Below are 275,988 nucleotides of genomic sequence, written 5' to 3' on the forward strand. Positions count from 1 at the left end.
CAGCAGATAATCCGCTGTGACATCGCTTTGATGAGAGGCGCGCAACCAGCGATTTTATTATTAAATCCGCATCAGCTTAAACTTGATCGATTGAAAAAGTTGAAATTGACCTTGCCCGCTCGCAACAAAATATTCAGAACTATCACGTGAATAGGTTACAAGTCACGTGGAAGAGCTTTCTCAACCCAGCCTGCTTTACACTCACACCGGTTGAAACAAAGTTAGTTCTGAATTCAACTGGTCGTTGTGAAGATTTTGACCTCGAATAATTATGGGAAATCTTCTCAAATTTATTGAAACCAGCGACTCGTGCGACAATTAAAGGCGACCACGAACAAGTCGCACTCTGTAATGACGCGTCGCCTTCACCCGAGGCATTGAAGTTAGAGCAACACAACCGGCACAAAGTCGTCCGCGCAACAGCATTTAGAGTTGTTCGCCGTCTACTCTACCTATGACCTGTCCATTCATCACCGAACACGCATCGCGGTTTGATCGAATATTCAATTTTTAAATCGGCTGCTTGTTTGCTTTTCCCGTCCACTTCGAGCATCTTGGTGCAACGTCAGCATCGAACGAAGTTTCTAAGATCAGACATTTTGCTTTAAGCCGCCCAGAAACAAGAAACAAAACATTTGTCATTGCGCCACAAATCTGATCCTGATCCCTTCAAAACTATATAAAATCGACATCCACCTAATATTGACCTGTCCTGGATTGTTATTTCACAATGACGTCAGTCGAGATATAGATTAAAACAATCGACATACATCGACTGCTTGAGTCTGCATCGTTGACGTTTTTCTTATTCTAGAAACCAACGCAGGGGGTGGCATTCCAACGCGCCTTGTACTTTAAACAAACCCTGCGCCTCACGTTCCTTCCATTCATATCCGGGCAGATTTCTTAAATTCCTGGCATCATGCTCGCTATCAATCTGCTTCAACCTCATTTGAACGTGATTAGTTTACCGCCCGAGAGCTTAACTTGGCCGCCTTTGACGCAGTTCAACTGGAAAATCTGAGCTCGAAGCAAAATCAAAGATTTGTTTCAAGAATATCTGATTTCTCAAGCAAAGAAGTTTCTGCGTCGTCGAAATTAATCTCTGCTCTTGCTGTCACTGATCATTTGAAGCGACTTTCATCGTTTTATAGTGAACAGTTCATTCACGCGACGTGGTCTGAATAAAATGGACGGAAATTGAACCGATGTAAAGCTTCCTGCTCATCTGTCAGCCACTGCACGACCTGCACAAAGCTTGCTGGCCCAGCACCTCGCACCCTCGTGTTATTCTTGCAACTGCTGTTCAACTCTTTCGTGTCACGTAACAGTTAAAATATTATCAACAACATCATCGGTCAAGTTGACACATTTCGTCATCCAGCAAGTTACGACCACACTGTAGGCTCGTTGCCAAAAATATTCTCGTGCTGTCGACTTGAAACCTTTTGTACTTCTGTCATAAGTTGTTGTAATGATCTAAACTACAGCTCAGGAATTGGAACAATGTTTGTTCAACGCAAGCGACAGCTTCCGCCAATATCTGGTGGACAGCGCCAGCCCGTGCCCCCAGCTCGCTTGTCCGGTGAACTCGTAACTCGCTTTTGCTGAGAAAAGAATTGAAAAACTTCTCTTGACGGTCGCAGCTTTCTTGCTTAAACATTAATCCAGTCGCCAGCGGAGAATTTATTATTTGCTCGCTCGCCTTTTTAATCCGCGACTGTTTGGATTAAAAAGCGAATAAAAGAGACTTGGCTTGAACCGCCGATGGCATTTGCCGAGCCGAGCTCAACTGTTTCAATGAGTTTTAACTTCGCTCGACCAAGTTAAGCAAATAGGAGTGAAATGTAACTATGCGGTCACAAAATATTTGAACTTACCCCCACAATGATGTCAATCGCGCAGATTTCGTATCCACAGCGCAGTTGAACACGAAGATTGACGCGACAACTCGTAAATGCGTTGTAACGAGCTGGTGGATAGCTCGCTTTATGACGTATTTCATTTATATCAAATCTCGGGCCTGAATATGCGCAGATGGAGCGAGGAATCCGCTGCCATGCAGCCAGCGATGACTTGATGACGCTCAACATTATACGCGCGCGTCCACCTTGAACTTGACACAGCGGTTTCGTTTCTCGCTTGGAACGTGGTCGCCATTTGGCTGAGATTTGATTTCAAGCACGTACCTGCTGGTCTGGTCTGCAACTTGAAGAACCGCGAGTTTGTCAACGTCGTGTTTTTTTCGACCAACCCGCCCCTTGCAGCGCACAACCAGTTGACTTTGTGCGCTGGCTTGATGTGAAAATGAACCTTTCTCGGTGATTTCAAATTTTTTCTACTCGCACTTGGCTTTGACGATGTGCATTTGAGGAAATTCTGGAATAGTTTGTCCAAGTTTCTGTTTTTCGCTTCTCGCGCTTGCTCCGCTGTCAAAATGCGGTTGAAACCGGTTCAGGGCGCAGCAGCAAATCATGAGGCGGGAATCTCGTTTGTTTACTCGTCATCGCGAAATGGTGATTGGACCCGCTCAAGCAATTTGTGCTTTGCCCTCCATTAGTGGATGGTTTGACACCGATTGTGACGTATGTTATTGTTACGTCATCGCAGGAAACTGCGCGGAAAGTGAACTTGAACTTGAGCTTTCCTAGATTGCTCTTTTGTAAGTGATCCAACCTCGGCAGTGATGGGGGCATGAGGGGCAGCTGTGACGAGATCGTCGATAAATTATGCGGAGAATATTCCGAAGTCGTCGTCGTTCCGTTTTCTCCCCACCCCCGCAGATGCTGATCGATTTATGGCGCTGCTTCGTATCGTTTGTTGCCAAATTCTTGTAATCCGCGATTATCATTGTAGACATTCTCTGTGACGTAATATTGTAGAGCGTCATCACAATTGACAGAAGAAGTTTCTTGATATTCACTGAGCTCGGTCATTATTATCTTCATTCCAGTAAATAATGACGTCATGGCAAGGATGGAATGCGGACGAGCTGAGTTTTTATTTTGTGCCAGAATAAAATCTGAGCTGATATTTATAAAATATCGGTTTTGAATTTAAAGGCTGCTGGTTGATTAATTCAAAATTACATCGCAGTCCAATCACAGCGTCACACGTCACAGCGACAAATATGACCGTCGAGTGTTTTACTTCCGTTTTATTATCTGTTGTCGGATCTGCGCATGCGCAAAGAACAACTGCAGCATATGACAAAGGCTGCTATGCGGTCTGCTTCGTCACTTTGATTGTCATTCTTGATTGGTGGAAATTTACGAAAAAAATGGTTGTGAGATTATTCATCTCGTGCTTACGGTGTTTATCTATAATTTAAAATAAATAAAGTTATTTTTCATTTCAAGGACTTTGCTTGTGGCCTTGAACTTGATGAAGATTCATCCGCAACATTCGCATGACGGCTCCTTACTGACGTCATACCCTTATATTTGGTGCCGAAAAATATGTCCCGCAATTCGTGGCTTGACTGAATTCAGCAAATTAAGCTGCTCGCTTTAGCTGGTCATTAATCAAAGATCAGTGTTTGACGAGAGTCTATGTGCAACTTTGTGGTTATCATTGTCTAAAGTACTTGCTGCTAGTGGGCGCATTTAAACAATTGCTTCAATTGTGTGTTTAGTCCTAACGTATGTCGCTTCTGTTGTGGTCATTTTCTTCAGCTTAATCAAGAAACATAATTCGAAAAAGTAATTTACCGATGCGCTTTGTGCGGTGATGCGTGAAATTATCGCGAGAATATGATAAACCACTCCCTGGTTGTCAAAAGAGATGAAGATTTGCTTCCTGCTTCAAATATTGTATCGTTTATTTTTGCCATTGACTGTGGAAAGCAAAAGGTTTCATGACGACCTTGTTATATGACGTCATATGAACAAGAGATTGAGTCTTAAAATTGCTCGTGAAAAGCTCTCACTAGGTGTCGAGTTCATCTTTCTGTTTATTTATTATCTTGTCATGACAAAGCAACGAAATAAAAGGCACATTGTGAAATAACAGAAAGAAAATGCCATGACAGTCACATGAATAACTTAAAGCATAATTTGATGGTTCGTTGCGACGTGACGTGGCGTGACAGTGTTTTTGACGTCAGTATCGTGGCTTGAAACGAGAAGGATGCGATTTGAGCGGAGAAAAACAACGAAGGCCGGAGAACACTGGACAGATTCGGAGGCAGGAGCTGATTCGTCGCACAGTGATGTCGGCAATGATCAAGCGGAATGTCGCCCTCATGTGGCCAGTCTCAACCCGGCTGCAGTCACCCAGTCTAATCCTCCAGATGGCGCTGCGAGTACTTGTTGCAGTTGGATAGTTTGTTGCCCGTGGACCAGGCCCGGTACCGTCTGAAGAGCATCGGGGATTGACCCCGGGGTTAGAGTCTGAATAGGAGCACCGCTGACGTAGACGATATCCCTCCCGGGAAAAACCCCGCCATTTTGAATAAAGAGGGGCTGCTTGAGGGCCGCGTTCTGATTGGTGTTTGGCAGAGGGACGTAATGACCGGCTCTGGCCATGACGTTGAGATCCGCGATTGAATTGGTCACGGATGGCTGCGTCGGTAGGAGGGCGGGGCTGGGGAGGGATTTGAAGGGGAGTCTCTGTAGAATATTCGATGAAAATACTCGCGATAAACTCGTCTTAGATAAATTTACTCGACTATCGAAGCATTGCCTCACCAGCGGCGCTGTGGAGTGCAGGATGGCTTGCTGATTTCTATCGTACGGCGACCATCTCGGTTTGGGGGGTTTCCCTTCCATCATATTCTTGTGTCTCTGACTGGCCAGGTGCTGAGAATAAAGCTGAGATTTATTACATTTCAGGGGGAGCAGGAGAAAGCAAAGGGCGGTACCTGAGATAACTGGATGTCGGAGTTGAGGGTCACTTTGCACACGTTGCATCGGTACTGCTCCTGGGCCATAGAAACATAATAAATAAAGTTCTAAGATTCAAAACTTAAAACATAGAAGGCAGGTGTACAATTCTACGATGGAAATATAGATGCGGTTTCATTTGCGCTTTAAAGAACTGCGATTCCGCGTTGGGGTTCCAACCTACGGCGACTACGAATAACTCTTCCTACGCCTTGCACCGGAATAGTTCAAACTCCACATTAAGAAATCGAACTTAAAATGTTTTAGCAAATGCTTCAATTTTATTCGACACTAACGCCCACTAACGCCCAAACTAACAGAAGCCCTCAAATTATCTGGAAAATTTGGAGTAATCACCAAAATCTTCTTTTTAACCTGATAACTCGTGTTTGGTTGTTCAGGTGTAAGTAGATAGACGACCCGGCCCTTCACTTTACTTGAAACGACTTACCGACTTTGTTTTCGGTTTGTCGTCACGTCCGGATTTCGGTGGAGTGGGAATCCCCTGAAGGGTATTTTTATGACGTAGGCTGTTGCGATGTTGCTTCATTTGGTTGTCAGAGTTGACATAGACATCACATGTTGTGCAGTGGAGCGATTCTTTGAAAACTGGAAGAGATTCAGGATTTAATTCATGCTCGAGGTGCATGGATGAGATGAAGCCGGCATCTCACCTCTTGGAGGGGGCTTCTCTATCCTCGTGATGTAGCTTGGAAGAGGATCCGGGAGATTTACGTCACGTGGGGGTGGGGAATCCCTGCGTTTCGGTGACGTCAACTCGCCACTTTCCCTCGCCGCTGAGAAATCGGAATCAAATGATGACGTCTCGTCATTTCTGGGCGATGACGTCTTATCCGATGATGGCTGCCCACTAGCGCCCTCATCTGGCGTATGATCGGTGTCGACCTGCGATGAAACGAAAAAATATGAAATTGATTTCAGGGGATTATGATGACAGGGCTCATAAAATTGATGCTCACCGATCCTCCTTCTTCTTCACAAGGTATCATCAGATTCTCACTTGATCTTCCAGCCTCTGTTCCTTTGTTCTTCTTTATGACGTAGGCGGCGGTCTTGGGCACTGATAGGGTGTGGACATCGCTAGATGCGGTTGATTGTCTGCTTGCTACCGGGGAGGATCCTTCAAACCACTTTCTTTTATCATTTTCGCTCTTATCTGCCATCACGTGGTAGGGGTGGTACCGTATCGCTGGCAGCGTCACCTTGCGGACTGGTTGGTTTCTTTGCTGCTCATCGCCAAGGCATTGGTGCGTTACGTCACCAATTAATGACGTGATAGGACATTTTTCGCTTTGTGGTGGTGTAAAAATCGTGTTGGCTGCAGAAGCGACAATTAGTGGTGGGTTGTCCGAGTTTCCCCCGAATTCGGAGCGACGGTTGTCATCTGAAACATTGAAGTCAGTTTATCTCGTTTTAATTTGCAACATTCCGATTAATTACGTCACCAATGCTTTTGCTGAACAAATGTGACGTAATTACAGACGTTCGCATGCGCCACCAAGTGATAAGACACGCCATAAACATAAACAACCAACAGAAAATGACTCAGCATATAATCAGGGCCAGGTTCAAGTTTATCTCAGTGCCACGTCACACAGACCAGACGACACCTCAACGTTGTCTTTTTGCCTTGTAACAACCCTCTCCACAACTTGCCACCGGCCCTGACTATAATTACGTCACAATAACTTTTGTGACAGTTCATGTTCGGTTGCTCACCTTCGCATCTGTCTTGCTCGAACATTCCAGAAGAATGTTGCGCGCTTGAGGGGTCGAAGTGAACCTACAGCGGTGGAAAGGTGAGTTAGAGTCGCCACAAAACATGGTTTGCTTGGCCGCCCGCCATGTTGGTGACAAGAAATATGGCAAAGTGCCTACAGTGCTATACGAGCTTGTAAAGAAATTCTGTTTCAAGAACAAATCTCCACGTTTACAAACTCGTCATAAAAACTTAAAAGTGAAATAAACAGTTTTAATAAAATTTTTATTAAAACCCTTCGAGCACATGTTGTGAGATACCGCCAATCACGTCAACCACCGCCTTGCGCATAAAACTTCCCTTACAAGTTACGTCATTCTCACTGACTTAGCATCACAGCGGTCACCAAACTGGTGCCTGTGCAAAACTTTCTGGAGGTCCGCAAATGTTTAAACTCCTGAGCCAACAGTTGGTTAACAATGTTTCTGGTCATTGTGACATCATAATCCATCAACAACAGGTATTATCATGTTGTCAAATACAATATAAAAGCAAGTTGCTGAGAGTTTTATGCTGCAGAAGTAGCGCATGACTGTCTGATGCTGAAAGGCTGAGATGTCTATTACGATTGTGCAGGAGATTTCCTCTAGTAGTCTATATGGGGTCATTGGTTGAGGGGCCACTATCAAAAATAGGTTGTGGCTTAACACAACAGCAAGTCTCCGCGGAAAGTGGAGGCAGAAACATCCCTCCAAGCTTTACACGCGAGGTTCTACCGTCAGCTATAAACTACGCATAAACCCCCCAGCACTGGGTGGCCATCAGGCTCTAATCGCGGCCCTATGGCGCGCCTGCTGAGAACTCTCTAATTTAATTGACGCGATTAGATTAGTGACCTGGAGATGACGCATTAATAGACTCTGCCACGAACTGGAATGAAACAGAGTTTAACTTTGAGCGATTGTCCTTCCAATGCGCTGAAATTATTTAGTAAGTCTTCTACGAACCAGCTGCCTCACAACTACAAGCATTATTGCGTGGTCGACCATTGTCTCTAAAGTAGAAGCACAAAAGCGATTTGCGCATGCGTATTGTTTTATAAACAAGACGAACACGATTTTTAAAAGGAAGCTGGAGCCCTGCTGGGAACAGGCGAACGCGCTGGTGAAAGAATTCCCGGGCAGAGCAAAGTTTCCCTTCAAGTTTTGATTGAGATATAACTTCCTTTAGCGCACTGTCCGCCATGGTTTCGACGTGATGTCATTGTTACGCTTGTTTTCTTTCTATGAGGTCACACACAACCTAAAGTCTGGCTTATTCACGGTTGGGAAAGTCTTTCATACCAATATGGCGATTATATCTTAATTGTGACGTGTGCTGTAGCCCTGTGGAATGAAGCGAAGGCAAATATATCATTGGTTTAAATCAAGGCGCAAACGACGCTTTTATTTCTACTCGGTGTGTTTGTCGAGACAACAAATATCTGGCGGTTATGTTGTCTGAACAAACTTATCACCAGCAATCTTCATCTGCACAAATATTGTATATCGAAGCAAAATCATATTTTTATCGCTGCATTCTGACGCGCAGTCTAAGCCTTATTACGTCACAATGCTTTATAGCGTAATGTCGCTTTGCAAGGAAGTGGTTCGTTGAGTGGAAAGCGCGGTGCTGGTTGGCTGAGTGAGATGTCCATGCATGTTGCAGCCGTGGGCGGTATTACACTGAATTGGCACCAAACCTGCCTCATTTGCTCACCTTTGATGGTATTTTGCAGTCACTCCTGGAAGCTCGGGTGCCTCGTCTCTTCTGCGCGGAGAGCGCTTCCTTGAAAATCGCCTTCTCGACTGGACCGAGCTGCTCCGACAAGAAACAGAAAAATATGAATTTATCAGCCAACTAGCAATCTGGCGCATAACAGCAGAAAAATGATTCACACACAGCCTTCATATTTCTAGTTTTTATGCGGAAATGACAAACTGGAAACTGGACGGCTGCTTTTATGCGGTAAATACACAACCGCACGTTACCTTGTTGAAATGCTCAAAGAATAAAGTTTACATTTACTAAAAGTGAACCTGCGTTTAAGATTTCTCTCTGGTCTAGAAAATATAAGCTCGGCGAAAGCTGACAATCTTGTCTCGCCGACACGAGTGGGGAGAAAATAACCGCGAAATCATCTCGGAAATCTGACAAATGTTTCTCGCCTCTAACAAACTTGCCCACCTATTAAGTTACTGGCTCTACTAACACTGATTGTTAGACACTTCAGCAGTAATTACGTCACAATAGGACGACGCGCTTACTGTTTAAGACGTTCGGAACGAAATAAAAAGCTGACAGGTTTAAGGCGCGCGCTGATGCTTAAATATGAAAGAAATATTTGTTTTCTGTTTGAACTTCATATCGAACAAGTAAGGTTCGGCGCTTGAACAACCTTCAGCAAACAATTGAAGCAGAATTATACCAGAGGTGAAAGAAGTTGGTTTTATAAAGAGAAGTGATTTGGTGCTGATTGCGCTCGCAGACAAACTACTTTGGCATTTTGTCGTTGACTTTGCTTAGTTAAACCGTGTCGTGTTCGTTGTAAATCTTGATCAACGCTATCAGACGTTTGCGCGCTCACTCATCTAAGAGCCAACATTCCTCGCTCGAACATCTCTGTAATTGCAACTCGCCACAAACCGGGATTAACTTTTAACGCTCCAGCGAACTCACATTCCCTGAATATAAACAGGCGACCATAATCTGCCGTCGCTCAGATTGTTGCTTCAAAGGGTTTGAGCTCGTTTGCTGCTCTGACGTAGAACTTTCATCACAATCGCCAACGGGACAACTTTCCCGTCAGACTCCGCTCTTATCTGGAACAAGTTTGTCAGAAAAAAATAGAATTTGAGTCTATTTGCGGTTCAGACGAGTCCAGGGTTGAAATTAAGACAAGTCGCTTTGAAATTTGACCTGGCTGCCTCAGCCCTGGTCTCCTGGCGACCTCGATCGTGTAAACCGGCGTCTCCCGAGTGGAAGCTCGTTCAAAATTTTGACGCTTTGCTTAATTTTGTTTTTCTTCATCATCTCCCCCCACGGGAGCCTTATGCTGACGCGCAACATCCGCGCAACGACATCACGCCTTAGACCGCGCTAATTATCTTCTTCAAGTTCGAGGTTTAGCCTTTTTGCGCATGCGCACTGCAGAAGACTGGTATAATTTAACTTCTGCTATAAGGTATAATTGATTTCGCTCTAGCGAAGGTCGCGGGATAACGCGAGTGACAACAAAGCCGAAGAAATTAAGAATTTGGCGGATTATGATGAGACGAAGGATCGTTTTATTCAATTATACGTCATCCGGACATTATCTGAGAAAGACCAAGAGGTCGCGTAATTTCAAATCCCCTGGCGCCTCACGCGGCAAACTAATTTAAGAGCACTATGAAGTCACAATGGACGGATTGTGGTATCATAGACACAACTTCAAGAAAAATCGATCGGTGTACGGCTTTAGGCCTAATGAGTCGGGCAATTTATTTTGTTATAATTTTCTATTTCAATCACTTTAACGAAGTTAGAAAAATTAAACGACGTCGCATCGATCCAATTCTATCAATTTCGAGAGAGCGGTCGATATTATTTGAAGAAAAATGAACCGACCCAGCGATACACCTGCACCGGTATAACTCCACAACAGAGAGCAAATTAAAAACAGAAAATTGCCTCCAATTCTAAACTTTTCGAATTATTTAGGCAGTTTGGGTTGGTTCGTGTTGGACAAAATTCAAAAATTTTCCGAACATTTTTAAGCTTCTCAGTGCACAGAGTTATAGATTATTCCGACGCAGAGGTTAAGGTGCAAGAAGACCTGCTTTAAAGATTTGAGCGAAGATAAGTTCGAAATGTTTCTGCATCTTCCTCAGTCAACGAGGTTAAGCTTCTCGCCAGAATCGACTTCGCGCGATATAAATGACGATAACAACCAATCACCTGCTTCATGCTCTTCCTTTCAACTTTATCCACCAGAATTTGCTGCGTTTTCTTTACGATTCTGACGTCACCACAAGCCGGAGTGAGGTCTTCAATGTGTGACGTAGATTGTCGAATCGGAGATGGAGACACTGAAAGAAGAAATTTTGATCGCAATTAATCACGGCTCGTTAATTTATAAGGCACTTAAACAGCAATCATCTCACACTCAATGCAACAGATGCTGGCGGCGTAAAAGACTGCGTTCTATCAAACTCTGCAAAAGTTTTTGAGTTAAAGCTTTTACTCAGAGCTGTGTAATAATTATACAGCAAGAAGCTAAACTTGAAGCCTGTTCAAGACAAAATTATTAAAATCTTCACAGATCTTTGACTGAATTAATCTTGTTCGGTGGAAAATTCTCATCATCTGTTCATTTTTACCACTGAGGTTTGCAAGATCTGCCAAAGTTGGTTCCTTGCAAGTAATTTCTCGGTTTTGGTCAAAGAAGAATTAGAACTGGGCTGCTTTCTTATCAGAAGCGCTGACGTATGGTTTGATGTGAACCAGGCTCGGAACAGACGCGCGAGATCGCGATGACCTCGATGGAAAGTTGACCCCTGGCCAGGATGAGTTCAATTAGGAGATTAATTTATCGATCTCGCCACAGGTTGGAATCTCTCCACTTAAATAAATGAGGAACCGCGCAGTCTACCTCGGTACGTATGCTTCCTACTGACCGACTTAGATCATCTCAAAGCATTCATTTGAGAAAACTGGACCAGAATTGATCAAATGAATTGCGGCCGCACCTTCCGTATCCAACCACACAACAATAAATTGCCATCAGCTGCCGTGTAAATAATTCATCCGCTGAAATTTGATGAAATTTTATCACCAAATAACTTGCGCTACCGTCAGTAACACTGCGCATGCGCATTCGCTCACTTTTGTTTAATGCCATGACGTCATGACGTCGCAGGCACCGAGTTCACTTGAGTTATGACGTCACGTTAATGCTGAAAGTGGCGGGAACGCCGTTTTAAATTTTGTGGAAGCCGATTGTTTTATCTCCATTAGAACGCTAGCTATTCGAATATGACGTCATAATCCGATCTGTGCTAAACCCGACGGCTATCCAGCGATATAGCCATTATGAAATCATAATAAGTCGCTCTTACTTGAAGCAAGAATTCCTCTTTCTGACGGGAACATGGAACCTTGCTCGATGTGTCCCGGATGTAGCGATCCCTTCCCCAGAACTTGAGGGGTCGTTTCGAAGAGGTTCGAAAAGCTCGGCTGTAACATTTCGAGCGGTTGGATCGGGTTCCCGGGAACGGGAAGAATGTTATTCTGCAGCGATCTTGCCATCATTCGATCTCGGCCGTTTGGAAGATATAATCCCGGGGTGCACACGCTGAACAGTTCAGGCTGCAAACATTCCAGTCTAAGTCCACTTGGCGGGGGAATATGCCCCTGCAGGGGGTTTGTGACGCAATAGACGCCCCCAGGGTTAATGAAAGGTAGAAGGGGTAGCTGTTCGCGAGGAACAGTTGACATCACGTGATCTTCTGATAGATTTTGATTGGTTAAAAGCGTTAAGTTTTTCGTTCTTCTCGGTTTGAGTGATGAAGAATTTACGTTCGAGTTTCAACTTCAAAGCAAACAGGTTTTAGAAAATATTTCTGCAAGAAAAGAAAATGTCGGTAAAACTTTGAGCTGAAATATCGAGATAAGAATTCTCAGTCATCAACTTTCTTCACTCCTCCGAGCTGTTCATTAAACTCGAAATTTTCCGACCGCCTTCCTCGCCGCTAAGAACTCGACACGAGTCGACGGGAAAGTGGCCATTACTTGCTGATGTAATCAAAACAACGTTTCCTTGGAAACAAATGCCCGCGGCCCTTTTATGAAGTCATAAAGACGTGATTTTTGATGACGTGTTAAAATTGTACTATCCAGTAATTAGTCAATTTCGTGATGAATTTGAAGTCATGTCCCAGGTGAGACATCGATACCTGTCCAGTCACACGGAGATGAGTTTCTCGGAAAAACGTTTTTTTACGAAACTTGAAACATGGTTTCTATGGGCCGGCTGCTAGAGACAAATGCGCTGATATTTGCGATGACAACCGCAGTTTATGTCTTGAACCGCAAAACCAAAATTACCTTGTTGTTTGTTTGCTTCGCTTGGTCTTCTCCAACTAATCGTTCGTATTTATATCGCTCCGGGCGAGATAAGATCTTTCAGTGACGTAAGAAGCGACCATTGTTACTATTAAACGCTCAACGAATCAGAGTTTGGTATTTTTAGTACGTGACTTTGTGCTTTGATGTTGCGCGGGTGGCGAATTCTTGATTAAATTTTCTAAATTTTCCATGATTCAGTAAAAAGTTCTGTTTCTGTTTACCTCGCTACTGTCAACTCTTCAAATACCAGCTAAAATCTGTCGCAGTCACCTACCAAGTCTACTTTGCGCTGCAAGAATTCACCAAACTGCAACCTCCAATCTCATTTATCCGATTTATAGAGGGCAAAATCTTGCACCAACTTGTCAGTTTACTTCTAAATGGAGGTTTGCCAACAATCCCAGCTGGGACTACTATGAAGCTTTTAGCGGCCCAGTGCCATCTCCATAAAGCTAAAAGCAAATTTTAAACTGGCGCCGATTTCTGGTTGTAAAATTTACTCTTCCTGTTTGACATCACGCTGCTAAATTTACCTCGTCCAGGCAGAACGTCGCATTACAAGGCGCTGCCAGTATCTGGGCTACGACCTCCGGCCTGGCTTGCTGGCCACGTCGTAAGTTTGATGGCGGCTCTCAAGTGAAGTGGCACCAGCTTCGACTCTCTATATTTTGAAGATGACTCGTTCTGTCTGACGACAAAATATTTCGATGTTTCTTTGAACAAATCGCGAATATGACACTTATTATAGAGGGCCCCCCCCTCACGTGGTACTTGACGCGTTCTAAAGAGCAACCGATCGATTTTATCCGCTTGTTTATCATGTTTTTAATGTTTCAAATAAAGCTGACTGGCCACAAACACCTGCCCGCGTGTCCCCCTCAAACCTATCTCTGAAGCAATCACTATTATATGACGTCATCAATATATGCTGGCATTGTTTACAAATTTGAAACAAAGTTTAGTTTTTCGCGAATTTTCTCATAAAAGTCGAGGCTAGAATTCAATTGTTTGATCGTTGCCAACCGCGACCTTCGCACAACTGGAGATTTTTAACGATTTCTTAACAAGCGCGAACGATTTTTATAACTCGCCAAACTCAGCTCTGTAAATCGGCGAGTTCGTAGAAAGCTGGCGATAATCCGGCGTGGTTGGCTCACAACGATTCAAACTAAGTTCCTGTCTTGTTTTTGTTTTTATGGAGTTAAAGTTGGACCAAAACCAGTTTGATCTTGGTCACCTCAAACAAGATTGCTGCGAGCCTTAAGGCCAGGACAGTTGAAGTCCCTTGTATAAGAACGGACCTGTTCCGCATTTTAATTTCAAAATAATATCAAGTTATTTTATCGAGGCTTGGTTTCCAAGCAATGTCCTCTTTCGTACCTCCAGTGACCTCACAGAATCCACAAGATACTTCCCTACATCCGGAGCGACGGCATTTATTATTTCACATCTTAAACTGAGAAAGATTCCCTTAAAACGTTGCTCAATCCCGGCACCGAGGTGAGCGCTTTATTTTATATGGAGACGATGGAATATCGAAGGTCATAAAATTTTTACGACGGTTTGATTGAAAGGTTGAAATATTCTCACAGGAAGTCTTAAACAACCAACACCCCCACCAAGCAACTCTAAACTCCGCGCTCAGCGCTTTATATCGCGACCCTGCGTCTATACCTTGCCTTCATCCGCCAATGTTTCCAGATCATTTCGATCTATCCGCGATACATGACCTACTATGACGTAACAAAAGGTAAATAGATCATTAATTGGTCAAGCTGAACAACTTAACCTGACGTCACTGCTCATAAATCTTCGTAGATTCATTTCCTGCCCGAATTAATCGCTTTGTTCGATGTTCGAGGCCGTTTCGACCAATTTCGGTTTCATGTTAAGTCTTGCAGCCAACTATTTAAGGGTAGATTGCGACCCGCTAAAAGTTGTTTCACAAAACTTAACTCTTTGATTTTCTTTGTAAGTTAAATCGCTTCCACTTTCTGTTTGAATGTGGAGTCGAGCAACATGAAGTCAACTACTTTCACTTGCGCACGTTTACATGCAAGTTCCTGTTTATTTTGTCCTCGCGCTAATTATTATCTCTTCTGCGAATGGACTTTAAGAGGCGAATAACACGATACCAGATCGTCGTAATTACATGTTTGAGCTCCACAGTCCTTTAATGAGCATCACTCTCAGCTACAAACTTAAAGCTGCAATCGACGTAATTGCTTCAACTTAAAACTTCTCCTGGTACGACCTTGGCCAGGTAGCATACAAGCCCACGTGAGCACTCAGCTGATATTATGCTGTCTTCTGCGCTGCATAATTTCCAGGCTCAATACTTTCCCATACAAACCCCCGCACTGCATCGTACATCATTTGCATGAACGTAACTTCCTTTTTGGAAAGTGCCTCATTATGGTGTCATAATACCATTTGTCAAACCTCAAAGCTCAATAGAAGCTATTTCCTGGAACCCCCACTAATGAAAGGTGGCAAAACACAATTATGCCGCAACAATCGAGCGTCCCTCGCATGTAAATGAACTTCTCGCCATGTAAATCGATTTTCATTGTTTCTATTTATCATTTTTCGAGAGCATTGTTCGGTGCCTGTCGCAAACAAACGAGACAAGTTTTGCATTCACAGCATTCAAATATTCGCTCTGTCCTGTCTTTTTTTGCGACACCTTGTGACCAACAAATTCTTCTTGTCAAGCCTTATCCATAGAAATCGTACAATTAGAAGAATCTATCGCTGAGTTCTCACGATCGTATGACGTCAGATGAATTATGCATGAGACGGTGAACAAGATGTCACGGTCAATTATGGATGTGACCTGGTGTTGTCAGGACCGAGGATTGCCGTGATTTGCTCTTTTTATCTCATTTCAATTTCAATCATTTTATTTTTCGTCAAAAGCGCGGTGGGGACGAAAAATCAAGCCATTTGTTACTAACACGCGCCAATGAACAGGATAAAGTGACAAAGCCGAAAAGACTTAAAACGTGCTCAAGAAAAATAACGTTGATATTTGCTGGTAACAACTAGCAATGCCACTAAACCTATAATTAATTAGTTAAATCCATAAAACATAAGTTGAAAAAGCGAAAATTAAGCAGACGAGCAGGTGGTGTGTTCAAGCAACGGATGATTAAATATTTCTTCAATGCTGTACATCAGTGGATGGGAAAACCACCACAAAAGAAACCCCATCCTGGGCAAGAACCCGGTTTCTAGTGGTCATAGCTGCACTAAGGAAGAGCGTTGTTGATTAGCCAGAGTTTGTACAGCAAGAATGCACACCAATGATATTATCTTTGGAAGATGAGATGACAATACTGCTCGTTGCAAGATGGAAACTTCTCTGGTACATCGACAGTGATGTGCGGAAAAAGATGCCAACGCTGTCCAATAGATGATATTGCTGAAAGGAAACATGAATGTTTAAAGATGATGACGCTTTTTTTATTGCAGCTGGTCATAGACAGAGTAAAATATTTGCCACAATTTGCTTTTTTTCTAAAATGCGATTAAACTGAATAATTTCAAATCAATTTTAAACGAAAAAATGTAATTGGTTGATTTTATTGTACATCAGCATGCTCATCGCTATACGCTAGATGACGCAAAGGAGTTGTTCCATCCATAATTTGGCAAAGTTTGTGGGATTGCGTCGGTCAACGAAAAATGTTGAATAAAAGGTCAAAACGCCAAAATAAATCACTGAGCTTCATTTGTTCTATTAAATCAGGGGTTTCAAACCAGGGGAGGGAAGAAGATTTTTAAGGGGTGCAAAACCTATAGGGGTGGGCAATTATTAGGACACTTAAGCAATAAGTCACTCATCAGTGAGGGAAATTTTATTAAAGATTGCATTTTTAGTTCACTATAATGTGTATACGACACATTTAAGCCCCAACTAATGTTTAAAAGTGCGATTAAAGCAGCGCAAGGAAGTTGCCTGAAGCAGTTAAAAGCTTGCAACAGACACTCAAGCTTCAAACAATGCAACATCGACATCACATTAAAAGTTTTCAGGGGCTGCAGCAAGGGATAATAAAGGTTGGGACCCTTGCACTAAGTTATCACATTTTTCAAATTCTTTGGCATCCTGTCTCATGTTGTTCAAAGTATTTTGTCTCCAAGTTCAAGCGCATTAAACTAACTTCAAACTTGAACTTGAGCCTGCGGTTGTCGGGCGCTCCCCCACTTTGATTTTTTCATAAAAGTTCACTTTTCCGAAATATTTCAAGGTTTGTTGAACCTCGTTCTTCCCTCATGACTCACATCTGTCGCGCTTCCCGCTATTTTTAGCAGATTTCGTCATCTGTGAGATAACGGCTTCAGCCGATTCTATTCCAGTCAAGAATCGTCAGAATAATCAAGCGACCGATCGGTGGTTTCCCTGGATCTAGATGACGTAATATGTGCTGGAAAAATTACTCTATTGACGTAGAAGTTTTGTAGGTTGCTAGGCAACCGTGCTTATTTATCAGAAAGATAAAAAGGGAAGTGCACGGCAATAGCTCCCCCATGTGGTGAGTAGTTCGTTGTGGAAGGTTGCTCTGTTCCTAAATACCCAAAATCCTAGCATTAACCAAAACCTTGTAAGACGTCAGAATGATGTTGGTATTACAAGGGACGAGACAAATATTTTCTCTGCCGGAATGCGAGTGGTTAATCCCGGCGTAAACATCGCGATGTGCTCCTGTTTCGTGGCCGTCAATCATCGGTGGCTTAAGCGGCCGTTAATAGGTGATTTCCAGCGAATGTTACATAACTAAAGTAATAACGACAGGTCCATACCCCGAAGCGCAGTTGCTTCAAAACAACCCGGTCAAGTAATTAGATTCAAGCAGCAGCCGAGTTAATAATCTCGAAGATACAAATGAGAAAGTGCTTGGATTGTCTCTGCCCTGCTGTCCCAATCATGGCTTTTATTTTTAACTTAACACGCCCCTGTACACGTGACCTGCGAACATGGCATAAGAACTAAACGTCTGGGCGAGGTTCGAGCTCTCAAATTCCTTTCAAGTTATCGCCTCTCTACGCTGATGTATGCAAGCTAATTGTAAACAGTTCTGATAAATAGTTCTATTATTTTAATCGTGGATCATTAGCAGTAACGTTTTCAGTTCTATGTCAAACTACTTTAATTGAAAAGAGGTTCAAGCACTCGCGATTCTGAATGAAACACAAAGAAGCTGCAGCCACGTCACAATGTATCGTACAAAGGTCACGTGCATTTATCTCAGGTGCTCCTTCTGCTCAATAAGAGTTGAACGATTGTTTTCAAATATCGCACAGCGCTGGAATGTAGACTGCTGGGCGTGGCGACAACAATACATCCAGATGTCGCATCTGCCAGCCTCGACCTACTTTTGCAGATGAATAAAAATTTAAACTTCCTGTTTTTTTCGATCAACTTTATCACTTTTATGAAATCTCACTGCGGCGATTTTGTGAACAATTTAAGCTGAGAAACTTCAAATTCTCAAACAATTCTTTTGTACTCGAGCATCTTCGTCGAACAACTCAAGTTCACGGTCGTTGATAGGGAGCATACGGGGTCAAACAAGCGCCGATCTTTTTAGAAGGACGGCGGCGACGAAATGTCAACAAAACAGCGACCGATCAAATCGTGAACCTTAAAGTGACGTCATAAATGCATTGGCGATGAATGTTGTTACAGTGGTTAGGCTTGGACCGATAAGCATGCCCAAATATGGTATAAGTTTCATTTCTATTTAAAGAAAGACCTCGCTCGATAATTTCCAGTTCTTTGACTTCCATCAGCGTCACACCTGACACCAAATGATAGGCGTGGCACCTCACCAGATGTCAATAGGACACTTGATCGGTGCCAGGCCGTGCCATAACGTCGAACTGGATTACGAGCCACAAATTACCACTTTCCACGCGAGTAAAATGCGCGCTCGAGTCTGGGAAAGTGCGACCAAGTTAATTGTATCTCTGGAGCGTGCTGTGGTCAGAGCCGTACAATGAGGAGCCGGGCACCTGTGGCCGCATTACAAGACAAGTCGGCTTCAGATTATTTTAGGGACTCTCCTAATCATATCTTTCTTACAAGTGACGCAAAAATTCTGGCGAAGGCGCTGGGCGTCGACCTCTTTCGTTTAATTAAGTCTGAGATCAAAGAGAAATATTTTGGTTAGAGAAACATTTCGACTCGAGTGACGTTGAAGGACGCGATTTGAGATTGATCAAATTTTCAAAACATTTTTCTCGCTTGTAATTGCACCAGCGCCAAATCACGTGGCTCAGTGATGAGGTCAGCCAGGTATTAAGTTTTTTCACCGGATGTTTGTCTCCAACTTTCGATGCGATCACCTTGTGACGTCATAATCGTAATTTGAAGATCGAATGTTATCGAACAATGAGGTCATAAAAAATCAAGTTCGGGCTTTACCCACACAGATTGAGGGGTTATTTGGGTTTTTGGGCCAACAAAACAACGATGCTTGGACGGAATTTCATCGAGCGCTGGATTTCGGTGAAATTCCGCCCAAACTGGGCGGGTCCTTACACGACAATTTACATGAAAGCTTCCAGATTGATCGTCAGAGCCGCGTAAACAAACCGAAGCTCGAATTCAGGTTTTCTAAAATTGAAAATATTCGTCTCATCATCAGTCTGTTTATTTCAAGGCTTGAACTTTCTCATTTAAACTTGTTCGGCCTTAACCGAGAAAAATCCCCTCGTGATGAGAATTTCAGGTCGAGCTTGCGCGATGTCGAGTTCTTCTTTGTTCTTTTATGGCGCTCGTCATAAACACGACGCGATTGAGGGAATTAGTTCATGGCGATCCACCAACACAGAACTTAATTCTCTTATTGGAAGATGATTCAACGCTTAAAGGCTACGGAGAACATTTACCTCACATTTCATGCCAGAGTGCCAGGTAGAAGCAGCAAAGAAATGGGGTCGCTAATTGTTCATTGACCTTCTCTCGTGTTTGGTGAAATATTTCCGGATCTAATTTGACAGTTGAGTTAAAATAGTTGAACCACTTCGAGGTAAGTTTCCAAGTAGAGACAATAAGACGTACTTCACGCAACAGTTGCGTTTATGTCGTACCAGGCGCTCTTTTCTCTTAACCGCTTTCGTCACAGTTGCGTATCTGCCGACCTGTTTTTACAACCTTACCTGTGCTCGCAAACAGCCGAGCCAGACAAAAATATTTATTTTTACGTCACAAAACGAGCGGCGTGCGCTATTTTTGCTCGTAATCCCATGAACCTCGATGGTATTAAATAGATTTTACTTCACAACCAACCCCACCCCATTATAGATTAGCCAGGTTCTATTTTGGATGAAAATATATTTTTAGAAGTACAATTTCCGATTTTGACCAAACATAAGCGGGACTTGCTTCAAGCAGGTCTTATATGCACAGAATCATCGCAGATCAGGGGATCCACCTTACCTGGTCTTCACGTTTTGGTCAAAGCACAAAAAGTTGGACTAATTGAATGATTTAATGAATTGAATTAATTTTGTCCACCACATTGCATTTGGCAAAGACTCGGGACTGTTACCAGCAGATGCCGCACGAATTCGGGCAGAAATTTCCAAATTTCGAGCCCTGACAAATGGCAACAACAGATTTTGGCTTCGATCGGGGAGGTTGTGAGATTTGAGCCAAAGAAGACCTCAACCTTGCACGAGGCGCTTCCGCACAGACACAGACTTTGTAGCGGCGGGAAATCAGTCGCGTCAGATGCGAAATCGTGATACCAGGAGCATTAGTAGACTACGATGCATTTGCAAGATCGCGTCAGAGATTAGGAAACTTTGTCGCGCTCAACCATTGTGACGTGTTCTGTTGAAAGCAAGGCTATCACCAGCAAGCCTCATTGTTATTTTGTCGCTGGATCACTTTCGTAATAAACGAGATAATAGAAGGTGGGGGGGGGGGCGGATTTTATACAATCCAGGATTTTTAAATACTATGAAGTAGCAATGGCAACAACAATCGAATTTACATGACACTGAAATAGTTTGGAACTGTTCAAACATATTCTAACTATAAGTTGTCAAAGTCGTCGCTTCTTCGTGGCATCAGCGAGCGAGATTTGCTAAATCGCGATCTTGTTTCATCGAAACTTTCCGCTTCACTGATCTTGCGTCATTTTGGTAGATACGTCATCGGCTTCATCCAGATATCGGGGAGGGATTTATGAATAGGGGATGGCGACGTCCAATGAATCAACTCCTCGACTTTTCTTTCATAATCGTGTTTCCGCGATTGGTCAAAATAGATCGGGGATTTCCACTGGCAGGGTTGAGCCTTCACAACAAACATCGCATCGTAGCTTCGATCGCATCCTGCCTATGTTGGCATCTAATCTCGACCTTCAACGAATTCGTCGTCTTCAGATTATTTCGCGCCTGGTTGAAACATTCATCTCGGATGATAAAGAAAATTGTAGACGCGCCTGCCTTATTTATTTTACTTATGTCATAATAAAAGACAATTGTTACGTAACTGTTTTACGTTGTTGTAAGGTCGCCATCATAGCGCTATAGCTGTCATAACCGTCGTTATTGTTTTCGAGCACGTTCTAAGCCTTTCATTGGCGTAGGCGAATAACTACTTGAAACTGTCATTGTTTTTGTTCCCATCGCGTCGATTACGTAGAATAAAATGATTGGTTGATGCTCGTGTGAACTTATATCACGTGCTTCCGCCTTATGTAGAAGCAAATTCTCGAATTCTTGCACCAAGGCTCGTGTTCCTGGATCTCGCATTTCGCTCTTTCCACAAAGTAACCCATTTTCTTGTCGCGTGTTTCCTTTCACTGAACTAGCGCGACACGATGTAACAATTAAGGTTGTGACGTCACAGCGAAGTTGGAAGCAAAAACTGCAGCATGACGAGGCGTGGTTGCTTGAAGCGCGTAAATCAGCTCAGCGTGTGTTTGTTTGGCGTGAAGCGATGGCGATTGATACGTTATTGTGAGGTCATAATAACGCAAACTTTGTTGATTAAATTGATGAAAGGGTCTCCGCACAGTTCGACAATTATGACGTAGAAGAAGACGGTTATGACCCCAGCAATCCGGACCAACAGGCAAGTCCCTGACGTCATCAAATTAACGAGCGAGATTCCAGGTGAGGTCGAGCGTATGATATGATTTTTGACATTGTCTTTAACTCCGCGAACCTTTGAGCTTTGTTTAAAGCGATCACTTCCTGTGTTGGATCAATGTTAGAATATTAGCCGCGTTTCTTAGACCTGTGATCTATTTTCGAGTGTTTTTTGTTTTGATTTCACCGAATCTATTCACTCAATTTCCATTGAAACCTATCACCACATTGTGATGTCATCGAGCGCATAGAAATCTTATATCAATTGCCTTCCTTTTCACATAAGCGAAAATCGACAAAGTTCCCACAAATCCTGTTTCGGCCCAATTTTCAGGCGTAGAAGGAAATCTCGCGCAATTTTAAAGGAGATTTTTTTTATTTTTCTACCAACTTAATTCTAGAAAAAACCTTCTTCTCACTTTGTGACGTCAACAACCGCTCTGTTCATCAGAAGTCAAAAATAAGCAGAAAACTTCAAAATCGGAAATTTGTTTCAAACTTTTTACAAAACTGATTTAGATGTCGAGTTTCGGAAATTTTCTGACGTAATCCCCCCCATACCTGACGACCTCTGCGCAAGTCATTCTTGACCGTAGCCTATTGTGACGTCATAAACAGACCAATATGGAAAAGCGATCGCAGACAATATATGAATGATCGGCCTTGTGACGCCATAAACTCGAATGCACTCTTGAACGAATCGAAGCGCGACCAGCCGAGTCGTAACGAGTGGATAAGCAGGGACGAGAAGAGAATCGCGGTTTGTGACGTTTTCACAATAAAGGAACTTGCCAGGTCAATGCCATGTGTTGATATGAAGCCGGGGCGTCTCTGCAAATGAGCGCGGCCACTTGGAACTCTCTCAACGATTTTCTCTCGGGCGTGTCACGACTTGAACTTAACGAGGCCGACCCTGCCTCGCGCTCTGCTTCGTCGCGTTTAGTTTCACTGCAATTATGAGCGAATAATGCCAGCTTTGAGGACTCTATGTCACTTGAAAACGGAATTTAAATTCAGTCAATTGCGTTCTGGTAAATCGTGAAGGTCATTTCGCGATGGTGATTGTGACAAAATATAAACGATCAACACGTCATTCAAGTTTTTTTTGCAACGAGCCACAATGTGTTAATCGTGGGGCACCGCCTCAACCTAAATTCTGCCACAAAACTCGCTATTCACTTGTCTGTGGTTTTGTTACGAAACAATCTTTTTAGTGTGACGTCAAACTAAGCAAGACCAGTGCAAACGAAATGATGCAGAAATGAGATCGGTCAGAAACCCATTAAGCGAACGACGATCTTAAAAAGCTCGTTTAATTATGACATAATTTCTATAATTGCCCAATCAACGTTCAGATAAACCGTGATAAGATTTCTCTGACAGCCAATAATGACGTCATGTTTACATAAAAGAGACGATTATTACAATGTTGAAATTAGTTGTTACGTTGTTAATGTTTGACAGAGCAAATCAAACAGCACAGAAGCTCGCGCCAGCAGCAGCACGAAGCCGGCAACAAAGAACGACTGCGCGTCAGTGTTTGTGTTCTGCTCCGACAAATCTTATTCTCTTTATTCTCTTGAGCGAGCAGGGCGTCGCAGCTCGGCCCAATTTGAAACTCTTCTGCTCAGGGGCGTGGTGCTGCTGCTCAGAGAGAAAAAACGACTTGATTTGGCGCCCGAGAAAAAGGCGAGTGATGGCCGAGTAGCCCAGATGTAGCCAGACAGTTGCTTAGAGCTGGGTGCTTTGTGTCGCTGCTGAACTGAGCTGGTACGAGGCGCTTTGTTCGTTCATATTTCAGTCTACTTGCAAGTTTGAAGCGTATTTATTCGAACGATGGCTAAGCTTGGTGATGCGGACGTTGTCGTATTAGCTTAATTCTATCAAGTTTCAGTCAGTCAGTTATGGATGAGTTATTCACAGCAATGGTCTAGGTCGTGTATTTCCAATTATGAAGCAAAGTTCCGACAGGATTGTCTGTGGCTAAGTTCGGTTTCAACAGAAAATTTTATTTGTTTTGCTCGAGACAAATTGAAGCCGAACGAAGCAAATCAGACCAATGCAGCATCGAGGTGCTTCTGTGCAGGGCGTTCTGAAACGAACTCCGACCCGCGTCTCATCGTTTCCGCAGTTAACAACCCAACAATGGAGCCATCCCCCATTCGCTGTATGTTTGGCATCGCGCGTTTGTCGCGGCACTGCGCTTAGTTTGTGTGGAAATGCGCTTTAGGATTATTTTTATTTCTATGCGAAGCTTCTATTCCAGTTTATTCATTATTTATACTTAATTATAAAATGCGCCACCTAGTAGCTATGATTTGGGCGGCCATTTCCGATATGTCACATTATGACGTAATTAATAGGTTTGTGACAACACCGAAGCACGTTTCATCACAAATGATCTGACATTTTTCAGGTGTAGTTAAGGTTCTTGCATAAGTTACTTTCAATGACTCCTGTCAATGCTGACCAGCTCGGTCAAGTGAGTTCATATCCGCTATTTACCCCTTCCCCAGCGGAACACGGAAACATGGTTCGTTCGCAGACTCCGGACTTTTGTCATTCCCCCGCATCCTCGAGCGGTTCTTCTTCACCGCGGAGTCACATCAGCAAAAAGGAAAGAATCCTCCAGTCCCTCTCCTCATCTCCACGGAGCCAAGAACAAAAGGAAGTTCCGCAAGTGGAGGGAAAAATTCGAAACGTCTCCGGCAAAAAGCGTCCCCTGGAGGAAACGATCCCGCGTCCGCATGCAGCAGAAGATGGAGAGGTTGGGAAGAAGAAGTCGCGCATACTGACCTCCAACGAACCATCCAAGTGCACTTGGCTCCTGCTCGGAGAAGACGGAAAAGTTATCCTCCAGGCCCCGGCAACTCAAGAGAAAATGGCAAGTCTTGAAATCGCTTCCTGTAGATGTAGATCTCTTTACAGCATAAGTGGGCCTCAGGTTAACAGCCAGCCGTGCATAGCGGACGTGACGTCATTGCGCAGCAGGCGTCATAACCTAATCTCGCAACGGTGGTGCGCGGCGTCACGCTTGACCTCCTGGTGGCTTCTGCTGTGTGACGTATTTAACGTAGGTTGTTGTTATTTTTAGGACAATTATTACATCATCTCGCAACCGCCGGTGCAGGATCTGTCGCTTGGATTGACAACCGATCAAGTCCCTCGCGTTTCTAAGGAATTCTGGAAGACCGCGAGCAACGTACATTCGAGGAATAGAATCCTCCCTGGTTCTCCAAACAGCCAATTAACCGCGTCACCAGATGAGCAGGCGCTTGATTTATCCAAAAACTCGCGACGAAATAAGCAAGAGGACAAAATCAAGGTCAAAGTGAAGTCGGAACCGGTGGAGGTTGTTGTTGAGCAGATTGCTGAAAGCAAACGGGCAGCAGCCTTCACAGTCCGAGGCCTCATGTCCTCGCCAGACCCCGCCCCCAAGTCAGACGGGGGGAGAGGTTCGTTTGTTCCCCTTTGCGATGAGCACGACTCCCCCAACAGAGGGCTCCTCCCCAAGCGTTATATCGACGTCAAATCTTCGAGCATCTTCTGCTCCGGCCCAGGCAGCTCTGATGCTGGTATGTTGTCAATTATTACCGAATAATACTTCATTTTGACGTAATAATGACTCACCATGTTGTGCAGACGTGAAGCTGAACCTTGCACCCCGCCCGCGCGTGCTCCCCCTCACAAGTAGTTACTCCCCCCTGCACCAGCCCGTCTCCCCTGCCTCGTCGCCCCATCAGTTTACGTCATCGCGTATTTCATCTAATGCCGACTCTGCTTATGGTAAGTGACATCATAATTACAGTAATTCGCGGTGAAACAACAATGTCGTTGTGGCTGGGCGTGTTGTATCGTATTAAACGACTCATCACGATCTCGGTGTCTCGTCCTCTTCTGTGTCACGATCTTCTTTAAAGTGAGAACGCGCATCTAGTTCAGATGTCACCTTGTTTACGTTGCAAATATTCCCTTTAAAATCAAATTGTGACGTCAAACAAACAAGGCATTGTGACGATTAGTCTTTGTCCCTGCCACGCCTGCCCTCCATAGAGATCTAATAACGCGAAAATCAATATTTGCTTTGGGCAAACAAAGGCAACGCCCTCTGTTCTCGCTCCGGCTTTCAACAAAGTAAATAAATTTTCTTTAAACGCTTCCAGTAAAACGTCGCGTCGTTTCTGTGCCGGCACAATGGTCGCCTGACTTTGTCAAATCTTTGCGCAACTTCACAGCATGATTGATCTTTTTCAGGTTCGTCGCCCGATGAGAGCGCGGCCCGATCCAGTTTCTTCATCGACGCGGGGGAAAGTTTGAGCCCCCGGTCCACTTGCTCCCCCGACCAATTCCCGACCCCTCCCGGGGCTGTGATGTCACACCTTCCGCCCTCCTGGTACATGCTTCTGGCCAGGCAGAGAGAGCGACTGGCAGACGTTGAGGCCATTTACCAGGGACTGGGGTGAGTGAGCTTGGCCTTCAACAGCGTATTAGCGCACAGCAGCGAGGGGAGATATTTTTACAACCCAACTGCATTGTTGTTCGTTCGTGTTTGCTTAAGCGCGAGATTATTTTTTTTTGACATCGAGACCTCTGGGAAAATTCCGGCAGCGGCAAAGTTGGCGGCACTTTCAGTTGTTGGGTTTAAGGTTAACACTAGAGGGAAGTCAGCCAATACCTTTCGTTTGCGCTAAACGCTTCGTCGAACCGGTCTTTGGCTTGGACCAAACAATCGCTATTTCGTGTAAACGAAAAACAAAAACTTCAACTTGCACTCGCGATCGCTTGGACGTTGATTTTTAAACATATTTTCTTTTTTTCCGTGCGTGGAACGGGGCGTGACCTCTCGCTGTTATGACGTAATGCGCTTCGGTAGACTGCATTGCAGTATTATTTCCGTTCAATCGAGTTTCAACGATTTCTAATTTGGACAATCTCTCTTTACAGGGCGAGTCGTTACCAGGAGGCCGTGCTCCCTTCTACGCCGAGATACTCCGCGGGTTTTCCCCAGGCGAGTGACCTCTAGCGGTGCCTGTGGTGAGCGAGTGACTGACTTTTGACGTCGATATCTTGTTTCTTAGGCAGGAAATCCCGAATCTCCTCACTCCTCGGACTCGGAGAAGAACCCAACCATGCGGAACCTTGCGCCGGAGGAGAGCCCACAGCGCAGGTCGTACCAGCCCCGACACTTTGCCCATAAGCCCCGGGATCAGAGCGGGGATATTTCGGTGCAACCAGCCCCCTCCGGGTCGCCCATCATCAGAGTCTCGTTCCCAGAGTCGCGCTCGCCCGATGACGCGGTGCTGGGTGTGTCTGACGTAGAGGGCAGTATTACGTCATCAAAGAAGAGGCGAATCCACTTCTGTGACTTCGAGGGTTGTCAAAAAGCATACACCAAGAGCTCCCACTTGAAGGCGCACCGGCGCACACATACAGGTACGTTGAAATCCAAATAGGCGGGACGCAGGGGCGCAGCAGTAGAGAATTATTGCCATCTCGTTTTTGCGCGACAGACAGGAAACGACGTTTCCTATTATCATGCTCGTGATATCATCATGCTCGTGATATGGACGCGATGAACATATGGCGGCAACCCAGCTGCCTGCTTCCACGCAAACCTGCAATCTGTGATAGGTCGCCCGCGTAATAAGTTCACGTGACTGATAAACAAAGCGGTTGCTTTCGTCCCTTTAATTAAAATGACGTCACGGCTAGGCAAATAATCCCAGCAAATAGCGCGGATGGAGTTTGTTGCGCGGTCTCACGATATTTGCCTTTGAGCTGATGCTGGCGCAGTTGTGCGCTTTGAAGAAATCAGTTTTCTTCGTGTTGAAAGATCGCATCGATTTTTGCCGAAAACATTTTCGTTCGGTTCAGACAAAATTTATAACTGAGTTGAGCTCAGACGCGTTATGCTCGCGCTTCTGCGATGAGTCATAATTTCAGTAAAATTGCGCAGCACTGTTGCGTCAACAATTACTAATCGCGGTCGCCATCGAGAACACTCCATGAACAGGGCAACATTTTTGAACGTCTGTTCGCCGCAAAATGTTCCCGGGACTTTCCTGCTCGTTTGACGCTTTTTATCGCGGCTTTGTCGATATTAAAAGTTTGTTTTTTCAGTCGCCGCCTTATAACGGAATATTGTTTCTTGAACGAGATTCGTTTGAAGAAATCGATGCGAAGGTTTCCTCAATTCACTCCCATTCTAGAACGCCCTCTGTGACGTTTGCATTTGATAAGCGCCTTGTAGAGTGGAAGAAGGCAGATGGTGCAGCGATACATCGCTTTTTATCGACGCCCCACCCACCAACCCGATATTAGCTCGTATCATTTTCACGCTTCAGTGAGTTTCCACCCCGATAAAAGCTGAAATGAAATGGAAAGATTTCAGAACACGACGCTTTTGGCGCAACTGTCATTTTAAAATCGCTGAAGTGGAACACCATAGACATGTTATACTTGAGCAGGTTTTATCAAATTCCATTGAAACCGTCAAAATTTTCCCTGCTAGCTCCGACAACCGCGGTTTTCGAGAACCTGTCTTTTCTCAAGAAATATTTCCAGTTCGGCGACTGAGCAACAAAGTTAAGACGCGCCAAGAAATTTTGCACCGATTCGCTTCGTTGAAAAATTTCATTTGCGAAATAAATTCCAACCCAAGACTAAACATTCCTCTGACGTCATCGTTTATTTTAAAACACAAATTTCCCCGTCACGGTTCAGCGCACAACGCACCTTTGTTTCGAAGACAATGCAACCTTTGTTCCGGAGGGGGGCAGGTTCGTCGAATCCGCGGCGTGATTTCGTCAAAGGGGGATAATAAATGGTGGCGGGCGGCGCAATGTCAACACTTGGTGTCAGACAAAGATGGACAAAATCAACTTTCTCTGCAAAGTGCAGTCGTCGCCTCCCACTTTGCACTTTGCCTTCGAATTTAAGCCAGATGCATGGTTGCCATGACAACGCCTGATGCGAGTTTTCTTCAAACTTTATTAACTCAATCTTCGGTTGTGCGTCCAACACATCATCGATCATTAAATTCGAGTCTTCCGCACACGAACAAGGTCCCTGTGATGAAACAATCGCCTTGTGAGGAAGGAACGCGTCGTTAGAATCTGTGCGCCTGTCCAACAATCGATCAATTGATTAGATGTCGGCCATTGTTCGACACCAGAGTTCCTGCGCCCCTCAGCCGCGGGGGGATTTTGCTACTTGGCTTAAAACAGATTCATCAGAACGCAAACTACTGTCCGCCAACTCTCCGTTTATTTTCCAGGCGAAAAACCATATCAGTGCACATGGGAGGGTTGCACTTGGAAATTTGCGCGCTCCGATGAACTAACCAGGCACTACAGGAAACACACCGGCTATAAACCCTTCCGATGCCCGCAGTGCGAGCGAGCTTTCTCCCGATCTGACCATCTTGCGCTTCACATGAAGAGGCACCAGCTTGCTTCGGCTTGAACCAGCTCTCTTCATTCAGATTTTTGAAAGGTGTTTTCGTCATAGTCACGCTTTTATGACATCATAACCATGATTCGGTATTAAGCAAACAAAATAAACTGGCGCACAATTAAGGTGCACTTAATAGAGACGCGACAAACAGAGCGTATGTGTGACCTCGATGAGATTATTGTGACGTAACTTAAAGGCGTATGGCTACGACCCCAAGATTTGGTTGAAGCGTTGTAGATGTTCCAATAAATCGCCGCTTAACCACAAATAATGTCGCGAATTATTTGGAGATATTTAGATTATTTCGCTTGAATTTTTTATTCTTTGAGCAAAGTTCCACTTTATAAGGTGTTTATTTTCGTATTCTTTGTATAGCTGCTGTTTTTGCTTATTAAGATAACTTGTCGTCGGCCTGTACACAGAGCACTTAAGGTATCCGGCTCGTCAATCTCTGACCAGCTACTTGCTATTAAATTCAACGAAATCACAAACTTGTCGACTTCTTGACGTCACAATAGGAACAGGCAGGTTATGAGAAAAGCAGATCGAGTTTCCTTATTAGGAGATCCTACATCCTGCTATCAGCTTTCGTTTTCAAGCTATTTGAGATAAACATGTTTTGATTGCATTGCCTATCTTTCGCCATTAACTGTGCTGAATGTTGTAGTTATAGCACAATAAGACACGTGCTCACGAACAAATAACGAGCAGGAAAAAGTTGCAAAGCCCAAGGGTTTAATACATGTAAGATAACAATAACGCAGTTGTGCTATAAGATGGTAGGCTAGCATGGCCACCAAACCCAAAAAGTAGTTTCCTAGTTTAACAAATTTACGGCAAATATTGTAAACAACGAAACAGCTACAATATTGATAGATGTAGAGGACATGTTCCCTAACATTAAAAACATGGGTATTAACAGCAGAAATGAATATATAAAGTGACATGGTTCGATTAAAACGTCAACGAATATCTTAAGTGCACAGCACTTGTGTTATTGGGGACATGTCATTCTAGACTTTATCGGCCGGTAGATGTCATTGGCGTTAAACTTTGCTGGTTCCTTTAAGGACTTTTAACTCTGACAACAAAGATGGGAGTCCTCGCTCTTCCAGAGAAGTCCTGGAAACCAAGTAGTTTTCGTAGGTTGACAGCGCCATCTAACGAGGTGTCGATAGATTTTCAGACGACACTGAATTCTATTCTGTGGCAGAAAATATTTCAACACTTAAATTCTAAGCCAAAATAGTTCAAACTAAAGATATAAACTGAAGATGGACAATTTTAACAATTTACTCAATTTTATTCGACAAATTAGCCCCAAAATTATTCTAAGATTACGAAACTGTTCCTTGTGTAGCTTATTTCGTTACTGGTATACTTAGGTATCACCCATCAGAATGCGACTGCCTGGTACCCTAGAGTCTAAAATAACGAAAGGTTGTCGTTATAGTGCGGGTGGTTCGTTGTTTTCTTCTATTTCGCGCGATTTGTTTCGAAGAATGGGCGCAGAGATAAAAGGATGGGGATTAGCTTATTGATAAGCGATGATGATTGATTGATTGATTGATGTCCATGCTGCAATTTACGGATCTGACTCCTAAGGCTGCTGTTCATGTATTAAATGAAAAATAAACTCATCTGTGGTTCACTGAAGACTGGTAACTCCAAAGCCAGCCGTGTAAAAGTTGTTAAATGAACAATAACACTAGGCACCATAAATAAAATACGCACTACATTGTGGCTTATTAGCGCCAACCTGCGCCAAAATATTAACAACTTAATGGCCGCTATAGTAAAACTAACGTAACTGTGAAAAATTTTTATTTTTAATTTCTAAATTCATTTTAATTTTACTTTAATTCTAACAAGCATTTTTTTCATGTTTTTTTTTTTTAAATTGGAAAAGATTCAAAATTGGAATTACAACGCCTTGTTTGAAGAAAATCTTTTTGAGGACTTTTTATGTTCTGTGCAAGCGCTTTCACCACTAACGGGCCACCATTTATCAAAAACTTATTTTTACATAACAACAAAATTTGAACAGTGTAACGTGTTCTGCTTAAAGTGACTCAGGTTTTGAAGTTTTTAATGACATAATTAATATGACAGTGTAAAGAGAACACAAGTCTGAACCAGATAATCTGGAGTAATATGTACTGGCATGTTAGTCACATTGGCAAGCAAGCTGAGTCATTGTGGGTAGAAATTACACCAGTGTTGGCACTATTTAGTATTTACAATTAGCAACAATCTAGCAATGAGCTGCTTAATACATCTGTGGGGATGGCGATGTTGATTGTTTTAGGTTGGCCTAAAGCCAAAGGCTTTAGTCTTTCTTTTAGCACAACAACACAACATTCATAAAGTCTAAATTGTTATATTTTCCAAATATAAGTAGTCGTAGTCACATCAGAAACAATTTCATATCCAAAGTTCCCTCTAAGCTGCGCGTGTGCGCAAATGCGCACTGCTGAAACGGTCTCCGCGCACAGAAAATCTGTGCTGCGCACAAGAAACAAATCCAACCTGAATTGAAAATAAAATAAACGCATAATAATGGCCACAGTGCGCACGTCTGATGTTGCTCACAGTGGTCCAAGGGACCGCTCAGGGAGTTAGTGTGTTTGCTCAGACTCGTGAAAAATTAGAGGGAACATTGTTCATATCCATTTCTCATCCGAATAGAGCTATCACTTGAATTGAATGATGAATAAGCGAGAAGGTACAGAGAGAGCGGTTTGAACCAAGCCTAAGTTTTTATGTTGCTTAGGAGCCATTCAGCGAAAGACATGTTATTTGCATCCTGTTTCATATAGATCGCATTTTTACAATCATAACTAAAAAGTAACTTATTCTACGTCACCGAGGCTTTTCACCACAAGCACCATCCAACTTCATACACTCTGAAATGCGACGCTACTTGAAAACACTCATAAATGGGTAAAACATGTCGGTTTAGGAATTCATTGTTTGAATAACATGATTAACCAAGGATAATACAGCTGTCTAAATCAGCGTGGTCCAACTTCTTTTCATCGCGGGCCAAAATCAAAAAATTTTTTTATCTTGCGGGCCAATGTTTTTAAATTAGAACTGAAGAAATGTGAAATTAGAACTGAAGAACAATGTGACATTGATATTAGAACTGAAATTAGAATAGTTCAAAATTTAGCTATTAAATGCTGATCAATGTGACATCTGCGGTCGAGGTTTTTCCTCGACAATAGCGACTATCAAAGCTGACTATCAGTTCGCGGGCCAAAAAATCGGTGCTCGCGGGCCAACTTTGACCCGCGGGCCTGCAGTTGGACCACGCTGGTCTAAATATTACGATTCATCTAACTGGAGAACACTCAATCGCTTCTTGAAATGCCAATTATATAACTTATTACAATCGCCATACATCTGTTACAAACAGAATATGAGGGAAAATGTTTTGAAAAAACATGTTCAGAATGCAATCAATCGCTTTCAAGCTATGCATAGGAAGCTAAAATGTTTTAGAGAGTTTGTGAAATTTTTTGGGTCATTAAATGTGCACGATCACATTTTTATGTTTTGCTACAAAGGGAATAAAAATAGTAAACTGTTGCTATCAATATCACTAAGATGGAAATTAAGTAAGGCACCCAAGTTAAACCAGCGAACAATGTCTGCAGAACATAGTTTGCCATACTGGTTGTTCGCGAGTTTTACGAAAGTGAAGTGATCGAACAAAGGCTGACAAACAAATATACGTCAAAATAAGCAATCTTTTTTTAAATAAAATCGCAATCAATTACACATCATACCTAATAAGGGATCTAATATTAGCTATTTGTTACTTTTTATTTGGCAGCTTGATTTTTATAAAACTGGCGAACAACCGATGTGAGCAAATGTTGTTTTGCAGACACTGTTCGCTAGCTTGGAAAGTAGGGCGCGCCCAGTTAGCAAATAAAACAGAAGTAATTTTAACTTGGTATCCGCACTAGAAAGTGTGGCAGCTCGACCAGAAATCGTGCTAAGACACAAATTTTGGCGTGATGACGTACATTGAAGCCTCAATTCTCTGCCAATATATCTTAAATTGGTCGAACAAACAGCTTTAGGCTACCTGCATGGTTCGTGTGAGCAGAGGCTCAAATTTTTTCGCGTGATAGTCCTCATCAACCGCCATTGCAACTTTGTGCCACCTGTTAAGTCAAAGTTAAGCTCTGCAAAAGATTGGTTAGGGTGCATAAAAACAAGATTAGACAATGAAAATAAATAAGTTTTTACGTGTGTGTTCCAGAAGCTGTATGCTAGGCTACACATTTAAAGGTTTATATACAGGTACAGGTTTAACACATTTAAATTTCACTCTTGAACATTTTACAGTTAAAAAAAATGGCTGTCGCTATTTCACCGAAGTTATTTTTCACAGTTTCTTGTTAACCTAGCTTAAATGTTTTAACAAAGGGACCTAAAACCAATGTAAGTGTAACTTTAATTAAACCCTAAATATTGTAAGTCGACTTTTGCATACCTATTCTCCTAACCTCATTGCCTATTTTAACTATGGGTTGCGTGACCTATACTTAGGGCGAAATAGTTATCATGTAAAAACACTTCTTTATTGTTGAAGAAAGGTGAGAACCAGATTGCCAGAGTGCATTTCTTGCGATATGTCAGTTATACCAAAGGTCAGTTTAATGTTAAATTTTACAAATCAGTTAAAGACGTTGTGCCACAATCTCTAAAAAAGGAGACACTGTGCTCCTTTTTTGTCTAAACAAGAGAAAAACCAAAGAACAAGGTAAATTTGGAGTTGCCATGGTCGCGCCAAGACGTGAATTTGCTCCAAGCGACGCAGAGGTCAAACCGAGTTGACTCCGCTTGACCACGTAGTCTGTAGGTCACGCCGAAGGTTTTCAACATAACTCAGTGGACTACACCCTGGCCAGATTGTTGCCGATATTCCAAAGTCTATTGTGGTTTTTCCTCGAATTTAAACTCTATTTTGCTGATTTTTAAAGAGTTGATTGCGTATATATATAAACATGATATAATTTATTCAGGCAATGTAAGTTGACTTTAAAAAGAGAAATTGTTATGCGCTGATCGTTGCATTGCTCCCTGCAAGATGACTGCAAATGTGATGCTGGAGGATGCTCTCTCCAATGTCGATCTTCTGGAGGAACTTCCTCTTCCGGATCAGCAGCCGTGCATTGAGCCCCTCCCCACCTCCCTCACGTATCAGTCCAATTTCGACACCAACTTCGAAGACAGGAACGCGTTTGTCACCGGGGTGGCAAAATACATTGAAGAAGCGACTGTTCATTCCAGCATGGTTTGTTCTAATAAAAATACTTGAATAGTTTTCAGCTTGGCAGGAAAAAGTTATTGTGCCAGAACGAGAGCGTTATTACATATACCAGGGGATGGACTCATGGGGCCTACTCTAAAAATACCAGGGGAGGGAAGGGGGGGGGAAAGCTTTAATAGTATCAAGCTAATGACTAGGTTTAAAGTAAATTGTTTTATAAATGTAAGTGAATTACAAGAATTCCAAGGTTTCAAATTGTCAATTTGCTCTTAAATTATGCATAACAAGTTGATTTAGGCCTAGACTATATATTTGGTTATATAAGGCTGGAACATGCCTACATTGTCCATCTTATGACGCTTAAAACGGTCGGTTATGACATCAGAACAGGCATTGTTCGTCCCCATTGGCTTTGGTAACACAGTGTCGGTAGTTTTGAAACTGTTTATTAAACGTTTTGCTTGTTGCGCTTAGTCACATCCATTATATTTTTAAATCGTTGAAGTCGCATTTATCTGATAATCTTAACCTCCAGCATTCATTTGTTAACGAATACTCTGGACAATATCAAAATTGTTACGCTGTATATCACATGGAATTATAAGGTTAACAGAATACCCCTTTGATGAATTTTGCTATTACACCAGGGAATTTACCATTATATGCGTTATGGCTGAATTTTTTAAAGCTGATTGCCTGAGTTAGGCTAATTCAAATTAATCTTGGTTTCCAAGACTACTAAATTGTAAAAGATCATAAAAACTTGTTGGGCAAATTCCTAGGGTAACGCCACCCACCTGCCCCTGAAGTAGGCACCCCTGGATGGTGTGATGTAAAATATTTTGATTTTTATGTTGCTGTTATTTGTTCATAATACAGAATGCGATGTTAGAAGAGGGCCACACCTACGCTGTGATGCTTTATACGTGGAGGAGTTGCTCACGCGCCATACCTCAGGTCAAATGCAATGAGCAAGCAAATCGCTCCGAGATTTATGAGAAAACTGTTCAAGTGCTTGAGCCAGAAGTCCAGAAACTGATGAATTTCATGCACTTCCAAGTACGACATCTATCTCATAAGTTAACCACTTCCAAGGGCACATGATCTTATAAGTGCCCTGTGCAGTGCACATTGTAGCTTTTCATCATCTGTAACTGGGGTTCACTGCAGCTTAGCACAGACATTGCATATCGCAATCCGGCCATATAATGCAGTGGGGTATTCGTAATTTAGAAATCACAATTGAATAACAAATTTTGTTCGTAAACCAACTTTGGACATCTTTATACCACTTAGTGGCGCCATAGTGTATGCATTAACGCTAATATCTGTCTAAATAGTCGCGGGAACTTGTGTTCTTGGTGAAACAATATGAAAGCCAGTTTGTTGTGATTATTTTGGTCATAAGTATGAGCCTCCCTGACTTAGAAACTTTATTTTGGGCACGGATTTACGCAACAGACTAAAAGTTGAACAAATAAACCAAAAATTAGCTTTCTATCTAAACAGAAATATGCATTGTTAAAAATGCTGCGAAATCACCACGAGCAAAGTAAGTGAAGGGTATCGAAAAATTTAAAGCATCGTATTTTCATAACTACATCTAGCATTTTGAGGTAAAATATTAAATGCAAGGCTTAAACATGGTGCCATGGGCACATTTTGCATATGTCTAAGTCTGCATAACAACCTGGGCATGTCATCGTAACTTTCAATCAAAAATTAGCTGTAAATATATAACCTTGTTTGTATATAACCAACCAGAGGACATTATGCTGTATTGCCACCCGCCTGATGTATGTAATCTTTGGTAGTTTCTTATCGTACATGTCAATGAATAACAATGCAGTTATACATAATTCCTATGAATTGTCATCTTTAATTGTCAATTTTAAGACTTGAATGAACCACTTGAAATGTCATTTGTAAGTCGGGGAGTGTTTGTGCAGACTTATATATATCTGTTGTTGTAATTGTTAGTTCAAGGCAGAAGTTAATTCATAGCAGACCTTTCGGTTGTTCTATTTTCATAGTATTAGTTCAATTCACTGATGCATGCCTCATAGAAAAAAGCTGTGGAAACATTTTATGCCGAAGTTCTCAAAATGATGTCATCGTCACCAGCACCACGCAAAAAACGATTTTTTTCTGACACTTACCTCCTTAAACTGGGTCGATTTCTCAATATGATTGCCGTCTTAGATGCCCTGAAAAACATGAAGTCATCGTGTAATAACGATCTCTCTCTATATCGGAGGTTGGAATCCTTGCCTCGGAATGCTCGCTTGCACAAATATTACTTTTTTTATCGCATCTCAAATCTGAGTTTTTTATTTGTCTGCTTTTTGTTTTGAATCATTGTATTTTGTGCAAAGCTTAAGACCCGGACAGGCCAGGCAGCACCTGATAGAAAGGTTACGAATGTAGAAAGTTTCCGAGCAGTTGATTTTGTGATTTTCACACGAATAGATGTGGGTGGGCAGAGTGCTATCATAAATGTTGATGCAATTCCAGAAAAATGCTGTGGATAAATTCACCGGCGAAGTGAAACGTTTGTGCCACCAGGAAAGACGGAAGGATTTTGTTTCCGAGGCTTATCTGCTCACGCTCGGAAAGTTTATCAACATGTTTGCTGTCCTTGATGCCCTGAAAAACATGAAGAGCAGCGTGAAGAATGATTATTCGTCCTACAGAAGGTATGTGCTGGTCCGGTTCTCTTAATATTTTACTTGATAAGTTTTGTCACTAACCTCGCAAGTCAATACTTTAACTCAGTCTTTGTGGTGTTGTCTTTAACATGTAGTAATCTTCTTCTAACCAACAAATGCATTCTGTCTCCCATTTTGTGATGGGATTTAATTTTGCCATATTTATGTAAATCCTTGTCCATAGCAGATCGCTGCAATAACCTGTTAAACCTTGCGACAGAGGTTCAACTTTTTGGTTCTGTTGTATGTTGAATGTCAGAGCTTATGTGGAGTTTGCATTGAAGCAATGCAGAGACTTAGAGAGGTAGCGATGGCGCCAGAGAAGCAGGAGACATATTTTAAGTGGAAATATTTAGTCTTTCTTTATAACCTGCAGCTAGTGCCTGGTGGTTGCTTTGGTTTTCCATCACTTCACCTTGGTTTCATTTTGCATGGTTGCTTGCGCTCGTACTTTTGCTGAATATATGATGCTGATTTTTTTGGTAGCTTATCTAACAAAATAACTTAATTTATGCAATTTTTGTTCTTTATATTTTTTTACAAACTATTATATCAATCATAGAGAATTTTTGTAATGTATGTAATTATATTTGTATAGTATGAAGATGTTTTCTCTATTAATAATGGATTATATCCAACTTCTAAAAGCCGCATGCAAAGTTATATATTCTCATGCATTTGTATGGTTGTGTGGGTTTAGTCCATGTCTGCTCTATATTTGCGAATTTTGTAAATTGAAGTTTATTTTAGGGCTGCGCAGTTTCTCAAGAAAATGTCTGATCCTCAATCTATTCAAGAATCACAGAATCTCTCCATGTTTCTTGCAAATCACGACAAAATAACACAATCGTTAAAGTTGGCTTTATCAGGTACACTGGATCGGACTCATAGCTTGCACCTTGAGCTCTTTGTTGCTTTGACGCACTGTTTCCTACCTTTTGTGGTTTCGTGAGTTTTAAAAGACACCACGACCCACAACTGAACTAGGCCTGCTTTTGTGTGTCTAAGAGAAAAACTAAGCACTTGCATAACCTGCCTGCGTTCTGGCAGTGTTGCCGTTATTGCATCACAATAATTGTTTTATAGAAATTCTTCTATTAGTCATTGCTTGGGGGTCACTTAAGGTTGTGCAGTTTGTGTCACTTATCTCTCATCACATTGAAGGTTGAAATGTGTTGCTTTAATGCTGGCCACTTACCACTTGTGACTTGTGCAGGCATCAACGGGTACGAGGAGTTGATCTGTGACATCGTCAACATCAGCATGAATTATTACGAGAACAAAATGTACCTGGTACCATCGGAGAAGCACATGCTGCTCAAGGTAATCAACCATTCTAACAATCTTCACTTCGGTTGCAAATTTGTGATTAGCTGCCAACCACCAACCGCACTTTGTTTCCTTTTTATGACGTCATTATATCTCGGTTACTTCCTGGTAGTGATATCACAGCAGCATGCTTGTGCAGCCACACTGATGGTTGTCGTGCTATTTCCAGGTCATGGGGTTTGGTTTGTTTCTTCTCAACAACCGGGACATCAGCATCTACAAGCTGCAAGACAAGAAGAGACTCAACTTGAACAAGATCGATAAATTTTTCAAAGTAAGAGTAAATAAAGTTGACCACCATGACTTTATCTGTCAGACTTTTTAACCTGCACAAATCAATGTTGTGCGGAATTTATGTGAAGTGCCATCGCTGTTTTACTTGAAGTAAGTCCAAGCGAGTCTAGTAACACCCTCTTTATTCAGCAATTGCAGGTGGTTCCCCTATTTGGAGACATGCAGATTCCTCTGGCGACCTACATACAGAACATGAGCGACTATGAGGAGAACAAATCCCGGTGGTCGTGTACCAACGCCAGCTTCACCACGACGACGGGGGCCACGATCATTCCGCAGTATAATTTGACGGAGCAACTCGTGTCCATAAGGGAGGAGCACATCAAGTACACGAGTGAGCTGGCCCGGCACAGCAACAACGAGGTTTGAAGGTGGAAGCTCGACGAGGGCATTTTGTGACGATGTTTAACTCTCATGTCTGTGTCCAGGTGGTTACAACTGCACAGAGGGATCAACCACGGACCGACGCGGAGAGTGAGGAGTTGTACAACCTCGCGTTGAAAGGTCGGGTTTCAGATTTGCAAGACAGTATTGGATAGTGGAAAGTTTAGCCTGGTGATGACCACGAGAAATGAGATGTCTCTGCATTTCAGGCGTTCAGCTCTTGCTGAGGTGGAGCTCGCATGTGATGGAAGTCTACTCCTGGAAGTTGGTCCATCCGACCGACAAATACAGCAACCCCGAGTGCCCAGAAGACGCTGAAGAGTACGAGAGAGCAACTCGATACAACTACTCGTGTCTGGAGAAATATGCCCTGGTAGAGGTGAGCCATATCATATGGTGGTGGCCTCAACTTGCTATCCACTGTGCAAGCCTCCACATCTCAACTATATTAACTCTACCTCTGGTGGCGACCACTGACTTGTCATGTCACAGCAACTGCCATCAAAGTTTTATGTTCGTCAGCACCACTTGGGACGGGGCATTAATTCTGTGCTCGTATAATTTGATGTCCATGGAATTTGTTTTTTTCGGGGTTCGTTAATCCAAAACGCACTTTGTATCGCTTCACTCACTACCAAAGCTCAATGTCAGACATTGCTGTTGTGTCGGTGAATGAGATGAATGCCAAGAAATAAACGTGTGTGCGATGCAGTGTGCATGTTCAACTCGATGTTTGTCTGTGATGTCATAGATAGCCTGTGATAACCAAAATGTGATTAAAGTTTGACTGATTACGTGCTCGTGACGTATGTGAAGTGTCACGAGGAAATTCGTGATAGAAAAACACGCTAAGTCCACTTTTTGGGTCAAAATCAATCATTTACAAGAGAAGCACGGACAATAGCATGACCATCTCATGATTGATTTTATGTTATGTAGCCAAAGCTCACTGTGATGAGATGTCTATGTGTGCGCAGGTGATCGCGATGATCAAAGGGCTCCAGGTGCTGATGGGAAGAATGGAAAGCGTGTTCAATGAAGCGATTCGTTGCCACATCTACGGCAAACTCCAAGACTTCGTGCAGTTGAAGCTGAGGGACGCTTTGAGGCACGCCGTGAAGAAGAAGAAGAATCACGTGAAAAGGTGATCACGGGATGAGAGATGATCGTCGATGATGAATATGCCATGCTAATGCTGATGGGAGGCTTCTTTCAATGAGCTCATCCGTCCTTATTCTGAGACGATATTTCACAGATTATTTCGGCTGAAAACTGGAACTCAATTTGCAAATTATTTGTCCACAGCATCATCAGTTCAGTCCGTGAGACTTGTGCCGACTGGTACCAGGGGTTTGAGCCCCCAAATGACCCTGCTATTAAGGGAGAGAAAGATCCCAAGACTGGGTTTCACATCGACGTTCCTCGTCGCAATGTTGGACCTTCAAGCACTCAGGTAAAATTTGTGTTATGATGTGTCTATGATGATTGACGCCATGCTAATACTGAGAGTTGTTTGCAGAACTGCTCAGTGCGTTCAGATTTCGTTCAACTGAGACACATTTGTTAATGACTTGAGTAAATAGTTTAACCATGTTTTAACCTTGCTATGATGTAGCTTTTAACTTTCCACTGCTGCAGCTTTACATGGCCCGGGTGCTCATCGAATCGCTATTTAAGGGACCGTTAAAGAAAACTTTCAAAAAAGAACAAGATATTGAAAATTTTAAGACTTTCCACACTGACTCGTACATTTTCCCACAAATGCTCAGTTTCCCCGGTGAGGCGGCAGCACGAGTGATAGGTTTGAGGTGGAGAGTAACGGGTCTTTTAATTTCTATGATTTAAAAAAAAATCTCTCATTGATTTAACCTCATAGAAATCACATTAAATGCATAGCACATGTAGCAATTTGCTTAGAATCATGTTGTTTTAGCGAGAGCACATTGACTTGGCATGGGGGCGGTGAATTTATCAGGTCAGAGAATTAATCAGCTGAGAAAATTGAAATTGTGGCTTCAGTCAAATAATTTCTAATTGACGTCACAATCCTGCATGCCGAGCATGACAACTTTTGTTTCTATTGTTAGCTGTACATGGTTCGAACGATGCTTGAGTCGCTCGTTGCCGATAAAAGTGGTTCTAAGAAAACTCTGAAAGCTTCGATTGATGCAAACACGATCGACGCAATAGAAAAGTTCCACCGGGAGTCGTTCTTCTACGCTCCACTGCTCGAATTTAGTGGTACACAATCAACACCATGGAATCCGATCAAATCTTAATTTTTGCTTGATCACTTAATTTGCTGTAAAAATTTGCCTCATACTTCGTGTATGTTGGGCTTCATGGTGATGTTGGCTTAAATTTTATGTTAGTATGGTCTGCCTGGTGCTTTGGTGTCTAGTAATTAGCCTGGGTGTTTGGGTTAGTGAAATATTTTTGCATTTGCAAGAAAATTATTAATTTGTATATTCTACTTGTAATATGCCATGTCTGGAATAATCGCGATTGAGAAATTTTTAACGCAACTCTGGTTTGGACTCACAAAATAATTTGTTAAAAACACCAGAAACTCTCCAAGAATGTTGCGACCTCTCCCAGCTCTGGTATCGCGAGTTTTACCTCGAGCTGACGATGGGTCGTAGAATCCAGTTCCCCATCGAGATGTCGTTACCATGGATACTGACCGATCACATCCTGGAGAAGAAGGAACCGGCGATGATGGAGTGAGTCCATTGTTACATCACTCTCATTATGACTCGGTCACTTGGTGTTGCGATACAATCGAGTCATAGTCACGCTTTGACGCAGGTTTGTGTTGTATCCACTGGACCTGTACAGCGACAGTGCACACTACGCTTTGACCAAGTTCAAAAAGCAATTTCTCTACGATGAAGTTGAGGCTGAAGTGAATCTTTGCTTTGACCAGTTTGTCTACAAATTATCGGATCAAATATTCGCGTACTTCAAGGTCAGCACTGATTCACGCTTCACTGATCATGCCATGGTATTTGCTCCTGCTCAATAGAAATCAAATAATTTTGTTTCAGCACCTGGCAGGCTCCATGCTTCTTGACCAGCAGTTCCGGCAAGATAGCGGTTTGAAGATTCCCTACCCTCAGGCTAATAAGTACGAGACGCTCCTGAAGCAAAGACACGTGCAGGTCAGCTGACAGGTGATGACTCTCCGCTCATGGACAACACGTCATCTCTGCCCTCTCATATTTGCAGCTGTTGGGTCGATCGATCGACTTGAATCGACTGATAACGCAGCGCGTCCAGGTCGCCATGCATCGTTCCGTGGACCTGGCCATCGCCAAGTTTGAAAGCGGCAACATCACCGGGATAATGGTTAGGACGACCTCAATATATTTCGTAAATTTTAGTCTTACCACATCATACTATTACATCATAATGACATCATTATCACCAGGAGTTGGAGATGTTGTTGGCTGTGAATCGCCAAACCCACAAATTACTCTCAAAGCATCTCACGCTGGATAACTTCAGTTCAATCCTACGAGAAGCAAACCATAACGTATCAGCCCCATATGGCCGCATCACACTCCACGTCTTCTGGGAGTTGAACTACGACTTCCTGCCCAACTACTGCTACAACATTTCAACCAACAGGTCTGCTCTGAATATTTTTGTTTCTATGGAGCCGCTCGCAATAAAGCTGCCGAAGTTTTCTGAATATAGTTGTTGTGGATGTTAAATGTGTCCAGGTTTGTGCGAACCCCGATAACCTTCTCTCAAGAGCTTCAGCGCGACAAACCCCCCAACGTGGCCCACCACTACTTATTCGGCTCCAAGCAGCTCAACTTGGCTTACAAAGAGATAGCGAGTATGTAATATGATGTCTTTGTTTTGAGCCAACACCATTTCAACTTGTCTCCTTCCAAGGTCTTTACACCCACTTCATTGGCTATCCGCACTTTGCTGCCATCTGCCGTCTGATTGGATACCAGGGCATCGCTGTGGTGATCGAAGAACTCCTGAAAATCGTCAAGAGTTTGGTAAATTTTCTTCTCCAGTCTTCGCTTTATTTTGTTGAATAATTTTCAGTAAAATGTTGGTGCGTTAGTTGCAAGGCACCATAGTCCAGTACGTGACCACCTTGCTGGGGGTGATGCCGCCCATTTGCAAGCTCCCTCGCTTCGATTATGGCTCCCCTGGAGTCCTCGAGTATTACCAGCATCAGCTGAAGGACATCATCGAGTACTCCGAGCTGAAAACTCTCGTCTTCAACAACTTCCGTGAAGTCGGGAACGCAATCCTCTTCTGTCTGATGATTGAACAAAATCTGGTTCGTCGACATGTTTTACCGCACACTCGATGGCAGCACGCATTTTAACTTTGTGTATTTTGCTCCCAGAACCAGGAGGAGATCTGCGACCTGCTCCATGCTGCCCCCTTCCAGAACATCATCCCGCGCCCTTTCGTGAAGGAAGGAGAGAAGTTGGAAGCGAAAGTGAAGAAGCTGGAAAGCAAATACTCGTCGCTCCACCTAGTGCCCATCATTGAAAAGTTCGGGACCCCACAGGTGCCTCTAGTGGTTGGTTGTGATTGCGCTCGTGGGTCGTCGCTTGACACGAGTTGTGTTGCAGCAAATAGCGATCGCACGGGAAGGCGACCTGCTGACCAGAGAGAGATTGTGCTGCGGACTGTCCATGTTCGAAGTTGTCTTGAACAGGATCAAGTCGTACCTGGATGACCCCATATGGAAGGTGACCTTTGCCCTCGCTGAGCTGTTGTAAGCGTATCCGGGCACTAAGATAAGTTTCATCTTCGCAGGGTCCGACCCCAAGCAACGGGGTCATGCACGTCGACGAATGCAACGAGTTCCATCGACTCTGGAGCGCCATCCAGTTTGTGTACTGCATCCCGGTCCGAGAAAATGAATTCACGACCGAGTAAGGGAATTCCTTTAACAGAGAATGTTGAGCAGATCATAGAAATGCAACTTCACCAATGTTGTTTATGTTGTCACTGTAGGCAATTGTTCGGTGATGGTCTGCACTGGGCTGCGTGTGCGATTATGACGTTGCTGCAGCAAAACAAGAGATTCGATGTCCTTGACTTCTCCTACCACATCATGAAGGTGCAGCGATATGACGAGAGGAATGAGGTCATAAAGCAAGTTGTAAGTACCCTGCCCACTTGATAGTTACGTCACAATGTGCATATGTGACGTCATGATTACTATCGTGTTGTGTGCAGCCGCTGAAGAAGTTTGTAGAGAGGGTCCGCAAGTTCCAGATTTTGAACAACGAGATATTTGAGATTCTTTTCAAATACTTGACCCCGCCCGCTGAGGCTTCCACCCCCATGGAGAACGTCCGCTGCTTCCAACCCCCCATCCACAGCTCCATCATGCGCTGACGTCGCCGTTATGACGTAACAATTTACCAATTCCGCAGAACTGTTTATTGCATCGATGTATTTGTGTGGACGCTCGTCAAGTATGAAATTATGATGTAATCAGAGCGTCATAATACCATCTGTATCTGTTTGTTTCCTTTTTATTCTGTAAAGTTTTCAATTGTGGCATCTGTATCTGGTGTAGGTGACGTCACCAATCGTAGTCGCTTCTTAACCTTGTTATACGAACAAATACAAGTATTATGACGAAACATTGGTCGACTTTAGCGACATCTGCTGCTTTGGCTGAGAGTCGAACCCGCCACTTTCACGGTAGAAGGCAAAGTCATGCGATTGAGCTAAACACATTGTCCAATTTTGCACAAAATTTCAAATATATTTTTCCAAATTGCCTGGCTAAGTTAAAAATGTTCCACTTCTCATGGCCAAGGGATAGGGCACAGAGCGGCCTAACTAAGGCCATGGCTTGTTTAAGCGCGGCTTATGGCCTTGATTTGGGTTAGAATGACTTCGGGCCGTGGATTAAGCCGATGTAGCTTATGGCCGGGATCGAACCTGGAACCTATCGCACCGACTGTAACGTCGAAGTGCTACGAAGTGACAACATTAACGCATTTAATCATTCACTAGATGTCTGAAAGGAAAGATAACGGGGCAGGCATTCGAATCCGCTGCTTCTGCTTGCGTTGGGCTAAGCCTAAGCAATGTCTACAAGCATTAGTATTCGTCAAGAAGATTAACTAATGTACATCACCATCAGATATGCCAATTTTTCAAAAAAGTGGAATCGTGGAAAAGAATCGAAACTCCGACCGGATGACCTAAACGTGCGGAGGCCTTTTATTTCAAAATTGCAAATTGAATGAAACGTTTATTCAATTCGAAATTGAAAAAGAGACTGACCGTTGATGCAGATGGCTCGTCTGGGATGTGGTTTCATGATGGGATGATGGCAAAGTCGTAGATAATGCCTAGCCGGCCATGATAAAATCCTAGTAGTACATACCATGCGATATGCATGTAAAGTAAAGTTCTAGCGTGCACTAAAGTTTCAACTTCTTGTTTATTTATTATAAACTGTCGTTCAAACAATCAGGTTTTTATTGTTTATTGTAAGTAGGCGTGGAGTTTGGCGTGCCCAATGATGAATCTGTTGCGTGCAGTTGTAACACTTTTCACTATGGCTGGTCAAATAATTAAGCTATCTCTTCATAATACTTGTGTAGATGAGAATGAGATTGGATTATGAGCGCATTACTTTGTGATAATATTGTAATAATAACCAAAGGTAATATACAGATTGTGTAAGATTTACAATTCTCGTACTTTATGTGTCGTTTTAGCAAAGAGTAACACAAGACACAATCACTTCCTGTACCATTGTTGTGACGTAATATTTGTGCCTTTCTCGCATGCGTTCAGTTTGCCAGTGTGTCAGCGTATATTCTTTCAATCAGTTTTGTAGTCTCCAGCAACCAGTAATTTAATACAGTTGAATATAGCTAAGCCAAAATGCTAAAACATTAACTCTTGGATGAAATGCTGTTGATGTGCCAATAATCTGTCAATTTGTAATCGTATAAACAAGAAACAATATAATCAGTTTATGCAATCAACATATTTGTGCAAACTACTGAACAGTACAATTTAAGAGAAGCTCAGTGTTAAGTCAGACAACTTTGCTTGTCGGCTTCACAAGACAATCTGCTTCTAGCTGAACAATCGAGTCTAGGATTGACAAAGCTAGACAACGACCTTGAGGCTCATTATATCGAAGACAATAAACATTCAGACAATCAAAGATTGTTATGGAGTGACTGGTACAGTCAAGTTCAACAACAATAACCAATCATTTCATTACAACTTAATCCCTGATGCTTCCCTAAGCTATACTGACCAAGGTAAAGCTAGCCCAACTTTTCCCAACCCGACTTTTTCGTATGTAACGTGGCGTCTAAAATTTGTGGCATGTAACAAAATTACTTCAAACAAAGCTGGAAATGAAAATAAACGGCAAAATATGCACCAGTTGGTGTCAAAACATCTTAAATCAAAATCATACGGCTTATCTTGCCGGTTCATCCTTTAATTCCTTACAAATAGTTCGCATAGTACCTTGAATATGCTGCTAACATAATCGCTAATTAAACACCGTTTATTTGCCGTTTTTTTCATTTCCAGCTTTGTTTGAAGTAATTTTGTTACATGCCACAAATTTAAGACGCCACGTTACATACGAAAAAGTCTGGCTATGGCTTTACCTTGGTGAGATACCGGGCTTGGGTTGGGACCGATACCCACTGCCCAGTAGAGTTTGCACGTTTTTTTGTGACAGTCTGATATAATCTTCCAGACTTCAGGGGTTTTGTTGTTCATTATGTTCTTGTAAGCTGTAAGTTAAACACAGAAATATCTTGTTTTGTGATTATTTGGAATTAACTGGGTTTCTCATCAACATTCAAACCAAATCATAGTCAGCTCGGTAGCGTAGTGGTGCGAGCGTGGTCCTCACAACAAATGTGACTTGTGTTTCGCGTTCGATACCCGGTGTAGCCATACTGTAGTAATGCCATTGGGCAAGGCATTAACAGCACAAGTTCAGTGGACCTGGTGGGCCACAAAAGAATATCTGTCACACATTCACGCATATACCAGTGCACACTTTTTGTTGCTTGCTGGTTCACACAAGTCTTTGAAAATTACACTGTCTGGTGCACAAACATTTGCCTTCTATACAGGTGCAAAATTATGAAGCGGTTGGGTGCACCAAGAACAGTATACAAAAATCTCGAGGATGCAGTTGCAATACTTTCCACTGTAGAATCTGACGATAAAGATTAGCATACTATAAATCAGGGTGGTCCAAACCCAGGCCTGCGGGCCACATGTGGCCCGCAACATCATTATCTGTTGCCCGCGGAACATCATTTAATTTAGTGATTGCTAAACTTTTTTTATTCAAGTACTGTACCAGTACATTAGTAGGCTACTGCTACTCTTCAGTAGGCTGCAGTATCACAGTGAAAAGTTTTGGATTTTCGTTGAACAACGTGGAGTGTTGCGTCATAAATGCATGAAACCCGAATAAAGTAATTGTGACATGATGCTCTCTGCGTATTCTGAAAGTTCTCGCAAGGTCTGTTAGTGATAAGACTGTATTTTGTTTTACATGTTTTGTGATGAATAAGCAGAAAAGTTGTTTGAATTGTTTGGCTATGGTTTAATGGTTTTCGTGTAAAATAAACCGTTAAGTTTTCTTAGCACTGATGTAGCCTGCTGTGTGTGGCCCCAGATGCTGGCAGACTTGGACCACCCTGCTATATCTGTTATTATCTCTTATTATCTGCTTTTTATTCCAGATAAGCTTGAACATAAGAAGTATGGCGGGCACATTGATAGCATATTAATGCTTGACTTCCTGCTTTCATTCCAATTTTACTTCTTATCTTTGAGATATTTTGTTGATTAATTACGCTGCAATCTGAGCAAGATGGACGAAGAAGACATTTTTAGGAAGCTCGGATTTGGATTAAAATTTAATGTCAAAAGGTTTGAAGAAGATGCACGTCGAGTCCACTTGGTGTCATCCAAACCATCCATTCCCGTATCTGAACCTTGCCATGATCTCACATTTTTTCAAAAGCCAAAGAACAATTCTGTGAGAAAAAAGAAAATACCTTCTGCTGATGATGATGTTTGCGGGAAGATCGCAAAGACTGACGACCAGATGAAGACTTCCCGCAAACAGCACAGAATTTTTGTCGAGGGAACCGATGTTCCAGGAATTGTTTCGACATTTAAACAACTTCAGTCTACTCATAGCATCAATGAAACATGCATTGAAGCCATCACTGAAAAGATGGGATTTAAAACTCTCACTCCCATTCAAATGCAGGTGTGAAGTTTTGTTGTTTGTTTAAGTCATAAATGTTATCTTCATTTAAAAAATTTTAAAATCATCGCTTTCATTTTACTTGCAGGCAATCCCAGCCCTACTACACGGCCGGGAGGTCTTGGCGTGCGCTCCCACAGGGTCGGGAAAAACTCTCGCTTTTTTACTTCCCGTAATAAATCATGTTTTAAATCGACTTCGAATAAGAAAAAAAGGAACTAACCGGGGTTTCCTAGCCCTGGTGCTTTCCCCAACCAGAGAACTAGCTAAACAGACTCTTCAGGAATGTAATCAACTGACCAGGCGATTTGTCGGTGGAAAACCAGCAGAAGAATTGCTGAATGTCAAGTTGCTTGATCGGTCCCAAATTGAAAGATTTACAAAAGTTGGCAAGAAGCACTCAAAGAAGATGGACATTTTAATCAGCACGCCCAACAGCATTGTCTACCTGCTTGAGCATGATCCACCATTGATAAGGTTCCACAATTGTCTGTAGATGTGTGAAATTTAATCATGTGACAACATACTCAGCAATCACGAAACCTTAATCTTATTTCTTCAGCTTGGAAGGTGTAGAACGCCTGGTCGTTGACGAGTCGGACAAATTGTTCGAGGAGGGAAAAGAAGGAAAAAGTTTTCGTGAGCAACTCGGCAAGGTTTATGCTTCGTGCAACAATCCGAGTGTACGAAGGGCGATGTTCAGCGCAACATTTGCTCATGACGTGCAACAATGGTGCTTGCTTAACATGGACAACGTCTTGCAAGTAATGACCCTGGGTAGCCAAATAAATAAATCGCAACGTCACGCCGCCGTTTTGACTCAAATAGTTTTCCAGTTTCATGATTCCACGATTTTATTGGATTTTTATTCAACAGATAACAATTGGCGGCAAAAACACGGCTGTGCGTTCAGTGGAACAAGAAATGAGATTTGTCGGGAATGAGAACGGAAAGCTTCTCGCTCTGCAGCAGTTAATACAACAGGGGTTTTCCCCACCTATCCTCATATTTGTCCAATCAAAAGACAGAGCCAAACAACTTTTCGCCGAGTTAATTTATGATGGTAAGTGTTTAAATTATCGATTGTGGAGGTAGAAACAATAACGACCTCACACACGAAGGTAAGAACATTGATGCGATACACGCTGACAGAACAGCAGCCCAACGCGAGGAAGCTGTTAAAAGATTCCGGAAAGGTGAGACCTGGATCCTCATCTGCACAGAGCTGATGGGACGTGGAATAGATTTCAAGGTGAGTTAAAGCACTGGTCGATATTTACCATCACTGGTTAATCGCGTCTGCTTTAGGGGGTTAACCTGGTGATTAACTACGACTTCCCGTCGAGTGCGGTGAGCTACATCCACCGCGTGGGGAGGACCGGTCGTGCAGGGAGGAGGGGGAGGGCAGTGACGTTCTTCACAGACGAAGACCGACCAATGCTCCGGTCCATCGCCAACGTCATAAAAGAAGCCGGATGCGAGATCCCAGAGTGAGTAGAGTGGCATCTTCATCTCGGATCTGATATTTCTTCTCCAACCAGCTCCATTGTTCCCAGGTATATGCTCAAGCTGAAGAAACCTTCACGGAAGGAGCAGAGAGCTCTCGCCTGCCACCAGGTGAGGAGAGAGAACATCCGCTCCACTCCTGCTGACATCCTCAACAAGAAGAGATTCCAGAATCAACCTAAAGCTGCCGCATAACGCCTTGTACATAACGCATAATCTATTCAACATGACATGCGGCACTTGCAATAAAACCTGGCTTAGAATTTACATTTCTTTATATATGAGATGCAGAGCAGCATTTGCTCACAACATTCAACAGTGGGGCATGTTTAATACGAACAATGTCTTGCAAGTAAATAACTTTGTTAAATAATTCACAATCTTTTATAATTTTCAGCAAGAAAGCTAATCTACTTTCGATCTAGCTTCCAACTCAGAAATATAACATCAAGGTAATTAAAGCACAAACGAGGATAAAAACTGCGGAACTTGGAAACAATTCTTCTCATTCGTCTTGATAAAATAACATGAAGTGTTAATGCAAAATAATTAGAACAGTTGACACAAACACAGAACATGCAAATCAATATGAAGTGCGTTGATGTTAAAATAAGACAACAATAAAAGTCTAAAATCCTTTGAACTTCTACCATGGATAGCAAGGGTCGGAGCAATAACGAATGTAGGTCTCCAGAGCACCAGTGTCCACCCTCATCAGTGCCGTGTAAGTTGTGAGCTAGACAAAGTGTAAAGTGATGACCACGTGCCGTAAACCAAAACAAGACGACATAATTCAAACCTTGTTGAGCACAGGCTTGGTTGATAGAACATCATATATGGATGGAAACTGAGATCTCTGTTGAATAGAAAAAAGTTGTCAGATGAAAACTCGTCCAGATTAACATGCACAAGAACTCGGATAACATTTTTGTTGCACCTTCTGTCCTGTTTCATCTAAACATTTCTTGGCCGGTTTTCGTCGATTGTCAAAGAAGGGTGGATTGCTCCAGTTGTCATAATTTGTTTCAACAACATACCAGTCACCTAAGCATAAGAATTACAAAAATATTAACAAAGTCCTCAAATATCTTCCTTGACATTAACTTCAACCTGCAGTGACGTTGAGTTTCAAAACATTTGCAGTTTCCTTCCTGTCCCTTGTAATAACTGCGCCTTCACCGGGTTTTGAACCAGAGACTATGTAATAGACCGGCGCCAGTAACTCATCTTTAGTCAGCATACTTACTGCATCATCATAGCTAGAAGAAACATGCTGAGTCACAGTTGCTGTTTTTTGAACGACGCATTGATGGGCATCTTATACTTCAACAAGAACCTATCAAACCTGGCTGCACTTTCCAAAACAGTTCTTGGCAGAAAGCTGGTCCAGTGTCCTTCCCTATCTCCAAGTATCCATTCCAGCATTCCAACAAAACCACCATCGAGGTTGAACCTCTCGTTCAAAGTGAATGAGAACACCCCCTGAGTTTTACAAAACAAGATCATAGTCAGCCATTGCCAGATCAGGGCCAGCAGAGCAACTTAGAGTCGTTTTACCGGTTTGATACCAGTCAGAACTCCAACATAGCCGGCAAAATTCACGGCTTTATAGAGGACTTTGCCGCCTTTCACAAACTCGACATTGACAACAAGAGGCCGTAGATACTCGGTGATGAGCCACGTGTGGTTCTTCACGTCCCACCTTCAGTAGAAAATGTTGCGTTAAAACTCTGTCGTTAGAGACGACAAGTTGGTCTTGCCAACATGGCAACTGCAGTCAACAAATATTGACTGGAAGAAGAATCGTGTCATGAGACTCACCCCATGAACAGTCCAAAGTCCAAGTTACGAGCGTGATAAAGAGTTCCTGCAAAAAAATGCTTTGTCGGCTGCAATGCCATGAAATTGCAAAACATACAACCATAAACCAACCAGTGGAGATGAAGAAAACAATGAATGGGTTTTTTCAATTTCCACAGTTCTCAGTTAGAAAAGCATAAAAGTAAACTACACACTCACCATTTGTGTCTTGAGCAACAATGGAAGTGCACACCGTAAAAATCTCATAGAAAATATTGAAGAGTAGAACATCTGCATCGGGTGCCCCTGTTGCCATGGCGATTCCTTTTATTTCAACATCATAGGGAGATGGAAGCTTGTTGATGATGTTCGGCTGTGCAGGGAAATGAGAAAAAAATAATGAAAGTTTCAGGTGTCAGTCATCTTTTCAACTCACTGTCGGCTTTTTGTTGAGGATTTCTTTTCATTCAATCCTTTTATGAGTTTAGAATGATGTCACAATCACTTATGTCAAGAGTAATATAGAATTGTATTAAAAGCATATTACCAAGCATTCGATTCACACGTACCAGATATTTTTCCACAGTTTCAATCAGTTTGGGTGAAATGTTGTTCAATAAATTCTTGACTTGACCAATCATCGCTTTCATCTGGAAATAGACAAGTTAAGCGCTTGATGGACAAGTTGCTCACAAATGAAACTACTGACTTGTGCTTACTTCATTTCCTTTGTGCTTCATGACATCATTCCAACGAGTCATCGGATCTTTGTCCAAATTTACTTTGAATGTTGGAGGGACGCCAAGAGACCGATCGTGGTTTTTGTACATCCCATGCTGGCAGTCTTCAGTGAACTAAAAATTCAAAATTATCGAGACAATTCTTTAGAAATATGAGTCGATCCTGCAAGATTGAGAATTAAAAAATCTTAGAACAATAAATTTCTTATTAAATCACCAAAATTCAAAAATCAACTACCCTATTACAATTTGCACAAATAAAAAATAACTTTATAATCTTTAATAATATAAGTCGAATATTTACAAAATCATGCACTCACCGGTGGCACATCTTGACAGAGTGTTAGAGCCAGAACACTCCAGACAATGACCAGACAAAGGTTGGAATGCATACTTGATAAGCCACTTATCTCTGTTGGACTTACAAATTAGAAGATTATAAGAGATTCATCACAGACATAAGGTGCTTATAATGCAATGAGGCTTCTCATGAAAATAGCAAATCATCTAATCAGGCTTGAACCTGGCTGCAGATATATTTGACAAGTGCTAAATGTATTCTGTAAACAATTGCGAACGACGGGCAACCAATTACTGATTGCATTTCCATAATCTTTGCTTTGCAGTTGTTTTGATGAAATTTTGATCGAATAAACAAATATTTCTTGACCATTATTACTTTGATGCTCGTTATTTGGTCCATTCTGAACTATTACGCTGAAGATATTCTAGTAATTATCTATTACAGACTAGTTTTAACCTAAATATAAAAACAAGCCCCAACACAAATTGGCCATTCATGACCTATATAACCTACCATACCTACATTTATAGGTGCTGCTGTGATACTGGCCTATTCTGCATTCTGATCTTAGCCTTGTAAAACAAAACAATCTGCCGATACGTGAGGACATCGCAGAGCGCAAACATATGACCGTACGATGCACATCACGCCAAGCTACCTTTCGACACTTTCATCACATCAATGCCGCCCTTATTGAAATAACCGAATGTGACCTCATATGTCACATGGGCACCACCTACAACACGCCCATTATTATCTGCAGTCGAGTGTGCGCTAAATCATATAACTACCAAGTACCTTCTGTGACTTATTGTCCAATCATTTAAGAATGCTTGGCACCAACACATCGAGATCTTAGCTTTTAAATCGGCATCAACTTAAAACCTAGAATACGAGTTTCCAAGGTGAAAAGTGGCGTTAGTGCATGCTTGTATGGCAGGTAATTTCAAGCCCACGGGAATACCTGACTTCAAAATCCGTTTCGGGAAAATGTTTCTTGAAATCTCGTGATATCACTTGAGGTTTCTATTAACACATTTTACAATACCAGCCGGTAACTTCGGTGGAAAATACAACAAAGCAGATGATTTGACAACAAAGTTTTAGTTAAAAGGACTAAATACTGGCAGCAAGCTCTGTTTAATGAGAAATTATGCTCCACCTCATAGTTATTATCAACCAGGCAATATATTTGACGCACAGTTCCCTTTTTATATGCACCGGGAAATATTATGAAGTACATGTAGGTCTAAAATTTTGCAAGTCAAAGCTTGAAACAGATATGACAACAGCAAGCATGTGGCATAGTTGGAAGTTTATTGCATTAGGCCAAGTTGTGCAGAACTATGACGCTTTCCCTAATTATATAGAACAATGTCACATGAAAAGTCTGACCTACATCGTCAAATCGCAAGAAATTCGTTCAATTTTAATTTCTGTCGCCCTTTGTTAACCTCCCTTGCGCCCTCCGATGGATGTGACGCTGAGCTGGACTTGAACTTTCTAAAGTCACTTGAGGAGTTGTCACGGCTCAGTGAACATAAAAGTTGCTGAACTTGAAACTTCGTCCCGGGCTGGTCATAAACTTGAGAAGCAAAGTGAAGCGTTGGTGCCACCAAATCCGAAAGAATTTGTGAGCGCGATCCTCCTGGAAAATATTGAGGTGATGAGAGACACCTGCCACGGAGTGCTCTGATTGGTTCATTGCACCATAAAAATACTTCTCATTGGTCGGATCCCAGATCTGTTTGACGAGCGGGACCAAGTTTAAATCTACATCTGGGTCGACACGATCAAGATTGATGGTTGGAGGTAAAACTCCATGATAACACGCCAGTACAGTGAAAGCGGACTCAATGGCACCTGCCGCGCCTGCAACAACAACTCGCTCGTCAAATTGCTGCTCTCACTCGCTATTACGTCATCCTACACGTGACCTAGAAGATGACCAATCGCTCCTTTGGTTGAGGAGATCGACAGGTTTTTCGAATGATCTCCGAAAACATTCTTGATCGCTTTTGCTTCTGCAGCATCACCAAGTGGCGTAGATGTGGCGTGTGCATTTATATAAGTAACGTCACTGGGACGTGTACCGGCGTCACGCATGGCTGCTTCCATACAGAGCTGAGCTCCCCGTCCTGAAAAAGAAAACCCAGCGCAGTTTGATGCGAAGAACTAAGTTTCAAACCGTTCCAAAAATATGATGACGTCACTCACCATCAACAGACGGTGCGGTGATGTGTGACGCATCACCTGACAACCCGTATCCTAGCAACCGTCCATAAATCCTTGCACCTCGAGACCTTGCATGATTTTCCTCCTCCAGAATCAAAACGGCTGCTCCTTCTCCCATCACGAATCCATCCCTGGGACAAAGCAAAAGATGAGTGGAAGCAGTGGCAATGGTTATCATTATGACGTCATAATATGTAGTTAATACGTCCCAATATATAGTTTGCATAGGACGGTCAAGCTAACAATGTCCATCTTGGGCAGTAGCTTTTGTGTCTGTGATTATGAAAGGTCAAGCACGTCTCTGCCCACTTGCCCGGAACTCACCTTTCAGGGTGGAACGGTCGCGACGCTTTCGTCGGTTCATCGTTGAACTTTGTGCTCAGAGCCCTCGCCCTGGCAAAGCCGGCAATTGCTATCGGGGTCAGACAAGCTTCGGACCCCCCAGCTACCATGACATCACAATCACCATGTGCAATGAACCTGAACGCATCACCAATAGAATGGGTACCTGCGGTACACATCGACAAGTTACTCAACCGCGAAGTGTCTATGCACAACCTGATGGTACAAAAAATTGAATTCCATTGCAGAGTCGTTACGACAGATAAACTTTATTGTTCAGTTTAGAATCTGTGATATCGAGTATCTTATACCGGTGGTGCAGGCTGTAGAGACGGAGTGGTTGGGCCCTTTTAATCCATGTCTTATGCTGATTAGGCCGGCAGCCATGTTGAGCAATATGCGAGGCACAAAGTACGGAGACACAGATCTGTAACCAACTTCACGAAACTTGGCTGAAGTATCAGACACAGCCTCAAGGTCCACCATCCCCATCCCCAGCGCAACTCCTAGACACGACCAAACCATAAAGTCATGCTCACACTAGTCTGTGTTGGGTTTTTGAAAGCTCGATAATTGAAGGGTTAATTTCATGAGAGGTAATTACATATCGAGCAAACCAGTTCTTTCTTTTTCTTTCTCAGTCGCTGGTGAAAAATTTGCATCAGAAATGGCCTGATCCGCCGCAGAAAGTGCAAATGCTGTCGCCAAGGAAACCTCCCGGCCAGACAAGCCGCTGAACTCGTGACGACCTTGACCTTAAACAAAGATCAAACTTGGAGTAAACACAAGTAAGCTCGATTTTACTTTGATTTTATACTTTCAATTCTCACCCACCCCGGGGGACGGAAGCGGCAACCTTGCACGGGATGGGTGAATCACTGAATGGAGGAAACTTTGAAATTCCGCAGTCACCATCAATCAAGCGCGACCAAACATGTGATGCCAAGCAACCAAGTGGCGACACAATTCCAACACCTGTCGTAGTCCAGATGTAAATTGTCTGACAAAGGAAATATTTATTCACAGAATGGATAAACTGTGTGATCAAGTTCATTAATTTAATTTTTATTTTGCATAAAATTATAGACAGCTCACCAGTCACCACAACCTTGCGTGGATATTTAGACGTAAACGTTCGACCAAATATCAAGCCGTGGCATCGCCCATCACAGATAATCAAATGACGTTTGGCAACTTTTCCAAAAACCCGATTCATAAAATTGGTCAAGTAAGACGCAATAACACGAAAAAGTTTAACAAGAAATTGACAGAGCAGGCAGATTCTGGAAACAAAATGTTTAAACATGTCATGTCTGTAGCAGGGAGCTACTTATTATTCATTGAATTCAAATTTAACTAAACCTCAACGTAAACAGGCAAGTACCGGTAATAGACATCATATTAATGTGAGAGTGAAGTTAAATTTTAAAGCTCTTCTTTTACTCTCGAACATTACCACAGTTTTCATACCTGGCATATAAATACAGGTTGGGTCAAAATCTCTCTCAGTTATACGCTTACGCATAGGATGCTTTCTTAGTGGTTGACTGAACGCAGGTTGCATAACGAAGGTTGAATGTTCGTAAATACAAAATTTTTTCGGCACAAAAAAAAAATCAAAAGCATACTAAATGACTGAATGGACACAGTCAACAGAATGTTTGATTCACTGAGACGTTGCTGTCGTAATGTTCTTGGGCAAGACATTAACAACGCTTGCTCCTGTTCAGTGGACCTGGTGGACATTCAGAGTCAAGCGAGTTGATAAAAAAACATCAAATAAAAATGATCAAATCAAATAATCCAGCTATGTCCAACCAAAGTACTTTGCAGGGTCAAAAATGACACCACATTTTATTGGGAGCAGTGCTTCACATTAAATGGCTTATAACACATAATTAGGTCAAACACAAGGTGGAAAAATAAATGCTTCATATGCTTTAATTAAATTTTCAACTACGCAATTCTTAATCACAGAGCAGCAGAGCGCATCATTCTGGTTGAAAGTGGTTTGTTTCAATCAATTTCTACTGGTCAGGGTTTTTCTCGACAACTGCTTATCCAAACTGGAAAGCCGAAAATTTTTTCGTGAATTATATTTTCCGGATAGCCTAATTGAATTCTTATATTTAAACAATAAAACAATTCTTTTATGTTTCACGTTATCTTTTGAACATACAGCCATCACAAAATTTTAAGATACAACATAGGATTTAGTGGTTTACAATAAACTGCAAGTACAGTACGGTAACGTTAATGAAAATGTTTAGTCTGTGTAGTTATAGCTACAGCAGGCTTCACAATTCAGTTGTTTTATTGTATTGTTATGTCATGAAGCTGCTTTCACAGACGTCTGGATAATCGAAGGCTGGTTAGATGAAATGCAGATAATGGAGGAAGCACTGTGCTATAAAATACACAATTTCGTGCAGAGAATTACTTTCCAGTCTGGCTGCTTATTGCAAAGAGCAGTTGTAGTTACTGGACTGTTGGTATCTAACAACAACCTCTCAATAGGTGCTAAAGTACAGCAGATTTCAGCAAGAAATTGTGCGTGCAAAGATGCAATTTTTGCATAATGGGGTGCACTGAAGCCTCACTTTATTTATTATAGATGAATAAAGATAACTAAAAGTTTGGTGTGCAAGTTTATAAATATCCTGCGTGCAGATGCCACACTTTGACTTCCCACCAGGCCTAGTAAACGGGTACGGTTGCACAAATTTTACTGATGTAGCCTACAGAATTGAAGCAATTTTCATTCATCAGTTGCTTGACCACACCACCTGCTCGTCTGCTTAATTTTCGCTTTTTCAACTTATGTTTTATGGATTTAACTAATTATAGGTTTAGTGGCCGTGCTAGTTGTTACCAGCAAATATCAACGTCGTTTCTCTTGAGTACGTCTTAAGCCTCTTTGGCTTTGTCACTTTATCCTGTTCATTGGCGCGTGTTAGTAATAAATGGCTTGATTTTTCGTCCCCATCGCGCTTTTGAGGAAAAAATAAAATAATTGATTTACAACAACAGGGCTGCAGCCTGCGCATGCGGTTCAGATATTGTGCGTGCAAAGACACAAATTTTGGCGTGCACTTAACGCTTACTTATTCTTCATTTATTTTTTATAAATCGAGTTTCAAGCATTTAGCTTCAGAACTTTGCCTGGTTTGTTTGTTACCGGTATAAATCGGTGCGTGCTAAACGTGTGAACTTTTCATGCGATACACGTTGATGAGTCTCGACTGTCTCTGTGTGCCACATTTTTCACTATCACTTGTGTTGTGGGTGAATAAACAAACATTTCTAACTTCGCTGACACTGGGTGCGTACTAACGCATTGTTTCATAATCTGATCAAACAACTCGTCTAGACCGGGAAAATGCAGCATGTCTAATTCAAATATGCTAATTCATTAAAGAGCCGCAGTTTGGCCACCCCTGGTTTAGACTATGTTTTTGTCATTATTCAGTAAATTTATTATTTGAATTTATTTTTATTTTACTTTAAACAAAAGGAAATCTATGAATAAAGGTGAAAAACCCGTAGGGTCACCCTACAAGGGGCCAAAAAACCCTACCGTAGGGTAAAATCCCTATGAGTGGCAACCTTGGTGCGTAGACTACAGTAAGATGACGTCGGTCAGTCTGTATTGGCCACCATAGACAATGATTCAACAGCCTTCGTGGTGCATTACAAAAATTTGGGAAACATGAAAGGCATTCGTGACCAGACAGCGACACGAGGTGGTAATTCAATACGCCAGTGTCAGGTATATGCTGGCGCATAGCTGCCAATTAGTACCTGGCATTACCAGCAAATGAGTAGCTGGCATGTAGTGGTCACCACTCCTACTGGCTTGAAAGGGTGGTTCATGCCAGCTTCTAAGGCGATTGAAAACCAAAGGGCGACTGCCGAGTCTTGATCACAAAATGGTGGTTTCATAGACTACATACCGCGATCGGATGAATACTACGCATTATAAAATGATGTCATAATTAATGCCTAATAACCATAAAACAAACGCAAAGTTGCAAAATAATTGGACGGTGGTGAAATCGATGCTCAGCGTCCAATCACTTTTGTTGTAAGGTCCTTGGGAAAGACGTGAACGACGCTTGCTTCTGATGAGCAGTTCCGAAGTAAAATCCAAAGATCCAGGTAATTAATGCGCTCAAACAAGCTCGAATAACAAGAAAGCACTGGGCCGCGATGAAGCTTTTCTCAATTAGACGATATATTGAATGATGCGGATTATTGATATATTCCGATACCAACATAAAATTAAGCGCAAAACAACGACGCTCTCACAATCAATTGAAAACATCTTCCCAGGGTGGCTGCAACCGATCCTGTGCAAGTGTCGCGCCAAATTTGTACTGGGCATTATGACGTAAAATTTCGTGTGACTCGGCGCAATTTTTTCGATCTAAAACCTTGTACTCTGATGAGTTCGTGTCTGTTTGTGAGTTAAGTCGGCGGCCTTGTGAGTTTTCCTGAACTCGAGGGCAATCTCCGATCGGAAAAAAATACGCTGAGTCATGCCAAACCCCTACGTCACAATGCCCAGAACAAATTTGGGACGACACCGGCAGGTGAGGAATTTGAAGCTTTTACAGCATTTCATTATCATATACTCGAGGAATCTTAATACGTAATGCCAGAAGACTTCCCGGGATTTGCGTGGTTTATCGGACCAGGTATGTACACAGATGCGCACGCGCAGCACCGAAACACATGAAAGCGACCAACAAAGCTGTAGAGAAAATAAATTACTTGAAATGGAACTCACATCGGTTCCTGCGGTGTTATTGCACTAACTTGAACAGCTCATTATAGATCGGTGTGAAAACAAAGCGGTGAAAGTGCCGGAGAAAATGGCGCAAGGAGAATGGATAGCGCCAATACGCAAAGTCAGGAAAAGAAAAGCAAATTGACAGAAACGCTTAAAAATGACATTTGCTGGAACTATGACCAGGAGCGAGGTTCATTGTAGGTAAAATAATATGACGATTGCCGGTGAAAAATAGCGGCATGATATTTTGTGGCCTTCAAGCATTTACATACGACAAAGACACGGTAGGTAAAATCAGTGCACACTCCCAGGCCATGACATCACAGTCAAAGAGACGGAACCCGGAGTGTTTTTAAGCGCTAAAACGACGTCAATATGGGTCATTGATGACGCTTCCCGACCATTAATGGCAGCGATTTCATCTCCACATCTGACTCCACCGAGTAACTCGGCCGGACCGTTCGGCACCACGTACCTATTAAAGCAGCAGTATGTCAAGTTGTGATGTCATAAAACATCGCTTTCACGTCATAGAACTTACTTCACAAAGACTGGGACTTTATCATTTGAACTTGACCCTCGACCCCCGATGATGCTGAACCCCAAGCCACAATGCGGGCTTCTTTTGATTATGACGTCACGAGTGATGCGGCAGCGAGGGGGGACGGAGAGCCACATCCTCCACGATGGGGTCCACGACGCCCAGCAGCTGGCCCCGGACCTCTCACGTCGGGCCTGCTGGTGGTGCACCCCACTCAACTCCTCCCAGAGCGCAAAATCTTCCGCTTTGCCCCGGTAGTTGAGCTCGATCGCTGCAACACCCACCGATAGGTTGGATGACGTCATCACATTGTTACACACAAGCGGACTCACCAATCAGGAGGACTTCTCGACAATGCTGGGCGGCATCCTTTAGCACCGATATCGCCTGGTCGTGGTTCAACCCGCGCAACTGAACCCCGTTGACCTGCGTCAGGAGATCTCCGCGCATCAGCCGCTTGTCTTTGCCAAGGACACCTAGTGGTTGGATGTCCTGTACAAAGATGGGTAAGTCCCCTCGAGCACTGTTGACCCCGCCAGCGACAACGATGCCGAGACTCTCCTGGGCCGACTTCTTGATGGAGATGACCTGTGAGAAGAACGTGTCAGCACTGGACCACCCTTCTATTAACCCGATGGTTTAAGTAAAAGAACCTTCTCAGTGAAAGAAGCTGCAGGGGGCCGGATCGGTGGAAGCGGAATATTAACTGGGCGTGACGTCATGGCAGCCTGTGATGAAATTAAACAGAGATATAAATCTTGAAAGAACTATAAAGAGGACGACTCATGTCTGATGGATCCGGACAAGGATGCAACCACCTGCTTTGCTTGGTGGCTCTTCCTCGGGATTGTCCTGTCAGTTGCCCACGGATTGACGATTGTCGACGCTGGAAGGTGCGAAACACGCCGACTCACAATGATGTCGACTCTTTCCCCAGAACTCTGCACAATGAAACAAATCTCAAATATGACGACATTGCGAGGCAGGTTTAAAGGACGATGACAAACCTGGATAATCCGAGCCGCGGCTTCTGGGGTGCCGTCCCACAGATCTATGTGGGCAATTTCCAAGATTCTATCCCCGATCATCAACTGGCCGCAAGCATGAGCCACCCTCCCCTCCACAAGCTCTAAAATGTAAATCCCTGGACTCCCATCATCGCAGGTCGTGATCTGGACAAATTCAATCATTTTATTCCCAGGCAAAGTTTCGGGCTTTAAATAAAAATCCCAACTAAACAAATGTGGCAATTTCTCAATTTCATTCATGGATTCTACACAAACCAGCTCTCAAAATTATCCTGCAAATTCTTAAGTTTTGACAAATTTATCGACAAATATATCAAAAAAAATTGACATTTGCAATGTTTCTTGTGTAGAAGGGTTGTTCCAGCACAGATATATATGAAAGATGAACGACGTTCCCACGACAAACAGCACACGTTCAATGCTAATGAACTTTACTGACTATTCAATGACTATTTTCAGATGAGATTTCATGAAATGATCAAGACACACAACACGGAATCCAACCTTGATGCCAAGTTGATCTGACGGCGGCTTGATGAGGGAAATTGCAATTTTTTCCGTGTACGTTTCCTCTGGTGCAACCTCCATGGAGTACGGGTCGGGAACGACGGACACTTTCTCCCGCAAGATCGTGAACTTCATGAGGCGAGAGGCTCTAGTGAGGATGGTCCGAGCTTCAACGTGGCTGATGTTGTGCAAATCCTCTCCATTCACCTGAGTTGCAACTCACATCGATGAATTTCACCTTCACACCCTGATGCCACTCATTTCTCAATAAACAGAACAAGATTTTTGTTGGAAGTATCGACATTGCAGGCAGCTTGGAGCAGACTCAACTACTGCGGTTGCTGTTAAACGCAGCATGACATCACAATGACATGCGTCTATTCTGTTGCTTATGGGAGTAGAGAGCAATTAGACCAAAAAATATTTGTTGTTTTACTTAAGTGCTCACTCCACCCTGCATGGGCTGTGTAATGTAATGATGACGCGATTGCAGACTCTCGATTATATGAACCATATTTTTGCTCAGTTGCTGTCGTTGCTCTTGAGCAAGACAATTAATGACATCAACTCCTTAACTCTGTCACCATCAGTGGTGAAGAATCCCTCATTTTAAATCGTGCAAAAACTTTCTTTAGTCCGAGGATAATCCCTTGGCAGCAAATACAAACCTAATACACATGCAGATGGTTGAATTACTATGACATCATCAATCAATGAATCTTACCTCAATTATGATGTCACCAGGAAGAATTCTTCCATCTTCAGCTACGAGTCCGTATTTTGCGATGCTCTGCACGATGACATTGCGGAGAGGGGTGTCGACCCCACCCACGATGGCGAGACCCAACTCTGCGGTTCCTTCCGGGCGGAATATTTCCACCGAATGCTTCGAGCAGTCCGGGTAGTTGTGCTCTACTGGGTTGCCTGACGTCAAACATGCAACAACGAACATAAATTTGTTTGATGAATCATGAACAACTGCCAACACTTTATTTTTATATCTTTGCTGTTGGCTTTTCACCAAAATATTTTCAAAGAAATTAAAAAAACAAACTGCTAACACCAAAAATTATTCAAGAGGAAATAATTAAAAGGTTAAGAAGCCGTCCAGATGGAAAAAAGTTTAAAATATCAATGAAGCAAACTGGGCAGCATTATGACATAGTGGTGAGATGATGTCATAATATTCACATCACACAGGAAATTTGTTTAGTCATTGCCTCATTGGCTTTATATTCATGGCAACATTGGACAACACCAGCCAAAGTATTAACAAAGACGAGCAAAGTAGAGCAGGTGGCTGTCAATCAAAGCAAGTGGGAAATGTCGTACCGTCCAGATGTTGGAATTTGCATTTCTTGACGTGCTCCTTCTGTTCATCCCTTGGGCCCCGGTAAGAGCAACCAAACATTGCTTTGGTGCAGCGTAGCATGGTCCCAGGACACCTATTAAGCAGTGGGTTTATTGATAGATTTATCAGAAAGAGAAAAGAAAACATGTGTTCCCTATATTTAGCGCTGGCCTATCTCTATCATGACATTGCTTCTAGATACTTACAAGAAACAAAGTTAAAAAGGAGAAATGCTCTTTCAGAAGGTTGAGAACCTCTGATCAATATTGGTAATAAAATCGAAAAGCTAAGCACCACTTGACTAGAAGTGGCACTTGCCAGGAATGGTAAAACACAACTTGAATTGTGTCAAACAAAAGACAGTCTTTTTACAACTTCACAATCGTAAATTATTCATTTATTCTATTTTGCCATTTATTTTACTTTCATTTAATTTGAGTTTTCTCTTTTATTTCCAACAACCAACCTTTCCTTAAGATGAGCTTCAAGTTCAGACCTGGCAAGTGTGAGCTTACAATGTCCCTCATTGGGGCAATTCACTTGCAGTTTGTCCACAAGCTTTCTCATCACCAGGCTTGCCTGCCAGCAGTCTGCCGGGCTGCCAACACATATCATCTTTTGTAAATAATTGTTCAATTTGGACTTGTTTGATTTAGAAACCAACACCCCAGATCACCGCTGAGTCATGACACTTCAAATGAATCAAGTTTCTTAAGAACTCTAAGCTTCAAGACTACAAATATTTACAAAAATGCCCAACATCAAGGTCTTGTCTAGTTTAAGATTGAAATAATTTCAATCAAACTAACACCTGGTGGTGAGGTCTTTCCTGTCGATGGGACACATCTTTTTCAGTCTGATGTAATTTTTGAGACAGACGCAGCAGAATGTGTGCCCACATTTTGTATCGTACGGGTCGAGGAATGGTTGCAGGCAGATGTCACAATGAAGGTCATCATCAACCTCCTGTGATGAGCAAAATAATTTAATGATTTCATTGCGTAAGTCATCAAAAGCAGGAAACTATCACTATTTGCTATGGTTAGATGCATATGGCCTCACAATTCTTGCTTCACACTAATATGCATTGTGCCAATAACAATAAAAATCTTATAACCCACCTCAGTGTAGTCGTATTCATGATTTTCAGTCAAACGATGTCGCTGTCCACACCTCTTGCAGTATGGTGCGGCATTGATGTTCGAAACCTGATGCTTCATATTCACACTGGATGAGTCAGCACTCGGCGGTGGCAATTCATCCGATGTCAGAGTACTATCTGGCTCCATCGAGTGGTGATCGCTGGTCCTTCTGCTTCTTCTGTTAATACTGTGCGCTCCGGCGTCTAACAATGTCAAAGAGGTAATCGTTGAAGACAGACATAATCAGTGAATGCCATGACAAGGCTGCCAGGGCTATCTTATGTAAGAAGCATAATCATATATAACAGCTGCCACGTATAAAACATTGAAACGTAATGAAAAATAAATCTACCATTCCCAGCAGTGGGGTTCTCTCTTCCTTCACGATTCATTGTCGAAAAATTTCTCTGCCCATCAATCAAGTCAGTGGATTCAGAGCTACGTGGAAGTGGCAGCAAAATTTGGTCGGAATGAACGGCATGAAAATTGCGTAATGGTTCGGAGTTGCATCGTGTGTGTGACGGCCAACTCGAATCGTACGACGGGATTTCGACTTGCAGATCATCCAGCCTCATCCGCTCATCACTCTTTTTCTCCTGTTTCTTCTTCTTTTCTCTCTTCTGCTTCGTTTTACTGCTTCTTTTTGAGGAGGTAAACACATCATTGTTTCTTTGCTCACTGACACTGTTGTCGAAATTATTCCGGTTTTCACTGATTGATCTTTGCACCGGCCGCCCAACGGCAACAAATCCAACTCCGCCCCCAGATATGTTGGTTACTTCAACGATGTCGCTGCTCATTTGAGATGCACTCTGTTGGTATTCCATTGGACGATCTGAGCACCCGACCAGGTCCTCGTAGCTGCTTGATATTCCTCTGTTGTCTGCAGCTTCCATGTTCCAAATACTTTTACATAATGTCTAGTTGGCAGCAACAACACAAAACCTTAACTGTGTAGGTCAAGCACATGACAAAAACTTTATTAATTTACACAATGGAGTTATGCTGCCATCGTACTGCGCTTAACACAAGTAACAGTTTCATGAATTACCGTATTCACTTGATCAAAAGGTGTTCTTGATTTCAAGGCTCACACTTGTGAAATGTTGCAAAAAATTACGGTACTAAAAGACTAACGGCTTGGAAGTGTGAAACCGTTGTCTTACCGATGAAGAAGACTCGAAGAAGTGGACGTAACCAGTAACCACTGCACATGAGTTGCTACTGATTAACAGAAACAGAAGGTAAAATAGAAAATAGAATGTGCCCCTTGATTTAAAGCCGGACACAATGCTTTCAAAATGCCCTGGCTTTCACTCTAGTAAACATAACTAATAAATTGCCAATTATCGCTTAAGATTTACTTCAAGTCATGCCCTGATGAATATAATAATTGTTGTAAGTAAGTATAAGTTGTAATTTAAATTGTCTTCTAGTGCTGCCATAGAAATCTCCCTGCAATAAAGTTTGCTTAAAGTGCGGCGGATAAATATGCAAATAAACTTAACACCAGAGCTTGCGTCAGACCAGCCAAGTGCATGGAACAAAGAATATGCAAAAGCATGACTGTGATGTTGGTTCAGTGATTTGGTGAATTTGACAACTTTCTCGTTATACAAACTTCTTGGTAATTCATGTTTTTAAAACACCAGGTCTCTGGCATATCATATAAGTTTTCCAGGTCAAGCTGGGGCTGATTGAGTTAAAAATCTTTGGATGGAAAGAACCAGTGAGTAGCACAACTCTTAATGTGTTTGTCAAAAAAATTAAAATTTTATATAACAAACACGACGATTTAACGACCAGTTGGTATTTGATAGGACTGAAATAGTAACCTAGGCACCATCATTTTAAATCACAATTCTTGGAATAATAACACTTCAAATAACTTTAAACTTTATAAATTAATATAATATAGATATATGTATATGTATAGTTTCTGTAAATGTACAGTTTGGAGTTTTAAGAAATTCTCCTTACATAATGCAAAACTGAGGTCACGTAGCATGGTGTACAAACAGCAAAACTAACCAATCACGGATTGACAATTCTGAGAAAAATTGCATTCAACCGGTGCTTATACTTGTACTTAACTTTCCAACCCTTTATATTCCAGCAATATGATAACTACTTCTATGATAAACTCATTTTCTAGTATCATTGTTAAGAGCCACCAAAAGCAAACACATTTAGTGCAAGTTAAACTTTTATGGCGCAGTTATGTATCTTTGTATGTCGTAAAATTTCTAACTGTTTGTTGAATCTCAAAATCTGAATTACAGTTGTCTGGGTTGCATATCTTTCTCAGATCTCAATCTTTTCAATGACTTACAACTATCAGGGATTAGGCAAACTTTACCCGACACAATGATATTATAGCTCTGCAGAAAGCTCACTAAACACAGAAATTTATATGAAACTTTCAAATACTGTTTTCAAAATTTTTCCTATGCTAAGATTCATCACAAACATGGTATCCAGGAACAAAACTATGTTCAGGAAATAGTTGCTGTGTATCCAGCTTCATGATGTCACAGACGTCAGACGATTGCCTCTTGGCCGAAAAAAACATTTACATCATAGGCTATAGGCTTATATACACGAGCCGCTCTTCTACATGTTGGTGAGTGGTTAATTTTAATTTTAGCTCTCGGCAGACGCCCATAAATAATGCAAACCATCTTCCTTTGTCCTACTGTTAAATTTCTGTTCGGTATTCCTGGCAGCCCTGGAATAAAATATGAAGTAGGCTTCTTATACTTTTGTATTTCGTTGGCATCTTTAATTTTATTGGAATCCTAGCCTAGGTTGTTTCCAGGGTTGCCAGATTTTGCAGAGCAATATATACCAAATATCAAAAAATTATATACCAAATGTATACCAAACGAATCTGCAAAAATATATATATACCAAATTTATACCAAACAGATCTGAAAAAGCAAATGAAACGTTAATGTAAAAACTCTTTTTACACACACACCAACTTTAGGAGTAATTTTTGAAAGCTATCTAACTTACAGAAAAACGTTACTTTGACTGTTTAATTCATAATATGACTAGTTTTATTGATTAGTGACTATTGTTAACGCAAAACACTGCAGATCAGTTTTAGCCCACATAAATTGGTTCTGGATTAGCATTAGTTTCATCATCTGCAAAGTGTGCAAAGTTTGCAATAAGGTGCATCTCCTCAATCACTAGATTTAGAGATCCAAGGAAATTCATGAGACCATTCTGAACGAAATTTTCGTTGACCATCATAACGTGGTTTCCATTTCCTTGATGCCATTATTATTCAATTTTGAATTTATCGTATAACGCCTTATAAACCAACTAAATTTAGCGCCCAGCTACCGTTTTCTCAAGACGGCTGAGAACAGTGAGTGACAGTCAGCACTCAGCAGTTCAGTTTCAGTAAATTCAGTCCTACACTCTACTGTTAGTCTGTTACTGCAGGGTTGCCAGATTGTAAAGTAAATCTGTGGTAGAAATTCAGAAACAGTTTTTTTAATTTCAAAAATATACCAAGAATATACCAGTTTTCCAAAATATACCAAACGAAAAAGTCGCATACCAAACAGGTTTGAAATATTCCAGATTTCTGGAATTTGGTATATAAATATACCAGTTGGCAACCCTGGTTGTTTCCACAAAAAAAATAGGTTATTTTAGCGCACTAAGGGTCAAAACCGAAGTTTGGTTGTAAATAACTTTCAATTTATAATTTAGAAACGCTACGTGTGTGAAATTTTGTTGGAACAGAATAGCGGTTATAGAGCGTTCGTTAAAATATATATTTTAATTTTGGTGTCATCTGAAAAATAAATTTAATAAAACAAAAGCAAGTTTAAAATGGTGCTTTTTGTTTCGCTTAGTTTGATGACATTGCATGTGAGGCTTGTGAGCTGTTTCATCAGATCTTTGTATTTTTCAGAAAACCAATTTCTTCGAACCCCCTTCTGTTCTATTATCCTGACAAATCATTGCGAATTTGGGGTAGACCACACAAAAATGCGAACCGAATAGAAAGATTAATCCATCAGAGAGGAAGCCTATACCAAGGTGACCTGGCCTCGAGCAATGAGGAGTCATCTTCGTTCGAAATACACACATTTATATCTTTTCTTACGTACATTGATCAAATTTGATCCACTGGATTTTATCTTGACACTGGGGCTAGGCAGTACAACGGCAGTGACATCAGGTATCGAACACGTACCGCATCATTGCGAGCACAACAAAGAAACCCTTCGACACACGAGTCGAACATGAGAATTACAAATTGATTTTTAGAGCGGAGTTATATTAAGCGGCGTATTTTCCATGGAAGTTCAACCTAACAAGCGGATTCTGCTGCAATCGGACACGATCCAGCAAATTCTACTACAATGAATGTATCTTTGTCACTTCGCTGCCTCAAGAAGAAGAACATATTTTTAGATCATTTATTTATAAACAACTACAGTCGAGATATATCGAGATCATAGACTTCAATCAATCTTTAAGAAGATTTTACGGCAGTGGTATGACGTCACAATAGAAGTCGATTGATCGAAACCGATGCCGATCTTCCTATGGCACCCTGGGTAAAAAACGGCGGGAAGGATTAAGTTGGCCACGTAGCACAAAATAGTTGGTCCAAGTTGAGCAGATCATTGTCAGCGTCAATATTGTCTCAGGAAAAAGAATTTTTTCGTTGTCTTTTCCTAAAACTGCTCTGTGGTCCACCAGTGGGGGGCGCTGAAGCGTGCGCGAAAAACAAGAAATATTTACACCATAAGTGATTGCGTCATTCTTTCTTCTTCTTCTTGCCATTGAGTGTGACGTCATCAACCTTGCGCTTCTGTGACGGAGGGGGAGTCCCGGATGCACCGTTACCTTTACCTCCGCGCTTTTTACTTCCGGTCACGTGGTGTTTCTCACGTTCCTCGAGTTCCTGGTTCTCACGCTCGATCAAAGTGATGAGGGTGTTGCATCGCCGCTGCAGCTCCTGTGACGTCATTTCTTGTTAAAAACGTCGCGACAGAAGCAGAAAGAATGAAGCCGTGACCTACCATGGAAGTTCGCGATTTTATGAACCAGTCGAAGCGGAACTGAGGAGCTTGCCGCACTGACGCTCTCAGCTCGTCGTAGGCGCTCTCCCGCTCCAGGCCGAGCTTGTGGAGCATGCAGATGAGGAAACGGTCCTCCTCTTCGGTGAAGTTCTTCCCTTTGTTCGTCCCGTACTGGATGCGCAGTTGATGGAACGGGGCTCGATATCGAGCAATCTAGGGTTAAATTAGAAATAACGACGATTCATTGCTTGTCCCGGCGCGATGAACTCACCTTTGCGTCGAGAGCTTTCTTGATGCTGATCTTCCTCTGGATCCTCGCCTCTCCCCGCTCGATCTGCGCCATCAGCCTCTCGATGTCCTGGAGCTCATTGCATCTCTCCCAGAAGACGGCCGAGTACTCTATCACCTCCGCCGGGGTCTTCCCCTCAACCTGAACAACCAATCAAGTGTCACCATGGCAACGATCAAAGTTAACAACTTCGACAGTGGCAAAAATGGACATCTTATAATGTTACCTCCTTAGATATGCTTTCAATGTCGTCTCGGCCAAATTTCTCGTTGGCCTTGATAAACTGGTTGAAGTCTCTCTTGTTCCACCCGGTGAATCCCTGGGTGAGGAGTTGCTCCTTCTCAGAAAGCTCTTCCTCTGTGAGCGCTTCTGCTTCATCAATCTGCTTCTGCTGACGTTGCTGCACTTCTGGATCGCTTTCTCGTGGAACCTGTCATTATGATGTCACAATCACATCTTTTGAATCACACCCAATCGGATGATGAGATATGCGCAACATGCTTTATGCTCAACCAGAGACATGCAAGTCGACAATAAAATTAGATGAAATGACGTCATTTGTAAACCATACAAATAAAAAGCTTACAAGTTCGACCAATATCAAGATGACTAAGGTGACCATTGAAAGCCACAACAAAGTTGCAGGAATGCTTAATATTCAACCACAAACGTCGCACCTTGTACCCGATGCTCTTTCTGAAGAACAAAATCTCTTTTTCAAGTAACTCAAACAACCGAGGAGGGAAGAATTGAAAATCTTGCACGCTTGGTTGCTTGGGGGGGCGGGGGGCCTGTAACAACCGATTCGTTCCAAGTTAAAATCCCATACCATGGATCACCACACGATGGCGCTTACCTTCGGTGCTTTCGGCTCACTGACTCGTAGCGCTTCCCTGAAGTATTGATCAACAGCATAGTTCGCTTTCCTCTCACGCTTTGGGGGTTCAATCCACGGCAGCAAGCCACTCTGTAAAATGAGGCTAGTTATCACGAGGTGGGAGGAAAAAGAGATCACCATCCGTGAAGATGCTCCCAACCTCTGATTGCTTCCCTTTCCAGTCCTGGCCTTCAAACTTGTAGACAGAGTAGGCACTTTCACCTTCATCCAGCGTGAACTTGCGAAGCGCGCTTTCACCCAACTCGTTCAATCTTTGCTCCGTCTCTTTAGTCTAAAACATTTGTCGTCAAACCTTAAATCGATATAAATCGACAGAAACAGAAGTCCGCAATTAGGGGAATTACCCTTGCTTCGCCCTGCGCGATGATGGCGTCGATATCCTCATCGGTTATCTCACTTTCCTTGGAGGCAAACACGTGGTTTGCTCCGTGCCGTATCATGTTCAGCATCTCATCTTTGCCCAGCTTCTGGCCCTGGTCCATCAAGCGACCTGGATCACGCAAGGTTGTGTCAAAGCGAGTCACTGACAACTTGCAACAATACGAGTCACTGACAACTTGTAACACTACGAGTCACTGACAACTTGTAACAATACGAGTCGCACCTTGCTGGATGACAATATTGTCGAGGTGGAGTTTCATCTCAGCTCGCTCGATGATGCGCTCCTCCACCGTGTTCTCTGTGATGAGTCGGAACACCATCACCTGCTTCTTCTGGCCGATGCGATGCGCTCGATCCTGGAAGTGAAGAAGTTTAAATGCTGCTGCTACAAGCTCGTGTCATGCTGCAAATGGGGCGTACCATGGCTTGCATGTCTACTTGTGGGTTCCAGTCGCTGTCGTAAAGAATGACTATGTTCGCCGTCATCAGGTTTATCCCGAGACCTCCGGCACGAGTGGAGAGCATGAAGACAAACTTCTCACTCCCTGGCAGAAAAACAAGAAGTTGGAATCTGAATGGTGGCATCTTGTGGCTCCAGTCAACAAGAACATTGACATCTCAATCAAACCACATTACCAGGCCGATTGAATTCGTTTATCTGACGCTGCCTGTCCTCATGCGGGGTCTGGCCATCCAACCTGCAATAGTTGTGTCCGCGCCACATGCAGTAGTCTTCGAGTATGTCGAGCAGTCGAGTCATCTGGCTGAATATGAGGACTCTGTCTCCTGCACAGAAGTCCCGCTTGACATGCTCTCACCAACTTTAACACTAACCACTACAAGGAATAAACACCTGTAGACAATACTACCTTGGCTCTTAAATTTAGGCAGCAGCTTGTCAAGCACGGATAGTTTTCCGCTGTTAATCACGAGATGTTCGTTTGTTGTGTATGGAGGACCTGGTTCCGCTCCATCGAACAAATACGGGTGATTGCAGCATTTCCTCAGCTGCATCAGGATGTTGAGCAGACGCACACGATCAGTCTTTCCAGCTGCATTTATGATGTCTATGTCCTTCACCAAGATCTTTGTGTACCTGCGAGAAGCTCTGGTGAGCACGAAACAAACACGACTCGCATCGAGTGAAACCAGAGACAAACCATTCTCTCTGCATCTTGCTGAGTCCCGTGTAAATCTTCGTCTCTTTCTTCGGGAGCAAACTCCGCTCGACGTCGCTCTTCAATCGACGAAGCAGAAATGGACGCAGCACCTGTGCGTGATAGAAGCATCATCATGATTCAAAGTGAACAACAAATGAGAGTACCAGGAATGAAACCGAACTCACAGAATGCAGCCTCGTTACAAGTTGCTGATCCTCCAAGTTATTTGCATTGAACCAGGAGTCGAAATCCTGAAACATCAAACAAAGGTCAACACTACATCAATAGCCAGCATTTTGGAGGATAGATCTCCACCTCAGATGAATTGAAGACATCCGGAAGAAGGAAGTTGAGGAGAGCCCAGAGTTCATGGAGGTTGTTTTGAAGAGGAGTTCCAGTGAGAAGAAGACGATTGGTACTCCGGAATTGACGCACAATTGTTGATAACTAAAAAAAATCACACCAGTAGTTGCTAAAAAGTCTGCCATGAACATGAAAGTGATGCAGAGATTATTGCTACAAAAGTTAAAAACAAAACCATGTATTAAACATACCAGAATATTTCAAATTTCTAAACAATGACGTACTTTAGACTTTTCATTCTTGATTCTGTGGGCTTCGTCGATTACTACGTAGCGCCAGTTAAATTTTTTGAAACAAGCTTTCTCGATGATGACGACTTCGTAGGAAGTTATACAAACATCCCACTCTCCTGGCATCATCACATCCTGGATGATTGTGTGCTGAAAAAGAATTCAATTTTGATTGCAATACGTTGGAGGATGACAGCATTAATAAAATGGGACTTATAAGAGAAGCTTCTTATTCTCTGTCAAGGTTTCTGGCACCTCACCCTCTGATCTTTGGAGCCGATGAGACAGACGGTGCGAATCGTGGGGCACCACCTCTCAAACTCATTCACCCAATTCGAGACAGTTGACTTTGGAACAATGACCATGTGAGGGCCGGGGATGCTACGGTAATGCTTTAAATACCCGAGCAGGGAAATTGTCTGCAATGTCTTTCCTAAACCCTGAATGGAAATAACAAGATGGTCAAAGAATCCTTCAAAGTGGTGATGATGATTGCATATTACAAACCATTTCGTCTGCCAGGATGCCACTGATCCCGTTCTCATAGAGGGAAATCATCCAATTCAGTCCACGGATCTGCACGAACAACAGAACATGACAACAGCTCACACCAACCACACCTGCTCATAAGTACCTGGTAATCTCGCATCTCTCCATTCTTGATGTAACGAGGTGACTTCTCGAAGCGGGTGATGGCTCCTTGTGTCTTACGAGCATCCAACAACAACTCTTCATCCTCGTCCTCCTCCGTCCGTCGATGCCGATGACTGCATTACATCATAATCAATACTATTACATCACCATTCACCTTACAGCATTCCTTATATAAATAGCAGATCTGACGCAAGTTAGCGGCTGGGGTTGTGAAATATTTTCACATCAATGCATGAAAATGCACAAAGTTGTCTTAGTGCTGCAGCCATTCAATCCATGGCCCTTGTCAAATGGGATGACGCAGACATAAACAATTTCAACCTAAATACACTGTTTAGTTCAGCTGTGAAGTTGAAGAACCAGAGTAAACGATTTCAAATAATTTTTTCATCATAGTTAGGCCAATTGTATGGTGATCCACTGGTGTAGAAAAGCTAATAAAAATTGGTTACGCAGAGCGTAGTAGCTGACTTGCAGCCAAACAACCCTGAATGGAGAAAGAGGAGAAAAAGATAAAATGCCCACAATTCCACGTGGTAAGGTCGGCAGAGCGTACAAAGTTGCCTGAATGAGGTGAAAATTTCAATGGAGACAACATCTTCGACACCATTTAATTACATCATTGACATTCACAATTCACTTACTCAGTGCTGAAGCTGGGCTCCTCCTTGGAACACAACCTTGGGCGGCCCCTCATTTTTAAAGGGCTAGATGGGGATTTCCCTTTAACATTGGGGTTCATGAAATGAGCGAAGATTTCGGTTTGTTGCAACAAAAATTCAAATCTCTTGCCATGATCTTGTGCCTGGATGGAATTTAAAACATTTGACACAAGAGGCAAAAATCACGAAAATCTCGACAAGTAAAACTTACCATCTTCTCAGCATACCCAGGTCCATTTGGTGGCGATTTTGTTTCTTCTTCTTCATCACTCCCAGATTGTATGGGATTGTTCGGACTACCTTGAGCAGCATCAGCCATGTTACTCCTCTATTTGCTTTATCAATCACCTGTCACTGGGATAGCACAGGTCAATGTTAATTTTGCAGCAATTTTGTAAAGAATGACAATTAATAATTCAAAGAGGGAATAGTCAACAGGCGCAGCTGTTTATGAGCATTCCATCAAATTCCTTCTAGTTTTTATATTTCTAAGATGAAAAAGAGCACAAAGTATCTTTTTGGTTGCAGGCCTAGAGCTGGTTCATTTACTGCCGAAAAGAGCCCACACTGCCACAAGCTTTGTGTTTAGGCTGGTGCTTATTACAGACTGCAAAATGCACCAATGCCTCGACTGGGAAGTACGGCAGTTTTCAACGACAAATCGTGGATGAAAAGACGACCTTTTGGCGTGTACGGAAAACTCAATTCTTTGTTTATTATGAATCGCTGTACCGATAGAAATGTTTGGTGTCCACGTTCACAGATAAATCTTGTGCAAGCAGGTATCAAACTTTCCACTATGGCCTAAGTGTTGTAGTGCAACATTTTCTACCCAGTCACCCGAGCCTAATTCTGGCCATCTTGCACCCACGAGAACTCGTCCAAAAGTCCCATGCTTTCCAGTCTGGCTCATAGTTAGAAACGGAATAGCTGAGGTACAACGTTTAGCATCCTAATTACCGCTCCGTACAGTTAATGGCAAAAAAAAATCCTAGGCCTATAAACGGTACAGTATAGGATATGAGAACTATGAGCTACGACAGTTCGATCAAACCATAACGCCATACCAACTTGAAATTAATGATACATCCTAGGCCGTCTTATGAAGCCTTGTTAACCAAAAAATACATTACTGACATGTCCGCGACGGACACAGGTTAAACCTCGAACGATCATGAGCTAGGCTGGTTTGGTCTCATCGCGGATCCAACCGCGGATTTCTTGCTGCAAACGGCGCGACTCGACTATCCCATCGACATCTTTGATACGTACAAATAATTCAGAAAAAAATCAAAAATAATCCGAAGATGTCTACCTAATACCTATCCCCAGTCATTTTACTGTAAGGTCAAGAAGCATATATTGTTTATATCTACATAAGCTATAATAAAATCATCCTTATTCTTTAGTAGAAAAATATCTTTGTCGATTAGTTTTGTTGTAGCACCACTGTAATTTACACATTGCACTTTGTCAGCCTTCAGGGATTTGCCGTATTTCCCGTTCGTTTATTGTTTGCAAGCGTATATCTTGTCTCAGCCTTCTCGAACAACTAAGGTTAATGTAACATTTCTGGCGTGTTTGTTTCAATGCATTTCCACTAAATTTCTGTTTGTCAACATCAAGTGGTTAGGCTAACGCTAACCCTTTTATCACGTTTAATACGGTTCTAAATTTTCTTGAAGTATCAGTATTGATATGCTCGGGACACTATATGCTTTAATCAAGATAGTGTGAATATCAGCCAGTCACAAGCGTGAATTAAATCAACGTAGATTGTTCGATATCCAGCAGTCAGAAATAAACGATTGAATCAAGCTCTGAATGGGCGAAAGATCTCTGCCTAATTTGCTTTTGCAACAATTTCTGTGGTAATTGTGGAAATCATTTTTATCTTGCGACACATGCTTTAATCCTACAGCCGGATAACGACCTCGATAATGAGATTTCCAAATACAGTAGGACTAAGTTATACTTTAGAAAACAAACATTGGTGTCAAAAACATTTCCTTGAAGTTATAAAGTTAATGATAAATAAAAAGCATTTCCAAGACATAACATAATGCTTGATCAAGAAACAGCGTCATATGAATTTATTTCTTTGACTTTTTCATCGATAACTGTGTGCAGGACGGGGTCGTTCCAACCACTCAACTTAATTTGTCCATTCTCTGGTATAACGTGACGATTATGATGAGTTGTAAAAAGTAAATGTTTCCAGCGAGCAACCTGAGAGCCTTGCTGGCTTATATCCGGTTTATCATCGATGAGAAAGTGACCGTTCACAACACTTTTGTCTCTTGTCAATATTATTTTCTCAGTAAACTTCTTCCCCAGGTTGTTGGATACCCACCGATATTTTTCCAGAACACAATTCTCAAACTTCCGAAGTGGGCTTGTGCAGATGAACAAGTTTACGTCATCTCGTCCAGCTAGTGAGAGCATGCCCTTCAAAGCTCCCTCAATCTTGGGCAAGTTGAGGAAGAAATCTTTCTCTTCAACAATGCTCCTGGCATCCACAGATGCGCCAAACATTTCCATGTACTGCTCTTCAACATAAACAGAGTTTCTTTCATCAAGAGGAATAAAAGGAAGGTCAGGATGCATCTGTCTGAATCGTTGTAAAAATCCAGCATCGAAATCACATAAAACGCCATCCATATCAACCAACACACAAACCTTCTTGTCGAACATTTTGGCTGAGTCTGGAAAAATAACCATCATTGTATTTGCCAAATAAACCCGCTACGAGTGTTTTGGGCAAGTTGAAATTTATCACAAGTTATAATAATTGACTTGGACTTAACCTAGCAATCATCCGACTTTTTAAACTAAGTCTTTTCACTGGCAATAAACGTTTCGTTAGAACGCGTTAATCGCACGAACGCCAAAAGCGTAATTACTTCAAGCTATCATGCGCTACCTGTGCGGTCGTTTATGCTTTTATCATCCATTCATATTCTGTGTGAAGTTTCCGCTCACTCTGTTTACCAGAGGCTAACTACGTAAACTAGTGCGCCGGTGAGTCAACATCGCTCGAACCAAGCACGCAATAAACCTGTAATTTAAGTCACCACTTCTCCTATACACTCCTTTTCACGCTTTATTGATCATGCGTGAAATCAGTCATGTGATCTGTTACAAGATTGTAACATTCGTGAGAATGATCTAATAAAAAGCTACTTTAGATTGTGGTTAAGCTGCTAACCTATTTACATCAAAAAACAACAACAACATTTTCTTATTCTTAAAGCAATAGGCTATCCAGTAATAGCCACAGTAGGGCTCTATTAGGAAATAGCTTCATGCCAACGTACGAAGAAAATCATCATCCACGATGTCATCAAAGTTAAACTGTTGCATAGAATAGGTAGTTTTAAGTTTCCAGGACGTTCTCTTGAATGACAACATCAATGCGGCAGATAACGAAGTGCTGGGAAATATCCAACTGAGACTGCCATTTACAATGAACGCAAATCTTAAGCAGGTGATGACGGGTGAAAGCGCGTGAGGTGAGTCGTGGGGCAGCATGAAATTATTTTGCACTTGTGAAAACCCTTCCGGCGATGACGCAGCTGTTTCATTTCATTGCCAACTGGTATTAACATTTCTAAGACTCCTTTCCACCAATTCAAACTTCTCACGATGAGCAAAGTTTCACAATGGAAAGGAAACTTGTCATCATTTGACCTATCGCGTTATCTTAGCCGATGCACTTCCACGTCATTATGAATTAATTGGGCTGGATTCTAACCAAAACAAGCAAGAAAATTCTGTTTGCTTTGCCGTGCTGACAGTTCATCAATTATTATTTGCAATGGGACGAACACGAACTACAGCACTTGCTGCGTAGCCAGGAAAATTGCATTTTTTATTTTTCGCCATTGACTGTGCGGAGCGAAAGTTACGATGCTAACCGTTGTAGTTATAGCACAATAAGACACGTGCTCACGAACAGTTACCGAGCAAGAAAAAGTGGCAAAACCCACAAAACTTCTTCTGTTCATGAATAAGTTAATGGCGAAAAATAAACATTTATACCTTTAGCCTGTAAAGCTGCAGGTGACCAAGGAATTCTGAAAAGTTGGCTTCGTCACAAAACCTTCACCTAGAAAACTCACTGCCTATTGCTCATAAGAAAGGCAAGACATCGAATAAACAAATAAACGCTGCCAGCAGTTTCCACGCGTTGACATGCTGTAATTAATAACACAAGGCTGCAGCCTATTCGTTATTTCCTGTTCGCTGATTTCAAAACTGGAAAAGTACGCGCCAATACCACCACGTGATAGACATCATATAAGCAATAGAATTACATCATGTTTATTAATGTGTGAAGGTTTTTAAACTGAGTTCATTGTTTAAAACCGAGATATACACAAATTTATGGAAAACTTTTTAATGCTTTCTAAGCTTGTAACCAGTAGTCGTAGTTGCTGGTGATTGTCAAGTGCATCACGCAGTTGACTAAATGTCATGGTAACAAAGCAAGACCTTGCGATGTCTGACTGTAGGCTACATGAGGAACAAGACTCATGCGAAATCTTCTATAGGATGAGTTCTTAGGCACAATAGCACTCAAAAGTCTTGTTAATACAAATGTTTACTTTACTGACGTCGCAATTCATACCAATTCTACCAAAGACCACGAGGTGGAAGCTCGAATAACAGAAACTTTAAAGCGAATTATTGTTACAGCGAGTTAGAATGAAACAAAAACAACGAATGTAAACAAAGAATTTAACGGTAAAACTTCATAAAAAGAATAATTTTATTGAGTTAATGTGAATCAAGTTGCAAATAATTACTCCTCAATCTATTTTTGAGAGCGGAGAGTTGAAGTAACGGCCAAGCAAGTTAAGCAATTTTCAAATAAACGGCATTTGGTAAACACCAACAAAAGACAAAAAGACTACAGTTTTCAATAAAGAACAAGAAAAGAAAAATGTCTTTTTGCTTTGAAGCAGAGACACAGCTTTCTGATGTTTGTTTTTACTTTGAGGACGGAGGATGTGAACTTACTTGAGCAATGTGAAGGCAAGATTTTGAATTTTGAAACTCTTGGTTTCGGTGGCATGCGTCTATGGATGGATGCATTTTTCACAAAAACTTCTCTTCCTAGAAAAATGCATCGATCTTTCGGCCCAGCAGTTGGCAGCAGGAGTCAACATCCTGGTTTGGATGACTTACGGCACTGACTTGGAAAGGTGGAGAAGATACTGCATCCAATGAAGAGGTCTCCTGTAGGCCATATAAAAATTATGTAATTATAATTTCTTATAAGTAACCTATAACAATCGTTATAATTAATCATATTTACTGTTAATTACAATCATAAATATTAGAAAATAGTGAATCCGTTTTATGCAGAATTCACGTATCACCGTCTTAAGTTGAAAATTAAAATAAAATCGTGAATTGTAAGAAATATTGGAAGTTTATTTTCTAACCATCCCGCAACCCAGATATATATGGAAGCATTTCAGGAGCCGTCCAGCAACGAAAAATGCCATAAAATCTTTGTTTGTTTTATTATAGAGTGAATTTACTAAAACACTGATTACTCAGAACATCCTGCATGGGGCTCTCTGAAATTTTGCATGTTCATTTAGTGAGCTTAGGACTACGATTCCATAAAATGTCATCAGAATACCATGATTCAAACTTTTTTAACAGAGGCACAAAATTGACACCAGAATTTTTGGTTTAAAAACCCAATTTAGACAACTCTCATGGCAATTTTTAGCCGCCCTAGGACATTCAAATATACCAACTGGTAGGGTAAGTCCCATACCGCAATAAGTGGTCTAATGTCGTCATCGTGGAAGAAGCAGAATCAGCGATCCGTGATTTTTTGGAGAAACTCAGTTTGTGCCACTGAGACAATCCGACATTGGGTGGGTTCCAACCTAGCATGGATGTGGTAGAGTCTCGTTCGCTCTATAGCGCACCCAGTAAGTTCACTTGGGGACTGGTAGATAAAAGTCATAATAAAGTTTCTTGCAACCAGGGATGGGTCAAAGTCCCGCCAACCATGAAGCATTGCACATTTTATCTCTCTGCTGACTTCATGTGGCTACTTATGCACTGATGTGGCACGCTGGTAAAAATTTTGCCAAAAACGAACATTTCAAGTCAATTATGACGTGTCAGTAGAACAGGCAACGCACCCAAGGTTTCTTGCGAGTCACCGCGTGCGTGAAGGTCGTCACAGGACGCAGGGTGTAAAAATATACTTTTAATACATAAAAATGCATATAACAGCTACAGTGCTAACAGGTCTATTTCAAGCAAATCAAACAAAAGAAACTTCTTCCAGCAACTTGACATTTGAACGAGACATTCATCTTAATTAGCAAGGGAACATATTTTGAAACAAACGCAGTCGTAGTAATCGCGAAATCTGACTCGTTTGAGAAATTGAACAAAGTCAGTTGCAATATTGACTGTGGAAAGTTAGAAATAAATAAAAACACAAAATCAGAGACAAAACACACAGCGACTACTTTGGCACTTAATCAAGTCCTTGATGAAGAGTTTAATGGACGCCACATCATGGAGTTTCCGGCTTCATCGAAGACTTTCGAATCAACTTGAGGTATATTTTGTGTTAAAAATTCGAGCCAGTCTCTCGGTCTGTTCTTTTGTGAATGAGGTAGGTTTCGTGATTTTTCTGCGAGATTTACTACCGGTAGATGGCGATGCTGAGTTCTCTTTGTCTTCGCTGGAGTTGGAGCGAAGTAATTTTTGCTGAAAAAGAAATATAAATATGAAGTTGATCGTTGATGAAGGAGAGAATATCGCACAAGCTGTCACCATGACGACCGATCAAACGCTGAAGGTAATTTCATTGAGAAATTCTATGCAAACGCCAGATCACATAATAACGCAAAAGAAGGGGCTCCATTGTTGTATTTATGGCGTCACAATTACCTGCTGCTCAGTGGTTATAGCTTGAAGCGCTCTCATTGATGCGACGAGATCTTGCCGAGGAGGAAAAAAACTTGGAAGTTGGATTCCTCTTGAGGAGGGTAAAGGAGCGGATGACGTCATCACTTGATCTTGATCCTGTGGAAATGAGGACTCACTGCATCCACCAACGTCACTTCCTTCAACTTCCGATGATGTTCCTGGACTCTCTTCTTCTTCATATTTATCTGATGAAGTATCATCCGGATGCTGCCCATCATCTGACTCCACCTCTTCCAGCAAACCTTTATCAGTGGAACCATCATCTTCATCATCGGAGCTAAGTTCATCGTGCGTCGGAGATGAATCCTTGCTTTCAGCATGTTCTTCTTGCACACTGGTTGGGGATCCATCTTCTCTGGAAGAAACCACATCTGCATCGCTCACAACAGCTTCATCATAGTCTGCAGGAAGATCTGCATCAGGACTCTTTTCGTCTGGATCAGATGTTGCTTGTGCATCACTTCCATCGTTGCCAGGTGATACATCCTCAAGTTCGAAATCGTTTTGATCTTCCAGGAGAACAGGATCTCTCTCTACAACATCCTTCCTCCGCACTTTCAATGTCACCGGACTCAGGTCAGGGAAATCCCCCTCACTGCGTTCAATATGAGGGGATTCTCCAGGGATGCTGACGTCACCAATGCGTGACGTTGATGCAGAGAGCCAAAGACTCGTATTATTCGTCTCCGACACTTCCGAGTTGGAATTGTTCGAAATCCGACTCAATTCATCGTCAAGAGGACGTTCTCCTGCATCTTCTTCCTTTAAATCAACTTTTATCACCTGCGCATCAACAGCAAACAATGCGCTTTGTGTGTTCAGGTTTTTTGGTTGGACGAATTCGAGGTCGGAGAGCTCGTTGTCGCTGAGAGCGGCTGCATCTTCATAGACATCCATCGCATCTTTGCCGGGTTTGAACAAGGACATGTGCACGGTGGGTTGCTTCGGACCACTAGATGGCATAAGTGAGTCAACTGACGATGTCGGATATTTTTGAGCAACTTCTTCTGACTCGCTAATGTCAACTGGGGCCAGACCATCCGCAGCAGCATAACATGTCACTTGTGATGTCATTGATGACGTCACTGATGTATAGGTAGGATTGGTGGTTGTGGGGAGGGAAGTGAGGTGGAGGTGGTCTATGAAGTAGTTGGCCGTGATCCTCCTCTGCTCGAAGTTTTTCTTGATCTCGTCCAGCTCCTGCATCTGTCTCTGCAAAGTCCCCAACAAACAGCTCTTCTGGTTACGCTTGAGTAAGCTTGGCATCGGCACCGATGGGGCTGTGATGAGATGGGTGAGTCCCGCCATGTTGTCGCTCATCGTGCAAGTTGACCCGACTGTCTGCTGCGAGCTCTTCACCCCGGGGTAGTACATGCTCCCCGACGGGGTTTCAACAGGACCCAGCAGTGGGACGGAGTGGAGGGCTCTATTGCCCGATATAAACTCACTCGACTCGATCTTCCTCGAAAGCTCGCTGAAGTCAGAGGTCGGGGTGATGGCGACCTTCAACTGACCTTGGCAGTTCCCGTGAATATCGAGGATGTTGTACCAGCCGTTGACAGCCCGGAACCCAGCGTTTAGTATGGAGAGGTCAACCGTGACGAATCCGATCATCCTGTCACTCATCTCCTCCCCTCCCCCTGCTCTGTGCCACACCCGGAATAGGAGATTTCCTCCAACTTTCAAGAGGAGCTTCCTCTCCAACTTCACCTCCCTTGCATCTTCCCACACAGGGCATGTTGACTGGGGAACCACCTTTGTTGATACCACTTCATCACTGGATGCAGCAACCGGGTATGTGATGTAACAACTCGGTCGTGACGTTGAATTCGTCTCGTCACTAGATGGTGATAGAGGAGGGAGATGCATTGCCCGTTCCACCGATACCACAGCCGAGAACGTTTCATCGTCAACTTCAATTTGCTTCGGTTTTGTTTCGTCTCCGTCTGCAGCGGTGACTTCCAAAACCTTGCCACTAGATGGAGCTTGTTCACTGCTTGATGACAGAGTCGTCGTAGATTCATCCAGGTCATCATCATCGTGTGGTCTTGTCTGGTCTCCCGGCGTCACACTCAGGTAAACTCGAATCGATGCCTCCCCCAGATCATCGACTCCAGCCTTGTGGAGATGGAACAAGCCGCTTATGTGCTGCTGTTTGTGGAGTCCCCCGGCCAGGACCCCGCTCATTCCGACCCTGGTGCTGCCGAGCAGTCGGTCCGAGGTCAGGGGTCGCTTCGATCTGCCCGTCCTAGAGTTTGACAACCAGACCTGCAGCTCGAGACGTTCCTCCCTGAGGTACCAGACAAACGGTTGCGTTGGTCTGCATAGGAACGACTTCCGGTGGGCAAGCTTTATCGAGATGACGTCGTCGTGATTTGTTGGCTTCCTGCTACCGTGACCAATCACAGGGCAAAGACTTGACGTCACAGAGTCATTGTCGTAGAACTTGTATCGGACATAAATATGGGAGCGCTTGTCAATTTCATCAAATCCTGACCGCATGAGGGCGTGCTTGGGCAACCAGGCGTTTGTTATTGTGATGCAAGTGGTCACATGACCCTCGGACACGACAACTTCATGGATCGGTTGCAGCACCGAGTTGAGATCAGGAACCAGCAACGAGCTCAGCTCAGATTGGGACTTTGGCTTCCAACCTATCGCCTTTGCAGCTCTGAGGACAAGTTCAAGGTCGTTGCGAGTGGAGAAGGTCATTTCAAGTTCAACTGCACCGATGGTTACGGTTGATTTGTGCCGGAGCGATTCCAACGACGTGATTGGATACCAACCGCTGCAGCCTGCAACATTGACAATTATGAGCAATTTTGCTTCACATCAGAGTTGTAAGAAATGACAACAGAATAAACAAGGAGAGTGCTGACACATGTCACCAACTACCTGTCGTTCTCGTGAGCAAACCACAAGTTGGAATTCTTGCTCGACCAAGCAGAACGTCACGACCTGTTTGTGGTTTTCTCAATTCTTCTTCAGGAGCAGGTCTGCAATATTGACAAGTTTAGAGTCATTCAGCAAATATTAAGTCGTATGTTTCTTCTACAACCCATAAACTGAGACAGACTTGTGCCATATTTCGATTTCGATGCATCCGTCTGCAAGAAGCTCAGAGAGTCCAATAGGAGTCACCGACTCGTGGTAGGACACCACCGGACACGACAACTCAAAGTGATGGTTGTAATCTGGAGTGAAAGTGCGCGCGACGCAGCGAGTTTCATGAGGTTTCTATTGAAAAAATTTGTTTATGCTGAAGGAATTCGCACTTTTACAGAAAATATAAAAGTTATTTTTTATCTTAAAGTTACTCATTAAAGCACCGATGTATTTGACCTGGAACATCGACATAAAAAATCAAGACTTTATGACTAAATCTTACGTCTTGTGGAAGAAACGAAGGTTTGACAACGACGTATGAATTGACCCCGACACCAGCACAATATTCAAGCTCGGAGTCTGACGCCACTGAAGCCGCCAACCTTGCTGCGGCTTTCAAGCCACAAGCTTGTAAAACTGCCACCTGGAGTTTGACAGTCTTGGAGAACTCTAAGGGGGGCTGGTTGCACTCAGTTGAACCTGGGTTCATATTCGGAGATTATTCAAAGATCACGTTGGTCCAACATGAGAAGTCAGACGCATGAGATCTAACGAGGCAGGATCACACCAACTGACATTCACCTGATGACTTGTACTTGACCGTGACACTGAGGTCCCCAGCCGACCTTGACCTAGGTACGGGGTCAACGAACTCCAATGGAACTTGAAATATTTCTTTTGATGCTTTTCCTTTCCTCATAGTGACGAGTGCACAAACCTTTGCAGCTGGCAGACAACCCTTGAAAGAATCGGATGTCACTGGTAATACCTCGGAGTGGTACGAGCAACTTACTGCTTATTGAAGCCCCAGGTACCTTGGCCAGAAGTTGGTCCCTGACATTGGGGTAGTATGACCGAGTCCACACTTCAAACGGGATTCCTCCTCCAGGGTATTTCCCCACACCGGAACAAGCGGAGAGGATAATTCGTTGGATCGGGATGGAGGGGGGAGGTAGGAAGAGATGTTGCTTCACAAACTCAAACTTCGGATCGGGAACACAGAGCGTGGTGCTGGTGCGGTACGACTGCATGGAGGCTAATTCTGAATAAAACAAAAACTTTAATATGACCGTGTCACTGGTCATACTTCACTCGAATTATCGTCAAAGTTTATTTAAAAGAACACAGATATAACGGTGACCACTTAATCGCACACACGACCAAAGTAAGCATCCACACCAGCGTTGAACGTAGAATCTCACCCGTATTATCCTCATCAGTCGTGGATCCATCGTGGGATTCACTCATCTTCTCTTCATCCTGTCTTCTTCTTTGAGTCGGGAAGTTGTACTCGATGAAGCAGTCCCCCTCACCCCAGCTCTGCCATAGACACAAAATAAAAGAGCGTGGAAAGCGTTTGAGACTCGCAAGATTAAAAACTTTGCTGTTTGGTTTCACCACGATGGCATCAAAGTAACAACTCTGCTGGTTGTGGCATCAGTGCAAGCCACTTACTCACCTGCCCACTGGGTGGATTGAAGCCACGCAAGCCGTCGATGGCCACTTCAAATGAATGCTGCCTCGGACTTTTCACTTCGAGATCATCATCTTCCCTCTTCTCACCGGCCAGGTGGTGGCACTGCATCGCATTCTCTTTGTCAAATTCTTTCACTTTTCGAAGAGAGTTTATCTGTTAACAGATAGATAGATTCATTATAAAGCATAAACAACTGAATCACTACGATTCCACAGAGGGGTAGATGACTCAAGCTTTATGACATCATAGAGAGTGGCTGACTAACCTGGGCTTGACTGCCGAGAGCCAACAAGACTTGGATCTTCCCGCGTTCTTGCCCGGTGAAGAGATCTACGATTGGTTGGAATCCATCGACCGATATCAAAGGGTATTGTGACGCAAGAACAGCCCTGTCATGAGGTCATCGTCAATATTCTCGACAAGATTGTTTCTCAAACAATAAGCTTCGTGCGGCAGCCACAACCACCACCGACGTTCTACGTACCTGGCTATTTCAGGGTCTTTGAGAGATTGATAGAAGAGGTGGAGAGATATCTTGGCCAGTCCCATCAACTTGTCACTGAACTTGCTGCCACTGGCAACCCGCGTCCACACCTCCACCACCATGAAGTTGTCTCGCATCCGGGCGAAAAGACCCGGATCAATCTTCACAGGAGAAACCTGCATCGATTGGGTCAACATCCACGATTATGTCCGACACAGCAAGGAACAGATGACAAAGTACAGCGCACAAGAGAAAGTTTGTTTATGATGTGTCTATTGTTACTCGTGGTACGATGAAAAACACTGGTTAATGTTTAGAAAACTGAGAGGTCGTGATAAATATGAACCTGGCTGAAGTCGAACTTTGGATTGGAAGTGTTCCAGACCACTCCGGTCTTTGTGACATCATCAGAAGCAAACGTACGACAGACTAGATAAACATTGGGAGTGCACAACTTGCCCATGCCAAGACCGCATTGAACTCTTGTGGCTGTGGAAGAAGCAACACAAGTTACTAGCTCATGTTACATGGAAGGACACAAGCAAGGTGAGGAACTATAATGGAGCAGTGAAGGTTCATTGAACATCAACGTAAACCAACTGTTTGATGCTGTTTGAAAGCACCACAGCAGTGAAATGATTTGCAATTATTTGAAAAGCAGATTACGCAGTGACACAAACAAGACCAGGTTGGTCCGCACTGATATTCCTGAAGATGTGAGCAACTACAACGCCAGCCTTGTAACAATAAATCCATGGAATGAAACCTGGTATGTCTCTCGCTTCTTTCAGGACAATATACAGATAAAGAAGAGCCGACGCCACACGAGGGCACACTGCTTCATCGGCCATGTGAGCATCGGACACGATGCAAACCCTTGGCACATCTGCTTCATTTTGTGGGGCTTCACGTGCTGCAGGTCTAAAGATTTCAAACAAATCCTCTTATAAGCATACAAAGCCAGTCACAGCTTATTTCGGTGCAAACAATTTAACATAAACACGACATAATTTGACAAAGGTCAATCCAATATAAAGCAACGCACTTGTTGGTGCTTGTCCAATTGGTCCGCTCATCAGCAGGTAGGATTTTAGTGACAGTGTACGGGGTGGGCTCATCCATGAACCTCGGCTTCTTGACCGGCGACATTTGTGTGGGCAGGTCCTTGGTGTCGGCCGCAAGCTCCACACTCACCTGAGCAAAACCTTCAACAGTTAATAGAAATCTCAACATAAAGGTTCAAGCCAGGAACAAACTTGCCTTCAAAGAAGCGGCAATATTCTTCCCAGGACTCCTCCGCACAACATCAATGTCGTCACTGATGCTCAGAGTCTTGCTCTCGATGACGTAACGAAGGGGAAGTGTTGCCACGCCAACCACTAAAGCCTGAACACAAATATGTTGAACGTAGCCAACAGTGTTGTAATGACTCGAGTCAATGAATTGAGTCGTCGAGTCACGGACTCACGGTTTTAAATGACTTGACTTGATTCGAGTCTCGGGAAAGTAACTTGACCAAGTCATTAAATCTTAGTTGTTAATTTATTGACCAACTGAATTACAAACATTTGATTTCTTTGCGAATGATCGTTTAAACGTATAGTCACCGATACTTCTATGTGATGCCACCTCACCAAGGGTGTTTAGTTGTTTGTGTTCTATTTTTTACGATCAAACAATGCACCGTTATGACGCACATCCTACATCCGTGTGTAGTGCAATGCTGGAACTTGTATAATATGGGATAGCAATGTTGCAGTCATTTTATCAGTAATACGGTGTGGGTAGTCTATGACGCGTTCGATATACTGTCTGTCATTCATTCATTCATAGATAGAGGGGGTTAGGTTAGTAGGTGAGGGAAGTGGACGTGCTAAAAGTTGATTTTAGTCATTTAGGGTTTAATTAAACTGAGTTTTAGATTACAAGGTAGATTTAAGTTTTTATGTTATAACGTTTACATCAGGTTAACGTTAGGCGGTAATATTGCCTTCTTCTTTGTACGACTTGATTTGACTTGTATTATATTTTAGCATGACTTGACTTCACTCGAGCAAATTAGTAATTTGACTCGACTTGACTTAAGTCAACTTCCCAAATGACTTGACTTGACTCGAGTCTTAGAAAAATGACTTGGTTACCGTACTGGTAGCCATTCAGAACTACACAATATATTATGATGTAATAATTGTCACCTTTTTATCTTTTGGCTTTCTATGATAAACAACAAACTCAATGTTGTCATTGCTCCATCTAGTGACCGCACGGGAATCAAAAGAAATTGAGAAAACAGAATGTTGGTCAAATTTTACGAGGCCACCTGGTAGCAGCAAACAACAATGTAAAATGACCCACTGGCTCCATCTAGTGACCATATGAGAGATATTAAAGAATGAAATCGAGGCATAAACCGACCTGCTGTCGACTTCCTTGATGCGACCCTTGTCACTTCATGACTCGATGATGTCATAGATGGATGTCGTTGGGAGTTGGAAGTGAATGGAAATTTGTATTCGACAAAGAAAGTTCTGGAAATATTGATTAGGATTAAGAAATGTCGTTCGCTCACTTTGTGTCAGTTAAGTGTGAGCTTAAGTTATAACCACAAACAAATAACGTTGACATTCAAAGCAGAATAAACCGTGGCCCTGTCGTATCTTTCACAAATATTAGCAACGACTTCAAACAAAATTATCCCAAACCCAGCTTTCTTCTTCACGGAGCTCATTGCAGGAGCGGGAGGTTTAACTTTCTTCCACTTTGCGATTCCCTTCTTTCCCACATCCACTTTATTCGATGTCTCCTCGTCAGAGTCCGTGGAGGAAGCAAACTGCAGAGATCGGATGAAGACGCGAGCAAGATGAACTCTCCTCAACCTCTCTTCTGACAATTGGGTGATGTCATCCTGGTTTCCATGGAAACCAGCTGTGGGCGCCACAGCGTGCTGTGGATGAAAATATTAAACGTCAATCGACATCTAAATGTGCGTGGAAGCTGACACGAGTATGCGAAGAGGCGCCAACCTTTTCATCTTCACGATGTGGAGACTTCTCTGATGCGGGTGCAGGGCCCCCAACAGGAAGAGCCTTGAATTAAAGGAGGACAATGAGTAGCGAAGACAGATGATGAATATTTACAACCTTGTACAGGAGTTGAGAAGACTAACCTGATGTTGATAGAAAAGATGTTGAAGAATCGATTGATCATGAAGAGGATCGTCGAGATCTGAGACCATGCTGGCTGGTGGTGAGCTCACATCGGACATATTGGCCGAGTAGAAAGAGTCATCTGGTTTGATTCCCTTTGCTCGGAGTACCATGTCCACAATCCTCAGCTCCGGGTCAGTCCTGGAGAAATTACATTGATAATAATCAGATCCTGCTGCTTCATCACTTCAGTGAAGATCCAACTCACTTCAGATGCTGGACTTTTGCTGGAGGATTTCTGCAGATCTGAGGCAACATGGAAAGATCAACTTCCGGGGAAGGCTGTGGACAGAAAGGTCGAGCTGGGTGCGGGACGCTCGATATCTGTGAAGATAAAATCGAACATCTGGCAACATCATCTTGGGAGAAACAACAAATAAAATGTTAACAAATTTGTGATCTTTCTACCGGATGTTGGATGGGCAGGGGAACAGACTGAGGAGGGATTGATTCTTGCCTCCTTGGTGATGATGGAGAATGGGCGGAGGTTGCTGACTGAGTGATCTCATCTCGAAGTCGCTTCCCTCTGCTCAAGAGATCTGGAGCAACATCGAGTTTAAAAACCAACAGGAGGAAAATGTTTCTTTGAGTTGTGTCCAAGGACTAAACTAAAACATTGAAGATTAGGTAGAATTGATAGCCACTGACCACTTATTGCATCATAATGAACACTTTGTGTTGGTTTGCTCGAAGAGACGGTGGTGTTAATCGGGACGGAGTCTGCTGCAAAACAATGGCAGCCATCGATGAGGATTATGAGCATCTAAAAAGCAACCACGAGCCCGGTACAATACCTATGTTCGTGAGGTCTTTCCTGGCTGGTGCATACAAATCGTGGCCATTCCTCTCCAAGAGCGCGTCAATGCCACGTGGGGTTGGAATCTCAACACTCTCAGTGTTTCTTGCTGAACCTAATCGACCTTTCAAGCTCAACAAACAATTTCTCCAGAACAATAAAAACACATAATTTGTTTTCTTCAATAATATTGCATCACAATAAGAACCTGTTCTGGAGCGTTGAGATGCCGCTGATGCTTTCGAGTCGACTGATCGACTCCTGCTTCGACGACCACTAGATGTCACTCTCTTGGCTCTTCTTGAACTGCTGTTGCTACGGCTACGAAATCTCTGGTTGACGATACTTCTAAAAATTCAAAGTAGTGTTAAGGCTGGAGCATTGTTCAAGTGATGTCATAATAATATCAAGGGGAATACCCTCGGCTGCTGCTTCTTGATCGAGCAGATCCGATGCTGGAGGCTCGAGATCTGCTCCTCCTGTTCCTTCCTCCACTCGCTGTGAAGGATCTGCAAAAAAGTCAAAGCATCATCAAGAAGAGCTCACTACCCTGCATAGAAGCCACGACTACCGACCTGGCTGACATGGAGCCGTCAGTTGCCGTGTCGCTGCCATTGTCGAACGCCCCCTTCAGCGACTTGAAACTCATCGAGACGTGGAGTTCACCGAGCTTACGAGAGGATGCTGAGATGATCGGGAAGTATCCTCGGATCGGATTATCGGATGAAAGTGAACCCACTCCAGGAACCTTTTTAGTTCATATTTATTTTTAGATTGCTGATAATTTTTATTTATTGTTCTAGGCCTGCTGGTAAGTTGACTTGTTTATAAGCAAATGAAACTATTTTAGTGAACAAACACAGTTAAGACACCACATAAAAACGCCACCTGCTTGTGTTTTCATGATAAGAACATGAATTGCTGTGAGAATACCGTCACGCATTATTTCTCACCTGCACTCTGCCTATAGGCAGACTCTTTGGACTTGACAAAACATCAAATGTGGCTGAGCCCATATCATTGAAGTAAGCCGCAATCTGCTTGGGGCCAGATCGAACGCAGAACTGTCCCCGAGATCTTACCGGGCACTTTCCCGTCATTCCTTCAGGTCTAAATTTAACAAAAATATGATAAAGCATGACTAGAAAAACAAATAGGTCTGTACCTTATAAGACTGGTTAAAAATTCAAATGTATATTGCATTTTATATTAATAGATCAAATCCATGTAAGATGACTTCACAAACTATTTATCATAACACCAGGCCACTGATTAATGGTTTTTCACATATAGTAAAATTTCCATGAACTGGGCACATTCCATCATGAAAACCTAACTACTGTGTTTCTTAACATTGTGACTTATCCGCAAGAGCTCTTTGCATAATGGATCAAAAACATATAAAGGATGCAACCAGGCATCTATTTATATTGGTGGCAGCTTGAGCTTAATGTGCACTGAATATAGCTGAAGCACTATGCAAATTAGGTTTGTACGAGGCAGAAATTATAATTTACCACATAAAGCTGAACTTCACCTAAATATCGTTCCATCAGATGCCTCCCCCCACCAGCGAAGGCGGATGTAAGCGGGTGACGCCGGCGGGGTCCGGGAGGGGACTATCGAGCCCCACACCAACTTGCCAATAGTAACAAACAAAAAACAACGAAGCTCCCCTTCTACTAATGGAGGAAGATCGGTGGTTGGGACGACATCAACATATTCAGCTGAAACAACAACAATTCAACAATCATCAGGACATGACAGAAGGCAAATCATTTATCTGGCCAACTTAATAAATCAAACAATTTTCAGCTCTCTTGTACTATTGCACTCCTCATAAATAGGAAGGAGACAGGGGTTATGAGGTAATAGAGGAGATGTTACGACACATACATTCCACAATACTCGATCCTGATATGGGGGCGCAAAAGTTAAGGAGACACCAATTTTGCAAAATTGCATCATAAATAAGCAAATACCTCTTCTTCGTCTTCTTCCTCTTCCCTCAGATTTGTCCATCTCGGCAGCTACAACAAACACGATCAGACTCTTGTTATGTCATAATCAAAGAAAAAACTGTTGAACTAACCTAACGATTTTATTGAAAAAAACCTGGAAAATTTTGCAAGCACAACCAAGTTAGAATTTTCACTGAAAGCAATTAGCATGAACAAACAAACCTGACAACCTGTGCTATTGGGTTCCAATCATACGATGACAAACAAAACTTTGCACAAAAATTATCCAATTGGAAGAATTCTTTACACTGTCACTGATATACACAGACCAAAGTTTACAAGTAAATCACAAGTACGCTACGACTGTATTAGATCATACTGCCTTAGACTACCGGCATAATACATGATACAAAACCTAAAGGCTGAAAGGTCAGTAGTTTAAACGTATACAGGTACAGGCTTCAAAAAACAAAACAAGCTGTAAGATAACTTAAGGTCCTAAGTATAGATTAAAAACTTTGGGAATTTTTGTAGTGAATAAGTTTATGCTCACAGCATATTGCAAAATCAATAACAATGCAAGCAGCAGACAGAGATTTATCATTCTCGTTTTATACAAGGGGAAGAAAGCTTGCAGTGTTGCAGTGGTTAACAATGGGGCTCTTAAGCTGGAGTTCTTGGGTTCGAATCTTTTCAATGTTTGACTTCTTTTTTTGTCTAAATTTATTTTTGATCTAATTTAGTTATAAAACGTGAAAGCTTGGGTCGGAGGGGATTTGTTTTAAATTAATTTTATATTTTGGAAAAAGTTGTGATTTTAAGTTGAAAACTAGGCCTAGCGTTTAGTTCAATTTTCTGCATTTGAACTTTTGAAAAAACTACCGAATTACCGGTATTTTTTGAAGACATTTCAGTCGGTCCCGGTACTTTTCATGTGATAATTTAAAAATTTTAACAAGTATGTTTTCAAAAGTACATGTTAATTAATCCTTAATACTACTTTTAGCAAAGTACTGACTAGCCACTGCTGAGCAGAATACAACAGCTCAGCAACATACCAACTCGTACAGACTCAACCAACCTGATTCTTCAAAAATTTGCACAGTTGCGCGAATAATGCATCGTGAACAGCGCCACCCATAACGATCAGAGTAATTTTTAACAAAGATTGGGGATGTTTACGTTTTCGACTAGGGCTAAGAAACTTTGGTCGGCGAATAGCCGCAAAAAGCTCCATTCGAATCAGGATTTTTTTATCCATTACCCGATAATGCACATGTAGGAGAGAATTTAGAACAAAAGAGTTTTGGTAATCTATTGACTCCCAGAAATTTGGAAATCATTTCTTAAATACTTTGTTTTCCTGATAAACTTTGTGGTGTAGCATGACATAAATTGCTAATACAATCCTTTTCATCATATTTCTTTATAATAAATAGCACTTTTGCTTGCAATTAACAACTCAGTTATGGACTACGGCAGCTAACGGCTAAATTTTCAGCCATACTTCAAACAGAGTGCTGGCCATTTTGTTTTAACAAATGCCAACCTAAACGTCAGAGAAAAAGCGTAACCGAGTTAAAATTGACGTAATCAGACGGTGAAAATTTTCATGTAAAAATCTAATTGAAAAACAACCTTCTGAATAAAATTTATCTTTGGTTTCCACAATTGATCTTCGGTAGGTGTACATTATAGCATCATAATATTTCTTTGTGAACTGAAGAAAGCTTTCCTAGTCAACCCTTAAATATGAAGTTAACCACTGCTTAATGAAATGGCTTCCAAAGTTCTGCTTTGTGACATGGCCTTTGCATCTTTCACTCTTTTTTTATTGTTATCACCGTGTGCGTATGCAAACATGAATAAAAGCTTTTAATGACCACATCCTGCATAAGGGAGGCAGACAATGAATGGTTGTGCAGGTGACAATATGAGAACAACAGGTTGGCACTAAAGCATTCTGATCAACCATTAAACTTTTTAGAACTGAAATAAAATTAACAAACAATTGCAGTAAAAATAAAACAAAAATATGACAACAACAACAACTCAGAGAAGTGCAAGATGACATCCTCACAAAACATTGCGATAAGAACAACAAATGAACTTAATTGACCTGGTTCTCATCACTGCTCAGTGTAGCAAGTGGCTGTAATGGAAACACTTCTAATTTTCTATCTAAAGATAGTTGAAGGTTTATTTTCTGCTGCAGCTCCTCCACATCAACTGATGATGAAGAGCTTGCAACATCTTCTTCATCACTTTCGCAGTGTTTCAAGAACAAGCTGATTCTGTCTCCTGTCTTGGTTATTCCACAGGAATTTAGAGTTTCAGTGCCGTTATCAAAAAGTCTCGATTTCACCAGAATCTTCTGCATGGACGTTGGTATCAGAAAAGATTCAGAAATTTTCTTTTTCACATCTTTACATGTCCAAGATGATCTGCAAATAATCTTGAAAGGTCCTTTTCTCGTTGCCATATCTTGGACATACAAGTCGAGTACAATAGGAAAGTCAACACTTTGTTCTGTGACTGAGTCGGGAGTGAAAGTATCAAACGACTTCAAGAGATGACGCAGCAGTTTCTGGTCGCATCGACTTAAATCACAACGACTCAACTCCTCGAGGTTGGAAAGATACTCGTCTACATCTGAGTCTGTTACAGCAGAGGTCATCACATGACAAGTTATTCGACTCTATCCGCACCGCCTGCAATGACAAGTATAATTGATAGATTTAGAAAGAATTCTACATCTGTGATATGTAATCTGCTAAAGAATTGCTACGTTTGTCAGTGCTTGACAATATCGTCTTGACAACAACATTTTCCGCACATTGTTCAAATGAGTCAATCAGATCTGGGTGAATTGGGTTGTCGGCGGTCTGTTGAATTATCAGTTGATGAACCTGATTTTTTAGGAAAACATCAGTGAGATTTTTGACCTGATTAGTAGATAAGATGCATTCACTTGGTATAGAAAAGGCAACCTTTAATGGACAAACTTTTGATTTTTTTGACAAAACATAACAGAGCATTGGAATGTTAACGATTGAACCATCTGGTTCGAGTATACATGAACCGGTGAGACAGACTGAATTAAAATTTAAACATCTTACGAATTGCTTAAAATAGGTAAAAACTGAATTGCCAGAAAATGTTCCACCTTCTATTACAACACCTTTGACAAGAGCCGGAAACACATTGTTCACAATCATGTCATTAGTTCTGTTGCTCTCGACAAACTTACAATTATAAAAACAAACTTCACGAAAAGGAGAAAATTTCAAAGCAACAAACGTGTAAAGGTCGTTGTGAAAATCACACAAATCAACCTGATTCAGAACAAAGTTACTTAAGTGCAAACTCTCAAGTTTTGAATGAGGTGCTAAAAGTAATGTTTTTATGGCAAATGTAATTATGCGAATACTCTCTGTGCAATTTACAAAAGTAGTGGGGCCAACAGGCCACAGGTTGATAGCAAGCTTGGAAAGTATTTTGGCATTTTGTAAAACACTGAAACAATTTTCAAATAATGGCTGAGAAAATCCCAGAATATCAAACTCAAGGACGAGTTGTTTTGCACCAAGACACTGTTGAAGTTTATGTCGCGCATTTCTTTCAACACAGACTTGATCTAAACTTTCATCGCTTATAAAATGGTCGTAACAGTCATAGACATCACCACTGGGCTCACTCACTGCTGGACAGGGATTTCCATCCAATGCGTAGTCCCAGATATCATCACTGACAAAATCTGGAACAGTTTCTTCGTATTGTTTCACTTTACCACAGCATAGTTCCAGAATTTCCACAGATTTTTCGATGATATGGACGTCGTTGATCATTACAGTCCAAACTTTTCCACCGCACATGACACTATGCACTATCATGTAATAGTTTTTATAAAGAGGGATATTCACGTTTAAAGTAAAGTTCAGCCGCAGTTGAAGGTGTTCCACATGACCGCTGATGTTATCCAACAAATCATTATTTTCAGCCAAGAACGTGGCATGGCGCGGGTAAAAATGAAAACAGTTTATTTCACAAGAAAGCAGCAAAAGCCAGCCAAGATCGTTCAAGCTCGGAGAGTTTCCAGCAGTAGCTTCATGCAAAGGGTACACCGGCAAACCCTGGGCTTTTTTGTGAGAGTGATACATTCTGTCCAGGGATTCTTGGAATAGACAATTTAAAAGAACTTGCCTTTTGTGTTCTGCAAGGTCAAGGTCAGATTCTTCTCTGAAACCTAATTTCCACTCAAAAGGGTTAAAGGTCAAGTGAAGTTTTGCCCGAAACGCATTATTTGCTTCCGCACATTTTTCTACCAAGTTTTTCCAGAAACAATGAAAGAATATCCCACAAATATTTTCGATTTTGATAATTTTGTCCATTGACAAATGTCTTGAAATTGCATGAAGGGTTCCTTCTGGAAGTTGGAGTGTTGAAAGAATGTGAACAATACTTGACAGAGGACATTCGCTAGCGACAAAATATCCACACAAATCAATCAATGTCGGGAAAGTCATCCCTAAACTTTATAAAGGAAAATCCACTTACTTAGGTCACAATTGCCATTTTAAGACAAAACTGTTCTAAGACCAGGCTATTACTAATAGAAGATGATGCAAACCTGAAAGCTAAGAATAAATACAAGAAATTCATATATATAGGCCTATATATATATATACATAGGCATATATGCAAGTTGCTTTTTTGGCTTTGGAGCAAAGTTTGGCATGATGGTGTGTATCAAAGTCTTAATTCTTTGCTTATTTATTACTATATTATAAACAAACAAACTACCACTTTTACTTTGTTTGTTTATTATAAACCGGCGTCAAGATAAAAAATTTGGCGTACACGTTGATGAATCTCGTGCGAGAAGCCGCCACACTTTCCACTACGTGGTATGTGGACAGGTTTTTTGCAGTTCGCAAATACATTCAAAGTTTTGGTACGCTGTGTTTTTGAGCGCAAAATCCGCTGTTTTACAGTAAAATACACATTATGGGGTGATAAGGCCTTTTTACATAGTTAATGGCGAAAAATAAACAATACAATTTGGCTAACGTCACAGTATTGTGCGAGGATAAAAACATGCGATGGTCTTAACTTTTTGTAGCACGCAAGGACACAAACAAGCAGAAATTATCAAGCAGTGCGTTATTAGTTGTGCAGAGAAAAATCCAGTCAGTAAACACAGACTTTCTTACGTTCACTAACATTATTAGAGTTTCCCCAGATCCACCAGTATTGAAGAAAAGCGTAACAAACATGTCCCGTTCACAGCGTAGCTATCTGGTACACACACTGGCGCACAACATAGGTAGGTGTCTGGTGTGCGAAATGGGCCAAAAAAGCTACTTTGTAAGCTAACTAATTCCCAAACAGCGACATTTGGTACACATTCGCAAACACCAGTGAACATTTTTGAATTTGACAACTTTTGGAGGAAATTTGTGATAAATATATCAATTAATGTAATATAAAATTGTGTAAAACATAGAATTCTCGTCTATCGAATCAGCGAAGCATAACACTGCGTGACGTAATCAATTGCTTCTCTGTTACTGTGCGTGAATTACGAGTCATCACTTTTCAGTCGTACGTTCAACGCCGCAACATGTCTTTGTGCTGTTGCTGTAACAATGTTCTATTTTGATTTATTCGTTCAATGAAGCTCCAATATAATCAGATTATACAGTTGTCATTCCTGTGTCATTATTGCTGAAGTCTATCAAAGTTCACTGTTAAGATATACACAAGTAAACAGACTTTGTAAGGAAGTGGGCAAACCTTACAGGTTAAGGTACCATATACCACTTTTCATTACAAATTTTATTATTTGGTTCTATTACGAATAGATTCGAGATTCGCTCGTGTCGGCCTTCATGATATTTGGGTTTGCACGAACCCGAATAATCTTACTCGAGATACATCCCTAATAAAATTATACATTCCACACTGGCATTTGCGGCCCGCCATGTTTTCCTCCAACCCTAATGTGGCCCTCTGCTAACTGAGCGTTTTGTTGGGGTTGTGAACTGTTGTTCATTATTGCTTGATCGATCCAGAACCGATTTGTTAATTTCTTGAATAATTATTTATTATTGGTTCTCAACGAAACGGTTTCTGTTTCCAGAGCAGAGAATGAAGCTGCGTTGGGTAGACTGTTAATTACAGACTGTCCTTCCGAGACTGACAATAAGAGAACTAACACATTGAGTGCTGTAGTACGAATGGCGTAAATCGGAAGTAATCAAAACTGTATATATAGTATAAAGAAAATATAGTAGCCTACAGCGTTTGTTGATAAACACACGAAATAGTACACAAATAACATTATAATATCATCAGATCTGCACGAGAATTCCGTAGGAATAAGAGTTAATTATGACGATTAGCTCTTTATGCTCACAGTCTTGGACGACCCTGTTACAGACTATAGCTATGGTCGTTCTAATTCTGTTGTTCCAAAGTTATTTCTAACTTTCCAGACAAGCAAGGATTAATATGCAAAAGTAACCTTACCTATTTGGTATGTTTTTATGGTTACGAGATCAGAAGAAATTTTATAAGTGTTTGAAAATTGTCAGAAATCACCGATTAAATTCTAAAGTTGAATAGCAGCAAAATTTTATCGAAGGTCATAATTACACCCCCTTCCCTACCAAAGGAAATAAGTCAATTCATCTGTAGCGGCCACTCCGCATTTTTTGTATAATCGCGGTATTTCAACCGCTGCATGCGCATTTGCCGTTCATCTACTTATACTACAATTATACTCGTTCTACATTAATTTTTCTACTCTTCTGCTGTTAAAATATGAGTCTTAAGGTTGTGACGATTACGTCACGAGTCACGAGTTGTTTTCGAGATGTTTGGAATTTAATTTGGGATCTTGTAATTCAGTTGTTTTCCAGACTTGAGTTTTCCTTAATGACGTCAGATAAATTACCTCGCTTGAACTGGTGTGCCATATATATATCGATGCAATGTTTACAATCTTCCTTTTTTTACATGATCGATTTCACTGGTTACTACCGCGCTATGTAACATTCAGTAAGCTTTGCCCGAAGGCAAAAGCCTTTGTGTTATAATAAATAAAATGGGAATTTTATAATTTAGTAATTTGTATAGACAGAATCAAGCAACTAACAGCATAGTCACGCAAATTTGAGAAATGAGAACTCATCCATCGAAGCAGAAATAAAACAAGTTATCAACCATCTATCGTCCTCGCTCATATTCAAACAATTACCGCCTGCATACGCGGTCTTTATGACAGATGAGTTTCTTGTAATCTTGTGTAATACCTCACACAAGTAGTGCACAAGCGAACTAAAATTCGTCTTAAGGTCATGAACTCTGGAGGATATTATTTATTTAATATATGAGCGAGGATACTAGCAGCAGCTTTTGAAATCAGGAGTCAGCTCTACGTCTACCTTTCGGACAAACTCAGCAACATAGCATCGCCATTTAGTACATCTTCACATTTTCCATATACGTTTATTTATTTACGGAAGGTTTAAAACTTGTACGTTTTTATCTATGATTTATTATTATCTTTAAACATCTGGAATATCGTGGCCTGGTGCCACATAACTGTTGACACCCTGTTGTTGACAACAAAAAAGAAATAACAATTTTAACTACGCACGTGCTAAAATTTTTTCGTGGCGTCAGAAATTGCAAGCTGTTGTTTCTGAGTACTACCCTGCTATTTGGGACGTTATGTAATGCTGATTAGTAATTTTCTGGGGCAAGGTCGTATAGTATTATTTTGTTTATTTGTTGTCGTTTTTTGTGGGGGAACGAAAAGTAAAATGCTAACCATCATAGCGTAATAAAATAATAATTCCACCGGCAAACACAATGCGGGAAAATGAAGCAACGCCAAAAAAGCTTAAAACGTGCTAATCTAACCAAATGATAAAAACGAATAGTGGTAAACACGGCTACTAAACCCAACATACAATAAATAACCCACAAAAATTACTACAGAAAAATTACGCTCACAAACATAAGTAATAAATTATCTTAAATTTGCATAATGATGCAGTGCGGTAACTAGGCTATAAATAAGCTGATAAAACAGACTTGTAAAGATACACTTAATAATATGGCAATCAATCGATCAATCAATCAATCAATCATTTTATTTTTCGTCAAAAGCGAGTTGAGAAGAACGGCTGTTGTTGTTGCACAGCAGCCTGCTGTGATCATGTAGCGCCCTCTTATTGTTTACTGAGCACTCAGCCATTGACAGGCTGCTGTTAGTAGTGTGTAACGCAAGGCTGCTGCTCAAGACGTAATAAGCCGGAGACCGTGGTTTCTCGAGTAGCACCCTGCTGTTGTATGTTGCTGAAAACTGGACAACTTACAGTTTGTTTACATCAAGGGTGTTCAAGACGTGAATATAACTCGCGCTATTCTCACCCACACAACCAATGGTTAAGTATCTCTTTTTTAAAAACCAACGCATACTTTTCTTGAAAAAAAAATCCACATCAGCTGCTCACTTTGTTGAAAAACTAAACTGCAGTTCATTACGTCACGATTAGCAGCCTGTAAATCACTGAGCAGCAAGCAATAGCAGGGTGCTATTAGAAAACAGCACGCTGCAGCAATTACTCCTTTGGTTACGACCCCGCTTCCTAAAATGATCTACAAATGTTGCACGCGTGAACGTGATTCAAATTATTAGTCTAATCTAAGCATCAAGCTTGGATTGATTTCTGTACATTGTCGGTGACTGAGTGGCCCCAATTCATGTACCAATAGGTAGTAGACTGATGTTAATGTTCTCCGTTTACTTTTTAGAACCGGAACCAAAGTAATGAATGTTAATCTCCATGTCGGCGAAGAAAAAGACAGTTCAGTTTCACCGAACCAAGACCGGTTTTGAAGAGTTCGACCCAGAAAATTGGTGCGACCTTACGTTAGCTGAAGGGTATGACAAGTCAGTGCAGCCTTATAACGAGGACGTTGACATGATCGAACCCGATGGATTAGTTCTTGGGGCCGACTGCTGCGTGGAAAGCTCCTTTGATACGACAGGCGATGCCGGCGAAGTAGTGTGGAGTAGGTCTTCTGGAGTTACGATAGTCAAGGATGGCAACCAGCAGTCTCGTCAACACACAGAGCAACCAGCTGGGGGGGCTGATCCAACAACTACAAATTTGAAACGAAAAAAGAAAAAGAACAAAGGACGGAGGAAAAAGAAACAATTTAGAGGTAGGTCAGACTACAGAGTATAGGAATAGGCTATGGACATTTTCAGCAAAACCATTTGTGCGACATTCAACCAAAATTGATAAATGACCTCCAGAAAAAAGAGAAAGGAATGAAAACTGACCAGACTTTCAGAGCCACCTGAAGAAATTACAAGGAAATTGACTTGATTCAATCTGTTTATGACCTAAAAATTGAGGAGAAAAGGAAAGTTCCCTGCGATCTTTTTCGCCTAAACAAGATCAAAATAGAGGAGTAAAGCGAATTTGCAGTTGCCACTGTTTCACCAAAATATGAATTTCCTCTGAGCCACGGCCAGGTCAAACCGAGTTTAAGCCGCTTGCCTGTGACTTATATCTTATATCACCACTGTTTAGTGTGCTCATGCCAAACCAAAGTGGAAAACGTGGCAGCTGCTATAGCATACTTCCCTATATATGTTTCGGCATTTTTTACAACTTATTTTTTTTTCAGAAATATAAGTTTTTTTTTAAATCATGTTTAAGTTTTTGCCCTTTTAGTAACTTTATTTTCTCCTTAACATTTTTTTAAGAAAACAGTTTTTTGAGCATATCAGGCGGCGGTTCTTTTTACTAATATCAAGCTAGTGTAGAAATTTGAGGTTTTACAAACTGTGATGAGACCAAAAGTAGCAAACATTGTTACGTCATCGTGTCATTCAAATGACTCAGTTGTGATGTCATAATGCCCAATTAAAATTAATAACTACGAATCAGTATCAAACAAATAATGTCAAATGAGCTCGGCTGATCGCAGTTTATAAACCTGTGCTAATTGCTCTGTCATTCTCCATACAGTAAGGTAGAGAAAATGCCACCAACACATATCCGGCTACAACATAGTTTGGGACTGTGCGTGAGGTAATGTTTGAAATTATTAAATAGTTTTTAATATTTCATTTGAAATAACTAGGCCAAGCTCATCTTAGGTTTCCAGGCACAGCTCGCCACTTTGCTAGATCTTTCCGATGTGGCCCTAGCTGCGATTCAAGTCGTCGCTTTTGATGTGAAAATAAAAAAGGAGAAATGTTTCAAGCATGAGACAGAACAACCCGTCTCTTTCCATTTTTCTGCAAATATTCCTTCATCATTCAGAAATTACTTTTGCTTAAAAAATCCTAGTTGTGAAAATACATGATAAACTCTGCCAGGTGTGCTGCATGTTAAGCTCATACCATGGGCATGACCTGGTGCTTCTAGGGTTTGTTTTGCTCATGTTAACCTGCTAATTTTTCCAGGCAGAGCAAGGTTGCAGCTTAGCGTGCTTTTTACCGCATTGATTTTTTTGGTTTATTCCTGAAATATAAACAAAAACACATTTAAATCAACATCTGCTGACATATCTAACTTACTTGCGGGGGCATTCCCACATTTTTGCGCAATCCCAGACCTTTCTCTTGTGTAGGTTGGTATTTCTATGGTTGCCAATTATGATAGAAATATCGTCAGTATCAATCATTTTGCTGGTTTTATAATTTTGTGTTTTTTGTCCAGTTCTATTTTTTTCTTAACATCTTACTGGAGCAATATCTAAGCAGTTGGTAATTTGCTTTCATTACATCATAATCATGCGACATTGTTGTCAGGTCAGGTTCAAGGTAGGAACTCGACACAGTGGAAGGCAGGAGATGACTGCATGGCGCTCTACGAGGACGATGGACTTTATTATCGAGCAACAATCACCGAAGTCCACGAAAATGAAGGTCTCGTGCTCGTCAATTACAACGACTACAACGAGGACGACGCAATCGCAATTAAAGATATTTATCCAGCGAGTCTTTGGGAGAATGCCGGGATCAATGTGACTCAGCCGACATCTTCCGCACGAAGCACAACCGACAACAATTTCCTCAAACCAACGACAAAAGCGAAGAAAACTTTCAAAGTAGTTGACAACTCCGACCAGAGATCTTCGTCAAATTTTCACTCGTTCCAGAATAACTTGCCTGGGGCTGATTTTATGGCGACCCCTGGTGGTGAGTTTACCCCTCCTGCTTTTCCTTTCGCCCCTCCTACCATGCAAAATGGGTTTATCCAATCAAACCTGTTTGAAAATGTTGCGCAATCAAAAGAAGCTCTCTCGAAGATGCTGACCAGTTGGTACATGGCGGGTTACCACACGGGTTATTACAGGGGATTCACCGCAAGCCCCACAGCATCGAACTTGAAAAACAAACCACCGTGAAAAGTTTCATGAAATTTGAGACTTTCTTGTCAAATTATCCTAAATTTGAAATTTTCCTGTTAAATTATTTCCTGAATTAACAGGCTATTTTGTGGGTGCCTCAGTTAACAGGTGACCTTATTGACTTGATTTCTATTTGATTATCTTCACGTCACGTGGTCGCAAGTACCTAATTTTTGCAGTGCTATAAAATTTTGTTGTGCGAATAAGTTGTGTGTGCAGGTTTGTTTGTTTTTTTGTTGTTGACGATTCTTAACCAAAGATAAATTGCAGTTGTCCCGAGTAAGTTTAGCTGATAACAGTTCGGTAAAAATGACCTTGGCGTTGTGTGTTGTTCGAGATGTTTTGTCGTAAATCCTTGGCCAGCTTCTTGTTGACCTTTGACCTTTCTGTGGACAATCCGTTGTTGGATCTCACACACAACAGATCACGTGCTTTCAGCGAACTACTCGTGTTAATATTTAACCGTAGTATATTTGCTTTATGTCGTCATAATACAGCCATGGCGTTGAAAATATCAATTTCAGTTCCGTAAATGAAATCAAAAATTAAACAAGTTGTTTCCCAGCCGCGTTGGTCTTGATCAGCAAATACTTAGTCAGATAAAATTGCTGGAAAGTTATTTACGACTCATCACAACATGGCAGTGCAAAGTCTGGGCTGGAGATGACGAAAGCAGTCAGTGATAAGCTCGTCTTGGTTGTTAATCATTGGCTAAATGTTTAACTGGTTCTTTTTTGCCAGGCACAAAGATGTTCTGATTGGAACAGGCGCAACGAAAATATCTGACTCGTGAAAACACTTTTTCAGAATTTGAAGAATTACTAAGAACGACTGCAGAGTGACCAGGTTTTAAATCGCAACATAAGATTAAGGCAGATTATCTGAAAGCGACCGCTAGCTGCACCGAACGAAGTGTAATGAAGTTTCGAAGGAGATTACTGGTTGTGTTTATGTTGTCGTTGATTGGTCGAGCCAAAAGCGATTCTGAAACTGAAGTTGATGATTTGGACAATGGTTGCACCGTCACAAGACTGAAACCAAATGCTGAAGACACCAAAACGTAAGATAATTTCTATCCACGCCTGCTACCATAGTCGAGGACTCAATTCAATTTGTAAGAAATTACGCAAGTGCCACGGCTACGGTCAGGGCCGACGATTTTTTCTTCTGTTCAAACAAATTAAAATTCAAAGTTTTTTGTCCACGAACGCGCCGGGACCAAAAGAAAGCAAAGTTGTGTGGATTCTAAATGTTTCTTGTTGACTTGATTAGGACTCTGGCTGCTACGGTTGAAGCTTTGTTGTAAATTCAGCCGTTTAAAGAATAAAGTAAAAAACGTTCATTTATCCACATAGAAATTGGTGGAAGATGCCACTGCCACATCTCAACTGTTCTAACTTAAACGCCACAAGATTTGATCCAACCGGTGTGCTGGGTGACGTCAAGAGCATCTCGCTCTCCTACAACAAGTTGATAGAATTCCACATCAGCGACCTCGAGATCTTCACCAACCTCACCAAGCTGGAGGTGAGGGCCAACCAGCTGCAGCGCATTGTTGCTTCTCCCCAAGACAACTTCACGATCGCCTCTGTGACGTCAGTGCATTTCACGTAAGTCGATATTTTAACCGGCCGTGTTGCTGTAAATATACTGTGTACGACAAAAGAAAGCAAGTTGAAGGAATTGTGGCTTCATAAATCATCTGTTTGTTGGCAGACATAATAAACTTGAAGCAATTCCAACGAAGGCGCTGAAGAGTTTTCCAAACTTGGAAGCGTTGACGATATACAGCAACAATATTCACACCGTTACGGACGATGACTTCAAGTTCAACTCCAAGCTCAAGGTAATGCGCTAGAGATGAATTATTATTTTCCTTATCTTGCTTTGTTTGTGCCAAAAAATGCGAAATTTGTGAAAGGAAACCGAATTTGTTCAACTATCAACGAATGACGCAGCAGTCAGTAACTTGTGACGTACATACCACCTCTTGTATGTTCTTTCTTCTGCATTTTAAGATTTCTATGTGCAATAATAAATGGTCATTAATTGTGTGGTCGCCCTGCAAGTGGTCATATGTGTCTTGAGCAGTGCCGTTATGTCTGTTTTATGAACATACTAGGTCTGATTCCTTGTGGAATTCTGAGCATAACAACCGGCTCATTATTATTCACGAGCACAATTAAACATCCATATTTATGCAAATACACATGTCATGTCCGACATTCATTTTCAAATCTTTTTCCGAAGTGATTTTGATATTGTGGCATTACGTTGTATATTAACTTATAAACATTCTTATTTTCTTTATGCTTTGATATTAATTTTAGCACGTTAGTTTAACCCTATTTTAACTACGCTTGGTCTCTCCCGCACACAGTCACAGCAAAACGTGGCGTACAGTTGCATTGTTTGCTGTAGAAACTTGAAATCTGGTGACTTTTCCTAAAAAAATGTTCAGCTATCTGTCCATGTTTGTTTGATAAAGTTGGATTTTGTAATTTTTGAGATATTGTGATATTTTCATAATTTTGCTCTCTCTCCGCATTGAAGCGTATTACTCATTTACGCACCAATAACTCGACTAACTATTCTCTTGCGTTTTCTTCTCGCGGTCAGTTGGTCTTCCGCACAGCGGGGGCGCGGCGTAGCAAGAAAAATTTCTAGAAATGTGTCACTTTTAGAAATACTTAATTTACACTACCTTCACTTTCTTTAGTTTTACAATTATGATGTATACAGAAAGCCAGATGTTTTTGCTACAAACCTGTAAAAATCCGATCAGTTTACGACGTATAGTTTTCTAGTAATTAACGATTGAAAATGTGTGTGCGGGGTCGGCCACACCTAGTTAAAATGGTAAAGTCGCGAGCCTGGTTAGGATAGGGTTAACTTATTAAGCCTAACTTGAGCTTTAAAATTGCAAACTGCATGGCCAGCACCTTCAAATTTCCTGTGCTGAGAAAACTCACCGCATTCGTGTAGGAAGCACACGACTGTTAGCCCAAGTCTTTTCCCTCTTAAGCTGCCTGTGAGCTTCGTCTTGTTCTCTTACACTTGATCACATTAACTCATAATTGTGACCAAACAAATCGTGTTTCCGCAGTACTTGTACCTTGGCCCCAACCCCATTACGTCATTCAGTGGTGGCTGGCTGAGGAAGATGACTCAGTTGACTGGACTTAGTCTGCGAGGATCCAACCTCGAGAAGGTTCCCCTCCCCATCTCCAACATGAGCTGTGAGGTTTGCCGCTCTTGCCTGCTCCTAACGGTAGTTTTGTAAATTTCTCCGCTTTCTCTCAAAGCGCTTATTTACCTCGACCTGTCTGGGAACCACATTGACAAGATCGACGCCGGCGCTTTTAAAAACTGCAGCAAACTTAAATGGATTGAGCTATCTGGCAATAACATGACCGCACTTGACCGGGATGCTTTTCGAGGTAGAGTCTGCTTGCATTGTTCCGTCATAATAAGACAATTGACCACTTTTACTATTTAGGAGTTCACCAGTTGAAGGCGATGGACTTCTCGGATAATTTGCTTGAGACGCTTCCTGAAAACTTGTTCTCTGACCTCAACAAAGAATCTTTGAACATAGATCTCTACGAAAATCCCCTAAACTGCAACTGCAGCTTGAGTTGGTTCAAGACATGGACCAATGAGGTAATAACAAGATTATGTTACGTCACACAGAGAAAGACAGGCTAAGACTTATATTTTCGAAATTTCAGTTGGAAGACTTGGACATTTCGAACGAGATTCGTTATAAATGCGAACAACCCGCCCGAAACCACAACAAAAAGTCTCACCAAGTCAGTCTAGACGACTTCACTTGTGAAAGTGATGACGTCATTTGGACAGGTCAGTTGCGTAATGTTGCAAATAATTCCGCCGAAACTTCTTTTCATATCATGGCCTGCATTCAATTTCAGTTTAGCTTAATCAAGAGTAGGCTATGTAGGCCTACTCATCCAACAGAAACCTTCATATACAGTCTCTTATGAAAATATCACTGTTATGTCATAATGACTTACTCTGACCGTTTTTCGGGGCGTTTAGATTGTCAGGGACGACCCAAGACAACCACGACTCTGCCGCCTTCAACCACAACGACCACCTCCACCGCCCCAAGACCGTGCCCAGACTCGTGTGTCTGCTTTGATGGTTCAGGCAAGATTCACTTAAGCTCGTCTGGTGCGTCCTACGTCGAACCAGCACCGCTGTGAGAAGCAGTTCGTTGTTTCCCGCTCTGCTTAGATCCCGCTTTTTATTTTTGTATTTTCTTTTCAAAGCCCTCATTGGCTGGCTCACATTTTCCCGCGCATTCATTGCGTCAAAGCCGGACTGAAGGCAATCCCCGTTGACAAAATCCCAACCGATGTGAAAATGATATCGTTATCCGGCAACAAAATAACAACCTTGGACTTTAGCGATCTGAGCAAGTTTCCAAAACTTTCGGTTCTTGACCTGAAAAGTGAGTGAGTGAGAAATTCTTCGTGTTTTTGTAATATTTTGGGTCATTTTTAAAAATTTTTGAAGAAAATGAAATCGCGAAAATCAAAGCGACCAAGAAGCAGCTCCCTCAAGTGACCAGTTTAAATCTCCGCTTCAATAATCTCAGTAGCATCACCAAGGATCACTTTAGGTGCTTCCCCAACCTTAAAACTGTGGCCTTATACCACAACAAGCTTACCCTGATTCCTGAAGACCTTTTCGCTTTTAACAGGTTTATGGATAATTTTTCTTTTATCTACTTAAGAAAACAACAACGCTTTCGCAGTTGTAGAGCGTTGTATTGTGTGTGTGTGTGTGTGGCCTCATCATCATCTTAATCCTTATCCTGGTGTTTTTGTCTTGTTCAAGGAAACTAACTAGCCTTTATTTGGGTCCGAATCCTGTGAAAAAATTTAAAGAAGATTTCGTGAAAAATTTGAACCTAAGAAGTCTCTCGCTGCGTAATATGTCTCTGACCGCAGTTCCCGCGTCAATCGGACAACTGGTGAGTTAACGTCACACAGAATCGCTTCTCCGCACGCGATGTGAGGTTATTTAAGTTCATGTGATTTCACCATCACCCAGGTTAATCTCTCTTACGTCGATTTGAGCGACAACCTCATCACCGAAGTGAAGAACTCGACGTTTTCAAAATGCACCAAGCTCTTCCGGCTGAGCCTGGAAAACAACAAGATCTCAAACATAGAAGCGAACGCTTTCAAGTAAGACGACTCTTTCCCGAGCTCTGATTAAACTCGGTGTTGTTGCCTGCTCATGGTTGTTGCTCTAGATTCTAGAGTCTAGAACACCTTAAGTTTCTTGAATCGATAAACCGACGCTTCTTTTTGTGCACCATCTAGCGGCGCCACATCGCTGAGTAGCTTGCTTCTCTCCGAGAACCAGATAAAGAGTTTGCCGTCTTCCGTCTTCACCAACATCAGCCAGGAAGAGCTTGAGGTTGAATTGTGGGAGAATCCCTTCGTCTGCGATTGCAAATTGAAGCCTTTCAAGAAGTGGGTCGACCAGGTGACGTAGGCAAAGACCGCTTTTTACCGGTTCCCACCGGTTGGCAGTGGCTCAGTGCGGCCGCAAAGCAGTTTACAAATTTGAATTCAACTTTACTTGTAATTCTTTTGAACTTGCCCGTTCAGATGGAAGCGATTGATCCAACCATCGACATCCGCTTCCAGTGCAACCAACCTTTGACGCTTCACGACCAATATTCCGATCAACTCTCATCTGATGACTTCACATGCGATGACGACGGGAGTCCATTCGTTCCAACAAGTAAGTGGCACTAATTCATGTTTAAATATGAACCATTATGAATGAACTGTATTTGAGTGTGACGCAAGAATTCTCTTTGTTGCGTCAGGTCAATGCAAGGTACCTAACACCGCTGGACAAGTGGCGCTCGCAGTGGTTATAACTTTCTTATGCACTTTGTTATGTGGGATTGTGGCGTGGCGTTGCACTTTTAAACGCAAGTACGGCCACTTGCTGAGATACGCCAGTCAGAGAGACGACTACGGTGACATGGAGGAGCTCCAGTGAAGAACTTCCGTGAAATCTCTTGATATGAACATCTCTGTGGTCTCCTTCTATCTCTGTCGTAGATTGCTGTAAAAAAATTTTAATCAAATTTCCCAAACTCTCGCGGCGAGTGTTGACGTCAGTGTTTGTGTAAATTACGTCAATAAAAGTTTGTAAAATATTGTGTGTGGCACAGTCGGTGTACATAGCCATCATATCTGTCACTTGAGTTTTGGCGCTTATAATCAAATCAATGCAAACCATCCATCACCGTGAAACTGCTGTTGGTGTGACTTGCATTACTCGGTTAATGATTAACATTTCTATGTGTAGGCACTGGTTCTATCGTTTTGTTAATCAGAACAACACTGACAGATTAAAGCTCGGCTGTAACAGCGATGAAGGGAGTAAACGCAACAAATCAGGGAAACTTCTCAAAGTAGATCAAGACTTTTAAATCAACTGAAGCGACTTGATGCGTTTTATGAGGTTAGAAAAAAGCAGGCAAATGAGAAACAAAGATCTCTGTCTTGTATTTCAGTGAAAAAAGTCACTAAGGTTGTGGGTTAGACATAAATATAAGTAAAATGGAATCAACTTCAAGTCATGTACGAGTCATCGTTGGAGTCATGCTTTGTTCCGTTCTTGCTCCTCTCCAGGACGTAACTGGACAGTTGTTCAGGCCCCCGAAGTTTTGGAGTTGCCCCCAGAACTGCTCGTGCTTCGACGAGAGCGGAATACAGCACTGGCCTCTACCTGGATCGACACCGGCTCGTAAAGATCCAACCCGGTAAGTTCCATCGGAGATTGATCGAATCCTTTGATGTGGAGCCCCCTTCTTCACCATCCAGGTCGCTCTGGATGGAGAAGAATCCCCGAGTGGAATGCATCGGATCCGGACTCACCCGGATTCCGGTGGAGGAGATTATGGATGACGTCGAAATGCTTTTTATGTCTTCGAACAACATTCCGAAAATCTCATTGGCTGATTTAAAGAAGTTCAAGAATTTGAAGGTTTTGAATCTAAAGCGTGAGTAGTTACGTGTCAACAAACTTCATCGCCCACTATTGGCGTTGATGACGTCAAACCTCATTCACACATGTTGCCAGGAAGTTAAACTTGGTTGGAACTTGCAGGAAATAAGATCCGCTCCATAATAGCGGACGCGGACACGACTCTGACAAATGTAACCACTCTCACTCTTCGCTTCAACGAGATCGCTTTTCTCTCCAAAGAGCATTTTCAGAGTTTTCCGAACCTGAAGTATCTATCCATCTACCACAACCACATCACCACCTTACCGGGCGATATGTTCAGATTCAATCCGTCAGTTGCCGACTTTATTAAGCAGATTATCTTTCACTGAAGCTTTGTTGTGCACCTAATCCTTGTTCTATCTACGTTGTTCTTGTTGCAGATATCTTAATAGACTTTATCTGGGGCCGAACCCGATCAAATCTTTCTGCGATGATTTCCTGAAGGAATTGAACCTAAAGCGGCTCACGTTGAGGAACATGTCGTTGACCGCCGTCCCCCCCAGCATCAGCAGGATGGTAATATCCGCCATGTCATGGTCGCGTTCCAGACTTCCAGCGATATCGTCATTCGAGAATTTCTTTCGCAGAGCAACCTCGTGTTTGTTGACTTAAGCGACAACCAGATAAGTGAAGTGAGAAACAACTCCTTCTCTCCTTGCAAGAGTTTAATTCGGGTTATTCTGGAGAATAATTTTATCACATCAATCGAAGAAAACGCTTTCAAGTAAATTCAACCCACAGATAGTTTTTTGCGAAGTAAAGTGAGCCCATAATGCTGTTTGTGATGCATCTGCAAGGCGTCTTATTACCATATTTGGTGTGTTTATAGCGGAGCAACTTCTCTGAGAACAATCCAGTTATCGGAAAACAGACTGACGTCACTTCCTGGTGGCATACTTTCTAATGTGAGCGTTGAAAGGCTGGACGTGGAATTATGGGAGAACGAGTTTTTCTGCGACTGCAGCTTGAAAGATTTTAAAATCTGGGTGGATCAGGTACCGCACGTGGGCGCTTGAGCGCTAAAAAGTTTTCAAGAATTTCAAGAATTTTTCAAGAATTAAAATTTTTTTCTTTCCAACGGTTCGTAGAGGAACGCGATAGACCCAACCACTGACGTTCGATTTCGTTGCAGCCAGCCAATGAGGATGCGCAATAAATATTCCGATGACGTCACATCCGATGACTTCACTTGCCAGAGGAAGAACGTCATATACAAAGGTATTGACGTAGCTTCAATTTTTTTATTCACTTGAAATAAAACTTCATTGTTTTCTCACAGAGAGAAAGACGATTTACACCGGGGAGGAGATGGCTATAGCGGTCATGCTCACTTTTCTGTGCACTTTGTTATGTGGGATTGTGGCGTGGCGTTGTACTTTTAAACGCAAGTACGGCCACTTGCTGAGATACGCCAGTCAGAGGGACGACTACGGTGACATGGAGGAGCTCCAGTGAAGAACTTCCGTGAAATCTCTTCATATGAACATCTCTGTGGTTTCCTTCTATCTCTGTCGTAGATTGCTGTAAAAAATTTTAATCAAATTTCCGAAACTCTCGCGGCGATTGTTGACGTCATATAAAATAAAAGTAGATTTGTTTGGTCATAATCTTCAAAAGCATGTTGATAAGTTATAACGTCAGAACATGATGGGTCTGGTATTACAGGTTTTGCATTAGGGGAATTACTTTCAGCAGAAAATTTTTACGGTGTTCCGTTAACATTTGAAGACATGGCGCATGTGTAACGAACCAAACGTGTTTAATGGGTAAGTTTAAGAAAGATAAGGGACGTTAAAGATGAAAATGAAGGTAAGTTTGCAAAATCAACTCGCCTTCAAAGTTATCAGTCAAACGAAGCCTACACATGACATTTCCTCAAAATGCATTTCATCTGTATCTTATATTCATGATTTTACTCATGACGTATAAGACTGACTGCAGGCAGGAGCAGGCAGCGATGGGTAGAGCCATAACTTGTAGTAACTGTTCACTATTTTCGATGCCGTCTTCAAGGAAACACCCGAAATGAAAACGGAAATATCGAATTGGCCGGATAGTGCAGGCTCTTTAGCAAGAACTCGAGAACGTAGAGACCAGTGAATTATCGCCGAGATGGGTCGTGCTTCGGTTCCTTCAGCCCAAAAGCCACAATATTTCAACACCACAAGCTTTGGTTTTGTTAAAGTTTTGTAAAAAATGTGGTTTCTTTGATCGTCAGCAAATTTTGCCACCTTTGTTAACCTGTGCAAGTCTATTGGCCTATAAAGTAGATAACATAACATATATACAACAAAGTAGATAAGTCAGCTGAAGGTCAGCTGTATGTGGAATGACAACAAATTCAACTCATTCATGGATGGTCCAAATTTTGCCACGCGTCGGGTGTTGAACTGCATCTCCATAAACCCCGCTATAATCCGCAGCAGATGATGCGGGACACATTATTGCGGCCTAATTCAAGCCATGTAGGCGATGGGTTATGGGTGGTCCAATCAACGATATAAAGAGCATGACAGGAAACTGCTAGGGGAAGTACCGTTTTTATTTCGCCCTCGTCACGCTTCAGTGCTGGCACTTCCGAGTTTGACTTCGGTTGAGCGTTTGGACTTGTGTAGCATAACATAACTATGATTAGGGGAAGGTGACCTTTGGAAGCGTATATATCAGTATAGCCTATAGGCCTAGCTGAATTTGGTTAACTTTGAAGTTTAAAATGGTGAGAAATTTTTAAAACTCGGTGAAACTAGGCCTAAATATCTACAGGTATGCTTGCAGATTGAGACTGCAATATAAAAATGCCACGTATATGTTGCATGCCTGAATGCAACTACTGTCCTCCTCAGCACAATTTGTTTATTGCACCAAACAAAAAAATTTGTATCAAAAAAAAAGAAGCATGGGCAGAAGTATTAGAAAGAAAAATTTTGTCGTACCGAGAGGACAAGTTTATACAAGAGTTGTACAGCAAAGATCAAGTGAAAATCTGTGAGGAGCATTTTGTTGAAGAAGATGTTAGCACGAGTAAGCAGTTTTTTTGAAATTACTTTTGAGTGTGTGACCCATGCTTCTAAAAATGAAATTTGTAGGTTACCATACCGTTAGTACAGCATGTGCTTACGTTTTAGAGGGAAGTGGAGGAGAATTGTGAGCGAGTAAATGTACGCAACCATGCAAAAACTTTCAACAGAAACAAAACCTTCTCTTCTCATAAAAATGAAACAAACGAGGAGGAGGTAGTTTCCCGCGATGTTCTTTATAAGGTTGGTTCAATCCAGGGCACAGAAACGTCATACCTTCTCAGCTCGATTCTTATTGGATCGCCCAGAGCAGAGTCGTGCGCGAAACTTAGTGACGCAATTTCCTTGGACGGGGTGATGTAAAGTATAAGATAGATACTGAAATAGCAGTCAAGCGAGTCAAGCAATTACGACGACGCATATTCTTTGCTTTGTTAGACTTTAAACGGCGCAAGAACAGTCAGATGGCAGACCCCGATGTTGACGTGGCGCTTCAACGAATCGAAAAAGACTATCCGTGTAGTGACGTCAAAGGTACTTTTGTGACTTATTTCCGTAATTATCTGCTTAACCACGTGATCGGCGACGAACTTGACATTGTTGAAACAGAAATGACAATCTACTACGATCAATGCGCCCAGACTTACGAACTAGACGTCGCCAACTTGAATTACGCAACACCGAGGGCGATCGCGGAAGCAGCGAGTAATCTCGCCCTCGACGATCAAAAGAGGACTTGGAACATTCTCGACCTTGCGTCAGGTGAACGGAAACACGTCATAAACTACTCGAACTTAACAAACTATCAACACCGCGATTTATTTTGCATCAAATCCGCAGAAATGCAGCATGTCAGTGGCTATATTTTGAAATTGATCAGTTTGCGCAGGTTGTTTACCTCGGTTTTCCACAAATTAAGTCTTCGCCTCATATTCGCCAATGCTTGTCACGTCACAATGCTCACGTATGATAATTAATAGGAACAGGTCTCGTCGGTGAAGCGTTACGCAAGAGTGGTTTCAGCGGGGAACTTACTGCGTTGGATTGCTCCAAAAATATGCTGCAGGCGGCCATGAATAAACCTGGTTTGAACAAGTGAGTGCGACTTTGTTAAATAGGCGTATTGTTCGGTTGTCAACTGTCGTTAATTATTGCTTGATCGATTGTTCGTTAACCTGACTCCACAGATAACGCGTTTATTAACCCCTGATAGCCAGTTAAGCATCATAGTATCAGGACCAAACTGTCAATGTCTTGAATAATTGTTTATTATTGGTTCTCAACGAAACGATTGCTGTTTTCAGAGCAGAGAATGAAGCTGCGTTCGGTAGACTGTAAATTACCAACTGTAAATATCAGACTAACTCATTGAATTCCGTAGTACGAATGACGTAATTCGGAAGTAATCAAAACCGGGTCGTGCATGCTAAACACGACCAAAATATAGTACAGCGCTTGTTGTTAAAGACACGAAATAGAACACACGCGCGCGCACACACAATAAGGTGACAGGCCAATCTAGATTCAGTTGCCATGCATCGACAACAATTATCTTGATCGTATTACAGCGCTGGAATTCTTCACACTCTCACGGTGGATTCCCCTGTTCCACTACCAGATTCCACTTTCGATTTAATTGCTTGTGGAGGGGGCTTCGGCAAGGACGCAATTACAGCCAAATGCTTTCAAGTATTTAAGGCTTTTTGTGATGTAATTTGCTTTGGGAATACGCCTCAACAGAGATTTAATCCTGCAGGAAGTCATCCGGTTGCTCAAAGTTGGCGGATTTTTCATTAAATCTTCAAGAATTTCCGATCAATTGAAGGAATTTCATAAAGAGTTCGAAGAAGAATTGAGGCATCTTGAAACAAGCCAGCGAGTAAAAGTTGTTGCTTCTGATATGTACAGTCAGTATCACTGGAACACCAGTGTTGAAGGGAACACCGGCATCGTGCCTGGAAAACTTGACGTTTATCAAAAGCTTTGACATTTATTTCGCCATTAACTGTGTCGAGCGAAAAATACGATGCCAATTGTTACAGCACAATAACAACTTGGCTATTACGAACCACTAACAAACGAAAGAAATGTTGCAAAAGTCTGAAAGCAACACGTATTGTAAAGAATGCTTTTACCTCTAAACCACTTCACCTCTCTAATTCCTGTTCTTTGGTAATGAGTCATTCACACGAGTACAATAATATGCTCCTTAGCAGAGGTGGGCAGTCGGTACTTTGAAAGTATCACCGGTACCGGTACTTGGCAAAAAATGTATCGAAGGTTCCGGTATTCGGTACTATTTTTAAAAAAGTGGTTCGATGCTTTGCCGGTACTCGGTACCAGTACTTTTTGTGTAAAAGATGCTGCTGCAAATGCAATGTTTGTCGCTATTATGCCCCCGGTAAAGTTTACTCCAGGTCAAAACATATGTTATTTTAATTGTTTGCAATTTTACTTGAGCTTTGTCGATTAAAAGAGATCAACAGTTGCTAAATTTAGTATTAAGGATTAATAAACATGTATTTTTGAAAACATATTTGTTAAAATTTCGAAATTATCACGTGAAAAGCATCGAGTACCGGGACCAACTGAAATCTCTTGAAAAAAGTAATTCGGTACAGAGATTCTGTATTTTTTTCAAAAATATCGACGGTATCGGTATTGGTGCAGGAAAATACGTACCACGACATAGCAATTTGATACTATCCACCTATGCTCCTTAGCTATGGGTTCAGTTTTTAAAATCTTAAATTTACTGTTCAAACAATCGTTTGTTATTAATTGTCAATATAGTTTGTATTTTTTGACGCCTTGTTTTGTTGCCTCACCGAAGTTGGACGCAAGTTATTAAGCAATTGATTAAAGTGACTTGGGTAAACAAGGTGGTGGAACCGCGTTAACCCAGCATTGTATATAATGTAGTAAAATGTGGAAGTGGTGGAACCCGCATCATGGCAATGAGTTGCAGGATAAATATAACGACTGAGAAGAATGGATTCTGCGACAGTGCAAGGAGTAACGTTTTTCTTCAACCGCCCGAGTGTCTCGAGTGAGATTTAGCGCTGATTTCCCTACTAGCAGTCGTGAGCCAGATTTCCATTCTTGCAATCGACTGTAGATTATCCTCCTCCCGTTGGGATTAAAGTTTCGTTACCGCCATTTTGGTCAGATGCACCGCGCGTGTGGTTTCAATCAGCAGCTGGAGTCTTTAGGCAGAACGGAATAAATTCTGAGTATAAAAAATATTATCTTGTGCGCTAAATTTAAGACATTTAATTCGTGTCGAACATATTATTTATCATAAACCACAAGATAAGCAATATAGGCCTACCGCCTTAAATAAAGCGTTATTAAAGGAATTCGAACTTGATGAATCTCAAAGGTTAAATCAGTTACTGTTTAATGTCCAATTGGGTGACCTATGACCTGCCGAACTTTTATTTCAAATGAAAAAGTTAGTTGGAACCTTTTATGATGAAAATCCAGTTGTTAAATCCTGGTTGAAGAAGTTGTTTCTTGACAAATTGCCATTACTTTGTCGTCAAATTCTTGCTCTTTAGAAGCTGATTGAGGCATCCTTGCTTGTCGTGCAGACAAAATTATGTCGCAATCTGATAAAACTCAATCAACACAAGTAAGTATCCAAAATGTCATTTCAAATCTTTCTTCCGTAAACGCTTTCCTCACCAAACGTGTGAAAGAAACCGAACTCGCGAGGCTGCGAATGCAACGTTACGTTACCAATAATAGGCGAGATGTGACAAATCAACGCTCGTTCACCTGCAGCAACTGGTCGAGTCGACCAGCCCGACGTGACCGCTCCTACAGCAATCAATTTCGGCCGACTTTTCTCCTAACAGCCGAGGTGCTGAATATTCAGGCAGAGCTTTCAACAACGAACGACCACGCTTCAGTCGGCTCAAAGAGCTAGGCGAAATTTTAATACGCCTAACCGCAAATCAAATGCTCCCAATTTATGCTTTTATCATAGCAGATATGGCCGAGATAATTTAAGATGTCAATCACCTTGTGGTTGGAGGCGCAATTCATTGACAAAAAACGCCTAAGGCCATCAAAAGTTATCGGCGGCGTAAAATCACCTTCTTTGATGTACATATATGATGATAAAACCAAGCTTGATTATATGATTGATACTAGATCGCCTAAATCAGTTATTTTTGCAAAGCATTGCTCCGATTTTACAACAGGAAGTTATTACAATTTTCAAGCAATAAATGGCTTTACTATTAAAGTTGTTGGAAAGAGATGCTTAACTATTTCTTTAGGTTTAGAGGATGATTTCACTTGGGAAGTTTTGGTAGTCGAAAACATTACGTTCAATATAATTGGCTGTGATTTCTTGGCGTCTTAACGTTTTCTTGAAAACTTAGGCTTTAGGCGTTTGACGAAAACCTCAGGCACAGCCCACTGCGCACCAGACAGTTCTTCTTCACGTAATTTGCCTTTTTCTGCAGATGCTGAACAAGACCAATTAAGCAACGAGTTTGACTTTTCCCCAGAAATATTCCAAAGTATCCAACGCGCAATACCAGGTGTCACCCATCATATAGTCACAGACCCGAATGCTCCGTAAAGCAGGAAATGTTTCGTTTCTCGCCTGAAAAGAAACTATTATTCATGAAGAATTAGGCCGAATCTTGGTGTAATTATTTCTAGCTCTAGCCCATACCGTTCTAATATTGTGTTGGTTCAGAAATCAACCCCAGGGGGTACCAGGTTTTCTATCGACCATCGTTGTTTGAATACGATGACGTCACCAGATACTTAGCCTACTCTGTTCCATTTTTGTCTGATTTTGTTAACCACATGGCTGGGAATTGCGTTTGTTCCCGCCTTGATTTGAAAAATGCTTATTGGCTAATTAAAGTAGCTCCAGAAGATATCCCCAAAACTGCTTTTAGTTTTAAGGGAGCTACTTATTGCTTCCAACGAATGCCATTTGGACTTGGAAATTCTATGGCCACTTTCCAACGAGCAATAGACCACGTGTTACAAGGTTCATCTAACTGTTTTGTATGTTGTCACGACATCATCATCTTTTTCAGTTCTACCGAAGATCACAAAACCAACCGCACAGCTGTTTTTTACAGGCTTTTGTAGTTCAACCTTATAGTGAAAAATTGTGCGTTGGGTGCTAATACTTCAACGTTCCTTTGTCACACACTTTCCAAACATGGAGTTCAACCTCTGAAGTCAAAGGTCAAGGCTATTGTTGATTTCCCCGTCCAAGTAATATGCGTGACCTTCGCAGGTTCTTGGGAATGATTAATTTTTATCGCAAGTTTGTTCCCAAATGCTCAACTCTTCTAGCACCACTCAACAAGCTGATCAAACCCAGTCAAAGAGGAAAGAATCCCATCAATTGGACAACAAAAGCCGATGAAGCCTTCGACAAAGTTAAGAACGTGCTTGCAAATACGGTGACCTTAGATTTTCTTGTCAGGAATGCGACAACACGCCTACGCACTGACGCCTCACTTTATGCAGCAGGCGGTTTACTGACACGGAACGTTGGCGACACCGAGCGACCACTTGAATTTTTCTTTACGAATTTTAACCAGTGCCAATCGAAGAACAGCACTATTGAGAGGGAAGCTTTGTCGCTTTCAATGGCTGTACGTCATTTCCGCTACTATTTAGAAGGAAAAGACTTTGTTCTTTTAACTGACCACAAGACCTTAGTGGACATGGCCAAACGTGACTTGTCCTCAGTATCCCAAAGTTTATATAGATACTTATCATTTGTTTTAGAATTCACGTCGGACTTTCAATACATAGATGGAGATCAGAACCTAACTGCAAATCTCTTATCGCGTTCGCCCGTGACTGATCCAGCTGAAGATGCCTCTCCTCTTATTTTAGACGAGAAACAGGAAAACCAAATTGAAGAACACTATCCAATTGTTGCTGGGAATGCCAAAGATTCTCCAACACTTGATTTTAAGCGAACGGCGGCTGAACAATTTACAGACCCCACACTACAAGATTTGATTGCAGGCGATACGTCATTACAACTTCGCCAAATACCAATGACTAATCAGACTTATCTATTATTAATATTTATATTATTTCAATCGTATGTGACGTCAGCCAAGGTCAACTAAGGCCTCTTCTGCCACAGTCATTTCGTCGACAGGTATTCGATAAAATACACGGACTTTCTCATGGTGGTATAAAAGCAACGCAAAAATTAATTTCAAAACGATACGTGTGGCCTCAACTTCTTCTCGATTGTAGAGATTGGGTTCGAAGATGCATAGCTTGTCAACAATCCAAAATACATAGACATGCTATAACCCTTTTGCAGAAATTCAAGAAACCGGATGGAAGATTTTCTCATATTCAAGTCGACATCCTTAGCCCTCTAGTGCCCAGTTGTGGTTGCTCGTATGTGCTAATGATCACCGATAGGTGATGACCGGGTTCATTGTTGCAGCTCCGTTCAGAGAAATCACTGCTAAAGAGGTTGCCAATGCCTTCATCTTACAATGGGTCTCATGTTTTGGTGTTCCTATGAAAATGACAACTGACTGCGGTTTCCAATTTACTTCTTTGCTTTTTCATGATCTGGCAGCTTCCATGGGAACTCAGCCGATTCATACAACAGCCCACCGTCCTATTAGTGACGGCGCCATCGAGCGGAGAATACAAACGTTGAAGAGAGCCCTTAGAGCCCAAATACAAAATGCTGACTGGATAAGCAACCTTGGCTGGGTTGTACTCAGCTTACACGCAACGATGAAAGCTGATATACAAACTTCCCCTGCCCAATTAACTTTTGGAACCACTATTCGTCTCCCAGGAGAATTTTTTGAACCACCTGACGAGGATCATCTTTCCCTTTCTAGGTATGTCACTACGCTCAGCAAAGATGGAAAAGATGACAAAACGTAAATACGTTCCACCACGTGACCCCTGCCCCATTAAAACGTATGTTCACAGGGATTTTCGCACTTGTCCTTATGATTTTGTACGTCATGCACATAGGAAGCCCCTTTCACGTTTATATGATGGCCCATTCCTTGTCTTAGATCGAACAGAAAAATATTTCCCTCTGATAATTAAGAACAAACCGAACAATGTTTTCTTGGATCGTCTAAAGCAAGCTACTTACCAGGCCTAGATTTCGACGATGATATCAACAAGAGGAACAGATGCTCCCTCACTGGCCACAACTTACACCCAAACATTCCATTTCAGCTCACTGACTCAGTCAACGCCTCAGAGTCAGACACAGAAGAGGACATTCCCATTAGTGATATTCCTGAAGACATTGACGAGCTACCGGCAGATGCCTACACTACTAGACGATCACGTGAGAGGTAAAATGAGCAGCCAAAACGGATCGATGTCCTCTTATAGAGTCACTCAAGGTTCATGCGTTTCGGGCACAAATGCCTAGATATGGGACTATATAGGTAGCCAAATAAATTGCCAATATGAACGCATAGGGCACGACAACGAGACGCTTTTAATGCATTTCAATAAGAACAATGAACTTTTCCGTCTTGAAATTAAGTCACTAGGTGTATCTATCCTCTAGAGTCTAGAGGATGCCATGGCCTCTACCGGTAAAGACATGTCTCCACGGCACAGCAACATGCACACCTGGCGGCCTTATACTTGTCCCTTTCAGTTGCAATCGCATCAACACGTTGCAAGTCGCTCGGGATTCTTTAAAAACTGCGTTTCTTTTACACAGTTTTTCTATATACGCTGCAGAAGCTTATTTGTTGAATGAAGCAACAGATTTCACTAAAGAACCAATTCATCACCTGACGAGTGATATCCATTACGTAGAATACGAAATCAAATCATCTCTGGCTGATATTGTTTACGTCATAGGCCATTTGTTCCCTCATGAGGACCTCAGCTATCTGCTTGGACGACCAGCAGATGCAATAACCTCAGGTGACCTTATGGTGGAATTAGCAACCACTCCAGTTAATGCCAATGTTCTACACGATCTACGATACAAGGGAACCTATTCTGTTTGACCCCTCGTAGCCTTTAGCATCAACTACACTTCGTATATCGGACAAGTTTGAATATGTACACAAAAGTATGCGTTTGGTCGAAAATTACATCCCTGAAAAATAGTTACTTTTGTTGTTGGTGGAAATGTCCATCACGTGTGTCACCGTTACACCCTGACCAGACGTCACAATGACCCTCACTCCATTGCTCCGTCTTTGGTGAATGTAGAAGCTCCAATGCCCCCCCTTGAATTCTCTTCCTCATCAACTTGTTTCCTGGCAACATTGATGGACATGATGATCTCAGTGGAATCCTGGAAGCAGTCCGTCAACCTCGCCTCATACGGGATAAGCTTTACACTTTTCTTGGCGGCACACCCCAAGCCAATACCCAAGCCGATTTATCCTATATTCAGAATACTGTCTCTACTACCTTTAAAAAAAACATTTCTACAGATGATCTCTAATATTACCTCCCCAGTCATCAGTGGTATTTTATCGATCTTATGTATTTTATCACTTGCTTGGACCATTAGGCTATTTGGCTATTCTGATTTTTCAAAATTCTTATCCTTTTTTTGGTGAAATTGACAAGTACTCAGATCTGTCGCCTTAACCCAGTGTTTCTCAAACTTTTTGCGATCGCGTACCACTCATTCGTTTTTTTTGCTACACTGCGTACCACCTGGCTCCTGAATGACTTATTTTACTCAAATGTACCGGTATTTATTAGTTATTACCGTTATTACTATACCATAACACCAATGAATAGCAAGAAAACACAATTTAATTTGATAGATGCAACTGTTTCTTCTGCACAAGCTTGTCTATCCGGGGCAACACATTATTCACAGCACATCGAAAATCATGTTCAGCGGTACGCGGTACCACTTAAAAAGCTCTCGCGTACCGCTAGTGGTACGCGTACCACAGTTTGAGAACCACTGCCTTAAACGAACTCCCCAACTTAATTCTGATCTTATTGCTGGAGCAAACCCTCTAGTTCAGGAGAATGCTGATAATTAAAATCATCGTACTGAACACACCCAAACTTGCCCCACAATATGATGTGATGCACATACTTATGTTTATGCTTGTATATTTGTACGGTATCTGCTTATGTTACTCCACTACTACATATCCCGCCATGCATTATTACTTTGACCTTGTTCTACTTATTTATTACACCTGCAACTATCTGCTTGTGTTTGTGATAATCGATGTACTTTTGAGTTTCAGACGTTGTATCTTAAATGGTCGCCTATATCGTGGAGGAACTCCGGTTCCAGATCGACGCTTCTTCTTTTGTGTCATTCATCGTTTGCTTTCAACCATTGAGCCAGTCGCCTGCGTCCATGCAGCCTCCCCCTGCAAAACCTTCCTACGTCACGTTCCGGTCTAGGTTGGAGGGTCATGTGACAACCGAACCATACCCACGTAACTCTATGCTACGTCATAAGCCTACGTTTGGAAAAACATCTACGTCAGAATTCCGAGGTTAAAATTAGCAAAAGATGGTGAAATTTTTGGAAGTCAACAACTGAATAAACCGAAGAAAGATTTATGCTTTACAAAAACGTTACGTAACCAAATAAATAAGCGATGCATTCCATTTTTAGAAAGGAGAGAGGAGAAGAAAAAGAGGAACACGAGAAGTCACTTAAACGAGCAGAGGGACGATTTATGCCAAGAAAAGGAATCGACTGTCTTAGGGTAGTTTGCAACATTAAATTAATGCAGTAGTACCGAGAGCTTTTAAGACAATCCAGTGTACTTTGACTTGTCAACGAGCGACTGACGTTGTAAATAAAGGTGGTGCTCAGTTACTACTGTGGTGTTTGTTTCTTTCAGGCGATCGCATCAATAAGTAAGCCTACGCTAAATTGCATTTTCATATTGGTATGAACCGAGTAATCAAATTCCTCGGTAGAAGAGAGAGAGACTTATCAGCCAAACTCAAGACAACCAACTAACGTGACGAGTTGGGGATACTGTTTTGTCGTAATAACTTATAGTTACGTCACATTTACGTCAAAAATACGACTCAACAATATAAAACGTCATAACATAAGCCAAGAGAATGCAAACACGTAAGCAGCAAACAATAGAACATGTTGTGTTTTTAATCAGAGAAACTTTTCGGCGCAATAATTTTGCGACCAGTCCGAGAAGTAATGACGGTGGCAGAAAAAGTAGCTTTTTAAACCACCAAAAATATAAAGATTAATTATTTCTTTTAGTGGTTGTGGCTGCAAAATTTATGATTTTATACTTTGATTTTTTATCAACAGTTGCAATGTAATTTGGTTGCAGCATTAAATTGGGCGATTTCCACGAAAATTATGAAAATATCGCAATATCTCAAAAATTACAAAATCCAACTTTATCAAACAAACATGGACAGATAGCTGAACATTTTTTAGGAAAAGTCACCAAATTTCAAGTTTCTACAGCAAACAATGCAACTGTACGCCACGTTTTGCTATGACTGTGTGCGGGAGAAGCCAAGCCTAGTTAGAATAGGGTTAAATTGGGCGATTTCCACCTTTCATTCTTAGTTAGCTCGCCCATCCGTTTCAATCGCAAAAATACCGGTGTTATCCACAAACATGGCTACTTCCAAACCTTTTAAACATTTTGCGAAATCATTGATATAAATTGGAAAGAGTAACCGTTCATATCGGTAAGATTACTCCTCACTGCAAACTGAATTCATTAATGGTTAGTATGTTTTTGAATTAAACCACTTTTTTCCCTTTATGGAGGTAGGTTTTCAACCAAAGACCATGATTCTAACCCAATTAAACATTTGCTTTCTGATCCATAATAGACTATTACGAATTTTAGCTATTATATTAATAGTTGATTGCGTGGGGGTTTTAAACAATGAAGTTAACAACCATGTTATAAGTATTCTATGGTTTTAGTCTACTTCTCCCTCTCGCACCCCACGGTGGTTGATATTCAGAAAAGATTTGTTGTTGTTTGTATTGTGACGTCATTTTCTACAGCTGCTTTTCTGTGATGAAATTTGGAGTGACGTAATAGACACTGCTAGCAAGTGAACATTCACTAATTTGGTGAAAGACGGACATATTAAGACTTCAGTTGTCTGCGTTGTATTGACGACAATGTAGGCTGTGTTTGAGTTGTCATGTTTTTCCAACTTTTCAAATTCAACAGATTGTTATAAATCAGATATATCACTATCGGGGTATTATTGTAATATATGGTGTTGTTTTAATTTTGAATAGGCCTAGGCCTACCTTCAGCCTGGACAGTTTGCAGCCTGACCGTCCGATGTCTGATTGTGTTTATTTCCAAGAAAATGTGCAGATACGACCCTTCTTTAACTTGCAATCGTAGATAGAAACGTAGAAAGCGTAAAAGTGCATCGCCAGATAACGTCACACTTTGAGCCTAACCTAGTATACAAAGGCATTGTGTGGTTGTGCACTTGTATAACTAGACCCATTTAAACAGAGTCTTTAACGTAACACAGTAGATGTTTATTTGGTACTTAATTTGGAGTATGCAAAACTAATTTTGTCCAGTTTTTTTAATCATAAATCGGTGTGAACATGAAAAGTTTGATGTACAAGTTCAAAGTTGATTTTGTCCGGCCACCCAACAGCAAAGACGCCGGTTTTTGACGTGATCGCTTGAACTGAAGCTTTAATTTTTTGTTTGTATCAGAAATTGGCGTTTAAACAACCAGCCTTCTTTTTTACAACTTTATCGGCGTGAAGATAAAAGACGTTTGGTGTGCACTTTGATGATCTAATGCGTGCAGTTGCCCCACTTTCCAAGTTACAGTCCGTGCATGTGTCAGACTTTTTACTTTGCTGCTGCCTTAAATCTACATCAATCTTCAGTAATTAAATGTTTGTGTCTAAACTTTGAATATTGTTACTGGAAGCAGCTGACTGCTATAAATCTTCTGAGAAAAAAGTGTGTCAGCTTTAGATGCAGCAATCATCGTGACCTTGTAATAAGCTGCTTAATCCAGACACACAGAGCTTGATGGGCCAACAGGTGACCAGGAGGCTGCAACCTGAAGATCAAAATGCAAACACATGGAATTCAAATTACAGGCGTAAGTGACAATTTCATCACTTCCACACCAGAACTGAAGGTGACTGACCAACACAAGTACCTGGGGGTGCATTCAGTGGTTTTGCATTTCAGCTGCGCAGCCATTCACCGAATAAATTGTTGTTTCTTCTTGTACCTCCCAAACTATAAGCAATGAACCACATATGCTGCGTGTGTTAGTGTCATGACACCAAATGTATAGTGACTCAATTAATTTCCCCAGGTCAAAATCTTCTGGGCCGTTTACTAAGAAACAGGTCGAGTCGTAGTCAGAGTCCGAGAATGACTCAAAATTTTGTTGATCTTCATCTTCTTCCTCCTGAGCTTGGCTTGGAGGTGACACTTTTGCTGACATATGAGTGTTGCCGTGCGTCATATTTTGAGACGTCATTTTACAACTTTTATTGATTTCAGATCTTGAAGAATTTGAACGCAACCGACCTGTGTCTTGCATCGTGCGTTTGGTCTGACCTGGCCAATGATGAAAGCTTGTGGGAGGGGTAAGTCTTATTATTACATCATAAACTATGACGTGACCTGCATTGAGAATTGGTTTTTGTTGCAATTGCGTTGTTAATTTATGATTCATACAATATATTTTTGGAACTTGTTTGTGCAGATTATGCATGACACACTGGGGTTCCTGTAGCGCTTATCACACATGGAAGTCAGAGAGAAAATCTTTTAAGAAGCTGTTTATGCTTTTAGATGAAGGAAGTCTCAGTTTTAACACCCAGCCTGAATGGGTCTCTATTTTCAAACCTTAGTTAGTTTGTTCTTTGCTGTAAGACCGGCAGTACAATTGAATCTTTCTACCTATGCAGGGAATTCAGTATCTTATTGAGCACGGCGTCTTGAAAGATGATGTGAAAGATATTGCCCAGTTTTTTCACTTCACAAACCAACTATGTTGGCAGAAAGTTCGAATTTACCTCCGTGAAAGGTGATGTTACTCTACAGGGATTATTTTTTGATTAAAAATGGGCAATCTGTTTCACTTTTGAACTTGCAAGAGCTCAGTACGAAAGCAACAAGTTTTTTTTTATTTAACTTTAGCATAAAAGTTGTAATAAATTATTTTATGAAAACCTTTGGTCCAGTTGAGTGGTTTCGATCAAAAACATTTTAAATTTTGTGATGAAATGATCTCCAGTACTGGAAGGTGTAAAACTTCTTTGCTAAGTTCACCGACTGACCAAACTCAACTTTAAAACGGAAATGTTGTAAAAACTCTCCCTCTCTAAATATAAGCTTTTATATTTTGAATTTCTTGGAGTAATGTCTGTGCTGCCAGATAGCTCGTTGGATTAAAACCAAAATAAAATTTTTAGGCAGGATATTTTAGAAGAAATGATCAAACTACAAAGTTACAAGGACCAGTTTCTTCCCAATGCTCTCAGGTGGGGTTTATAGATTTATGATGTGTTTGTGTTCACCATCAGTCGTACCGGTACTTGATTTATCATTCATCGGTTAATAAATGTACAGGAAGTTCTTCCATGCAGTGGATTCACCAACATCGCGGGGAGACTACCTCAATCTTTTGATAGAAAAATTTGCCGAGAGATTTTGCATCGACAATCCCAACTTGAGATTGACCCCGGGTGAGTTCATTGTGCTCTCGGTCTGTGGTTAAGATTTTATTGCATTATCTCTTAAGATTTCAATGGTTTTCTCTTCTTAGACGTGATCACAATTCTATGCTACTCCCTTATTCTACTTTCTGTTGATCTTACGAGTCCGCACGTGAAGAACAAAATGTCGAAGCGAGAATTTGTGCGAAACATCTGCCGCGCGATTCAACGAGATGCTGATCATGAAACTGTGGTTGATCGTGATTTTGCCGGACACTTGTACGACAATGTTTATTTGGTGGGACACATCGCCCCCCAGCGGTGGGAAAGCGCCCAATCATTACAAAGAAACTAATATCTCTATGACAAACCTACTGTGACTGTGTTTCTTTTTATTCACAAGTTTCATTTTCGATAAGTTTTCAACCAAGTTGTACCTTCCTTTTTCGGATACGCATAATTTGGCATTTTTACTGGATGTTGTGACTTGACATTTTGCTGATGTCTATAATTGGCTGTGATTACAACTTACCCTGTTGTGTGGTGAGCTCTAATAAATATGATCTTGTTCAACTGATTGAAAGAGCGACAAAAATTCATGAGCTTAAGCCTCTGAAGTAAGATTGAGCTAATTTTACGTTTAACATGATTCCATGGTGCAAGCACCAGATGAGATATTACCAATGCACGAAACAAATATCAAATGAAAAGTTGCTATCGTAGTGTCCCATCATGTTGTAAGTGGTTTAAGTTGGACAGGTCTTGCTGAATTGTTATCCCGTTGCCGTGGAAATGTGCTTCACCTCCTATTACTCGCTCCACCAAGGATGGAAGGACAGCTTGGTCTGACTCCATCAGTCTGCTGAACGTGGTGATGTGCACATCAGGTACATGGGGCAGGCTAGGTTGCAGGATATTAACATTCGAAAGGTCTTCAGTGGCGACTGGCGTGAGAGTGATTTCATCGGGGATGCTAGCACTCACCACCAGAGGTTGCTGTGGTGTCGTGCTCATGCTGCCACTGCTGGCATTTTGTGTAAAATTGTCCACTGTCTTTGCCTTCTTCGATGAATGATCATATTGAGGCATCGTTCGCTTTCTGTGCTTCTGTTGGTTGCTCGCCTGTTTCACTCTCTGTATGATCCGGTTCATCTGCTTCTTCACTTTCTGCAGCGTCTCTTCATCCTTACAAGACTCCAGCAGTGATGTCAACTCATTGATACTCTCCTCCACGCCATCAGGGACCTGCGATCTTCCCTCCATGTTGCTCTGGTCGTTAGCGAGAAGCTCAACAACTGTGGGCTCTGATATTGACGAGAGGTAGACGTAATCGTTTATTTCCTGCTCCGAGGGGTACAACACATGCTCCGGGTAGTTAATCAATCCATTCTTCATCAGAGTCTCATGAACATGGTCATTAATTATCAGCTGGATGTGTCTCACTTCATAGACCCCCATCAGCAGAAGTTCGTCGATTTTGCTCCGAACAAAAGGGTCCATGGACCTTATTGAGCAAACACTGGCATCAAGTGGATGATCTGCATGTGCTTCAGGAAGGGGGATGTTGACAAAAAACCTGTGAATAGTTTTTAAACTTCCAACAATCATCGCTTCCTTGAGGCGCACGATGATGCTTGATTTCTCTTTCCTTAAGATGTGCTTCGATGCATTGTAAAACTCGGGGCTTAGCGCATACTCGGGAAACAAAACGACTTCCCTGATGTACATATATGCCGGGCAATTTCGCTTCTTTGACGGCTTCATCCTTCGTCTTTTTAGCACAGCTGGATTTTGCATGTGATGAGGTTGCGGCGTGGACTGGTCATAACTAGTTTGTTGCAAAATGTTGCTAAAAGCATCGTCTGTATCGACGCCCTTTTGCGTGCAGTCCTGCAATAAGAAGAGGATTTTGAAAAAGCTTTAGCTGGATTTCGATGCCAGGGTCACTTACTTGTGAGTTTAATTTATCTGCCTTTAACTTATAATACTGGGCGCCGTGCTCACAATGTTTGATCTGCGAGCTCTTCGTGATAAACGGAGTACCAGTGAACGGGACAACCAAGTTGCGGTTATTAAATTCCCAATATATCCGGTCTGTAACAACCATAGACATCAAACAACCATACTCATAAGCATCACGCTTTTACTGATCGTTTATTACCTGCCCTGCCATAACGAGTACAATTTGTCGCATTTCCAGTCTCGTTCGATGAAAAATCTTTGGCCTTCTTGCAAGATGATCTTATAATAAATTTAGTCTGCGACGATATCGTGTATTCCTTCAAGAACATCTCAAGCTTGTCCTTTTCATCAATGTAACCTTTTATGTAATTACCAAATTTTTTAGCATGGTCAAGATAAACTGATAAAACTCGATAAACAGATTTTGAGTTTCCTTCGTTCATGTCGACCCATCCCTTGCACTGCCTGTCGAAAATAAAGTTCAAAGCATCACAAACTGATTTTGTTAAAAGATTTGCCAAAACCATTTTGATTCTTAATTATCACAGATCCAATGATGCTACATGTTGTTGACATGAATTTATGTAATTGGACCGAACTGCAGAGTATATCTCAGGCGTGCTCCTGCAGTCTGGATCGTAGACCCTCAAGATTTGACAGTTTGCTGTTTTCGGACGAGGAATCCCTGGTGCAACAAGATAAAACAATAGCCGGGTCTAGTGCACAACCACAGGACGCATTTGCATACTAGACCCCATCTACTCAAATTGTGACGTCATCTGGTTGTGTACTTCTGCACAAGACCCCAACAACCATAATAAATGCAATTAAATTTAATCCCCCGTGCATACTCATTAGCAAACTTTCCAATCTGGTGGACGCTGGTATTTCCTTTATACTTTGAAATGCACGGCATGCGGATACTGTTACTAGTTATACGCCTAGTTTGACACTTTTTGCTTCTGCACATATTGTTTAAAATCTGATAATCATTAAAGCCTAAACATATCAACTTGCAAGTTTACTTAACCGCTTCGAAGTCACATTATTTCGTTGAAAATATTGAGAAATTTTTACGTCATAATTTCTTTTATTCAACTTGATAACTCCTTTTCATTCATGCCTTGAAGTCAGAAGGCAAAGATGCGAACAAAAGACCTGAAAACAAAAAGCTTTTCACTATGCAGTGAACTTTCCTCAAAGCTTGTCCAAGCACCTGAAACAATACCCCGGCTCCATAGAAAACATATAATATAAAAATAACCGCAACAATTGCCAAGCTAGCGGCAAGTAGTCCATTGCTGGTGGAGCTCCCTGATCTACACTGCTCAGGCATCATCGAGGCACAACCACTTCATTCGTTATCTGCAGAAGATCTAAAGAGAGTAACTATTTCACCACAAGCGAGTTACGTACCCGTTGTTAAAGATCTGCGGTCAGGTTTGGATTATTGTCGTAAAAAGTTGATTTTAGCTATTTAGGGTAAATTTGAAGTTAGTGAAACATGAACAATTGACTTGGTTATAAACAAAACGCAGATATAGTGGTGAGTGGTGACTAATTGGTTGCATGGGTGGTCACACAAGAACCACATACAGTATATCGTGGTTGGGCGTCACAGCCTTTATATTCGGACTAAGGAAACGCTTCGCACGACTTATACCGAGCGACCATCGCTTGATGCCCAGATTTCCGAGCTAGTCTTGGCACAGGTTCCGATAGACGAAAATATTTTTATTTATTTTTTTATTTTTCAATTTGCATTGCTGGAATCTGGAACTGTTTATCAGAACTAATGCACAGGAGCAAGTGTCGTTAATGCTTTGTCCAAAAGCATTCCTACGCATTGGCCATCGCTGGCACTGGGCATCGGGCAGGGGACGCGTTGTTGAATTTGTATCGATTAAGTGTGAGCATGTCATTTTTTTTAAATGACGTAGCAAAGCTAGGACCAATTATCGTTTCCTAGAGCCAATGACAAAAATCAACGATATAGCCTACAAAGCTCAGCGTTATTTTTACTCGGCTGCCGAGACGACATTACGCATGAACAGGTGGCGATGAATCAACAACAAATCTATGTGACTATCATCTAGCCTACAAATTACCCCTGCGTATTAAAACGTATTGTAGCAAAATAGGTCACGCGTATACTCAGAAGATGGTGACGACTTTAGTCGATATCAGTTTCATTTCATTCGGTGAAAAATCGTGACATAACATCAAAATCGTGACGTAACATCAACACAACCAGAAGCAAAATCATAGTTTTGAGAGAGAAGAGAAAATGAAATTTTTCATTGGACATTTTTTCATTGTGACATTGCCAGTGAAAATGCCTGAATTGCGAAATGAAGACAGGATTGCTCATTTATGGAACACAGCGGAACGAAGCAAACTCGAAACTGGTGGTGAAAATGGCGTCGAAATTGTGTCAAATGAAGCATGAAACGAAGGGCATTTTACATCAGAGGTGTGGCATATCGGCCACAAGGTGCCAGGGTTTATTCCAGTCTTAACTCTTACAGGATTTCTTCATGTACAAGAGGAATCAACGAAAAACCGCCCCAGTTGTAAAACGAAGATGTGGAAACCTGATTATATGAAATAAGTGATCCATGTTAAGACATCCACTGTGTGCCGGACCTAGGAGAATCAGAAAATGTTCACAATTTACCTGAAGATGAGTGGAAAAATGTTGAAGTTGTTCTCGTCAACGATCCAATTGAACTCAGAGATTACTCCCAGGAGTATGACCTCAAGCTCTTCAAATCAGCAAAGACCTGCAGAGGCGCGTAAGATGAGGACTGGATAAACCAGTTCAAGGCTCACTCACCACCAACTGTATAAGTTGGCCAGTCTTGAGTCTAGGTGGCAGGATCATGAGCACAGGGCAGGGCGACAAGCTCGCATGCCGGAAGGTCTAAGCTTGGAAGATGTAAGAAGACACGAGAAAGAAACAAAGCATGAGCTGGATCAGTTAAGAATTTTTGGGAGGTGTAGCGACCTGGGTGGTATTTTTACCATTACATCATTTTTTCCAAAAGTGTTTTCTAGTTTCTCATTGAAGTTTATTAATTTAGTTTTTGATAAACACTTCAACTGTCGTTTGGAAACTTGCTCTGAATAACTTCGTGTGAACACTCCTTTTAGTACATCCCCAGGTTGTTTCCAGCGTCTGTGCTGATAAGAAGTCTTTATTGGAAATTCTCGCTTCTTAACCTTAACACTGATTAAATTATCATTAATCTATTTCTCAATGTGTCAGCTTTAGCTATAGGTCTATGAAGGCTACCTCACATTGTCAAAACATTATTTCGCCCGCTGCACCGCTACAACTTGCTGCGTTTTTCATGTCTACATTTTAATTCCCATCGCTATCTCGTTTTATAAGCTCACACTTCTATTAGCGAACAGAGGGAGAGTTAGCTGAATCAATCACCGAAGCCAACAGATGAATTGTCCAAGTTAGTCATGGTGATTGCAACTCAATAGACATCTTATAATCAACAGCATTGCTTATGTTCTTATTTATTTGTAATATTCTGAAAGTGTACAGCACCTGCAATAAAAACCTTTTCTTGTAAACTATTTCTGTTGTACTATTAAAAGCTTTCTGGCTGTCAAAATGTTAGAGTATTCTAATTCTAACCGCACACAACGATAGAGTCAGATAAATCAACAGGTAAATTAAGTTAAGATACCTTCATAAGTCAAAAGAGTTCTTCATATGAATGACAGAAAAATAATCCCACATGAACGAGATCGGATTGTTTTTTAACAAACCCGCATTATTGGGACAGAATTAATCTCATAATTTTTAAATCTCTAAGAACCAGTTGTTTGACTCCTCAACTTCTCCTGCTGTTGTTGTCTTTAATGCGTTATTGACGTAGAAGATTATGATCTCATTAAACTGCAAACACTGCTGGCTATAAGACAACATTTATTCATTTATATTGTATTTTAGGAAACCACGTATATGTCTTACTATTTGGCAAGAAAGAAGTTGCTCCGTCAGATAAGAAGGATGGGGAGAAATGAGATGATATGACAGTTTGTGCTCTATAAATGTCTCAATTCTCTCATGCCACCATTTGACGAAGTTGCTTGCATAAAAATATTGGCCGGTGAATGGGCTTGCAATGTATACCTTAGGATTTATCAAGCTAAATACTTCTTATTGGTGGCCGGTAAAGTTTTGGATAAACAGGAAAAATCTAGCAACAGTGGGCCTATAATGTATTGTTTTGCTTTTCCATGTTTGAGCACACTGACATACTGTATAGGCCCAGGGCTTAGGCTATGCTTGCTTTTTCTAAGCCTGATACCCTATCACAGGGATGTCCAACCTTTTATTATAGTGGGCCGCATTGTCACTTGAAATAATTGAATGGGCCGCAAAACCTATTAAATTTCAAGAAAGATGGGTACATAAAGTACATACTTTTGGAGTGAAAATGACTAGCGGGCCGCACAAAAATCTCAGGCGAGCCGCAGGTTGGACATCCCTGCCCTATCATATTAAACAAAACGTCATGCCTTTTAAGAATGAAAGTGTTATTGCCATTTGCCAACAAACATGTAGCGGTTGACGTTACCGCTATTATTGGTGGAGATTAAGCCACAGTGCCCATGAAAGCTTACCGCAAAATTCCATAAAATGAACAAGTTCGCAGGATGGTACTCGTCCAATATCTCGACAAATGCAAAAAATATGTCTCTTTTGATTATACAGGGTGCGGCAGAAAAACCTACAACATTTCAAATTGTTACTGTACCAAAGCTGTAGCAGTCTGACATGAGATTTTGCAGCAAAGGTCTTACCATTTGTGTTTCAGATTTTAGTTTTTATAAATAATGTTTTGTGCAAATTTTTAAAATTTTATATCTGTATGTAAAATGGCTTGGACTGGCGAACACCGTACATTTATTGTGGAAGATTTGTTAGAAATGGGAATCTGTGACTCAAACGCTAAGAAATTTTAAGACTCATTTCAAACTAAACCGTAACGATCCTGGTCCCAATCGAAAATCTGTAATGCTCTGGGTCAAACATTTCAGAGCTACGGGTTCAGCACTAAAGCGAAAGCCACCTGGAAGGCCTCGAAGGGCGCCACCTACAGGATGTAATCTTTAGAACATAAATACATCAAATGGTAACCTTTTCACTTTGAGATGAGACAATAATGTTTTGACTGCTTTTAAATTTTGTCTCTTTTTCCTAGTTTGAAATGTGGTAGGTTTTCCTGCTGCACCCTGTACAATCGAATATGCGTAATAATTGAATTGCGTTTGTAAACTTAACAGAAGAGATAATGACGCAATAACCATTTGAGATTAGACTAGGTAAAAGTCTGTTTTGCGCTCATCACAGTATTGCTGTTGGACAGTGGTTTATTGCCAGAAAAGTTTTTGTCATTTGCAGAAATTTTGGAAATGTTTGCATGTTGTGGTCTACGAGCATTGTTCATAAATGCGTAAGTCGTGTTTAGGTCCAGGTTGGCAGTGAAACTAAAAGTATACCTTTCGAAAATCAGTTCAACCTCAGAATTAGTTAGATTCATAGACTTTTGACAGGCCTAGGAAAGTTTAGTCTATTTACTCTAGTATAGTCTACATAGAGTAAAGGTTACAGAAGATATAAGAAGTAATTTCGTAGTTGAGATAATGTTAGGCATGGGAATAAGTTCCGGTGTTACTGTGGGCAAAATGCAAATGATCTTTCCAATCTATATTTTGTTGCAGATAAGTTTTTTCAAACTTGGCTCTTTTTATTTTATCTGTCTACAGTGCGATGGATGTGGAGAATGACGAAATCGCAAGCGTAAACTCCCAACCAATCGCACAGCAGCCGGCGTGTGTAGTAGCCTGTGACGTGTTAGCGTGTGACGTGGTAGCCTCACAAGATGTACCGTCGTGCTCTCAGGGTTCAGAGATTGCTGATGTGCAGCTGCTGGGAAAGCAAAGCGATAAAGACGTAGAAAGCGATAGGACGACTATAGTGGACGACAACCACGATGATGGTGACATTGAAAATTTCGAGAAGACCTCACCCGAAGAGAAGGTCGTGATCGCCAGCACAACATCTTTAAACAAAAAGCGAAGGTACAGTTTGGGAGCAGAGCCTAGCGCTCTTGGTGGCGAGTCTCCCTTCGCGAAACGGGCACGAAAGCAAAGTTTTGGAGGCAAGCACGGGACTGGAAAAAAGCGAAAAGACGCCCTGACCGACGACACAGAAATTCAGAAAATTCTGAAAACTCTCGGTCCGATTTACAGAAGGCGAATATTCATAGAACAGCTGAAATCGCGATGGTACGTCATCGCGGGCCCGGGACTGGTGCTGCTCACACTTTTCGTTGTTATTTTTGCCGTGGTGTTTCCGATGCTGTCAAAAGTAGTTGAAGTATTTCGACCGCCGCCAGCGATCGAAGCGAAGTTCTCACTGATTAGCATGGAAGGTAAGACAGTCATGCTTATAGCCAACAACCTATTGTTCTAGCGCTATGAGTCAATTTAGAACCGGATATAAATTATATTTCGTAGGCATAGATTTGATGAAAGTTGGAGAGGACTGGCCGTCTAAGAGAGCACACGATTGGTCGGATAATTATCTGATACCTAACTTGACCATAATTTACCAAAAGGCGTCATTCCCTGTGAAAAATATCACAATCGTCGAATTAAAATTGCATGAAAGTCGAAATCAGGTAGAATTAACATAAATTGGTTCAATGGAATTTGACGAAAGGAAGCTTAATAATAAGTTTCAATCATCACTGATGCGCCACAGATCTTTTACACTGCCGCCAGTCTTGTTGAAGTAATCACACAAACTCATCAATAGAATTGACGAGCGGGAGAGTTTTCTAAACCTTTTTGCTTAAAAACAGCGAATAACGGACGTTTTTTACTCGGTCTCTAGCATAATGCTTTCGGAAAATACTTGAGAAATTTGATTTATATTTTATCCTGCTGTTGCCCGCTGAAATTTACGCAGGAAAATTTGAAATTTTTATACTCTTACATTCCAATGCAAGTGTCATGCAAACATAAACGTAATTTTCTTGTATGATGTCACTATTCCAATTGTACGTGTCATAATGACCTTATATTTGCAACATATTTTTGGCGATAAACACAAACATTGTTACGAAAAGTTCTTTCATAAATTCTTTATTAGTTTTTTATTGTATTATTATGTCCTCGACTTATGAACGAGTCTCGTTCCGAACGATCGTTCGTATGCTGAATTGTCCGTAAGTTGAATACGAAAGTTGAATACGAAATATACAACCATAGGTTCGTAGTTTTACTAGAACGTTCCAGAAGCTGCGTGTGCTACAAACCGAGTTAAAAACAATGGCCTTTGTCATTTGCAGCTTTCTACCCTCAAACTAAAGCGAGATAATAGCAAACCTGTTCGAACACGGCGGGCGCGGAGTGAAAAGATCTATGTGTGTTACATTTATGTGCGTGGGTGACATATGACATGTGACGATTGCTTGCAGATCACGAAAAGGTCAATTTCCCTGGAAGCTCCGTTGATCATCGAGTACGTCGTCTATCCGAGTGAAGATAAGGCCGACCACGACGCAACTGAACCAACTTTGAAGGTGATCGTGGGAAACGTCCGCAAGCTGCTCATCAAGGAAAGTTCTTGGAAGGTCGACCCGAACACGATCGTTTTAAAGCAGGGTGCCGAGGAAGTCCGGGCTTCTTCAGCAAGAAGCTTTCTCGCCTCTGAAATACCTCCAGTGGAACTTTACATGGAAGTCGACGTCACTTTTCGACGGAGAAAATCTCCCGTGACAGATTGTACGAAGATGGACCTACCGGAAGGGGGCGATGTTGAGCCCTACGAATGCAAGTTGAAGCAGATATTTGAGCCGGGGACAATCTGCTCATTCTCATGCGAAGATGCCTACGTCATGGTGGGAAATCGAGAGCGGATTTGTTTATCCAGCGGGGTCTGGAGCGGAGTTGACGTTGACTGCATAAAACTCTGTCCCACTCTTACCCCTTTACATAATGGGTTCATCACGCCATATAGCTGCATCGCCACAAACGCCACCGTCGCACCGGCCACCAGGTGCATCCACGGCTGCAAAGAATACTTCCGCCTCGTCGGCTCGATGCAGCGAGTGTGCCAAGATGATGGGTTATGGAGTTCGTCGGCGCCGGTTTGTAAGCGAAAGTGCCCGCCACTACAAGCGCCACAAAATGGTGGCATGAAGCCAGGACAGTGCGAAGAAATGGTGGAAGGTGACGCATGTACTTTCTCCTGTGATCAGTCGTTTGTTCTGCAAGGAGAAACTTCGGCGAGCTGCGACAGTGACGGGAGGTAAGTCTCTAAGCTCATAGACATCAAATATAATCAAAGGAATATTTTTGATCACGGTGATGCTTTATACCTGGACTTATCTGTTTTTTGCAGGTGGACCGAGGACGTACCAGTTTGCAGAAAACAGTGCAAGACCCTTGAACCTGTGACGTATTCGGACGTACACCCTCCAGTATGTGCGCATTCATCGCTGTACGAAGGTATGACGTGTGCCTACACCTGCCACGGCGGGTATCAACTGGTTGGCAGCAGTTCACGAAACTGCGATTCTTCTGGAAATTGGTCAAATAGTGCGCCCACTTGCGTGAAGACCTGCGAAGTGCTACTTGAGCCACAAAATGGCGTCATTACACCAATTTCCTGCACAGTTACGTCATCACTAGGTGGGGCGAAATGCAGTTTCTCGTGCGATGCTGGATACACACTGAGAGGTTCAGAAAACCTGACCTGTCTTTACAACGGCGGCTGGGACAGAGATACGCCGGAGTGTGTTGCTCAGTGCCCGGGGATGGCGGCCCCTGAAAACGGCGATCTGCTGTGTTCTGGTACCACAGCCGAGTCGACGTGCGCGTTATATTGTTTGTCTGACCACCGCCTTGTCGGCGCCAGCTACGTCATATGTCAGTTAGATGGGAGCTGGTCGGAGCCTCTGGGTAATTGCGTCATCACCTGTTCGAAGCTTTCAGCTCCAGACCACGGTGGTATTGCTCCAGATGAATGCAGACTCATCGAGAGCACCATTGGACAAAGCTGCTCGTTTTGGTGCCATTTGTCCTACGGGTTCGCAGGGTCTAGAGTCCGCTCTTGTCTGGAAAACGGATCTTGGTCGGGTGTCGCCACCACTTGCGAGTTGGAAGAGCAATACATGGTCGTTCTTGACTTGGGGCAATTAAAAGTTTGTTTAAGCAGCGAAGATGAGAAACTAAATGCACCAATCAAACGAAACTTTGATGACTGTGAAAATGAAGAAAGAAATCTTTGGTCCATTGCAGATGAAAAACTTTTGAAGCATTCTCGGAATGGTTTGTGCATCGGTTTCGAGCAAACAACCTATTTATCCAGACTCGTATTTCTTGAGTGTGATGAATTGGATCCCATGCAAATATGGGCCTGGCCTATGGTGGCCGGAGAGCAATATACAATCAAATTACGTGACTTTCCACTCTACATCTGGTATGGATATAGCACCTCTCCGTATCTCCTGGCTACTGATGAACCTCTCACGTTGACTAAGTGGCTGCTGTATCGTCACGCATCGCTTTCCTTTTCTAGCTTTTACGGAGCAATGAACGACGGCAGGTGTCCCAGCTTGCCAATCCTGGCGAATGGAAGGTGGGCGCCAAACACTTGTGGACTCGGCGACACCGCGTCAGGCACACGCTGCTCATTTCTATGTACACCCGGGTACGAAACAGAATCGGGGAAATCGACCGCGTTATGCTCCAATGGCCTCTGGGAAGGAGAAGAATCCCCGCGGTGCGTCCGGTCTTGTGTCGCTTTCAACGCGTACTCGATGCGAAACGGCACAATCTCACCTTCTTATTGTACTTCGAGTCCATACGTGAGCAGGGGCACGATCTGCACCTTCAGGTGCGAGGATGGCCACGAACTTGTGGGTGAAAAGAACGCAGCTTGCTTGTTAAACGGCCAGTGGAGCTCAGACGTGCCAGAGTGTCATCGTAGATGTTCGCCCGTAACTGTGCCCGCTCGTGGGAGTGTTTCTTCCACAACAACTTGTCCCAACACCGACAGCTTACACGAGGTCGGCAATGTTTGTAAACTCGCCTGCGACGATGGCTACGTGGTTCAGGGTTCAGAGTACAGAGTATGTCAAGCCAATGGTACTTGGAACGACTCATCTTCAACCTGCATAAGAGCTTGTTCGTCCCCACAGACACCGAATAATGGAGCATACAGCTGTAATGGCGAAAACTCAAAATATCCAGTTGGAACAACCTGTACTTATACATGCGAGGGAACGCGCTCTCTTTGGCCTTCGTCGGGTGACGTCATCACTTGCTTGTCATCGGGGGTTTGGAACGCTTCAAGCCCGACCTGTCAAAACTTCTGCGAACCTCTCGCTCCTATTTTAAATGGAACCATTGAACCATCTGCTTGTCTGAATCTAACAAATGAGTCTCTGCCTAACCAGCAGGTTTGTTACTTTGAGTGTGACCACGACTTCGCATTGAGTGCATCGGGAACCGTCATTTGTCTTGAAGACGGATCTTGGAGCAATTCACTGCCATCGTGTCAGGAGGAGAAACATTTCATGATTCAACAAAATTCGAGCAGCGGAAGATTCTGTCTCGCGGTGGAGCATCATCCACATCATAACCAGTATGAGGTGGTGCTGCTACCAACCAGCCAGTGCAATTCCTCCGACAGAATGCACTCGTGGTCTCGCACTTCAGCCGATCAGATACGACACGTGGACACAGGTTGGTGCCTCGCTGTGTCGGGGCCAACGGAATTCGAAGTTCTATATTTACGCGATTGCGACTCAAGCAATCTAAACCAGCGATGGAAATGTCAGTTAGAGGATGAAAAACTTGTCGTGAAACTCAGTGCGACTGAATACATGATTTATGGCGGTGTGGGGCCTTCAGCAAGCCTGAGATTGAAAAGCAATGCAAACAACAACGAATACACGTCGTGGATTGCGAACGATACCGCAGGAAACGATGGATCCGTTTGTGGGATGACGTCGGAAGGAAACGGGAGATGTCCGAAGTTGATCTTCCGTGAAGGTGCAACAGTTTCTCCAGCTCTATGCAGGGAAGAGGTTGAAATTGGTGATAGCTGCACGGTCACGTGCCTTCAGGGCTACGAGTTTTTCTCTGGCGCAACATCAAAGGTCTTGGAGTGCTTAGAGCACGGAAAATGGAGCATCATGGACGTTTTATGCAGTAAACGCAAATGCAATGCTTTAACTTTGCCCACTAATGCAGCCGTAAGCGACCCTGATTGCCAAAATTCAAACCAGACAGCGTGGTCGTCGGCCTCCTGTGAGGTCACTTGCAATGCCGGAGTGTACCAGTTGATTGAGCCTGGAAACACTGGAACGCTGCGCTGTCTTGGAAACGGAGTTTGGAGTGAAGCAATGCCACAATGTTTGGACTATTGCTCGGCATTTACAGCCCCGGCAGATGGCGCCATACAACCGTCAGCTCGATGTACCGCCGCTGAAAGCTCAAAACATGGCGACGTCTGTCGATTCTCATGTTCCGCCTTGCATTCTTTGTCCGGCTCCGAGTACTTAAAGTGCCAAAACGGGACCTGGAATACGACCGCACCAACATGCTCGCTTATCACTGGCTCAAATACATGCACGGCGCCTTCCGCTCCTAACTATGGTCGGGTTGTCCCCATCTCTTGTTCATTCAATGGAGCTTCAGAAAATGAAACCTGCAGCATTGAATGTGTGCTGGGATTTGCCGTTGTCCCTTTGCGAGATGTCATTTCAGTCTGTAGAGCGGATGGAACCTGGAGCTCGCCCTTTCCCACTTGTAAGAAGCTTTGCCCAAATATAGATGCACCAGCGTATAGTTCGGTCCAACCAGAGCGATGCAGAAGTGGCGACAACATTCCTGGGGACGAGTGCTTGGTGGTTTGTGATAAGTTATACGCGCTAGATGACGCTGCTGTGCTAACCTGCGAGGACAATGGGCAGTGGGATCGAGTTGCTCCTCAATGCATTCGTCGGTCGCAGTTTCTCATCGCAAACGACACTTTCTGTGCTTCGGCGACAAATGAAACTGACCAGCGCATCATCACCAAAGATTGCGAGTTTGACGACAACTACCAGCGCTGGGAGTGGGTGGACAACCGCAAGATACGAAATGTTGCCAAACAAAAATGTTTGGTTCCTGAAACCGAAACTTCTTACGCTCCTCTCATTCTCCTTGCTTGTCAGGATGTGGAAGAAGCGTGGGAATGCCCCTTTAACGAGAATCTGCCTCAAGAAATCGTCTTCAAAGATCTCTTGATGGCGCACTCCTATGGAGACATTGAACACTTATTTGTGGTGAATGAAAATGAAGAAGAGGAGAGCTGGAAAACAAAACGCGGGACGCAGTTTTCGTTTCTGGATCAAGTTTTTTCAGGAAGCGCGTGCTTGTTTCGGACCACTCGAAACTGCCCGTCCTTGCCTGAGGCGCACGGCGGTTACACTGATGCCGGCTGCAGTTCTCCCAATAGTGACGTCACAACAGGTAGAGTGTGTCGTTACTTCTGTAATAATGGATATAAGCTAAGTGGACAGCCGGCGAGATTGTGCTCGGACGATGGCACTTGGAACGACACTTCCGTGTCTACTTGCAAAAAGTTATGCCCAGCGCTGGAATTACCTGATTTTGCTTCTGTGACGCCATCAGCATGCTCTACAGGCAGCATGGAAGAAGGTGACTCTTGTGGATTTCAGTGCACGTCGGGGTTGTCCATGGCTGGTTCACGTGACCGAGTGTGTCGTGCAGAAGGGACTTGGTCCGGGGTCGACGTCATCTGTCATCGTACGTGTCCGCCGCTTAGTCTGGGAGATAAACTCGTAGTTTCTCCAACGAGCTGCTCTTCGCTCAACAACACGATGGGCACAATATGCACCTCGTCTTGCTCCAACGGCTTCAAGCTCAGTGGCACGTCGGTGCGTTCTTGCACAAATGATGGTTCGTGGAGTGGCAGCTCTACGCAATGCCACAGGTCCTGTCCTGCTTTGCGTTCCATCACAAATGGCAGAGTACTTCCCGCAGATTGCCTCGGGAATAGCAAGAAAGAAGGGGACGCCTGCGTTTTTTCTTGCACAACTGTTTTCGGAATAGATGGAGGTCACATTCGCTCGTGCACGACCGACGGCGTTTGGACTGGACAATATCCAAAGTGCCTGAGAACTTGTCAGAACTTGAGAGCGCCCACTAACGGGTTGGTTACTTGTGATCGCGCCACACACTTGGCTGGCGATATCTGCACCTATTCCTGCATCCCTGACTACGTCATCGACGGGCCATCAGCGCGACGAACGTGTCAAGAAACGGGGCAGTGGTCAGACAGTGCGCCGGTGTGTGTCCGCGAGCACCAATTCATTCTCTTTCAGAATTCTCCACCGGACAGTTTGTTGTGTCTTCACGCCGTCGACAATCAATCAGTGACGATGGAAAGTGAGGACGACTGCCATTTTGACAACGCATCGAGTCGATGGGCCTGGTATCACAAGAGAATGTTTCGGAGCGTCCTGCATGGAACCTGCCTTGCTGGAAACATCCTTTCGGTAGGAAGTTATCTTGTCTTGGATGATTGTGACGACACTGACCCTAGTCAAAGATGGGATTGTCCTGACGAAGAACGCGCGTGGTTTGTTCGCCTTTCAACATCCAAAATGTACCCTTTGTTCTCTCACCTCTCAACATACAAGGTTTTGCTGTTTGATGACGACCAGCTTGATTTTGTTCAGAAGGGAGACGCGAGTATATCGAGTCACACCCAGTGGTATGTCAAGACAGCTCTCTCTGACCGCGTGCCAGTCTGCTCAGCCAAGGAAGTTGATTCATGCCCCGGCCTTAAATTGTCCGACAAGTTGATTTTAAGTCCACAAGCCTGCTCAGACTATTCAGTTAAAGTCGGTACCGAGTGTTATTTACATTGCGAGATGGGCTATGCGTTAAGTAGGTCAATAGGAACAACTTCTTGCTTAAGATCCGGTCACTGGTCCCACGAGGTGCCTGAATGTGTTCCAGCATGCCGGGCTTTCACCATCCCGCAAGCCAGCACACTACAGGCAAGTCCAACATCGTGTACAACCACCTACCAGCATTCGGAGGGTTTCGCTTGTAAATTCTCGTGCCCTTCTCCCTCAGTGCTTGTCGGCAACGCGGTGTTGACGTGCATGGCGAATAGCAACTGGAATTTTGACCAACCGACGTGCAGAGCAACATGCGCGGCAGTCAACACACTCGCCCACGGGATGATCTCGCCACAGTCGTGCTACGAAGCGGGCTCGAGAGTGCTTGAGGGCACCAGGTGTGTGTACACCTGCCTTCAAAGCGAGCACGTCCTGAGCGGCATTAGCGAGCGCTTGTGCACACACACCGGTCAGTGGAGCGAACGGGAGCCGAAGTGCGTGAAACCTTGTCTTCCACATCTACCAGTTACAGGAGGAGATGTGCTTCCAGCATCGTGTCTAGAGGAGTCTTCTCTCGCCGACACTGTCTGTGCATTTTCCTGTGACAATGATTTAGTTCGGATAGGATCGCAATATCGCGTTTGTCAAGCAAATGGCACCTGGTCAGGATCAAAGTCGTTTTGCCAGGCTGGCTGTCCGACAATTCCGCGTGTCTCGAATGGGTCGTTGAAGCCAGGAACTTGCGAGAAGAGAGCGACCACTCCTGGCCACACTTGCTCACTGACGTGCAGCCCCGGCTTCCATGTTCGCGGAGAGAAAGTCGTCGTTTGCCGCGAAAACGGAACTTGGAACGTAAAACTGGGCCAGTGCATACCCATGTGCACGAAGCTGAACAAACCATTGAACGGTCAAGTGCAGCCTCCTTCGTGTTTGGGCGGAGATCTTTACGAGGGAAGCGAATGCACCTTCTCTTGCGAGCCGAGCTTTATTCTTCAAGGTTCTGACGTCAGACTTTGCCAGAATAACGGCAAGTGGAGCGGGAAAGAAGCGAGTTGCCGGCTTGCCTGTCCCGCTTTAGGTCTAACTCTAAATGTTTTGTATAATCCACCAGGGTGCGCCAACGATCCTCAAATTCCGTTTGTCACGTGTGTGACGTATTGCCCTAATGGCATGGCAACTAGAGAAGGTGTGACGAGTATCGTGAGCAAATGCAACGAGAATGGCACTTGGAGTGAAGCTCCTTTGAGTGAATGCCACCGGAGATGTTATACGCCAGTTATTGAGAATGGCGTCGTGGATTGCTGGACGTCAAGGGGCGATGTAACGTATGCTTACGTCACAGGGACGGTCTGCCGTGTAGTTTGCGAAAAAGATCATATTCTGACGTCGGCTGCGCGGTCAGTATGCGAGGCGGACTTGGAGAAACCAAACTCTGGTGTGTGGTCCCCGCCGTTGAGTCAGTGCGCTTATGAACCGGATCCAATGATTATATTCAACAGAGTTCGATCGAAATCAGTTTGTTTTGGCGTGGAAGACTTCAAAGTGATATCGGTTGATTGGAATCAATGCCAAAACGATTCATTCATGACAGGTTGGGTATGGCGAGACAACAACTCCATTAGAAATACCAAAAACGGCCTCTGTCTTTCGGTTTCTGAGGCGAAACTAAACGTTTATGTAACTACTTCGACGTGCAATGATTCGAACCCCCTGCAGTATTGGACGTGCCGCGGAGATACTTCTTACGCCCTCACTCTGTCTGGGACCAGCCTGGCTATGACGGTGTCCGCAGCCAGCCTGGGTGGGGTGATCCTGTCAAACGACATGAGTGTGAGAAACATGATCTACACCTACAACCCAAACTCCGACTCAGGGGTCGGCACCGTCTGTTCCAGGAAAGAAACTGGGACGTGCTCGACCCCATTTCTGCCGGTTTACGCGCGAGTTGAAGGGGGTGAGTGTGGATTTTCCGGCGCCACCGAAGGGACAGTTTGCCCGGTCATATGCCAGGGCAATAGAATCTACTTCACTGAAATTCGATGTTTGTCCAATGGTCTGTGGACGCCCAGCGCGAGTGAGGTCTGCCAAATCAATTGCGACAGGCACCCCGCGCTAACAGGCGGCGCATTTTTTCTTCAACCGCAATGCAGCGAAGATAGTGTTCCCCCTTTCACCGCTTGCAGCGTTGGTTGTCCAGCTGGATATGTACTGAGCGGAAAACAAACGAAAACGGAATGTTTAAGAAATGGGAGTTGGGCCCCGTTGAAGTACGCTTGTGTGAAGTCATGCCCAAAGATTTCATCAGTCGACAACGGCGTGCTAGTTCCAAGCGTGTGTGTGACAGGGCAATGTATGCTTCGCTGCAACCCCGGATACCGTTTGCACGATTCTGCATCAAGTTTGTGCCTGCCAACAGGGCAGTGGTCAGGCAAGGAATTTTCCTGTGTCATGGAGGTTCAATTTGTCATTTCAAGTGAGAAGAAATTTAACAACATAGAGTTGTGTCTGGAGGTGGACGAGTCAGAGGCCGTCTATAAACAGCCGTGCACTTCAGACAAACTTACTCAGCTCTGGCGCTGGTCGTCGCACTACACTTTAGAAAGCGTATTCAATGGACAATGTCTGTCCGTAAGAAACATCACTTCGGGGAGTAGTTTGTCGGCCACGGTTGCCAGCTCACAATCATCAAACACTGCGCAAGATGGAAGCAACAGTGAGTTTATTGACAACAGAAACGGGCCCGGTAACATAATCACTTCAAGTTGTGACCAAACCGACTCCAACCAACGATGGAGTTGCGGCTCCCATCCTGAACATTCTTTTCTTAAACTTCTCGAATCTTCGGTGTATTTAGACGCAGACCCGATATTTCGCAGTCAGCTTCATACAAAGTCAGACGGACACTTCGGTTCGCTCAACTGGGACGCCAGGCGCTATTCGGGTCGGAGAAAAGTTTGCGCGTTCCGTGCAACCGGAGTTTGCCCGCCAGTGCAAGATATCTACGGAGGTTCTGTTTCACCGGCGGTTTGCAAGACCGGTTTCGTCGTTTTAGGGACCCATTGTCGCTTTTCATGCTCTGATGACTTCACTCTGGAGGGTGAGGATGTGATTATATGCAACAGCAACGGCAAGTGGTCGAATTTGCCGCCATTTTGTGTTGGGCTGGAACAATGCCCGGAACTCGATCCCGTCAAGCACCTGAGCATCGGGCCGGCATCGTGTGTTGAAGGTTTGGTGCCTGAGGGCTACAGCTGTCGATTCCTGTGCAGGGACAACACGGTGCTCATCGGCACAACGAGTCTTCTGTGTGGTTCTAGAGGCGAGTGGAACGGCAGCTTGCCTGAGTGCAGAGTCACCTGCCCCGCTTTATTTCCTCCCGCAAACGGCCACGTCTCGCCAGCTCAATGCGAGCAGGACAACGTTGAGATTGCGATAGTTTGCAGTTTTTCTTGCGACCCGGGACATACGATGGTCGGAGGCATGAATCGGACTTGTACGGACGATGGATCTTGGTCGGAAGAACAAGTTTTTTGCAAACGTTACTGTCCTATCTTAGTAGCGCCAACTAACGGCCTGATTACCCCCACGTCATGCCTGACCAACGACAGCGCTCACGGTACGACTTGTGACGTCAGTTGCGACTTCGGTTTCGCCTTGAAAGGTCCGAGAAAGTTGCGATGTAGCGAGGGCAACTGGACGTTGGTGGAAGCAGTTTGTGCGCCAGATATGTGCGCTAAGTTGGTCGCATTGCCACAAAGCATCGACGCAATTGAATACCGAGACACGCAGAACGGAGCAATAGTTCCCAACACTGTAGCTTTTGTCACCTGCAGACCAGGATATGACGTAATTGGGCCACAAGCGAGAGTCTGTCTTCAAGATGGAACTTGGTCTGGAGGCAACGACACTTGCGAGGTTACAAAATGTCCATTTGTCAGACGCTTGTACCGTGGCAGTGTTAACCCGAGCAACTGCACAGAGAATGTCGGGGTTGCGCCAGGAGTGCATTGCTACTTTGCCTGCGATGAAGGGTACAAGCTGTCCGGGCCCACATCCGTCGAATGCCAGCCTGGTGGGTCTTGGTCTGATGTGAGCCCGAGGCAGTGCGAGGACACGTACTCCAAGCCCTATCTCGTAACCTTTGTGATGATCTTAAGAGAAACCGGAGCAGTTGGATCAATTTCCACGTCTTGTCTGGAAGCAAGAAAGAACATGAAATCGCTCACCTCCTCGAAATGTAAGCAGGGCGACCCCTACCTAATATGGAGGTGGTTCGGCAGCTACCGCATTCAGAATGTCGGCAATCAACTGTGCTTGAAAGTGAATGAAGATTACAGCCTGGTCACTGACACTTGCCTGCTCAATGATACGTCACAATATGTGTTTTGTGGCGACATAAATTCACCAGCAAGTAGGTTAAGGTTGAAGATCGGGAAATTATATGTCGGAAGAAGTTCCGTCCACGAAAAGTCGACAGGTGTCAAAGACTTGGCGTGGAGTGCATCCATGGTGGGTTATTCCCATTCTAGATTGCTGGCAAGTCCCGAAACCATCGTTGAATCGAGCCAGCAACCGATCTGTAGCGCCATGTGTGGTGGGAACATAACATCAGGGGATGGTCATCTCTCCTCGCCGAGCTTTCCCAATTTCTACCCGAGCAATGTTCACTGCGTTTGGAGAATTTCGACCGATGTCCCCAACAGTCAGTTAGAGATTGACTTTTCGGACTTGTCTTTGAGAAGTGGGACCGATGAGGTTATGGTGGAGGGCAAGAGGACGTGTCAGGGAGATTACCTTGCTGTCTACGGAGGCACGTCCAGCCAATCAGATCTCCTTAAACTATTGTGTCGATCTACGTCATCATTCAGGACAAAATCACTGCACGGGTCGATCCGCGTCGAATTCTACTCAGGTCATGAAAGAAATGACGCCGGGACCGGGTTTTCTGCTCGCTGGGTTTCGAACAAATGGTCAGAAGCCCAGACCCAGTGCGGGGTACACCCTGGAGATCTCCCGATTTCATCCAATGATGGAAAAGCACCAAGTCGGGCTCCATGGCAGATAGCGATCACCTACAGGAGCCAGCACGTGTGCAACGGTGCCCTGATAACGAAGCTGTTTGTCGTGAGTGCGGCTAATTGCGTTGGCAAGTTCTTGACTTTTGGCGAAAGCTCGGTCATTATGGCGGTCAACTTCTCCAGTCAAATGGATTTGATCGAAAAGAAGCAAAACGGGAAATTTCACCAAGTTCGGAAGATCTGGGTTCACAGCGAATATGACGACACGACTTTAGAAAACGACGTCGCCATAGTGATGTCACAGAACGAATTCGAACTTGACGTGATTGTACAACCGATCTGTCTGCCAAAAGCGAGCGTGGGAAGAATCCAACTTCCGGGTTCAGCGAATTGTTGGGCTGTGCAGTGGTCACGTGATATGTTCTACCAGGTGGCAGCAGAGTGGGAGTTTACGCACTACAACAAGATGGAAGTTCTAGAAGAGGCGGAGTGCCGAAGAAGGACCCGCGCGAGCAGAGAGTGGGGGGAGCGGACCACATGCGCGGTGAGGTTGAACGACGATAGAATCGCAGCAAGCAACACAAAGTCAGTCGACGCCGACCAAGACTCGATCCTGCAGTGTCGGTGGAACGGGAACTGGTATCTCGTCGGAATGCAATCGTTTGTTTTCTATGACGTCATAGAAACCTTTGTCTACACCAGTATTGTTGATTACGACGCATGGATTCACGAACAGATTATAAACGCTTTTTACAATCTCCGAAGTGAAGCGTCATAGCAGAATGACTCTGCTGATCAATCATGCATAGCTCGCTGCGCTTCAAGCGGTCAAATTGTTCGACGCAGATGTTCGTGCAATCGCTTAAGTGTCAGTTTCGTGTTGGCGTTTTACTCGTTAATTATTTCTTCAATAAAATTAAGACGTTGCAAAATGGACGAACAACCTCGCCCACAATGGCAGAATTTTCGGCAGCCGCAGTGTAACGAGTTGTAGCAGAGCGGTTTGATTCTAAGCTCGTAATATCGCCGCTTGTATCCAACACCTGGTGACGCTATAATGCCATAAAGTAAAGCAAACGACACTTGCTCCTGGTCAGAGGTCAGCTTATTTGAAAATTTTTAAATAAGAAATCTTTTATCTATCGGAGCTCACACAAAAACTACAACTCGAGCGATTAGGAATCATCGCCGGGTTTATGTCGCGCAAAGACTTTCCTCGCAGAAGATGAAGATTGTGACATCATCACCAACAAAGCTGTAGCTGGGTTGTTAATTTATTAAATATAGCGATTTGCTAAAAAAACAAATAGAGTAAGGCACAAGAATTGTTTGTGAGAGCGACTCGAATAATTTAGATCATTCAAAATTGACCAAGTTATTATCAGGCTACAAAGCTGGTTTATACACGCGCTAAATAATGCTTATATGCCTGATATGACTTTCAACGCTCAGAAATAAATATCACGCGAATACACGTAATAACTGCACGGCTGTTCTAACTTGTTACATCATAATATGCAAGGAAGCTTGTCTATTGTATGTGACGTAACGAAAGGTTCCCAGGCGTATATGACGTCATTGTCAAACCGTTTCTTTCTCTTCAAGGTTAGAGGATCACGTGACTCGACTTTGCTGCTGCTCTCTGATTGGTTGAGGCGTCTGGCCATTTGCCGCCTTAACTCGACTTTGTTGACGTGGAGAGGTTCCCGGAGATGGGCCTCGCCCCACATCACGTGATAAGCACGAGTCACGTGCTTACTAAAAATTGAAATGTATGACGTCAATCTGTGCATGCTACCATGGGGTCATCAGGTGTAATAACCTCACCTTATATTGACGTCATAATTCCTTATTACCCTCCTCCGGCTGCTGTCAATTCTCGTCATTCGTCTGCTACGTAAATGCTCAATGATCCCACGCCATTCTTGCGTCATTGGTGCGTCACAATCTCCTCTGTCTTGCTTTCCTTTGCGTAAGGTCGCCACTTGCTTCTGAGCTCGTGACGTCAACCGCTGTTGCGTCATCTTCTCGCTCGGCAAAGAGACTGAGGTCGACATCCGGCGCTCGCTGCCCTCTGTGATGTCAGAATGGGCAGGGTAAGCGGTTGAAAAGGAATTCGTCTGCAAAATAACACGTCCATCAAGTCGCCAACTCTCGCGATTTCCATGTAATGACGTCATTATTACGTGGATGAGCGGAGGCGGGGCGGGGAGAGATGACGACGTTATTCTTACGTCAGCATTTGTCTTTTCTCTGGAAGCTGAGTCATCAAATAAGGAGTGACTCATCGATGTGGACTGACGGGACTGATTAAGAAAATAGAAGGTAAGCCCCCTCTTGAACAAAGGCGATTATGACATAACTTACATGAAGAGCTTGGGGAGTAGGAGAAGATGTGCCGGAAGACTCATCGTGAAACAGTAGCTGTGTAAAAATTAAAACTGGATTAAGCAACACATATACTAGCTCAGAATAAGCTACATTACACATTTCACTTCAATGTGGACAAATAAACAAGTTATCCCACCGATTCATTTGACGTGATTGTGCTAACTCGAACGTCATTTCCGGGCAGGGGAGCAGCTGAAGGAAGTGATGTCATAGAATGTCTTCTGGAGGCAGAGCTGGCTTTAGTTTCAGGGTTTTGCTATAAAAATACCATCTGTGCCAATTGCCATATATTTCACTGTTTGTATTTTTACAATCGTTTCAATTCCCAGTTCGTTGGACCTCATGATGTCGTCTTATTCTTACAAATTATTCTATTTTCTAGTTTTTAATGGAAGTCGACTTTTCAGGTCTCCTGCCTTTGCATAAAAAATAACCATTCTGATCATTTTCGAACTAATTTCAATTCCCCATTTTCTATTAAAAACGAGACAAAATCAGAAAATAATTTGGAAAATTCCCGGCTTTAGAAGCAATAAATTTTGAAACAAAACCTGGACACTCAAAAGATATGAAAATAATTTCACATTTGGAATAAATATTTCAAACTTCTTCACATGCCACACCAGACTATTTCCAATTGAAAAATCATGAAAAATGGAAAGTCTAAAATACTAGCTCAGAATAAGCTACATTACACATTTCACTTCAATGAGGACAAATAAAAAAGTTATCCCACCGATTCATTTGACGTGATTGTGCTAACTCGAACGTCATTTCCGTGCAGGGGAACAGCTGAAGGAAGTGATGTCATAGAATGTCTTCTGGAGGCAGAGCTGGCTTTAGATGGAGTTGAAACAGATGTGCTTGTCTCATCCAGTTTATCACTGACTCGGCACAGACTGACTGACTTCACTGGTGTCAAACTTTGCTTGGATTCCTGGTGTGACATATTTGCATGATGTGAGTTATACACGAGGATTATCTCCTTAACCTAGCATACAGCTGTAACCACTAACAGAGCCACTTAGAGATGTTGAGCTGGACACAGATGCTTCATCGACCAGAACTGACTCTGCTGATGAGGGGACGTCAACTGGCTTCTTCCTGGTGATGCTCACCGAGATCATCACTGGATTCGGAGGAAATGTCTCTGAAGAAACTATTTCCTCATCCGTGCTCGATGGCAAAGTTGTTGACGATAGAAGAGATGAAAGCTACCAATTGTTTTGTCATGATGACCTCACAGGTGGTAACAACATGAGATATTCAGACGATAATTATGAACGAGCTTCACCCTTTCTGACGAGCTGCCACTAGTCTGGGAGCACTCGGTCACATTCGGGGTCACCACTTCGCTCTGATCAGGGGATCCACCTTTAGTTTCCCACGAAGAGAAGTAAGAAGATGAATCTCTGCGACTGCGCGTTGCTTCCTGCGTTATATAACGAGTGGTATCTCATAATAGGGCGATGTTTGATAAAGTTTTCATTTATTGGATTGATTAAAGACAGAAGTTGAAGGTGGGATCACAGTAACCAATGTCGTCAGTGATCTACGGCAACATTCCAAAATATTGAAAAAGCTTATTTTCAAATAAAGATATTGACAAGATAATAAACTTTGCAAAATTCATCGATTGCTTTAATAAATTCATCTCTAACACTTGAGAATTTTGTCACTTTTAACTTTTTCTGGTTTCAGGGTTTTGCTATAAGAATACCATCTGTGCCAGTTGCCATATATTTTACTGTTTGTATTTTTACAATCGTTTCAATTCCCAGTTCGTTGGACCTCATGATGTCGTCTTATTCTTACAAATTATTCTATTTTCTAGTTTTTAATGGAAGTCGACTTTTCAGGTCTCCTGCCTTTGCATAAAAAATAACCATTCTGATCATTTTCGAACTAATTTCAATTCCCCATTTTCTATTAAAAACGAGACAAAATCAGAAAATAATTTGGAAAATTCCCGGCTTTAGAAGCAATAAATTTTGAAACAAAACCTGGACACTCAAAAGATATGAAAATAATTTCACATTTGGAATAAATATTTCAAACTTCTTCACATGCCACACCAGACTATTTCCAATTGAAAAATCATGAAAAATGGAAAGTCTAAAATACTAGCTCAGAATAAGCTACATTACACATTTCACTTCAATGAGGACAAATAAAAAAGTTATCCCACCGATTCATTTGACGTGATTGTGCTAACTCGAACGTCATTTCCGTGCAGGGGAACAGCTGAAGGAAGTGATGTCATAGAATGTCTTCTGGAGGCAGAGCTGGCTTTAGATGGAGTTGAAACAGATGTGCTTGTCTCATCCAGTTTATCACTGACTCGGCACAGACTGACCGACTTCACTGGTGTCAAACTTTGCTTGGATTCCTGGTGTGACATATTTGCATGATGTGAGTTATACACGAGGATTATCTCCTTAACCTAGCATACAGCTGTAACCACTAACAGAGCCACTTAGAGATGTTGAGCTGGACACAGATGCTTCATCGACCAGAACTGACTCTGCTGATGAGGGGACGTCAACTGGCTTCTTCCTGGTGATGCTCACCGAGATCATCACTGGATTCGGAGGAAATGTCTCGGAAGAAACTATTTCCTCATCCGTGCTCGATGGCAAAGTTGTTGACGATAGAAGAGATGAAAGCTACCAATTGTTTTGTCATGATGACCTCACAGGTGGTAACAACATGAGATATTCAGACGATAATTATGAACGAGCTTCACCCTTTCTGACGAGCTGCCACTAGTCTGGGAGCACTCGGTCACATTCGGGGTCACCACTTCGCTCTGATCAGGGGATCCACCTTTAGTTTCCCACGAAGAGAAGTAAGAAGATGAATCTCTGCGACTGCGAGTTGCTTCCTGCGTTATATAACGAGTGGTATCTCATAATAGGGCGATGTTTTATCGTAAAATAAATCTATCATAATGTTGTGTTGGCCACAACTGCAAAGTTCACCGATGATGACGACAACGCCTTCCTGCGCAGGCTCACGTCCGACCTCATACTTCTCGCGGCTTTCATCGGTGATGGAGGTTCCGGGATGTTCTCTCTGGTCGGAGTTCCAAAATGTTGAACTAGACGCAGCAATGTCAATGGTAAATGGTACTGAGGTAAAATGGACGCCTCATACTGATAAAAGTTATCAAGTCCATCAAAATTTCCGCAACTTTCAAAAGAATGAAACCTGAAACACGATCTCACCTTTGTGCTTAGCAGTGTTCAAGCTAGGTTGGCTCGGCGTGATCGTAATGAGTGAAGATCTTTGCATGACTTTTAGAACTTGCAATGATTCCCGACGCATTTCTTCACTTGACTTGACAGGATTGGCCCTTTAAGCATAAATGTGACGCGTCTCTTTCAATAAGAAGTCCACAATTTACTGCTTATTACTTACAGCCACAGTTCAAACGCAATCAATCAAGCGCTCATAGATTATGGGAATGAAACCTTATTTAAATGAACACCTGAGACCAGGCAGCGATGAGTTCTTGGCTTTCAGCTGGTTTATGGTGTCGGTCATGCTGACTGGTCGGAGAGGGATTTCCCCAATCATAGAAAGTTTTCGAAAGTCATCGATCAAGTCGGGATAGAGATTCTCATCGGCAGCTAATCAAAGAGCAGAGTTAACTTTCATTCTCAGTTCTTTAAATTAACAGAAAATCTCGCAGATGAACTTTGCAAGTGGCCACACAAGCAAAGTATCGTCGCTCTACATGAAAAGACATCATATAATGAGCCACCTTGTTGGGATCCTACTGTGGAACCAAGTATTTGAAGCTCCCGAGATTGTTTTGATGATCTGAAATTTCAAAGAATATTCAACGAAGGTTGAGTTGGCGGGATCAAGACCAACCAACCTTGCCCCAGGATGCTGCAGCCAAGCCGAGGAGCTAAAGTCATCATTCTTTGAGTCATATTGAAGCTTTTCTTCATCTGCTGTGTCCACAAAACTTACTTTGACGTCATCTCGGAGTTTGGTAGCAGCTGCAGAGAAGAGGATTTAGCACACAGTGTGGTGGTGTGTCATATCATCAGTCTAAAGTGAAAGCACGATCGATACTGACATGAAATAATTTGGTTCGGCAAAGTTTTATCAGGACTCTTTCGGCGCTTGCTCTTACTGAGGTTGGCGGACTTCTTTTTGTGCCTCTTCCCTTGACTGCTGCAAAATGTGTAAATTATTCTAACTTAACAATAAAGCACGTAATACAGCACATGCCAAATATTGATAAACCTTTTGTCTTTTACTGTGGTCTCTCAAGACATTAAAATAGGTCAAATATTTCTGCAGCAACAAATGCAGCACATTTCTATATTTCTGCGTTCGCTGCCATTGTCAAAACGATGCAAGCCGAATGAAAAAAGCTTAAACAAGATAACCTCTTTTCCATTTCTACTTTCGCTTTCGGTTCATCGACGGGTAAATCTTTCTTCTCCAAGACCTTATCTGGAAGAAGAGGAATGATGAATCCCGCCCATATCTGCACAAACATGCAACTAATGTCACGACCAGCGCAAGCCATGAAGTGAACGTGTAAGATGTGTGCATGGAGTTGGTGTTGGTTTGTGTTAAGCCTGTTGTGGATCTGAGAGACTCACCGGGATGTCAAGTATCGGGATCCCGGCGTCGACGAGCAGACCGCGCATCTTGTCCGTGGCATCCTGCTCACCAGCCTTGCTCCCTCGGTAGCTGTTGATGTTGAGAGCACGCGAGATCAACAGGAGACGATCCTCATCAATGAAGGTCGAGAAAATTTTAACACGATGAGCGGCTGCAGTGAGAATTGTCTCATCCGTGTGGAAAACTCCTCCATCCACGTCATCAGCTGGATGCAGGAATCCCGGCATCAGCACATCCATGACAACATCCTGGATGAAGAGTGACAACAAACTTGAAACATTCTTATGACTTATTACGTCACAATCCAATTTACTTTCAGCAGGGAATCGTCAAACTTGCTCAAGCATTCAGCGGCTGCTTTTTGCAACGAAGCAAAACCATGGGAGAGTAGTGGTTTCATGAGATACGCAAAAACTTTTTCTAAATTTGCCGAGAATAACTTTCTGCAAAAATTACAAGTCTGTGTATAAGTTTAGTGAGTTTGACACAAGTACCGGCTGAAGCTAAAACTTCTGCTCACACAGAGTTTTGATCGATGTCTTTCTTCTTGCAAGCGTCATGTATCAAGCTGATGTAGCGGCAAATTTCGGAAGAAACATTGGAACCAGCGTGCTGCAACTCCTCAGCCACAGCAAGCAAGCCCTGCTCTAGGTCCTGCGTCGTGATTATGTCCGGACACCAGTGCATTTGATTTAGTTCATCGACTAAAAGTTCGAGCTCATCTTTTTCAACTTCTTCAATTTCCTTCTGTGCCTTCCGTTGCTTTCTAATCTCTTTCAACTGCTCCTGATTACGACATTAGAAATCTTCACTGACCACAGGAATGCTCTAGTCCAGGTGGTGAGTTAGCACTAACTGATTTCAGTTTACTAATTAAAAGACATTAGATGACGGCGCAATACTGCAAGTTAAAGAAGAATTTCTATAAAAATTTCTGATCGAATCCAAAAAGAATAAACTTGTAAGCAAATTGCCCCAAATCGTGATGCAACAATGACACGATTGATGCTGGAATGCTCCAAACAAAACACGATTTGTGACCAACCTTCGCCTTTAAGTGAAACGATTTCCGTTTTTTTTCTCTGGGATTCCCCTGCTTCTCTTTGATGACGAGCTCCAACCTCCCTTCTTCTCTCCTCCCTTTCAAATATCTCTTCAGTTCCAGCTCTCTCTCCTCCTTGACCCTCTTCCACACCGTGCCATCCTCTCCTAGGATAATGGGACTTTATTAAGCTTCAGTTTTCTTTGTCGTTTAAAATCCTCTCCAAAGAAAAACTCACGGTATTCATAATCCTCCATGTCTGACCACTCGTCTTCAGGCGTCGTATCACAATCTACAATCCTCACTTCGTCCCAGGACACTTAAAATACACCGGTGATGTCGCCATGTGCAAGTGAGTCATGTCCTTACATAACATACATCAACTTACGATCATCCTCGTCCATATCTTGGAAATTCTTGTCATTACAACCTCCCAATGAGAACTGGTCAAAGAAGTTAGGGGGTGGGTACACAGTCTGCACCCTGTCCCTGATCACAGAGTTGGGGATGAAACCATCTGGGGCAACTGGGTACTTTGCCATTTTGTTGGGGTCCAATCCAGACACTGCACAAAGACACATTGCGATAGGTGCCAGGTGGACAATATCTTGAGCAATTCAACATTTTACATCGATAAAAAAACGAGATCCCACCAAACTTTTCAGCCTTGTCTGCTCTTCTCATGACTTTGCTGTCATCCTTCCAAACCACACTTTCAACCTCACTCACCTCCTGAAGCAGAATATCTTACAATATATCCTTGCCTCCTATAAACTGACATAATAGAAAAAGTCGGCTTCACCTCCTCCTTATCGGGGACAAAGAGACTGCAGATGGTTGGTCTTCTCTTATTTTTGCGCTTGGAATATGAGCGCATCAATTCCAATTCTTCAAGATCATCTGGTTGGGTTGTTGATGAAGGTATCTTTGAAATGTCAAAGGATTCTGCACAAAAAGTATCAAGAAAGATTTCTTTGAAGTAGGACGAATGTTTGTATGTTTCATGCTCACCTTTGCGATCTTCTTCTTGAGCATGAGTCACGAAGAACATGTTCTCAAGCGGTCCGTCCATGGGGATTGGCGTTTCTGGCTCCACCTCAAAACTTCCGTCATCAACATTATCAAGTATCTTCCTCAGATAATCTGTGGGAAGATAATGATGAGCCTCTACCTTCACGATGTAGTTGCTCAAAGAGGCGAGCAGGTCCCTTCCATTTGCAAAGCACACTGATGGTATGACATAGCCAAGCAGTAACTCGCGCACCTTAACACAAAAGTTTTGCGTTATTGGAAGGTATTTGGTAGAACTGAATCAATCAACAACTTTGTTCGCAGAAGAGGACATGGATCGTACCAGCAGACCGCAACTATCCCATATTTTGATGGACATATCGGCAGATGAAGAAACAAAAAGTGACAGTAGATGGGATTCCCCTACACTGGTCACCTCAGCCTTGTGTTGGATTTCCCGATCAATTGCGATGCTTTTCATTGCTGTCACGATGACACTGCTGTTGTCCACTTTGATCAGTGCTGCAGGAAGCGGACAGAGAATTATAGAGCGAGCCAAATTGAGGGGACTCGATAAAACTCGACAAACTCATAACCTTCTTGGGCTGAGCGGATGGACTTCCAAGTCATCTTGACCATATCAATATTTCCAGTCATGAAGCCGTAAAAAAGAAGGTTTGCTGCCGCAGCAAAGCATGTTGGCTGCCTCTCGCATCTGAAAGCTCTCAGTTTTTGTAGAAGAACCTGAAAATAATGATCCATTGCATTGTTCATAAACAGGCAAATGGGCACCACCTAGATACCTCGAGTCTGAAGGGCGAGCTCGTTGATGTGAGGGAAACTCCCCAGATTATCGTCATTTTGTCCGATCCTATCGAGATAAGAATGTTTGGGATGATTTTGTTGCTTTCATCAACAGAAAAAGTTCCCTCAAATGGCACATACTGCAAGCTCACTTCACCAGAATGTGCCTGGAGCAGAGCTTAAAGCAATTCAGTGACTTTGATCAAGTGCGTTAGAAATAAATCCAAGGCACGCTGTTCACCTTTTTGTCCTGCATTGTGAGAAAGGGGCCAATAGCATTGATCGAGCTCTTCCTCCGTTGAGTCGTCTGTCTACGACCTTCTCGACGTGCATATGGAACTGAAACATCTGAAACATTTTAAAACTTGAAACCTTCTTGCAGACACTGCTTTGTAAAAGTTGAAGTGCAGGGAAGCAAAGGTAACCCTGCTTTTTATGACAATGTTAAATAATACCAGTAATTTACTGCATATCAACTAGATCATGGGTGTCCAACCTTTTTGGCCAAAGGGCCACATTCGATTTACGAATGATTGCGCGGGCCACTTGAGTGTTTACAGCTCAATTCTAATTAAAACCCTCACACCAAAATTCTAATTTCAGAAATACATTGTGATGCAATAAAATTAACTTGAACAGTTGTGCACACCTGCACGAGGGACTATAGCATATTACCTATCTATTGCTCTATTATCTGTATTATTTATTATCTCTGCTATGAATTGCTCTATAGCAGTGGTTCTTAAACTGGGGGGCGTGTAACATTCATAAGGGGGGCGCAAGAGATGACAAACTGTCTATTATATGAGCTATGTCTAAACATGCTTTCTTGACTTTCACTATAGGTTCATTTTTACTAAAATTTTAAAGTGTGTCACGATGGCAATTTTACTTTTGAGATTTGATTCTGAAATACGTCAATTGTTACGTCATAATATTTGTTGTCTCTCCGCGTTGAAGCGTATTGTTTTCCTTTACTCATTCATGCAATCCTAGCTCGACTAACTGTTCTCTTTTAGCGCGACCTGTTTTTCTCACAACGGGGGACGGTGTAACAAGAAAAACTTTTACAAATGTATCACTTGTAGAAATACTTAATTTACACTAAATGCATTTTCTTTAGTTTTACAATTATGAAGTACACAGAAAGCCAGATGTTTTTGCTACTAACCTGTAAATATCCGATCAGTTTACGAATATATAATTTTCGAGTCATTAACGATTGAAAACTTGTGTGCAGTGTCGGCCACACATAATAAAAATAGTAATGTCGCGCACCCGGTTTAAATACGGTAAAACCAACGTCAGCCAATATTAAAACCGTAAAATGAAGTAAAACTTAAATTTAGTATTGATTTAATAACCAGGTATTTTAGTAATTAAACTAATTGTATTGACACAAAATGAGTGGAAAAAAGAGAAAATATGACCAAAATTATCTGACGTATGGCTTTATAGATACCACAGTGAACAGAAAAGTCATACCGCAATGCGTGATATGCTTAGAAAAGCTAAGCAACGACGTTTTGAGACCAAGTCGTTTGCAGCGTCATCTTCATGAATATAAAGACAAAACCTAGGAACAAACTTGACTGTGCAGCCGACCTAAGATGTGCATTATCTTCCACAAAGCCTCGAATTAATCGTTTGGTTTCCCAAAAACAACTACATCCTTCTCATTAATGAAAGTTAATTGAAAATAAATTGTTGTTTTGTTTAATGCTTTTTTATTTTGCAATGAGGGGGGGCGCGAAATTTTTAGGTACCGTCAAGGGGGGCGTGTGCCAAAAAGTTTAAGAACCCCTGCTCTATAGTATATAGAGCAATAGACAAAGAAAGCAAACAATAAATTCTAACTTCCCGGGATGTAAGTTCGCTAAAAATTATGTAGGCGATTCAGTTGATAATATAAGTACAGTATTTTCGAAAAATACCGTGCGGGCCACGGGTTGGACACCCCTGAACTAGATACTGTATTTGTGTCAAAATTTTCTCACTGTCTTCTTGGCTTTCCCCACCATCGTAAAGTTTTATGAAACCATTTTCCATTCCGATAAATATCCCCTGTTGTCTTTGACCTGCACCACATATACATATATAGCAAAACTGTAACATGTGGAACTGCATGAATGGAGCTAAGCAACATAAAATGCACAGAATGTGTTCCAGAAAAAATCAGATTCTAAAATATTTGAGAATGAAAACAGTGACATGTATATAAAGAATTTATTCGAAACTGAACGAACTCACCTGTTACAAATCCTTCATCACCAAGGTATATCTCCATGGCAACTACAGAGCATATCTGGATAAGACATCATCAAATGAATGAGAAAATGACAATTGGAGCAAATTAAGAATAAGGAATCTGCTCACCTTAATTCTACCTTTCCCAGTGTTATGAATATTTGCAATTTGGCCAGGATTAACAGAACAATCGTACTCAACGAGGACACCATCAGATAGAACAACATAACAACCCTTCCTGGTGCTCTCAATGTCTAGGCCCACAGGTGGCTTGTCCAACTCGGCGGAGGGGTAAATGATGTTAAGAACCATTCCTGATGTAGGTGAAACAGCTATGATGCAGCGATCGTCTAAAACGCAAATCAGACGCCGATCAACAAAGGTCCGATCGGCAAAATGTGGGACAGAACTGTTGTTCATTTGGGCCAAGATATTGACCGTCTGCAGCTTATTGGAACCCGCTGACGGGGTCGGACTCTCATCTTCCACTTTATCGGCAAAACTAATTCTGCGAGAATTTGTGGCCTCTTCATCTACTGCTTCCACGGCCGGTAACCTTGTGCGACGGATACAACAAAATCTGAAGGTTTCAGCAAACGAGCTTAAAGTGGCAAAGATGTTGTACAGGGAGTTCAAGTCAAATATCCGAACTTCGCTCTCAGTCAGATAAAACAACCGATCTCCGTGAACGACCTGCAGATAATTGATGTTTTCAGATAATGCCGTCTCGTTTGCTAATTGAAGCGTGTCCAGTCTCCACATTCGTAAACAGCCGCTCATCTGTGACCATGATATGAGGATTGGATGATTAGTTATACTCAAGACTCCTGTGACCCCATCACGATGAGGAGAAAATTTATGAGCCAAGGCTCGGACCGCTGTAAAATGATTTTGTTGAAATGTGTGAACAATATAGGTTAGCTTCTGTTACAAGTATCAGTCATCAACATGCGAAATTGAGAAGATGTTCTAATGAAGTTTAAATAACCACAAATAATTGCCATATGAATGAGACATACCAGTGTTGTATACATGAATAGAGCCATCCCTCGCTGCAGTGATTAGGTAGGAGAAAGGTTTGTAGAAAGTACAAGATGTCAAGGAAGCTTTGTGTGTGTTGTCAATCATACCAATTTGCCTTCTAACGCTCATGCTCACCACATAGATGGTGTCATCGGTCAGTACAAAGAGGTTTTTTGATTTCTTGTCGTAAGATAGTTGGCGCACCCACTCCATTGTTTCTAAGAAAACACGATGAAAATACCATGAATTTAAGCAAAAGGAAGCAATATGCACACAACGAAATCAAATGCCTCAAATAAACTACCAATAGAAAGGACGGCATGACCTTAATTAGTGATTAATGTATCACTGAATACCCGCTACGTCACATTTTAGAAGGGGCTCTTTCATTTCTATTGGAATTCCAAAATCGATGATTCGAATTTTCCATGAAACTATGCTTCCTCTTCCTCCAGTGACCAGCTCATCAAAATCGTCGAGATAAATTATGCTGAGCACGCTTTGATCCAAAGGAAAACGATATTTTTCCTCAAATGTTACACCATTATATCCCCGAATTGTCATGTCATCGCAATAACCTTAATCAAGCTTGTTTTTATTTGACGAGCCATAAAAATACTATTAGCAGACAGTTCATTACGTTACACCAAAATATACCGGCTTCATCACTAGCTTAGTTAATAGACCTTTTCCAAGATACTGTCTGTGTGGCAAGATTTTTACGATCACCTGTCAGCCTACTTAACAATGGAAAATATCGACCCACTTTGATTCTTTTCTAAATTGGAAACGTTTCAGGCCTCACAGTTACTACTCAAACTTTTTCTGCATTTCACGTCAAATGCCACGCTGATCATGCAAAGTGATCTCATGTCGAACAAAACCAATACGTAGAATTCAACGCACTGTCGAATAAAAACCAGGCAAAAGTTTTTCAATAGTTTTTGTTTACTGTTAGGAATTCCTATTCTACCTACACGAACAAAATCTTTACAAGTCGATGCCTAGAATATTTGCATTATAAAAAGAATCAAAGGGAATAGAAAATTTCCATCGTTAAGTAGGCCGACAGGTAATCGAAAAAATCTTGCCACCTAAAACAAGATGACAGCCTTAACTCCAAAAGTGTCTATGGTTACTTAGCCTACCTTAAATGAATGACAGGCAAAACTAAACTAAAGCAGAAGGGACTTAAAGTAAAAAGCTGAAATTTCCGAGTTACTAGACTAAAACTGGAGCTCAGACAAAGAAATTTACAGATTTTATCTAAAGTTTTCAATAAATTGAAATCCAAAGCATTATAACTCACCAATAAAAGCATTTTGGGTGTGGATCCAAAGTATATGATTTAAATACTGACGAATTGGAGATTTCTTGGTGATTTTTGCTGACCCAGCTGTAGGATCGTATCTCCATTGAACAATAAAGCTTTCTCCACTATCGGCTGAAACGTAGTTCAGCAAATAATACTCAAAACCCTCTTTCTGGTCTTCATAAAAACTAGAGCTAAATATAGGGCTGGGATAATGAGACAATGTGTGTGCCAACTGCAGCCCTGATTCGAAACAAAGTTCGCTGTCATTACCAGCATAGCGTCCACTTTTTAAAGTTTCCTCTATATCGTTTCTGGCCTGGGCCCATGTTTTGTAACCACGTTTCTTTGTCATAACTTTGTAAAAATTACGACAACATTTAAACTCAACTCTGTTCAGTTTCAGACAACCCCAAGGAATTAAAAATTCGTATTTTTGCCGCTATTTATGACGTCACTTTAACTCTTGTGAAAACAAACAAAGAGGTTTCCCCTAACACAAGAAGTCGTTCTGCTTTGTCGTTTATATCTTGATATAAACTTTTAATTATTAGGCTCCTGTTTATAGGCTACTCACCATTGCATTACGGTATGGTTCCAGCGCTGATACGAGTTAGCCTTAAATCCAAAACTTATTCGTAAGAATGCCAGACAGACAATTTTAATAATGTATAAGTGAAACCATGTTTACCAAAATTGTTTTTTGTTATGCTGAATAACATTGGCCTCCAATGACGAGGATCAAATGTTTATTGCAAAAAGTCGCACATTTTCCGCTAAGCATGATATGCGTGCTGGTTCTTAGGACTTCATAACATAAAATCCATCTACATGAACGTAGTGTTGGAATTAAAAATGGTTTGAACATGGTGTTTGAATTAAGTTAAAAGTCTACCCAATCTAATTGATAATAATCGTACAGTAAGAAAATGCAATGTGGTTAAAACTCAAACGCTTATAATGGCAGCTAGTCAATGAAAAAATTTACATTAAACAAGGAAAACAAAACTTAAAGTATGATTTCCAATGGGGTGGCCCTGTCGACACAATCCTAAATATTATTTACTTGAGATAGCGCCGATTGGCGGGTCCAACGTTGGACCTGGTAATTAGGAGTTTATTAAGCACATATCTTTTAGGAAGGCTTTAAAAATGTCTTAGGTTGGATTTTGGCGTTTGGTGGGAAACCTGCTGGTTTAAGATTGTGCGAACGACGTAGAGGCTACGCTGAGAGACATCCTCTGATTACAACCATGGCACTTCACTGGTACGTAAAAATAATAAAAACGCGAGGCTTAATACCGGATCTGATCTGGAGTGCAACCAAGATTGCCGCTGCACTGGCACATATAGCTTAGGCAGAGGTGGGTAGTCGGTACTTTGAAAGTACCGGCGGTTCCGGTATTTGGTACTATTTTTAAAATGTAGTTCGTTACCGGTAGGCCTACTTTATATCTGAAAGATGCTGCTGCAAATGCAATGTTTGCCGCTATTTGGCCCCGATAAAGGTTACTCCAGGTCAAAACATATGTTATTTTAATTGTTTGCAATTTTACTTGAGATTTGCCAATTAAAAGGGGTTAAAACTATTAAAACTTAGAAATTATCACGTGAAAAGTACCGATTACCGGGACCAACTGAAATTTCTTGAAAAAATTAATTCGGTACTGGTACTGTCCACCTAGGCATATAGGTGTAGACTTCTCTCCCACGTATAGGGTAGATTTTTCGCGCTTACTGGACTGAAGCGCTGTTTTTGGCTTAAATTTTCGTAGACTCTAAATTTCATAGTGGTAGCGGTAAGCAAGTTTTAGCACAAAACATGAAGAGCATAATCATAAAAGCGAAAAAATTAAAAGAAATACAGTACTTTGAAGAATGTTTGGAATTATCGAAGCGTGACGGATGAGCGAAGATGGTTTTATTCATTTATACGGTAGCCTGTAAGTGCCACAACAATTATAATTTGGGTTCCACAAAATATTTATGATCACCACAAAAATATTTCACGTTAGCGCAAAATATTTATGATCACCACAAAATATATATTTTTCTCAGCAAAATATTTTAGAAATTCACAATATATATTTTGTCTCCCTCTAAAATTATTTTGTGCTTTCAAATTATTTTGTGCGTTGAAAAAATATTGCGACTTCGAAATATTTTGCGAAGACGAAATATATTTCGCTGTGAAACTTCCACTACCGCAACAAATATAAATTCGCCGCACAATATTTTAGAATCGCCGCACAATATTTTAGAATCGGATCGCAACATTTCAAAATGTGTGCTTACCGCATGGTAGGCGTAGTTGATGAGGTCTTCGGGAAAGGAATAAGGTTACCGGTCACAGCCACAAATAGTGAGAGATAGTAAGCTTTTGCAAGCCTTAACAAGCTTAGGTGTAGGCTACACGTTAAACATTGTAAGGTCTTTTGCAAGTTCAGTATGCAAACAAACTTTCTAGGGCTTGGCTGTATAGGTTAGGCCTACCGAATGTAAGGTATAGGGCTATAGGCTATGTTTTTCTTTTGTCGCGAAAACATTACAATAATTTTTTCTTGTTTACTATAGGACAGGCCAAAGCTGTTCATAACAGCATAAATTTTAACTGACTTTTTCAGAAATTTGTTTTATAAAATGAAGTGTACCTTCTTAGTGTGAAAACTGATTTTCATTGGAATGAATTGTGTTGAGTGCCATAATGAAATACCTGACATTTTTGTGATATGTTCACACTGTGGTCACGGTGAGTAGCGTACCTTTCAAGTGAAGATATAAATATTTTAATGACAATTTGGCTGTAGACTAACATATTTTTTGTTTTCTTTTTTACACCAACAAGAAATGTTTTACCTAAATCGACTGTGTGTCTGTGTATTATTATTAATAACGAATTATTATTTAGTAAAAAATATATCATACAACGTGCCAAGTCATGTCTCAAAAGTCCACCTGTTGTTTTTATGTTTTGCAGCTACTACTTTGGATCAAGATCAAATAATATCTGAATATTTCCATTCAGGATATGAGTATGGAGAAATTTTACAATTGCTACACAGTCGTCATAACTACGCAATCAGTATGAGAACTTTAAAGAGACGATTGCACAAAATTGGACTGCGAAGAAAATGTGGCTGGAAAAAAGACATCACCGTTTTATTTCAGGCAGAAAAACGTATCGAGGAGTTGTTAGATGGACCCTCTTCTTTTGGTGGATATCGGTCAGTTTGGCACACATTACAAATGGAAGGTTTAAGAGTACCACGGTTGTATGTAGCTGATGTACTACGTCAAGGTTGTTCAAATGGCGGATCGCGATCCGGATCTTTTCAACTTTTTATATGGATCTTTAAATGTAGCCTTGAAAAAAAAACTTTTGAAACTTCCTTTTTTTTTCAAAAAAAAAAGTTTTTTTTTTCAAGAGAAACTTTTTTTTTCCAAAAAAACTTTTTTTTTCCAAAAAAACTTTCACTTTTTATGTGGATACTAATTGCCAGGGTTGAAATTAATTTTTTGAATTTATAATAGCATAATTTTGCTCCCTCTCAGCATTAAAGCGTATCGTTTTCGTTTACTCATTTACACACCACTAACTCGACTAACTATTCTCTTGTCTTCTCTTCTCGCGGTCAGCTGGTTTTCTGCACAGCGGGGGGCCGCGGCGAAACAAAAAACTTCTAGAAATGTATCATTTGTACAAATCATCAGAGTTATTATCAACATGGCCAGTAAGAAGCGGAAAATTGATCTAGAAAACAGACAATTCAATGGTGAATGGACTGAAGATTACTTGTTTGTGCTCAACCCAAGCAATAAACCCAAATGTTTATTGTGTGACTGCACTCTAAGCATGATAAAGAGCCAAAACATCAAACGACATTTCTTTACTCATCATAAACATTTTAATGAGAAGTACAAGCCTGGCTCATGGGCCAGAAAACAGAAAGTTGCGTGTTTAGATAAGTCTGCCAGCTCTCAGAAACAATGCCTCTCAACATTTGTGTCTGAGCAATCAAAAGCCACAGAAGCAACACTCAGCATCAGTCACATTCTGGGCAAGCGGATGATGACATACAGTGATGCTGAAGCTGTTAAAGAATGCATTGTTGAAGCAGTAAAAATCATGCATCCAAGTAAGAAAGAAGTGATCACCAGCATGACAACTCTCCCGCTCTCCAGATTGACATGTACACGGAGATGCACTGATATCGCTGAGGATTTGCATGACCAGGTGTTGATTGAAGTCAAGGACGCTGATTGCTATGCACTAGCTTTAGATGAATCAACAGATATTACTAATTGTGCCCAGCTTGCAGTATTTGTTAGGTGAGTTGATATTATAAGTATAATATTGGTTGTAAATGGAAAATTTCATTGCAAGTCCAGTGTCAAAAACATTTGTACGCAAATTTGCATGCAGGTACTTTCACCACGGAGTGTTCAATGAAGAACTGCTTGCACTGATCACACTACATGGCAATACTACAGCAGCTGCGATATATGATGCACTCATAAGCAAACTTAAGGAGCTTCAGTTGCCAATTCAGAACATTTGCGCACTTTCCACTGATGGTGCACCCGCCATGATAGGAGCATGTCATGGTATGTCATTACTCATTACAGTTGTATGTATGTCATTACAAATGTATTAAGTCTAATAAATATTTCATTGCACAAAATCTAACATAGCGGCCATAGCCTAATTCTTTGTATTGACATACCTCAAGAGGTAATATGACTTTACAGTAAATAACTCTTCCAATTTTTATGTAGGTGTAGTCACCAACTTGAGAACCGAGTACTGTCCTGATCTGATAGGAATCCACTGCATCATCCACCAATCCGTACTATGTGCCAAGCTGTCCGGAGACTTCCAAGAGCTAATGACTGATGCAATGAAACTAATCAATAAACTGAAAGCAAACTCATCTCTAAAGCACCGGCAACTAAGGAACTTTCTAGATCAGCATAATGCTGAATTTTGTGACTTACTCACGCATAATAACGTGAGATGGCTAAGTAAGGGCAATGCTTTGAAAAGGCTGTGGGACCTTCGTAAAGATTTGGTCATGTTTTTGAATGAAAAGGGTCAAACTAGTACTCTGCTTGAAGGTACCAATCTATGTAACTTGGCTTTCCTTGCTAACTGTTTTACCCATCTAAATACTCTGAACTTGAAGCTCCAGGGCAAGGGGCACACTATCATTCAGCTGTGGTCAGCAGTGAAATCTTTCAAGCAACAGCTGTTGCTATTCGTTTCAGATATCACCAAAGACATGCTCCACTTTCCATGCTTGAAAGTGACTATACAAGAAGTTAGCTGTGATAATGATTGGTCATGCTTTGTCGAATTTCTGCAAAATTTGGACACTGAGTTCTGTAACAGGTTCAAGGAATTTTATGAAATCAGTTCAGTTATAGAACTAATTTCACATCCACTGTCTGCTGATGTTAATGGCACTTGGAAAACACAACTTTCCACTGAATATGCATTGCTGGTGTCTAAAATGCAGGTAGAACTTTGTAATCTTAAAGGAGATGAGATTTGTATCGCAGATCCAAATGTGTTTTGGTTATCACTTGTAACCTTGGAAAGGTACCCAGTTATAACCAGGCTGGCTAGAAGGATCCTTACTTGCTTCGCTTCTACGTACCTTTGTGAGTCGTTGTTTTCATCAATGAATTTTGTAAAAAACAAGCATAGAACGAGACTCACAAATGCTCATCTTCATGAGCTTATGAGGATATCAGTAAGTGACAGAAAGCCCCGATTCGACGCTATTGTGAGATCTAAACCAACTCATCATTTTTCTCACTGAAATAATCTTGGAGCTGTAGCACACTTCACTTTTGACTATTACAAAGTTATTAATATGTTGTAGGGTACATTTTCATGAATAAAGCACCATAAAAATTAAAGCATGTCCAATATATTTACTATTCATATTTAGTGGATCATCATGTTGTCAGGTTTGGTTGTGGTGGATCATGGCAGAAATCATGGAGGAGTCAGGAGGAGTACATGAAATTAAATGACAATCATTCTCGTCGTTAGCCAAGATTTCATGTCTAGTTACATTTACCTTATTGTCCTCTAAATGCATTAAAAAATCCACAAAGTTATCCATTATTTTTTCTTCCACAATTCTTTTCGAGGAATTTTCATCAGAGTGATTGGGAATTAACAGACTTGCAACATAATTTGCATCAACAGCACGCTCAGACGATGTGATAAAAAGAGGTTCAAAAAGCAATGGATTCCTTTGTAATGCTTCAAATATTCCAAACAATTGCAATCCAGATAAAAATTCTTTAAGATAACACAACCGCCTGTTAGTGATGCTGACCATGAGTGTGCGAGTTATGTCAGTAGTATGATCAGCAGATACTAAACCAGTGTACCCATGTTCTAGAATAGTGTCACTATAAGATGAATTTGACGGATCATCTGAAATACGTTGTATAAGTTGCTTTTCGGATTCAGTGAAGTGAATGTGAAGATCAAGCTTTCTAATGTCAATAGAGTTTATTGCTGTTAACATTTTGAACACATTGGAGTGAAAACAAAATGGAGCGGGCCCACCTTGCACTAAACTTGCAGCAATTATTTCACCGCATGCTTTAAAATAACCATTCTGCACATAAAGCATGGAATCAACTGGACTACCATCAGGACAAAAATGTTCACGATTTAAGCGAACTACAATGGCGAAGAATTCTTTTGCCATTGCACCTGAATCGATACCATTTTCACCTTGAAATTTTACAACCACTCTTTTATTTGCCGAACCTTTAGTGTTCACCTCCCTTTGCCAAAGGGCAAGGTATCTCGCAACAGGTGCACTTCTTCTCACAATAATGTACAGTTGTTCTGCATCATCAATGTTTTTGTTCAAATCAGACAGGACTTCACATATGTTTTCATATTTTTTAATTTGAGACTCATTCTTTTGTGAACTGTCACATTCTTTATTAGCAGTCTTTTGAAGTTCATCGATGCTAAAGCAATCAATAAAATTATGTGGGTCACTAAAAAGTGTGGTCAAGGGAAAATCGGGAAGCAAGTCATCTTCCTGATGTTCTGCTGCATCTTCTTTTTCTTCTTTAACAAGATACAGGAAAATTCTACTGTAATCTTTTCCAATGTTTTCTTTGTACTTAATTATGGTAAATGGTTCATCAGTTCCCGGCAATAGATCAATAATACGACCATCTCTGAATGCAAGATAATAACTTGCCCCATCATCATGACTTTTTGGATAAAATTGTAAGTATTTTTTAACTGCTTTTTCCAAAATTGAGTCAACAGATTCTGTTTTGCCAATGTTTAGTAAAATTGTTTGGTTTCTAATAGGCTTTAATTCAAAATCTTTTCCACCTCTTTCCAGCATTCCTATTTGAACTCCTACTTCATTTGGTTTTGACTTTTTCGTTACCCTTTCTTTCCATTGAGATCCCTTCACAGCTTTGTATTGTCCGAATGACATGACATCACTTTTTCGCTTCAAAGAATGTGTATCTGTCAATATAAATTAGTATTTATTACTATCATGCCCAGCCTCTGCAGCATAAAATCTTCATCGTGCCTTATTGAATAAACATGGTCTGATCGGTTAAGGCGCTGTTATGCTATAATTTCATGAAAATGTGGGACTTTCAACGTAATGGTTAAAAAAGTGTGTTAGACCAATCAGATACCAACATGGCTGGTGTTGTTTTTCAGTGTAGGGATTACCCTAGCAAATGGCGTGTTAAAAACTTGCAGAGCGCATGATTAGGTTGGCCAAAATTGTATGTGGAAATTGATATTTCACTTTTATGGCTCAAAATTGCAATCTTGGCTTCAACATTCTATTGCAAGAGTTAGAGACAAGTGTTTTTATTAGGTGTTTATGAAGTAACAGCCTAAGGCATACTAAATTGACATATAAAATTTCAGGGGGCCCCCATACGGAACTTTGATTTGTTGCATTTTAGTAATTTGGCTTTATAACAAAATAAACAAAGAAATTCGGCCTTTTTGCAAGCATAAATGGCGCCTTAAAACACTTGCTTAACAATTTTGTATATTTTGCTGTGCAAAGTTTTTTTTTAATAAACTCTTCAGTTATATATTGCATCAATTAGCATTATGACCAGATAAACAATTTCTCATTGTCCCAAAAAGATGCTGCATATGTAAGTTATTTCAAATAGAAATAGACAAAACTGCAAAAAAGAAAAAAACTTGCACTGGTAAGCACTGTAACAAAACATATGTAAAGGGCTACATTTTCTTGAAGATGAAGTGCTTTTAACCTCTAACAAATCGTTACAATACCACTATAGCAGTGGTTCCCAAACTATGGTACACATACCACTTGTGGTACGCCAGCAACTTATCAAGTTTACACCAAACGATCGCAAATGATCTTTTATTATGGTCGGCATTATTTTAATTCACATAAATTAGGTAGAGTATGAGCAAATTTCATGCTTTATTCCCTACTGAATACTAATTCCTTAGGGTATTGACACATTGGATCGTGAAACAAGCGTTTCTTTGTGACGAAATAGAACGTCATTTATTACTAGGTAATAAATCCTTGAAGTCAGTTTTTATAGTCCTACAATGTAGGTGGTACAAGAACGCTGCATAAACCAAAAAAATGGTAGGCTAGTAGATAAAGTTTGGGAACCACTGCACTATAGACTGTCTGTAACTTCCACCCGATTTCGCTATCAACTTATACCCAATTAGAAATCTAATGTAAAATAATTACACACAATTAAATAACTTTAAACTTTCAAACCATTTGAGTTGTTGTCCATCAAGTTGTCATGGCAGTTACTTCTGTTTTCCTTTGAACTAGTCTCATCACAGAAGTTCTGTGTCTCAATACTGGAATGAGGTTTCTCTAAAAAAAGCCATAACTGAAACAAAAACCAGAACCATGCATAGCAACATTTTTTAGTTCTAAACTTTGCAACAGGGCTAATCAATACCGTATCTTAAACTGGTAGATTGCAAATGTTCTGCGCAAGTAAATCCCACATTCTTCAAAAATTGGTAAGGTGTTTATCTTTAGCGTTTCTCAAATTAACAAAATGTAAATTAAATTAAGTAAATTTCCCCAGCATTTGTTCAAACTTGCCAAAAACCTTGCCTGTCAAAAATGTATAATTACATATGTATTAAATTAATTGATATACAAAAATGTCACTAATTTATTAGCTTTGAATCATTACCAGATGACTGATGTTAAAATAAAGCATTATGTCACGGGATTATTTTTATGCACCTGTTTTGTAGACACCACATTATACACCGTCTTTTCTTTGCATTGTGTTGTTTTTATGCATGTTCACTGTCTGCAGTATTTTACTTGTTTATGTTCTTTTACTTGTTCTTGTACACCTATTTTTATCAAATTTCTTGTGACGTCTGACGTAGTTACCCCAAAGGCCTAATTAGTATCGTGTTTTACGTTCCACGTTGATTCCTTCATTGCGTGGAATTTGTTTGGTGTAGTACTGTGCTCGGCTGGGCGACGGTTGTCGGTAGTTACGTTTTGGTTTTAGAGTAAGGTGGATGTTTTTATGAAAGAAAATGCCATTAAACGTTAACAAGGCAAAACCGGCTGAGTGACTAGCCGTTAAGGCGGGAAGATTCCTGGCTGAGGAAAATTTTGGTTACAATTATACCCTTAGTTTCCAATTATCTGAACGAGCCAATTTGACTGGCATCTTTTACTTTAATAGTGACAATCACACATGCGTTCAGAAACCTTTTTATGGTAATATGATTCACAGCTTACAGTTTAATTGAATCATCCAATCAATCAATAATTCTGTTTATCATAAGTAATATGTTACAAAAAACTTTATACTTATTCCATGTATTGCATAGACCTGTCACATGGTATAATGTATTTAAGATTAAACTGAACTTACCTTGCCCACAAAAGCCGCAAAATAAATGTGTTGAAGAGAGTACTTTTCCACAGTTTGTGCAATACATTGTGCAGATCATTAAATATTCTAATGTACTGGAATCTGACAATTTGTCAACAAGTGAAACTGACTATGAGCACTTTTTTATATAAGTAAACTGACGATTATAGTGTAACTATAGTTAAATAATGAACAAACGGGTAACGTCACTAAATACACAAACAAACATCTACTTCATCATAATTATTGTGATGTATCATTGTAATTACTGCTGTGTAGCAGCTGGACTTATCGCTACAATTGCATTGTTTATTTTTCGCCAATAGTTGTGCTGTGCCATAGTTACGATGCTAACTATTACAGTTATAGCACAATAAAACACAATGCTCACTAACATTTAATGAGCAGGAAAAAGTGTCAAACTTTGAGAGCTTAAAACATGCGTGTAACTTTCATCATTGGACTGCAATTTGGAAAACAAACCATTGCCAACCGACAGCAATTGAACTTGGTTGTGAAATAATCAACCCAGTAGCGAAACCATCCAGTGAAAAAAATCCAGCTGTCGTTGTCATAGCTCAAAGAGAATTTTTCGTGCCACCTTAAGAACCTTACGTGCACTCCAATTTTATAACCACTGGACTAAATTACTTATACTGGCTACAAATTATACGCAAGTACAATCCTGCTTTATAACTAAGTAACATAGAAAAATGCTTTTAAGTAGCAGTGGGCTATACTGGGGTGATTTTTCAAAAACAACAGAACTGCAGTTTAAAAGGTGCCTATGGACATACCTAGAAATGTTTAAAAAAAAATTTTTGATTTCGTGCAAATCTCTAGTGTATTTCATGACATTTTTATGTGAATTTCATATACCGGTAACAAGTTATTTGTATATAGTGTTGAAATTGTCATCATTATTCTTGGATGCGACCAGTAATCTCAAGTTGCACCAACAAAAATGAAAAAATTATGAAAAATAATGACCAAAATATAATAGTTTCAATGTTTTAGGGAACTTTCAAGCATGCTGGGCTTTTTGTTGCTGTTTTAAAGTAACAGGCTCAATTTTCTGCTTCTTTTGACACCAAAATCAGCCCAAAAGCTTGACTGGAAGTAAATTTATTGCAGATTCGTCAATTTGTATGGCGGCCATCTTGAATTTTTCATATAAAGTCCGGGCTCCATCCGGAATTTGAACAAAATCCAAAAAATTTTTTTGCACGTTCCTAGGTATGTCCATAGGCACCTTTTAAACTCCAGTTCTGTTGTGTTACTTGAAAAAAGTCAAAATCACCCCAGTATAGCCCACTGCTATTTTAAGGATGTTTGCTGATGTCACATTTGCAAGAATATTTAACAAAACATGTTCAAAAAACTTGATAAAAATACCCAATCGTGTCGAAGAGTTATAAGAAGAAGCTGGGAAAGGGAAGCTGAGCACACAGCTATTTTGGAGAATTGGTGACAGAAATTACACAACTGCACTTAAAAAAAGTGACAATCATATATTATGTGGGTTTAGTATATATGTGCACAGCCACATGATGCCTTTGTAAAATGAAACCCAACTACTCAAACTATGTCGTCAACTGCAAGGTTGTATACTACACCCTTATTAATTTGGAAAGGCTACAATATCTTTAACTTTTGGTTGAAACGTGTCTATAGCGTTTGGTCCTGTTCCAGGTAACTTTTTATAATGTTCCACCCAGCTTTGGCCTATATACCTAATAGTAATCAAGACAAAAGCCTTCAACATTTTCTTTGCAAGTTTGTTTGCATACTGAACTTGCAAAAGACCTTACAATGTTTAACGTGTAGCCTACACCTAAGCTTGTTAAGGCTTGCAAAAGCTTACTATCTCTCACTATTTGTGGCTGTGACCGGTAACCTTATTCCTTTCCCGAAGACCTCATCAACTACGCCTACCATGCGGTAAGCACACATTTTGAAATGTTGCGATCCGATTCTAAAATATTGTGCGGCGATTCTAAAATATTGTGCGAGCAATTTATATTTGTTGCGGTAGTGGAAGTTTCACAGCGAAATATATTTCGACTTCGCAAAATATTTCGAAGTCGCAATATTTTTTCAACGCACAAAATAATTTGAAAGCACAAAATAATTTTAGAGGGAGACAAAATATATATTGTGAATTTCTAAAATATTTTGCTGAGAAAAATATATATTTTGTGGTGATCATAAATATTTTGCGCTAACGTGAAATATTTTTGTGGTGATCATAAATATTTTGTGGAACCCAAATTATAATTGTTGTGGCACTTACAGGCTACCGTACATTTATGCCTTTAGGCCACAAAGATTTGTCGAATTTCGATGAGAATCCTTGAAAAGTTATGCGGTCCGCAAGATTTTTTTGTTGGGCTGTTTGATAAATCTATAGTTACAAGCGTTAGCTTGATAATTAAAAAGATTCACATTTGTCAGGGCGCACACTTGCACACCTGAATTGGTTGTTCTGCACCCCCGAGATCTCGGCAAATCATGCCAAAAAATCAGAATTTTGTGTTGCCCTTTTGCATAGCTGCTATTCCATAGCATGAAAAACATTAGATTTTGTTCCGCGGTGCTGATAAATTATATGATTATGAGCAATTCCAGTCTTGCTGGTACCACATGAAAAATGGATCCATCGTAACTTGCACAAAGGCCACAGAACTTGGTAGCCAGGCTCAAGTGATGGCAGGATGGAAGTCATTGCTAATATTAAGTCATGCAAAAACTTTTGTCAGCCCTGGGATAAAGATTGTTATACCAAAGCCTATTAAAGAACACTGCAATGTTTTATATTTTCTCAGGGTTATGATCGTTAAATGTCTACGTTTAGTTGTAACAACAGCAGATATGCAATCAGATGAATACGATTCAGATGAGACAAGCAACAAACCCCGTCTCAATATGAAGCACGGTTTTATTTATCATATTCGTCGAAACCAAATTGCCAGGTGGGTGCAGTTGCAATAAATGGACATCGATGGATTGTGGACACCTTTTTATTAATTATTCCCTTCTCATATACAGTATAAATGATAATTTAGGGATAACTACGACAAGAAAGTAAAATCCACGGTATGTCCAAAACATCAGTTGACAAATCCAAGCAAGAAACCAGAAAATAAAGTAAGATTTTGTTGTCCATGTAGTTAAGGCGCCATATATGCTTGTGCAAACGCCTAATTGTTTTGTTCATTTTACTACAATGTAAAATGAACAAAAGTGCATTTACTCGAAAAATTTTGCATGTCAATTTAGTATGCCTTAGGTTATTACTTCATGAAATCCTAATAAAATGACATATCTCTTATTAGAATAGAATGAATCATAGCATGTTAAAGTCAAGACTGCAATTTTGGGCCCAAAAATTAAAAATTCAGCAATTTTCAATTTCATTTTAGCTTAACTCAGTAATGCGACCTTAACAAAAAGCAGAATTAGTTAATTTATTTGTCAACAAAACTGTGTCAAATCCTTGAAGAAAAATTTTCTTAGCTTTACAAGCCACCTGGAAGAAATGAGAAAGATGGAAGTGATTTGAAGCTAAATGTTTCATCCAGCTCCGAAGTTGGGAATTCATTGTTTATCTTGGAATACACAACGAATGATGGAAGAAAGCATTCTGTTTTGGTGAGGAAATTCATTTCAAAATAACCAACATTGGAAAAATGTTGACTGGATATGCTCGTGTTTAGGTGAAGCAAGGGCAAGATCCAGGAAGGCTTGCCAAGCGTCTGCAACATGATGCAGCGATTCCAAAGGATCTTATAGAAACGCTGGAATGGAAGATAAAGCAGGAACAAATTAAACGAAGTTGATCTCTGAAACGTGGCACTGATCACGTTTTAAGGCAACCTGTGAATGTCATCTGATGAATCATCCAATGAGACCTCTCCATCAGCTTCTAGGTGGAACGAAATAATGAATATCATGTTTCATTTCATCTGCTAGTTATGACAGAACGCAGATAAAAACAATTTATTTTATATTTGATTTATGAGACACAAAGAGAAAAAATTGCATGGCTGTTAAATGAAGGTTGGGCACCGGTAACTGGCACGAGAATTCTTGCATATACAACACAAACAAAATCATTTGCAGCATGACACATATGAAATTAATACCACAGCATGATACGTAGTCTCAAAAATATGAATAACGATCAATCTTCTTAGTAATTGGAATGAAATGGTGATGGGTCTGGATAACGCTCACGTTTCCGTTATGCTAAAATCATCAAATTGGGCCAGACCGAAATCCATAGTACCCATGGCAACAAAACCATTTTCTGGCAATTCGAATTCCCCCTTTATGGTTTGCCCATACACGAGCACTCCATTCAAATAAGCAAAGATCTTTTGTTCTTTCCCGATAGACAATGACATGTTATTCCAACCGTTACGGTGATACTGCAACAAAAGTTGTAAGTGCGTGGTTTGATAAGCCAGCCATGATTATCCACACTTTATACATTAAATGCAATCAGTGCATTAAAACCTTAAAAAATATTTATGCAAGAGTTTTTTTTACCGGAGAAACCCAACATTTCTCATCGACATAGCATTGCTTGATGACATGTTCTCTTCCTATGTCGGAAGTTAATTTCCAGACTCCGCTCTCCAGCAACCAGAAGAAGAGCCCCTTTGCTTCCCTCGCATCACAGCCACCTTTGTCCACCCTGGAATGATCACAACAAGTTGACTTCAAAGTTCAAACATCAAAATATTTTTGCATTGTTGCTCACCTCAGTGCGACGAAAACACCTAAAGTTCCCTCGATCTTCGCAGAAATATTCACTGCCACGTGGGACCACGTGAAGTCCCCAACAACTGTGAAACCAAGGTTTGGGTCGTCGCACCACGTCACAGGTCTTTGGGTAACCACCTGGTTTAAACTGAGCGTTTATGAATGAGAGAAACAGGAAAATAGATGGATGTGAACTTAAACAACCTGTCGCAAAGTCGTCCGGTGCCCGTCGTCACTGCTCTTGTTTTCGAAATTTTCAAACGCTCCTGATTGGTCAGCAAAATTAAAGGCCTCCCCAAACTGGGATCCGTCAAATCCCTCCTTATATGGAAGTGGAAATGATGTCGATGGGGGCGATTTAGGGTATTTCCCTTTTAATCCACCAGGCACTGTTGTCAAGGTAACTAAAACATCTTTCGGCAAGAAGAGTGTCACTTGACCTTGGGAATCAACTGTTACTTCCCCTATAAAGAACAATGCAATGTTTATAACCACGACGAATCGACCTGGTAGGTAATTTGTTTACCTTTATTGACAAACACTTCATCAGAAGTAGAAGACTGGCCCAGCTGTGTCTGCCACATGTAGAAACTTTTTATTTTGCCTTTAAAGCTTCCTCCCAGAATGAATGTGGCATTTTGCTCCTGAACCTCGTACTCGGGCAGTGGCGGTCTAATACAGACGGACTGGTCGTGGGACATGGTTTCGATAATTATCGTCAAAGCTGTCCCGCCGTCAGTGAGAGCCACGTAGCTGCCCCCACTGTTGAGGTGGCCCGATGTTTGAAGATATCTCCACCCAGGGGAAGTGAACTGGGTTGTGTGGGCAGTCACCCAGACTGGGTCTGACACCTCATAATGCCCACTCCATGGCTCGTTTGCCGTCATCAAGCTGCATCTACACAAACACATCAACATCACACCATCGTGGCGGCGCTGATTCAACGTGTGTAGAACACTATCTTAATTGCTCTTTATCAACACCAAGTGGTTAACTGTGATTTGTTTTTCATTGCTGCTCGGTATTATTATTATTATTGTCTCGCTTCAGTGCACTTTGCTCAATCATTAGCTAAGTTGAAGTTGTACAACTACCACGGAATATTGTAGAATCAATTAAGAGAAAATGGCCAATTAATGTTATTACTCGTCTAATATAAATTAGTAAGTTTTGGTGATATTCTGTCTCCGATATTTGGTTCATTCTTATTCTGACGTTCTATTTGATGTGTCTCATTCATTGAAGTTCAGTCGTGTCGTGCGCCATTTACAAGGTATGGTCACTCAGATATTACTGTTGTGATATGCTACTAGCTATTAATCACGAGTGCAATAATAAGACCCACACGTTAGTAATCATTTTTTAAGTCTCGCTTGAACATAAATCGTAACCTTCTGATAATGTTTTAGTGACAGTCACTTAACATAACTAAGTTACCAACATCATCCAACATGGTAAATTATCTATGGCATCACCTTTTGTACGGAAGGTTGTCATAGTAACTGGCGACTAGGTTCCATGAAATTGTGGCCGTCATGTTCCCATTCACGTAATTTTGGTTCAAAATTCTGGCCCAGCACCCAGCGCCTATGACATCATTGTAAGTGCTGTAGTCTTCACTTGACCAGATTATCTTCCCGGTTTCTTGGGTGATTTTCCCGGACAAAGTGCCAGGGTAGTGCAAGCCAATCACACCGACTGCTTTTGCCAACTCAGCATCTCGCAGGATGTCGTAGGAAATCATCATGTAACCACCGTCGGCAGCTATTATGGTGACATCACTGTAAGTAGAATTCTGTAATTAATCTTGCGTTGAAAATACGTACACTGGCGCAATCTTTTAAGCACTTAAACATTGCTTTTCAGCAATTCTTTTACATTATTGGCGTTTTATCCCAAAATATTATTGTTTATTCGCAGTTGAATGCAGAGACATATGTACGTCACTTCTAAGAGTAATGCAACAAACGAATTTGTAAAGGTCCTGAACACAAATGCATTGTGCTTTGATCAATGTTGCCGAGTGCAAATGTTAAACATAGAAAATCGTCTCTTTTTAGAATGAAACTGCCAAAGTATACCCACTTAACATTTTGTTTGCATTCCGTGCAGTTTGCTTTATGTGACAGTTGCCTAAGCACTCTAGTTAACACGATGAGATTGAACATGAGCAAATGCATATTACCTCGACAGGTGCTAAAACAGGCGAACTCCACTGAAATTTAAGAAAAGAGTGAAATCAGCACCAACCTGAAGCCAGCCTCGTCTAAGGTTCTTCTCAAAACTTTAATGTATGTGATGTCATAAGGCCTTTCATTCCAGATTCCAACATAATCAATGGTTAAATTGTGATGCTCCTTTGCACCTCTGATCCACTTGGTCACGTACATGGCAGTCAGGGTTTGGTTGGTGTAGGGCCATGCGTTGCCCTGACCAACCCACCCGGGCCAACCCCATGGAAGTGCAACCAGCTTTATCTTCGGGTTTCTTGCTTTCGCTTCCTTCATCAGCCACCATTCGTATCTGACACGAAACATTTCAATAAACTCATTTCTACTAAAATAATGGCTTCCTCTGATCTCTATAGAAGGGAATAATATTTTATATCTCAGCCTGTAAACCCACTCTGCAAATTCATCGAAGGGAATTTTACCAGATACTTGCCACTTAAGCAACAGACCATTTACATAATTCCCTCATTACATAACATATAATACACCGGTGAGAAGTTATTGTGCAGCATAAAAATACACCTTGATTAGTCATCAATCTCAACAATGTTAGATGTTATGATATAAACCAGGGGTGTTCAATCGCGAGGTTCTGTTCAGTCGCCGGCCTTCGTTGTAGCGTTTGAAAGTGCGCCGTGCTCCCACTGTTTTCTCATTCAAACTTTAAATCCACTATAACTGTCAATGTAGTTACCATTACAGTATCACGGCTACATTAATCTCTATTATTTTTGATTTTCATTGTAACAATTTTATTACGTCACAGCGTGTGTAGCGTTACCATGTTTTCTAGCTAATAGCTAAGCACTGGAGTCATAGAGTTGCAATGTTATGCGACTAAAGAATGCTTTCAAGGAAGCCTGGCAAAGTGCAGCAAATGATTTGCAAACTATTTGGCAAATCTACTTTGGTTTGGATTCTTATCATCCCAGCTTTAATATAAAAAATCCTCACCCTCTCGTGTAATCCTCATCATCCTCGTCGTGCATGTGCGAGTGCTCTGTGCCCTCCGTGCTCTGCGAGTCTCCTCCAATCTCAACTTTCAGGATCTGCAGCGACGCCCCGAACCCTGGTCGGAAGAGATAATCCAGGATCTGGCTGCGATAGGGTTCAGCATAGTTGACAAGTAATCTGCTTGTGGCTCCTCCACCCGACAACCCGCCGATGCCATCAAACTGCAGAGCCACGCCATCATGTATGTCATAGGCAGAGGAGAAAACACGATCATTCTTGCTGAAAGAGTCATCTTTCGAAAAAGTTTGGATTCCTTGATATTGATAGCTTGAAGCAAAAAGTGAATAGGAACAAATCACAAAGAAAAATGCAACTAACAACTTCATGGTCGTCACCTGCAAAGAAACAAGAACGTCAGAAGTTCAACTAACGAACAAGTACTTAAAATAATGAATAAAACCTATACAACATCAACGAAAAGATAAAAGAGCAATATTTACGCAGAAATGAAAAAAGAAACAAAACATAGACAACACATAAAATAAATAATTGATCAGTAAACCCACGTTCAGTTTACCAAGTGTATTTAACTGCACATAGAAATATAATCATGTCTTTCTTAGGGAAAAATGATGAAATGATTCAGAAAATTTTGTCGCACGGGTTTAATCATCCAGTTGCTGTGAGGGTCTCCGTGAAATCACAGAAGGACCCGGGGTCTCATCCAATCCATCACTTTCCATCACTAAAGCTCTTTCCAAGATCACTCGGCCTTCTTTATATCTCTGTGTCTCTTCGGTTGCAAACTCATACATCCAACCGAGTTTAGTGTTGCAGTTTTTACAAGCCACGTCCCGTACCATATGCCTGCCAGTCAGCATCACTCGATCCTGGATGTCACTGTACACCAAATTGACGACCCGATTGAAAAGGAAAGCTCTTCCTGTGGCTCCAGTGAAGCGAGTGGAGATTAATTCTGATCGATTGGTCAGGGAAGTGTCGCAGGTTGCACAAGAAAATAATCTGACACCCCCGATGTGTTCAAGAAATATTCTCCCCATTTTCTTCTAAGAAAAGCACAATAGATGGTAGGTCGTGTTACACAGATTAGTCAGCAGCTCTTTGCCTGGAAAGAAGCAGAATATATATAGGAAGTCATAGTTTGTATATATACATAGACATCATAAATTGTATCTATACCACAGCTAACAGGCATCACTGACTTGCAGCGAAACCAGACCTTAGACTTTTATTTCTGGGCATTTATCAGGTGACATTGTCATGAAATTTGTTACTCATTAAACTCAGGTTAAAACAAATTGTTGATAACGCATGCTCTGTTGTATATCACGTGTATACCGGTATCATGTACATACTGCATAAAATGCAGTGATGTACATACTGCATAAAATACTGCATGATATGAGATTAAGCTTATGTATGCAGCCTTTCTAGGTTGGGAATTATTTATAAAGCTTTTGCTATGTGATGCGCCATCTGCAAGACTGCAACATGAATGCAGATAAAAACATTTTATTTGATTTTGCTAAACTTTCATGTTTTTTACCGTGTCAGCCATACTGGAAAGTGTAACACCTGCACCAACATGGCTCACTAGTTATTTGGTAACGTGCACGCCGTCATCTTCACAACAACTTTAATAAGAACAAGGCATATTATGGTGTGTTCCAACACCAAGTTATAATAAATAAATGACAAGGTTCCTTGCAGGCCATCATGGTAACGTTAGTGACTTTGCACGAGCGATTCATCATTGAGAACTGCCATAATCTCCAATTGGGCTCGTTTAAGTTTAATAAAGCTTTGTATAATGGGTTTCATGATCAGTTTTGCACGTTTCCAAAATTATAAGGCCTATATAACAGGGCCCAGGGTACTAATAAGTGATTATCGCACAGTTTACTTTCAAACTCAACTCGTGACCAACTCAAACCTGAGGGTGGCCATAGCACTAAAGAAGGGCGTTGTTGGTTAGCCCAAGTTTGTGCAGCAAGAATTCGCACAAATGATAAATAATCTTTCGAAGATGATGAAGATTCCTATCGTCAGGGACAACTAAAGTAGTAAGACACCAAGGAAAACTAAAATAATGCATTTTACTAGAAAACAAAACAATGTTCAAGCATTTGTAAATTTACATAATTCCCCAATCATACTTTTCTGTAGGCTAGACAATACTTTCTTCAAGAAGTCTTTCTTGGACTTAATTTTCTTGTAAAAATCACAGCAGGAAAAATCAGTGTTAATCAGCGCATGCACTAACAATTAATTCACTACTGGAAGAATTACCCGCTAGAATGACGTAACAATTATTTTCACATTTAACACAATGACACAAGAACACGCATCGAGCATTGCTATTCAGCAAGTATGCATACAAACCAATCACAGCATGCTAATATTCGTGTAGTGTGGGGCAATGCTGGCTGACTAAATGCCAAAGCGGGACTTTTGGTTGACTGACCGGGACGCCGGGACAAAACCTTAAAAAACGGGACTGTCCGGGCTAAAACGGGACGTATGGTAAGCCTATTTAGTGGAAATGGAATATATTGCGATGTCAATAAAATGAACATTTATAGAACAAACTTTATCGAGTTGATGGCAAGTTCAATATCAAAATTCTGGCTACGAAAGATTTCACGACCGATAGATACGAGACTTATTGAATGTAGTCAGAACAACTGAAGCTATAACCATGAACTATAAGCGTAACTCAGTATCCATCGGAAGCACTTCAAAAGGTTGCAACATTTCACACCTTTTAACCTAGGCCTATAACTGGTTTCTGTTTATGGACTAGGCCCTAAAAAACAATGGCTTATAGGCTTACAGCATAGCGTAAAAAAAGCATTAGGCCATGCTAAAAATACGTAATTGCAGTTAACCTTGGATTTATTTTATTAACAAGGAACATCTATGGTACAGTACCGGTATTGTACTTTGTTGTCATACTGAAGAAAGTATTTGCATGATTAAAACCCGGGAGGCGGAATCGTAATCAAAAGAGCGGGTGCTGCAGCCTGCTGTTTTCCATTAGCACCCTGCTATTGCTTCCTGCTTAGTGGTTGACATGATGCTGTTGGCGGCAATTCATTAGCAGTTTGGTTTTTCAGCAAAGTGAACAGCTGATGTGGATTTTTTTTTCAAGAAAAGTATGCGTTGGTTTTTAGAAAAGAGATATTTAAAGATTGGTTGTGTGGGTGAGAATAGCGCGAGTTATATTCACGTCTTGAACACCCTTGATGTAAACAAACTGTAAGTTGTCCGGTACTCAGCAGGAACCGACAGCAAGGTGCTACTCTAGTAATGGCAGTCTACTTACGGCTCCAGGTCGATTCAACCCACGGACGATTCAACCCCGGACGATTCAACCCACGAACGATTCAACCCAGGACGATTCAACCCAGGACGATTCAACCCACGGACGGTTCAACCCCGGACGATTCAACCCACGGACCTTTCACATACTATTGGCTTAGGTTATCACCAAGTTACTTTGTAGCCAATATTATGTAAGCTAAATAAAGCTAATATGTAGGCCTAAGCTAATATAAAGCTTTTTGTGTTTCCTTTTTTTTCTTTTACCACTTCTTGTTAGCATTGGTTGTAACTTGTACATCAAAACACTTATTGTTTTCTGCTTTCCAGTAAAACCTTGAATATTGTTATTTTGCCCTATACAATACTTTGCGTACATTTCTGTCTACGCCTGCTATTATTTTTTGTATTTACCCGTGTAGATCGGTTATTATATAAACTGTTCTCCTTTTAGCATTAAGTTAACATTTTTGAAGTTTTTGAAAAGATAAAATGCTTTCGACCCACGTACCACCCCATTCGTCTACTTTCCACCCATTAAAATGGTCCAGAGTTCGGGAATTTTTTCCCATTGTAATGGTTGAAAGTATGCTTTTCTTACCCTAGAGTAAGATATATGCCATTTGAATGGGGAGAATTTTACTTCGGCACAAGTATGGTTTGTGAACCCCATTCGTCTATTTTTCCGCCCATTAAAATGGACCTGCTTTCAGCAATTGGGTTTCCCACAAACCATATTTCTGCCGAAGTAAACATCTCCCCATTCCAAATGCATATTTCTTACTCTAGGGTAACAAAGGCATACTTTCTGCCATTCCAATGGGAAAATATTACCGCATTTCTACCCATTTCAATGGGCGGAAAGCAGACGAATCGGGTGCACGTACGTAAATGTGTGTATTTATTTTTTTGCATGTACACAAATTACAGATATTTTTATAGACATCTGTTTATACATCGATTAATTAGAAAGAAAGTTGTTTTATTTACAGGCAAGCTTAAGAACATGAACCTGAAAACAAACACAGCACGTATAAAAATCGGTTGAATCGTCCTGGGTTGAATCGTCCGTGGGTTGAATCGTCCGCGGGTTGAATGATCCGTGGGTTGAACCGTCCGTGGGTTGAATGGTCTTGGGTTGAATGATCCTGGGTTGAATCGTCCGTGGGTTGAATCGTCCGGGGTTGAATCGTCCGTGGGTTGAATCGTCCGACCACCAATAAATGTAGCCAAACAAACTTTTTTTTTAAATTTTGTTACGTAGTGTTATGCTAACGGCTCACTGAGTATTTCAAGCCTACCTAGACATTCAAAACTTATTCAAATAGAATTCAAGTCAATAAGCATCAAACCGAGTACAAATGTTTTCTCGCGCGCTTCACTGACCCAACTCGATTCGGTTAGGCTCTCTCATGAAAAAATGGTTACTGACATAAGATGTCGATGTTGTTTTCATGATCAAGTATGGGACTTTTTCCCGGAAAGTTCTTGGGGATTTTTTGGGATGAGTTTAGATTTTACTGAAATCTCAAAATCGCAAACTGTGAAGAGGTGATCAGAAAATTTTTTCACCGTGACAGAATGTATACTGGTATTTATCAGCGTAAACCACTTCCAATAGGGATTGAAGTTTTCGGCATCAATTTAAATGAACCGCTGACTGAAGATATTATTTGTGCAATAAGGAAAGACGTCACAAAGCACAGGCTGGTTGTATTCCGGAATCAGGTACGGAGTATGGTATCATAATTTTATCGTCGGACTGAGGAAAATCTTTGCAAGCGTCCTAATGATAATATGCTACACACCTGAGCAAAATCGTTACAATGTAATGGCCAGAAAGTTTGTAATTTAAATAAGAACCACAGTGATTAGACAATTTCCGTTGTTAAGTATAGGTAATCGTAAAAATCTTGCCACATAAAAAATATGGTGCCCGTAGTTCGAAAAGGGTCTAGGCCTATTACAATGATAGGCTACAGCCTGTCCAACAAAGGCAGCATTATTGTGAGTCCAGCAGCGTGTAAGTACAGTAAGTTGTAACCACTCTGCTACCTAAGACTGTAAGAGTGGAATGTAGGCTAATTGCAGTTTTTCTTTTCTATGAAATCTAGCAATTCTTACCGTGCAATGAAGCTTTAATTCTTATATGTTGATAATAACTTGGTATTCAAACACGCTGATTTGCCTTGTTTGTGTACAAAGCGGACTGAAGTTAAGATAGTTCAACATGAACGTTGTTGACCCTTATGCCTGCGTCAAAGTGCTGCACTTACCAATTTCGGCCAGGGAACTACTTTTTGATTAAAAGGCAGAGATAGGTCGCAGACTGCATGAGGTTGATTTTCATTGCGTTGGTGCAAGATTAAGAAATCATTAAACAGCAACATTAATAGATTTTCAAAGCAAAGATTTTCCTAAATATCAAACAATTTTAAACCTAGTGCAAGTTCTAAAAATATTGTATTTACTTGATTATCGACCACCCTCAGCTGTAAGCCACGTATTAGTACAGTATCCCTAACTGGAAGAAAATGTCCAGTAGACTCGGCAATATACCTGCTATTCTCTATGACAGTATCACAGATACAAAGAAGAAAAATATATTGTTGATTAAGTGTCAAAGTGTGGCTAACTAACCTGTGCCATGTAAACTTTCGGCATGGTAAAAATCTATGTAATGATTGTACAGCTGCTGTTGAATGCAACCGGTAAAAATTATGATACAATAAAATCTTTATCAGCCGCTGCTTGCAATCGAATAAATACGGTATGCTAATACTCGCCGAGCATTTCAACTTGAATTTGACTTCTTTCATCCCTAATTGCTACCAATTCTGGAATATGATACCATACATAATCCAATTATCCATTGTTGCAGGGCAAAGTAGATGGTGAAAAACAGGTGGAAATCAGCAAATGGTTCGGAGAAATCGACAACACAACCTACAGCAAACACCCGGCCTCCCCAAGCGTTGATATTTTCCGAGTCTCAAATAATCCCAGTGAAGGTAACACGAATTTTCTGGAATAAATTCAACGTATGCCAACGCTTTGGTGAAGGTCATTATACGCACTGTTTATGTTTAATCCTTGTTGGAGGCTCAATTTTGCAGTAGTCTGTAGGGGCCACAAACATTTATTTCTTACGTTTCTAAAATGCCCACCAAAGTTATTGCCCATTTCCGATTCCACCATGACAAATACATTTTGTCGGAGCAAAACAATTTTATAACTTGGCAACAAATTACTGGCTTCCATTTACTGAAAAATAATTGAAACAAGACATTCCTGTCTAATGTTATATCAACGCAGATAGGTGCTGACCAACCAACATGCACTGTGGCCTGGTGGTGAGTATCGATGGGTGCCATGCTGCAGGTCTAGGCTACAAAACCTCTGTTGGCAATGATTTTTTTAAACCCTGAAAGAATTCAATTGTAGTAACTGGCTTCATGGTTTCGCAACTTTTCACTTTGGTAGCAAACTTGCCATTTCCCCATTAATTATCGTATTTCGATTGTGCTTGCTGCTACTTAATTTGGTCAGAGAAAATTTTATTTTTATCATTCACATAATAAATAAATTACTTTGCCAAACAATGCTTTAAGATTTTTGCCATATTTAGACTTAAAATTAAAGTCTTGGATCTTAAGTTTAAAATTTGTGCAGGTTGCACAGGTGTTGGAATGTCTGGCTGGCACATTGATGGAACATTCCAAGACTGTCCGTACGCATACTCCATATACCACATGGTGTCACCGGCTGCTCAAGGTGGTGACACCATGTTCGTCCCACTGACACAAGTCATTGAAAGGTTAAATCAAACTCATGAGGGTTGGGTCATGATACTCAACCTATTAATATGTTTGTGGATAAACTTGTAGTTTAGACGGAGACAAAAGGAAGCTGTGGGATCGGATCTGGATGGTGAGTGACAGGAGGGGAAGAGCTTGTCATCCGCTGATCTATCAGCATCCTAAAACAGGTCGTCCTACTCTCTGCTTTCATCAAGGCATGACTCAGGGATTTATTTGGGATTATGACATTTGCCGAAACAAAGGCGCTGAGCCACAATTTTTGAGTTCCCAAGTATGAAATGAAGTTTTGCGAAACAAATGATTTCAACTTTGAAAAACTCTTTATAATGTCAAACATTAGACATGTCTTCATGCATCAAATAAGTTTTTCACTTTTGTGCAGGAAAGCAAAATCTTGAAAGATGAGATTAAGAATGCAATTGACAATACATTAGTTTACTCCCACAAGTGGCAGAAAAGTGGGGATTTTGTTCTCTCTGATAATCTTGCAGTTGGACACATGGCCGGTCCAATCCCATCATCCATCGAAGAAGCTGGGCTTCGTATTCTTCACAGAGTTACTGTTAAAGGGTCAGTGTCACCAAGCAAAGCATATGGCTTCGGTTTCCCTGATATAAGCAACTGTGCCTACTAAGTTCAGCTGACAATATCACTTTGCACTTTTTTCCACCTGGAAACTCTGTTTATTTCTTTTAAAACCAGCTTGTTCATTATATCCATGACTAAGTTTTCTTCTTAGTCAATGAGATGAGCTTGTTATGGACAATTTACGCTTCATAGTATAATTTAAATATGGTGGATGTGTAGGGCATATGACAGATATATCGCCAATTTACTGCATGGAAGATTAGCTGTCTTTTGGGTTACAATTTTTTGATTAATTAGTTCTATTGTATTTCTTTCATATGACCTACCATCTTTATAGCATCATTAACACGTAGCATAGGGTTACCATATTTTTGTGGCCTAAAATCCGGACATTCTTTAGCGCCCACTAGCGGTTTTTAAAATGAGGTATGAACATGTGATGATATTATAAAATTGCTTGCATGCCTGCTTTGCGTGTGTTGTTATTCATGGTTGTTCAATATATAACCAGTTTATACAGTTGTCATGGTGTACAATTGATTCTAAGATTAAGAGAAGCGAAACAACGACCTGAGACTCATTTCACTTCGAGGACATTAAGCAATTCTACAGACAAACATTGTAATTGAAGTGATCGTCCTTACAGGCTAAGGAACGATAAACAATCATTTCATTACAATGTTTATGGTGCCAACGAGCTCGGTGAGAACTACGCTTTTCTTTTATCGAGGAATCTATGAACAGTTAAATTTGAGGTTGAGAGAAGTCTAGTGATCTCAGACTACAAGTTTCGAAGATATGTCTCATCTACAACCCATACAACACTCATTGGATCCAGACAATGTGATTTTCAGTCAAATCACCCTCAACGATGGTGGCGAAGAATCGCCTGGACTTCGACCAACTTCGAATGCAAGAATGACCGACGAACAAAGCACGCTGGCCCATCCACTAGTCGTAGGAGGCAAGTGAACGAACTTGATCGGTATTTGGACATTCAGTAATGATTTTTTGTTTGTTTATTCTCTATATATCCTAGCGCGTTGTTTTGTATTTTACTGTATGTTTTGGTCAAGCCTATAAAGCATAACTTGAGTCTTATGCCTAGGATATTGTCCATTTGTATCGCTGTCAAGTTGTCGTACCTCGCAAGGGTTTAAAAGGACCTGTGTTAGGAATCTCTGACAATTTGATGTTACATTTATGTTGATCATAAATTGCTTACATTGCATATAAGCAATTTCTGGGGGGAGGTTATGTGATGATATTATAAAATTGCTTGCATGCCTGCTTTGCGTGTGTTGTTATTCATGGTTGTTCAATGCGTTACAGTCTACGAAGTTAACCATAGAAAGTGGTCGACTTTATTATGTAGCTGTCACAATGTCTTATTTAATGTAATCGTTTAAACAAGAAACAATATAACCAGTTTATACAGTTGTCATGGTGTACAATTGATTCTAAGATTAAGAGAAGCGAAACAACGACCTGAGACTCATTTCACTTCGAGGACATTAAGCAATTCTACAGACAAACATTGCAATTGAAGTGATCGTCCTTACAGGCTAAGGAACGATAAACAATCATTTCATTACAAACACATTGTCTGTCAATATGACGTCACACTAGCAATGCTTTGCCTATCCATTGTATACCGGAGTGGATATTTCAACATAGTGTCGTGAATTCACTAGGCTATTGGGACATCTCTGATTTGACCTCTGGTGATCTCTAGGCTAGGGTTACTATATTTGATAATGCGCAATCCATAACAAATTTACCTCAGTTGCATTGACCAACTTTAGAATATTACCAAAGTACGTTACCGCCATTGCTTTTTTTGTGAAAGAAGGATAAACACGAAACTATACACAAAAAGCAAAGAAATGTTGTACAGTATTATAATACACGAATGCAAGTTCTCTTCTAAACAGTAACATTTATGAAAACGAAAATTAGCATAGAATTTTTTACAAAATACGCTCCAAGGTAATTACAAGTAATGAACGTATAAACAATACTCCACTTTTCCTCATACCAATTGTACTTTTCCGAAGATCTGATTTTTTTCAACAAGGTCTTGTTGGACTTCAATGAAACTATTACCCGTAACGCAACAGTCAATTTTAGAAAATTCCGGACATTTAAGCATATTTTAGCATTTCCCCCTGGACGCAGTTTGAACACTAAAATTCCGGACATGTCCAGGGAAATCCGGACGTATGGCAACCCTAACGTAGCATGTATTAATAGTTGTTAGCATGGTGGTTTTATAACAGTGCATCAGCAATCCACTGTGCCATGATTGCTTTCCAGATGTGCTGAAGGTTGTGTGGTCACATGGTCCCAGTACAGCCATGCTTTTGCTACAGTGAAAACCTTTTAAATGTGTTGCTGTCACTACAGTAACCATGTTTTGGTAATATGAATCATTGTTAGGTCAAAATTGTTACTGAGAGCAAATGATGGAATGTTCTTATAGTTCATAGCGTTTTAGATTTACTTAATACATTAGAACACCCATTTATTTGTATCGGCACAGTTTCTAAAAAAGATGAAATTCAAATGTTTTTCATACAATCGACTTAAATATCAGCATCATTTTAGAGTTATTGTGTTTGTTTATAATGCCAGTTTCGCACGAAAGAGTAATCATTTTGCACTTCCAAACCACAATCTATGCTGAGGTTAATCACAAGTGTGACGTAACAAATAAATATGTATGAGTGCTGAACAGAATTTTTGACCTGGGCAGAAAGGTTGGTGTTTTTGTGAATTGAATTTTCAAAAATGGACGTGCCAGGCAAGAAATCTTTTATTAGCAAGTTTGTTTTATTTGAACGACTCAAGCCGGCTAAGACTTAAATACATTGTGCCTTGAACAAGCAGGTGCATTAATTATCAGGCATCAGCTAATTGTAAACATGTTCCCTTTCCATGAGCTTAATGGTCAGCTCCAGTCTACTGCTCTTCACAAGACATAAAGCACTTGACCTGCAGTAGCACCGGCCGCAGGATGACTTCAACTCTTCTAGTTTGAGCAAAGTCATTGTAAGTATTAATTATAAAGTGTCATCATTTTTTTGAGAAATACAAAGTTGGCTATCCTTCAGTTAATGGGAGGAATATTTGAAGAAAACGCAAGAATTTTAAGATATATATTGCACCATGTTTCAGAAATTGGAATGCACAAAAATCAAATTTATACAATCTCAATCGACCAGTAATAATAATTAATTCATCCTAAGTAAGGAGAAGGTAATTTCAAAATAAGTTACAGTTACTTGAATAAACATTCACATTTAAATAAAATTTTGATTATGACTTCTTAATTCTTTCATCAAAGAATGCAACTTTTGCTTTTTAATAATTACATCGGCTGATCACTTGTTGGTGGATCCTCTATCATGAAATTTGATGATTTTGAAAATATTGAAAGCTTATGGTACTGACAAAGTTGATTCCTACAATGTGCATAACATGGCTAATTAGGTCTGAATAACAACAGACCAGTAACTGCTTTGATTCCAGTAATCAAGTCTTTCCCTTCTGCATCCCCATTCCATAAAATGCAACACATATTTTCTTATTGCAAAAATATATCATATTAATCAGAAATTATGGAACTTCCACATTCGACCTCCATGCAGGTGAGACTGGAAGAAACACTAAAACTTCATGAATTAAATAATTCCTCATACTGGGAGAGTATTTATATATTGGACTCAGTTCCTTAAAAAAATCATCCTTAATGCAAACCACAGCTTCATTTAAAATGATGTTTCCAGTTGTATGCAATATTAAGGATGTACATGTTGATACAAGGGAGAAAAGTGTTATGGGAATATATAAGCCATAGCATTCCGCAAAGGCAGTTTAATTCATGTGAATCATCAGATTACAAATTATGTGTGGTCCCTTGTTAGGGAATTACCAGCACAGTATCAAGATTCTGTCACTTTCAAAACTGACTTATAAAACTATTAAACTTCACTATTTTAAACAACTCTGCGAACAAACAATTATGATCATTCTTTGGGCAGTTAAAACACACTCAATACAACAACAATTAATTGGTCAATCATTTCGTCATCTGTGCTGCCAATAGGGCTTACATTACATTTGTTAACAGAAACGTGATGTATTGTATGCAGCAATTCTATTTGCAGTTGTGAAAACGCTCAAAAGAAAGATGAAGTAATAATTTGCAAACATCTCTACTACATATAACTTTTTTTAAATTTATCAATAAAATTACTCAAGTTTTTGAATTAACGCAAATAATTAAAATGGCTCATAACTTGGAAAATTCCACATCAGCAGGAGTTTTCTTCTGCATAAATGCCCCCGCACTCTTCATAATATCTTCAGTTTGGAGCATTGTTGCATTCCACGATTTCATAAACTCGAGGCCTTCAGGGATGGAGTGATTTCTGGCATAATTCAAATTTACTTTTGTGCTTTGCACAGCAACTGGGCTCTTGGTAGCAATGAATGCAGCAAGTTGTAGAGCATTTTCCATGAGCTCCTTATCATCCTTGTACACTTTGCTTACTAGACCACAAGACAGCGCTTCATTTGAGCCTATTTTCCTTGCTGTGTAGCTTAGCTCTCTCACCAAGCTGTCATTGCCAATGATTTTGGGAAGTCTTTGCAGAGTTCCCATATCTGCAGCCAGCCCAACATCCACCTCCTTTATGGAGAAATAAGCGTTTTCTGCGCAGAGCCTAATGTCGCATGCTGTGATGACATCCATGCCACCACCAATGCAAGCACCATGTATTGCAACCACCACAGGCTTCATGCATCTTTCAATTGCGCTGCAGGACTCCTGGGCTAAGCCGATCAATTTTGCCATTTTAAATCCTCGTCTTGCAACATCCTGGTCTGGGCTGGAACTAAAATTTTGTGCCGCTTCCATGAGATCTAGACCGGCAGTAAACAACCTTCCCTTGCCAGAGAGCACAATGGACCTGACATTCTCATCATCTGACGCTTTACTGAAGCAATCTGTCATGTCCTTCCACATGGCGTGGTTCATGGTGTTGTGCTTCTCCTCTCTGTCAAGCTGAACATGCAGAACGTACGGCTTCGGTGAATTGACACTCAATGTAGTAAATTTGTATTCATCGGCGGTTGTTGACATATTTAGGGACGACAGGTGATTTATAGAAAGCCTGACTGCAGTATAGGCTTGGACTCGACCAAATATTTTGAGCATTTTTGATGAAACTTTAAACAAATTTTCTAGAGTCTAGACCATAAATAAAAATATAAACTCATCAGCATAGCCAGCTTGTTTCCATAAAAATATGACATGGTTTGACAAGCCAGCCATGTTTAAGTCACCACATGGTGAAGAAATTGGGGTTAGGTCACCTTGACTTAAATATCTAACTCTATACAAAAAGGTTAGTCTTCCAGCTGACATGTGGGTGGATGAAAGGCAAATTATGTCAACTTAAAAGCCCAGAGTGGAAAGCTGTTCAAGCACTTGAACCAATCCGCTACTCAACCAAGCATGACCATCATCTAATATATACAATAAACTTTATTAAAGGAACAAGAATGCAAATTTTACACACAAATATTTTCCCCAGAGGTCAAACGTTTCTTCACGCTGACTGCTTTGTTTGTGAGGAAGATCGATGTCTGGTATATTGCGAAAATTCTAACCCTAACCCTCCTAACAATCAAAACCAAAACTAGTCAAAATTTCGAGGAAAATTGTCAGTTTGCAAATTACAGTACATTGTTAGCATGAATGCTACAAATTTCTTTACCGCTTGGTTTTACTCAAATTAAATTAGTTTTCGAACTTTGCAATTGTTAAAAGCGACGCAAATGGGCTAGGACCAGGCCATGTGCAAAAATGTATCCACCTACGTTTGCTGCTGTTTCAATGTTTCGGAAATGTTTCAAAGCGCTTAGGAGATAAGTTTAGAGATATCCAGAATACAAAGATAGCGTTTGTGTATGAACAATGTAATGCGAACTAGCGATTGGCCAACACCTCAAGAGAAGTGTTCTATGGCCATCACATGTGCACCAATAATTGCCATCGAGCCAACATGCCATGGCGTGATTAGGTTGTATAAAAAGTGAAAAATATAATGGGAAAAATGAAATTAAAACAAGATCTCAAAGCTCCAAGATAAAACTTACTATAATAATTACAGGTGTTGTTATATATTTTTCTAGATCATGGTTGTTGCACAACTTCGGGATCAAGTTACTTAATTGAAAAATGATCCACCAACATCGTTCAACCCATCAACTCCAGATAGGAGGAGGTGTCAATTACTTAAAACTAAAATCTCTATGATTTTGTTTGACGTCTTACATATGGCTTTAGAGAACCTGTTTAGACCAATCAGCAGGCAGTTGATGTTGTTTTCTAGCCTGGGAATTGCCCAAGCAGTTGGCGCGCTTCAATGTCCCTGGTCGCGTGAAGAATTAGAATAAAAATTGTCATGAAAGTAGCCACAATTGTTTTTTTAGGCCAAAAGATTTAGTGTCTTTTTTGCACTACTGTTAAAAAACTTTGAATCGTGGTTTTGTGATGGCATTTTATGGAATGTACAAATGGTCCAAAGCATACTAAATTGATATGCAAAATTTCAGAGAACCCCATAGCCTAAACCAGAATAACCTTTGACCTATATCACACCTTACATCTGCATGAAAGTTGCAAAATTCATTTTCTGTTGCTTTTCGAAACTTAATGGCAATTTCTACGTCACTTTGAACAACCATTTTCGGTTATCCAATGGAATATTTTGATTGGCTCAGAGAATTTTGTACTTGTCGGCTCGGTTGTCGAGTAAATAAATTATGCTACTCTAACATTATTGTTGTGGTGACGTAGATATTAACTATATGGAAGCAATCGTAAGACTACGACGTCAGCTCGACCATCAATGCTTAAGACTTCTACCCGCATCAATCTAATGACATAATTTAGTAAGACTTGGTTATTACAGTAGAATTCGCCTATAGTGACACCTGAAGGGACCGCGGAAAAAGTGTCACTATAAGCGAAGTGTCACTATAGACGAAGTCAAGGTAAAATGGCCGCAGATGACTACAGTAGAACTCGCCTATAACGGATCAGTCGGGACAGGCGAAATTTGTCCGTAATATGCGATATCGGTTATATACGAGGTATTTTACATTGTTTTCCTCAAAGAGACTGGAGAATTAGTCCGTTGTATACGGTTATCCGTTATATGATACCGATACGTGTCCATCATATGCAAGTTCTACTGTACATAGCGATTGTTGAATCAGCTACTGTACTTCAGTATGGTACAATACAAAACTATACAATAGGCTACTGTCAGAATGTACTGTGTACAAACCCAAACCAGTAAACAAGCCGTTTATTACAATCAACACATCAAATAAAGTTACTTTTTGAAAAAATACGAAATTGCTGTTTGCTTAGATTTTGATAGACATTTCTCATTTTATTACATCACAATTATGAAGCCTGCTCATAAACCTTTTCTATCATCTTGCTTGCGCATGGATAAAGTATATATTATTGCATCACAAACTAACGAGTGTCCTTATACGGAAATTTTTTAGCCCAAGGGACAGAAATGTGGTGTCACTGTAAGCAAAATGTTCTTATACACGAAGTGACTATAGGCGAAGTCATTTCTATGCAAAACATATGGTTTGCAAACGGGACTTTGCAACAGGTGTCACTATAGGAGAAGTGTCACTATACCCAAAGTCACTATTCGGATTGACAGAGGCGAATTCTACTGTACAACACAGTGGCCACAAAGCGCCTCAGCTGTGCGTGTGTACAGAAGACCGTGGTTGCGTGCGGTTAGAATTCTCTAACCTAACCTTTACTAGCCGAAAGCTCTTACGATTAACAGATACAGTTTATCAGAAACAATCCTTTATTTTAGGAACTGTACAGGTTCCGATTAGTACACAATCACAAACTTAACATTCACTATTTAAAACAAGTCTAACAGATTACAATTAACACGACCAACGTAACACGTTCGTACGATTCAATATCTCTGTCTGCGCGGTTACTCGCGTATCAGCTCGAGTTTATAAAGCGGAGCGATGTGAGCGGAAACACAATATACACAAATATTTCAGAATGCGCGAACGATAAAATAAGCGTTGGGGATTGTTTACAGTAAAAACTCGGATGTTATGAAATCACCTGGTAACGTACTAAACGGCGCTTTCACATAAAGTTATTTAGAGAAAGTTTCCAAATATTAAGCGACAGTTGCAGTTTCATCAACAACCAACATTTCAATAAACAACTGGCGAATACTTTCCCACGAATGATATATATTGGTATTGAAAGTGCCTCCCAGGCCACTACAAATCTTTCGCTTAATACGATAAACTTTAATTTCTAAATAAAGTTTAATTTATCGATTTAACTTTGTCGCGCGAAGTCTAATATGAGTTGAATATGATTCAACAGCGTGTTCGCTACCCAACGTTGAACACCGCATCGTTTTATAACTTTGCTCTTATTAATTTGTTGAAGTTTTATAACTTTACAGTGAATCAAAGAAGATATTGTACTGTATGGTGCAGCAGCAAAATAAATTTCTTTTTGAAACAGAGAAACTCCCTGGTTGTGTGACCATATACGTGGATGCTGATTTAGGGAAGTTGTAAGATATTTGATACCAGGTTCGCGTTCGTCGTCTTTTCCTACAGGAAGCTGAAGAAGCGGCGGGAAAGTTACGGACTTCTCGCTGACTCGGTAAAATTTGAATTTCTAAAACTAGAACTTAAGATTATGTTGCTATGAAAAAAAACACCACTTCTTAAAAGCTCCATATATAGTACGTCATAATTGGTCTCTTTTCATTCTTGAAACACGAAACAGGCCGTCTTTAATGATTAATCCAGTCCACGATGACGTCACCACACAAGGAGGTGGCTATACCAATCAGGAGTGACTACGGAAGAATATGTGTGAAGATATTGTTACGTCATAATGTAGAACGATATACGCGTCTGTGTGTTTGTTGATAAAACTTTCAAATAAAATAAGGAATTGTAGAAAGTTCAAGGAGATATCGCGTCATATTGCCGCCGCTTTTCCACCGGGCCAGCGATGATTGCGCGTTTTATTACGATTCACAATTTGTTTGACGACGACGTGTGGATGGTGATGAAAGACATTTTGCTCGTGTTCAGCGAAACATTATTCATTCTATGATGCTCACAGTTAAATGTCATAGTTGCTGGATTGTTATTATGGTTGCGACGTTCATATTTGAATTGAGGAACTCGGAAACATATAGCAGGGTGGTTACAGGGCGAGCGAAGAAATAAAAAGTGCGGACACAAAAAGACTCTCGCAAATGAGTCGAAGCGGTCGTGGTGCGGATGCAGAAACACTCGCCAGGCCATGAATGGAAAACATCCGGAACATACTTGGTACCACATTGGTTGCTCAGCAACACAGCTGTCGCAAACATTCATAAAACAACATAGCTCGTGTGACGTAGGTTACACATTTGCCAGATCTGTCAAGTTCACGTTGGAGCAGGCGTTGTTTGTGAAGATATTCCTTCATATCATCACCATATCATGAAGGATACTTTGCGGATGTCTTCAAAGGCTCAAACAGTTGTTTATCTTGGACCTTGTCTGACGAGTAAACGCGCCTTTTGGATAAGATCGAATCGAGTCGCAAACTATGTTGCACCTTGCGCCGCTTAACGGCGGCTATTTAATTACGTGCCTTGATGGTCGGTCCAGAGAATTTACTGCGGTGAGATATTCATGTTTGTTGTGTTTCATCTGCGCATAAGGGACATAAGGTTGCCGATATAATTCTTACCACGCTGAGCTTCAGTCCCTGTTTATGACGTATGCTGACGTGGTTTGTCGTGATTCTGCAATGACTGTCAGTGCTTGGCGGTGTACGATGTGACTTGTCGTTTTCCATGTGACTTGGTCATCAGCCACTGTATATAGACGAACTACACGATCGCTTTCTATTGGAGTCGTGTTTTTATTTGTTCTGTCACTTATTATTTTTAGATGTTGCCACTCGCGCGTGTGATGCCGCCAGCTTTCGACGTCGATTGCATTTTTGTCTCGATTCCTCCTTTACCTTCGAAAATATTGTGCTAGATCAAACATTTCAAGCCGTGCAGGTGTTTATTTGTGCTTATAAGCGCGCAGTTATAATGAAGCCTGTCATGTTTTGAGCATTTTTAATTAAGTTTTCGCCAAAGCTTTTGTGTACAGTGTTTAAATATAACCAATGCTTATTCAGTGGAAATGTTTCGACGAATCGTCTTAAATGAAGTCATAGACACTGGTTTAAGCACCGTATAGCGTTTAAATACAGTCCCGTCCCCAGCGCTTTGCTTCAATGTAGGCTAATCGTCATTTCTGTCTTCATCGAAATCCTCGATTAAATCGGAAATAATTCTCGGTATTGTTTATCACTTGACGATTCCTTACAAAGCTGATTGGTTGAAATATATGGCGTGATTTCAGGGTTATTAAAGTTCGGCAGAAATGATGCAACATACGGGAGCAATTTCGCAATAAACATGCACTTTGCGAGCTTACATACTGTTGATAGGATGAGGAATCTCAACTCCTGCTCGAAGTCATCAAGAATGGGTGGCCAGACAACAAAGAACATTTGCCTCCCATCATCAAACCTTACTTCTCCATTCGTGACACACTGAGTCAAGAAAATGGCATTATTCTGAAAGGCGAGAGAACCTTAATCCCTCAACCTCTTCGATCAGAAATCAAATCTCAACTCCATTCAGCTCACCTTGGTGCTGATAGCATGTTACGAAGAGCTCGCGAAACCGTTTTCTGGCTAGGAATGCCAAACGAATTAAAACAACTGGCTCATGATTGCACAATATGCCAACAAGCAAAGCCAAACAACCAACGAGAACCATTACTGCTACATCCCGAAGGTTTATCACCATTTGAAAAAGTTGGTGTTGATTTATTTGAGTTGAACCAAAAGTCTTCTTTAGTCACGGTTGACTATTTTTCAAATTTTGCTGAAATTGATGTCATGACCTCAACAACCGCTAAGCACGTCATCATTTCGTTGAAGCGTCATTTTGCCCGATATGGAATTCCTAAATGCATTGTATCTGACTCTGGACCCCAGTTCATCTCTACAGAATTTCAAAGATTCTGTCAAAAATGGGCCATACAACACTACAAATCATCACCAGGACACCAACAATGCAATGGAAAAGCGGAAGCTGCTGTGAAAACACTAAAGAACATGCTGAGACGTACAGCACAAGATGGGAAAGATCAGTGGCTGGCACTTCTGGAATTGCGCAATACGCCACGACAAGACGTCAACTGCAGTCCTACAAAGATATTGTTTGGTAGACCAACTCGATCAGTGATACCGATTCACATTCCAAAAAGCAAACATCTTGACATCAATCGTCGTCATCAACGCCGCACCTCAGTCAAGCAAACCTATGATAGCAAAAGTCAACCAATGTCAAAATTGTATATCAACCAACGAGTTTATTTCCAAAGTGCGGAAAAGAAGGGATGGCAAAAGGGTAAAATTGTACGCATACTTGGGCCTCGTTCATATTTTGTAGAATCATTGGATGGTTTTCGTTATTGTCGTAATCGAGTACATATTCGTGTTGACCATAGCAAGTCTAACAATGTGTATGAAGATACTGATTTTAATTTTACATTTTCGACACCTAACCAAAACAGTCAACCCACAGCTAACAACTACACTGTTGCTAACACACGACCTAATCGTACACATAGAATGCCAGTAAGATATAATGATTATGTACTGTAAATGCTGTGTTTGTGTCACCTTGTTCTGTACTGTAAATACTGTGTTTGTGTCACCTTACCTTCACTGCTTTATTTCTTGCCACACATTATGCATGTAGCTTTAAACTTCAAGTGTGCCTCACATATATTGCGAGTAGTATGTTATTTCAGTATTTTCTGTGTAATGTTATTTCAGTATTTTCTGTGTGCTCATAAAGCCTTCTCACAGTTAGTCTTTACTTAAAGAAAGGAGGATGTTGATAGGTATGAACTAATTAATAAGATTTCTATGTTGGCCATGCTACAGCCATGTGCTCTCTTGGTTGTGCATTTTGATTCGTATGTGGATATGTGGAGTAATACGTCCATGTTCAAGAATGTCTAAATACAAGAGATTCTGCCGAACGTCTTATTAACTTAGTTCAACACATAATATCACGAGAGTAGCGATATTAACACATACAAGGCTGTCACGCATGAATACTTTGCAATATGATGACGTTATTCCTCATATAATTCCTAATTAACAACAGTTTGCAATGTTTGGGATCAAATTTTTGTCAGTTGTTTCGTAACTATCGAATATTAGTCAAAAATAGTTTGAGCTCAGCAACATAAAGAAATCGTTAATTCAGTGGCTATGTGGTCGGCCACGTGGACACTCATTAGATTAAACACCAATAAAGATAAACCAAAGCTCACTTTACTGCTGTGTAAAATGGAACCCGATGTTTAAGTCACGAACCAAAGAAACCATTTTTGTTCAGTTGGCAGTAATTCACAGTCTTGTTTGGCACGTGACAATTACTTTCGGGTGTTATGAAATGGTTTGACCTGGAATCGCAAAAATCATCTTCTACCGTTCATGGCGATTCACTTTTGTCACTTACGGAAAGAAATTATGCGAGTTATGTTCGTCATTGGCGGTAGGACTGGTCAGGTCGAGACCTCATTGTGCAAACCAGAAACTACCAAATCAACCAGTTAATTGCGAGCTTGCCTGTCTCGGTTGTTGCTACTGGAGTGATTATGCGGCAACATACTGCGTGTTGGTGCAAAGAACGCTACATGCAAGCAATATTGCAGATGTAACGCTGATTAATTTAATTGCATTGTTTCATCACACATGTTTATTTCCTTGAACAGTCTTCATCGAAATCCTGGATTAAATCGGAAATAATGCTCGGTATTGTTTATCACTGGACGATTCCTTACAAAGCTGATTGGTTGAAATATGTGGCGTGATTAATTTAATTTAATTGCATTTCATCAGACCCAGTTATTTCCTTGAACAGTCATTCTTTGCTTGTATCTTATACGACGCATCATGCCACATCCGTTTAATTCACAGTTAATCGCTTAAGATCTTTATGATTTCAGTTGTATTAGGCGAGGGAACTAGACGCGAGTAAAATGTTTGTCGGTTTCATAATTTTAGTTCTTGTTGGATTGCTTGGAGTTGAAGTGGATGCGCAATGTACAGGTAACTCTGTTGATATTACCGGTCTTACTAGTTTTCTCACCATTTCTTCATCGTGTTCTGTGTTCAACATCTCTGTTACAAGAAGCATAACTGGAAGGACCTTCATTTTTGTGGAGGCAAATTCTTTTTCGTCAGTTTCTTCCGGATTCCAATGCTCGGTGATTTAATTTGAAATATTGAGAGTCGATGATTTAAAATCTTGTCCAAATACACAAGATCAGTTTCTATTGATATACAACGACAGTAATTTAAGTTTTTTCCCAGTTTGGTTTATTTTGTCATAATATAACTTTGTTTAGTTTTATAACGGAACATCCACCTCTGACCAACTTTTGGGTACAATTGGAGAATCGTTGGCCGGTTTGGTCGAGTTGTTTCAAAATTCCACAAATGCATTCATACAATGTTTTGAAACCGGAACAGCTCTTTCCTTCGCTTTTTATACTGGTGGGTAGCCTACTGGGGGTTATTATTTAAGCATAAATTTGTTTTGGTGGCTTGATCCAGTGAAAATGAAATCAAAAGGCTGAATTTTACGCCTAACCTTGTATGAGTATTTCAATTTGTAATTATGGACAGCATTGGCTCCGAAAAATTAATTGAAAACACTAAACCAGGGATGTCCAACCTGCGGCCAACCTGAGATTTTTGTGCGGCCCGCTAGTCATTTTCGCTACAAAAGTATGTACTTCATGTACCCATTTTTCTTGAAATTTAATGTTTTGCGGCCCATTCAATTATTTCAAGTGACAATGCGGCCCACTATCATAAAAGGTTGGACATCCCTGCACTAAACAATACATTTTGCAACAATGCTTAAAACCATGTGATGACGGTTTGATATATAAGTTTGTTCTTTGAACAACAACAATGGTCAGCAACAGTAAAGTTTACGAAGATGAGCCGAGTTTTCATCATGTTATCATATCATATCATATCATGAATATCCTATCATATCATATCATGATTATCATCGTAGCTTGTTTCAAGTCACTTTCATAAATTTTTATGATATTAATCGAGTTATTGTAATAACTTAACCGGAGCTTTGAAAGTGAAAATTATTAAACAGTTAAAGCGAGAGATATGTCCTTGCACAAGTTGGCCTTAAAAATCAAAATGTAGTTGTCAGCAAATACACTGGTGAAAAGAATTGTAAGTTATTAATATTATGTAGTGGTTAAGCAGTTACTGTTAAAAATAAGTGCCTAAAAACGTACATTTATCGCTCAATTATGACGAAGATGGCGGTTCTTATTACATCACAATAACAGAAACAATTAAAAAGTAGTCTTCAGTAAATTTAACCGCTTTGCGAGCGTCTTTGCTTTGTACTCGAGAAATGCTAAGTTGCTCTAAAATTTGGAAACATGAAATTTCTGATTTGGTTTGTTCACTTAAATAAGTGAGGAAAATAAATCCAGAAAATTAAATTGAGGATTATTAATCAATGAAAAGTGAATGATTTTATATTTTAGTGCCATCTTCGAACGTATCTTCGGAAGTTTTCGAGGACGTGCCACTGATAGAAGTGCAGTCACGTTTTTTTCCTCAAGATTATCCGCTCAATTACGTCCAGGAGACGGTGATAAAGAGCAGCCAATCAACAACTTACGCCGTGTCTTTTAATTCCACGTTTGCTCTTAGGCTGGATCCACTTTCTGTAAGAATAATAAGAACAATTACTTCAACTTTGCTTGCATCCATGTGTATGTTACGTCACAATTGCGTTTGTTGTTTCCAAGCAGACCTTCACCTGGCAATTTAGAAATATTTTTTGCTACCTCACAGTACACCTGAAGAAGCAAGCTTATGCTTGCGAAAGTTCGTGTAGAAAAATATAAATAAAGTTAACTTTCAGAGTGCCAAACTATATCCTGCGATTTTATTTTACTTTAAAATTTGGTTAACGCGGTTCAGACAACATCTATTTCAACTTTGTTAGCTTAGTAAATTGAACGTCATTTTCCCAAACAATGACGCAGATAATATCGGATGAAGGAACGCAATTGGCTTATATTTCAACAAGCGTCGTTCCGGCCCCGTTCAACATCACAGGAAAAGAAATTAAGATACAATTTGCCTCTGGCAATGCTCTTACAGCGGAAGGATTTCAAATCACATTTGAAGCAAGTGAGCATATTTATTTTTAAAATTTAATAATTACAATTCTTGCTTAACCGTCGTTTTTATGATATTTTTCCACAAGTTCCAACAATTCCACCAGCAGCAAACGAACTTTTTTGCGGAAGTCAAGGCCATGTCAATATCAGGTAGTTTTAACGTTTAATTTTAAATTTTTAATCAAATTATTTTCACCAAAAACATAACTGCATTTATAATTCTTGCTAAAATTGTGTTTCCTATTTTGACAAAAATTGACTTCTCTGCGTCATAACCATGCTGTTGGTGTTTTTAGTTTATCAACACAAACTGTCAACGACTTGTGCGGAAATGATAATGGTTACGTCATTATCAGCGCAACTCCTGTTGACGATGTGAACTCAGTTGACCCCGAATGTAGGGCAGATGCGAGTGATCCAAATTTCAATCTTGACCTGTCCGACTGTTCTATATTGAAGGTGATTTATTCATCATCATTCATCCAACTTCTTTAGAAAATCAAATCAAATTTTATAATGACCTCAGCCTTTTTCTACTAAAATGTTTCTATGACGTACAACTTAGGTCATAGACGACGTGATCAAAGCGCATTTTCCTCTGCGATGTCTTTCTAAATTGAACGAATCTGCACCGATCCAGCGCTACGTTGATGGATGCCTCAACCTGACGTGCGAGTACAACAGGAGAGCACTGCTTGAAGCTAGAGCGATTGTTCCCGAGATCAAGTGAGTGTTCGACGTCTGTTGCAACATGTTGACGCTCGTTGCATTGAACAACTTTCAACAGGAAAGTGGCGCTGGATTCTGTTGAACAAGAAGGAAGATTCGGAGTTAAAATTTACTTCACCAAAAATCAGTCTTATTCTGATAAACTGGATGCGGGGGCTGAGGTCCAGGTACCGGATCTCGTCTACACAAAAGTGGAACTGAGTACACCTGACGAAGTTCTGCATGTTCAGGTTTGTAACGATGCGCCCTGGAATTACCTAATCTGGATCCTTGCAAATACTTTCCCTGAGATTGCCATTAGGCCTATACGTCAGTAATGACGTCATTTCATGATAATATTTTCAATTCAGTTAAAAGAATGTTGGGCGACACCAAGTGAAGACCCTGATGATGAAGGAACAAGATATGACATCATTAAGGACAGGTGACCATGTTAATATGTAATAATAAGCCTTGTTACGCATTTCTTGATTTTTCTGTTTTATTTTAAAAGTTTACCAGCTAATAACCCATTTGAATCTGATGACGCAATTAAAATTGACCGGAACTACATGGAAGAGTACGCTGCTTTCAATTTCAAGGCCTTTGTGTGGTCAAATAATTTAGAGGCAGCAATCTACGTTTATTGTCGCGTCACAATATGTCACGAGGATGTTGAATCTGGATGTCCAGCCGGGGTAAGCAGTGGTCGCTTGTAACAACGGATTTTTGTGTTTTACCTTTATTTGAAAATTCTATTAGCGTTTGTTCATGAAGTTTTTAATTTTCATGTCACAATAAGCCAAGTGGTAACTCGACGAAGAAACGTGACGTGGCATCACCTGATTCGCTCCTTGTTGCATCCGGACCTATCTTCATCAGCAAGAGCAAGAAGAAGAGTTGTGAAGAGGTAACATCTCACGCGAAACTTTTTGTCTTATGCGACATATTTGAGGAAAACTTTCAATTTATCTTTTTACGTTTCTTTATAGTCAAACGGTGGCTGCAGTGACGTGTGTGAGATGCGTAACGATGACGTCATGTGCATGTGTTATGAGAGAAGATCTCTCGCTGAAGATGGAGAAACATGTCAAGGTAAAGTCAAAACGATTTTTCTATTCTTTATGCTGTATTGACGTCATTTATTACGTCAGATGTTGATAAGTACGAAGTTGTAGTCGGTGAAGGCGATTGGTCGTTCCTAGTTTGCGTCATCGCAGCATTCGTCATCGTGGTTGGATGCTTGCTTGTGTGGAGCAAGAAAGATAGAAAGAGCAAAGATGGCTTCCCAAGTCTTATTTGAAATCGATGAAATAAACGAAGACCACGTCATGTCTACTTTTGTGATGATTTTTTAATTATTGTAAAATACGGGTTAAATAAGATTTGGAAATCTCGTCTTTAAGAATCGAATCAGCGAAGCGTAACACTGCGTCATGATAACTTCAAATAATAAATTAATTAATTAATAAATAAATTCAAAATAATGACAGCAGAATCACTAAGACTGCCACAAACTCTAAGTCCTCCTCTCACTGATAATCTCATCTTTTGCGACAGTTATTTATCACAATTTGATTGTGTGGAGCGAAAAAAGTTAACATCGCTACTATGACATTTAATAATTCGCTTGTGTACTACTCGTGTGAGGTATTACACAAGGAACATATCTGTCATAAAGACCGCATATGCTGGCGGTAATTGTTTGAATATGAGCGAGGACGATTGATGGTTGGTGACTTGTTTTGCTTCTGCTTCGATTGATGAGTTCTCATTTCTCAAATTTGCGTGACTATGCTGTTAGTTGCTTGATTCTGTCTATACAAATTACTAAATTATAAAGTTTCCATTTTATTTATTATAACACAAAGGCTTTTGCCTTCGGGCAAATCTTGCTGAATGTTACATAGCGCTGTAGTAACCAGTGAAATCAATCACGTAAAAAAAGGAAGATTGTAAACATTGCATCGATATATATATGGCACACCAGTTCAAGCGAGGTAATTTATCTGACGTCATTAAGGAGAACTCAAGTTTGGTAAACAATTGAATTACAGGATTCTAAATTAAATTCCAAACAGCTCAAAACAACTCGTGACTCGTGACGTAATCGTCACACTACCTTCCTACCCAGAGTAAAGCTTGCCTGAAATGAAATTGAAGGCAACCTTTACTCGACAAAATTATGTCTTTGATTAAAATATTTATCACGGTCATTAAAACAAGAATTTAGTACAGTACAATGACAGAGTTCGGTAAATATAACAAATATCGATACACCGTTTCACTTGAAATACAAAACATGAGACATAAGCTGACAGAAGTGTCGCATTCCCTTGCGTGTCGAAGGTAAAAAAATGAGCGATCACGTCTGCGTGTGTCATTCCGCGGCTGTAGCAAGCCTTGTTCGCGGTAGAGAGAGGCATTTTGTTGCGATGTCCAGTGGACTTTGTTTCTTGATGCGTAAAAAATATATACAATAGGTTGCTCATGCTCTCGGAGATGTATAACACGTTAGTTAGGCGATCAAAACTTCATCACATCAACCAGGTATCAATGTCATTAGTTCTGTTGTTTCCGAATATGTCTCGTTGCTGATATTGGAGATAGAATTACTTGAAAGCTTCCTCGTTGACTAGCGTTCGTAGTTGGCTGATCTTGCTGTTGAAACTTGATCATCAAAACTTCATAAATAGCTGGTAACAGTCTTTCTCGCTCAATGTGCAACTAACTCAGCAATTTCGAACTTATCAGGGCACCAATTTATGACAAAGAGAAAACGATGATCGTTGAATTGATATCTTGTTTTTCTTCTCACTCGATGAGATGGTTGTCATTTCTTGAACGGTTTGCTTCTGCTGTTTGTTTAAATTCTGTCTATATATATTACTAAATTATAAAGTCTCATTTTGTTTATTATAACACAAAGGCTTTTGCCTTCGGGCAAATCTTGCTGAATGTTACATCGCGCTCAGTAACCAATGAGACAGTAAAAGGGAAAAGGGGAGATTGAAAACATTGCATCGATATATATATGGCACACCAGTTCAAGCGAGGAAATTATCTGACGTCATTAAGGAAAACTCAAGTTTGGTAAACAATTGAATTACAGGATTCTAAATTAAATTCCAAACAGCTCAAAACAACTCGTGACTCGTGACGTAATCGTCACACTACCTTTGCTATAGCATTCTAAAAAGATTAACACGCTCACAAATAATTAATTAATCAACAAGCGGGCTCGCTCGGAATATGCGTGCTCGACCAATAGCAGTTTTAACTGAGCACCGTACTGCCGGTCTGTAGGCCTATTTCATGGCAGGATGCGGTGTGCACACCCGGTAACCAAAGTGAACCATTGTGCAACGATGAGCCAAGTGAGCATCCATTCAATCTTTCTTCAGTTCTAATCCAGGCTAATTACTCCAATTACTTGCATGTAATTGTAACTATGAATTTATCTATCCTAACATAACACCTTATCAAAAAATCCTGTGGGCCCGATAAGTTTTCATCCATATTTAGAGACAGGGTCGTAACCAATAGTGAGGGCGCTATTGTGAAATAGCAGCCTGTTGTTTTCCAGTAGCAACCTGCTACAGCTTGCTCACTCAATAATTAATAGATAGGCTGCTCTTTGTGACGTGATTAGTAGGAGGTTTGTTTTCAATTTTTATAAGAAAAATGTGAGGATAATGTATTTTCAAGTCTTGATACTCTTCAACATCCTTGACATAAACAAACAGTGAGCTGTCCTGTTTTCAGCAACAACCAATAACAGCAGGGTGCTACTTGAGCAATGACGGCTTTCATTACCTCATGAACAGCAGCATGTCATTTACTAAGCAGTAAACAAGAGGATGTTATTTGAAAACAGCAATTTGTTGTATAACAATAATATCCGTTATTATAATAACTCCCCTGCCTCTTCCAACCACTAATCAGCAGCTACATGGGGCCAGCAATTGCAGGACACTGCTCAAAAACAACGCGCTGCAAATACTGACGTCACGAGTAAATTTTAGCATCTGCTCAGTTAAAACTGCTTTTGGAAATTTGGTCTTTCATGGTGGCTGAATCATAGATATCTTATATATAACAATCACTTGCAATCAATATAATCACTTGTTTTGAATCATTCAACTCTCACTTGTATGAAGGACTACCCCATTGCCTTATCCTATACGGTACCGGTAGGCAATTAACGTAGGCAAGCTTATTAATCGATACAGCTAAAATGGAAATGTTTACAAAAGCAATCAGTGATAGTACTGTAGTGGCCTGGGTTGCATTTTTAATTCGCTTGTGCACTACTTGTGTGAGGTATTACACAAGAAACATATTTGTCATAAAGACCACTTATGCTGGCGGTAATTGTTTGAATATGAGCGAGGACGATTGATGGTTGATAACTTGTTTTACTTCTGCTTCGATGGATGATTTCTCAAACTGCGTGACTATGCTGTTAGTTGCTTGATTCTGTCTATACAAATTACTAAATTATAAAGTTTCCATTTTATTTATTATAACACAAAGGCTTTTGCCTTCGGGCAAATCTTGCTGAATGTTACATAGCGCTGTAGTAACCAGTGAAATCAATCACGTAAAAAAAGGAAGATTGTAAACATTGCATCGATATATATATGGCACACCAGTTCAAGCGAGGTAATTTATCTGACGTCATTAAGGAGAACGCAAATCTGGTCAACAACTGAATTACAAAATCCCAAATTAAATTCAAAACATCTCGAAAACAACTCGTGATTCGTGACGTAATCGTCACATAGCCTTCCTTCCCAGAGTAAAGTTTGCCTGAAATGAAATTGAAGGCAAGGTTAACTCGACAAAATTATTTCTGTGGTTATAATATTCATCACAGATGTTAAAACGAGAATTTAGTACAGTACAATGACAGAGCTCGGCAAATATAACAAATATCGATACACCGTTTCACTTGAAATACAAAACATGAGACATAAGCTCACAGAAGTGTCGCATTTCCCTTGCGTGTCGAAGGTAAAAAAAATGAGCGATCACGTCTGCGTGTGTCATTCCGCGGCTGTAGCAAGCCTTGTTCGCGGTAGTAAGATGCGCCGTGTGGCGATGTCCAATGGACTTTGTTTCTTGATGCGTAAAAATATATACAATAGTTGGCTCATGCTCTTGGAGATGTATAACACGTTAGTTAGGCGATCAAAACTTTATCACATCAACCAGGTATCAATGGCATTAGTGCTGTTGTTTCCGAATTAGTCTGGTTGCTTATATTCAGGGTTGCCATCAGTCTCAACTCAAAAATAAGGACGACTAGAAAATCAACGAGGAATACCACCTTAAATAGTGTACAACAATAGAAAGCAACCAACGTTCCTAAAAAAAAACAAAAAAACAAGACACTATCTGCATGCTCATCCCACATCCGCCCTAAAAATAAGTACGAAAGTGATAATAATGACATGGTTAAAATGGTTAAATTCATTTAGTTTGACTGTTTGATAAGGTAAACCATGGTTAGAATGCCCAAAATTTGTTTAAGTTTGGAATATTGGTACCTGGCCTACGTGAGTCTCTGGTACCTTTGCACTCACTCATGAAGGCCTAAATATAGGAAAAAGTTTTGAGGTAATAAAAAAAACGTTACAACGTCATAATTCATCGGTCGCGATACTCGATCCGGATATTGAAGTGCAAGAGCAATGGAGATCTGATAACAATAACCCTTAAAGGCCGAACTGCTTTGTGGTGAACATTACTTGACTAAGTCGCTTGTGTCTCAGTTTGTAAAACTGCTTCTATATATATTGCTGATACCGGTATATATTCACAAATGCTCAAATGTGCATTTTAAGACAATTCTATTTAAATGTATATAGCTAAAGTACAAATGTCTCACGTAACTTGTACAAGTTTTTATAAACAATTTCTTACAGTACAGTCAGACCTCGTTAATCCAGACCACATTGTTTCGTCACAAAATGATGGTTTAGCAAGGTATCCAGATAATCGGAATCAAAACAATAACAGGGCGAAATTTTTCATAGTGAATGTCAGGTCGTGCTGCTGAACTGTGACTATAGAGCTACTGTACTTGACGCTCAAGCATATTACAGAAGCCCAGGAATAAGACGGCTGCTTTCATCGTGCATAGATAATTGGCTGTTGTTTTGTCCTCTACGACAAACACACGGAAACTTGCATTGATAACCTTTTTTTTCACTCCACACTTCACAACCCGGTTTATCACATTTTTTAAAAATTGTTTTAGCACATTTGTTCCGAAAATTCTGTGTTGGATTCGGATAACGGGGTTTCCGGATTTATAGGAGTAAAATACTTAGAAAGAAATCAGCTCCTTGTAGTTTTGTGTTGGATAACGGATATTCCGGTTGTTCGGGGTTTGGATTAATGAGGTCTGACTGTATATGTATAACTAAGATAACAGTAAACTATGATACAAAAATGGCTTGCTATATTGAGTTCAGGAAACTTATCATTGCATTTGAACATGCTTCGCTGTATTTCTTTTAGCCGGTAGGAATATCAAAGAAAATGAGTTCAGCCGGAGCATGGTGCTTGATTGAGAGTGATCCTGGTGTTTTTACAGAACTCATTAAAGATTTTGGAGTCGAGGGGGTCCAGGTTGAGGAAATATTTTCTCTTGATGCTGAAAATTTTAATGTCCTGAAACCAATTTATGGTCTAATATTTTTGTTCAAATGTGTTCCTGATTCAAAAGAAGAAGGCAGCATCGTAGAAGATAGTCGACTGGACGATATTTTTTTTGCCAAACAAGTCATTAGCAATGCCTGTGCAACACAGGCTATAATAAGTGTGTTATTAAATGCAAAAGATGAAAACATTAGGCTTGGAAGCACACTGCAAGAATTTAAAGATTTTGCTCGATCATTTGACTCAACTATGAAGGGTCTGGCGTTAAGTAACTCCAGGGTTATCAGGCAGGTCCACAATAGTTTTTCTCGACAACAAATCTTTGAATTTGAAGAAAAATTACAAAAAAATGAAGATTCTTACCACTTTATCGGGTATTTACCGATCAATGGGAGGCTTTATGAATTGGATGGATTAAAATCTGGCCCGGTTGATCATGGAGCAATTTCCTCTGATGACTGGTTGGACATTGTCAGGTAATCTAAGTAATTTTCGAAGCTGGCTCAAAAACGTAATATAGTCAAACATCCCAAATCGAGCACACACAGATTTGTCCCAAAAAAAGTGCACCGGTCATTATAAAAAACAAACAAAAAATGATCGTCTTTTATGTCCTTTTGTTGACCTATCTTTCATCTAACCATATGGTAAATATAAGCTCACTGCATGTGGTCTGACCATGTCATCTGAACATATTTTGTCAGGCTACTGATTTTAGGCCAATAACATGTTTCGCACTGGCTGTCTGAACTTTGTTGTGGGACGTTCCATCAGGGCTGGGGAGCCACTGCAAAAAAGCATAGGCTCCGGCTCCAGCTCCGGAGCTATCAAGCATTCATCCATTAGCTCCAGCTCCAGCTCCGGAGCTATAAACTTTTAAACAGCGGCTCCGGCTCCGGTATAGGTTTTAAAAATAGCAGCTAAGACAAATTATCACTACGTAACACAATTTTTGTTTGGCTACTTTTTTTAATGCCCCTTTATGTATTTTTGGGTGCTGAGTTCAAAAATCCAGTTAGTTTTTTCGTACCATCGTTACTTTTTGAAATACTGTATTCAAATTTTGATATTTCAAAAATTCAAATCGTGTTCTACTCTTGCAGTAGATTTTAGCTCCACATCAAGGTTCTGTTTGGTTTATTAAACGCAAAAACCAGTTTAAAAACGTTAATAAGGAAGGCTTGAAGATAAATGTAACATAGTTTTGTCAAACAGTAAGAGTCGTTTAAAAATGTACTTTTGAGCGAGTTTTTCTTTTATGACTACTCCTGTCTTGCCTTACTAAAGACCAAATGTGGTTTCCCATCATTACACTATACCAGCGGCCTTTATATCATTTTTCCATTGGCTCAATATCCTGATGAAGTCTCTCACCGTGCTCCTCACTGAAGTCACCTAGATTTTCTTGAAAAAAATCTAGATGCGAACATAAAAAATGAAGTTTGACAGACATGCGACAACCCATGTTTTGGTAACTTTTGATCAGTTTCTCCACCAACTCTTTGTAATTTCGGTCCCTTTTATTTACCAAAAATCCATCAACCACACCTCGAAATGCTTGCCACGCTTCTTTTTCTGTTTCATTCATTTTTTCTTCCAAGCTTTTACACTTTAACATTGTGTTTATCTGAGGACCAACAAATATTCCTCCTTTTATTTTGGCAAGTGATGGTCCGGGAAACATTGAACGGATTTCTTGAAAAACTTGTCCTTGAAAATCCAAAGCTTTGACAAACTGTTTTACCAGACCTAATTTGATATGAAGTGGAGGCAGTAAAACTATTTCCCGGCTTACAAGAGGTTCCCTAATAAGTAATAACGTTGTACATTCCTGGGTTTAGTTTTTCCCATGTCGGCCATTAATTTTCTCATAGTGCTCACCGTCAGCTCTACTATTCCACAAGCACAGAATCCAAGAGTATTTTGAGTAACCACCCTGCAGACCAAGCAAAATTCCCAACATTTTAAAGTCACCACAAACATACCACTTAAACTGAGTGTAATTGATTTTAATGAGCAGTTGCTTGACGTTTTCATAATCTTTTTTCATCTGTAAGGAATAAGCAAGTGGAATTGATGGATATATGTTGCCATTGTGAAGTAACACTGCTTTAAGACTTTTGGTAGAACTGTCAATGAAACGCCACCACTGAGTAGGATCATGATCTATTCCAACAGCACCAAACAGGCCTTCTACATCTTTGCAATAGCAAAGGTCTTCAAAAACTTCAAAGTAGACAGAAAACTCCAAGCATTTTTGAATAAAGCATTTGAATAGCATTTTTGAAATCAGCGCTTGAAAATCATACAGATACACTTAATAAATGTAGCCAAACAAAAATTTTTTTAAATTTTGTTGCGTAGTGATTAAAGTTTGTTATATTCAATACTGAAGCTGGAGCTCATAAATATTTTGTAGCTCCAGCTCCAGCTCCGGCTCCACAAGAAATGTTTAAAAAGGCTCCGGAGAAAATGCTTGGCTCCAAGGCTCCAGGCTCCGGCTCCCCAGCCCTGTGTTCCATGCCGGTAAATTTGAAAAAGCTTATATGTCATTTCCTAATGGAGGAACTTAGTCTTCTTAGTGACTTTTTCTTTGGTGTCGTTTAAGATGTAAACCTTTGTTTTATATGTTAAATATATTTCATAAAGTATGTATGTTAAATATGTTTCAAAATCACTCAGCCATATCCTTTAAACTTTTCAGCGTTGTGAGTAATAAAAGTTCTCTCGATTGGAATGCGAAAGATGATATCGTAATCGTTTTGAACGCAAGAAGAGAAAAGTTATTGGAGTATGGTTCTTTTTGCGGTCACCACGATTATGATATCATCTTTTGCATTCCAAAATGAATGAAATATATTTAACATTCAAAATAAAGATATATATATACTTTAAAAGACACCAAAGAAAAAAATGAAAAAACTTCAATCACGCGAAGAGTCTTCTCAAGACCACGCAGGTGACCTGTGTTTTGTAATGTACAAACCGCAAAATGCATACCAAATTCAAACGCACGTTATTGATTCTGACTCTGCTGAAGATTTAAAAATGTTTTACTTGTGATCGAAGACTAAAACCCTTCATTAGTAAATGACATATAAGCTTTTTCAAATTTACCGGCTTGGAATGTGCAACAACAAACATGTTATTTGCCTAAAATCAGTAGCTTGACAAAGTATGTTCAGATAAAAAGGCCTAACCACATGCAGCGAGCTTATATTTACCATATGGTTAGATGAAAGATAGGTCAACAAAAGGACATAGAAGACGATAATTTTTTCTTTCTTTTTTATAATGACCGGTGCACTTTTTTTGAGGACAAGTCTGTGTGCACCCGATTTAGACGTTTGACCATACTTGTCGAAAATAATGGATTATTATGAAGGTTGTCATTGTTATCAATCACCATCTCTAACAAATCAATTTCCTCTCTAAATTAAGCTTAAACACAACTGCGGTTGAAGGAGGCATGTCGACACTTCACAGTGATTGCAACCATATTGGCCTGCAGCTGTGTAAGTCCATTATTTCATTCACCAAGAAAGTGACAACTTTAAGCACATTAGTGTTGCTCAACTGGTAGTTTGATAATAAAGGAACTAATCAAAATGAGCAAATTCTATTATTTGTAACCTGTTTTCACGAATATTCTTTTTGACACATCCCTAGTTGCTGATTGTATTTAAACATGAATGGCTTCATAGTAATAAATGTGACAGATAGCTCACTGTGACAGTATTGCCCTTCTAATCTAAATCCACAAAATTTGATAATTGTAAGTCTGCCACAAAGCAACTGGAAAATGCTCAGTGTGTTTTCAATTAAGTTCACAATTTTCTATTGGGCATAGAAAAAAGAAACCGGGATATAAAGACAACATGTTGTCCAAAATGTAGCGACAGCAGTTTATTCCTAGCATACGTCACTGCTTGCAATAAATAAAGAGACAAGTCGAAACTTTTGTGAAATAATTTGAAAGGATATGTTGGCGAGTCATGATCGCTTACATACTCAAAGGTTTTAAAAATTAACAAGCTTTAAATTAAATAACATAAACATTGCAATGGTTGCAACATTTGTATTCTATGTTTATTTTCTGTGAATGACTTAAAACAATTATTTCATCCATTGATATAAACGTCTCTGATACTGAAGTCTTCTGGTAACAAAATTGTTGTTCTCTCCCAAAATGATAAATTGTGGAAATGGACATTGCAGACCTGTTATACTGAAGCGTATGAAGAAGTATGCGGCCGGGGAGATCCACTTTAATTTGATGGCAATAGTCGGAGACCAGAAGGAAATGTTGGAGAAAAGAATTGAAGATCTTTCCTCCCAACTCCAGAGCTGTGGAAGCGGAGGGATGGAAGTGGATGGTAATATCATCGCTCCTGTGTACATCATAGAAATATCGTTGTTTCCTTTGTATTGCCACTAAAATTAAAAATTATCTAGGAAGGTAATACATTAGACATTTTGGTTGTTGATCAAATTCTACGAAGTAAGCGTATGTGTTGTGATAGACATCAAAGTATTGTCATATTCAGACCACCAAGGTATTTTGGTTGGACACGGCTGGTTTAAGCGATTCTCAGCTTTTGAAGTAGCGATATCAACAATAGGAAACAGGCCGCAAAATTTTCAGTATCTTAAAGTGATTTAGTTTCTTTGGCACACACACACATGGCATAGTATATGTAGTTAAAATGCCGCTATAAGGTGCAAACTGCAGCATAGCACGCATCAGATGGGCTTCTGTTTATTTTTCAGTTGACGTTGATTCGATCAGTTCTGAGATTGAGGTTTGCCGAGGAAGATTGAAGGAGGAGATGAGAAAGCGGGAAGGCTACAAAAGAGAAAATATCCGACGGAAGCACAACTACTTGCCATTTATTATTGAACTTTTACGCATTTTGGCTTCACAAGGAAAATTGTCAACACTCATTGAAAAAGCAAAACAAAAAGCTTCAGAAAAGTCTAAAAATTAATTTTTGGTGTTGGTAATCTACATCAACATATCAGACTTGTTTAAAACAGTCAGACCCATAGGTTATTTATCCACCTGCAAGTAGAAATCTTTACAACTAACTTAATGAAAATGACTTGTGTGGAATTTCAAACAGTTTTCGCTTTAATGAGCAAATAAATTTCTGTGCGTTGTGTGTGCACCCTATCTTTCATTCTCATTAGAATTTCAAAAGGCTAATTGTACTCGGATCGTGAATAGAAAACATGACTTTTCTTTCCTTCATGAATCTCGTTCTACTCTTAGATTGGCTAATAAACTACAACTGGGGTAATGATATGGTTCTTGGGTAATGATATGTCACAATACGTGCAAAGCATGTTACAAATTCGGAACTAGATTTCAAAACCCGGGATTCGGGTACATGGCATTAAAACCTGGTTTTTGTTTTCTAGCCTGGGAATTACCCCAACAGCTGGCGTGCTTCAATGTCCCAGGTCGCTTGCAGAATTTGATGAAAGTAGCTAAAAATTTTTTTTTGACCAAACATTTTAGTGTTTATTTTACGCCTCTTTAAAAAAAGTTTCAATCATGGTTTTTTATGGAATGGTAGCCCAAAGCATAAATTAACATGCAAAATTTCAGAGAGCTCTATGGAGGGTTTTTCGAGTAATCAGTATTTTAGTAAATTTACTGTATCATAAAACAACCAAAGATTTTATGGCATTTTTGGTTGTTTTACGCCTCCTTAAGGTAAAATCAACATTACTGTCACAAAGTAGAACTGTGAACATTTCATTGTTTTTTTAGTTTGCTTAATTCGGTTTGGCATAACAAGCATAATTCGGCACGTTTCTATTACCCAACAAACATTTTGCTTGTCAAATTATGCAATTTGTCATGAACTATGCGCTGACTTGAGCATAAATAACCTGTGGTATAAGAGAACATAAGCGATCAACACATTTCAACTGTGTGATGAATAATAATACAATGAATCTTGTAAACAGTATGGAGCTACACCATTTTGGTTAAAAAATTTGAATGCCACAGTTTTCCAAAAACAACCGGGTTCGGGTAAATCCTAGTTGGAAACACTTGTAAAAATGTCAATTTGCTGAGTAAATCACTTCTTGCCTTCAACAAGAACTTCTTGGTATTGTTTGTCTTTTCTCTGTTGACAGAATTGCAGAATCGCGTTAGGGGAGACCCCTCATATGCGACCAAGATTGATGCCAACCACACACTTGACTGTAGTTATGGGCTCAACGCATTCGTAGCTGCCCTATCACCAATCTTCAATTCTGTGACTTTTCTTTGGCATTGAATCCTTTTGGCACAGCTCCCCGTTCCAAAGGTTTCTGTTGTGTTTCGTGTGGTTTCCAACCAATCATATGGAGCAATTGAAATGTTGCTGGGATAAAATTTTCCATCGTATCTCCGTACATGGCTGAAATTTGTTAAAAATTCATCTTTAGTCAAGCCACAGCCACTTAATTTTGTAGCAAACCGCAAAGATATACATGAACATATTCAAGACAGTTCACTTTTACAAAAATGTGGATTTGATTTTAAAATAGTTTTAAATATAACAATTACACTACAAAGTTCCAGTAACAAAGTTCATTTACGCACTCACCTTGATAGATGGCAGATGCAGCTATGATGGTGTCTCTGTGCAACATTTTCCTGCTCAAAAGTGCATTGCTTTCTCCCATACCTTGCAAGTCTTCCATTAATTCAAACATACTTGGATAATTCACAACAAGTTGGTCAAAATCCTGTTAAATATGAAAACTGAAACCTCTATTTACGACTAAGCAACCTGTATTATAAAAATTCAAATAATCAGTGTGTAGCATCCTAGAATACCAGATGTCTAATACAAGGCAAATACCAAAGTTACGAGATTAAACTTGGCAGATGAGAGCAGATTTGCCAACTGGTGTCCTTGCATCATCGGAGAAACATGGGGAGCAATTCCCTGCAAACCAAAGTGGTGCGATTGTCTTTGAATTGAAGGTAATTAACTTTGACAGATCAAGACTTACTCCTTCCCTCTCAGTTTCAGCCAATTGCAGAGAACATCGTAATTCAAACAAAGTGTCAGAACCAAACATTGCTCCAATAAAGCAGCCATCAGGCTTCAAAATTCTTAAAACCTGTTATGATATAAAAAATTAGGCTCGGCTGAATGATGCATTTGCACAGGAATACTCACTTCAGAGAAATATCCTTGAAGGTCGTTGACCCAATGGAGACTGCAATTGAAAGAAGCTTGAGATGAAATTGAGTTGTGAGAATATGGTTTCAGCAAAATAAACAAACCTTAAACTTGTCAAGACCAGATCAAAAGTGTTATCTCTAAATGGAAGGTTTTCTTCATCAAAGCTAAGACCTTCACATGGGATAAGAGAAGGGTAGGCTTTGGTCACGTTCTCCTTGCACAGATCACCTTGCAGCATCATGCTCACTCCATCCTGGAAAGTCACAATTTTGCACGACTAATATGTTAAATTGCTACCGTAAAGTCATTTGGATGACCACAAGAGATAAGAATGACCAACCTCCTGTGCTAAAGATTTCGCCAAAAAGCCTTTACCACATCCCAAGTCCAGAGCAAGTGGGAATGATCTTTTCACGTCTGCAATCCTATCAACCACTGAACAGGCCACCTACAAATCGAATGCACTGTTGAGCAAAACCAGATTTTGTTATAACTCACAATCAGTTGTAACATCATCAGCACATCACTGTTATTAAACATCGAAGACAAAATGGCCGCCACCTCTTCCTTTAAATATTCAAAGATGTGTCCATCCGGGGATAAAACTGCCCTTTGCTTTTGAATCTGTTTCACTTTCCGGTCAAAAATATTGCGCACTCCACCATCAAGAGCTCTGTTTTGCAGAAGTCGTTTTTGGGCATAATTGAAGCTGAGATGCAGTCGAGCTCCAAGCTTAAATAAATTACCTAAGCAGTTTCTCATTATTGAGCAGCTCTCTGTGAAAATAAACACAACTCATTATCAGGTCACAAGAGTTTGATTTTTTTCAAAGATTGTATTGAAATAACACAAAGCAACGTGACAAATACAAGTTGTCTCCATGAGTAACAATTGATTCTCATTAAACCATTCGTGAATTCACTACTGCTCACTATGCTAAAGCTCCACTGATAGTGCAGCTGATAACAAATCAATTAACCAGAAATCAGATTCAGCATCAAAACACTTAATTACAATAATGCAAAGTCTTCAATTTAGTTATGTGTTATTTTCAAAACGTTTCATAAATTCTATATCGTATGTGAACAAAAATGAGTAAGTCACTAATCATTGCCAGTTACAGGCCATTTATAATCTCAGTGATTCTGCTCATGAATTTCTCTCAAGTTTATTTTGTTGAACAGTTGATCTTTTATCACTTGCGACATGAGCCCATGTATTCCCTCAATGGTGAGTTTTTTACTGTCCTTGGTAGCTTTTGAAAGTTTATCTTCAGATTTCTTATCGTGAGCATCAAATGAGTACATAGACCCAATTCTATTTAGTTGAGTCTCAGCATTTTCCAACTTTTCAGACAAATCGACAATTTGCCCGGTCATGTAGTCAGCATTGGTGAGCAAGCTTGACGAGCTCAATGTTGACACCCAGTACTTATTCCACAAGCTTTCTAATAGTCTTTTATCCAATGCAGACTTGAAATAGGAAATTTCCAGAGCGTAGTACTGCTTGCAATGAACACCAAAGTCTTCTATTTTATTCAATGGGATGGTTTGATACTCACCAGACGTGTCATCTGGTGGTTTGTAGCCTTTAGGGTAGGTGCGAAAAGCTCCAATATTAACCTTGCCAGCACTAATTGTTCTAGTTGGGTCAATGACAATGGCTAAAAATGGTTCCTGGAACTGCTGGTTGAGAAGTTGTGTGCTAACATCAATGCCAGACAGCCAGCAGCCATAACCTGGGTGGCTGTGATACCAACCGATCGCATTTTCAAGTCGACCCACATGCTTGGCGCTATCTATGTAAGCTGCCATATATTCGTACGCAGCCGCCTGTGCGTTAACCCTTGTCTCCGTACCTTCAACCGGCAGGGCGAAGACATCCATCACCAGCATATTCTCCCCATCTATTTTGCCGAGCATCAAACCCATGACTTCGAGGTTTCCGCCAGACCTTGCATGCATCACCATCTTAAGCAAAGCAAGTGCTGAAACTTTAACATATTTGAAGTAATGTGGATCTTTAGTCCATGGCTTTGCAGCCAACATATCCTGCTGAGCTTTTTGGTCATATTTGTAAATATCATCCGAAGAGTTTACAGACTCGATCATGTTTTCAAGCTCCCAATTTCTGAGTGGAATAGAAGAGACATCTTCGGACATCTCCAAGGATTCCTCAACAACTTGAGAATCTTCACTTGCCAGCAACGATGAAGATGGACCGGCTGCTTCACCAACAACATTTCCATCGCCAGAAGTCTGAGCTTCACTGGACATTTTCCCAAAACAATACTTTTCCGGCGACCAACCACTAATTACTTTACTCAACACAGTCACAAATGGCAGAACTCTAGCAGTGATGGTAGAATTATATACAAAGCTATATGTCATATAAGATATAGTTTAATGTCTAACAACAACAACAAGCCATTGGTAGTGGAAAGTGTGGCACCTGCATGCAGGAGGTTCATCAAATGACCAACTGGAAAGTGCGACAGTTTTCGACAAGAAATCGTGCGTTAAAAGTCACAAATTTTGTTGTGATAGTATGGGCACTGGAACCTAAATTCTTTGATTAAGTATTAGAACTTGGAGTTCAAGCAGCCATTTCTCTGTTTAATTACTATAAATCGGGGTGAAGATAACAAAGTACAGTATGCAGGTGCCACACTTCTGTATTTTCCGCTACTGCTACTAAGGTCGTCGTTATTAAAAACAGCCGTACTTCCCACTCTCAGTCTGCTAGTTATCAACAAGGCGTCTAAAAAAGCTGCCTTTTCCCCAATGTGTTTTCTGTTTCACATTATTTGTTTAGGCAATAATCATTATGTCTTCGCAATTATTCTTACACTTAAACCCAATAGGTTAGGTCGGGAAGCCAGTGTACGAAAAAACACTCTATCTTGCTGATTCAAACTCAAATAAAACAAGTTAAACTCAACATACAACAACAAAATTTATACAATCACATGCAGAATTTCATCCTGCATGACTACGGTAACTGCATCGTTTAGCCCAAAAATGTTCAAATATAATATGGTGGGTTTTATAAACATAGACAGACATCACATGTTTTCAGTATTAATTTTTTGGACAATTTTTATTAGTAATTTAAGCCTTATTTTGCAAAACTTTTTTCAAACATCACCGGAAAATGTTAGGTACGTGACTTAAATAAATTGTTTCTGTCATGCAGTGGTTGTAGACTTGATCTACACTGCGTACCAAAAGCAAAAATGATCAGTGTGACGGGAAGTTGCCAGATACTTAAAATAAGCAAAACAAAATGATGGCATCCATGCTAAGTTCGATTGGAAATAATTAAAAACCAACGGTACATGCAAGCCGAGTAGGCAAGCTTTCTCTGCTTGTTTTCGAATCGACAACTAAGATTTATTCTACATGGAAAAGGTCATCGTCACAACAGGGAACACGGGTGTATAATCTCAATTATTTCTCAATGCAAAGTTAAATAAAAGTAGGGGTAAATGTGCTTGTTAAATATTTAGTTTTAATATATATATATATGATTTACTTTTCCATAGACATCGAGAAATTTAATTAATTTTCTATTGATAAAAATGCATTTCCCATAGTCGATCTTTCTCGTACACTGGATTTGACACAAAATTTAGACCCAAGCAGAGAAAAGTAGTTTGAAAAAGAAACCTAAAAATGATAGCTTCACAAAAATTTAAAGAAACGTAGCGAAGGACCAGACTACAGAGGATAGCAAGATCATACCCGAGATTTTTTTACAAAACGGCTTAGCACACCAGGACAAACCGGTGTCTCCAAAAATAGGAGACATTAAGTTTTGCTTCGGTTTGTAGTGTGTACTTCACAAATAGTTTAAAAGTGATGTACCTAAAATAAACGGAAACACTAATTTTTTCACCGATTTCTAACGCAAAAGGTAGCATACTTATCTGCACAAATTCCGGGCATCCTTGGGCAACGAGTCGTAGAGCACTACAGCTCCTTTCTTGCACACATGCACACCGGAATTTTCCTTCTGCACACGCGAGATCTTGGCGAAAACTGCCATACTCTGCAGTCCGGGCTGAGGAATTAATACGCAAATGTGCGAAAAAAGTATTCTCTAGCTCGTTTCTTTCGTGAGATATCACAGTTTTTGCACTGGACATTGAAATTTCGTTTTGGGCTTAAAAATCAGGTCTTTCTAAGCTAGGTCAGTTTGACGCGATGGAACTTAAAAAGTATCGTTTGTAGAGACTTAAAATTTGGTATAGAGTTAGAATCTTGCTCACTACCTGCAAAAACTCCATTTAATTGAACCAAAAATGAATACTAAAATAGCGATTTTTTGGTGAAATTCGGAAACTGCATACTTTCTTTCCATATCGGTGTATTGATGTAATGATGTTGGTTTTCTTGTTTTCTGTCTGGTAATTTTTTTAAACATAGACATCAATTTTTTGGTATTAAATTTTTAAGAAATTTTTCAGAAATCAAAAATTAGAAAAACAAAAATAGAGACTAATGAAAAAAAATGGCATCTTTGAATTTCATTTTGACAGAATAAAAAATCGAAAGATGATTACATCCCAATGCGAGGATAGGTTGAGAAGCAGTTTTATAGGGGCACTATTAGAAATTATGAAGCGAGTAATACTTACAAGATCAGGGAAGGGCTTAGAGTACTCCTCAGCAATAAGATCGTTTGCTGTCACACTTCAGTTCTATTTAACTAAAGCATATGAATTTGTGCGCTAAACTTTTAAAATGGCTCTACCAAGTGGGGATGGCGATGTTGATTATTTTAGGTTGGCCTAAAGCAAAAAGCTTTAGTCTTTCTTTTAGAACCCCTTGACTATTTTATCTTTGACTCCCTTGCAAATACTATCTCTGATTGTTTCTTTAAATATGAAGAAAAAAAATCGCTCTGGATCCTCTTCCTCTCGGTTTTACCTTCTCGCTTATTCATCGTTCAATTTAAGTGATAGCTCTATTCGGAAGAGAAATGGATATGAAATTGTTTCTGGTGTGACTACGACTATACTTTGGAAAATATAGCAATTTAGACTTTATGAATGTTGTGCTGACTTAAAGAAGCAATCAGAGATAGCATGCGCAACGGAGTCAAAGATAAAATAGTCAAGGAGTTCTAAAAGAAAGACTAAAGCCTTTTGTTTTAGGCCAACCTACAATAATCAACATCGGCATCCCCACATTTACGGTGACCCGACTTCTTTTACACAGAAGAAGAACACTGCACCCTTTGAAAATTTCGATTTATGAAAGTTTCTTTCTGAAAGGTGCAAATTGGAGTCAGATAAGGATCGAGAGACAAATTGCATTCAACTGTCTGTTAACGAGCGAGTTGCGGCAGAAATTTCAAAAATTCTCGAAGTATCCAGTTGAAAGAATTCTCGCTGACGAACAATGACTTTCATGTTACTGGCGTTATGGATTACGCTGATGACAACGCTGGCCAACACCAGCAAGCAATACAAGCAAGCTGCAAGCATAGCTCAAAGGAAAGATGGAAGAAAAATCATCAAGAAGAACGAAGCTATCAAGCTGTGTGGAAGCCTCTACAATGTTTTGGATCTGCTTCCGATTAATTCTTAGCCGGTAAAGTGCATTAAGCATTTCTGAATAAATCGTAGCTTATTCTTGGTGTTAGCATATTTCAGCGCACATATTACAAGATAATAATAACAAAACTATTAAATACGTTTCTTAAGCTGATGTTACCTCATAGATTGTAGGCCCATGTCCCCAAGGACCACGCGTACGTACATAGGCCTACATTCATGCTATAGTTATACCTTCTATTTGTTCTGCGTAATCCACGCATCATGTAATCTTAAATTAAATTTGAACTAAAAGATAGTGTATTCCTTACCCCCCTATCGACTTCTATCTCTACTTATTTTTCAATCTCATGTTTTGAGGTAGATGATTTTTTATTTTATTTGCATGGACACAAGCTAACTAAGCCAAATACTTATCATCGGTCACTTACTCCCCATTGTCTACCTACAAAGCAATCTTTTAGTCTTTTCTTACGCTAAGCACTGTTAGTTACGCATTATATTAACCCACCTTTATTGCTTCATAAATGACATACGTTAAGTACTAGCGTTATCACAGGCCGTACGATTATTTTGCCTTGTTTGTCATCATTAGGGCCATTTTTATTTTGACCTAACGAAATTGCTTATTTGTAGAGGCCACAGTTCTTCCTCCAGTTACCCAAACATAATATTTTGTCGATTTCAGACCCAAACGTAATATTTTGTCGAAAAGTCAAGGTGTTTTATGGATTATAAAAAGTGCGTCATGTTTTTTGGCGATAGATTTAGGTAACTTGAGTTATTTTGTCCTTGTGAAAAGGGCACTTTGCCTCGATTTTCTCCGCATGGCTTTCAACAAAATACTTTTTATTGCACTTCACTATAACCTCGCAAAAATTGCACCATAAAATCACCCCCGGGAGTTGCATTAAATTCATCAGAAAAATCTCGACAAATCTGTCTAACCTTTGCTGAAGACGATTTAGTTTAGCTTGCTTAGGCATTTTTGTATTACAGAATGTCAGTAGGCTATTCCTAAAATCCAAACTGTTGATCTTCGAAAAGACCACGTTTATGAAGAGGAAATGTTTTATAAGAATTATTTAAATACGTAACAATGAATAAACAATGGACAATTTGCGATAAAAGTTACTGCTGATCCAATGGGGCATTGTGACTTATTTCCTGCTTTTATGGGTTAATATGGTTTAATTGTGTCGCAGTTCCTGATTTACAATGCTTCCACGAAGATTTTTACAAAAATTACTCTCAAGAGTCAAGAAACACAAAAACTTTGTCAAAAGCCATAATTTGACAAATTTTGACTTTATTGAAAATTTTGACTTTATTGTAAATTTTGACTTTATTTTGACCTATAAACTTCTTAGAAACAATCCCCTAGGTGCTGAAAACAACTTTATTCTTTGATTCGTGGTCAGACGAGGTCCTTCAAAATTTTTGACTTTATTGACTTTTGCGGGCCCTAGTCATCATATACCAGGTTGCAAGCTGCCATCCTGTATAAGTCAGAATCTGTTAATTTGTGACTGTCCCGATAGCCTCGATTTACAAATAGGGTACCGAATAAACTTGCATACAATACATGCAAGGAAAAATCGAATGGAGGCGAATCGCGATTTAAACTTATTATTCTGACTGATCGAACTTTAATTTTCTTCTCCTGCGTTACGCAAATCCTCTTACCTTTACCCACCCTTATACTTACATTATCTTGCTATAAAAATTCGGCAAACCAAACGCGTTGTCCGATATCATTTTGTGTCAAAATATTGAAATGCTTAAGTTATAAGTTAAAGTATTACAGTCAAATCCATTAAAAAAATTTACAAATTTATACGCCAGCAGCCAGTTGGCCACATTCATACATCTCTTTGGTTATAGCAATCCAGCGAAAGGCAAGGACTATCGCCATTACAGTGATGACCTCAAGTTGGTCCTTCACTACAAATCAATTAAATACTTTGACAACTAAATTCAATTTTGATTTAAATAATGGAAATACTTGAAAACACGTTGTCTCGCTTTAGGTGATTTACCGTATAAGCACTGCGCCGCTGCTTTTAGCAAAAATCTTATAGAAATGACTTCGGTTCTTACAGACTGCGGCTTCGAAGTAGCCAGACTGCGACGTTTGGAATAGGCACACACAATACTCGTGTTTCATGAGCTTCGGTGCCGCACTTAAGTCCGGTATATTGCTCTTAATCACTTGGACCGAGCTTCTGTGCACCCAATTTTAAATTGATTTAAAGAATGTATAAGTCAAACTGTGTACATTACTGTGTAGCTGCGCACCTAACATGTCCGGTGCATAGGCCTATCATCTTTCCATTCAGTCTTGGAGCTTTCAATGCGTTTGAGCATTTTTGTCAAACGTTTTTGTCATCACCCCAAGTTATAATAACTTAAAAAAGAAAAGCTGGTTATTTGGACGCCAATTTGTAATTAATAAACAAAGAATTGAAGCATCAATGTATGTCATCACACCAAAATTTGTGTGCTTGCACGCACTACTTCTCGTCGAACCCTGCCAAACTTTCCAGTCGGGTTCAAAAAACAGATTTTCATAGTAAAGTAAATCTTCAGCTATTGACTTTGCAATATTCTTACTTTGAGTTTGATGTTGAAATTAAAATAATTTCTGTGCAAATAAAAATCAAGCACCAATTCATTTAGCTATCACCTTGTTTGGTTATTACAATGACTGCATAAAAATAGTTTTAAATATATTTTAAATGCATGAAAGCAAAGTTTTAACTAGAATAAGCTGCCAAGGCACAGTTCTCCTGCAGTGAAGAATTGCCACAATGGTAGATCCGAAATTATCCGTCCGTCGTCGAGGGCAACATAAAGTTTCCCGCTCACCACAGCTTCCTATTCCTAGCAGCGAAGGTGAAACTCACAATGTCCTACGTTGAAACATATGATTTTTTTTGTTCTGAAACTGACATTTTTGTTGACTTTGCACAGAGATATTTGTGAAATTATTAAACTGCAATAAATGTTCAGTGGTTTCATGGATAAACTGCAGGTTATGTTCGCTATTTATGGTCAAAATGCTTTATCTTAAGTACCATGACTTAGAATGAATGTTTCAGGGCTCTCAAAATTTTATTTCTATGTACCATGTACGCTAATACATATTTTATAGACAGGCATATGAGGAAAGAAAACGGAAGGAGGAAGGATTTATCTCAAAAATCAACAATTTTCTTTTTTCTTGTTTATTACTCAGCAGTGTTCTATATTGTGCGTTATTCCGTTAACTATTTGCCGAATCCAAAATCTCTGGTGAATTCAAAACCAACTGAGTTTACTGAAGAACAAGCCAGGTACCAGTTTCTTACATTCATGGGTCTTGGAAGTTGACTCTATGTTTTCAAAAAACTTTTTTGTTAAATAATTTTGTTCTAAGGAAACATCTAAATTATTTTGTGTCTCTGGGACCACGTGTGGCCGGCAGTCTTGCAAATGATGTGCACGCGGCGAACTACATTTTGGAGACTGTACTGAAAGTTAAAGCCAGTGTTAGTCCTTCCTTGAAGGTTGAAATAGACACACAACGGCCAACGGTAATTCCCTAATTTTACTGTTGTTGTATTGCAATAATGTCTTTCACATTATTGTGTGTCAGAGCTTGTGGCCACATTAGAAACTTTGCCAGGATAGCGACTGCACCAAAATACTCTAATTTTATTGCAACGCTGTGATTAACGTGCTGGACAATTCTCTAGTTCAGTAAACGATAGCAAAGATCCATTTTATGCAAGTTGGTTTGAGACATAAACAATAACATGGTGTAGCAAAGGCAATTTTACCTGAGATATTCCCTAAATTATCTCATAGGTAATTTTCTGGATCCATCACTGATAAATATTTTTGTCAAAACTAATGTTTATTTGTGAACAAATAAAAACACTTTTGAAGAAATATCTGTTAACGATTTTTAGGGATCATTCACTTTGGACTTTGTCAGCGGCTTTGGCAGTTATTACACAAATGTAACCAATACGATTGTGAGAGTTTCAGCAGTGGACAGTCCTTCGAACCACGCCCTGCTCCTAAATTGTCACACTGATTCAGTTAATGGCGCACCAGGTGAGATAGCAGCTGTGTCAATATTGCCGTTTAGCTGTTAATAATGCTGTTTTATCTTAAAAGCTAGTCATTGCAGGAATATGTTTCTTTCTCCTCAATGGTCATTCCACGTTTATCTTGCGTTCAGTTCCTAAATGTTGAATGCCCTGTATAAGTTGAATGCGCTCGGTTTGTGTTGCAGGCGCCAGCGATGACGCAGTTGCATGTGCAGTTCTGCTTGAAGTGATGCGTGCCGTCACAAGTGACCACACACACCCATTGCTCCATGACATCATATTTTTATTTAACGGAGCTGAAGAGAACCTGCACCAAGCCAGCCATGGATTCATAACCCAGCATCCATGGGCTAAGCAGGTTGGTGACTGGATGATAAGCACCGATTTGCAATTTCTACGTCCGGTGATAACCATAGATGGATAGAAGGAAGAGGTTATAAGTTAACTGACGTAAGATGTTTTTATCCAAGGTCAAAGGATTTATCAACCTGGAAGCAGCAGGTGCCGGTGGGAAAGAAATTGTTTTCCAGACTGGTCCCAGTCATCCGTGGTTGGCGTCCGCTTGGGCCATGAACGCCCCCCACCCTTTTGGGACGGTGATTGCGCAAGAATTGTTTCAAAGTGGGATCATTCCGTCAGATACCGACTTCCGGTCAGTCTCAACAATTAGCTGCTGGGCTGACATGAATTACTGCAGTAGAGTAATAAGATGTCAATTTGCTACTTTTAGAATTTTCCGTGATTATGGCAAGATTCCAGGAATAGATCTTGCGTATATGACAAACGGATATGTTTATCACACTTTGTACGATGATGTTGACAGGATATTACCGGGCTGCATCCAACGGGCAGGTTGACAAAGCTTCACAAATTAGTTCGTAATCACAAACCCAGTTTATCAGTGGCTTTGGAAACTGGTCGCTAAAATGAGTGAAATATTTGTAAAAGCTTTGTCTATAGTAGGATTTCTATGGGTTGACGGCTATTTCTGGATTTTAGAGATCTTTCGAGAGCCAGTTACTAAACATTTTAAAACGCACGACTAACACTGACATGACACGCTTAACTGAAACATTGACTTGGAATAATTAGCAGGGTCTGCTTTCAAATTAACATTTAGTTTGGTCAAGCTGTGTATGCTTTATTGTTAAACTATTGTCAGGAGATAACATTCTTGCTGTTGTTGATCACCTGGTGAAGTCACCATCTTCCTTGCTGCCCAATCCTGGATCGTATCGTCACGGAGCTTTGGCTTTTATGGACTTCCTGGGCATTTTCATGATCACACTTCCGATGAGGATGCTTTCTATCTTGAACATGCTCTTCTCTGTAGGACCGATCATCTATCTTGCTAGATGCATCATGTCCTCTGCAGGTAGCTTTATTTGCATGGAGTTATAAAGGTTTTTGGTAAATCGTTATTTGGTTTTACAGCCGAGAGGTTGCATTACGAGCAGAAAATTTTCAAAGGAATTGTCATTATTATGTCATCGTGGTTGGCATGTGCATTTGTGGTGTTCCTATTGGCCATTTTTGTCACAAAGTGTGGAAATTCAATGGCATTCTTTTCAAGACCTTATTTGGTCGTGTTTCTTTACGGTTTGCCTGGTCTTGCAGCTTTGTTGATTGTCAATCGCGTTGCAGCTTCTATTGTTTTCAAGGTGAACTCTGTGACATGGTTATTTTGACTTCACACAAAATTTGTTTAAATTGGATGTTCTTGGTATTTACTATCGTGAAGATTGTGTGAGTGTGAACTGTTTGCCAATCATTTTGATGATCAAATTTTTCAGAATGAAGATCCGTGGATGTTGGAGACCATTTTCTTTGACAGTTACCTCTTCATCTGGTCAGCAATTCTCTTCCAGATCAATTATATACAACTCCAGTCCAGTTTGATCTTGCTTTTATGTGTTTTACCGCTATGCTTAATACGATGTCTGTTTTTAAAGAAAATATTTCATCACAAAAACGGTGAGTTTACGCACATAACCTCCTCGTGCTGTCCAAACTGTTTAATTTGTAACAAAAATAATAAAAGTAGTTTTTACCTAAATTTATCATTTTTAATCACCTTTAGATGGTATTGTTGCAACTAAGGTGACGGTTTATCTTGCTGCACTGCTACCACACACCCTCATTCTATTTTCACTCTCATGGATTGGCCTGGACTTGTTTATACCACTCTGTGGTAGACTAGGAACTGTTGTGCCGCCAGATCTTGTCATTGCTGGTTTAGTTGCCCTTTTACTTATTCTCCTCTCCCACTTTGTACTCAGCTTGATACACCTTGCGGAGTCGATACAGTGGCAAGTTATCAGATTCACTCATAAAGTGTCTGTTGAGCTTCATTGATTAATTCATTTCCATTTGTTCCAGGATTGTTGCAGGTATGTTGTTGCTTAGTGCAGGCGCTCTCTGCTTTGTGTTGTCTAGTCACGCTTTCCCGTATGCTGTTGATAACGACATCACTGCTCCACAAAGACTGATTGTCCAGGTGCCATGAGCTTGTGTCAGCCTGTTTAAAGCTGGCTGCTTTATTGTTCTAAGCGTTAAGCAGGAAATATGTTTTGCATTAATTTATTTTGTCAACTTTTCAGCATATATCTCGTACATTTTATGGTTTTGACAAGAAGGTTCGACAGCAGGATTCCGGCATCTGGTTGAATACGATGGATTATCCTGGATTTAAAGTTGACACCGGCAGTAATGCCGCAAATGAATCTCCTCTGCTTCCTTGCAAAGGTGTCATAGAATTTGACTTTTATGCGTATCATGCTCAGTCATTTAATATGATTTGGTTTTAGGATTGTTTTGCCATTTTCCATTCCTGGTTCCGTTAAATAAATTTGTTACTCTATCCAAGTACATCCCCGCCGATGAACCATCCTTTAGTGAAACTGGCATCCAACCATTTTCTGTCAGGCTCATCCAAGATGAAACCACAAAAATATCCGGTGCATCAAGTGTTTTCATGTTTACATTCACCAATAGAGAAAATAGTATTAATCGCTTGTTGATTTACCCCACGTAGAAAATTCCACCTCCCGGACTTATAAAAAGCGACTTTCATTTGTTGTCGATGGTCCATCCCACATCAGCGTCCATGTTGCTCCGTTGTCATCGAAGGGCATTTCATCGAAGCTCACGTCGTGGATTGTTGAGGATGAAATTGAGCGCTCTCGATCTAAGCCAACCTCCATCGTGGATCATCTTGTTCTGGGTAATTTATAAAACCTCTACGACCAATCTTAAACTCTTCTATGATAATAATGAGCCAGTACTAATAAACACGACATACTCCCAATTTCTCCCCAAAAGATTGAAGTTTTTCCTTTGATGAGGCAAGTGGCTCCAGTTGATAATAACTCACTAGAGTAAGGTGCACGCACGCATTTTATTTTGTGCAGGTGACAAGCGTTACCATTACGCTGACTGGCACTTTCTTTATTACGGCTCTGGCATCTACAAGGAGACCTGGACGCCGTGGTTTGAGTTTGAAATTACTCAGGACTCAAGTCTCTCTCCGCTAGATGGCTCACCTACCCCTACTGTTGAGCTTGCGTTCATGGCCCAGTATTATTCGACACCGCTCTCGGCACAGTCACGAGATTTGAAGGAATTCTTAGCTGAGCTACACCGCTGGGTGGCGCCCATGGGATGGGTTTCATTTTATGAAAACCATTTGTTTTAAAAAATGTGCAATTAAGTTACTGTGTGAGCAACTTTTGTTGAATAATTTAACAAGAAATAAAAGTCGTATGTCTTGTGACGTTTAAGTCATGAGTCACGGGTTGTTTTCGAAATGCTGAAATTTTATTTTGGGATTTTGCCATTCAGTTGTTGACCGGACTTATATTCTTCTTAATAACGTCAGATAAATTATCTCGCTTTAACTGATGTGCTATATCAATGCTGTTGCAATGTTTGCGATCCTCCTTTTTTACTTTTCTCTTTCACGTGTTAAAACTGCGCAATGACGTCAGATAAATTACCTCGCTTGAACTGGTGTGCCCTATATATACTCTTGTGTTGTTTGCAATCAGCCCTTTTTACATGATCGATTTCACTGGTTACTATTGCGCAATATAACATGCAATATAACATATAACAATATAACATATAACAATATTGTGTCTGGTAATAAATAAAAATGGGAACTTTATCATTTACTTGTCGAAATACGTCAAAATGGTTCCAAATGTTTGGACACATTTGATCACATTTATACATAGTTAAACCGGTTTGAACCTGTAATTAGTTGCTCACAAAAACATAAGATAAGTGTTAATCGTTTTTTCACACGTGCAAATTATCACAGATGTAACTGTAAACAACGTTGTTTTTTATCAAACCAGCTCTTACCGCTTCTAAAACAATGATTTGCTACCTTAAAATTTGCACCCTTAATTGTCACGGGTTAAATGATAAGGCAAAACGCGCAGAGCTTTTTAGCACATTAAAGAAAGATAAGGCCCACGTATTTCTGTTACAAGAGACTAAATGCGAACCCCATAACGAAATCAAGTGGCAAAACGAATGGCATACAGATAGAGCTGTTTTTAATTCCGCACCTAAAAAGAAACTATCTTCTAAAGGCTTTGCGATTTTGATCAACCATAACGCCATAAGTTTCAAAACCGTCGAAAGGGACCTTGAAGGACGCCTAATCACTGAAATTGTAACAATGTATAACCAAGACTTTAAAATAATAAATGTATATGCGCCCAACGTAAGGTCACATGAGACAAAAGAGAATGACCGTTTTTTCGAGACAGTCCACCAATATATCGTAGGAAAAGAAGCCACCATTTTGGCAGGTGAATTTAATGTAGTAGACCAGTGGTTCTTAACCAGGGGGGCGTGAAGCATCTCTCAGGGGGGGCGCGAGCTCTACAACAATTTCATTTTTTTTAAATTTCTTTAATGTCCTACGACCTATGCTGTTCGTCTTATTTTGTATTTTATCTTATTTTAGCTCATTTGACGAAGAAGAAGTTCGTGATAAATAGAACTGCTAACTACAGTAGGTGCAAAAGATGATTGACGAAAGAACAACAAAGGCAACCGCCACCATGCTGTGCACACTATGGGCCATCATTTCTTTGCCAGGCCACCTGTCGTCATTGAACGTAGCGAAAGTCATGACTTTAAAAGCAACTTTGCCATGGATGCAAATTTACTTCAGTGACTAAGAAGTACAAAGAGCAATCAGTAATTAACTGTTCAATTTATCAAATTGTCGATTGAAACGAACATTATCGCCACGTCCACTGCTTTGCTCTAATGGCTCTCCCGAGACAAGCCTAATGTTTATAATTTCCATTTCCAATTGCCATAGTTATGTGCAAACATTAACAAATAAATGGCCTTAAATTCTTTATTGAACTCTGTTGCTGTAATCTGTTCCGCAGGTTATTTGATTTTTTGTGTCTTAACATATTTTTGACTTGTCTCAGAGACATACGAGTACAAGTGACCAATAATTAATAACACGTGATCCCAAAGACTAATCTGTAAGTTACGTTGTTTGCGATTACTTGTAGGCTTGATCAATACTATATAATACAGCAGAACATCAAGTTACGCCCCACACTGTCATAATTCGTGACCATCTTAATGCAGTGAAGTTACTGATATGGAGCTACAACCGATAAAAAAATACAAATTGCGCACAACTTATTTGCCACTCGAGCTGTTCAGATCAGATTTATAAATAACATTTGCCTTCTTACACCATTACAGGCCGCTGACGACAATACCTTAACAATGCAAACAATCTTGTAATCTTAAACGCAATGTTCATAATGAGAATTTTCCCATCTTGTTTATCGTGCTGTGATAATTATGACACTAACCAGGACAGTTTTACTGTCACCGCCGTCCAGACAACAAAGCCACTTAAGACATTTATCCAAACTATTTGCAAACGGTAATGGAACTTGGGCAGATATCATGCGTTCTTGAAGTCGACAATAGTAATGAGTCAAGGTATCATATATTGCTGAATTTCCCGTCTTTGATTGTTGTCACTGCAAACGGAGCCCATTTAATTAAGACATTTTTAATCCCGTTTCCACTTGCTTTATTAGTTATTTTGGTTTAGTTCCAACTTCAGTACTACATTGTTTGTTTCATTATTTTTCAAGGATGGTCCGATTAATCTTACGCGTAAGGCGTCGTCGTCAAGCATCGAGCCATCAACTTACTGTATGTCGTCACCTTCGAGTGACGTCAACGATAAAGGTAAAATTAAATGAATAACAAAATTTTTCGTTACAATACAGTGTGTCATTGCCTATGCCCTATAGGCTATACTTGGTTATTTAGAAATTAATATCTACCATTTGTCATAAAGTCCTTTTTGCTAACCATAAATAAAAATCAGCAAAACGTATATCTTAAACCGACAATGACACACACTGTTGTGGTAGGACAAAGTATTAGTCAAACAAAATAAAATGCATATTTCCGTCTCTGGAGCAAATTATTTTTGTAATTATTTCATTTGAAATTCACCGTCAGCAGCTTTTTTTCGACAGGATTTGTTCAGTTAAAGTGATTAATTAATCGGAAGTATTCATTACGGATTAAAAGCATAAAAGTTCACGAATGTGAACTTAAAACCGGATTTTGATGTCAGAAATAAAACGCCGGATCTCAGATAGAACCAGGCTTGACTGTTTTTCATCTCCCATTATAATACTGGTGTTGTCAAAAACGCGAAGTCCTTCATGACTCTTAATGTTGAATAAGCCATTCTGTCACGATACCGCGTGTGAATCCAGTGAGATAAAGCCAGAAGTTGAGCACCGGGTCATTTTGCCGACTATTATGCTCAAGCACGCCATCTTGGGATTAGATTTATTTCCCCTCTACGTTATAATTTATCTCCCGTATAAGCACAAAAAGGTGAACGTCCGTTTCTCTGTTTCGTGTCATTGGCATTTGAAGCATTATTTATGTTTTAAGCAACAGCACTTTGCTTCACTGGACGTACTGTATTGCAATTTAACGAGCTGACTTTTTGAATTTTTCAGACGGGTCCCACCCATCACTGTGTTCTAAGAAACGACGAGCTTCTACTGAGGAGGTATATTAATTAACATGTCCACAAAGCACGTTGGTGATGCCATCTTTAGCTATAAAGTTATGTTAACTCTACCTCAAAATGCTCTATAGCTGACTTTAAACTCCATCTCATCTTTACAGACTGAAGCAGTAGAAAGCAAACGAAGTTACCTGGGAGATGAACGCCATTCAAAGCACTCCGTTAACAACGGTAAGTAACAGAACGTATTGCAGGGCCTACACTAGGGTTATGACTTAAAAAAAAATTTTAAATTTTGTGTGTCCTGTAGTTACAAATGATGAACTTTTATGTCCTGATTTGAAAACTCACAAAAGTTAAGACTGTTTAAACAAAAAACTCCCGTACCAAATTTTTCCAGTTTTCAATGTAATATATATATATATATATATATATCGACTAATTTGAATTTGACTGACACAATTTCAATTGCGAAGATTTGAAATTTTATTTTGGTAAATTGTGATTGCACAGATTAAATTATTCATATCATGTTCTTGTTTACAGTCAAAGATTAATATAAGTATAAATGATTAATAATTTCTTTTGCAGATATATACTATATATATCGAGTAATTTGAATTTGCCTGACATAATTTCAATTGCGAAGATTTGAAATTTTACTTTGGTAAATTGTGTGAGCAGTTATAAGAGATGACAACAATGCAAAGCTAAAATTAAAATCAATTATGAAAGAGGAGAATAATTTCTGTTTACACTTTGATGGAAAAATGATTGGCAAACATGAATATCAGGTAGTATGCTTGAAAAGTCCATCAAGATAAATCAAACTGGGTGTTCTAAAATGCGAAAGTGGAACAGCTCAAGATATTTTCAGCAGCCTAGAAAACCTACTAGATGAATATGATGCATGGAAAAATTTGAAAATGATCATATGTGACACAACATATGTTAATACTGGACGGCTGAATGGCGTTGTTGTGAAACTGCAAAATGCAATGATCAGCAAGGGTTTTGATAAACCACAGTATATTGGTTGCCAACATCATATTCTTGATAGAGTCGTATTATAGCATGTATTGTAGTTCTTCAATCCAACGTCTTCAACAAAACCAACTCCCAACTACAAATTTGTAGATGATGTGGTGAAACACTACGAAAACTTGCAGCAATCCTACAAGCCAGAAATTGAGATGGAAATGGTTGAAAACCCAGGTTGGAGGATGATTTTAAGTTTCTCTTTGAGTTGTGCAGAGCATTCCGCTTCTTCAAAGAAAATGGTAGATTTCCACTAATCAAATGGCATAAATTTCCATCTCTACACAATGCTAGATGGAATTCAAGAGCCATTTATGCTATGATTGCCTACTTCCTCATCCATAGATGGAGATTAACTCTGGAGATATCATGCTCATTCATTGCAAATGCGTGGCAGGAAGCCTCGTTTTACATTGCAAATGCGCGGCAGGAAGCCTACAAAACGCATCACGCTTTTCTGGAATAACAGTTTTATGTACTGCTGTTCAGTTTGCCAGCCAGCTGAAGGGACACACGTGGCTTGGACCGAAAGTTTTACAGTTTTTTAACCATTTTCAATTTAGCCATAGTCGTTGATCAGATAACCATTTTCTAAATAGGGTTAACAAATGCCTACTGAGTGTAACCATTTTATAAATAGGGTTAGGGTTAGTTATAATTCGCACGGGTACAAACGTAAGTTTTGTAAGTTATAATTCGCACGGGTACAAATATGCACGAAGTAACTATTACCAACTGTATCTCGCAACGTATACGGGTATTAAATTGCACGAAGTAACAATTACCAAATGTATCTCGCAACGTATACGGGTATCAAATTGCCTTTGTTTGTGATCCTGGAATTGATCTGGGCTGTGGTCAACTAGTTCAAAAATTCTGAATATATCTGGCCTGGCTTTTTGTCGACCAAATAAATCGCATCTGCTCGCGTGTTTGTTTTATTTAATCATTGTCCATTCATTCATGATAAAAGACTTCTATGACGTCATAAATTTATTAATTACCTTTCAGTTTCAATAAACGCAGAATGCTACTTCGTGCGACAGCCTTAACAACACGGTGGTGGCCGGCACAAAGCAAGTGGTTGTCCAGTGCTACATCGCCAATTATGACAAAATATTTATGGTTTTTACGAATTTTTGCAGCGCTTTCTGACGTAAAATAACACTACGTAACACAATTTTTGTTTGGCTACTTTTTTTAATGCCCCTTTACGTATTTATGGGTGCTGAGTTCAAAAATCCAGTTGGTTTTTTTGTACCATCGTTACTTTTTGAGATATTCAAACTTTGATATAGCTGTAAATATAGCAAATTGTATTCTAATCTAGCAGTAGATTTTAACTCCACATCAAGGTTCCGTTTGGTTTATTAAACACAAAAACCAGTGTAAAACCGTTAATAAGAAAGGCTTGAAAATAAATGTAACATAGTTTTGTCAAACAGTAAGAGTCGTTCAAAAATGTACTTTTCTGCCAGCTTTTCTTTTATGACGACTCCTGTCTAACCTTACTAAAGACCAAATGTAGTCTCCCATCATTGCTTTGTACCAGCAATCTTTATATAGTTTTTCCATTGGCTCAATATCTTGATGAAATCACTCACCATGCTCCTCACTGAAGTCACCTAGATTTTCTTGAAAAAAAATCCAGATGAGAACATAAAAAATGAAGTTTAACAGACATGTGACAGCTTATGTTCCGGTAACTTTTAATAAGTTTCTTCACCAACTCTTTGTAATTTCTGTCACTTTTATTTCCCAAAAATCCATCAACCACACCTCGAAATGCGACGACATAGACATCCAACAAAACGATGATATTTTTGTCTTGTTTTTTTTATTATATTTGTGCGTTTCACAACAACAACCGTTCCCAAGGTAATATATTTATTAAGAGTTTTGCAAGCATTAGTGCGCAGTTATTGAATAGCTTGCAGTTGTGGCGGTGCAAAACGGACAACCGGTGGCTTGGACATCATATCAGAGCGTACATCGGTGGATGACCCAGATCTACTCCGGAAACTGGGGTCGTGGGTTTGAGGCTATCTTTTGAGAAATCGGGACTGAATACATATGAGGCATCGGTAACTCCATTTGCAAGCGGGAAAGCTGAACAACACATTGGCATCATGAACGGTTTTGGTAGAAGCAAACTGCTTTTATATGCCAAACCATTACCGTGTGGGACTGGCAATCCATATGATTTCTTCTGGCACTAAACAAGATCACTCCCAGTCAAAAATTATGTAGGTTTTATCTATGGGCCTTACATGGCTACGAAGTAGCATGTATGGCTTATGTGTGGGCTTACTAAGGAATGGCCAAATCATTAAATGCCAAACAAGGGCCATACATGGCTTTTGTCTGTGAAAATGCAAAAACATTTTTATTTGACTATATCTACTTCATCGTGATAACAATTGTAGTTTTTGTTGCATTTCATTATCGTATAGTTCAATATTTCTGTATAAATTTTCTCAAAACCTTTGCCTAACTTCATGTGCGAAAAATGCTGCAGTTTGTAGTTTTTAAAAGCTGAAATAGAAGCAAACAGTGTATTATTATTTTATAAAGCAATTAATGAAAGATATCTTTCATTTAAATTCAAAACGTATATACATTTACGGTTACGAAATTGCTGTTTTGATAATAACTAGGGCAACCAAAAGTCAATATGGTCAATTTTTTTTTACCTGCTCAGAATGCTATGAAACAAGCACAAAACAAATTTCAGCTTTGTACGACGTGTGGTATAGAAGTTATTAGGTCAGATAAAGTCAAAATGTTACGTTAGGTCAAAATACGGTCAAATTGTTTCGTTAGGTCTTTTTTTTAGGTCAAAATCTATTAAACTTGTAATTTTGTAACCATTTTGTAATATTATTCTTCCGTTTTTCTCTTTTCTTGTACCGCAAACAATTCCAGTCCCGCAAATTTTACTTAGAACCAAAGCCACAAAGAGAGGGAAGGCTTTTCAGCGCGTTTGGTGACGTCACGATGTGACGGCATTGCATTTGAAACTGCAAGTTGTCAATCTTAATACGCAGAAACGAAAAAAAAGTCAACACTAGAAAAGCATTTTGTCATTTTTAAATGCAGCTTTAGATTAGAAAGTTGCTGTAGACATTGTAGAGACTATCAGTATAGCGTTTTTCAAAATGAGGTCAAAATTTAAACGTTTTAGGTCAAAATAAGGTCAAAATTTAAACTTTTTAGGTCAAAATAAGGTCAATATTTAAACTTTTTAGGTCAAAATTTGCAAATTTTAAGGTCAAAATTTAAAATTTTTAGGTCAAAAAACTGGTTGCCCTAATAATAACGTTTAAGAAAAATTAGAAGTCAGTAATTTATTGAACTTTTAAAAACCCAAATAATAAGATGTTAATTGGCAATCAGTCTATTCATACGTTTAAATCAATGTCATTATAACACAATATCTCAAATAAACAGAAGCTCTACGAGTCTACGGGACCAGTTGGTGGTGCTATTATTCTTAAATTATCGTCACTTACCCGGAGTTTGTTCTCGAATAAAGAGGAATCGCGTTGTGTGGTTGCGTCACGTTGTTATGGTGATCCCACGCGTTGACGCTCTGGTACATTATGGGATGCATGCGCATGAAGTTGAGACTGCGGACGGATAATTTGCTTGGATCGCTCGCACAGCTGGAAATGAAAAAATACGTCATAATTACTAACCCTTGTGCATAGCACGATGATCAAATATTACGTCAAAAACGACTTTTATGAAACGTCATAATAATGTATGATGTACCTGGCCAGGTGAGGGTCGGAGTAGTTGTCCTGCTGAGCCCAGTATTGTGCACTGGTCTTTGCATCGGCGAATTTCTCATAAAATGCGCCGTTCATGGAAGCTTCAATGTCAGGCAGAAAGAATGGGCAAATGGCCGATGCAGGGATGCTGTTGCTGCGAGGAGGAGCGAGAATTCAATGTGGTGTGGTTAAGCTTGGGTTATGCTGCCGGGTGCCTTCATACTAGTTCGAGGTTTGTGAATATTCAGCCCCATGCTAACCCACCTGGGCGTGTTCATGAGAGCGAAAACCATCTTTGTCTTCCCGACCTTGTACAACTTGTCCAACGTCACCAGCTCAGTGACGTCACTAAGCTCGTTGAAGTAGAACGAGCAGTCCTGGCAACGAGCAGTTCAGTCTCGCTTTGAAGAATGAAAAGAACTGATTCCTCAAATTGCGCCATCCACCGTCGTGCTTGCAAACTTGACCGATGCGTGTGTAAACTTGCTGTAGGGAAAACATTAATTTAACTTTATCGCCAATTTTAAATTACTGCCTATTATATGAAGTAATTTAATGTACCTCTGATTTATCCTCGACGGAGATCTCGGTAAAAAATGAATAAACTTTGTTCAAAGACATGCCGCCGTCGACGAATTTAATGAAATGGGGGGCTGGAAAATAACAACCATTATTTATGGTCATTAACTGGCAATTAGTTGCTATTTATTAACGAACACCAAGCATTAAAATTTTAATAAATCTTAGACGATAACACTTTTCATTCCGACGAAGTGACTTGGCGTGACAAGTTTGGGACATAGTCATTTGTTTCTTACATGATAATAGGTTCTATTACATGTCATTACGTCACATAGGGGTCGGGTTTACTTTAGCAAAATGCTTATTGTTGCGTGAAGGCTAAGAAAACGACAAGTACCAAGTAAGAAATGCAAGTCTTGTGCAAACGCAGGTTGACCATCCAGGGCATCCGGCAATGGGCGCCATTGCCTGACTTGGTGCAGTTGAGACGAAAGTTAATTTGAAATTTTTATCGCGAATGTAAACACGGGTTGGTGAAGCCGAAGCCGCAACGATTCACTTTGGACTGCAGACCAGACTGAAGACCACGTCATAACATCTTGTCCGACATACCGCCATCCTTGTGGGAACCGTGGTCTGACAACAATGGATGAAAACCTGGTCAGCTGGCTAACAAACACCTGCCCTACAATATGAGGTTTTTTGCTCACTCTCTCAAGAAACCATCTACTCCAAACGAAGAAGAAGAAAGAAATGATAAAAATGGAGCGTAAAGTTAATTCACAATGGGATACAAGAAAACGTACTGATCGAAAACGTTATCAACTTTAAGGTGGTGAGTTTAGAACTGAAGAAATTTGCTAAATACCATTGCTAAATTTGCCATTTGCTAAATAGGGTTAACAAATTGCTACTGACTTTAACCATTTGCTAAATAGGGTTAACAAATTGCTACTGAGTGAAACCATTTGCTAAATAGGGTTAACAAAAGGTTATAGACATTAAACATTTGCTAAATAGGGTTAACAAATGGCTACTGAGTGAAACCATTTGCTAAATAGGGTTAACAAAAGATTACTGATTGTAACCATTTGCTAAATAGGGTTAACAAATGCCTACTGAGTGTAACCATTTTATAAATAAGGTTAGGGTTAGTTATAATTAGCAAGGGTACAAACGTAAGTTTTGTAAGTTATAATTCGTACGGGTACAAATATGCACGAAGTAACTATTACCAAATGTTTCTCGCAACGTTGCGGGTATTAAATTGCACGAAGTAACTATTACCAAATGTATCTCGCAACGTATACGGGTATCAAATTGCACGAAGTAAAAATTACCAAATGTATCTCGCATCGTATACGGGTATCAAATTGCCAAAAAGTATGGTATCTGGAAAATGGCTACGCATTTTGTAGCCATTTCCAGATTAACTTGCAAATCACTACTCCAAATTAGAAACTTAACTGGGCAACTCACAAAATGCTATTGTATTGCACAGCGTTTAACTTTTGCAATTTTAATTTTGTGGATAGTAAAGAAACATATTGCAATAATTTTGATTAAAAAAGTGTTTTAGGTAAAGAACCGCAAGATGAAGCCAGACAAGTCTATTTTTTGAATTTCGATTCATCTGCGTCAAGTGGTGAAAGCGTTTTATTGCAGTAAAATATTGTGTTTGCTGTTTCAAATTTGAGAAAATTAACTTTTTCTCAAACGCGTAAAAACGCTGTGTGTTAGTGATTGTTGGTAGGCCCAACGTCGAATCGTGTAAGATTGTAGTTAGCGCGCCAACCTAGTTCCGACGAAGATTTTTTGTTGCAATTTGATACCCGTATACGTTGCGAGATACATTTGGTAATTTTTACTTCGTGCAATTTGATACCCGTATAAGTTGCGAGATACATTTGTTAATTTTTACTTCGTGCAATTTGATACCCGTATACGTTGCGAGATACATTTGGTAATAGTTACTTCGTGCAATTTAATACCCGTATACGTTGCGAGACACATTTGATAATTGTTACTTCGTGCAATTTGATACCCGTATAAGTTGCGAGATACATTTGGTAATTTTTACTTCGTGCAATTTGATACCCGTATACGTTGCGAGATACATTTGGTAATTTTTACTTCGTGCAATTTAATACCCGTATACGTTGCGAGATACATTTGGTAATAGTTACTTCGTGCATATTTGTACCCGTGCGAATTATAACTTACAAAACTTACGTTTGTACCCGTGCGAATTATAACTTACAAAAAATACGAACGCAATGCGAATGAAATGAATTTTTTGCTTTGGTACCTCAAGACACTTAGATATATTATTATATATAACAAATATTATTATTATATAAAAGAAATCTATGGCTATACATTGCTGTTTCTGCAGATTATACGTAGAAATTATACATCGAAAAACTAAACCTTGATATCAGGTAATTTAGTGCTGATAATGTTTGATAATTTTTCATTTTTTCAGAATTGTGTGACGCTGTGTTAATTCACCAAGGAATTGACCAATCGCAAAGACAACGATATTGTTGCGAAACATTTTATGAGTTTTGTATATGGTAAAAATGGGTTAGCGGTTTTTCAACGTTCTCAGTTAGTGCAATTCAAAACCAGATAGCACGTTGCTCGAGGGCCGACGTTGAGCCGTTAGCTTGCTTCTGGCGGCCCACCAACGATAATTTAATCGCTGAATGGCCAGCGGGCTTATAGGTCGGGTAGAGTCCAACAAAAAATCTTCGTCGGACCTAGGTTGGCGCGCTAACTACAATCTTACACGATTCGACGTTGGGCCTACCAACAATCACTAACACACAGCGTTTATACGCGTTTGAGAAAAAGTTAATTTTCTGAAAAATTTAAAACAGCAAACACAATATTTTACTGCAATAAAACGCTTTCACCACTTGACGCAGATGAATCGCAATTCAAAAAATAGACTTGTCTGGCTTCATCTTGCGGTTCTTTACCTAAAACACTTTTTTAATCAAAATTATTGCAATTTGTTTCATTACTATCCACAAAATTAAAATTGCAAAAGTCAAACGCTGTGCAATAAAATAGCCTTTTGCGAGTTGCCCAGTTAAGTTTCTAATTTGGAGTAGTGATTTGCAAGTTAATCTGGAAATGGCTACAAAATGCGTAGCCATTTTCCAGATACCATACTTTTTGGCAATTTGTACCCGTATACGATGCGAGATACATTTGGTAATTGTTACTTCGTGCATATTTGTACCCGTGCGAATTACAACTTACAAAACTTGCGTTTGTACCCGTGCTAATTATAACTAACCCTAACCCTATTTATAAAATGGTTACACTCAGTAGGCATTTGTTAACCCTATTTAGCAAATGGTTACAATCAGTAACCATTTGTTAACCCTGTTTAGCAAATGGTTACACTCAGTAGCCATTTGTTAACCCTGTTTAGCAAATGGTTACACTCAGTAGCCATTTGTTAACCCTATTTAGCAAATGGTTAAAGTCAGTAGCAATTTGTTAACCCTATTTAGCAAATGGCAAATTTAGCAATGGTATTTAGCAAATTTCTTCAGTTCTAAACTCACCACCTTAAAGTTGATAACGTTTTCGATCAGTACGTTTTCTTGTATCCCATTGTGAATTAACTTTACGCTCCATTTTTCTCATTTCTTTCTTCTTCTTCTTCGTTTGGAGTAGATGGTTTCTTGAAAGAGTGAGCAAAAAACCTCATATTGTAGGGCAGGTGTTTGTTAGCCAGCTGACCAGGTTTTCATCCATTGTTGTCAGACCACGGTTCCCACAAGGATGGCGGTATGTCGGACAAGATGTTATGACGTGGTCGTCAGTCTGGTCTGCAGTCCAAAGCGACTCGTTGCGGCTTCGGCTTCACCAACCCGTGTTTACATTCGCGATAAAAATTTCAAATTAACTTTCGTCTCAACTGCACCAAGTCAGGCAATGGCGTCCATTGCCGGATGCCCTGGATGGTCAAACTGCGTTTGCACAAGACTTGCATTTCTTACTTGGTACTTGTCGTTTTCTTAGCCTTCACGCAACAATAAGCATTTTGCTAAAGTAAACCCGACCTCTATGTGACGTAATGACATGTAATAGAACCTATTATCATGTAAGAAACAAATGACTATGTCCCAAACTTGTCACGCCAAATCACTTCGTCGGAATAAAAAGTGTTATCGTCTAAGATTTATTAAAATTTTAATGCTTGGTGTTCGTTAATAAATAGCAACTAATTGCCAGTTAATGACCATAAATAATGGTTGTTATTTTCCAGCCCCCCATTTCATTAAGATCGTCGACGGCGGCATGTCTTTGAACAAAGTTTATTCGTTTTTTACCGAGATCTCCGTCGAGGATAAATCAGAGGTACATTAAATTACTTCATATAATAGGCAGTAATTTAAAATTGGCGGGAAAGTTAAATTAATGTTTTCCCTACAGCAAGTTTACACACGCATCGGTCAAGTTTGCAAGCACGACGGTGGATGGCGCAATTTGAGGAATCAGTTCTTTTCATTCTTCAAAGCGAGACTGAACTGCTCGTTGCCAGGACTGCTCGTTCTACTTCAACGAGCTTAGTGACGTCACTGAGCTGGTGACGTTGGACAAGTTGTACAAGGTCGGGAAGACAAAGATGGTTTTCGCTCTCATGAACACGCCCAGGTGGGTTAGCATGGGGCTGAATATTCACAAACCTCGAACTAGTATGAAGGCACCCGGCAGCATAACCCAAGCTTAACCACACCACATTGAATTCTCGCTCCTCCTCGCAGCAACAGCATCCCTGCATCGGCCATTTGCGCATTCTCTCTGCCTGACATTGAAGCTTCCATGAACGGCGCATTTTATGAGAAATTCGCCGATGCAAAGACCAGTGCACAATACTGGGCTCAGCAGGACAACTACTCCGACCCTCACCTGGCCAGGTACATCATACATTATTATGACGTCTCATAAAAGTCGTTTTTGACGTAATATTTGATCATCGTGCTATGCACAAGGGTTAGTAATTATGACGTATTTTTTCATTTCCAGCTGTGCGAGCGATCCAAGCAAATTATCCGTCCGCAGTCTCAACTTCATGCGCATGCATCCCATAATGTACCAGAGCGTCAACGCGTGGGATCACCATAACAACGTGACGCAACCACACAACGCGATTCCTCTTTATTCGAGAACAAACTCCGGGTTAGTGACGATAATTTAAGAATAATAGCACCACCAACTGGTCCCGTAGACTCGTAGAGCTTCTGTTTATTTGAGATATTGTGTTATAATGACATTGATTTAAACGTATGAATAGACTGATTGCCAATTAACATCTTATTATTTGGGTTTTTAAAAGTTCAATAAATTACTGACTTCTAATTTTTCTTAAACGTTATTATCAAAACAGCAATTTCGTAACCGTAAATGTGTATACGTTTTGAATTTAAATGAAAGATATCTTTCATTAATTGCTTTATAAAATAATAATACACTGTTTGCTTCTATTTCAGCTTTTAAAAACTACAAACTGCAGCATTTTTCGCACATGAAGTTAGGCAAAGGTTTTGAGAAAATTTATACAGAAATATTGAACTATACGATAATGAAATGCAACAAAAACTACAATTGTTATCACGATGAAGTAGATATAGTCAAATAAAAATGTTTTTGCATTTTCACAGACAAAAGCCATGTATGGCCCTTGTTTGGCATTTAATGATTTGGCCATTCCTTAGTAAGCCCACACATAAGCCATACATGCTACTTCGTAGCCATGTAAGGCCCATAGATAAAACCTACATAATTTTTGACTGGGAGTGATCTTGTTTAGTGCCAGAAGAAATCATATGGATTGCCACCCAGTCAGAAATTTATCTTTGGCCTTACTATGTGATATCTACTGCACATGTTAAGAACAAAGTTGACCCAAGGTATGTCCGCCATTCAACAACCACAGATATATGTTAGAAAGAGGTCAGGAAATTTGACAATGGGCAATGCTTGGCCCAAGTATGGCGACCGATCATAAGCCTTATATAACCATGCAAGAGCCTGAGAAAATTTATCTTATATTTTTCTTCCCCACTGCTGCAAGACTCGTCCTCTGGCAAAACGTCAGAAATGTTACACTCAAATGCGGCTCGTTTGGTCGTTAGGATATTGTCATAGCAGTCTACTGCAGGCCTCTTTTCCCTCCCACCATCCCAATCTCCGACTCCACTAAATACAAACTGGTGTTAAACATTGACATTAGGTTTAACATAGACTAAAAAATTACATATTTTCAAACATCTACAATCAGGATGTTTCGTAACTACAGTAATTTTTTGGAAATAAATACAACGTCTCGCCTATATGTTTTGTCGTATTCTTGCGTAGTCTTGCGTAGTCTAGCATAGTCCAGTCTAGCGTAGTCTAGCGTAGTCTAGCGTAGTCTAGCGTAGTCTAGCGTAGTCTAGCGTAGTCTAGCGTAGTCTAGCGTAGTCTAGCGAAGTCTAGCGTTGTCTAGCATGGTCTAGCGTAGTCTAGCGTAGTCTAGCGTAGTCTAGCATGGTCTAGCGTAGTCTAGCGAAGTCTAGTCTAGTGTAGTCTAGTCTAGTGTAGTCGAGCTTTGCATGTTATTTAAGTAAGATAAAAAATGACATTAATTATATGTTGCTGTTGGGTGTTTAATTATTGTGTTTTAGGTTCGTGATACCACCATCCATGAAGAAGGGGAAAGTTCTGAGTGTTTTCGTTTTGAAGACAGAGCAAGCAGTATACATGACATTGAATCCCCCAACCATGAAGTAGTGTCTCCCGAATAGGAAGAGGCCACTGGATACATGCCAAATGTACAAACACCAGTTCTCACAGCCGATCTGAGAACATATGTAAGTTGCAAAGAAACTGGAGGAACCCGAACTGAACTGGCGTAGTCTAGTCTGGTCTAGCGTAGTCTCATCTACTCTAGCGTAGTCTAGCTTAGTCTAGCTTAGTCTAGCTTAGTCTAGCTTAGTCTAGCTTAGTCTAACTTAGTCTAGCTTAGTCTAGCTTAGTCTAGCTTAGTCTAGCTTAGTCTAGCTTAGTCTAGCTTAGTCTAGCTTAGTCTAGCTTAGTCTAGCTTAGTCTAGCTTAGTCTAGCTTAGTCTAGCGTAGTTTAACGTAGTCTAGCGTAGTCATGGAGACGAAGCAGCACTTTTCGCAAATCACTTATGGAAGCGTAATTCCAATTACGCGTTGTCGGCAGGATTCGAACCTACGCGGGCAGAACCCAGCAGATTTGTAGTCTGTCGCCTTGACCACTCGGCCACGACAACTGTGCTTAATGTGCAATGCAAATGGATCAAATGGCATTTTTCGCAAATCACTTATGGAAACATGATTTCAATTCCGCGTTGTCGGCAGGATTCGAACATACTCGGGCAAAGCCCAACAGATTTGTAATCTGTCGCTTTAACCACTCAGCCAAGAAAACTATGCTTAATGATCTATGAATAGACGAAATCATTAAAGTGGCACTTTTCTCAATATACTTGTGAATTTGCAAAATTAATATCTCCGTAGTCGGCAGGATTCGAACATACGCGGGCAGAGGCCAACAGATTTCAATTCTGTCGCCTTAACCACTCGGCCACGACAACTGTGCTTAAAGGGTCATATCCCAATTCAAAGAGATAGGCTTTTCAATGCAAAGTACATTAAATCAAGACGCTACTGTCGCAATTCCACATCATAAACCTATCCTGAATTTTGGCTTGCAACGAGATCTAGGTTATGTCTGTCTGCAGTATTAATTTGGACAAAATCCATGTACTCAGTTTTCTATAACAGCTACCTAAACTTTACAGCAAGTTTTGAACTTAAAAATTTAGCACAAATACTCCAAAAAAGCAAAAAATCAAACCCTCAAAAAATGTACAACTTAGCCTAAACCTGGAACCAGCTGTCGCCAAAACAACAACAATTTACTCCGCATCGACGTCACATGCGCATTGGACCGGAAAACTTCTTACTTTTTTTAATATGACGCATTGAGTGCGAACACGTAATAATCAAAGTGTTGCCGGCTCAAAATTGTCTTTGTATTGGGAAGTGACCCCTTAACGCAACTTGATATGGCAAAGTCGATGAATTACGCAGAAGCAAGCTACAACAAACGCATCGGCACGCGATTACTTGTCACTACGCTATTGTTGGGAGCCGTTCTTGCTATCAAAAACATTAACAATAAGTACAGCGTTACTTGGGCTTTAATTTCGTTAATAATAAGTCCACACTGCAATTAATAGCAAGCCAATACCCTGATTAGCAGAACTGCCAACAAACGCGGTTCAACAGACGCTGATGCGGCGAGCAACTGAGAATAAGGATCTGCAAGACAATGCAAGGCGGTTCAAAGTTTACATTCATAGTAGTGACACAACATAACTCGCGACACGTTGTAAACGATGTTTCATATACTGTAGGTAAAATATATGTTGCATGGTGATGATGATGTTGGAAGATCTAACTATAAACCTGAATTTTAAAAATATTTTTAATTCCAAAACAGCTTTCCGCTTTTAACATTTTATTTGTGGTACAGTATTGTATAAGCGTTTATTAAAACTGGGGTTAATTTGAATAAGACTAATGATGCCTATAGCTGTATAGGCGAAATATATTTCTGTTGAAACCCGTGCAAACCGACCCTGGTTTCTTTCAGTTTTTACATTTAGCAGTGTTACATTACATAGGATCAGATTGTGTTTATATCGATGTTAATCTTTGTAGTAATGTAACCAACTAAGTCATCTTAGTACATATATGTTCGTTAATATTAAAGACACAACTTACCAAATAATCCCTTGTAATGGTTGAACAGGTTCAACATGGAATTATGAGGAAGCGCACTTTTTGGCGAAATTGCCGACTCGGAAGTGACGGGCATAATCGGATAAAATGAGTTGGCAATTGTCTCTTGCCTTTGTCTTACAGTAATACTCTGCGAATTTAAAACACAAAAACGGCTTTAGAGTGTAATGAAATGATTGTTTATCGTTCCTTAGCCTGTAAGGACGATCACTTCAATTACAATGTTTGTCTGTAGAATTGCTTAATGTCCTCGAAGTGAAATGAGTCTCAGGTCGTTGTTTCGCTTCTCTTAATCTTAGAATCAATTGTACACCTCGACAACTGTATAATCTGGTTATATTGAAGTTTCATTGAACGAATAAATCAAGATAGAACATTGTGACAGCAACAGCATAAAGACATGTTGCGGCGTTGAACGTAGAAACCAAAAAGGACTGAATAAATCAAAATGCACGCACAGTGGAAGCAGTCGATTACGTCACGCAGTGTTATGCTTCACTGATTCCATAGATGAGAATTCTATGTAGTACACAATTTTATATTATATTAAGTGATATATTTATCACATAACCTTCCCCAATGAAATATCGTAAGTTTTTTGAAAAAAAATGAACGGTATTTCATGATCATGATAAAAACAATTCTCAGTGAACAATAATTAAAACAATAGTGTTGATAACAAAAGTCAATATAACACGTAAAATATAGATCACATAACAATAAACGTTGAAACATAGTTACAATACAATTCATATTGGCAATACATTCGCAAAAAGATAGTAATATGTTTTCTGTAACTCATAAAGCAAAATTAGTATACAAAACAAACAATGATGACATTTATGTCACGACTTTAAATAGAAAACAGAATGTCTTGACACGTCACGCGCATGCTTGCAAAATGAGGAAACGTCGGCAAATGTTTCATCTCACGTTTCTTCACGCCGTTTCCGTAAACAAAATGGTATAAAATTTTCGTATGCTCACGCATTCTGATCAACATAAGAGAAATTTGCGCTAGGCATTTTCAAATATAAGACCATTTAATAATATTTCAGCATCTGGTTTTACCAGTATAGCTGTGTGAATATTTCACTTGGAAATACGCGTATTACAAAATATATATAAAATTAGTCAAATACGTTTTGTAATTGACATTCAACATAGTGTATCGGTGTTAGCCTTGGGATTTGTTTAACCTTCGAAAACAACCGCTATGTTTAAAGCATAACAAAATAACACAAAGAAATATTTCTCCACGGCATGACTTAAACCGTTTAGAGAGTATGGCAAAATAAGCCACCATCAATTAAGGTAAACTACACAATAACGCTATAATATATACTACATAGAGAAAAAAACAAACAAAAAATCATTACTGAATGTCCAAATACCGACAAAGTGTTTTCACTGGAGTGCTTTGTTCGTCGGTCATTGTCGCATTCATAGTTGACTGAATTCAACGAGTCTTCGTTGAGCATTTGCATACGATGTAGATAAGACATATCTTCGAAACTTGTAGTCTGAGATCACTAGACTTTTCTCAACCTCAAATTTAACTGTTCATAGATTCCTCGATAAAAGAAAAGCGTAGTTCTCACCGAGCTCGTTGGCACCATAAACGTTGTAATGAAATGGTGGTTTATCGTTCCTTATCCTGTAAGGGCGACCACTTCAATTACAAAGTCTCTTTGCTGGTGTATATCTTAACAGTGAACTTTGATAGACTTCAGCAATAATGACACAGGAATGACTACTGTATAATCTGATTATATTTGAAGCTTCTTTGAACGAATACATCAAGATAGAACATTGTGACAGCAACAGCACGAAGACATGTTGCGGCGTTGAACGTACGACTGAAAAGTAAAACTGATAAGTGAAGACTCGTAATGCACGCACAGTAAGAGGGAAGCAATCGATTACGTCACGCAGTGTTATGCTTCACTGATTCCATAGATGAGAATTCTATGTAGTACACAATTTTATATTACATTAATTGATATATTTATCACAAGAGCGTTACGCCAGTCACTTTCACTGTTAACCAGACCAGTGCTTTGCATTTTAACATCCCCTGTCGTTTGACAGCGTAAACAACTATACTGTAACACAATAGAATTAGTCAGGTGGGGATACACTCATGTAACAAAAACTTTAATGCGCGCTTTCACCCTAACCCTAACCCCTCTATGAAATGGAGTCATTTTGCCAGATGCCGCTGGTCAATAAGTCCTAACCCTGAAGATTTAGAAACCGGTATTGTATTTAATTTATTTGGTAGAGAAAAATTCCACCATAGAGATCTTGTCCAGACACCATTTCCTACGATGCTAACCCTCAATTTTAAAAGCGATTTCACCCCTAACCCTAACCCCTCAAATAAATGGAGTCATTTTGCCAGATGCGACCGGTCATTAAGTCCTAACCCTGAAGATTTAGAAACCGGTATTGTATTTAATTTATTTGGTAGAGAACAATTCCACCATAGAGAACTTGTCCAGACACCATTTCCTACGATACTAACCCTCAATGTTAAGGGCGCTTTCACCTCTAACCCTAGCCTCTCAATTAATTGGAATCATTTTGCCAGATGCGACCGGACATTAGGTTCTAACCCTACCAATTTAGAAACCGGTATTGTATTTATTTTAGATCGTAAAGAACAGCTCCACGATGAACAACTTTTCCATACGCTCCTTCCTACGATGCAAAACCTCAACTTTAATGCGCGCTTTCACCTTAACCCTAATCCCTCAATTAAATGGAGTCATTTTCCCAGAATAGACCGGACATTAGGTTCTAACCCTACAAATTTAGAAACCGGTATTGTATTTATTTTAGATCGTAAAGAACAGCTCCACGATGAACAACATTTCCATATGCTTCTTCATACGATGCAAAACCTCAACTTTAATGCGAGCTTTCACCTTAACCCTAACCCCTCAAATAAATGGAGTCATTTTGCCAGATGCCGCTGGTCAATAAGTCCTAACCCTGAAGATTTAGAAACATGTATTTAATTTATTTGGTAGAGAACAATTCCACCTTAGAGAACTTGTCCAGACAACATTTCCTACGATGCTAACCCTCAATTTTAAAAGCGATTTCACCCCTAACCCTAACCCCTCAATTAAATTGAGTCATTTTGCCAGATGCGACCGCTTATTAAGTCCTAACCCTGAAGATTTAGAACCCGGTATTGTATTTAATTTATTTGGTAGAGAACAATTCCACCATAGAGAACTTGTCCAGACACCATTTCCTACGATGCTAACCCTCAATTTTAAAAGCGTTTTCACCCCTAACCCTAACCCCTCAATTAAATGGAGTCATTTTGCCAGATGCCGCTGGTCAATAAGTCCTAAACCTGAAGATTTAGAAACCGGTATTGTATTTAATTTATTTGGTAGAGAACAATTCCACCATTGAGAACTTGTCCAGACACCATTTCCTACGATGCTAACCTTCAATTTTAAAAGCGATTTCACCCCTAACCCTAACCCCTCAATTAAATGGAGTCATTTTGCCAGAATAGACCGGACATTAGGTTCTAACCCTGCAAATTTAGAAACCGGTATTGTATTTATTTTAGATCGTAAAGAACAGCTCCACAATGAACAACTTTTCCACACGCTCCTTCATACGATGCAAAACCTCAACTTTAATGCGCGCTTTCACCCTAACCCTAACCCCTCTATGAAATGGAGTCATTTTGCCAGATGCCGCTGGTCAATAAGTCCTAACCCTGAAGATTTAAAAACCGGTATTGTATTTAATTTATTTGGTAGAGAACAATTCCACCTTAGAGAACTTGTCCAGACACCATTTCCTACGATGCTAACCCTCAATTTTAAAAGCGATTTCACCCCTAACCCTAACCCCTCAATTGAATGGAGTCATTTTGCCAGAAGCCGCTGGTCAATAAGTCTTAACCCTGAAGATTTAGAAACCGGTATTGTATTTAATTTATTTGGTAGAGAACAATTCCACCATAGAGAACTTGTCCAGACACCATTTCCTACGATGCTAACCCTCAAATTTAAAAGCGATTTCACCCCTAACTCTAACCCCTCAATTAAATGGAGTCATTTTGCCAGATGCCGCTGGTCAATAAGTCCTAACCCTGAAAATTTAGAAACCGGTATTGTACTTAATTTATTTGGTAGAGAACAATTCCACCTTAGAGAACTTGTCCAGACACCATTTCCTACGATGCTAACCCTCAATTTTAAAAGCGATTTCACCCCTAACCCTAACCCCTCAATTAAATGGAGTCAATTTGCCAGATGCCGCTGGTCAATAAGTCCTAACCCTGAAAATTTAGAAACCGGTATTGTATTTAATTTATTTGGTAGAGAACAATTCCACCTTAGAGAACTTGTCCAGACACTATTTCCTACGATGCTAACCCTCAATTTTAAAAGCGATTTCACCCCTAACCCTAATCCCTCAATTAAATGGAGTCATTTTGCCAGAAGCCGCTGGTCAATAAGTCCTAACCCTGAAGATTTAGAAACCGGTATTGTATTTAATTTATTTGGTAGAGAACAATTCCACCATAGAGAACTTGTCCAGACACCATTTCCTACGATGCTAACCCTCAATTTTAAAAGCGATTTCACCCCTAACCCTAACCCCTCAATTAAATGGAGTCATTTTGCCAGATGCCGCTGGTCAATAAGTCCAAACCCTGAAGATTTAGAAACCGGTATTGTATTTAATTTATTTGGTAGAGAACAATTCCACCATTGAGAACTTGTCCAGACACCATTTCCTACGATGCTAACCCTCAATTTTAAAAGCGATTTCACCCCTAACCCTAACCCCTCAATTAAATGGAGTCAATTTGCCAGAATAGACCGGACATTAGGTTCTAACCCTGCAAATTTAGAAACCGGTATTGTATTTATTTTAGATCGTAAAGAACAGCTCCACAATGAACAACTTTTCCATACGCTCCTTCATACGATGCAAAACCTCAACTTTAATGCGCGCTTTCACCCTAACCCTAACCCCTCTATGAAATGGAGTCATTTTGCCAGATGCCGCTGGTCAATAAGTCCTAACCCTGAAGATTTAAAAACCGGTATTGTATTTAATTTATTTGGTAGAGAACAATTCCACCTTAGAAAACTTGTCCAGACACCATTTCCTAAGATGCTAACCCTCAATTTTAAAAGCGATTTCACCCCTAACCCTAATCCCTCAATTAAATGGAGTCATTTTGCCAGAAGCCGCTGGTCAATAAGTCCTAACCCTGAAGATTTAGAAACCGGTATTGTATTTAATTTATTTGGTAGAGAAAAATTCCACCATAGAGAACTTGTCCAGACACCATTTCCTACGATGCTAACCCTCAATTTTAAAAGCGATTTCACCCCTAACCCTAACCCCTCAATTGAATGGAGTCATTTTGCCAGAAGCCGCTGGTCAATAAGTCTTAACCCTGAAGATTTAGAAACCGGTATTGTATTTAATTTATTTGGTAGAGAACAATTCCACCATAGAGAACTTGTCCAGACACCATTTCCTACGATGCTAACCCTCAATTTTAAAAGCGATTTCACCCCTAACTCTAACCCCTCAATTAAATGGAGTCATTTTGCCAAATGCCGCTGGTCAATAAGTCCTAACCCTGAAAATTTAGAAACCGGTATTGTACTTAAATTATTTGGTAGAGAACAATTCCACCTTAGAGAACTTGTCCAGACACCATTTCCTACGATGCTAACCCTCAATTTTAAAAGCGATTTCACCCCTAACCCTAACCCCTCAATTAAATGGAGTCATTTTGCCAGAATAGATCGGACATTAGGTTCTAACCCTGCAAATTTAGAAACCGGTATTGTATTTATTTTAGATCGTAAAGAACAGCTCCACAATGAACAACTTTTCCATACGCTCCTTCATACGATGCAAAACCTCAACTTTAATGCGCGCTTTCACCCTAACCCTAACCCCTCTATGAAATGGAGTCATTTTGCCAGATGCCGCTGGTCAATAAGTCCTAACCCTGAAGATTTAAAAACCGGTATTGTATTTAATTTATTTGGTAGAGAACAATTCCACCTTAGAGAACTTGTCCAGACACTATTTCCTACGATGCTAACCCTCAATTTTAAAAGCGATTTCACCCCTAACCCTAACCCCTCAATTAAATGGAGTCATTTTGCCAGAAGCCGCTGGTCAATAAGTCCTAACCCTGAAGATTTAGAAACCGGTATTGTATTTAATTTATTTGGTAGAGAACAATTCCACCATAGAGAACTTGTCCAGACACCATTTCCTACGATGCTAACCCTCAATTTTAAAAGCGATTTCACCCCTAACCCTAACACCTCAATTAAATGGAGTCATTTTGCCAGATGACGCTGGTCAATATGTCCAAACCCTGCAAATTTAGAAACCGGTATTGTATTTAATTTATTTGGTAGAGAACAATTCCACCATTGAGAACTTGTCCAGACACCATTTTTTACGATGCTAACCTTCAATTTTAAAAGCGATTTCACCCCTAACCCTAACCCCTCAATTAAATGGAGTCATTTTGCCAGAATAGACCGGACATTAGGTTCTAACCCTGCAAATTTAGAAACCGGTATTGTATTTATTTTAGATCGTAAAGAACAGCTCCACAATGAACAACTTTTCCATACGCTCCTTCATACGATGCAAAACCTCAACTTTAATGCGCGCTTTCACCCTAACCCTAACCCCTCTATGAAATGGAGTCATTTTGCCAGATGCCGCTGGTCAATAAGTCCTAACCCTGAAGATTTAAAAACCGGTATTGTATTTAATTTATTTGGTAGAGAACAATTCCACCTTAGAGAACTTGTCCAGACACCATTTCCTACGATGCTAACCCTCAATTTTAAAAGCGATTTCACCCCTAACCCTAACCCCTCAATTAAATGGAGTCATTTTGCCAGAATAGACCGGACATTAGGTTCTAACCCTACAAATTTAGAAACCGGTAATGTATTTATTTTAGATCGTAAAGAACAGCTCCACGATGAACAACATTTCCATATGCTTCTTCCTACGATGCAAAACCTCCACTTTAATGCGCGCTTTCACCTTAACCCTAACCCCTCTATGAAATGGAGTCATTTTGCCAGATGCCGCTGGTCAATAAGTCCTAACCCTGAAGATTTAGAAACCGGTATTGTATTTAATTTATTTGGTAGAGAACAATTCCACCTTAGAGAACTTGTCCAGACACCATTTCCTACGATGCTAACCATCAATTTTAAAAGCGATTTCACCCCTAACCCTAACCCCTCAATTAAATGGAGTCATTTTGCCAGAAGCCGCTGGTCAATAAGTCCTAACCCTGAAGATTTAGAAACCGGTATTGTATTTAATTTATTTAGTAAAGAACAATTCCACCATAGAGAACTTGTCCAGACACCATTTCCTACGATGCTAACCCTCAATTTTAAAAGCGATTTCACCCCTAACCCTAACCCCTCAATTAAATGGAGTCATTTTGCCAGATGCCGCTGGTCAATAAGTCTAAACCCTGAACATTTAGAAACCGGTATTGTATTTAATTTATTTGGTAGAGAACAATTCCAGCATTGAGAACTTGTCCAGACACCATTTCCTACGATGCTAACCTTCAATTTTAAAAGCGATTTCACCCCTAACCCTAACCCCTCAATTAAATGGAGTCATTTTGCCAGAATAGACCGGACATTAGGTTCTAACCCTAGAAATTTAGAAACCGGTATTGTATTTATTTTAGATCGTAAAAAACAGCTCCACAATGAACAACTTTTCCATACGCTCCTTCATACGATGCAAAACCTCAACTTTAATGCGCGCTTTCACCCTAACCCTAACCCCTCTATGAAATGGAGTCATTTTGCCAGATGCCGCTGGTCAATAAGTCCTAACCCTGAAGATTTAAAAACCGGTATTGTATTTAATTTATTTGGTAGAGAACAATTCCACCTTAGAGAACTTGTCCAGACACCATTTCCTACGATGCTAACCCTCAATTTTAAAAGCGATTTCACCCCTAACCCTAACCCCTCAATTAAATGGAGTCATTTTGCCAGAAGCCGCTGGTCAATAAGTCCTAAACCTGAAGATTTAGAAACCGGTATTGTATTTAATTTATTTGGTAGAGAACAATTCCACCATAGAGAACTTGTCCAGACACCATTTCCTACGATGCTAACCCTCAATTTTAAAAGCGATTTCACCCCTAACCCTAACCCCTCAATTAAATGGAGTCATTTTGCCAGATGCCGTTGGTCAATAAGTCCTAACCCTGAAAATTTAGAAACCGGTATTGTATTTAATTTATTTGGCAGAGAACAATTCCACCATTGAGAACATGTCCAGACACCATTTTCTACGATGCTAACCATCAATTTTAAAAGCGATTTCACCCCTAACCCTAACCCCTCAATTAAATGGAGTCATTTTCCCAGAATAGACCGGACATTAGGTTCTAACCCTACAAATTTAGAAACCGGTATTGTCATTATTTTAGATCGTAAAGAACAGCTCCACAATGAACAACTTTTCCATACGCTCCTTCATACGATGCAAAACCTCAACTTTAATGCGCGCTTTCACCCTAACCCTAACCCCTCTATGAGATGGAGTCATTTTGCCAGATGCCGCTGGTCAATAAGTCCTAACCCTGAAGATTTAAAAACCGGTATTGTATTTAATTTATTTGGTAGAAAACAATTCCACCTTAGAGAACTTGTCCAGACACTATTTCCTACGATGCTAACCCTCAATTTTAAAAGCGATTTCACCCCTAACCCTAACCCCTCAATTAAATGGAGTCATTTTGCCAGAAGCCGCTGGTCAATAAGTCCTAACCCTGAAGATTTAAAAACCGGTATTGTATTTAATTTATTTGGTAGAGAACAATTCCACCATAGAGAACTTGTCCAGACACCATTTCCTACGATGCTAACCCTCAATTTTAAAAGCGATTTCACCCCTAACCCTAACCCCTCAATTAAATGGAGTCATTTTGCCAGAATAGACCGAACATTAGGTTCTAACCCTACAAATTTAGAAACCGGTAATGTATTTATTTTAGATCGTAAGGAACAGCTCCACGATGAACAACATTTCCATATGCTTCTTCCTACGATGCAAAACCTCCACTTTAATGCGCGCTTTCACCTTAACCCTAACCCCTCTATGAAATGGAGTCATTTTGCCAGATGCCGCTGGTCAATAAGTCCTAACCCTGAAGATTTAAAAACCGGTATTGTATTTAATTTATTTGGTAGAAAACAATTCCACCTTAGAGAACTTGTCCAGACACTATTTCCTACGATGCTAACCCTCAATTTTAAAAGCGATTTCACCCCTAACCCTAACCCCTCAATTAAATGGAGTCATTTTGCCAGAAGCCGCTGGTCAATAAGTCCTAACCCTGAAGATTTAAAAACCGGTATTGTATTTAATTTATTTGGTAGAGAACAATTCCACCATAGAGAACTTGTCCAGACACCATTTCCTACGATGCTAACCCTCAATTTTAAAAGCGATTTCACCCCTAACCCTAACCCCTCAATTAAATGGAGTCATTTTGCCAGAATAGACCGGACATTAGGTTCTAACCCTACAAATTTAGAAACCGGTATTGTATTTATTTTAGATCGTAAAGAACAGCTCCACGATGAACAACTTTTCCATACGCTCCTTCCTACGATGCAAAACTTCAACTTTAATGCGCGCTTTCACCTTAACCCTAACCCCTCTATGAAATGGAGTCATTTTGCCAGATGCCGCTGGTCAATAAGTCCTAACCCTGAAGATTTGGAAAGCGGTATTGTATTTAATTTATTTGGTAGAGAACAATTCCACCTTAGAGAACTTGTCCAGACACCATTTCCTACGATGCTAACCTTCAATTTTAAAAGCGATTTCACCCCTAACCCTAACCCCTCAATTAAAGGGAGTCATTTTGCCAGAAGCCGCTGGTCAATAAGTCCTAACCCTGAAGATTTAGAAACCGGTATTGTATTTAATTTATTTGGTAGAGAACAATTCCACCATTGAGAAATTGTCCAGACACCATTTCCTACGATGCTAACCTTCAATTTTAAAAGCGATTTCACCCCTAACCCTAACCCCTCAATTAAATGGAGTCATTTTGCCAGAATAGACCGGACATTAGGTTCTAACCCTACAAATTTAGAAACCGGTATTGTATTTATTTTAGATCGTAAAGAACAGCTCCACAATGAACAACTTTTCCATACGCTCCTTCATACGATGCAAAACCTCAACTTTAATGCGCGCTTTCACCCTAACCCTAACCCCTCTATGAAATGGAGTCATTTTGCCAGATGCCGCTGGTCAATAAGTCCTAACCCTGAAGATTTAAAAACCGGTATTGTATTTAATTTATTTGGTAGAGAACAATTCCACCTTAGAGAACTTGTCCAGACACCATTTCCTACGATGCTAACCCTCAATTTTAAAAGCGATTTCAACCCTAACCCTAACCCCTCAATTAAATGGAGTCATTTTGCCAGAAGCCGCTGGTCAATAAGTCCTAACCCTGAAGATTTAGAAACCGGTATTGTATTTAATTTATTTGGTAGAGAACAATTCCACCATAGAGAACTTGTCCAGACACCATTTCCTACGATGATAACCCTCAATTTTAAAAGCGATTTCACCCCTAACTCTAACCCCTCAATTAAATGGAGTCATTTTGCCAGATGCCGCTGGTCAATAAGTCCTAACCCTGAAAATTTAGAAACCGGTATTGTATTTAATTTATTTGGTAGAGAACAATTCCACCATTGAGAACATGTCCAGACACCATTTCCTACGATGCTAACCCTCAATTTTAAAAGCGATTTCACCCCTAACCCTAACCCCTCAATTAAATGGAGTCATTTTGCCAGAATAGACCGGACATTAGGTTCTAACCCTACAAATTTAGAAACCGGTATTGTATTTATTTTAGATCGTAAAGAACAGCTCCACAATGAACAACTTTTCCATACGCTCCTTCATACGATGCAAAACCTCAACTTTAATGCGCGCTTTCACCCTAACCCTAAATCCTCTATGAAATGGAGTCATTTTGCCAGATGCCGCTGGTCAATAAGTCCTAACCCTGAAGACTTAAAAACCGGTATTGTATTTAATTTATTTGGTAGAGAACAATTCCACCTTAGAGAACTTGTCCAGACACCATTTCCTACGATGCTAACCCTCAATTTTAAAAGCGATTTCACCCCTAACCCTAACCCCTCAATTAAATGGATTCATATCGCCAGAATAGACCGGACATTAGGTTCTAACCCTACAAATTTAGAAACCGGTAATGTATTTATTTTAGATCGTAAAGAACAGCTCCACGATGAACAACATTTCCATATGCTTCTTCCTACGATGCAAAACCTCCACTTTAATGCGCGCTTTCACCTTAACCCTAACCCCTCTATGAAATGGAGTCATTTTGCCAGATGCCGCTGGTCAATAAGTCCTAACCCTGAAGATTTAGAAACCGGTATTGTATTTAATTTATTTGGTAGAGAACAATTCCACCTTAGAGAACTTGTCCAGACACCATTTCCTACGATGCTAACCCTCAATTTTAAAAGCGATTTCACCCCTAACCCTAACCCCTCAATTAAATGGAGTCATTTTGCCAGAATAGACCGGACATTAGGTTCTAACCCTGCAAATTTAGAAACCGGTATTGTATTTATTTTAGATCGTAAAGAACAGCTCCACAATGAACAACTTTTCCATACGCTCCTTCATACGATGCAAAACCTCAACTTTAATGCGCGCTTTCACCCTAACCCTAACCCCTCTATGAAATGGAGTCATTTTGCCAGATGCCGCTGGTCAATAAGTCCTAACCCTGAAAATTTAGAAACCGGTATTGTATTTAATTTATTTGGTAGAGAACAATTCCACCATTGAAAACTTGTCCAGACACCATTTCCTACGATGCTAACTTTCAATTTTGAAGGCGATTTCACCCCTAACCCTAACCCCTCAATTAAATGAAGTCATTTTGCCAGAATAGACCGGACATTAGGTTCTAACCGTACAAATTTAGAAACCGGTATTGTATTTATTTTAGATCGTAAAGAACAGCTCCACAATGAACAACTTTTCCATACGCTCCTTCATACGATGCAAAACCTCAACTTTAATGCGCGCTTTCACCTTAACCCTAACCCCTCTATGAAATGGAGTCATTTTGCCAGATGCCGCTGGTCAATAAGTCCTAACCCTGAAGATTTAGAAACCGGTATTGTATTTAATTTATTTGGTAGAGAACAATTCCACCATAGAGAACTTGTCCAGACACCATTTCCTACGATGCTAACCCTCAATTTTAAAAGCGATTTCACCCCTAACCCTAACCCCTCAATTAAATGGAGTCATTTTGCCAGATGCCGCTGGTCAATAAGTCCTAACCCTGAAAATTTAGAAACCGGTATTGTATTTAATTTATTTGGTAGAGAACAATTCCACCTTAAAGAACTTGTCCAGACACCATTTCCTACGATGCTAACCCTCAATTTTAAAAGCGATTTCACCCCTAACCCTAACCCCTCAATTAAATGGAGTCATTTTGCCAGAAGCCGCTGGTCAATAAGTCCTAAACCTGAAGATTTAGAAACCGGTATTGTATTTAATTTATTTGGTAGAGAACAATTCCACCTTAGAGAACTTGTCCAGACACCATTTCCTAAGATGCTAACCTTCAATTTTAAAAGCGATTTCACCCCTAACCCTAACCCCTAAATTAAATGGATTCATATCGCCAGAATAGACCGGACATTAGGTTCTAACCCTACAAATTTAGAAACCGGTAATGTATTTATTTTAGATCGTAAAGAACAGCTCCACGATGAACAACATTTCCATATGCTTCTTCCTACGATCCAAAACCTCCACTTTAATGCGCGCTTTCACCTTAACCCTAACCCCTCTATGAAATGGAGTCATTTTGCCAGATGCCGCTGGTCAATAAGTCCTAACCCTGAAGATTTAGAAACCGGTATTGTATTTAATTTATTTGGTAGAGAACAATTCCACCTTAGAGAACTTGTCCAGACACAATTTCCTACGATGCTAACCCTCAATTTTAAAAGCGATTTCACCCCTAACCCTAACCCCTCAATTAAATGGAGTCATTTTGCCAGAAGCCGCTGGTCAATAAGTCCTAACCCTGAAGATTTAGAAACCGGTATTGTATTTAATTTATTTGGTAGAGAACAATTCCACCATAGAGAACTTGTCCAGACACCATTTCCTACGATGCTAACCCTCAATTTTAAAAGCAATTTCACCCCTAACCCTAACCCCTCAATTAAATGGAGTCATTTTGCCAGATGCCGCTGGTCAATAAGTCCAAACCCTGAACATTTAGAAACCGGTATTGTATTTAATTTATTTGGTAGAGAACAATTCCACCATTGAGAACTTGTCCAGACACCATTTCCTACGATGCTAACCTTCAATTTTAAAAGCGATTTCACCCCTAACCCTAACCCCTCAATTAAATGGAGTCATTTTGCCAGAATAGACCGGACATTAGGTTCTAACCCTGCAAATTTAGAAACCGGTATTGTATTTATTTTAGATCGTAAAGAACAGCTCCACAATGAACAACTTTTCCATACGCTCCTTCATACGATGCAAAACCTCAACTTTATTGCGCGCTTTCACCCTAACCCTAACCCCTCTATGAAATGGAGTCATTTTGCCAGATGCCGCTGGTCAATAAGTCCTAACCCTGCAAATTTAGAAACCGGTATTGTATTTAATTTATTTGATAGAAAACAATTCCACCATAGAGAACTTGTCCAGACACCATTTCCTACGATGCTAACCCTTAATTTTAAGGGCGCTTTCACCCCTAACCCTCGCCCCCCAAATAAATGGAAGCATTTTTCCAGATGCGACCAGTCGTAATGATCTAACCCTGAAAGTTTGGGGCTCTACATCTCCCTTATTCTAGGGTGTAAGGGAATGTCCTTCCGGCCAGGGGGCAAACACTATTGTAGGAATAAGTGTAGTTAATTTCAAGGCGTAAAAATCGATTTCAAATTTTGACGACTTGTCCGAATCCACATCGGGTCGACCCATGTAGAGATCACAGACGATTCTCAAGATAAAGCATTTTTCAAACCTAAAGTGCTCCAACACAAATTCTACTCAATGAAATTAAACCAAACTCGCGTTGCCGATGCACATTGTTACCATCTTAAACATAATTGATTTTGAGTGGTTTTGCTTTAAAAACGGACGAGTTACATCCGTTTGAAATTTCGATTTTGGGGTTAAATCCATTTTGAGTTTTAACGAAACGATTTTACAGATAAGTCCTTATTTCGCGATTGCAAAAACAGATCGCCGCGATAGTCGGGACACGGGAGGAGAAGGAGCTCGCTGATGTGGAGGTCAAAATTCAGAGGCGTACATTTTTTATTTTGTCTGTAAACACCTGCAGAAAATCGATCAGTTTTTCCACTAAAACTTTTGTTTGTGCGAGTGTAAACGTGATTTTGTGCGTTCAAGAAACAGCTCTACCGACGACAAACGTCGTGACGGGTCTGAAATGTGCTGCAGACGTTTAATTAATGTTTAATATTGATATTTGCATTTCGGTTGTAAACTCAAAAACGTGCTACGTTTGAAAGTTGTATTTGGGTACACGTAACTTGGGTATCGAGTGTTCCATCTTCCCAAACTTTGACCGCTTTTTATCGAGTTACAAAGGAGATATTTACGAATAAGTGCACGTAAGGAAACGATTTTCCTGGTCTGATAAACCAAAATGTCCTAACCCCCAAGACTTTAACTTTATACGAAAACGCTTAAAGGCTGTGGATATTTTGATCCTTTGTATCTTCCTTATTATAAGCCATACATTTTCGTCGCTTCGTCTGTATAAGTTTTTTGCGTCTCAAAGACGGACGAGAGCGGTTAAATTCAATTAAAAGCACAGGTTTTGTATTTTGGTAACGGCTTGCAATAGGAGGTTGAAATCGAAATCACCACACACTCTCATCGAAAAAAGATCCTCGCCAAACTTTGAGTCACGTCTGAGTAAAGGATAAAGAAATATTCTACAAAGTGTACGCACGTATGGAAACATTTTTCGTGGTCTGACAAACCCTAATGTCCCAACCCTGAGATTTGCGTACTGTGTGATTTCGATCGATATGGTTTCCCAATGCCCGCCCTATCGTTCCAGGATGAAGAACTAATCCAGATACCCTTTCCTACGATACTAACCCTCATTTTTAAGGACGCTTTCACCCTAACCCTCGCCCCTCAAATAAATGGAAACATTTTTCCAGATGCGACCGGTCGTAATGATCTAACCCTGAGAATTTGGGGCTCTATATCTCCCTTATTCTAGGGTGTAGGGAAACGTCATTCCGGCCGGGGGGGAAAACACTATTGTAAGAATAAGTGTATTTAATTTCAAGGCGTAAAAACGGATTTCAAATTTTGACGACTTGTCCAAATCCACATCGGGTCGACCCATGTAGAAATCACAGACGATTCTCAAGATAAAGCATTTTTCAAACCTAAAGTGCTCTAACACAAATTCTACTTGACGAAATTAAACCAAACTGGCGTTGCCGACGCACATTGTTACCATCTTAAACAAAATCGATTTTGAGTGGTTTTGCTTTAAAAACAGACAAGTTACACCCGTTTAAAATTTCGATTCTGGGGTTAATACATTTTGAATTTTAACGAAACGATTTTGCTCATAGGTCTTTATTTCGCGATTGCAAAAGCAGATCGCCACGAAATTCAGGACACGGAAGGAGAAGGAGCTCGCTGATGTGAAGGTCAACTTTCAGCGGCGTACGTTCTTTATTTTGTATGTTAATGCCTGCAGAAAATCGATCAGTTTTTCCGCTTAAACTTTTGTTTTTGCGAGTGTAAACGTGATTTTGTGCGTTCAAGAAACAACTCTACCGACAACAAACGTCGTGACGGGTCGGAAATGTGCTGCAGACGTTTAATTATTCTTTAATTTTGATAGTTGCATTTCGGTTGTAAACTCAAAAACGTGCAACGTTTAAAAGTTGTATTTGGGTACACGTAACCTGGATATCGAGTGTCCCGTCTTCCCAAACTTTAAACGCTTTTTATCGAGTGACAAAGGAGATATTTACGAATAAGTGCACGTAAAGAAACGACTTTCTTGGTCTGACAAACCAAAATGTCCTAACCTCCAAAACTTTGTCGTTTTTTTATCGGTTTGGAAACAAATTTCCAGACCCGAACAAACCAGGGTTATTAATAACCCTGCCACGTGTTCTGTGACCTTCTTTGGCGGGATGGAGACAAATTCCCCGATCCAACGATTGGAATATGCGTAACTCGAGTAATAATTTTCGGCTTGTTTTTCGGTCGAAACAGCGTTGTAATTCTGCAATGTATTGTTTCACAACGGAAACAACTTGCCAATATTAGCTTCTAATGTTTCTAAATCTCAATTTTAAGGGCGCATTCACCCTAACCCTTAAAAATTTTTTCTCATAAGATGTCTATGCCGTCGCGCCTAAGATTTCTATGCCATTTTTTCCCGCGAGATGTTGGCGCGACACGTGTGTGAGAGATTTTCGCGCGAGATGTTATGGCACTCATTTGTGGCAGTCAGTCGTGGAAGTAACAGCGTTTAAGTTTGACGATTGGAGTAGAGTTAGAGAGGAAAGAGAAATTGTTTCAAGTACAGCATTGGACAAAAGGTTAAGACCTCTGGCGAAACATAACGCATAGGAGTATCGATAGCTCAAAACTTGCTATAACGCCGGACTGTTTACGTTTACTAAAGGCTATATTAAGAGGGGAATCCCTTGCGCATAAGTGTCTGTGAATTAATTATAGCAAGATTTAGTGCGTAATCCTCAATAGGTTTGCGCCTTGATGTTCAGCGGCGTACGTTCTTTATTTTGTCTGTAAACGCCTGCAGAAAATCAAACAATTTTTCCGCTTAAACTTTTGTTTGTGCGAGTGTAAACGTGATTTTGTGCGTTCAAGAAACAGCTCTACCGACGACAAACATCGTGACGGGTCGGAAATGTGCTGCGGACGTTTATTTATTCTTTAATTTTGATAGTTGCATTTCGGTTGTAAACTCAAAAACGTGCTACGTTTGAAAGTTGTATTTGGGTACACGTAACTTGGGTATCGAGTTTTCCATCTTCCCAAACTTTGACCGCTTTTTATCGAGTGACAAAGGAGATAATTACGAATAAGTGCACGTAAGGAAACGACTTTCCTGGTCTGACAAACCAAAATGTCCTAACCTCCAAAACTTTGTCGTTTTTTATCGGTATGGAAACAAATGTCCAGACCCGAACAAACCAGGGTTATTAATAACCCTGTCACGTGTTCTGTGACCTTCTTTGGCGGGAAGGAGACAAATTTCCCGATCCAACGATTGGAATGTGCGTAAGTCCAATAATGATTTTCGGCTTGTTTTTCTGTCGAAACAGCGTTGTAATTCTGCAATATATTGTTCCACAACGGAAACAGCTTGCCAATATTAGCTTCTAACATTTCTATCGCTCAGTTTTAAGGGCGCATTCACCCTAACCCTTAAAATACTTTGTCATTAAGATGTCTATGCCGTCGCGCCAAAGATTTCTATGCCATTTTTTCCCGCGAGATGTTGGCGCGACATGTTTGTGAGAGATTTTCGCGCGAGATGTTATGGCACTCATTTGTGGCAGTCAGTCGTGGAAGTAACAGCGTTTAAGTTTGACGATTGGAGTGGAGTTAAAGAGGAAAGTGAAATTGTTTCAAGTACAGCATTGGACAAAAGGTTAAGACCTCTGTCGAAACATAGCACATAGCAGTATCAATAGCTCAAAACATGCTGTAACGCCAGACTGTTTACGTTTGCTAAAAGCTATAGTAGGAGGAGAATTTCTTGCGCATAAGTGTCTGGGAATTAATTATAGCAAGATTTAGTGTGTAATCCGCAAGAAGTTTGCGCCTTGATGTAGAATGTTGAATTCAGATCGATCAATGTACATGTTCATGTTTTCATCACGTGTATTTTTACTTTCCTTTGGTAGGGTTGAAGCATTTAGGTGATTGTTTATTAAAGTTTTAAGAGTTAAAGGTTATAAGGATGGACGATTCGACCGACCCCCCTTGCACCCAGAAAGTGATGCCAGTTAAAGGATGTAAGGAAGAAAGTAACACAGTGGATGCCACGACGTTGGAAAAGAAATGTACAGCGGAACAGGTTTGTTTTCTCATCTCATGTGGTTTGTGCGACTATCCTTTATAACCTGTTTGTTGTTTGCAGTATGATAATGCCCCAGCTGAAGTGGTGGCGGACAAGGAGACATGCCTGCCTTGCACCCAGAAAGTGATGCCAGTTAAAGGATGTAACGAAGTAAGTAAAACACTGGATGCCACGTACATGGCCAAAAATGTACAGCGGAACAGTTTTGTTTTCTCATTTACTGTGGTTTGTGCGACTATCCTTTATAACCTGCTTGTTGTTTGCAGTGTGATAATGGAAAAGCTGAAGTGGTGGCAGATGAGGAGACAGGCCGGCCTTGAACCCAGAAACAGAAACGAGCTGAAGAAATGTACACCTTCGTATAATCTCATTGTGTTATGATTTGTTTTCGTTCGTTGTGTATTCGATTTTCTATTGTACTTGATATTCTGAAATGCTAACAATATTTGGCAATCTGACCTTTGAGTGTGTTATAATTGTTAAAGTTACTTAGGGCCACGTGTAGAAGAAAATTACTTGCTTCCTATCTGATAAAATGTACCTCCTATCTGGAAATAGTTACTTAGGGTTAAGGTTAAAGCTATTTGAGTTGGCGAGGTATGGAAAAACGTTTCTCTTAATGAACACTAGGGTTAAGGCCAATAAAGCAAGCCGCAATTGGAAGAAAGTTTCCTTGTTTAGGGTTACGGTTAGTGGAAATTGGAAAAACGTTTCTCTGTGTGAACACTGGGGTTAAGGCAAATGAAACAAGCCGCAATTGGAAGAAAGTTTCCTTGTTTAGGGTTACGGTTTGTATGAATTAGAAAAACGTTTCTCTCGGCGAACACTGGGGTTAAGGCAAATTAAACAAGCCGCAATTGGAAGAAAGTTTCGTTGTTTAGGGTTACGGTTTGTGGAAATTGGAAAAACGTTTCTCTGAGTGAACACTGGGGTTAAGGCAAGTAAAACAAGCCTCAATTTGAAACAAGTATCCTTGTTTAGGGTTACAATGGTTTGTGGGAATTGGGAAAACGTTTCTCTTAGTTAACACTGGGGTTAAGCTAATTGGTTTTTGCAGGAGTTGGAAAAACGTTTCCCTTATATTGAGGGTGAGGGTTAGGGTGGTTCCAGTGTGAAAAAAGGGTTTCTGAATGAGGGTTAGGGGTCTTTGGATAATGGGAACTGGGAAAAAGCTATGGTTAGGACAATTAGAGGTGGGTTAACGTTTCTCTCGGCGAACACAGGGGTTAAGTTAATTGGTCTTTGCAGGAATTGGAAAAAGGTTTCCCTTATATTGAGGGTGAGGGTTAGGGTGGTTACAGTGTAGGAATTGGGTTTCTAAATGAGGGTTAGGAGTCTTTGGATAGTGGGAACTGGGAAAAAGCTATGGTTAGGACAGTTAGAGGTACGTTACGGTCTTTCTAGCTGGCACCCCGTTAGGGTTACGACATTTGGGTTTTTTAAAAGCTATGCTTAAATATAGGCTATGGAAAATGTTTCCTTGAAAAAGGACGCTAACCCTGCCGGAAAATGAAAGTTTTAGGGTTGAGAAAAGTTGGGAAACATTTTCTTCTGACCGTGGTTAGGGTTAGGGTTAGGGTTAGGGTTAGGGTTAGGGTTAGGGTTAGGGTTAGGGTTAGGGTTAGGGTTAGGGTTAGGGTTAGGGTTAGGGTTAGGGTTAGGGTTAGGGTTAGGGTTAGGGTTAGGGTTAGGGTTAGGGTTAGGGTTAGGGTTAGGGTTAGGGTTAGGGTTAGGGTTAGGGTTAGGGTTAGGGTTAGGGTTAGGGTTAGGGTTAGGGTTAGGGTTAGGGTTAGGGTTAGGGTTAGGGTTAGGGTTAGGGTTAGGGTTAGGGTTAGGGTTAGGGTTAGGGTTAGGGTTAGGGTTAGGGTTAGGGTTAGGGTTAGGGTTAGGTATGTTAGGGTTAGGTTAGGGGTTAGGGTTAGGTTAGGTATGTGTTTGCGAGTTACCCCGTCAAATTTCTAATTTGGAGTAGCGATTTGCAAGTTAATCTGGCAAATGGTTACAAAAATTCATACAGGTATATTTTTCGTATATTTTTTGTATATTTTTTACTTCGTGCAATTTGATACCCGTATTTGTTGCGAGATACATTTGGTAATATTTACGTCTGTTCATTTGCAAGATTTGTTATATAAATCCCAGCGAATGGTGGATGGATAGACACAAAGTATACCAGTTTCCTTTTTAGGCTTTTGTCTTAATTTACTTGTTGCCTTGCAGCTTAGCTTAATTCTTGTCTCTTAAAGTGTTGCAATTATAGAATACGATTATTTACAACGGTCTGTAAGATATTGCTAGATTTAAATAGTCATCTGTTTTCGCCGAATTCTACAGGTGCTATTGCCCAGTACTACGTCCTGCTTCCATGGTTACGTCAGCAATCCTTTTGCCGTCACTTTTTTCGAAGAAGATTTAGACAACGACGATCAACCTGGACCATTAATACGTTACCTGTACTGGTCGGAGTACAGGACCGGCGATGTATAGCGTCTAAATGTCGATCTCGCCATGATAAATACAACCCATCCACCAAGTGGAACTGTTGGACATGTTGTGTACGATCCATGGTCCACCTATTTTAAATGTGAGTTAAATTGCTATTTATCAGTTGAGTTATTATCGTGGTATGTTTAAGTTTTATACCAAGCTATTGCGTTTACAAGTCAAACAGTTAGTAGTATTTTATTTTGTTTGTAAGAAATACTATTTGTAATTTGTAATTTGGAGTAGTGATTTGCAAGTTAATCTGGCAATTGGCTACAAAAATTTTGCTTCGTGCAATTTGATACCCGTATTTTTTGCAAGACACATTTGGTAATTTATACATCGTGCAATTTCATACAGGTATATTTTTTCGAGATACGAGATATGGTCTTTGACAATTCAATACGGTACTTTATTGTCAGTTAGGTATGTGTTTGCGAGTTACCCCGTCAAATTTCTAATTTGGAGCAGTGATTTGCAAGTTAATCTGGCAAATGGCTACAAAAATTCATACAGGTATATTTTTCGTATAATTTGTAATTTGGAGTAGTGATTTGCAAGTTAATCTGGCAATTGGCTACAAAAATTTTGCTTCGTGCAATTTGATACCCGTATTTTTTGCAAGACACATTTGGTAATTTATACATCGTGCAATTTCATACAGGTATATTTTTTCGAGATACGAGATATGGTCTTTGACAATTCAATACGGTACTTTATTGTCAGTTAGGTATGTGTTTGCGAGTTACCCCGTCAAATTTCTAATTTGGAGTAGTGATTTGCAAGTTAATCTGGCAAATGGCTACAAAAATTCATACAGGTATATTTTTCGTATATTTTTTGTATATTTTTTACTTCGTGCAATTTGATACCCGTATTTGTTGCGAGATACATTTGGTAATAGTTACGTCGTGCACATTTGTACCCGTGCGAAGTATAACTTACAAATGGTGACTGATTGTACCCATTTGCTAAACAGGGTTTACAAATGGCGACTGAATGTACCCATTTGCTAAATAAAGTTAAAAAATAAGCTAAAATATTAACTTAATATTGACTGATTGTACCCATTTGCTAAACAGGGTTTGCAAATATTAATTGCATTAATCAAATAATCAAAGCGGTATTTCTAACTCTAAAACAACTCATAAAACTGTTGCATTAGGTTCGAATTAACATGAAAATAGCATTCACCAAGCTTTAACTACGACAACTTTTACAGTATATGCCTACTACTATCGTGCCTCTAAGAAATTCTGTGCAGCATTTCCAAGATATTGTAAAGACTGTAGCTGTATTTTCTTGTATGTATGTTCCCTACACATAACATATTCATACAAGGTTCAAAGCGACGAGGTTGTGCGTTCAAGAAACAGCTCTACCGACGACAAACATCGTCACGGGTCAGAAATGTGCTGCAGACGTTTAATTAATCTTTAATTTTGATATTTGTTTTTCGGTTGTAAACTCAAAAGCTTGCTACGTTTGAAAGTTGTATTTGGGTACACGTAACCTGGATATTAAGTGTTCCGTGTTCCCAAACTTTGACCGCTTTTTATCGAGTAACAGAGGAGATATTTACCAAGTGAACGTAACGAAACATTTTTCGTGGTCTGACAAACCCGAAAAGTCTTTACCCCAACACTTTAACTTTTTTCGAGACCGCTCAAAGGCCGTGGATATTTTGAACCTTCGTAACTTCCTTATTATAAGCCGTACATTCTTGTCGCTCGGTCTGCACAGTTTTTTTGGGTTTCAAAGTCGGACGACAGCGGTTAAAGTCATTTAAAAGCACAGGTTTCGTTTTTTGGTAACGGCGTGCAATAGGAGGTTGAAATCGAAATCACCACACAGTCTTATCGAAAACATATCCTCGCCAAACTCTGAGCCACGTCTGAGTAAAGGATAAGGAGATATTCTACAAAGTGCACTCACGTAACGAAGCATTTTTCGTGGTCTTCTGTGCAGCATTTCCAAGATATTGTAAAGACTGTAGCTGTATTTTCTTGTATGTATGTTCCCTACACATAACATATTCATACAAGGTTCAAAGCGACGAGGTTGTGCGTTCAAGAAACAGCTCTACCGACGACAAACATCGTCACGGGTCAGAAATGTGCTGCAGACGTTTAATTAATCTTTAATTTTGATATTTGTTTTTCGGTTGTAAACTCAAAAGCTTGCTACGTTTGAAAGTTGTATTTGGGTACACGTAACCTGGATATTAAGTGTTCCGTGTTCCCAAACTTTGACCGCTTTTTATCGAGTAACATAGGAGATATTTACCAAGTGAACGTAACGAAACATTTTTCGTGGTCTGACAAACCCGAAAAGTCTTTACCCCAACACTTTAACTTTTTTCGAGACCGCTCAAAGGCCGTGGATATTTTGAACCTTCGTAACTTCCTTATTATAAGCCGTACATTCTTGTCGCTCGGTCTGCACAGTTTTTTTGGGTTTCAAAGTCGGACGACAGCGGTTAAAGTCATTTAAAAGCACAGGTTTCGTTTTTTGGTAACGGCGTGCAATAGGAGGTTGAAATCGAAATCACCACACAGTCTTATCGAAAACATATCCTCGCCAAACTCTGAGCCACGTCTGCGTAAAGGATAAGGAGATATTCTACAAAGTGCACTCACGTAACGAAGCATTTTTCGTGGTCTGACCAACCCTAATGTCCTAACCCCAAGACTTGCGGACTGTGTGATTTCGATCGTATTGGTTTCCCAATGCCCATCTCCTACCGTTCCAGGATGAAGAATTAATCCAGATAAACTTTCCTACGACACTAGCCCTCAATTTTAAGGGCGCTTTACCCCTAACCCTAGCCCTTCAATTACATGGAACCATTTTTCCAGATGCGACCGGTCGTATTGATCTAACCCTGAAAGTTTGGGGGTCTATATCTCCCTTATTCTAGGGTGTAGGGGAACGTCCTTCCGGCCGGTGAGCAAACATTATTGTAAGAATAAGTGTAGTTAATTTCAAGGCGTAAAAATCAATTTCAAATTTTGACGACTTGTCCAAATCCACATCGGGTCGACCCACGTAGAGATCACAGACGATTCTCAAGACAAAGCATTTTTCATACCCAAAGTGCTCTAACACAAATTCTACTTGAAGAAATTCAACCAAACTTGCGTTGCCGACGCACATTGTTACCATCTTAAACATGCTCGATTTTGAGTGGTTTTTCCCTAAAAACGGACGAGTTACACCTGTTTGGAATTGCGTTTCTGGGGTTAGATCATTTTGAGTTTTAACGAAGCATTGTTACAAATAGGTCTCTCACTCACGATCGCAAATACAGATCGCCACGAAAGTCGGGACACGGAAGGAGAAGGAGCTCGCTGATGTGGAGGTCAACTTTCAGCGGCGTACGTTCTTTATTTTGTCCGTAAACACCTGCAGAAAATCGAACAGTTTTTCCGCTTAAACTTTTGTTTGTGCGAATATAAACGTGATTTTGATATGGTCTTTGACAATTCAATACGGTACTTTATTGTCAGTTAGGTATGTGTTTGCGAGTTACCCCGTCAAATTTCTAATTTGGAGTAGCGATTTGCAAGTTAATCTGGCAAATGGTTACAAAAATTCATACAGGTATATTTTTCGTATATTTTTTGTATATTTTTTACTTCGTGCAATTTGATACCCGTATTTGTTGCGAGATACATTTGGTAATATTTACGTCTGTTCATTTGCAAGATTTGTTATATAAATCCCAGCGAATGGTGGATGGATAGACACAAAGTATACCAGTTTCCTTTTTAGGCTTTTGTCTTAATTTACTTGTTGCCTTGCAGCTTAGCTTAATTCTTGTCTCTTAAAGTGTTGCAATTATAGAATACGATTATTTACAACGGTCTGTAAGATATTGCTAGATTTAAATAGTCATCTGTTTTCGCCGAATTCTACAGGTGCTATTGCCCAGTACTACGTCCTGCTTCCATGGTTACGTCAGCAATCCTTTTGCCGTCACTTTTTTCGAAGAAGATTTAGACAACGACGATCAACCTGGACCATTAATACGTTACCTGTACTGGTCGGAGTACAGGACCGGCGATGTATAGCGTCTAAATGTCGATCTCGCCATGATAAATACAACCCATCCACCAAGTGGAACTGTTGGACATGTTGTGTACGATCCATGGTCCACCTATTTTAAATGTGAGTTAAATTGCTATTTATCAGTTGAGTTATTATCGTGGTATGTTTAAGTTTTATACCAAGCTATTGCGTTTACAAGTCAAACAGTTAGTAGTATTTTATTTTGTTTGTAAGAAATACTATTTGTAATTTGTAATTTGGAGTAGTGATTTGCAAGTTAATCTGGCAATTGGCTACAAAAATTTTGCTTCGTGCAATTTGATACCCGTATTTTTTGCAAGACACATTTGGTAATTTATACATCGTGCAATTTCATACAGGTATATTTTTTCGAGATACGAGATATGGTCTTTGACAATTCAATACGGTACTTTATTGTCAGTTAGGTATGTGTTTGCGAGTTACCCCGTCAAATTTCTAATTTGGAGCAGTGATTTGCAAGTTAATCTGGCAAATGGCTACAAAAATTCATACAGGTATATTTTTCGTATAATTTGTAATTTGGAGTAGTGATTTGCAAGTTAATCTGGCAATTGGCTACAAAAATTTTGCTTCGTGCAATTTGATACCCGTATTTTTTGCAAGACACATTTGGTAATTTATACATCGTGCAATTTCATACAGGTATATTTTTTCGAGATACGAGATATGGTCTTTGACAATTCAATACGGTACTTTATTGTCAGTTAGGTATGTGTTTGCGAGTTACCCCGTCAAATTTCTAATTTGGAGTAGTGATTTGCAAGTTAATCTGGCAAATGGCTACAAAAATTCATACAGGTATATTTTTCGTATATTTTTTGTATATTTTTTACTTCGTGCAATTTGATACCCGTATTTGTTGCGAGATACATTTGGTAATAGTTACGTCGTGCACATTTGTACCCGTGCGAAGTATAACTTACAAATGGTGACTGATTGTACCCATTTGCTAAACAGGGTTTACAAATGGCGACTGAATGTACCCATTTGCTAAATAAAGTTAAAAAATAAGCTAAAATATTAACTTAATATTGACTGATTGTACCCATTTGCTAAACAGGGTTTGCAAATATTAATTGCATTAATCAAATAATCAAAGCGGTATTTCTAACTCTAAAACAACTCATAAAACTGTTGCATTAGGTTCGAATTAACATGAAAATAGCATTCACCAAGCTTTAACTACGACAACTTTTACAGTATATGCCTACTACTATCGTGCCTCTAAGAAATTCTGTGCAGCATTTCCAAGATATTGTAAAGACTGTAGCTGTATTTTCTTGTATGTATGTTCCCTACACATAACATATTCATACAAGGTTCAAAGCGACGAGGTTGTGCGTTCAAGAAACAGCTCTACCGACGACAAACATCGTCACGGGTCAGAAATGTGCTGCAGACGTTTAATTAATCTTTAATTTTGATATTTGTTTTTCGGTTGTAAACTCAAAAGCTTGCTACGTTTGAAAGTTGT

General features: G+C 40.5%; 34 protein-coding genes, 3 long non-coding RNA genes and 1 other non-coding gene across 75 annotated transcripts; 20 read left to right on the plus strand and 18 right to left on the minus strand.

Annotated features, from left to right (window-relative positions):
• Positions 1-3,934: 3,934 nt before the first annotated feature.
• LOC143453348 (uncharacterized) lies at positions 3,935-12,298 on the minus strand. The gene is made up of 10 exons (XM_076954646.1): positions 11,742-12,298; positions 10,582-10,712; positions 8,362-8,460; positions 6,624-6,687; positions 5,864-6,288; positions 5,558-5,789; positions 5,335-5,492; positions 4,862-4,921; positions 4,689-4,799; positions 3,935-4,610 (listed from the first exon to the last, which is right to left on the minus strand). Exons 1-10 carry the CDS (start codon positions 12,118-12,120, stop codon positions 4,242-4,244), a joined length of 2,028 nt encoding a protein of 675 aa, XP_076810761.1. The 5' UTR covers positions 12,121-12,298; the 3' UTR covers positions 3,935-4,241.
• Positions 12,299-19,226: 6,928 nt separating this feature from the next.
• LOC143450789 (uncharacterized) lies at positions 19,227-21,430 on the plus strand. The gene is made up of 2 exons (XR_013114775.1): positions 19,227-19,787; positions 20,912-21,430. It is a non-coding gene; the product is annotated as an uncharacterized LOC143450789 (long non-coding RNA).
• Positions 21,431-24,243: 2,813 nt separating this feature from the next.
• Positions 24,244-29,807, plus strand: LOC143450781 (uncharacterized). The gene is made up of 7 exons (XM_076951474.1): positions 24,244-24,745; positions 24,956-25,436; positions 25,504-25,647; positions 26,116-26,320; positions 26,806-26,873; positions 26,944-27,294; positions 29,138-29,807. Exons 1-7 carry the CDS (start codon positions 24,311-24,313, stop codon positions 29,323-29,325), a joined length of 1,872 nt encoding a protein of 623 aa, XP_076807589.1. The 5' UTR covers positions 24,244-24,310; the 3' UTR covers positions 29,326-29,807.
• Positions 29,808-34,339: 4,532 nt separating this feature from the next.
• LOC143468540 (cytoplasmic FMR1-interacting protein 1 homolog) lies at positions 34,340-44,954 on the plus strand. 3 transcript variants are annotated; one of them, XM_076965858.1, is made up of 25 exons: positions 34,340-34,630; positions 35,486-35,665; positions 36,673-36,863; positions 38,065-38,183; positions 38,531-38,637; positions 38,813-38,917; positions 39,067-39,300; positions 39,366-39,441; positions 39,531-39,700; positions 40,299-40,465; positions 40,627-40,774; positions 40,960-41,098; positions 41,888-42,044; positions 42,130-42,289; positions 42,369-42,482; positions 42,550-42,669; positions 42,752-42,951; positions 43,047-43,165; positions 43,225-43,337; positions 43,406-43,627; positions 43,697-43,864; positions 43,929-44,048; positions 44,116-44,234; positions 44,317-44,464; positions 44,542-44,954. In XM_076965858.1, the coding sequence occupies exons 1-25, from the start codon at positions 34,424-34,426 to the stop codon at positions 44,701-44,703; spliced, it is 3,765 nt and encodes a 1,254-aa protein (XP_076821973.1). In that variant the 5' UTR covers positions 34,340-34,423; the 3' UTR covers positions 44,704-44,954. The 3 variants fall into 3 exon arrangements, with proteins under 3 accessions (XP_076821973.1, XP_076821958.1, XP_076821965.1); XM_076965843.1 differs by lacking the exon at positions 40,960-41,098 and adding an exon at positions 41,409-41,562; XM_076965850.1 differs by lacking the exons at positions 36,673-36,863; positions 40,960-41,098 and adding exons at positions 37,121-37,302; positions 41,409-41,562.
• A 3,109-nt stretch (positions 44,955-48,063) lies between these two features.
• On the plus strand, positions 48,064-50,364 carry LOC143468562 (putative ATP-dependent RNA helicase DDX52). The gene is made up of 7 exons (XM_076965871.1): positions 48,064-48,598; positions 48,684-49,072; positions 49,158-49,359; positions 49,472-49,658; positions 49,717-49,847; positions 49,904-50,085; positions 50,152-50,364. Exons 1-7 carry the CDS (start codon positions 48,194-48,196, stop codon positions 50,294-50,296), a joined length of 1,641 nt encoding a protein of 546 aa, XP_076821986.1. The 5' UTR covers positions 48,064-48,193; the 3' UTR covers positions 50,297-50,364.
• Positions 50,365-50,412: 48 nt separating this feature from the next.
• Positions 50,413-53,187, minus strand: LOC143468568 (acid ceramidase-like). Its single transcript, XM_076965881.1, has 11 exons — positions 52,962-53,187; positions 52,621-52,755; positions 52,471-52,551; positions 52,121-52,274; positions 51,923-51,968; positions 51,659-51,803; positions 51,447-51,583; positions 51,212-51,360; positions 51,039-51,145; positions 50,901-50,957; positions 50,413-50,837 (listed from the first exon to the last, which is right to left on the minus strand). Exons 1-11 carry the CDS (start codon positions 53,031-53,033, stop codon positions 50,748-50,750), a joined length of 1,173 nt encoding a protein of 390 aa, XP_076821996.1. The 5' UTR covers positions 53,034-53,187; the 3' UTR covers positions 50,413-50,747.
• A 1,061-nt stretch (positions 53,188-54,248) lies between these two features.
• On the minus strand, positions 54,249-57,751 carry LOC143468578 (3-oxoacyl-[acyl-carrier-protein] synthase, mitochondrial-like). 6 transcript variants are annotated; one of them, XM_076965892.1, is made up of 10 exons: positions 56,993-57,751; positions 56,631-56,805; positions 56,357-56,522; positions 56,140-56,277; positions 55,834-56,028; positions 55,505-55,688; positions 55,163-55,311; positions 54,883-55,083; positions 54,667-54,817; positions 54,249-54,593 (listed from the first exon to the last, which is right to left on the minus strand). In XM_076965892.1, the coding sequence occupies exons 2-10, from the start codon at positions 56,736-56,738 to the stop codon at positions 54,524-54,526; spliced, it is 1,362 nt and encodes a 453-aa protein (XP_076822007.1). In that variant the 5' UTR covers positions 56,739-56,805; positions 56,993-57,751; the 3' UTR covers positions 54,249-54,523. The 6 variants fall into 6 exon arrangements, with proteins under 6 accessions (XP_076822007.1, XP_076822013.1, XP_076822045.1 ...); XM_076965898.1 differs by having other exon boundaries at positions 56,357-56,497; positions 56,618-56,805; positions 56,993-57,742; XM_076965930.1 differs by lacking the exon at positions 56,993-57,751 and having other exon boundaries at positions 56,353-56,497; positions 56,631-56,770.
• Positions 57,752-60,188: 2,437 nt separating this feature from the next.
• Positions 60,189-68,385, minus strand: LOC143456885 (ligand of Numb protein X 2-like). 3 transcript variants are annotated; one of them, XM_076955203.1, is made up of 14 exons: positions 65,935-68,385; positions 65,236-65,803; positions 64,863-65,086; positions 64,553-64,707; positions 64,208-64,339; positions 63,723-63,835; positions 63,115-63,314; positions 62,388-62,597; positions 61,863-62,027; positions 61,671-61,796; positions 61,509-61,583; positions 61,188-61,443; positions 60,856-61,126; positions 60,189-60,789 (listed from the first exon to the last, which is right to left on the minus strand). In XM_076955203.1, exons 2-14 carry the CDS (start codon positions 65,777-65,779, stop codon positions 60,609-60,611), a joined length of 2,652 nt encoding a protein of 883 aa, XP_076811318.1. In that variant the 5' UTR covers positions 65,780-65,803; positions 65,935-68,385; the 3' UTR covers positions 60,189-60,608. The 3 variants fall into 3 exon arrangements, with proteins under 3 accessions (XP_076811318.1, XP_076811317.1, XP_076811319.1); XM_076955202.1 differs by having other exon boundaries at positions 65,236-68,384; XM_076955204.1 differs by having other exon boundaries at positions 61,674-61,796; positions 65,236-68,382.
• A 929-nt stretch (positions 68,386-69,314) lies between these two features.
• Positions 69,315-78,634, minus strand: LOC143455532 (SWI/SNF-related matrix-associated actin-dependent regulator of chromatin subfamily A member 5-like). Its single transcript, XM_076955096.1, has 22 exons — positions 78,616-78,634; positions 74,786-74,928; positions 74,557-74,717; positions 73,893-74,025; positions 73,766-73,834; positions 73,519-73,698; positions 73,253-73,408; positions 72,981-73,112; positions 72,851-72,916; positions 72,666-72,775; positions 72,375-72,601; positions 72,142-72,291; positions 71,926-72,050; positions 71,729-71,861; positions 71,469-71,614; positions 71,264-71,395; positions 71,083-71,193; positions 70,904-71,017; positions 70,453-70,656; positions 70,209-70,367; positions 69,938-70,150; positions 69,315-69,873 (listed from the first exon to the last, which is right to left on the minus strand). The coding sequence occupies exons 2-22, from the start codon at positions 74,891-74,893 to the stop codon at positions 69,673-69,675; spliced, it is 3,030 nt and encodes a 1,009-aa protein (XP_076811211.1). The 5' UTR covers positions 74,894-74,928; positions 78,616-78,634; the 3' UTR covers positions 69,315-69,672.
• Positions 76,174-78,581, minus strand: LOC143455548 (5'(3')-deoxyribonucleotidase, cytosolic type-like). Its single transcript, XM_076955097.1, has 2 exons — positions 77,498-78,581; positions 76,174-77,279 (listed from the first exon to the last, which is right to left on the minus strand). Exons 1-2 carry the CDS (start codon positions 77,526-77,528, stop codon positions 76,645-76,647), a joined length of 666 nt encoding a protein of 221 aa, XP_076811212.1. The 5' UTR covers positions 77,529-78,581; the 3' UTR covers positions 76,174-76,644.
• A 2,165-nt stretch (positions 78,635-80,799) lies between the features above and the next one.
• LOC143452809 (C2 domain-containing protein 3-like) lies at positions 80,800-92,993 on the minus strand. Of its 5 annotated transcripts, none has more exons than XM_076953946.1 (31): positions 92,806-92,993; positions 92,597-92,644; positions 92,152-92,341; positions 91,568-91,724; positions 91,190-91,362; positions 91,034-91,123; positions 90,823-90,962; positions 90,613-90,729; positions 90,467-90,541; positions 90,227-90,357; positions 90,027-90,142; positions 89,779-89,959; positions 89,636-89,698; positions 89,315-89,556; positions 89,028-89,140; positions 88,808-88,932; positions 87,873-87,998; positions 87,658-87,806; positions 87,379-87,533; positions 86,959-87,101; positions 86,613-86,788; positions 86,394-86,517; positions 86,111-86,281; positions 85,854-85,971; positions 85,467-85,693; positions 85,228-85,390; positions 84,935-85,131; positions 84,623-84,783; positions 84,442-84,542; positions 81,508-84,341; positions 80,800-81,324 (listed from the first exon to the last, which is right to left on the minus strand). In XM_076953946.1, exons 2-31 carry the CDS (start codon positions 92,634-92,636, stop codon positions 81,163-81,165), a joined length of 6,960 nt encoding a protein of 2,319 aa, XP_076810061.1. In that variant the 5' UTR covers positions 92,637-92,644; positions 92,806-92,993; the 3' UTR covers positions 80,800-81,162. The 5 variants fall into 5 exon arrangements, with proteins under 5 accessions (XP_076810061.1, XP_076810052.1, XP_076810068.1 ...); XM_076953937.1 differs by having other exon boundaries at positions 92,798-92,993; XM_076953953.1 differs by lacking the exon at positions 92,806-92,993 and having other exon boundaries at positions 90,467-90,538; positions 92,597-92,731.
• Positions 92,994-94,429: 1,436 nt separating this feature from the next.
• LOC143467386 (uncharacterized) lies at positions 94,430-95,530 on the minus strand. Its single transcript, XM_076965033.1, has 2 exons — positions 95,412-95,530; positions 94,430-95,286 (listed from the first exon to the last, which is right to left on the minus strand). Exon 2 carries the CDS (start codon positions 95,250-95,252, stop codon positions 94,686-94,688), a length of 567 nt encoding a protein of 188 aa, XP_076821148.1. The 5' UTR covers positions 95,253-95,286; positions 95,412-95,530; the 3' UTR covers positions 94,430-94,685.
• A 5,747-nt stretch (positions 95,531-101,277) lies between these two features.
• Positions 101,278-104,586, plus strand: LOC143457704 (uncharacterized). The gene is made up of 2 exons (XM_076955260.1): positions 101,278-101,815; positions 103,419-104,586. Exons 1-2 carry the CDS (start codon positions 101,422-101,424, stop codon positions 104,015-104,017), a joined length of 993 nt encoding a protein of 330 aa, XP_076811375.1. The 5' UTR covers positions 101,278-101,421; the 3' UTR covers positions 104,018-104,586.
• Positions 104,587-104,747: 161 nt separating this feature from the next.
• On the plus strand, positions 104,748-110,228 carry LOC143457671 (uncharacterized). The gene is made up of 15 exons (XM_076955258.1): positions 104,748-105,080; positions 105,376-105,630; positions 105,737-105,866; positions 107,127-107,259; positions 107,326-107,460; positions 107,520-107,683; positions 107,752-107,881; positions 108,080-108,242; positions 108,313-108,494; positions 108,560-108,746; positions 108,884-109,019; positions 109,100-109,236; positions 109,375-109,540; positions 109,666-109,801; positions 109,890-110,228. Exons 1-15 carry the CDS (start codon positions 104,938-104,940, stop codon positions 110,066-110,068), a joined length of 2,376 nt encoding a protein of 791 aa, XP_076811373.1. The 5' UTR covers positions 104,748-104,937; the 3' UTR covers positions 110,069-110,228.
• Positions 110,229-110,368: 140 nt separating this feature from the next.
• LOC143457688 (uncharacterized) lies at positions 110,369-112,695 on the plus strand. The gene is made up of 8 exons (XM_076955259.1): positions 110,369-110,837; positions 110,899-111,077; positions 111,185-111,374; positions 111,466-111,601; positions 111,673-111,809; positions 111,915-112,080; positions 112,174-112,303; positions 112,365-112,695. The coding sequence occupies exons 1-8, from the start codon at positions 110,635-110,637 to the stop codon at positions 112,538-112,540; spliced, it is 1,317 nt and encodes a 438-aa protein (XP_076811374.1). The 5' UTR covers positions 110,369-110,634; the 3' UTR covers positions 112,541-112,695.
• A 1,185-nt stretch (positions 112,696-113,880) lies between these two features.
• Positions 113,881-114,636, plus strand: LOC143465181 (uncharacterized). Its single transcript, XR_013118592.1, has 2 exons — positions 113,881-114,106; positions 114,211-114,636. It is a non-coding gene; the product is annotated as an uncharacterized LOC143465181 (long non-coding RNA).
• On the plus strand, positions 114,269-116,905 carry LOC143465148 (methyltransferase-like protein 27). 7 transcript variants are annotated; one of them, XM_076963358.1, is made up of 6 exons: positions 114,269-114,345; positions 114,541-114,636; positions 114,712-114,864; positions 115,083-115,197; positions 115,671-115,791; positions 115,859-116,905. In XM_076963358.1, exons 2-6 carry the CDS (start codon positions 114,567-114,569, stop codon positions 116,087-116,089), a joined length of 690 nt encoding a protein of 229 aa, XP_076819473.1. In that variant the 5' UTR covers positions 114,269-114,345; positions 114,541-114,566; the 3' UTR covers positions 116,090-116,905. The 7 variants fall into 7 exon arrangements, with proteins under 7 accessions (XP_076819473.1, XP_076819461.1, XP_076819439.1 ...); XM_076963346.1 differs by having other exon boundaries at positions 114,317-114,456; XM_076963353.1 differs by lacking the exon at positions 114,269-114,345 and adding an exon at positions 114,365-114,466.
• A 6,250-nt stretch (positions 116,906-123,155) lies between these two features.
• Positions 123,156-123,886, plus strand: LOC143457454 (uncharacterized). The gene is made up of 2 exons (XM_076955242.1): positions 123,156-123,596; positions 123,719-123,886. The coding sequence occupies exons 1-2, from the start codon at positions 123,353-123,355 to the stop codon at positions 123,814-123,816; spliced, it is 342 nt and encodes a 113-aa protein (XP_076811357.1). The 5' UTR covers positions 123,156-123,352; the 3' UTR covers positions 123,817-123,886.
• A 1,260-nt stretch (positions 123,887-125,146) lies between these two features.
• Positions 125,147-128,345, plus strand: LOC143457496 (F-box only protein 8-like). The gene is made up of 8 exons (XM_076955245.1): positions 125,147-126,195; positions 126,418-126,530; positions 126,609-126,694; positions 126,814-126,940; positions 127,019-127,137; positions 127,526-127,594; positions 127,683-127,798; positions 127,879-128,345. Exons 1-8 carry the CDS (start codon positions 126,123-126,125, stop codon positions 128,121-128,123), a joined length of 948 nt encoding a protein of 315 aa, XP_076811360.1. The 5' UTR covers positions 125,147-126,122; the 3' UTR covers positions 128,124-128,345.
• A 22-nt stretch (positions 128,346-128,367) lies between these two features.
• Positions 128,368-130,922, minus strand: LOC143457470 (uncharacterized). 2 transcript variants are annotated; one of them, XM_076955244.1, is made up of 4 exons: positions 130,808-130,827; positions 129,930-130,195; positions 129,720-129,862; positions 128,368-129,658 (listed from the first exon to the last, which is right to left on the minus strand). In XM_076955244.1, the coding sequence occupies exons 1-4, from the start codon at positions 130,810-130,812 to the stop codon at positions 128,483-128,485; spliced, it is 1,590 nt and encodes a 529-aa protein (XP_076811359.1). In that variant the 5' UTR covers positions 130,813-130,827; the 3' UTR covers positions 128,368-128,482. The 2 variants fall into 2 exon arrangements, with proteins under 2 accessions (XP_076811359.1, XP_076811358.1); XM_076955243.1 differs by having other exon boundaries at positions 129,930-130,922.
• A 4,209-nt stretch (positions 130,923-135,131) lies between these two features.
• On the plus strand, positions 135,132-149,662 carry LOC143447123 (uncharacterized). Its single transcript, XM_076947066.1, has 5 exons — positions 135,132-135,210; positions 135,524-136,191; positions 136,277-136,440; positions 137,242-138,074; positions 138,168-149,662. The coding sequence occupies exons 1-5, from the start codon at positions 135,170-135,172 to the stop codon at positions 149,482-149,484; spliced, it is 13,023 nt and encodes a 4,340-aa protein (XP_076803181.1). The 5' UTR covers positions 135,132-135,169; the 3' UTR covers positions 149,485-149,662.
• Positions 149,663-149,970: 308 nt separating this feature from the next.
• On the minus strand, positions 149,971-163,645 carry LOC143447131 (uncharacterized). 4 transcript variants are annotated; one of them, XM_076947086.1, is made up of 37 exons: positions 163,181-163,643; positions 162,228-162,449; positions 161,868-162,089; positions 160,978-161,726; positions 160,852-160,906; positions 160,599-160,679; positions 158,843-158,949; positions 158,601-158,768; positions 158,394-158,541; positions 158,234-158,319; positions 157,798-158,050; positions 157,589-157,731; positions 157,440-157,518; positions 157,175-157,351; positions 157,025-157,105; positions 156,790-156,953; positions 156,265-156,530; positions 156,058-156,187; positions 155,723-155,992; positions 155,504-155,604; positions 155,188-155,285; positions 154,981-155,107; positions 154,864-154,922; positions 154,588-154,729; positions 154,325-154,452; positions 154,079-154,197; positions 153,844-153,981; positions 153,566-153,763; positions 153,286-153,486; positions 152,392-152,529; positions 152,114-152,311; positions 151,834-152,034; positions 151,234-151,353; positions 151,074-151,130; positions 150,893-151,012; positions 150,534-150,826; positions 149,971-150,464 (listed from the first exon to the last, which is right to left on the minus strand). In XM_076947086.1, exons 1-37 carry the CDS (start codon positions 163,536-163,538, stop codon positions 150,215-150,217), a joined length of 6,447 nt encoding a protein of 2,148 aa, XP_076803201.1. In that variant the 5' UTR covers positions 163,539-163,643; the 3' UTR covers positions 149,971-150,214. The 4 variants fall into 4 exon arrangements, with proteins under 4 accessions (XP_076803201.1, XP_076803199.1, XP_076803191.1 ...); XM_076947084.1 differs by having other exon boundaries at positions 155,188-155,282; positions 158,141-158,319; XM_076947076.1 differs by having other exon boundaries at positions 158,141-158,319.
• Positions 163,646-164,421: 776 nt separating this feature from the next.
• LOC143444117 (UPF0561 protein C2orf68-like) lies at positions 164,422-179,237 on the plus strand. 2 transcript variants are annotated; one of them, XR_013113682.1, is made up of 6 exons: positions 164,422-164,450; positions 175,945-176,091; positions 176,185-176,266; positions 176,636-176,770; positions 176,836-178,395; positions 178,499-179,237. XR_013113682.1 is itself a non-coding variant. In XM_076943237.1 (5 exons), the coding sequence occupies exons 1-5, from the start codon at positions 164,437-164,439 to the stop codon at positions 176,956-176,958; spliced, it is 501 nt and encodes a 166-aa protein (XP_076799352.1). In that variant the 5' UTR covers positions 164,422-164,436; the 3' UTR covers positions 176,959-179,237. The 2 variants fall into 2 exon arrangements, 1 of the variants encoding a protein (XP_076799352.1); XM_076943237.1 differs by having other exon boundaries at positions 176,836-179,237.
• On the plus strand, positions 166,908-169,163 carry LOC143444207 (general transcription factor II-I repeat domain-containing protein 2A-like). Its single transcript, XM_076943362.1, has 3 exons — positions 166,908-167,512; positions 167,607-167,788; positions 167,960-169,163. The coding sequence occupies exons 1-3, from the start codon at positions 166,908-166,910 to the stop codon at positions 169,003-169,005; spliced, it is 1,833 nt and encodes a 610-aa protein (XP_076799477.1). The 3' UTR covers positions 169,006-169,163.
• LOC143444116 (uncharacterized) lies at positions 169,024-175,274 on the minus strand. 2 transcript variants are annotated; one of them, XM_076943235.1, is made up of 3 exons: positions 173,120-175,148; positions 171,979-172,083; positions 169,024-170,705 (listed from the first exon to the last, which is right to left on the minus strand). In XM_076943235.1, the coding sequence occupies exons 1-3, from the start codon at positions 173,196-173,198 to the stop codon at positions 169,153-169,155; spliced, it is 1,737 nt and encodes a 578-aa protein (XP_076799350.1). In that variant the 5' UTR covers positions 173,199-175,148; the 3' UTR covers positions 169,024-169,152. The 2 variants fall into 2 exon arrangements, with proteins under 2 accessions (XP_076799350.1, XP_076799351.1); XM_076943236.1 differs by lacking the exon at positions 171,979-172,083 and having other exon boundaries at positions 173,120-175,274.
• Positions 177,104-181,462, minus strand: LOC143444115 (galactocerebrosidase-like). 2 transcript variants are annotated; one of them, XM_076943233.1, is made up of 9 exons: positions 181,072-181,211; positions 180,640-180,795; positions 180,137-180,409; positions 179,362-179,667; positions 178,413-178,783; positions 178,091-178,350; positions 177,885-178,024; positions 177,671-177,818; positions 177,104-177,549 (listed from the first exon to the last, which is right to left on the minus strand). In XM_076943233.1, the coding sequence occupies exons 3-9, from the start codon at positions 180,391-180,393 to the stop codon at positions 177,352-177,354; spliced, it is 1,680 nt and encodes a 559-aa protein (XP_076799348.1). In that variant the 5' UTR covers positions 180,394-180,409; positions 180,640-180,795; positions 181,072-181,211; the 3' UTR covers positions 177,104-177,351. The 2 variants fall into 2 exon arrangements, with proteins under 2 accessions (XP_076799348.1, XP_076799347.1); XM_076943232.1 differs by lacking the exon at positions 180,640-180,795 and having other exon boundaries at positions 181,072-181,462.
• A 4-nt stretch (positions 181,463-181,466) lies between these two features.
• Positions 181,467-184,030, minus strand: LOC143444118 (protein yippee-like 5). Its single transcript, XM_076943238.1, has 2 exons — positions 183,249-184,030; positions 181,467-182,197 (listed from the first exon to the last, which is right to left on the minus strand). The coding sequence occupies exon 2, from the start codon at positions 182,130-182,132 to the stop codon at positions 181,737-181,739; it is 396 nt and encodes a 131-aa protein (XP_076799353.1). The 5' UTR covers positions 182,133-182,197; positions 183,249-184,030; the 3' UTR covers positions 181,467-181,736.
• A 1,898-nt stretch (positions 184,031-185,928) lies between these two features.
• On the plus strand, positions 185,929-190,262 carry LOC143450696 (tyrosine isonitrile desaturase/decarboxylase-like). Its single transcript, XM_076951348.1, has 5 exons — positions 185,929-186,141; positions 187,295-187,424; positions 188,086-188,230; positions 188,301-188,505; positions 188,617-190,262. Exons 1-5 carry the CDS (start codon positions 185,995-185,997, stop codon positions 188,866-188,868), a joined length of 879 nt encoding a protein of 292 aa, XP_076807463.1. The 5' UTR covers positions 185,929-185,994; the 3' UTR covers positions 188,869-190,262.
• A 2,141-nt stretch (positions 190,263-192,403) lies between these two features.
• LOC143450688 (delta(3,5)-Delta(2,4)-dienoyl-CoA isomerase, mitochondrial-like) lies at positions 192,404-194,095 on the minus strand. Its single transcript, XM_076951335.1, has one exon. It carries the CDS (start codon positions 194,041-194,043, stop codon positions 193,117-193,119), a length of 927 nt encoding a protein of 308 aa, XP_076807450.1. The 5' UTR covers positions 194,044-194,095; the 3' UTR covers positions 192,404-193,116.
• A 7,896-nt stretch (positions 194,096-201,991) lies between these two features.
• Positions 201,992-206,382, plus strand: LOC143457209 (uncharacterized). 2 transcript variants are annotated; one of them, XM_076955225.1, is made up of 14 exons: positions 202,088-202,110; positions 202,193-202,268; positions 202,410-202,557; positions 203,589-203,773; positions 204,096-204,243; positions 204,320-204,383; positions 204,530-204,692; positions 204,799-204,959; positions 205,021-205,192; positions 205,313-205,386; positions 205,456-205,639; positions 205,744-205,851; positions 205,934-206,036; positions 206,096-206,382. In XM_076955225.1, the coding sequence occupies exons 1-14, from the start codon at positions 202,103-202,105 to the stop codon at positions 206,242-206,244; spliced, it is 1,743 nt and encodes a 580-aa protein (XP_076811340.1). In that variant the 5' UTR covers positions 202,088-202,102; the 3' UTR covers positions 206,245-206,382. The 2 variants fall into 2 exon arrangements, with proteins under 2 accessions (XP_076811339.1, XP_076811340.1); XM_076955224.1 differs by having other exon boundaries at positions 201,992-202,268.
• A 4,631-nt stretch (positions 206,383-211,013) lies between these two features.
• LOC143472649 (ubiquitin carboxyl-terminal hydrolase isozyme L5-like) lies at positions 211,014-216,772 on the plus strand. The gene is made up of 4 exons (XM_076970014.1): positions 211,014-211,351; positions 211,470-212,086; positions 215,829-215,986; positions 216,381-216,772. The coding sequence occupies exons 2-4, from the start codon at positions 211,491-211,493 to the stop codon at positions 216,596-216,598; spliced, it is 972 nt and encodes a 323-aa protein (XP_076826129.1). The 5' UTR covers positions 211,014-211,351; positions 211,470-211,490; the 3' UTR covers positions 216,599-216,772.
• Positions 216,773-217,358: 586 nt separating this feature from the next.
• Positions 217,359-219,579, minus strand: LOC143472496 (arginine-hydroxylase NDUFAF5, mitochondrial-like). Its single transcript, XM_076969985.1, has 8 exons — positions 219,365-219,579; positions 219,144-219,251; positions 218,905-219,056; positions 218,798-218,837; positions 218,628-218,738; positions 218,474-218,560; positions 218,216-218,357; positions 217,359-218,026 (listed from the first exon to the last, which is right to left on the minus strand). Exons 1-8 carry the CDS (start codon positions 219,563-219,565, stop codon positions 217,875-217,877), a joined length of 993 nt encoding a protein of 330 aa, XP_076826100.1. The 5' UTR covers positions 219,566-219,579; the 3' UTR covers positions 217,359-217,874.
• On the minus strand, positions 219,579-221,212 carry LOC143472337 (COP9 signalosome complex subunit 5-like). Its single transcript, XM_076969973.1, has one exon. The coding sequence runs from the start codon at positions 221,191-221,193 to the stop codon at positions 219,940-219,942; it is 1,254 nt and encodes a 417-aa protein (XP_076826088.1). The 5' UTR covers positions 221,194-221,212; the 3' UTR covers positions 219,579-219,939.
• A 5,236-nt stretch (positions 221,213-226,448) lies between these two features.
• Positions 226,449-232,465, plus strand: LOC143466336 (endoplasmic reticulum metallopeptidase 1-like). 3 transcript variants are annotated; one of them, XM_076964959.1, is made up of 16 exons: positions 226,449-227,258; positions 227,518-227,698; positions 227,782-227,938; positions 228,317-228,464; positions 228,646-228,818; positions 228,931-229,112; positions 229,191-229,312; positions 229,623-229,835; positions 229,895-230,121; positions 230,254-230,434; positions 230,541-230,769; positions 230,840-230,957; positions 231,061-231,205; positions 231,268-231,417; positions 231,495-231,683; positions 231,871-232,465. In XM_076964959.1, the coding sequence occupies exons 1-16, from the start codon at positions 227,174-227,176 to the stop codon at positions 232,152-232,154; spliced, it is 2,784 nt and encodes a 927-aa protein (XP_076821074.1). In that variant the 5' UTR covers positions 226,449-227,173; the 3' UTR covers positions 232,155-232,465. The 3 variants fall into 3 exon arrangements, with proteins under 3 accessions (XP_076821074.1, XP_076821076.1, XP_076821077.1); XM_076964961.1 differs by having other exon boundaries at positions 229,931-230,121; XM_076964962.1 differs by having other exon boundaries at positions 227,522-227,698.
• A 2,113-nt stretch (positions 232,466-234,578) lies between these two features.
• LOC143444328 (uncharacterized) lies at positions 234,579-235,809 on the plus strand. Its single transcript, XR_013113709.1, has 3 exons — positions 234,579-234,706; positions 235,501-235,553; positions 235,673-235,809. It is a non-coding gene; the product is annotated as an uncharacterized LOC143444328 (long non-coding RNA).
• A 2,115-nt stretch (positions 235,810-237,924) lies between these two features.
• LOC143459313 (semaphorin-2A-like) lies at positions 237,925-241,587 on the minus strand. Of its 8 annotated transcripts, XR_013117756.1 has the most exons (8): positions 241,242-241,587; positions 240,884-240,975; positions 240,587-240,808; positions 240,324-240,476; positions 240,062-240,214; positions 239,034-239,084; positions 238,728-238,764; positions 237,925-238,658 (listed from the first exon to the last, which is right to left on the minus strand). XR_013117756.1 is itself a non-coding variant. In XM_076956445.1 (7 exons), exons 3-6 carry the CDS (start codon positions 240,613-240,615, stop codon positions 239,078-239,080), a joined length of 342 nt encoding a protein of 113 aa, XP_076812560.1. In that variant the 5' UTR covers positions 240,616-240,808; positions 240,884-240,975; positions 241,242-241,587; the 3' UTR covers positions 237,925-238,764; positions 239,034-239,077. The 8 variants fall into 8 exon arrangements, 6 of the variants coding, with proteins under 6 accessions (XP_076812560.1, XP_076812532.1, XP_076812524.1 ...); XR_013117755.1 differs by having other exon boundaries at positions 238,728-239,084; XM_076956445.1 differs by having other exon boundaries at positions 237,925-238,764.
• Positions 241,588-245,123: 3,536 nt separating this feature from the next.
• Positions 245,124-247,123, plus strand: LOC143462651 (semaphorin-2A-like). Of its 2 annotated transcripts, XM_076960900.1 has the most exons (6): positions 245,124-245,224; positions 245,300-245,521; positions 245,632-245,784; positions 245,894-246,046; positions 246,358-246,408; positions 246,529-247,123. In XM_076960900.1, exons 2-5 carry the CDS (start codon positions 245,493-245,495, stop codon positions 246,362-246,364), a joined length of 342 nt encoding a protein of 113 aa, XP_076817015.1. In that variant the 5' UTR covers positions 245,124-245,224; positions 245,300-245,492; the 3' UTR covers positions 246,365-246,408; positions 246,529-247,123. The 2 variants fall into 2 exon arrangements, with proteins under 2 accessions (XP_076817015.1, XP_076817007.1); XM_076960892.1 differs by lacking the exon at positions 246,529-247,123 and having other exon boundaries at positions 246,358-246,484.
• A 940-nt stretch (positions 247,124-248,063) lies between these two features.
• Positions 248,064-248,145, minus strand: Trnac-aca (transfer RNA cysteine (anticodon ACA)). Its single transcript has one exon. It is a non-coding gene; the product is annotated as a tRNA-Cys (tRNA).
• Between the last annotated feature and the right edge of the window lie 27,843 nt (positions 248,146-275,988).

The sequence above is a fragment of the Clavelina lepadiformis genome, chromosome 1 (genome assembly GCF_947623445.1).
Source record: "Clavelina lepadiformis chromosome 1, kaClaLepa1.1, whole genome shotgun sequence".
Classification (NCBI taxonomy): domain Eukaryota; kingdom Metazoa; phylum Chordata; class Ascidiacea; order Aplousobranchia; family Clavelinidae; genus Clavelina; species Clavelina lepadiformis.

Bases quoted from the DNA above. Each gene is read 5' to 3' on its own strand.
- LOC143453348 (XM_076954646.1), bottom strand. From the start codon at position 12,120: ATGTCAACTGTTCCTCGCGAACAGCTACCCCTTCTACCTTTCATTAAC. The intron at 8,461-10,581 runs GTGATTGGTTGT...TTGTCGGAGCAG, and splicing joins AAAGGAAGAGCATGAAGCAG to CTCGGTCCAGTCGAGAAGGC. The intron at 4,800-4,861 runs GTACCGCCCTTT...CTTTATTCTCAG, and splicing joins CCGACATCCAGTTATCTCAG to CACCTGGCCAGTCAGAGACA.
- LOC143450781 (XM_076951474.1), top strand. From the start codon at position 24,311: ATGACTCCTGTCAATGCTGACCAGCTCGGTCAAGTGAGTTCATATCCG. The intron at 24,746-24,955 runs GCAAGTCTTGAA...TGTTATTTTTAG, and splicing joins CGGCAACTCAAGAGAAAATG to GACAATTATTACATCATCTC. The intron at 25,648-26,115 runs GTAAGTGACATC...GATCTTTTTCAG, and splicing joins TAATGCCGACTCTGCTTATG to GTTCGTCGCCCGATGAGAGC.
- LOC143468540 (XM_076965843.1), top strand. From the start codon at position 34,424: ATGACTGCAAATGTGATGCTGGAGGATGCTCTCTCCAATGTCGATCTT. The intron at 44,049-44,115 runs GTGACCTTTGCC...TCATCTTCGCAG, and splicing joins TGGATGACCCCATATGGAAG to GGTCCGACCCCAAGCAACGG. The intron at 44,235-44,316 runs GTAAGGGAATTC...TTGTCACTGTAG, and splicing joins GAAAATGAATTCACGACCGA to GCAATTGTTCGGTGATGGTC.
- LOC143468562 (XM_076965871.1), top strand. From the start codon at position 48,194: ATGGACGAAGAAGACATTTTTAGGAAGCTCGGATTTGGATTAAAATTT. The intron at 48,599-48,683 runs GTGTGAAGTTTT...TTTTACTTGCAG, and splicing joins TCACTCCCATTCAAATGCAG to GCAATCCCAGCCCTACTACA. The intron at 49,659-49,716 runs GTAAGTGTTTAA...TCACACACGAAG, and splicing joins CGCCGAGTTAATTTATGATG to GTAAGAACATTGATGCGATA.
- LOC143468568 (XM_076965881.1), bottom strand. From the start codon at position 53,033: ATGCATTCCAACCTTTGTCTGGTCATTGTCTGGAGTGTTCTGGCTCTA. The intron at 52,552-52,620 runs GTAAGCACAAGT...GTCTATTTCCAG, and splicing joins TGAAGCACAAAGGAAATGAA to ATGAAAGCGATGATTGGTCA. The intron at 51,361-51,446 runs GTTTGATAGGTT...TGTTTCTTCTAG, and splicing joins GTTTTGGAAAGTGCAGCCAG to CTATGATGATGCAGTAAGTA.
- LOC143468578 (XM_076965892.1), bottom strand. From the start codon at position 56,738: ATGAATCGGGTTTTTGGAAAAGTTGCCAAACGTCATTTGATTATCTGT. The intron at 56,523-56,630 runs GTTGTGGTGACT...TTCCTTTGTCAG, and splicing joins CGTCTAAATATCCACGCAAG to ACAATTTACATCTGGACTAC. The intron at 56,029-56,139 runs GTTTGCTCGATA...GGTCGTGTCTAG, and splicing joins GAAAGAAAAAGAAAGAACTG to GAGTTGCGCTGGGGATGGGG.
- LOC143456885 (XM_076955203.1), bottom strand. From the start codon at position 65,779: ATGGAAGCTGCAGACAACAGAGGAATATCAAGCAGCTACGAGGACCTG. The intron at 62,598-63,114 runs GTAAGATTCATT...GTTGCAACTCAG, and splicing joins CTGGTGACATCATAATTGAG to GTGAATGGAGAGGATTTGCA. The intron at 60,790-60,855 runs GTAAGTTCTATG...CTGCTTTAATAG, and splicing joins AAAGTCCCAGTCTTTGTGAA to GTACGTGGTGCCGAACGGTC.
- LOC143455532 (XM_076955096.1), bottom strand. From the start codon at position 74,893: ATGGCTGATGCTGCTCAAGGTAGTCCGAACAATCCCATACAATCTGGG. The intron at 71,396-71,468 runs GTAATTCCCCTA...CAAATGTTTTAG, and splicing joins TCGCGCAGGGCGAAGCAAGG to ACTAAAGAGACGGAGCAAAG. The intron at 71,018-71,082 runs GTAAGCGCCATC...CGGTTGTTACAG, and splicing joins GTGAGCCGAAAGCACCGAAG to GCCCCCCGCCCCCCCAAGCA.
- LOC143455548 (XM_076955097.1), bottom strand. From the start codon at position 77,528: ATGGATGATAAAAGCATAAACGACCGCACAG. The intron at 77,280-77,497 runs GTAGCGCATGAT...TTATTTTTCCAG, and splicing joins AAGCATAAACGACCGCACAG to ACTCAGCCAAAATGTTCGAC.
- LOC143452809 (XM_076953946.1), bottom strand. From the start codon at position 92,636: ATGGACAAATCTGAGGGAAGAGGAAGAAGACGAAGAAGAG. The intron at 85,391-85,466 runs GTACCTGGGGCT...GATTCTTTCAAG, and splicing joins GGGACCAACTTCTGGCCAAG to GGTTGTCTGCCAGCTGCAAA. The intron at 84,342-84,441 runs GTAGTTGGTGAC...TCAATGTTGCAG, and splicing joins TTTGCTCACGAGAACGACAG to GCTGCAGCGGTTGGTATCCA.
- LOC143467386 (XM_076965033.1), bottom strand. From the start codon at position 95,252: ATGACCTCTGCTGTAACAGACTCAGATGTAGACGAGTATCTTTCCAAC.
- LOC143457704 (XM_076955260.1), top strand. From the start codon at position 101,422: ATGTTAATCTCCATGTCGGCGAAGAAAAAGACAGTTCAGTTTCACCGA. The intron at 101,816-103,418 runs GTAGGTCAGACT...CATTGTTGTCAG, and splicing joins GAAAAAGAAACAATTTAGAG to GTCAGGTTCAAGGTAGGAAC.
- LOC143457671 (XM_076955258.1), top strand. From the start codon at position 104,938: ATGAAGTTTCGAAGGAGATTACTGGTTGTGTTTATGTTGTCGTTGATT. The intron at 107,882-108,079 runs GTCAGTTGCGTA...CGGGGCGTTTAG, and splicing joins TGATGACGTCATTTGGACAG to ATTGTCAGGGACGACCCAAG. The intron at 108,747-108,883 runs GTTTATGGATAA...GTCTTGTTCAAG, and splicing joins GACCTTTTCGCTTTTAACAG to GAAACTAACTAGCCTTTATT.
- LOC143457688 (XM_076955259.1), top strand. From the start codon at position 110,635: ATGGAATCAACTTCAAGTCATGTACGAGTCATCGTTGGAGTCATGCTT. The intron at 111,375-111,465 runs GTCAGTTGCCGA...TTCTTGTTGCAG, and splicing joins GATATGTTCAGATTCAATCC to ATATCTTAATAGACTTTATC. The intron at 112,304-112,364 runs GTATTGACGTAG...GTTTTCTCACAG, and splicing joins GAAGAACGTCATATACAAAG to AGAGAAAGACGATTTACACC.
- LOC143465148 (XM_076963324.1), top strand. From the start codon at position 114,567: ATGGCAGACCCCGATGTTGACGTGGCGCTTCAACGAATCGAAAAAGAC. The intron at 115,198-115,670 runs GTGAGTGCGACT...ATCGTATTACAG, and splicing joins AATAAACCTGGTTTGAACAA to CGCTGGAATTCTTCACACTC. The intron at 115,792-115,858 runs GTATTTAAGGCT...TTAATCCTGCAG, and splicing joins TTACAGCCAAATGCTTTCAA to GAAGTCATCCGGTTGCTCAA.
- LOC143457454 (XM_076955242.1), top strand. From the start codon at position 123,353: ATGGTCGCCTATATCGTGGAGGAACTCCGGTTCCAGATCGACGCTTCT. The intron at 123,597-123,718 runs GTTAAAATTAGC...TTCCATTTTTAG, and splicing joins ATCTACGTCAGAATTCCGAG to AAAGGAGAGAGGAGAAGAAA.
- LOC143457496 (XM_076955245.1), top strand. From the start codon at position 126,123: ATGGGCCAACAGGTGACCAGGAGGCTGCAACCTGAAGATCAAAATGCA. The intron at 126,196-126,417 runs GTAAGTGACAAT...TAATTTCCCCAG, and splicing joins ATGGAATTCAAATTACAGGC to GTCAAAATCTTCTGGGCCGT. The intron at 126,695-126,813 runs GTAAGTCTTATT...TTGTTTGTGCAG, and splicing joins GATGAAAGCTTGTGGGAGGG to ATTATGCATGACACACTGGG.
- LOC143457470 (XM_076955243.1), bottom strand. From the start codon at position 130,257: ATGGTTTTGGCAAATCTTTTAACAAAATCAGTTTGTGATGCTTTGAAC. The intron at 129,863-129,929 runs GTAATAAACGAT...TGGTTGTTACAG, and splicing joins TACTCGTTATGGCAGGGCAG to ACCGGATATATTGGGAATTT. The intron at 129,659-129,719 runs GTAAGTGACCCT...TTCTTATTGCAG, and splicing joins CAGATAAATTAAACTCACAA to GACTGCACGCAAAAGGGCGT.
- LOC143447123 (XM_076947066.1), top strand. From the start codon at position 135,170: ATGTTTGCATGTTGTGGTCTACGAGCATTGTTCATAAATGC. The intron at 135,211-135,523 runs GTAAGTCGTGTT...ATCTGTCTACAG, and splicing joins CGAGCATTGTTCATAAATGC to TGCGATGGATGTGGAGAATG. The intron at 136,441-137,241 runs GTAGAATTAACA...GATTGCTTGCAG, and splicing joins TGCATGAAAGTCGAAATCAG to ATCACGAAAAGGTCAATTTC.
- LOC143447131 (XM_076947076.1), bottom strand. From the start codon at position 163,538: ATGACAAAGAAACGTGGTTACAAAACATGGGCCCAGGCCAGAAACGAT. The intron at 157,732-157,797 runs GTGAGCATGAAA...CTTTTTGTGCAG, and splicing joins TCAAGAAGAAGATCGCAAAG to AATCCTTTGACATTTCAAAG. The intron at 150,827-150,892 runs GTAATAATGACG...GTTATTTTGCAG, and splicing joins CCCCGCCTCCGCTCATCCAC to ACGAATTCCTTTTCAACCGC.
- LOC143444117 (XM_076943237.1), top strand. The intron at 176,092-176,184 runs GTGGGTGCAGTT...ATGATAATTTAG, and splicing joins CGTCGAAACCAAATTGCCAG to GGATAACTACGACAAGAAAG. The intron at 176,771-176,835 runs GTGAGGAAATTC...GCTCGTGTTTAG, and splicing joins GAAGAAAGCATTCTGTTTTG to GTGAAGCAAGGGCAAGATCC.
- LOC143444207 (XM_076943362.1), top strand. From the start codon at position 166,908: ATGGCCAGTAAGAAGCGGAAAATTGATCTAGAAAACAGACAATTCAAT. The intron at 167,513-167,606 runs GTGAGTTGATAT...ATTTGCATGCAG, and splicing joins CAGCTTGCAGTATTTGTTAG to GTACTTTCACCACGGAGTGT. The intron at 167,789-167,959 runs GTATGTCATTAC...ATTTTTATGTAG, and splicing joins CATGATAGGAGCATGTCATG to GTGTAGTCACCAACTTGAGA.
- LOC143444116 (XM_076943235.1), bottom strand. From the start codon at position 173,198: ATGATCTGCACAATGTATTGCACAAACTGTGGAAAAGTACTCTCTTCA. The intron at 172,084-173,119 runs GTAAGTTCAGTT...GGCTTTTTTTAG, and splicing joins TTGCGGCTTTTGTGGGCAAG to AGAAACCTCATTCCAGTATT. The intron at 170,706-171,978 runs GTTTGAAAGTTT...TTATATTGACAG, and splicing joins GATGGACAACAACTCAAATG to ATACACATTCTTTGAAGCGA.
- LOC143444115 (XM_076943232.1), bottom strand. From the start codon at position 181,457: ATGAAGTTGTTAGTTGCATTTTTCTTTGTGATTTGTTCCTATTCACTT. The intron at 179,668-180,136 runs GTTGGTGCTGAT...TTCTACTTACAG, and splicing joins TTAGACGAGGCTGGCTTCAG to TGATGTCACCATAATAGCTG. The intron at 178,784-179,361 runs GTGATGCCATAG...GTGTTTGTGTAG, and splicing joins GACAACCTTCCGTACAAAAG to ATGCAGCTTGATGACGGCAA.
- LOC143444118 (XM_076943238.1), bottom strand. From the start codon at position 182,132: ATGGGGAGAATATTTCTTGAACACATCGGGGGTGTCAGATTATTTTCT.
- LOC143450696 (XM_076951348.1), top strand. From the start codon at position 185,995: ATGTATACTGGTATTTATCAGCGTAAACCACTTCCAATAGGGATTGAA. The intron at 186,142-187,294 runs GTACGGAGTATG...CCATTGTTGCAG, and splicing joins TGGTTGTATTCCGGAATCAG to GGCAAAGTAGATGGTGAAAA. The intron at 188,231-188,300 runs GTTAAATCAAAC...ATAAACTTGTAG, and splicing joins CTGACACAAGTCATTGAAAG to TTTAGACGGAGACAAAAGGA.
- LOC143450688 (XM_076951335.1), bottom strand. From the start codon at position 194,043: ATGCTCAAAATATTTGGTCGAGTCCAAGCCTATACTGCAGTCAGGCTT.
- LOC143457209 (XM_076955224.1), top strand. From the start codon at position 202,041: ATGTTTGTCGGTTTCATAATTTTAGTTCTTGTTGGATTGCTTGGAGTT. The intron at 202,558-203,588 runs GTGGGTAGCCTA...TTTATATTTTAG, and splicing joins TTCCTTCGCTTTTTATACTG to TGCCATCTTCGAACGTATCT. The intron at 204,693-204,798 runs GTGATTTATTCA...CGTACAACTTAG, and splicing joins CCGACTGTTCTATATTGAAG to GTCATAGACGACGTGATCAA.
- LOC143472649 (XM_076970014.1), top strand. From the start codon at position 211,491: ATGAGTTCAGCCGGAGCATGGTGCTTGATTGAGAGTGATCCTGGTGTT. The intron at 212,087-215,828 runs GTAATCTAAGTA...TGGACATTGCAG, and splicing joins GACTGGTTGGACATTGTCAG to ACCTGTTATACTGAAGCGTA. The intron at 215,987-216,380 runs GTAATATCATCG...TTTATTTTTCAG, and splicing joins CGGAGGGATGGAAGTGGATG to TTGACGTTGATTCGATCAGT.
- LOC143472496 (XM_076969985.1), bottom strand. From the start codon at position 219,565: ATGAGAAACTGCTTAGGTAATTTATTTAAGCTTGGAGCTCGACTGCAT. The intron at 219,057-219,143 runs GTTGGTCATTCT...GTGACTTTCCAG, and splicing joins CGAAATCTTTAGCACAGGAG to GATGGAGTGAGCATGATGCT. The intron at 218,027-218,215 runs GTGAGTGCGTAA...AACAAATTTCAG, and splicing joins TGCATCTGCCATCTATCAAG to CCATGTACGGAGATACGATG.
- LOC143472337 (XM_076969973.1), bottom strand. From the start codon at position 221,193: ATGACATATAGCTTTGTATATAATTCTACCATCACTGCTAGAGTTCTG.
- LOC143466336 (XM_076964959.1), top strand. From the start codon at position 227,174: ATGGTAGATCCGAAATTATCCGTCCGTCGTCGAGGGCAACATAAAGTT. The intron at 227,259-227,517 runs GTGAAACTCACA...CATATTTTATAG, and splicing joins TCCTATTCCTAGCAGCGAAG to ACAGGCATATGAGGAAAGAA. The intron at 229,836-229,894 runs GTAGCTTTATTT...TTGGTTTTACAG, and splicing joins ATGCATCATGTCCTCTGCAG to CCGAGAGGTTGCATTACGAG.
- LOC143459313 (XM_076956445.1), bottom strand. From the start codon at position 240,615: ATGGTTTTCGCTCTCATGAACACGCCCAG. The intron at 240,477-240,586 runs GTGGGTTAGCAT...TCCTCCTCGCAG, and splicing joins GCTCTCATGAACACGCCCAG to CAACAGCATCCCTGCATCGG. The intron at 240,215-240,323 runs GTACATCATACA...TTTCATTTCCAG, and splicing joins TCCGACCCTCACCTGGCCAG to CTGTGCGAGCGATCCAAGCA.
- LOC143462651 (XM_076960900.1), top strand. From the start codon at position 245,493: ATGGTTTTCGCTCTCATGAACACGCCCAG. The intron at 245,522-245,631 runs GTGGGTTAGCAT...TCCTCCTCGCAG, and splicing joins GCTCTCATGAACACGCCCAG to CAACAGCATCCCTGCATCGG. The intron at 245,785-245,893 runs GTACATCATACA...TTTCATTTCCAG, and splicing joins TCCGACCCTCACCTGGCCAG to CTGTGCGAGCGATCCAAGCA.